This window comes from Opisthocomus hoazin, chromosome 6 (genome assembly GCF_030867145.1).
Source record: "Opisthocomus hoazin isolate bOpiHoa1 chromosome 6, bOpiHoa1.hap1, whole genome shotgun sequence".
In the NCBI taxonomy this organism is placed as follows: domain Eukaryota; kingdom Metazoa; phylum Chordata; class Aves; order Opisthocomiformes; family Opisthocomidae; genus Opisthocomus; species Opisthocomus hoazin.
Genome location: NC_134419.1, coordinates 58,745,646 through 58,952,216, shown reverse-complemented (window position 1 = coordinate 58,952,216; position 206,571 = coordinate 58,745,646). Strand labels below are relative to the sequence as shown.

Genomic DNA, 206,571 nt, shown 5'->3' with positions numbered 1-206,571 from the left:
CATCAAACATACTTCACAGTTTCAGGAGTGACATTTACATGTGAATATACACCAGCATACCCTATTTGGCTGCATGGAAGTCAGCAGCAAGAATTTTACTGAATTCAGCAATCTGAGCCAGGAACTGAAAAAAATGCCCTTTCCCGCTATCCTCCCATTCCTTAAGAAACCACAGGCAGAGCATGTTGCCCGTGCTGGAAGTTGTCTGATCTTTACTCTGTGAGCATGCTTTGCCCTTTGGGTCAGGACTCATCTCAAGCTTCATTGGTTTCTGCAGCAAAGTTCCCCTTCCCTGCAAATTGAGGACCCCCCTTTTCACTGCAAGGGAGGGTTTCCTAGCCACCTATTACTCTGATTTCTGATTGCAGCTCAGGAGAACTGGGAGACAATGAGATGAAAGATTTCCCTGAAAGAAAAGGAACATGCTGCTGAAAGGTTTTGCTTGTGATATAGATTGAGAAATGTTTCCTTTTAAGCTTTCAGAGATGCAGGATTGTTGTGAATGGATAAATACTTCACTGAAAGGCCTTAGATGATAACTCAACCTGTGTCTCTGCCACAGAGTTCACTGAAGTGAGCTCTCCTCATGCCAGCTTATCACTGCCATGCAGCAGCAGAGTTGCCCTTTGTCCATGCTGGTGTCCTCCTGAATCCTGCTGAGCCTCTGGGGCCATGATTCTTGGGTGCAGACTGTCAATTTCTTCATGACAGAAATAGGAGCTCTGCAGAAATGTCCTAGGTCCGGTGACCCAGAACACCCTGCACTGGAGGTATAAACTTTTCTCTCTGATGGCAGAGGGATATGGATTTAGAGCATGAGTCTTCCCAGAGGGCAAAGGGGAACATAGCAGTCAAGATATAGCCACAGGTAATCAACACACGCATGCATTTGACACAAGTTACTAAATCCTTATTGATCATGGCTCATGCACTGTTAAGGTAAAATACTAAGTGCCCTCAAATGTCTTTTAGTGTCCATTTTTTTGAGTACATAGGAAGATGTTTTGAGCTGAAAATAGGAGTCCCAAGATTCCCCCTCATCATCAAAGGCCTATTTGGCCAACCAAAACCAGTGGGGAAATACAGCAAGCATGTGTAGCAGCTCATCCACTTCAGAAACAGTTATGGCTGCTTTCTGCCTCTCATTCCTTGTGCATCAGGAACAGCTTAGTTAAAAGTGAACATGCCTAGATGTAAGGGTCAGCCTTAAGGTTTTTTTTTTTCTATTCTTTTCTGGATTTCTGATCCATCTGTGTAAGATGCATAGGTATCTTCAGCACTAAGGGTATGCCAGTGCAGCGGTGATGCTGTTGGGCCTGGTGCCAGCTGGGAAATGCTGCAATGTCCTCAGCAGACAGGTGCTTTCAGAAGGTAGTTAATAACCTTTACAAGCCATCATCATCATGACAGTAGACTTGGGTCTACCATTGATCATCAGGAGCCACCTGCTCTAGGAATGCATGCAGCCCATGCCTGAGAGACCACGAGTGACAGCCTGTCCGCCAGAACAGTCAGAGACGCTGGTGGGGTCTGTCTCTTCCCAAGCCAGGTACTACTGGTACCTCGCAGCATTGTCTTTCTCTACAGGAAAAAGTGGGCAGGGAGAAACTGCAGCGCTCTGCAGGCTCTAGAGTTTCCCAGTTCGCTGTCTTTTTTCCAAAACTAATGGTTTCTGCATTGCTGAAGTGACTCACAGGCCAAAATAGGAAATAGCTCATTTCCCTCCCGGACACACACAGGAGCGAAGGAGCAGGTCTGCCTCTAACCCAGGCCAGCCAGACCCTGCGCTGGGAAGAGCAGGCAGGATGCTTCCCAGGTGGCCTCAGACACCAGCTCTGCCATGGTCCTCCTGGAAGGCGTATCTGGAGGGTGAGTTTTCTGCATCCCCCACGAATCCTGTTGTTCTCCTTTTCCTGAGCCATGTCCAGGCAGTAGTTGTCTGCTCCTGAGAGCCCTAGCTGCAGCCTGCTGGTGCTGTGAGGGGCTCTGAGGAGTTGATGGAGTGCCCTTGGATTCACCAACTCTGCAGTCTTTTTTTGTGGGATGCCATAGCTAGCTTTAAGTCTTTCCTTCCCTCCTGTGATGCTACTGCAGGCAGATCGGGCTATGGCTGTTTCTCTGCCCTCCGTTTTATGCCTCAGTTTCACTTGCTGTAAGGACAGAGCCCAGCTCTGGCTGTTCGAACTGTACAGCTCACAACTCCTGGCCAGGCAGTTTCTGCAGCTGTAGCTATGCTGGCTCCTCTCAGACTGAGCAGCTGCCAGATTTCCTCTCTGGGTACCTTCGCAGGTCCCCCTGAGGCAGAGAGAAGAGGTGGGAGAGGCTTCCATTGCTGGCCATGTGCATGACTCATGTCTGGCGTTCCAGTATTTTTGGTAGTTCGGGAGGAGCCTCAACTCAACAGCAGGAAATAAGTGTAAAAATAGCCCATCAGGGTGTCTGCAGCCAAGCAAAGTGCATGAAGTCGCTCTGCCAGGATCTGGCCCAGGCAGTCCGTTTCCTAACCAGTTCTTGGAGAGCTGCAGGCAGGGGACAAGCTATGGAGAAGCACTTGCCCCTGAAAGTTTGCTGCTGCTCAGACAGTAGGCAGAGGGCAAATGTCAACCCCCCAGAGCCTCTTGGCTTGTTATTGTGGCCCCAAGAAGCTGTGTCACTACCTGTCTTCCAGCACAACAAAGAGGGAGGTGGCTGAAGCTGCCGTGGAGGCCATGCTCTGAGCAGAGCTGTTCCACACCCCAGGGGCCATCAGTAATCGCAGCTTTGCTGTAGTACCCCTGTAAACCTGGCTGGGCGTTGCTTGGGGACTGGAGTCCCAGTGAGGCCTCTGGCTGCCCCACATGTCCCCTGCACCTCTGCTGAGGGGTGGATCCCCCCTAGCGCTTCCTCCCACCTCATCGAGGGGCCTGGCAACACAGCATTGCTTCTTCCTCCTCACTGGTGGGAATCCTGACTCTCCGGCTGCACGCAGGAGGGAAATAGTTAATGTGTGTCTGTCCTGTGAGGGCTGACAGAGCGTTTCCCACCACGGATGCTGTGAGACCCAAATCGGTGCCAGCCAGGACATACTCCTTGGCAGGGCTGTCATCCGCAGAAGGGAGGCCACTGCAACACAGGCACAGGGATATTATGGCCCATGGCAGCACCCCAGAGTGGCCACTTGGGCTGCGGCCGCTGATCGCGCTCAACGCTCTGCCAAGGGCAGGCCAGGTCTCTCCGGGGTTGAGGAGGGAGAAGGACATCAGCCGCACTGACCAGGGAAGCAGGGACTCCACAGCCTGTTGCCCACAGAGGAGCAGCCTGCTCAGACTTCCCCAGAGCAGAGCAGGAAGTCAGCATTGTTTTAAAACAAACCTGTTTCAAGCTGTTTTTGCTGTGGAAACCCTGCTTAAAACTGCTGTTCCAGCCTCTTCTACCACCCACAGAGCGAACGTGCTGTCCAGGTGCACTCTGTTCGTCTGTCCTGCCAAGGAGCCACTCCCTGGCTGTAAAAGTCATGGGCCATGTGCTTGCCATTCTCTCTTTGGTCCTCCTCACCTTCACCACTGACCGGCATCCATCTGAGCCACCAGGAGCATGAGGTCCATGTGCTCGGCTGGGGCTTGTAGTTATTGAGCAGGGAGCAGCCTGCTGCTGGAAATACATGCCCTCCCTGGTAGATCAGGTTGCTTTCGTCCATAGTGTTGCATGCTTGTAATCTTAGAAGGGAGTCAATATAGACATGTAGCTATGTGATTGACTTGCTTCATGTAGACACAGGCACATACACACATCTGGAGAGAGAACTGCCATTTGCTAGAAAAGGAAATTGGAAATGGGAATTGTAAAAGTCCCCTGCGATAAGACTTTTCATTTGGTTTGCAGTTATGATCAATGGGTGATGCAATACAGTACTTTTCCTGCTGATATAGGAATTGCCTAAGTCTTTGCTGAGATGCCCAAAAGCTCGTAGGACCAGAACCAGACATGGCTGACCTAGCAAAAGCAAGCCTCCAGACATCACACAGCTTCTGCAGCTATGTGATTCTTTCCCTAATGCCCAGCGCTAGAGAACATGACTGTCGCCTAAGCCAACAGCATCTATTGCAATGCATCTTGCACCAAACTAGATCACTGCAATTAAAAGTGGTCTGATGGCTAAGGGCTCCCACTGAGGTTCAGTTTTTGGACCTGGCAGGGTGCAGCACTTCTGGGCCACTCAATAGCTGAACTGCAGCTAGGTAATTGCAGCCTGGTAGTCCCACTACTCAGTGCTCTTTATTTCTACTGCAGGCTGACCGGTGAAGGAAGCTTGGGGCAGGCCTTGGGGCTGCCACCTTTCCTCCTTACAGCACTCGTAGACCTCTGCCACAACTGGTACCTCCTCAGCTCCCTCCTGAGCCCTTGCTGTGGTCAGTCCCTCTTTCCAAGTTCTTTCCTTTAACCTTCGTCAGAGCCACTCCTTCCTTGGCCATGTCCCTGCATCTTGCAGCCTCCATACAGAGCCAAGCTGATAATGTGGCAACGTGCATGAGCCTGTGCTGTGTTTTCTACAATGCACTCTTCACAGAGGCATACTCACTGGTAAGCTGTGACCTGGTTGCTATGTCACTATCAAAGAGACACAGACCAACACTGAAACATCTGCAGGGTAAAATCCTTCAGCCAGACAAGCCCAGACTATCAGTCCCCTTCTGTTCTTGCACCTAACTGAGCTGATCCATGAGCTGATGACAACAATTCTGTGTCTGAAATGTTCAGCCCTCATTTATTACCTTGTGACCAAAAATGGTGCTAAAAATAACCCACAGTTTGGGACACAAGGTAGCCTGTTGAGGCATGAACGAATACTTCATGCCATTCTGCAACTGAGACACTGTGGCGCTGTGAGTCTGGCTCTTGGGAGAGCTTGTTTTGATTTTTTGCTCTCTCCATGATCCTGAACACATCCTCTCTGGCTTGATACAATAGACCCTCATCACCTCAGTATCACAGAGGGGCTGGTCTTAAATCACCCACCCATATCTGGTAGAGGTATCCAAGAAAACAACTTGAACACTTGGAAAATTTTCAACTAACATAGCTAGACCACAGCTCTCAGTTTAAGGAGAGCTAGCTGTTTTAGCAGCACCATTGCTATTTTTAGTGCCTTTAATACAAACATCTTTTCTGTTAAAAGATTATTTGCCCTGTTTTCTGTTCTTGTTACTACAAAAACAGTTTGTGGAACATGTTGGTTTCTCTTAGAAAGCAATAGACATTGTGTAAGAACACAATAAAATACAAAACCTAACAATTCCCTCCTCCCCACATTCCCAGCAGCTGTGAGTTCTTCAACGGGTCCTAGAAGCTGGCATCTGGGTGAGGAGGAAGATGTGTAAGTGTCCAAATTGTTGTGAGATCTAGCTGAGCCACCTGTCTATACCTTGAATGACAAATTGTCACAGGCAGACCCATGTATCAAAGCCTTGCTTCAGCCCATGACCACAAGTGAGCACTCATGTAAAGTGTCCCCAGTGGTCTGCTTAGGTGATGAAGATCATAGGTACTTGAGTAGAGACTGAACACCATGTCCCCAAGAGAGGAAAGCAACACTTCATGTCTCTCTGCCCCTGTTTTTCTTTGTCAAGATTTTGAGACACAGATGCCTTTGCTATGTCTACCAAGACATCTGAATGTATGCAAATAGAGGTCTGGATACCAAATGCAGTGTCACTAGTGTAACTGGCATGACTAAGCTGACTTCAGTAGTGTCACCGCAATTCTGCAGCAGCGGGAGGGGAACCAAAGTCAACTGAAAGGTCATGCGTCTGGCTCAGCACTCACTGCAGTCATTGGGAGACCTTCCACTGGTTTCACAGGTGACACAGGAACACAGAAACATCTGCACCAAATGGAAAAGTTCTTCCTAGTGTATCAGTCCTATTCTTGTTTATTTTGATGACAATGTTATGACAATATCGTGCTCTAATAGTCTGTGAGCTCTTTAAACCTGGGATTGCTCTTTGGCTCCCTTCTTCTCCAGACTCAACAGGGCCACGGTCTGAAGAGGAGTGTTATAGGCCTTTGGTACTAAGGTTCAGGCATAGTACTACTATGCAGCATTCCCAGACTGTGCCATTGAGCAACTACAAGCCATCATTCCTAGCCTAGCCGAACTAGCAGCATGTCATGGAGCCTGCTCCAGGATGCTCTCTTCAGTGTAGCCAGCTCTAAACTGGAATATGGCCACCTCAAAGCTCAGGGCAAATCTGTCTGCAGAGAAGGAAGAGAAAAAGAACGCTAAATGCAATCAAAATGAGATATATAAGCAAACAAGGAGTCAATGCTGGATGCTCCCTGAAGCATTACTGCCACCGAAATGGGGAGTAAAACTTCTTAATACCAAAGTAGCATTAAAAAGCAGGCATTCTTTATTATGGCGCTGGATGCACGGCGGATTGCTCCTCCTAACGTGCATGCTGTATGTTGCCTCACTCCAAGCTTATATCACCCAGTTACATACATGTGCATTAAGTTTCCCAGAATGTTCATACATATTTATTCTGTTTCCTGGAACTGATTATCATATTTGCATAATCATTACACATGCAGCCTGGGGCTTTGTGGGGCTTCCATGGGGTCCTCGATGGTCTTTGGTCATTCCTAGTGGTTGTTGAAGAGGTGTCTTTTAGTGTCCTTTCCATGAATTCTGAGTCTTTCCTTCCGTATATGGTAATGAGTTGGATCACTGAGCAGCCTGTGGATTTCTCAAGTTCCTTATCTTGGTGTCTGCTGGTTCATCTGTACTTCTTTAGGATGTGCTAGTTATATGTCCTTGGGTGTATTCTTGCCTGAGGCCTCAGACAGTCAGTCCTTTGTTTTCTGCTTAATCTTTGTGAAGTTCATTATCACTCTTATACATTATGTACCCCCCTGTACTTTACATCGTGTATCCCATTTTATAACACTACTGTTACCTCTAATTTTACCAAGAAATCAGAAGTGACACCATGTTCTCTTGGTTTTTAACCTTAACCTCCTTCAGCACAGAGCACTCCACAATGCTTGAACTCTGTGGATCTTGAGCCATACAGGTGCAGCTGCTACCACTGGGGCAGTTCTGCATGATCAGCATCAGGGTGAGCTAGTGATGGGGGCTGCTGCTTCAATTCCTGCCACAGAAAGAAGCAAGTCAGCAGGGGCTACAAAGGATGTCTCCATCATTACTAATACATGGGTAAAAGCTAGAAATGGAGAATAGCATATCTTACCAAGAAAGGCTGTCTGACATGCCAATCAATGCAAGCAGTAAACGATACATTGCTGCCTTGCTACAAAGAGCTGGACTCCGGGCACGTCCAGGGACTTTTCTACCTCAGGCTGCTCTGTGTAAGTCCAGCTCCATCGCAGTGTCATTTCAAGCAGCAGTGCTGTCTGTGTACAGGTGCCTGGTACTTGTTGCATCAAGAACTACACAGAACATAATACCATAGAGGTAGGTGGGGACTTGCACAAGATGTTTCACATGCAAACATCCAAAGGCTTCCCAAATGCTGCCACCCACCTGCTGCTGGCCTGTGAACTCCTGGCATCTGTCATGTCCCCATCAGACCCAACGGAGCAGCCTATGCCCATTTTTGATGCAGAGGGTGCTTTTTTTTTTTGGCCTTTGGGGTTAAACAAGAGCAGCAACTGACTGCTTTGTGTGGGGAATGGTTATTAAGGCGACTTGTAGGAATTCCTTGGCACCAGTACTAGCACAAGAAAGGAATTAGAAGAAAAATGTTCAGCCAGAGTCAGCCAGAACCAGAGCAGAGGCAGAGCAAGCCAAGGGGATGTGCTATACTGTGTTTGTATTGGTGCCTCAACCTGGCTCTCCCACCGGCAGCAGAGGGGCCCTGTGTGGCAAAGGTGCTTTGTAGAGGCACCCCTCACAACCTGTGCAAACCTCTGTGCAGAGTCCCCTGCAGCACTGGTTGTCCCCACTGACCCCTGGGCTCGTCCTCCTGAGCTATAAAGGTGCTTAGGAGACTCAAGCTGTGCGTTTTCCCTCTGTTTCTCCTTCTGTGATAGTACACCGCCCACAACATACAGATGTGAGCTTTCTCTTACAACATGGCACAAAGCTGCTTGTGGTAATCAAGAAAACTTAGAAAACTAATATGTGCAAGTGATTTTCAAATGGAAATAATCCTGTTTTGGGGGCATTTTCACTTTGAAAGATGGTTCAAAGGCACAAGAGGAAAGGTCAGGGTGGGCAATGAGCCGCCAGGTATGGGAGTACAATTTTCTGTAGGCTTTAGTGACTTTATTTTTGCGTTACAGATGCTCTCCTTGCTCAAAACTGCTGCCTTCCCCATCTGCTCATTTTCCCCAGCTCACATCCCATCTATAAACGGACAATAACTTTTTGTTTGGATTGGCTTGCTGTCAAATTTACACAGCTGTCCCATATAATGATCTGGTTTCAGCTGATGGTGAGCTGTTTAGTAGATATAAGAGCATTTGCTCTTAAGAATTGTGAGGGCATTCAGCTGCTTGTATCCATTGAAGTACTGATAAACGGGAAGATAATTAAAAAAAAAAAATGGAGCAGTGGAAGAAGGTGGTACCTGGTCTCTGGGCTTGTTTGCACAGTGGCTTAAAATCTACAAGATGAAACTAGTGTAGTTGGCACAGTGAGAGAGTGCAAGCCTGTCTGTAAAGACAGCAGCTGCTAGGGCAAGAGACCGCTGTGACTCACTGTAAGGTAGGGCAAGGTGTTGTAGCATGTAAAGCTAAAACACTTGTAAGCAAGGGGGTTATGTCCAGACCTGGAAAGCGTAGTACTACATGAGTTTGGTGGCTTCTTTTATGTATAAAAGAAAATTCTGCAGTTTGCTGAACTGTGTCCTCATCAGAGCTACAGTTCTACATGGTATTGTTTACAGACTGGATTGGAGAAAGTTATTAAGCTTTTAGCCTTGTAACAGAATATCCCTCTCCTGTTTGGCCTGAGGAGTGAGCTCTGATTTCCTCAGATTTAAATAGTTATGTTATAGAGTTCATCAGATTATTGCTTTGCATAAAAGTATCTCTGTGTGTTTGGTCTAATGATTCCACTTGATTTCCAAGTTCCTGCCTAAAAAAAAAAAAACAAACAAATACAAATTTTTGGGTGAAATTCCCAATGGGCTGTGCTGTTCTTGTTAGGCTTTAAGTGAAAGCCGTGGAGTAAGTGAAATTGCTGTGCAGTGGAGAAACTGGTTTCCATAAGCTTTCATGTTCCAAAGCAGGCAGCTCCTGGCCTGAAACTTTCCGGGCACAGGGCCAGACTTTACAAACCTACAGATGGGAAAGGGGAAAATGGGTCTGCATAGAAGACTTTTGTCACCCTCAAACTAAATTAGACTATCCTTTAGACTGCTCTCATTTGACCGAAAACAGAGCAGTCAGAGCTTAAAGGGTGCTAAAATTTTCTTGAAACAATGCTAGTAATACACAGTTCTAAGGCCATTAGCACCTTTGTTACATATCTTAAATATTATGGGGGGTTTGAAAAAGGTTGAGCAAGACACTGCTTGTGATTTATAACTTTCCTTACAATTCAGTATATATCAGAGGCAGCTCCAATGTCACTGATTCAAGCTTGGAAAGTCCCAAGGGTGGAGTCAAGAAACGCAAAGTACCCCAGTAGCTTTTTCATTTTGTCTAGCTGAAAAGTGATTTGGACCACATGGCTTAAAAATGCGCAGACCAAACCTGATTATGGTACATGTGCTGCTTCTGCTGGAGGTTTCTGCCCACTCTTGCTGGTTGATGGCTGTGCCGGGCACATCAGCAGGAGCAGGGACTCTGTGAGAGCCTGGATGAGGCCTAAGAAAGATTCACTGTGGAGAGACTCTACGGGTGTCTGTACCCACCACACAATTGACCTACTGCCCAGGTATTCCTCCTGCAGATAGCTGAGAGATTACTGTATTTTGAGGGGTACCACAGTACCACACAGCGCAAGCAAACAGGATCACTGTCTGAAACAGATTCTAACTACCTTAATACCATGTTGGGTTAGAGTTTCTATCGACAGTCTTGTTAGTGCATTTGGAGTTCACTTTCCAAAAAGGAATATTACCTGAGATGCAGAAACGTCTTACTGGGAGACAGTGAGGCTTGAGAAAACCCATGCATTATCTTCTGCCCCTCTTCTGAAGTATTGCATGTTCCTGATGGTAATCACTGAACCCTATGTCAGGTTGTGCCTTACATAGCTTACTGGTGCTGTAAAAGATGTGTGTGTGTGTCTCTGGTACACAGTAGTGTACCAGATAAGTGAACCATGGATAAGCTCACTCATATGCACGGCATGTATGTTAAGGGAGGGACAAGAAGTGTAATGAAGATGAGTCTGTTAAGGTTAAACTAAGATGCTTCAATCAAAGCACCTGCACAAGCAAAAGGAAGATTGAACTGTAGTGTCTACCTCCCACTGCTCTGGCCTGGAAGGGCTGACTGCTCTGGTCTGTATTAAAACTGTGCAGCACTGCTGTGAGCCTTGCTGCAGCATTCAGGTTCTCCAGACCTTACCTAGCCCATCCGTATTTTTTTCTTGAAATCTGGCTGTTATTACTCTGTATTACAATGTTCTGTCGTGTCTCTTTGCAGTCTTTTTGGTTCATGCTGGCAAAAATGACCGCTTCAGCTTTCTCCTATTTTCGGTCTGGTTTGGTCTCTGCTCCCCTCTGTGACCTACAGTTGTTTGTTGGAACTCTGTGTTTCTCTGTCTAGAAGGGCTGCTTTGTCCTTGGAGTCCTCAAGCAAGCAGACCTCCATGGCAAGCTGACCCAATTAAATCTCAACACAGGGAAAAGGCATGTATAACCAGCCAGGCATAGCCTTGGCAGCCAGCAAAAGCAAATACACCCTGCTTGTGAATCCATCTTACCCCTAGGAGGAGGAGGAACGAAGGACTGCTCATGAGCTCTCCTTGCTGTGTGCTGTTGATGAGCCTGCTTCTCAAACATGGCTAGAAGCCAGTGCAGACCCTGGCAGCATGCTTACTATGCCAAGGGCAATGCCTCCTCCTTCACAACTTGCCCTTGCTATGTGATGGATGTGTTTGAGGCTGGAGCAGCTGGCACAGCTCGTTCTCTTGGGAAAGCCAGGGCAGCTTCCCAGGCCATGGGGCACCCTGATGGGTTAAGTGAAATAGCAGTGTGTGGGAAGGAAATAAGAGGCCCATAATCCGGTGTTTACCCAGCTTCCCATGTGGGCCTGTAAATGTGAGAGGGGACAAAGCCCCTATATAGCAAGGGTTAAGATATAGTTGGTGGGAATGTTTCCATCAGGGCAGCTTTCAGTTTAAAATAAATAAATGCATGCTGGCACAAGTGGATTCTGACAAAAGGCTAGACAGGAAAATATTTCTACAACCGTAAGATATTTCAGCTGATTTCATAGAAGCATTTCTCTGAATTAAAGCATTAAGAGCTGTTCAGCTCTTTTTAAAACAAGCACAAAAAGGGAAGAAAAAAAAATAACCAAAATATTTCACACTCCATTCCTAAGCCTTAACCTGTCACAGTAGCTAGTGCAAGCCCTGTGATAACTTTGCTGGGGTTGGCATTACTGAAAGTTAGCCTTAAATGTGCTGGTCCTATTTTACCCTAGGGATGCTTCTGGACTTATGGTATGCAAGTCTGAGTAAGGGATGGGAGGGACCTCTCAAGTCTCTCCAGTCTGTGCTTTACTGTAAGATGTAGCACATGTATGGTGTGGGGTGTGGCTGTGTTTGTCGTGTGGTAAGCTTTTTTGAAGGCAGGAAGGTAGAAGAGGGTTTGTTAGGTTTAGAGTCCTGTTTTGGTGTGCTCCAGATCAGTACAGGTAGAAGGAGTTAGTAATAATGAGCGAGTGGCTTATTCTGTTGTAGCAGAACTCACTGAGCCTCAGTGGAGTTTTATGCTGAGAAATTACCTGGTTGTAATTTGCACGTTGTGTCGGTGCCAGAGGCCAAAACATTCATGAGGAAGGGTGTGTGTGGGAAGAAGCAGTGGAAAAATTGCAAGGAGCTTCAGTCAACGGGGTTGAATGTAGGGCTCCTGACAAGGGAAGCCACATTTATTAAGCAACTTGATCTCTCCCTGTGAGGTCATACGTGAAAATGCAGGTGGAGTCACGTCTGAGGGCGTTGCCCCATGGAATTTGTAGATAAAGATGATTTATACCTGTGTGTTCCTAGCACAGAAGAGGCCAGTTACATTCTGCAGCTTCTGGAGGGAATAAGCCTCCTGGGGAGTACAGTTATTCCAGTTTTCTTGTGGTGAGTTTATTGAAAAGAACTCTTCTTTCTTTCTCTTCTCCCTATGCTACATTCAAATCTCAGTTACACTAGACAAGAGGTGTGATACATGTTGTTTTTTTCACCAACAGACCCAGGCATCACTACTGAGACTGCAATGGCATGGTGGAAGGCATGGGTGAGTAGAGGAAATACCGAAGTAAGACACCTTGGCTTATAAGTTGCATCAGGCACTGTGTGGGAATGAAATGTTTCCCCTTAAAAATCAGCCAGACCCATTTACTGATTTTTCTGGCTATAAAATAGCCTTCAGCACTTCCAAAACCGTAATAAAGGAAGGTGTTAACATGATTGCTGGCTTTAAGAACAGCAGCTGAGAGTGGTGCAGGGGGTGTTTGTGTGCCTTTGTACATGGGGAGACAGTACCAGGGAGCAGCAAAGTAACACAGTTGAGGTCTGCATTGGGTCTGAAAGCTGCAGACACTTCATCTGCTCCCTTCTCTTGTGACAGCGAGTTCAGGGCTCTGGCCTGTCTCCATTTTGGTGCCCAGTTGTGCTGGCAGGCTGTGGTCATGGAGGGAGATGTGGTCAAGCCGCAGTGTCTTTTTCCTTGGTGGGTTTTTAATATTACAATGATGATGTGGACTTGGACATCTGATCTGTCTCCTAAGAACTAGAAATGCTGTGTAGGTTCTCTTTTAAGCTCTTCTGGCTTTGGGAGGAATGTGGCAGGATGGGGGCAATGCTCCTGGGGTACGCTGAGGCAGCCTCCAGGGTATGGCTCAGGCCAGGTGTGAGGCAGCTCTGGTGATGTGCATAGCTCTGTTGCCATCAATGGCAGCTCTCCCATTAGCCTATATGGAAGGCCAGTTTGCACCCACACTTTATGTCCAGATACCTATAAGCTGAGGCCTAGAAAAGACCTGATGAAGACATGGGATGGAGGAATACTGGTAGAGAAGTCTTCTTTCACTGCCTAGCACCACTTCCAGTAGTGCACAGGTTTTCTCTTGACTGCTTTTGTGTCATCTTTGGAAAGATTTGTGTGTCCTCCCTGCCTTGTTATGAAGAAGGCTTCATGTTTGAGCAGCCTGTGCAAGGGCTGAGCTGAGCAGGGGTCCTCAAAGGGGCCTCTGCTGCCATGTGCCAGCAAAGGTGCCCAGAAAGCGTAGGAGAGCTGTCTTGCAGTGGATTGTATTACCTCAGGTGCAATACATCATCAAGGAGTGAGAAACAGCTTTGCATGGAGATGACCATTTTTTAGGTTCTCAGTCATGATTTTGTAACTGAGGGGTGGGAATTGGAGAAAAGCAAACACAACAGAACACCTTGGGGGCTGGGAAATACCAAGCTAATTCCTACTTTGCTTCAGATAGACAACTTTTCTGATCTCAAAACTTATCACAATTTTTTTTCTCCAGAAAGATTAATCTTCATTTCTGCTGATCTTCCTCTGCCTCTCTAGTTCCTTTTGGATCAGTTCATCTGAGAAACAAGACCAAACTGAACAGGGTTACCCTGGAAACCTGTTGTCATTGTACCTGTGCTGGAACAATTAAATACATGGAGAATGGGGTGTGAAGTGTATGAGTGAGTCATGAGTGCACTACTTGAGCCAGGATGGGAAGTCAATGTTTATTGGAATCGATATAAAAAAAAAAAAAGACTATTGTTCAAGTTGTTTCCACTGCCTCCAAATGAAAGCTTAGCTTTGCACTCCCTCTTTCTCTGACTCACCAGGCACAGGTCCAGAGCGTTTCTTTCACACAAGCCCTTATACGCAGCTAAAGAGGATTGTCCATCTTTTTTACAGCAAAATCAAATAGTTATGTGTAACCTGCTTTCCAGGGCAGTTGTGATGGTGCTGGCTGACTTCACAGGGGAGCAGAAAAGAAGCGCTTGCAATGGTCCTACCAGCTCAGCCAAACTTCCTGTTCCACACTGTTGTGGGTTTGTGTGGCAAGGTTTTGGTAGCGGGGGGGGGGCCTATATGGGTGGCTTCTGTGAGAAGCTGCGAGAAGCTTCCCCCATGTCTGATAAAGCCAGTGCTAGCTGGCTCTAAGACAGACCCGCCACTGGCCAAGGCCAAGTCAGTCAGCAACAGTGGTAGCTCCTCTGTGATAACATATTTAACAAAGGGAAGAAAAAAACTCTGGGGAGAAAATGGCAGTCGAGAGAGAGGAGTGAGAAGTGAGAGAAACAACTCTGCAGGCACCAAGGTCAGGGAAGAAGGAGGTGCTCGAGATGCTGGAGCAGAGAGTCTTCCCCTGCAGCTCGTGATGAAGACTGTGGTGAGGCAGGCTGTCCCCTCTGCAGTCCATGGTGGAGCAGAGATCCACCTGTAGCCCATGGAAAGGACCACACACCGGAGCAGGGGGATGCTTGAAGGAGGCTGTGACCCTGTGGGGAGCCCCACACTGGAGCAGGCTCCTGGCAGGACCTGTGGACCCATGGAGAGAGGAGCCCACACCGGAGCAGGTTTGCTGGTAGGGCTTGTGACCCCGTGGGGGACCCATGCTGAAGCAGCCTGTTCCTGAAGGACTGCACCCCATGGGAAGGACCCACACTGGGTCAGTTTGTGAAGAGCTGCAGCGCGTGGGAAGGACTCACGTTGGAGAATTTTGTGGAGAACTGTCTCCTGTGAGAGGGACCTCAACGCTGGGGCAGGGGAAGTGTGTGAAGAGTCCTCCCCCTGAGGAGGAAGGAGCGGCAAAGACAATGTGTGAGGAACTGACTGCAACCCCCGTTCCCCGTACTCCTGCACGGCTCGGGGGGAGGAGGGAGAGAAACGAGAATGAAATTTAGCCTGGGAAGAAGGGAGACGTAGGGAGAAAGTGTTTTATAAATTGAACTTTCCTTTTCTCCCCAAGTTCAATCTGTTTTGTCCATGACAGTAATTTGTGAGTGGTGTCTCCGTGTCCTTATCTCGAACCACGAGCCTTTCATCAAGTTTCCTCTTCCCTGTCCAGATGAGGAGGGGGAGTGATAGAGCAGTTTTGGTGGGCATCTGGCATTTATCCAGGCCAAACCAAAACACAAACTGATGACAAACTTTTGGGGGTGGCAATGCTTTAGCCAGTCATTTCTCTTTCTGCAGTGACAGCTTCACCACAGCCTTAAATTTGCTGCTCAGCAGTCACTGGGACTCAAAGCTGCATCAAGTAAGAACTTTCCTGTTGATGCTGTCAGCTCTGCAGCTTCTCTCTCTGCTGGGAGCAGGATGTGGTAGCACAACAGTCTGTCTCTGTGCTGGCTATAAAGCAAACTTCTGCAAACAGAAGACCTCTTCCAGATCTTGCCGACAGATGAACATTCTGCCTCTCTTGATACTCATCATTGCCTCTTGCTTGCTTGTCACTGCTCCCAGAGCTTGACTGGCAAAGGGGCTAGCATGCAAACATGTGCCAGTTGTGTCTACCTGTTGAAGACAAACTCTGAATCTTCGCTGACTGATTGTTGAAAACTACCTCAGAAGCTTAGCTAGTTGTGTCAAGATGTTCCTGGTGTGTGCTGACAAGTGGAGGACACTGAATGACCTCACATCAGAAGAGCAAACACTTGGTATCTTTTAACCAAGGACATGCTGGAGTAACTGGACCTTGAGGAGTACAGTTAATCAGGGTGTTTCACATACATCAAAAACTTTGCAGAGAAAAGAAGAATTCTTGTGTACTTAGTTGAACTACCCTGATTATAATACTAAAAGTCACACCCCCTGAGCTGGAGACCCCAGCCTGGACAAAGACCCTTACCTGCTGAGCATGCCTAGTGAATTTTAGGAGCACTGTGTCTTTAAACTGAAGCAAGAAAAGAACTAACCAATTGTAGCTAGGAAGGTATGGCTAATAGGTGGTACTAACATTTTTTAAACATTCTTTAATGTATAAATATGCAATGTGATTGTAAGCGGGTGTGCTTGATTTGTGGGAAACCACCAAGCACACACGCTTGCGCAACCCTGAAAGAAATGAAAGAAATGTCTCTGTGTGATCATTGACTTACTGCACGCTAGGCGATGAATCCACCTTTTTCGGACAACATATTGGTAAAGCATTCAACAAGAACACCTGAGCTGGTTTGTCCAGAGCCAGTCTGAGCATCTGTGCAGCAGAGTGGGTATACTTCAGAAGTGGCACTAGGCTAGACCTGGCATTTGCTGGTAGGTGCTCCTGAGCACGCAGCCATTAATCTTCCAGACTCTCCTTAAAAACCAGGAATGCAGGTCCTGAAGGGAATTTTGACAAGCTTTTCTACCTAGCAAGGATTTCTTGAAGGCTTTTTCTCTGGGGAGGTCTTGGATGAGGGTCTAGGAGAAGAGGGCTAGACCCCTCTTTAGCACAGGAGGTAGGAGCAGAAAGGATTTGCACCATAGCAGGAGATAGTTGGGTAGCACTTGGTGGTCCATGTTATGCAAGTCAGGTGGGGCAACTAAAGTGATTCCTTTTGGTCTGTAAGCTCTGATCTGAAGGTGCTTTTTGTCTGACTCTGAGGCCACCCCATTGAAAAATCCATCAAGTCATGCTGATATCTTTTTTGCACATCCCTGCAAGTGAATTCATAAGAATATAGTAGTTTCCTGGGGCTAGAGTAGTTTCTCTCTGCTGCTAAGGAAGAGAAAATTCTATCAATTATTGGAATAAAGTGATGACTCTCAATGACTAACCACTCATGTACTCCCCTGATGATAGGACCTTATTGTTAAGACGTGCATCAACATATTTGAGGCATTCCCTGGAGTAACAACTTTTGTTAAATTCAGACTCTTAAGCCTGGGTTTTGGTTGATGGCCCCACTACTTTGTGGTGATTGGAATAAGTTTCAGCATGTCTTTCTGCCCTGGTCTCTAGCATTGACAGTGCCTAAGGGGTCTGTCTGGAGGATTCCTGCATAGTTGGCCCTTGGTTCAGGGGAAAACATCAAACCTGCACTTCTTCAGATGGATCTGTTCCTTCAAAGTAGTCGCTTGGTCCAAATCCTTCCAGCAGAGACACTTCCTTCTTGAAATCAGCTGTGTGTAAGTGAAGCAGCAGTAGGAGAATAAAGCAGCTACCTAGAAAAATGATCTTTGAGAGCATGACTATTCCATGGAATCAAAAAACTATGGGTAAAATCAAACCACAGACAAATGCGGTTCCTATTAGCAGTGTAATAGGATAGTGTCCGTGTTATGAAGTATCTTATTTAGCAGGCGGAGAAGAAAGGCTGGCCTACTCAGCTTTTTCTGTCAGACTGCCTGCACCTCATGACTGTTGCAGCAGTGTCAGTCATGGTTTGCACTTCATGTTTCTGCCAGGATCCAGAGGCTGACAGAGGCAGTTGGAGGCAGGATACTTGTGTTCTCTTCAGAGCTCTGCTGAGACACTTTGAACCAACCTCTCCACTCTTCTGTGCCTTCCCCATGTCTAGGCAATGATTAATACTAATTTACTTTCCAAAATACTTTTTCTTCAGCAGATGACAAGCAGTGGTGAAAGGTCCCATATTTTTCTTATTTTTTCAGAGTGAAGCAGAGGGCAAGTCCGTGACAGGTGCTTTAATCTTTGACCCCACACCTGATGCTCAGACTCTGTACAAGGCCATGAAAGGGCTTGGTGAGTTGACTCCAACCAGAAGTACCATTTATTAATGTGGAAAATTAAAAATTAAATTTTCTTTGATACATACTTAAACTTTTACATTATGAAGGCAATGAATGAAGGAAAGTTGTCTGAGTACATGAATTGGGATTTTGGACTAGTCTCAACTTACTCTGCACACTGTGTTTATGGCTTATTGTTGCTCTTCACAGGGACTGATGAACAAGCTATAATTGATGTCCTAACTAAGAGGAGCAATATGCAGCGTCAACAGATTGCCAGATCCTTCAAAGGACAGTTTGGAAAGGTTCTTCCAAAACAAAGTCATATTCAGTCACTGCTTCACTGTATGCAGGATGTAGTAAATGGGTGTACAGTTCATCCTGCAAGCATGGTGTAACCAATATGTAGGTCTTCTGCAAATAAGTAGATTAATATTTATTTATAAGGCCTTGGGTGAATGTGTGAAATTAATTTTTCGTTGGAGAAACTTTTTTTCCCCCAAAGACTGTAATTTTTCTTGTAAAATGCATTTTGACCAGAAATATTTTAAAAAAATATTTTAACTTAAAGTGTCACTTCCTATTGCTTTTGGATCTATGACAAAAATGGATACCTCTCTAAGTGGCATTTTGAGTAAAATACTGGTTTGGAGCCCTTTTCTGTCTTTCCTGTGCTAAGGGCTCCAGAGCTGGATGCAGGACACCAGGTGGGGTTTGACCAGAGCGCAGTAGAGGGGCAGAATCACCTCCCTCACCCTGCTGGCCATGCTTTTGATGCAGCCCAGGATATGGTTGGCAAGTTTTGCTAAAAATATTACTTTTGTTAGGAAAAGTCTTCCACCAGCCATACTCTGGAGGTAGTTGTCTGACAGTCACAGTTAAAGAGGGGGAAAGAAGAAATGTACTGGGAAAGAGCAATATAGGCTCTTGGGTCAGCATAGAAATAGGAGTCTCCAATGACTCCTGCTGCAAGGCAGGCTGTCGTGCAAGGGCGGGCGGATGGGGGCAGGTGTGGGACAATGAATAGAGTGCTTCCATCCCACCAAAACAGGGTGAGTCATACCCTAAAAACCCTGCATTACAGTGAAAGGAAGGTTTGAAGTCTGTTTTCAGACAGACTGCATGCCTGATTCTGCAAAACTCCTCTCTGTGTGTGTGCAGGCTTTCTGAATTGGCTCTGTCTGAATCTACATCCCTTGCTCAATTCAAGGCCTTCAGCTGCCTGGTTCTGCTCACTGAGTAAAGCAGGGTGGAGGAACATTTCTATCTTCTCTACTCTGCTGCAGAATCAATTAGTACCTGGGAGAATCCTGAGTAATGGGACAGCAGGGAACATGCAAAGACCTAAACAAATCCTGTTTTGGAGTTAGGTGCCTTTTTCAGTCCCAGGACCTTTTCTAATAAACTATCAACACAATACTGTCATTCAGCTTCACTGCTGTAGGCCTTGGGGATGCAAATAGCACTAGGCAGTAAAAAGATCCTCTGAGGCTTTTTATGTAGCTGAGTGGTGCATTTTTAACAGGATCTGATTGAAAGCCTCAAGTCTGAACTGAGTGGCAACTTCGAGAGGCTCATTGTAGCTCTCATGTACTCCCCATTCAAGTATGATGCCAAGGAGCTCCATGATGCTATGAAGGTAAGCGAGTTCCGTGCTAATATTTAAGCAGCAGCACAGATCCAATGTTAATTTCCTGTAATTGTGCTTATTAACACAAGTGGTAGTAACTGGACTGATACATGATCAAGTTTGTCATTAGCAGTAGCTTTTGAGAAATAGTTAATTGTGCTATTAATGCATATCTGTGGGAAAATGTTGCTTTAATATTTAGAGGTGTATGAGAGTTTCTGTACATACGTGTCTTACAGAGCCTGGGGGAGGCAACAGCAAAACTAAACTCAACTTTGGCAAGGAAAGAACATCCACAGATGACAGTTTTCAGTTAAACACCTCTTCGCTGCTTTCTGCAGCGTCTCTTGTGAATGGAGTTCAATGACACAAAGCTACTGACCTGATGCCCCACCTGAGATATGAAACCTTTAAGAAATTAAGGAATGGTGGTGCAAGAGCCAGGCTGGGGTTGGCTGGGATCCTACCTATTGATACAGTAACTTTTGAAATTTCAGATGCAGAGAGGTCTATTAAAATGGTGCAAAGATGGACTGATTAGGCAATCATTGGTCTCCCCACATCCCTCTAACACTGTCACCAAAGATCCAGAAATGCATTGCAGAAATGCAGGGTTATATAAAATCATCCTTTACAAATTAGGCACCTCAGTAAAAGAAGCCATGTTCAAACCAAATGTGCTTTGTGTCTCCAGATTTCATCCTGACTGTTTCTCACAGCTCAGCATATAGCCTAACGCTTTGCTGCCATCTGACTCCTCACTTGACCATACTTGTCTAGCAATAAATTACACTCTGGATGCCTTTCTCCACCTGTATTTCTCCACTATGTTTTCTGTTAAAGGGTGTAGGAACAAGTGAAGATGTTATCACAGAGATCCTGGCATCCCGGACAAAAGCGCAGATCAGAGAGATAATCAAGGCATACAAAGAAGGTAAAGTACCTGGGGTTCTGATTTGTATGGTCAGAGCAATGTGTAACTGCCTGATTGCACAGCAGAAATGGTGTTACTTACTAGCACTGTCAGCAGGAAAATGGGATTTTTAAAAGCAAGAAGGTGCAACCTAACTCTGCTGTTAGCCTGGCAAACGGAACATGGCTGTGCTGAGAGAATTCGAAAATCCCTTTCTAACTGTCTGTCCAATTAGAGCAAAAGGTCAGCAAATCACAAATTTCGTTCAGCTTGACTGCACAGACTATTGTCAGAACGCAAACAAAACTGTAGCTATGCACTTGGCTTTTGGTCCCCATTAAATACACTCTAAATGGGAATTTATCAAATACATATTTGTAAATATTTAGTGTCTCTTTGGTCCCTGAAACTATATAACATTAGCTCTGTGTTTATGCCTTGGACATATGTGGAGTCAGTGACTTGGGTAAATGCGAATGTTGACCTGGGTGCCACTGGCGGTGTGAGCTGATCTCAGCCCTGTTTTTTTTTCCCTAGCAACCTTTTTGACTAATGTCAGGCTATTGTGGTTCCTGGAGTGACTAGTAATATCCTGACTGTATTGTCACCGAAAACCCGGGAATAAAACCTCGTAACACCAATGTAGTGTTCAAAGGCAGGCATTCTTTATTGCAGCGCTGGATGCACAGGGGATAATTCCACCAAACGTGCATACCTCCTACCTTTTCCATGCAGTTTATATAGATCAAAAATATACATATTTATTTTATTCATGCATATTCAATATTATTCTCTTTGGCGATTGGTGTAAAATTTTCTCGCTTCCTACGTAAATTGTTGTGCAGACTCAGTTACCCTCTTCTATCGTTTCTTTTTGAGTAGGTGGTATTACTTGAGTAGGGGGTCAGTGAGTCGGTGGTCGCGATCTCCCCCTGCCGGAATTACCTTGTACCTACTGGGCTCGCAAGCTTGGCAGTCCTGGTCAGTTTCTTCAGTCCGTTTCACAGAAACACACTCCATCATTTCTCTTGACAAAAACACAATTACCCACTATGGTTAGCGATAACGGTTACGTAGAGAATAGACCCTCCGTTCCCAGACCTAATGTCCAGGTGGGTAGGGCTGTACAAGGGACATAGCAGCACTGTTCATGTTTATGGTCAACTGATTCTATCACCCTGGTTACAGTATCACCAAAATGACAAATCCTTCCCTTGTCCTTCTTTTTCCCTTGGGTAGAATATGGTTCTGATCTGGAAGAAGACATAAAGTCGGAAACAAGTGGCTACTTTGAACAGATTCTTGTTTGCCTTCTTCAGGTAATGCTAGAGAAGAGAAATGAGGGTACAAAGATCTTCACATTTTTCTCTTCCTTTTTGGAGAAGATATGCAATAGAAGAGAAAATACAGTCATGATCACCAGATAAACTGCAGAGACACATGTCGCTTGGACTGGATCTGTGTTTCAGCTTCAGTGTGACTAAAGCAGGGAAACTCCCTTAGCAGCAGTAAGAGAGCTGGAAACTTATAGTCAGCTCTGCTGTGGGGACCCCATTGCACTCTGCAAAAGTCTTAGAAAACAATGCTACTCAACCATGATTCACCACTCTTCCAGAGGTCTGTTCCCTCAGTGCTGAGTGCCTTCAGATGCATTTGTCCTATCACACTTTCCAAATTTTCCTGCCTAGTAGCAGAATAAGCTAGCAATTTTTCCGCTCCACTTCATGTAACTGATTTCAGTGCCTTTCAGTGAAGAAGTTAGCACTGTGCTGTTTGAAACATTACTGCTCGAGTATTCTGCAGAATTAGATAGCTGAGAAGGATAATTGATCTTTGCCCAGAATGTACCCTATGATCCTTATATATGGGAGAATCTTCATGAGACAAAATGGTTACTTTCTTTTTCTTCTCCTAGGGTGAGAGGGACAATGCCACTCTCTACGTGGACACAGCACTGGCTCTCCAGGATGCAAAGGTACTCTCAAGTGCCTGTGTGATCAGTGATAGGCCTGCATCCCACCTGCCCTGGACTTCAGAGTGCTTCAGTGGGCAGCAGAGTCCTGGTCAGCAGAGGGTTGGAGCCACAATAGCTTGGGGAGAGGTGGTCTTCAAGTGGAAGCAACTTGAGGTTCTTAATTTTTGCCTGCACTACTGAGCCTTCCTGTTCCAAAGAGCAGTGATGAGAGCTGTGCTTGGGCTCAGCTGCTTTTGATATGTGAAAATATACAGATGTGGTGGAGTGGAACAGCAAAGAATAGGGAATAAATCTCAAGAGTATTGTTGGCTGCACCAGCTGCTGCAGGAGGGTTGGAAAGCATGGAGATAGGTTTGACTAGAAGGCAAGGTCAAGGGTTTTCATAATCAACCATTCTAGGAGAGTCTAGTTCACACAGCGTTTTAGGTTACTTCAGACCCCTTTACCCTAGCTGTGCCTTAAGCCAAACTCTGTTCCTTTGCCAACTGCACACACAGAACATCTCTCTAACAATGGTGTGTTAAATTACAGACACTTTATGCTGCTGGGGAGAAAATTCGAGGTACCGATGAGATACAGTTCATCACCATTTTGTGCACAAGGAGTGCCACACACTTGCTGAAAGGTATGGAGCAGAGCTCATACTCCCAAGCCTCTCCAATAGGAAACCACTCTAGCCAAAAAGAAGAGGTAGGGCTATAGCTGGGAGAGACGGGTAGTCAGAAATAAGTAGCTGAGTCTGTCTCCTAATCCTTGGTCACTCAGTGACCAAAAGCTGCCAGCAGCTTTCATGAAAACTTATGAAGACTTAGTGCCACTGAAAATCAAGTGGCTTATCTAGGAGTCCTTATACAGTGATGATGGCTGGATCACAGAATCGTAGGGGTTGGAAGGGCCCTTTGTGGATCATCTAGTCCAACCACCCTGCCAAAGCAGGGTCACCTACAGCAGGCTGCACAGGACCTTGTCCAGGAGGGTCTTGAATATCTCCAGAGAAGAATATTTATTCTCCTGTTCAGAGGCTTCTGGGAGGGAAAACACTAAACCAGCTCCAGCTGAGGGAGCCCGCAGCTCCCTACTGCCCTGTGCAGCAGAGACCTGGCCTTGTCATTTCAAGACCGTTGAGGCAAGGCTCTGACTAACAGATTTTGTTATGTCGTCTTAATCTAAGCAGATCAAGTACTGTGTAAATCAGCTGGACCTGAAGTGATAAATTTAGCTGGTGATAAATTAGGTATGCTTGAGCTTTTTCAAGCTGCGTTCTTCCTAGGCGTTTTTCTAGGCCCTGGAGGCCAGCTCCCCCTTGTGTTTCAAATTTAATCTCACAGCATCACTTAGAAGACAAAATAAAAAAGTGGTGTCTAGTCTTTGTCTGTGTCTGCCTTTAAAAACTGAATTTTAAGTAGTTGTCAGGATGCAACCAATCTTTGGGACCTACTGTATCACCAGCTAAGTACTTTCCTCTGTGCTACATCAGCCTGTAACTGTTGATCCTTAAAACCTGAGTGTAATTGTTGCAGCTAATTTTTTTTTTTTTTTTTAATATGGAGAGTAGTCCTGAGTTGTGAACGTTGTATTCATCTGTCTCTTCTGTGGTTTTGCCTTTCCCCAAAGTATCTGACTGGTAATGTTTAGGTATCTGATCATGAATGCCGAGCAAACTTCATTAAGTCCATTGCAGTTTTCCTTCTTTGTTAGTCTGAAAGCTAGGAATCAAAACTGAGATCTATAATATTGAACCTCGGAGTATCCAGAGTGTATAAGCAACTATGTTGCTGAGCTTTTGTTAATGTGGGAGTTCAAATATCTTGGAATTTGTGTTCTGCTTGTCTTTTCAGCATTGCTTTTTTAAAATTGTGCTTGAAGTAATAAGTTTTCCCAAGCTGTTGTCGTCATTTACAAATCCAAGGGCCGTGAGTAGCATAGTCCTAGATTTAATCTGATTTTATTTTAGCTCCTGAAGCTAGTGACATCAACAAACACAAGACCAAATGATAAAGTTGTGCTTAACCTTCTGTTGTCTTCTTCATTTCTGTGGTTAAAGGCAGTGACAAAGGGACAAATCTCCAAACTAATATGAGGTGACTGAACTTGCATTTTCAAATGAAGGCAGGGAATTAAGACCCACGGATGGGTTGGGGTTTTGTGTATGTTGCCATCCATTTTTTGTTGCTGATTTCTGGGCTTGCCTAAAGCCTCCTGAAGTTGATGTAAATGTGGCCATTGCTTTAGCAGAATCTATGTTTTCGTATTGCCACACAAGCAATACCTGTAAATACTGGGCACAAAATGCCTGAGAAGTTGCTTGGTAAAAAACTGAAGTTCTTCGTGTTTCAAACAGTGTTTGAAGAATACCAGAAACTGGCCGGTAAAAGCATGGAAGACTCTATCAGGAGTGAAACTCATGGTTCACTTGAGGATGCCATGCTGGCTATTGGTAAGAGTGGCTACTTTTCCCTTTCTTTTGTCTGAGTCTGCTGCCTTTTCTCCTGCAGCAGTTGACTGTTATGGGATGGATCTACTTTATAAAGGTATCTGGTAGGAAGTAAAGGGTACTTCTCAGGTAAGAAAAACCCAGATCCGGTGCACGCTGAATTAGTGGAAAGCATGTTGAATCTCTGTTACCTGCTGCCCTGGACTGGAATTACCATTGATTCTCATTGAACCTTTTTGTATCCCTAGTGAAATGCACCAGGAACATCCATTGCTACTTTGCAGAGAGGCTGTACCGTGCTTTAAAGGTAAGACTCTTCATTGTGAACATACTTGTTTTCATACTGGACTTAACTACTAACCTAGCTTCCACTAATTCAAATTAGAAAAGCCAATATTTTGGTGAAATACAGCAAGTTTAGTGCTATTGTTGCAAGTAATAGCAGATCCCTTCAGACACCTTGTGTAGAAAAGTACCCTTCAAGCTTGAGATACCAAGGGAGTCTGGCTTTTCTGACTTAGGAATCTGCAAGAAGCCCAGTCTCACCTTCTGGAACATTGATGGAACTTGTGGAAGATGCTTTTCTAGGAGGTTGACCATGGTGGAGTTTTGCCCGTAATGTTAACTTAATGGACTGAATCACAATATTTTATTTTTAGGAAGCAATTCTCTCAATGGCAGTATAAAATGAAAGAGTTCCAAATGCGACATGTAAGGCACCTGCAGATTGTGCCCCTGGAACTCTCAACTGATGTGTAGAAGATATCAGCTCTCCCATATTTGTGGAAAGCTGAGTGATTTTTTTTGTTATTGATGTAATCTTAATTTTCCTGTGAGTGATTAAACAATATTGATTGAAGCCAAGTGCTGTATGGATAGTGCTGCAGAAGGACAATATGTATTGAGTGCCCACTTCCGACTCTGTAGCATGCTTGCTTTTGCATTTGATATGCGCAAAGATTCATAGCACACTTTGATGGGGGCCTTGTGGTATTGACTGTGGCCCCTGGGAGCGGGGTGGGGGTTGGCCCTCCAGAAAGAGAAGCTCATGTGCTGCATAACATGTGCCAAGCGATGTTTGAAAGATGACTCCTCCTGTCCTGGACCAGCTTGCAAAAGCTTATGCCTTGAACACCCACTAAGATCACAGACTGACATGTCAGTGGATGAGGGAAAGGCTGTGGATGTTGTCTACCGGGACTTTAGTAAGGCCTTTGACACTGTTCCCCACATCATCCTCCTGGAGAAACTAGCTGCCCGTGGTTTGGATAGGTGTACTCTTCGCTGGATAAAGAACTGGCTGAATGGCCATGCGCATAGAGTGGTGGTGAATGGAGTTAAATCCATTTGGCCGCCAGTCACGAGTAGTGTTCCCCAGGGCTCCGTTTTGGGTCCAGTCTTGTTTGACATCTTTATCAATGATCTGGATGAGAGGTTTGAGTGCTCCCTGAGTAAGTTTGCAGATGACACCAAGTTTGGCAAGAGTGTCAATCTGCTGGACAGTAGGAAGGCTCTGCAGAGGGATCTGGCAGGCTGGATCAATGGGCTGAGGCCAGCTGTATGAGGTTCAACAAGGCCAAGCGCCGGGCCCTGCACTTTGTTCACAACAACCCCATGCAAGGCTACAGGCTTGGGGAAGAGTGGCTGGAAAGCTGCCCAGCAGAAAAGGATCTTGGGGTGCTGGTCAACAGCTGGCTGAACATGAGCCAGCAGTGTGCCCAGGTGGCCAAGAAGGCCAACAGTATCCTGGCTTGTATCAGGGATAGTGTGGCCAGCAGGAGTGAGGAGATGATTGGTGCCCCTGTACTCAACACTGGTGAGGCCACACCTCGAGTACTGTGTTCAGTTTTGGGCCCCTCACTACAAGAAAGACATGGAGCTGCTAGAGTGTGTCCAGAGAAGGTCAACGAGGCTGCTGAAAGGTCTAGAGAACATGTCTTACAAGGAGCGGCTGAAGGAGCTGGGACTGTTTAGTCTGGAGAAGAGAAGGCTGAGGGGGGACCTTATTGCTCTCTGCAACTACCTGAAGGCAGTTGTAGTGAGGCAGGTGTTGGTCTCTTCTCCCAGGTAACTAGCAACAGGATGAGAGGCGAAGGCCTCAAGTTGCATCAAGGGAGATTTAGATTGGATATTAGGAAAAATTTCTTTACTGAAAGAGTGGTCAGGCATTGGAATAGGCTTCCCCAGGGAGGTGGATGAGTCACCATCCCTGGAGGTATTCAAAACGCATGTAGATCTGGCACTTCGGGATATGGTTTAGTAGGCATGGTGGTATTGGGTTGATGGTTGGACTTGATGATCTTAAAAGTCTTTTCCAACCTATGATTCTGTGATTCTATGATCTGTTATTTCAGGGGGCTGGCACCCATGATGGGACTCTTATAAGGGTGATCGTTTCTCGAAGTGAAGTTGACTTAAATCTGATAAAGGCTGAATTCAAGAATATTGCAGGAAAGTCTCTCTCCAGTATGATTCTGGTAAGCAGCATCTTGATATGGTGGTTCTTTGCCATCACACATATTCCAAACCTGTCCAGCACTGTGGGATGCTTTCATGCTTGTTTTCAGTAAAAATGTCATTTCTGCTGACATCATAGCTCTCCTTCATTAGCTCTGCTAACAATCAGCTCCTTGAGTGACATGTATGCCTGAAAGGTAAGTCAGATTGGGTGCTCTGTAAGTGACTTGGGCAAAGCCAAACCCAAGCAGAAACTGCTCCAGGTTTTGCACGGGCCAGACTGTCCATGCACTTTATGATCTCCTGGATGACTCAAGATTCATTTAATCGTTCCTGTTATACCTTTTCCACACCGTTGTACTATTTTCTCCTCTGGGTCTCTCTGCTGTCCTTCACTACCTCAAGCCAGTGGCATGTAAGTCAAAATAGTGCTGCGTTTTTTTAGGTTTTTTTGTTGTTGTTGTGGGTTTGGTTTTGGATGTGTGTGGTTTTTTTTTCTTTTCACAGAATCACAGAATGTTAGGGGTTGGAAGGGACCTCTGTGGGTCATCTAGTCCGACCCCCCTGCTGAAGCAGGGTCACCTACAGCAGGCTGCACAGGACCTTGCCCAGGCAGGTCTTGAATATCTCCAGAGAAGGAGACTCCATAACCTCCCTGGGCAACCGGTTCCGGTGTCCTGTCACCCTCAGAGTGAAGTTCTTCCTTGTATTCATATGGAACTTCCTATGCTTCAGTTTGTGCCCGTTGCCCCTTTTCCTGTCACTGGGCACCACTGAAAAGAGTCTGGCCTTGTCCTCTTGACACCCACCCTTGAGATATTTATAAGCATTTATAAGGTCCCCTCGCAGCCTTCTCATCTTCAGGCTGAACAAACCCAGCTCCCTCAGCCTTTCCTCGTAGGAGAGATGCTCCAGTCCCCTCACCATCCTCATAGCCCTCCACTGGACTCTCTCCAGTACTTCCTTAACTTTCTTCAACTGGGGAGCCCAGAACTGGACACAGTACTCCAGATGGGGCCTCACTAAGGCAGAGTAGAGGGGGAGGAGAACCTCCCTCGACCTGTTGGCCACACTTTTCTTAGTGCACCTCAGGATCCCATTGGCCTTCTTGGCAACCGGGGTACACTGCTGGCTCATGGTCAACCTGTCATCCACCAGCACACCCAGGTCCCTCTCCACAGAGTTGCTCTCCAGCAGGTCCACCCCAAGCCTGTACTGGTACATGGGATTGTTCCGTCCCAGGTGCAGGACCCTGCACTTGCCCTTGTTGAACCTCATCAGGTTCCTCTGCGCCCAACTCTCCAGCCTGTCCAGGTCTCGCTGAATGGCAGCACAGCCTTCTGGTGTATCAGGCACTCTTCCCAGTTTGGTGTCATCAGCAAACTTGCTGAGGGTACATTCTAACTCTTCATCCAGGTCATTGATGACCAAGACTGGGCCGAGTACTGACCCCTGGGGGACACCACTTGTTACAGGCCTCCAACTAGACTCAGCACCGCTGATGACAACCCTCTGAGCTCTGCTATTGAGCCAGTTCTCAATCCACCTCACTGACCACTCATCCAGCCCACACTTCCTGAGCTTCCCTGTGAGGATGTTATGGGAGACAGTGTCAAAAGCCTTGCTGAAGTCAAGGTAGACAACATCCACTGCTCTCCCCTCATCTACCCAGCCAGTCGTGCCATTGTAGAAAGCTATCAGATTGGTCAGGCGTGATTTCCCCTTGGTGAATCCAGGTTGACTACTCCTCATAACCTTCTTTTCCTCCACTTGCTTGATGGTGACCTGTAGAATGAGCTGCTCCATCATCTCTCCCAGGATGGAGGTGAGGCTGACCGGCCTGTAGTTCTCTGGGTCCTCCTTCTTGCCCTTTTTGAAGACTGGAGCAACACTGGATTTTTCTCCAGACTTCAGATGAATGTCTGGTCTATACTGTGGAGAGATAGGGTTAGAAAATGAACCTTCTCAAAGATTATTATACCTTTTGAGGTTTGAGTCTCAGCTCTGAGTGAATGATTGTCCCCTGTTAGGGCAGAAATGCTGGGTTTTACCATTTGTCCTAAGGACTCTGGGACATTCCTCTTCCCCAGTGCAAATGGCACAGAAGCCCTGTCTTTAGCAGTCCCCATGGGAAGTTTGGTTCTGTAATGAAGGCCTTTTCTTCTAATTGACACTGTCAGTGTCTGTCATGTTGATTAACGATCAGTCTTCAAGGGTCTGTATGGAACATTCATTCCTTCTGAGAAGTGGAATTGGCTTTACACCTGTCGTCACAAAACATTCAAAGGGAGCAAATTTTTTGTCTAATGATATTCTCTGTAGTGCTTTTCTAGATCAAAATGACCATATACATGCCTTTTTAAAAAAATGTCGTGTATCAGGGCTAACTATACTGCCCTTATCCTTCCTGTGGGGGACAGAAAGCTACACAAATACCTAGGGACGTAAAATCTGAACACAACAGGGTTGGTTGCTCTCATTCGCTCTGACTTTGTCAGTGCCGCTCTGTGGTATTGAGCCATGATCAATTGCTCACCTACATTCCAAAGAAAAGAATTGGACTTGATACATGTTATTTCAGCTGGCAGCTACAAGCCTCATATCTCTTTTCTCTTTTGATGGTGTGTCAGCTGGCAGTAACTCTGCTGCAGTCTGGCTTGTTCTTTCTCCAATGTCCTTTTCCTGTGTGGCCATATTCCACAGACTAACAAAGTTAGCACTTAAAGTGTGCAGAGGAGCTTCCCCACTCACCATTTTCCTCCCCCCCCCCTTGTCAGGATGACACCAGTGGAGATTACAAGACAGCCTTGCTGAATCTCTGTGGCAGTGACTGACAAAATCTCGGAGGAAGACACTGAAATGGATACAGAGGGAAAATTAACAGTGGGCAAGGGTCTGAAAATGTACATGTAGAAAATCTTTCTTTTGATCCAAGTGGGGAGAAAAAGAACAAGTTGACGGTCAAGATTTCTGCGTTCTGAAGGACATGGATGCTCATTACACATTAAAAGCTATTAACTTCCCTAACAGTTTTTCAAACAAGTGAGAATGTTTCTTTTTTGTTTCTTTTCTGTTTCCACTTCGTTCTGTGCAATTTCCCTTCTCTTTTAACACACTGGCACTTAACATAAAATTAAAGTCTTTTTTGAGTCATTGAGCCCTCTGAAGGCGTTTCACAAATCTGAACAACCCTGCAAAGCTCCTTGCTAACTTGACAAGCTGGTACAGCACTGACCAGGTGATGCTAACAGGGTGAGTCTGGAAGGAGGCCCAGATATTAATGGGGTGTTAGGGCATGGAGATTTCAGTCCTATGGGAGCTGGTTTAGCAGCCTTTTCTGCATTACTTCAGTGGGGGGTCCTCAAGGAGCAGTGGCAGAGGCAGACTGGCTGTAAGCATGTGAAAGTTGAAAGCTGCGTGCCTGATTTCCTTCTCTCTTGTGTGAGTGTCTGCAGGGGGAGACCAGCAAGTTCGGGGTGTGACATCAATGTCAGACAGTGGGGAAATTAAAACTGGGCCGGATGGTTTGGTTTTGGTGAATATAGGATAGCCTGCTCTTCGGAGCAGACCTGTTTCTGCTCCTAGCTTCACAGTAACTTCACAGAGGTCAGCGGACTCCCTTGGAAAATCCCCCTCTGCCACCCTGCATGACTGCACCTACCACTTGCCATGTGAGGCCCTGTGGGACTCAGCTCCACCGTTTTTGTGATGTCTCAGAAAATTTGCCACCTTCTTAACTCTCCCCTAGCACGCCAGCTAGCTACAGGGGAAGGCTTTCTATATCTGCAGCCTGACTGGCTGTGGCTGGCTAGCAACCAGAGAGCCACTGACCAGACAGGAACTAGCCAGCAACAGGACAGTGGGACAAAGCTCACCAGGAGTAGCCGAGAGACCACACCTTGGAGACGCACAGGTTCAAAAATGATTGGTGTAAAAGTGACTGGTTTAGAGGTGACTGGTGCAAGGTGATTCGTGCAAACTGATCATCCCAGATTGGCTTGGATATAAAAGGATGCTTTTTGAGACTATGGGTGTGCACCCACTACCCACTACTGAGAGACTGCAGCCAAGTCATCAACGAAGGACCCGTGGGATGCTGCGGGATCCAGGGTGGTGACTTTCCCTCTTTCCTTCCCCAGCCCTAATCTATCTCTCTCTCTTCTCTCTTTTCTCTTTGTTTCCTTCCTTCCTTCTTCCTCTTCTTCACCCCACTTTTGTTAGACCGTTACTTCCAGAGTTGTTGTGAATAAATCATGACGTTGGTTGGTTTACCGTTATCGTGCCTCTGTTGTGCTTTATCTAAACTCAAGGATCACAAATCTATTTTGTTATCCATCGGGTTTCAGGAGGAAGTACTCTATCTGCAGGCAGGTAGAGCACCCCATTGTTTTTTGTGGGTGGGCTCCGCGAGGGACTGACGTATTTTGGTTCAGAGGTGGGCTCTGTGAGGGGCTGACAGCATTTTGGTTTACAGGCAGGCTCTGTGAGAAACTGATGGCATTTCAGTTCACAGGTGGGCTCTGCGGGGAGCTGACTGCATTATTTTCCAAGTTAATGTCGTATGACTGTGTGAATGAGACGTACAAACAAGTACGAAGCGAGTGCGGAGCTCTGATCCATTGTTCTGCTCTCCCATGAGGGAAGAACCGTAGATGAATGAAGCTTAAGAAAGGAGTGAATGTTGATCTCTTAAACAATTATCACATTGTTGTTCTATACATCAGAACCCGACAGGCCCAGATTTGGATGGTGATACAGAAGGAACAGGATTAAATGCTTTGAGAAGCTCAGGTCTGCCTGGACCAATGATTCTTCGCACTTAAAGCAGCTCATTTAAATGTGTAATTACCGAAAGTCATTGTGTTCAGAGAAGCAGCTTTTTTACTGATTGAGTGAGTGAATTTTCTGGCAGAGGGTTGGTTCCTTCCCTGCATGCTGAAATGAGCAGGAACCAGTGCAGTGAGAGTGGTGAATTCAAGAAGTCTTAGGGAGTCCAGGACCCAAAGCTGGGGCCAGGGTATCTCCATCCCTCAGGTAAACATAAAGAGGAGGAGATTTCAATCTCTGATCCTTTAAGTGCTTTTGTTTTCAGTGATTTCTCAACTGGACTAAAATGAGTTAGAGGCATGTCTGTAGACTGAGCATCAAGGGGAAGTTCTTCACTCGGTTTTGGGGAATGTGGGCTGGCTCCAGGCATCGAAGGACCAGAAATCACATGTGCCTTCTGATGGACAGAGGGCCCACTTGATTTTTCGGAGACCCACTTGTTCACTTTGACAATGATGATCAGCCTTCCCCTGTTTTTGCTTAAGAGCAGGTTCAGGCGCCGATTTTTAGAGCGCGGCACGCCGTGACCGGGCATGGGATGCCTGCTGCAGAGAAAACCGTGCTTACACCACCATCTTGTGGGCGACAGCCTGTGTGCAGCCCGGACGGCGGGACCGCGACGGGGAGCCCCCCCCCCCCTCCCCGAGACCTGTCCGTGAATGAGCATCCCAGTCACCGTGCCCCCCTCGCCTCCCCGAGCAGTGCCCAAACGCCTCGGTCACAGGACAGGGCTTCAGCGGGGAAGACGCAGAACAGCATCCCATGGGGTGGGGAGATTTGCTCCCCTTTAAACAATGCACACTTTCCCTCCCAGCTGTTTTAACATCTGTAACGAAGGTGTGCATTTGCTGACAGGTGTCACCTGCGTGACTCCAGTTTAGGGACTCTCACTGTGCAGCCCCCTAGCTCTGGTATGGCTAAGAGGCTCTGCAGAAATGCTCTCTGACCAGATCTGTGTGATGAGGCTTTAGTAAAAATAAGAGCCATTCCCTCAATTTTTTTTCCCCTGGTATTATTTAGGAAAAGGCAAATGGGAATTTGTAACTGCCTAAGCATGGAGCATGAATGATTTATATGGTTGTACCCACAATATCTGCATCTCCTGACGTTGAACAGATAGAAAGTGAGAAGTGATCCCAGCTTTGAGGAACTTAAAATCTGTCTAGACAAGCCTAATAAAAGTTCAGGTCTTCAAAGATACTTTATTTCGGAGCTGTCTGTTGACCTAACTGAAACTTTAATGTTCATATGGTCTCGGCGCTCCGATTGTTATTATTATCAGATTATTCAGGTGAAAGGTTGGCTTTACCTGTTGGCCTGTGCTTAGCGCAGTGGGTTAAGTTTCATTGTGGTCTCAATTTATTAATAACAGCTTTGGAGATGTAAGGTGAATTGCCTTCAGAGGTGAAGGCTCACAGGAGATCAGTAGTAAAGCTGGGAAGGAGGAAGAACTGAGGGAAGCTGATTCTATCACCATAATTGCTGGGAAACAAAACAATTGTAAAACATCAATCAAGATTTAATTACATATTGATTGCTGCTAAAATGTTGCCTGGGTGAACAGGTGCTTTAATAAAGTGCAATTGATTCCTAAGCTCTTCTAACCAGTCTTTTCGAAATGCAAATATTGGTTTAGGGCCTTTCTATTTCTTTATAGCTTAATTAACATGATTTTATTGCACAGAAGTGCTCAGCAAGGAAAAGGTAACAGGGTCAGTGTAAAAATGCCCAGGACTGGTGCAGGTCTTCTGCTGCCTCTGTGCTAACCTTTTTCCACCTCCTGTGCTGCAGGAAAACCTGCACAGGGAGTCTCCAGGGACTGCACTAATGCCACCTTTCTGTGCCTCCCTGGGTGGCTGCTCTGTGTCCTCGGACACAGCACACATACGGCAGGAGCTGTGCTAACCGGCAGTGTGGGGGGGTGGGGCGCAGGTACTTCAGCTCTGTGCTCAACTGACACGCAGTTGTACATAGGAGTACTTGACTCCAACTACTAGCTCTGTTCCTGACACCTGGGAAAACTGACAAAAATCTATTCCAGGTATGATGCCAATGCACATAAACCATGTTTAACCCCTGAAGGCTCCCATTCCAAAGAAAGCTGGCTTTACATTGTGTTGCTTAATTCTCCCAACATCTCAGTGCAGATGTGGCCTGAAACCCAGACTGCTGACCACAGGATCCCCACGCAGTGGCCAGCTCCAGCTCAACAGCCTGCACCACCCAGGGGTGCCTCCATGCACTGCTGAGGGAACCAGGAAAATTGAACATCCTTCTCAGGTGATTTCTTCTTCCTCAGAAAACATTCCGAAGCATGGGGAAATGGGAAAGAGGTCTCTCGCTACGACCAAGACATTTTCTGTTCTATTCTTCCACTTCCTGGCAGGAACATTTTTTTTTTTTAACCTCATTTTGAACCCTTAAATATCTTTTATGCAAAAATTACTCCAAACTGTTGCAAAATAGAAATGCAAATGAAGCCAAACCTACCCAATCTTTTCTTCTCCCCACAAGTCACAGCGATGGGATACCTCTCAGGCAGAGCCTTTGCTTGCCTGTGGCTAGGGTGTGGCAGGGAAAGAGCCTGCCTGAGGTGCCAGAGCTGATACTGGGGCATCTGTGGGGCAGCACAGACAGCGTTTCTCCTCTTTGGAGCAGAGGGTGAGTTTGCCAAAACACAGGATAGCACAGCTTGTGGCCCAGGGGGGAAGGGGATGTGGGTCATGCTGGCATGGATGTCCATGTTAATTGCTCTCAGGGAGGCTCAAAGGGAGAGCATTCTCATTGCTGGGCAGAAGGGAGCCTTTCTGAATGGAAACTGCTGGTTTTTTTTTTTATTCTTAATAAATTACTGATGAAATAGTATTGATTTATTAACATAACATGCTGCAGTGAGGAAATACTGTCTGCTGCAGGCATCCAGATGCAATAATGGATTCTCCTAGTGTTGTGGCTTATTGCCTAGCTTTCTTGAAGGAGCTTGTTTTGCTGGCAAGGTGGCCATCTGAAGACAAAATTGTCAACCTTCCTCAGGACCTATTGGATGATACCTCCCTTGCAGGAAAGATAGTACTAAACTGTAAGATGCTGAGATAAGGCTATGCCAAAGACATAACAGGCTTTCCTTCAACTTCTGCCCGAATTCAAACGCCCAAGCTGATTCCAAAGACTCTTCAATTCTTTAGTGGTTGGGGTCAATAAGTGCAGCACATCCCTGTGCCTGGCATACCGCAACGGTACAGAGATGATTTGTTTGATGCAGTGCAGTGATCTTTTCTCCTCAGACCACAAGTAAGCATGAAGGTCACTCCAATTCTCATTACTCCCATCACTGCAAACAATGCTGGCCTTGTAAGTAGTTGTCATTCTGTCTTCTGGTGCCATCCGTTTGAACCTGAAGGACTCATCCCTGAGGTTCCAAGACACTACCAGTAAAGAATTTGTTGTTTTCTAAAAATGTTATGTTAGGCTGCAGGAAAAAAATTATACTTTACATTTTATATCTGACTACCCTCCCTGTAGATGACAGAAAGAGTCAGCCCTGGGGACCTGGACTTGCTGTCTGTGAGGGGGAAAGTATGATTTGTTCAAGCTGTGCTTCTGTTTTCCCAAGAACCCTTCCTGTTCCAAATTTCAATTAACCATGGCACGTCAGCATCATGCCTTGGACTGCTCATGTCAGTTGGAGGCTTAGGACTGACATTTCTGACTGAAAGTTTATGCCCAAAACCTAAGGGTGTTACTGGTATGGCAGTTAAAGCTCCCAAGGACTTTATCCCAAAATATTTAGCAATTCTTTGAAATTAGAAGAATGCATATGGTGATATTTTTTCTATGACATATAAATCATATGGATAAATCCAAGTTGTTTTATAGTCCTGAGAAACCTTTTCTGTATTACTGGCTGGATCAAAGTACTTATTACAAAAGAAATTACAAAAGATGTCTGTAGACTCTCTACATGTGGGGATCTAACTTTTGGAGAAATAAATAGCTCTGGATCACTCAGAGGAACTAGTAATGTTCTCTCTGTGGTAATGAAGAACAGGATATGTTGTACGCACGATATTATTAATAAATAGTGAGCAATGCAGTACAAATCTGTAATTCAATTTAGGATTTCAGCTGAAATTGTTCTTTGGAGTTACAGATGACAGCGAGTTCTGAAATTGAGTTACAGTTCAAGCAGGAACTGAGTCATGCATAGCAATGTTCTAGGGAAGTGTAAAATCACAGTCAGCACTAGGCAAAATGTTATTGACAGAAGTATATTCGCTGAAAAATTGCATTTGGTGGACATAAATGAAATCTAATTGAGCTTATAAATGAATCTCAGGCATAAAAATAGGGGAAAAAATGAAAGTCAACATTTCCATTTATTGATTTTAAAATGGCAAATTTACTTTAAAAACTGTTTCAAGTTGAAAATCTATTATTGAACGCTTTCATTAATCTGAAGCTGAAACTTCATGTTTTGGAGGAAAGAAAGTTGAGTATTTCAGTTTGTCACACAATATTTTTTTTTGTTTCTAAAGCAACTCCTAAATGTCTATTTTAGTTTAAATGAAAGGACAACAGTTTCCCCTTCAGTTCCTTAGTTTAACCACTGAGCTGAAAGATCCCTGAAGTTCTTCTAAAGGGATGGAAGAGTTATTGCTTTAAGTGTCACTAGTAATCTGCTCCAACAGAAAAGACCAGTGTTGTGAGGGCTAAATTCAGAGTTTAAACAGATCCCAAAAGGTCTACACAAGAAGAAATAGGAAGAGTACTGCTGATGTCAACTCCTAGCCTTGCCAGAGCTTCCTGTTCAAAGCTTATGAAGCACATCCAAATCACCCAACAGCTTTGCCACTTCATGCATTAGTCACTTAGCCTTTCCTTTCCACAGTTTCCAGGGTTTCACCTTCACCTTACTTCATTACTTTGCTAGGAAGCAACTATGACACAGGAATATGAAATATTTTTGTAAGAAATGCTAACTCATGGTCAACTTTCTTGTTTGCAGCCGAAAAGTAGCAAAAGGAAGGTATAGACACTTACTCACACTCTGTGCTGAACAATACCAAACACAGCTTATTGTTCAGAAGTTCATTAGCTTTTTAGAATTCTTTTTCCCTAACCTAAAATACTAGAATATTCGCTCGATACTCTGGTATCCGAGACTCAAAAAAAGATGCTTTACTAAATAAACAGAGCTACTGCTTTCCCTAATGCCGTATCAATCATTCATATTAATTCAAGAAATCAGCACTTAAATACAACAGGATGTCATTGTTATCCCCATGCAGTCACCATCTCAGCCTTAGCTCTCCCCTTACAGGCAAGGCAGAAAAAGGTTTCAGAGTTCGTGCCATATACATGGAATATTAAAGGATGAGTCTAGGGCTGAAATGAAAAATTACCTGCAGTCTTTGAAAATCATTATATAAATGAGAAGGCTCCAGGGAGACCTTATTGTGACCTTTGAATACTTAAAGGAGGTTTATAAGACAGACAAGGACAAATTTTTTACCAAGGCCTGTTGCAATAAGACAAGGGGTAATGGTTTTGAACTACAAGAGGGTAGATTTAGACTGGATATAAGGAAGATATTTTTTACAATGAGGATGATGAAACACTGGGACAAGTTGCCCAGAGAGGTTGTAGATGCCCTATCCCTGGAAACATTCAAGGTCAGGTTGGATGGGTCTCTGAGCAACCTGATCTAGTGGTAGATGTCCCTGCTCACTGCAGGAGGGTTGGTCTAGGTGACCTTTAAAGGTCCCTTCTGACTGAAACTATTCTATGATTCTATGACAAATCCACCTATTCCTCACTTCTTGTCATGCTTCTGGGACTGAAAGGAAATCCCTGCACAAGGCCATTTTCTCCTCTGCAGACGTGATAGATCTGGGTTTCTAAGTCAGACCTGTATTACCATGAGTAATGCTAAATTTAAAAGGCAGGCACTGGCCTGGGACTGTCTGTGATGAAGCTACATTGATTAACTTCAGAAAAGTGTTCAGATTCCATGGCAGAAACTGTTAAATAAATAGGATTTTCAAGCAGTAAAGCACAAGACTGATTACTTCTGAAGCACCAGATATTGTCCACAGTTAAGAAACTGGTGATGCACACTGTACTCGGCACTGGTGAGGCTGCACCTCGAGTACTGTGTGCAGTTTTGGGCCCCTCACTACAAGAAGGACATTGAGTTGCTGGAGCATGTCCAGAGAAGGGCAACGAGGCTTGTAAAGGGTCTAGACAACAAGTGTTATGAGGAGTGGCTGAGGGAACTGGGGCTGTTTAGTCTGGAGAAGAAGAGGCTGAGGGGAGACCTTATTGCTCTTTACAACTCCCTGAAAGGCGGTTGTAGTGAGGCATGTGTTGGCCTCTTCTCCCAGGTAACTAGCGACAGGATGAGAGGCAATGGCTTCCATTTGCATCGGGGAAGTTTATATTGGACATTAGGAAAAATTTCTTTACTGAAAGAGTGGTCAGGCATTGGAATAGGCTTCCCCAGGGAGGTGGCTGAGTCACAGTACCTGGAGGTGTTCAAAAAACTTGTAGATATGCCACTTCGGGATATGGTTTAGTAGATATGGTGGTGTTGGGTTGATGGTTAGACTTGATGGTCTTGGAGGTCTTTTCCAACCTTAATGATCCTATGATTTTATGATTCACCACATAAGTCTATACTTCCTTCTCTTCCTCTTTCGTCTGGATAATCCTGAAGAAATCCACAGCCACACTAATTATCTCTTTTCCTGCCAAGTATGCTGGAAAGGCTGGCCAGACAACCTATGATACTGAAAACAAGGCTAAATTCAAAGAAGAGTTTGACAAGATCATCTGGCTTCACATACGTAAATATTTTTCTAACAGCTGATTCCCAAATAAAATTATGTCAGGCAAAAAGTTGGAAGAACTGATTCTTTTTTCATGGAAGATAGGGAGGGAAATCTCTTTTTAAACGAGCCAAGTACCTAGTATGCATTACTACTTTTGTCTGGTTTCCTGGTGAACTTTTCATGTGGTTCTTATGATAGGTCATAACCATTTTGTGAAATCTTTCAGTGACAGTAAATACAACAAAAATAATTGTCTAGAATACATCGTGCCTTAGAGCTTTCTCACTAGTTTAGGAAAAATGTGGTTAAAAACTGTGGTATTTGGATGACCTTCCTTTTGTTGTTCTTCCAGCTAACACTAATACTCAGTACTGGTATAAATAAAAAGGCAAACGTATGTGATAACAAACTTTCAAACTCAGTCACTGAGTTGTTTATAGCTAGGTTATTGCTTGAGGGACACAGTGCAATTTAAAAGACAATAAATTGAAACAAGCTCACTCCATTTTGGAGGCTGTTTATGAACTCTTTTAATTTGGTGTCATATTTATTATAGGAGAATTAGATTATCCTATTCATTAGATGCAGTGGGCAGTGATGAATGGAACAACATGCCACATCAATGGCATTAACTGAATCCTCACAAGCACAGATAATACCCTGGCAGGAAATGGAAGATGGAAAAGTTCTACAAAGTACGTCTGCAAATACTGCAGTGAAGCGGGAGTGCTACCAGATAGTCAGGATTGTTGGCAGGAGTTGAATGCTTTGCATTTTTTGTAAGACTACTTAAAGAGTAGTCATGATTTCTAGGCATACAACCAATATCAGATCCCCATGGTGCTAGGCATTGCACAAGTGCAAATTAAGCGGAGGCTCCTGCTCCAAGGCTGAGTTGAAATAGAAAAATCACACGATATATGCGACAGGTGGCAGAGCTAGCCAAGGGGAAAACAGGTGTTTTAGGATGTGGTTTAATGATACAGGTTAGCTGCTATGCTAGCTACCTGCTGCCCTAGTAGACCTGATGTACTTCCTCTATGCTGGCACCTACTTGACTCGGTGATGAGCTGGTTCTGGGGACATATCAGCAGAGAACTTATCTCAGTATTTGTAGCCTGAGGCTGCAAGTTTGTTTCAACGGGTTAGCTGAACCAACTGAACATCTCACTGATGGTGAAAGCAAGCTGTTCCACGCCCCCTTCCCTACTCCCAACCATGTATTCTTGCCTCTTGCTACTCCCAGGCCTTGTCTGATCACATGCCAGCTCTAAAAGCAGAGAACTAGCTTAGTGCTTCTTTGCCTAGGAAGGGAATTGCATCATCTTAGCCTGAGATCATAGCCAAGGCAAGGGAGAATTCCCCTTTAGCAGGCAGGGAGCCCTTATTTCAGGTCAGTAACAACAAACCTGCCACCTTCCTTTCTTGCCGGCTTAGCCCCTGTCCGGTTGGATCCTCAGACTGTGGGTACCACTACAGGGGAATCAATGAGGCGGACAGAGGGAAGCGGAGGGCCATGTCAGTCAGCCCACTGGATTGTCTCCCTTGGGTTTTGACATTCAACCCATATAGGTGTTTTTAAAAATGGGGCTCCAGCTCAGCAGACATAGAAAACCTTTTCAACATGTCTTGTCTGGGATCACCCAAAGTGTCTGAAGCAGAACCAAGGAGAGACTACAGGTTTCCTGAGCTGCAGGCCGGTGCCATAACTAAACCCTTTGCCTCAGGGGAAGTTTACTTTATCTCAGAGGGAAACAAACCATAATCACAAAGCCTGGTAGACCTTCAGCAAAACTGACTTAAGCCTTGGGTTTGTAACAAGACCCAGATGATTTTCTCCTAGCTCATCAATAATACATGCTTGGGTCTGTCGAGATTTTCTCTGAAATCTATCATTCTTCCAGGGAGCATGTCCTATTGATACGGCAATAAGGCACTGCCAATTAATCAGGGCAGAATGCAGTGTTCAAAAATGAGCATGAGATTTTCTTGCCAGTCCTCTTTGATTCATGCCTGCACTATGATTCATGACAGTCCTTTTTCAGAGCAAATTACTTTATTGTCAGTGAAAGACGAAATTCAGCCCAAGACCTTGATGGGCTTAGGTGCAAAGAGTACAGGAATCCAAATTCTGAGTTTCCTGGTTGCTTCCTGTGGAAGAGATTCTACTCTCACACATCCTAATGGCACAAAGCAATGAAGAGTGGCAAAGTGGGTTGAGTCAGCTGTGCCCTGGATATACGGTACCCCCTGAGATCCCTGATGTGACCTATGAAGTCCCTGTATTCCTGATGGATCTTTTCCATCACTGATGCGCTTCCAGTCTGCAGGCAAGGGGCAGGTGTCCCCAGCAGTGTATGCACCAGGACGGTTCTCCTGAGGGAATCCAGGAGCAGTAGTTGGAGGAATTTTTTCCTGAACATTTTGAACATATGACTCAAACCCTCATGCTGGGTAAATTAGAGGGACAGAACAGCACATATCAGGAATGATGATTACTAATGCAAAAAGGAGGTGCCAGAGCTGGCCACTGGGAATGCTGATGACTGTGAGCTCTCCCGTGGCATGTCCTCTGCCAGGGGCAGGAGGGCTGGGAGGCAGTAAGTAGCACTGTCCTCATTTTGCTGAGGTAGAAACAGAGGTGAATGGCTGGTTCAGGGTCAGCAGTGGAGCAGGAATTAGGATGCAGTTTGTCAGAGTCCCAGGCAAATCACTGACCTGGGGACTCCACCTCTTCTCTCTGCTTGTGCTGGGCTATGTTTCTTTCTGACCCACACTATCAATATTGCAGTCATGAGAAAGTGCTATCAGCCAAGGTCTCAAAGAGGTTAAAGCAGTAATAACCACAGAGGGAGCAACATGGGCATCTATAAAGCTAACCATTTCAGAGCACTAATTTCATCAGCAAGCTCATTGCAAACATTGTATCTAAGAATATTTCCAGCCATCTGTAGGAAGGGAATATCACAGTGCTTCAAAGGCATCATGTTTGTGTTTGTGTCTTGCTGATAAATAAATCCCGTGCAGTGAGTTTTGGATGTCATGACGATAATCATGCAGAACAAACATCTCTTGCTGTTACTTGGAGGTATTTACACAACACCTTTACTATGGTATCTGAATACTTCCTTGTGTGTGTAAAGTCCTGTCACATTTCACCTCTGTTTTAGAATATAGAACTGAGTGAATAGGGGGACTGTTGCTACTCCCTGTAGTAGGGCTTTGCTGTGCCTGTTGTCACACATGAAACCTGCGGTGTTGCAAGGAACAAAATCGCATCTTCCCAACTCCAAGGTTGGTATTTTGCAAACTGCATCTTCCTCTTTTGTTGTGGATCCAGTTAAATATTTGCAGTCTCTAAACAGCTTTCATCAGAATCAGTCCTAAGGTGACACGAGTGTCAAAGGGACCAAGGAAAGATAAGTCTGTGTCCCATTCCTGGAGTACGAACAGCAGCAATGTCAGGAAAGTGGAAGTATGTGCTGTCACTGTCCCTGTGTTCTCTGTGTATTCTGGGTAAATTGAAACCCTTACTTCCTAGAATTGGAGTTTCTGACAGACACCAGGCCTGCTGGAAGGTGAGTAATTTTTATAAAACATACAGGGCAGGATTCACCTTGCTGTATCGCTTTGTTTGGCTTTTGACGCTCCCTGAATCAGGCAGTGGAGTTTGAACTCCAAAGGAACCTGCCATGCTGTTGGATAAAGCTGTGGCACAATTTGTCTTTCTGTCTGCTTTGAACAGCCCTTGAGGCTTGTTGCTCCCTGTGAACCAAGTTTTGATGTTTGGACTGTCTCACGTAACTCTCAAATCATCTGTGTTTGTAACCAACCCCTTTCAAGGACTTGTGTATAATGTATAAATAAAGTTAGTTATGCTTACATTTTTCCTCCTGTGCAAAGGAGACCTGTAAGGACCTGACATGTAAAGCTACCTGATGTAACAAATAAGCTGCAAGACCTCCTTCCCACACATCAGTTAAACAACTATATGTCTGCATATAGCCTGCAGGTCTTTTGAGTTGCCAGCTAAAGAACTGAGAGTTTAACACCACTGCAGGTCCTACTTTGCAAATGCCAGCAGCCTTTTAAAGAGAAGTCAAAATTAGTTTTAAAAATATTTGTTTGTGTGTTGGTTTAATGAGGGAGATTCTCCCACTAATGATTGTTATAACACGTTTATGACACTTCCCTCACTTGATGATCAGTAGAGACATCATATTCTGAAGTCTTTGAAGTTTGTGCTGAGACCAGACATCCTACCAAGCACAACATTTCTGTCTTGAGGGCAGGTTGAAGTAATTACATCCAGGCTCAAGGCTAAATAATCTCAGGGGTCAAGACATTCAGAGTGAACTTGCAACACAGCTCTTAAAATATTTCCCAGGGGTGGAAGACCTCTCCTACAAGGAAAGGCTGAGAGAGTTGGGGCTGTTCAACCTGCAGAAGAGAAGGCTTCAGGGAGACCTTATTGCAGCCTTCCAGTACCTGAAGGGGGCCTACAAGAAAGCTTGAGAGGGACTTTATACAAGCGCACGTTGTGATAGGACAAGGGGTAATGGCTTCAGACTGAGAGAGAGTAGATTTAGATTAGGCTTAAGAAATAAATTCTTTACTATGAGGGCTGTGAGGCACTGGAACAGGTTGCCCAGAGAAGTTGTGGATGCCTGTTATAGTTTTGGCCCATGGTCAGCAACAAAGGGCCACGCGGTCGCTCTGTTGCCCCTCGCCCCGCTGGGGCGGGAAGGAGAATGGAAAGGAAAAGGCAAAAAACCCGTGGGTCAGGATAAGGACAGTTTAACAGAACAACAAGCGAAATTAACAGTAACAACAACAATACTGATAAGGAGAATATACAAAACAAACAGCGAAATGCACAGAGCAACTCTCACGGCCTGGTGCCCCGCAACCCAGCATGACAGTACATGGTATCAAATACCCTGTTTTGTTTGGCCAGTTTGGGTCACCCAGCCTGGCTGTGTCCCCTCCCAGCTTCTGGTGAAAATTAACCCTGTCGTGGCCGAACCCAGGACATTATCCACCCCTTATTCCCTACCATCTACATCATGCTTAAGTCCCCATTTTCCAGTTGATCACCACCACTTTTCCTGTCTTTAATATTATGCACAGATATCATTCCCTTCTGAGCTCATGGCTGGTGTATCTGGTGTGACCCATACCCACGATCTGCAGGTTGAAAATGTCGATCTTGATGAAGTTGCTGGGTGCCAGTTGTTGAAGCCAGGTCCAGTCCCATCACCTCTGTGCTTTGGTAGGTTTCATCAAAGTCCATCCTTCCTTAGTTCAGGTGATTCTGACTGCAATATCCTTGATATAACATATAACCACTACAGTAATAACAGACAGTGACAGGGTCATTTAGCAGTTAACATCATACAATTTCATTTATTGACTATTCTCACCCAAAATCAAATCCCCATGACACATTGAACTTCCCCATCCTTCTGCATTACCCACCAGGTACACCCAGGTCCTTGAGCAAAAGCAATCCCGCAGACAGGTTTACCTTTGCCTGAGGCAGGACTAACCCAAACTGTCTTCCCTAACATATTGTGCATGTGCACTACAGGAATTTTATCCCCTTCTACAGGGCGTGGAAGTTTTGATTTCAGGGCCAGCCCGGTTAGTGGACCCTCTGGTGTTAACCAACCAAGGTGGCCTTTGCTAAGTGAGTATCCCAATTTTTGAAAGTCCCACCCCATTCCTCTCAAAGCGGTTTTTAGCAGTCCATTGTACCGCTCGATCTTTCCAGAGGCTAGTGCACAGTAGGGGATGTGATACACCCACTCAATACCGTGTTCTTTGGCCCAGGTGTCTATGGGGCTGTTACGAAAGTGAGTCCCGTTGTGCGACTCAGTTCTTTCAGGAGTGCCATGTTGCCATAAGACTTGCTTTTCAAAGCCCAGCGTGGTATTCTGGGTGGTGGCATGGGGCACGGTAGGTTTCCAGCCATCCGGTGGTGGCCTCCACCATTATGAGCACACAGCTCTTGCCTTGGAGGGTTTGTGGCAGTGTGATGTAGTCAATCTGCCAAGCCTCCCCGTGTTTATATTTCAGCCATTGTCCTCCATACCACTGAGGCTTTACCCGCTTGGCTTGCTTGATTGCAGCGCATGTTTCACATTCATGGATAACCTGTGCAATGGTGTCCATGGTCAAGTCCACCCCTCCAACACAAACCCATCTGTGTTGCATCTCTTCCTTGATGGCCCAAGGTGTCATGGGCCCACCGAGCTATAAAGAGTTCACCCTTATGTTGCCAGTCCAGATCCACCTGAGCCACTTCAATCTTGGCAGCCTGATCCACCTGGTGGTTGTTTTGATGTTCTTCAGTGGCCTGACTCTTAGGGATGTGGGCATCCACGTGACGGACTTTTGCAACCAACTGCTCTAGCCGGGCAGCAATATCTTGCCACAATGGGGCAGCCCAGATGAGTTTGTGTCTGCGCTGCCAGTTGTTCTTCTTCCATTGCTGCAGCCACCCCCACAAGGCATTGGCCACCATCCATGAGCCAGTCATGCACGGAGCCTCAGGGCCAGTTACAATGGGGTGCTTCTGCCACTCCTTCCCAGTGAGGCTCACTTCAGCCTCCAATACACTCAGCTCTTGGGACCCCCCTGTCACTCCAGAAGTGCAAATGGACTCTGACCCTTTGAACTCTGATGGCATTAAAGTACACTGTGCACCAGTGTCCTCTAGAGCTTTATACTCTTGTGGATCTGACGTGCCAGGCCACCGAATCCACACTGTCCAATGAACGCGATTGTCCCTTTCCTCCATCTGGCTGGAGGTAGGGCCCTTCTACTCCTGGTCGGAGAATTTGCTGCTCACCTGCTGTAAAAATGACTTGGAGGTCCCTTCCAGAGGATTGGAATCAAGATCAAAGTGTCTACCTGGTCTGGAGAGCTGGTTGCTGGAAACTGGAGTGGCATTTTTCCTAACAGAATCCCCTTTTGTGATTGTTTTACCTCACAATTCATGTACTCATGCCTCTAGAGTTGAGGTAGGGTTTCCATCCCACTTCCTCATGTCCTCTCTGTGGTCACGCAGGTAAAACCACAGAGTGCCCCGTGGTGTATAGCCTCTGTATCCTCTCTCCTGAGCAGAGGAACGCTTACCCCTAATAGCTGAGATGCTGGCCTATACAGCTGGAGAGTAGGACACATTGTCTTTGATTTGCTGGACCTCCCGGGACAATTCTCCATGGCTGAGATGAGGGAAGAAAAGAGACTTTCTTCATATTGCTGGAGTCGGACAGCTACCTCATCCACTATTGGTGCCTCCTCACCTTTCCAGTCTATTACTGCCAGTGAGTTGGCATATGAGGATGACGCGCTCTGTACAAACTTTCTCCACATAGGTCGTGTGCACTGGATTTCTTCTGGGTGTGTGGGAAACTGCACATTGTCCGGATCATAGTAAATCAGCTCCCGCATGGCTAATTCCCTCAGGTACTGGACACCCCTCTCCATATTGGTCCACTTGCCTGGTTAACATACAACATCCTCACTGAAAGGGTACCTTTCCTTCATGCCTGACTCAGTTGGCAAGAAAGGCAGTGGTGACAACGGTAAGATCCATGGCTGGGCGCTTGACCAAGGCGCACAGGGGGGTTCCCGGAGCCAGGGAAACCTGAGGGAAGAGCAGTGAGACCTGCCAGGAACTGGCAGCTCTCGCGAGCAAATGAGGCTGACGTTGATGTGGGCATTGCTAGCAGCAATTGCGGGAGATTTAAACAGCCCTTAAGGAGTGCGAGTGACCAGGAGCGCGGCAAACAGAGTGGGCACTGCAGTTTGCACAGGCAGGGTGTGCAGGGAGAGCCCTACAACCCGCTTGTAGATCACAGCCAAGGGGAGAGCTCCAAGTCTCTGCCATAATGGTGGGCACTCATCTCAGAGCTAGAACCAGAGCTCTCACAGAGGACGCCCCTATGACATCTGATGCCACCACCCAGCCGGAACTGGTAACAAAGGAGACGTCAGTACAGGCTGCAGCTTGCAGTGAATGCCCAAACCCTTCTCCTGGAACACTGGTAAGTGCCTGCACAAGATGCAGGCAGGTTGAGGATATGACATGTCAGATGGCCGAGCTGCAGGAAACAGTTAACAGCCTACGCAGTATCAGAGGAGCTGAGTTGGAGCTAGATACATGGTTGCAGAACCATGCTCCTGTGGAGACCACCAATGAGAAAGAGGCACCTTGGACCCTGGTGACCCACCAAAGCAGGACTCTGCTCCAGCCTCCACCCTCCAGCATAACTACTAAAAACAAATACGAGGCTTTAATAACTATAGACACCCAGGAGCAAGGTCTGCAAGAGGAAACTACACCAGCAGCACACAGTGGGTACATTAAAAAGAAACGACGGGTACTTGTGGTGGGTGGCTCTCTGTTAATGGGCACTGAGGCGGGCGCCAACCTGACAGGGAGGCACGCGAGGTGTGCTGCCTTCCGGGAGTTAAGGTCCAGCATGTGGCCGAGAGGGTGCCACAACTTGTGAAGAGCACAGACTGCTATCCACTGCTACTCTTTCATTTAGGCACAAATGACACTGCAAGTTGGAATGTTGGCAGAATTAAGGATGATTTCAAAGCCCTGGGGGTGAAAGCAAAAAACTTTGGTGCCCAAGTTGACGTTTCCTCTATTTTACCGATTGGAGGAAGGGGATCAGCTAGAAACAGGTGCATTACGGGTATCAACTCTTGGCTTTGTGGCTGGTGCCACCATGAGGGTTTTGGTTTTTATGACAATGGGACTTTCTTCAATGACTATAACCTGTTAGAGAGGGATGGGATGTCTAGAAAAGGCAAGGGGATCTTTGGCAACAGGCTAGCCAACCTGGTGTGGAGGGCTTTAAACTGAAGGACTCGGGGGGTGGGGGGCAAAGTCACAATGCTCAAGCCATCCCATCTGGCTGGGGATTAAGAGTGGCTAATCAGAGCAGTGACAAATACCCCTTAGCTGTGTCCCAAGCTGAGAAGCAAAAGACCAACAACCTTAAGGGTGGGCATGGACATGGCAGATCCTCTTGCACCCCTCCAGGGAAACCAACATGCTGGAGTTCCTCTCTGAAATGTCTATACACCAATACACACAGCATGGGCAACAAGCAGGAAGAACTGGAGATCTGTGTGCAGTCACAGAGCCACGATCTCATTGCAATTACAGAGACATGGTGGGATAGGCTGTCATACTCCCCTGTGATCCAGAGAGGAACTGAGCTAGCTGACTACACTTATGCAAGCAGAAATATGAACAACATCCAAAACACACAACAGGAATTTTCTGTGGCACAGTAGTATTCAAAGAAACATGCCATACATTTGCAATAACTACAGAAGGTCACTGAAGAAAACGGACTTGATAGTTTATTCTCATTTGTACTTATGCTAGACTGTACCTGGCTTCCTGTGCTGCACTCTCCTCAGTACTGTAAGCTGAGAACAGTCCATGTTGTCAATATAGGAATGAGATATTTTTTCAGAACTTACAAGGCAAAAGTTCATCATGGAGTAATTTTGCTTCATTTAGTGTGGAACTTCTAACTTTATTTCAGAAGCTTTTATAAAACACACTTTTGGGTGCAGTTGTGATCATTTGCAGCAACTGAAAATACTGCAGCAATTATGCTAAGAGCAGGCAAAATATTTCATCCAAATTACATGCTAAGTACCATTTGCCTTACCGTAATGCTGTCTGCATTGTCAGTATAGTGCAGAATTTTTCATCTCCTGCTCTGAAAAACTGTTTCGTTCTACTGAATATTCTTAAATAGATGTAGCATTTCACCTAAGAGCTGGTTGTGTTTCAATTCTGGATAAAGTGGTTCCTGTAAATAAGTCTTGCAAAATGCTTTTGGTCTGAAAAAAACTATGGGCTAGTTTTTATTTCATGCTATTATTATAATTATAGGATATTCTGCTTAACCAGGATGTGCTTAAGTAGGATAGCCATTTAATTGGGACATCTCCCAAGGACCAATTTAGCTTAATGTTATTAGCACTATCTAATCAGGGCAGCTTTGGACAAATTTTGCTTCTAAAAATTAAGACCCCAGCAGAGGAAAAGATAAGCTGATGTTTTGCTGGTCTGATACATCCAGTCCATTCCCTAAAGGTTTGGATTGCATCACTGCTCAAGCAGCTGCAGGGATGAACTCCTTAAAGCAACAGAAGACAAGCACTGTCCTTTTGTTGTCAAAGTACCAGACATGACCTTTGCTCCTGCTGTTGGCTGCCATGTGCTTACACCAGAATACCCTGGCAAATGCGACCTGCGTACTTCATATTGTACCCCAAAGGGAAAAAAGTCTTCAACAAATATAAATGGCAAAGTGGAAAATACCACCACATTTTAATCATGAAGGTATTTGCGAGGATATGAAATAAAGCAACAAGTAACAGATCTAAAAAGGAGAGTTCTTCAGAGACTCCCAATGAAACTGTTCGTCATTGAGCTTTTTTTCATATTTTAGTGAAAAATCTAGTTGTTCTGTCTTTAGGTTTTAAAGTTAATGTCATTGCCATTGTACATTCAGCATTGCCCAATGAGATATCACCACCAAATAAAACCTACTGTTGTAAGCAAACATAGAGTCATGCAAGTTGGGCCTTAATTTCAATGAGAAGTTCAAAGGCACTACCTTCATGTGATGAAGATTGCAGCTTAAGAGAGTGTGATGAATCAGTGACACATTTGCTTATGCAAGGTGGAAGCACTCAAGCAAGGTTACATAGAGAGGGTGTGGAATCTCCATCCATGAAGATATTCAAAACCCATCTGGATATTGGCCTGGATAACTTGTTTATGGTGACCCTGCTTGAGCTCAGGTGTTGAAGAAGATAACCTCAAGAGGTCCCTTCCAACCTCAGCTGCTCTGTGGTTCTGTGAAGGTTCTGACCACACTCCTCTCAGTATGGGTAAAGAACAAGTTCAGAGACTGAGGGTTTAGTTAGGCACTGTGATGACTTTGGCGAAGCTGGTGTAAGAAATCCCAGTCCCCTACATTCTCCCTCTACTGCTTTTTTCCCCATGCTGCGAGGTCACTGTCTCTTTACTTGTTTTGATTTATGTATGTTGTTCTATTTATAGGTCCACAGCATTAACTGGATCAATGATAAGACAAGGTTAAAAATAACAAGTTGTCTTTTTTTTTTACAATTTTTTTTGAGTGTTAATTTTAAATGCATGTCAGTTCAGCTATCTAGTTCACAGCTCTGCTGGGACGTACTGTCACAGCACATGGGATGATGAACAAGTGGATGGGAAGAAAGCAGGGAAGAGCTGCATGATGCCTGGATCCAACATATTGTATAATTGCACACTGACTTACACTGTCTCTCACTGAAAGCAGAAATAACTGTTACTTGGTGTTAATTAATTAAAAAATCAGGCCTCTGTCTTCATCTGACTGTAACTCTTGTGTACTCTTCATATGGGGATAGGCAGAATATACAAAACCAGGTATACATTCTTTAGGTGCAGTTGAGGAGGTCTAACGGCTAACCAAATAAGAATTAAAATTGCTTGAAGGTATGTCCAGCAAGTTCTGCAGAGGTACTTACTTAAGGACTAGATGGCTCATTAGTACTACAGAGCCTGCAAGAAGTGAACTCATTCATACTAAGTTAATTATAAAGCCAAGTGACTTCCCAAGAAGGGGAAATGTTCTTATTGTGTGAGTGCCCATCCTTATTCAGGTCACCTTGTACAGCCCCATCTCCTTTTCAGTGCTGTTATTCCCTGAGTCTATTCTGGATGAAGAGACTGGGGCTGCAGTTTTCAGAGATTCAGGTACAGTTAAGATGGAAGAAGCTTATTGATGAGTCTGCTCATGTAGGACTGGGTTCAACACCTGCTCAGTTACAAACTCCCGGCGTGACTTCAGCATGTCACCCTGGAGCTGAATTTACCATTACATTTAGATAGAGCTTAGGCACCTATATTCCAAAATGAGAGCCTCAGAACTTTCCCTAACCTTAGACTTCTGCATTGCGCCACTTCCCTGGTTCACCTGAAATCCTGCTGTGACCATGTCCAGAATCCCCTTGGTCTCATTGCCATTGATGAGCAGTTCACCTTCTCAGTTCCTACTGCTGTCTGCAGAGTGGGTGCTGCCCAGCCTGTGCTTCCCCAAAGGCCTGCTCCATTAGATGTGCATCAGCAGCACGGCAAGGCAATACCTTCCCCTACACTCTGATACGACTGCTGAGTAGCTGATGTATAAGCAATGCATACGAGACCCTTTTTCACCAGCACAACTTCTGCAGTAGCAGAGAGCTGTACTTGCAGCACGGGTACATAAACAATATTATCTACCTGTGTCTCCGGAAAAGAGAAAGGTAAGGTGTAAACCTAATTAGTTTGTTAGTGTGTTCCTTTCTCAGGAGTTATTTGTCTGCATCTGATTGCTGTGTCACGTGGCAAAGAGCACGTACTCTATGGCTGTGTGTCTGCAGCCCTGAATGTGTGTGCTTTCCCCATGTGTGTGCTTGTGGCATGTACAAAATACCCAGTGGTGTCCAAGTCAGTGTGCTCCTGCAGCTGGAAACTGAGTTCTCTGTAGCTGCTTACACTTAATTTCTGCGTACCATGATGGCACTGGGAGGTCTGGAACTCATTATGGGAGATGCTGCTGATAGTTCTTCGCAATTAATGAATGTTAATAGAGAATGCAACACAGATATTCTTTCCTAACAGGGAGGTGATTTGTAAACCTCCACTAAAGCACTTGACAGTGTTTTCCTGAATAGTTACTATAAATGCTATTAAAAAAAAAGAAGTTTGATAAAGAATGGACATTCCTGTAAGCTGGTACTACTTTTTGGCCCCACACCACTTATTAATTTGTATGTAGTTACAAAAGAAAATATGAACCATCATTTGCTTTTAGTATAAAATGGAGATTGACACTGAGAAGTGTGCTTAAAATAAGCATCACAGTGGTTATTTCATTCGCTAAATACAATAACAGACTATGGAGATAAAAATTAATAAGCCAGTCCAGCCAATAGCTGAATCATAACAACAGCATCAATTGATTTGTTTCCAGGTCTAAAATAATTAATAAAGATTTTACATAGTTCCCCAGATACAAGAGGATTAAGGTTAATGTCTTAAATCTGTTCCTTATGCTCAAATACTCTCTCTGTACACACAGATGCCTTCTGCTATCTCTTTCATGTGAATCCTATTTGTAAAAAGTGATACTGAGTTAAGCTGGTTGAAATAAAGGCACATTCCTCCTTATTATACTGAAGAGAAACTATTAGCTCTTCTGTACTGCACCAAATCACACCATTTACCTACAGTCCCGTCACAATAGTGGGTTCATGTGTGCACACAGTGTTTATCATTACTGAACAGTTTCTATATGTCCTTTCTAGTGAAGCTAACATGTTAACCTGGGAAGTACTGCATAATAGGAAGTCTACAGCCAAGCTACTTCTGTTCCTGACATAATTTCAAGTAAACACATTTTTTACTGCATTCAACCTGTTTGCAGAATGAGGGACTGTTTTTCATCCTTGTAAGCGGTTACTTGGAAATTGTCAAAATAAAAAAGTGGATTTTCTTAATGAATTATTTTTAAAACATGTAGTGTACACTTGTTCCATGGCCCAGATCCTGAGAAATATGGGCTTACCATACACCTTGTATATATATTTTAATCGTGGAATGTTTTTGCGTATTGTTGTTCTAACTGATTGTGGTTTGTAGAAAATGGATCAGTGAAAACGTATTGAAGCGTAAAGCCTCATATTGTCCTCACTTAAACTTCACCTGTGCAAATATGGAACATAATATATTCAATTTGCAGTGCAAAGAACTGAGAGTGTGCTGAATCCGGGTTTTCTTTGCAAATATATTGCCTGTTGCTCTGAGTACAGGTAGAACACTTCCTTTTGTTTCAGCCAAATAATTCCCTGCTTCCTTCCTGCAAATAGTAAGATACTGCTTGTTTAGGACTTGTCTGCTTGGCTGTCTGTCAGCAACTCAGCCAGACACGGAATGCAACCACACTGCCATGAAGCTTTCCCTTGCAGTGCATGGGGAATATATTTATCCTATTAAGAGCCATGTTTCATTGACTATTTCTGTGGGAGAGGAACTATACTACCAGTTTGTAGGTTTAATAGCAGACTTTTTAGTCTACAAGTGAAGATCAGCTTGGTTGGTGTGAGGTTGCACACACCTGAGCACTCTGTGTCATGTGCGATGTGAGACTTCTGTGGTGGCTTGTGGAAATGTGGGTTATTATGAAAGGACGCTACAATTTGCGACAGCATAGCTGTATTTCTGATGAACAGAGTTAGGTACACACTGAATTTTAAGTGGAACTGGTGTTATTAGATGATTTTATCAGCTTTAAAAATCTTCACCAATGTGCCAGCCAACTTCTCTTGTCTTTGAATCCTGTGAGCCTTCCCAAAACACAGGCCCAGGGGGTATATGCACATTATTCTCCTGAAGCAGTCTGTATTCGACATTACCTTAAAAAAACCTCTCTGCTTGACTGTAGTAATTCCTGTGACTTTATCATACATGCTGAGGAGACCAGAACTTTCCAGCATTTCTCTGCTGTGAATGCAGTGTGTTTCAGAAAGTGGTTATGTTGGTCTTTAGAACATCAGGATCTTTTCTATAATCTGTCTTGAAGTAAAAGAAATACTTGATACATCTAATTACTTCTAGTCATTTAGTCAGCCTATCAAGTCAATGAATCAATGCTCATTACCTTACTACAGGCATCATATGGGATAATTACATTCTACATGCAGTCACCCTGTAATAAAATGAAATCAAGACAAATACTTATGAATGAAGAAGTAGTATTTGCCCACTAGCTGCCAACAAGGAGGTTTTGTATTCCTATAGTCTGGATAAGGGACACAGTAATTAACAAATTGAAATTATGATATTCAAAGGACAGAAATTTTTGCCTGGGACTTGAAGGACAAAACTTTGCCCTGTTTTTAAGAGTTAAAGTGCAAGTGTCATATTCTGGATGTCATCATAGCTTTTGATTGACAAGCCTATCTTTCTGCTGCCAGAGGTTGCATCTTGATGCTGTATTTGCTTTTATAATATTCTATAAAAAATACTTATATACATTACTACATCACCATGTCTATCATAACCCATCATATTTTGCCAGTAGATAGAAAAAATGTGCAATGTTATATATTGTGTACCATGACAACATTTTTTTAGCATTATGGATGGTAATCTGTGTTATAGTTGTTACTGAACAAGGATGAATACTATAGCACTATTTAACTTCACATTTTTAATAAATGTGTGATAGGGTCTCATCAATTTATGTCCTAAAAAATCTCTGGAATTCAGTTTAATCCCAGATTCCCATCATATAATCTATGTGCTGCTACTGAGCTTTGTGTTTACTAATACTTCCTTTATTGGAAGGACAGCAAGACAGTTCTGACTAAGGCCTAATGAACATTGTCTGGCAGGAAAAGACATTATACAAAACTATAAATCTCAGACTTATTCTCCTTATGACTTCCTGAGTTCAACGAAATGCCATTTGCTAAGCAAACTGAGAAAGTGAGGGAAGGTTGTAAAAGCTATGTGGATGTTGATGCTCATAAAACATAAACCCCGATTACCCATGGTGCTAAGCAACAACAATGCCCGTTGAAATTAATATTGGCCTGAAAATCAGGCCAGTATTTAATGAATTATAAATTTGAAGACAATGGCCTGTAATGAAACATCAGATGACCTTGTGAGAAGACATGCAGGTCAAAGTAAAAGAATGTCTGAAGAGGTCCTTGAGATGTGATGTCTTAATTTACAATAAGCTCTGTCTCGCTTCATAGGTGTGTGTGCACTGCATTTGCAAATAGCAAACCTACCATGCAGACTCTGACCACTGTCACAACATTATTACCAATTGTTGATGATGATGACACTACATTTATGCCATACAACATCATGCCGAGCAGGTAGCAGGTACTGTTATTGCACTCCTTCCTTGTGTGTGTAAATGTAATAAACATAATCTGGTTATAGCACAACATATGGTCATCTCTGTTACCTTGGTTTACTTTCTATTGAGGCAGGTAACCCCAGTCACAGAAGTTTACCAATTCTTTTAACCCAGTCAAAACATTTCTGAGGTTCAATAAAATTCTGACAAATGTCCCACATCGGTTTTCGTCTCAGCAGTCTCGGTTACTTTCTGGTTGGGGTTCTGACCATGGTTCAGGACAGTTTCCTGTGCAATCTGGGAAGTCTGTGAAGATGAGATGAGTCCTAGCACTGGAATATTCCCATGTCCCACGTTGAATTTTTGATACTTATCCTGTCCTCTTCTCCTCATTTGACTGTGCTGCATTGTTTTCTGTCCTTAGGAATAATGCATCAAGATATTAATCCTTCACATATCAATGGCTCTTATCATACAGTATAACTTGTTTTCTCTTGATAAAGACTAGCTGATAAAGAAGTGTTACGTACTTTATACTATGAATAATATTATGTCATTTTATAGAAGTAGGTACAGAGAACTGAAGTAACACAGACTATATTGTTTTATTTGTTATTATTAGACTCCCCATAGCGTGCCACTTATATGGCAGCAATAAGTTGTTTTCTTGCTCTGAAAACTTTACTGTCTTCTTACAACATGTCACAAAAGGCAGGATTACAAAAAGCTTTTTTTTAAAAAAAAAAGCAGTGTAAGATCTTAGAATTATACAAACTCATAATCTGCACAAATCCTGTGTACTTCCCCAACATTTCTTTTGTAATTCAGCAGCAGAACTTTGTAAAGAGCATACTCAAAAGCATCACTGTATACAATGAAAACAAAAATGCTTGATCTTTCTTAGGTATGAACCTTATTTGTTATTTACAAATGGATAAGATGTAATATATGTAAGCTATTTCTGTTCTGTTACCCTCTGCTGTGACCAAAGAGACATAGTCCCCCTTCGTTGCATTTAAGCCTCAAAGTGACAAATAAAATGTCTCTTTCAACCATGAAGGCATAATTGCGTCCAGCCTTGTGCCCTTGCCTTCACAGGGAACAGCTGCTAACGCAGTTCTTAAAAACTAGCAGTACAATATCCTCTACTGCATTTGTGCACAGCTGTGTAAGCCTTGATGTCCACACAGAATGAAGAAGCTGTGAAAAAGTCACCTTTCCTGTTACTGCTATTTGTGCCAGCAGGATGCCTAGTGAGTAAATAAAGACAGGGCTTACACAAGGCCCAGATATTTAGTCCTTTGGAACTTAGATTTCTTTTTTTTTTTTTTTTCCTGTGTTTACTCAAGTTTATTTAGTTGCCTAGGGAATTTTAGAGGTTGAAAAACATGTACCTAAGGATGGTATGTAAGTAGATGAATAGGCAGCAGCTGGTTGCAAGTTACGAGGATCTGCATTTTTGCAGTTAGATATACGGGTGCTGTTTGGTGGCTTTTACTGTTTAAATCTTCTAGTTTATCCAGTCCGAAGTCTGCTGGCAATAAACAGTACTTGACTCCAAACTTGACACTTTCCTTAATCACTAGAGGAAGATACATCTGTTTGTGTCTGTCTGGGTTACTGTAAAATTGATCTGCTTGCTTTACATATTTACTTGTGATCATAGATACAAATGGCCACATGAATTACAGTTAAACAAAGAGTCAGACCCCGCTGATATTTCTACCCTTTGCAGGAAGAGTGTGGACCTGATTGCACAATGCGAATGCATAGCTCTAGTGGCAGGTCTCTCACACACCGTAAGTACTCTATCGAAAGGTTTTCACTGAGAAATAGTGACAAAGACACGTTCATGGAAGTACAAATTCTAAAGTTAATTGTGTTTCCATTTAAGACACTGATGCTTGGAAAGTTGTACACGTAAGACGATAAATCAGATAATCTTCTATGTTCATGTTTAGCGGACTATTCTCACAACAGGTTGACACACATCTTAATTAAATGTTGGAACTATAACAAGTGTGGGAAGCAGGCAGAACTGCTCAAGGCTAATTGGAAGAAATTGCTCCTAAATACAAAAACACTACAAGGTTTAAGCAGTACTTAAGCCCTCAAATAATGCAACACAATTTTGTTATAAATCAAGCTGATGAGAAGTTACTGTATTTTGCACCACTCCACATCACATGGTTGTATGAGCACTGGTTTCAGCTACAGTAGCAAATATCAAGATGCATATAAGATAAAATGAGAGTCCTTTTGTTCTGTGTTTCTAACAGACTCGTTGTCCAGTCTAGAAATGATGTTGCATACAAACAAATCAAGCAAAACTACTTCTCATCATACTGTGGCAAGTAACAAAGAAAGAAAGCAGAAGTCCATCCGAAAGAAGCAAAAACACCTTTCCAGATAATTGAGGAAAATACAAAATGTGAGCTCTCTTACTGATATACAGGTTCTGACAAAAATTAGAAGGCTGGATGCATCAGAATGGCTTATGTACACAAGAATTCAAGTCTGAACTTCATGTTTCGCCACTGATTTCTGTGCACCCAGCTCATGGCAAGGGATTAACTCCCATTTCTGCTAGCTGAGGATATGATCTCCAACTTGTTGACAGCACTTGCTGCTTTACAGTACAAGGTTTTGCTCTTGTCTTCAGACATTCTATCCAACATCCATACTGCCTGACAGACTACAGCATGGGAAGATTTTTTTCCTCACCTAACTATTTACAAATTTGTCTGATCAGAGAGCTCCAAGCTAAGGAATTTCTAGCTGTCTGCATAACCATACATTGGATAGCTTCAACTTAATGGAAACCTATTGACTATCAATGAGTAACAGCTGCTTATTGTAGCATAATTCAGGTTGGAAATTACCTCAGGTGGTCACCTAGTCCAGCCTTCTGCTAAGGACAGTTTAACAACTCAGGACAGAATATGCTTCCATATGCTTTTAGCATTGACCTCGTTGGTCTCCTTTCTACACTTGCTGCCTTTTTTTTCTTAATCCGTTCCTCAGTATGGGCTTCTTGGGCATACCTACTTCTTGGTTTCTCAGTAGTCACTGAGCAATGTCTCTGGCTCCAGAGGTTAAAATTAGTTTATGGTTTGTAGGTTTTGTGGACAAAGACTAAAAATACCACAGATGTGAAAACGCACGACCCTGACTTTAGAAACGCAATTGAAAATACTACTTATTTACACATAGCTTGGCTTCAACCTGACTTGGATTCCACTTGTATATTTTCATTGACCTTCTACTGATTAGCTGGAATTTCAGCTCCATCTCTGTTGCTGATGCCAGTGAGTGGGGCTGGTATCTGACATCTGATTGTATTTTAATGGGAAAGTGAAAGCCGCCACTCATACGCTTATTTCTTTGGGAGTGTATCCACTCTGAAAGGACACAGTTTCTACAATCATGTTTTCATGCCCGTTCTGACCTTCTGAGTGAGATACATTGCAATTAAAGTACCAAGGAGCTGCTGAAATAGAAGTGACATCTTGCTACTAAGATATGGAACAACTCCCGTAATCCAGGCACCTTGTACCATGCCAACAGGCATGTAGTTTTAGCGCTGCAAAGCTTTGTGACTGACAGCAGCAGGAATTGCAAAGTCAACCAGACTCATTTCTACAAATGTTTCTCATTTGCTTAAAAATAGTACTCAGCATCATCTCCATGTATTTTAAGAATTTAATCCAGTGAGTAACATCTTCATTTGGCACCATCCCTCAATAAGTAGCTGTCTTCTTTACATACCAGGGTCATTGTAGTGTGTCATCTACTCGCAGAGGCAATAACTATTCCAACGCCTGTAGTTTCATACATATATCCAGTTGTTTGAAGTGAACTAGATCTGCTGAAAGATTACTGTTACCTAATGGGCTTTGAGAGTTGGTAAAGCACAAGATTTTCCATATTTACATATCTCTGTTTCACTGGTGTTTCAGCCATGCATAAAGATCTTACTAATACTGAAAAACTGAGAGTCGTCTCTAATGTGATTTTTGACAGCCTGCAGTGCTGAAACTGGAAGTCTGGGTTTCTACCACAGTCATAGTAGACATGTGAGCTTAGATGATGAAGCCCATGTCGGTCTATGTGCAGCCACAGCTTAGTTACTGATCTGTTAGAGCAGCCATGTATGCGTCAGCCCAGTCTCCTCAATGACTGTACCATCTCAATGACATGAATGGCTTGTGTACCATACTAGCTACTGTCTACATTTATCATCGTCCTTTGCCTGTTCTTCCAAAAATCAGGCAGTAATGGGTTCCTGTTCGCATCCCACATATGGCATCACCAGTTGCTTTTTATACCTACAGGTAATAATTGGTGTGTGGTGTTAGTACACCCCTCTCAAATGCTTTCTACTAGCTAAATAGAATTGTGTCTGCAGTTCAACATCAGTGAGCCCTTAGAGATTTCAGTCTGCATGGTGGATAAAGGCAAATGATCATATTCTTCTATTGATGCATTCACTGAATTATGCTGGCAGCTCAGAATCAGTGACTTGACTTCTTTTTTAAAGTTGCTATTTAGGAAACCATAGATAACAGGGTTGACACAGGTAGAAGCCATAGCTACAAGATGGCACAATGAGAAGATCAGATTGTGGTGGCAAGGAGAAATGATTTTGTAATTCCAGTCCACAATGGTGTTGAAAACATGCAATGGTAGCCAGCAAACAGCAAAAGCAGCAACCATGGATGCTAACAAGATATTTATCCTTCTCAGCTGAGCTGCTCGGTTGTTGTATTCACTCTTCTCAAACATGTTCTTTCTCTTTTGTAGACGTAAGTAGATACGCAAGTAGCAAAGTATAATGAAGAAAAGCGGGATACAATACTGCAAGAGCAGTAAAGTGGTAGTGTAAAAAAGTCTGTGTTGTTCAGAAGGCCATGAGTCGATGCATATGACCTTGTCAGTGGAAAAATTCATGATGTGCGAGAGCTGCTCATATAAATCATTAGACAAGATGGATGTGGTCAAAAACGGCAGGGACATGAGACATGCTAAAGTCCAAATTACTCCAATTCCTAGATAGGCTTGGGAGATACTTGGCCTCCAGCCAGTCGGGTTTGTGATGAGCTGGTGTCTTTCCAGAGCAATAAGGACAAGGGAAAGAATTGACACTGTCACAGATGTGCACTGAGTGAAAGAGGTCATTTTGCACATGACTTCCCCAAATATCCAGTAGTCCATCATGGTGTAAACAATGGTGAAAGGCAGACAGACAAGACACATAAACAAGTCTGAAATTATCAAGTTGGAAATTAGGATGTTGGTGACACTGGCTTTTTCTTTCTGCCTGGCAATGACAGCAATCAGACAGATGTTTCCCACAATGCCTAGGACAGTCTCCAAGCTGTAAGAGGTGGCCAGAAAGACAGTAAGGTCAGTGACATTCCTGCACTGATTAGAAATGTGCACAGGGAAGCTTCGGTTTGAGCTCCAGTTCTTACTGCTCAGGAAAGGAAAACCATCATTAACAGCCCTTGTCTTATTCATCCTGAACCCCAAAATATTCATCCAAAAAGGTGACAGTTAAACAGAATCTGGGTCTTTTGGAGTGAGCCTTAAAAAGGTTTTATCTGTTCTGTTTGTCTGTGGAAGATCTAGGTATACCTGCAAAGGAAAGGAGAAAAGATTGCTTAGTTATGCTACAAGGAATTAGTCAAGAGGGTAGGGAAGGCAGTGAGACAGGGAAGCAAACACCAGGTATTCTTTGTATATTCTGCAGCTCCCTTTTATATTGTTTATTAGATCATTAAATGGAATCCTTTACTAAACTGTGGTATGGAAGTCTGTGCAATTCTATTGAATGACGACTGTGTTTAATTGTGTGCAATTCTGGTTTTACAAGGTTTTGATCTAAAACTGAGCAGAAGACACACTGTGGGCCTGCATTTACCTTCAATTGAGCTAAGCATCAATGTGAAAAGTAAGGCATATTAGGTGCATGAAGCACCTAATAAAACCCTTACGTGAGTTAATCTGTGAAATGCATTTGTGATACCAGCCAGAACCTCCATTTGCTTACAAAATCACCATGCAAAAATGCAGGTTTGTATCCTCAGGAGGGATAACATGGGACAGTTTTGAAAAAGTCTAAAATAATTCAAAATAATTTCAACATTTTTCAGCTTCTACACAGCTGTGATAGGTCATGGGAACTGCAATCCAAATTCCCTGCCTCCCCATTCTGGATAAACTCCAGTGTCTATGAGGCACTCTCCCTATGTCTCACTTTGCATGGCCAGTGTGGCTGTCACAGGGCTTATCAGACATATAGTCCAGTCTCCTCATTTTGGCTTGAAGAGTGCGTGGTTTTAACAACATCTCTTAATTCCTTATGAGAAGCTTCTTACTGATTCTCCCTCAGCATAGTTTTGCGTTTTTTTAACCAAGAGAATTCAAGTGTTGTAATAGCATGTGCTATCTCCTGGATACTGTTTCTACACAGGCAGATGAGTCTGCTTCTTAGCCACTGCTGCAAGCCCTGAGCTGGATTTTCAATGGGGTTTCAGGGAGCTGAACCCATGGAGTTAATTGGTGCTGCACACTTTTGGAAATCTCAGCCATAGGACTGCCTGGACTCTACCAGATGGCTCCTGGGAGGCTGTTGTCATCTGTTGTAGCAAAGTCTGCTTTATAATCCTGGCTCTGGGGTCCAAATCCTGTATGTTCAGGAATCAAAGAAAAAATATCTGACTCTGCTGGGAGTTCTTCTCAGGCCAGAGGCAGTTGCATGCTGGACAAAGGCTTGTAAAGTGAAAACTGAAAAAATACTCAGGGCATGACACTATTTACCCATTTCATGACCCTTTCCTCAGCAATAAAATGCCACTCAAACAAGTTTGTGGCATTGTGAAAAACTTCTGAGCTTCAGAAAAACAAATGGTCAAGATACGAACACAGAAATAAAATCGTATATTGAGCTTATCACTTTGTTTGAGCAGCATTTACTGCCAAGAAACTGCATGCATAAAGATAACCAGTACTGCACAAAAAAGTGTCCACTGTGCTACAATTTGGTGTTTGCCTTGTCTTTCTCCTTAAGAATTGCATTGTATGCTTCTTGAGATGTTACTTTTCAGGAACTAACAAAAGCATAGTGTACAGTAAATAAAAAGGTGTTTGGGGATCATTGTTCTGCTTGATTGCCAAAAATTATTAAAGTCAATTCTTTTGTTGCTCCACTAGATATTTTGATTTGTCTATCTGTATCTATCTAAATCTGTCATCTATCTGTATCTATTGTCTGAGACAGTCAAGACAGTCACAAGAGTAAAATAGTAAAAAAGTAACCTTATCTTCTGCCATTCTCCCATTTTCTGCAGTAGTTTAAATCTTCATTAAAGAGCGCAAAGAAAATTATCCAAATTGTGGACGTATGCATGACTCTTTCTTTTCACTCACTTTTGTGTTGTTACTCAGCCCAAGTGAATAGATTGATTTATTTTCTGGAACTAAAAGAAGAGGCCATGATTGCATGGTCACATATGGGGAGGGCTGGTGCAGGAAAGAGTTTGTTTCAGCATGATAATGGATATAGAATAAAAAACCATCAAGCATCCCCTTAGCTTTAAATGATTGCTGGCCAGTGGAGATACTGTATATGAATCAGGGCAAAGGGATCAGCAGCCTGCAATATTGTGTGGTACCAGTTAAAGGAGCTCAGTTTTGGCATTTGAACAGGACAAACAGGCTCTGCTGTAAATGAACACGTGAGCTTTTTACTACAGTCCCAGCCTAGTGTCCTTAGCTACAGTATCCTTGACAACAAATGCATGGTTCTCTTTTGTTGCTTGAAAAATATGTGTTGAGTTATTACAAACATTTGTGCCCTGCAGAGTAAGCCCTCTCAAGGGTCCCAGACACTAATGGACATGGTGAGACATCAGTGTGGAGAACTAATAACACTGAAGCAAAAAAATAAAAGTAGTGGAGCCACCTGAAAAGCAGAAGTCAGATCCCATAGCTTTAAGAGACACATTTCCAAGAGGAATGCCAAGGGCAAGGCATGGCTGTGCATTTGTTGCAGGTGGCAAACAAGGTAGGGATAAAGACCATCTCTGAAGGCTCTGCAATGCATTTTGTTGGGTTAGGAGCTCCCTTTCTTTTAACATCTTGCATTCCATGGTGTCTCCCACAAGGTGACTATCAAGCACTTCCTGGGCATTCATCCTCCTGGCACTGCCCAGCGGTAAATAAGGAATTGTCACCCTCTTATCATGGATAAGGGGACTGAGAGAGGGAGGTGAGACATCACTTGTCCATTTTCTCAAGGGAACTTGTGATGCACTGTGCAGGACTTAAAACTGCCTGCCAACCGGATGTCTTAGGAAAATTCAGGGCCTAGATCCCCTAGGTCTATAGCTTTACATATCTCTTATGCTGTGCTCTATGTACCAAACTGGAAACGGGTGGGTCATTCTTACAAAGCTAATAATGATCATCCCCTTCCTGTAATCAGAAAACAGTCTACGTAGTTCTGACAGAAAGTGTGGATCCATTTGCACATCAGATATCAGCTGAATAAAAACATGTTTGCAGTGTTTGGCTTCATTATCTGGTATTCAGAAGCAATTGCTTGTCTAGCTCAGAACATAATCAGTCAAGTCATGTTTGCTGCTTGCAGTCCATAAGTCTTCCAAAGAGAAGCAATTCCTAAAGACATGAAGTGATTGTACTATTTAAAGAGTAAATTATCTGGAGTGAAGCAGCTGTTGTTTGCCTCTCATAAACTAGAAACAAATGAGCAGTGGAAAGGTTTAACAGAATTCTGAAATTCATACTGCAGATGTTAACTGAGGTGGTGGTGACTGACAGTGGTATCCCCTTTTCACTGGCAGCGACGTTATCTCTGTAAAATAGGTTCGCCCTGTCTAATCTTACATCTTGCAGAAAGTTTAAAAATCAGTTGGCTGTCTTTACAGGTTCCCAGAAAGGCAACACTTATCTAGAAGAGGAAACCTACCACTAAGTATGCAGATATCCCACAGCAACATTAAATACATAAGGGATTAGGTACAACGAAATTTAATGATGGTCTCTTCATATTTGTTTAACTCTGTGTTGCAAAAACATTGGGAATGACTATCTTAGGTCATTGAAAAAGTTATATGTGTTAAAAATTTCTAAACCCTGCATAATTAAGGTCTAACACAAGCTGTGTATATTAATATGTTATAAGTCTATAACATTGGGAGATGGTATAAATTCCCAGGAAAGTGAATATTTTTCCCCACTCTCACATCTACATGTTTTCAGAAGGAAATCTTTTGAGGTGTATGAACTTACATTATCAGTTAACTTTCTCTGATCCTGTGGAAGTCAGGGAAGTTTACAGAAGTTTTTTATTTTCTGGTTAAAATCATAACTACCATACCACAGACATGGAGCCAGCTCACAAAGGAAAGCTGTGACTAGCAGGTCAGCACACTGGAGAATGGTAGTTAGTTCCTGATCACTTAAGAGTAAAGGCCGTTGTGACTTGTCCTGTACCCAAGAGAAAAAAATTATATTTTCACAAAGGTGATCTTTACCAAAGGAGGTGGGGAATCCATAAATGACTGTAGTACACACCTTAGCAGACAGCCAGCTTGGACATCTGGAGAATGACGCATTGTGTACTGCCAGAAACTGCATGGGTTGGGTAAGGAAGAAGAAGTCTCAGGGACCAGGAGAGAAGAAGTGTTTTTCTGTGACCACTAGTAACCAGGAAGGCTTTCTGTCACACCACAAGGTGGCAGAGAGCACACCCAAATCCCGAAAATCTCCAAAGAAGTTGCCATCTCCCTCTTGCACCCTGAAAGGTTGCAAAGCTCTGCTCCATAGATACAAGGGTTGGGCCTTTCATGACAAGTCAGACTTGATCCATTTGTCAAAAGTAGTCACCTGCTTGGTGGAAATTGCTAGTTCAGTGCACCCATACTCTGTGAACATTTCATGGAGCTGAGAGATGTCCCTTCAAATGTTTTTTCTGAATCTGATGGAGGAGGGAGAACCCAGATAATCATTGGGCTCCACTGGGCTAAACACCAGGTTTGGTATCATCATCTCCTGTGCAGAGGATCAAGCCCTTTGGTTTCTTAAAAAAAGGTTAGGAATTTGTTTCCCATGAAACAGTGTGTTGCATTCATACCAAAACCACTTTTTTTACATCTGAAAATGCCTTCTTTCCCACAAAAAAACCGCAATCATTCAAAACTATATGTTTAATATTTTGCTTCAGGCACTGTCTCGTAAAATCAATTGTTTGCACAGCCTTAATCAAACCTGAATGGCAAATAGCAAAGGCCTCCCTTGTTTTTATAACCCTACTTGCTAAATTACTACCATTAATAATTATATTAATGTTTATTATGGTGGTATTAAAAAACTATTTGAGAATAGGTCCTTCTGTGCTTGGTGCTGTGCTGGTATAGAGGAGCAGACAAGTCTCTCTCTTGACAGAGATGGACAAGACATTAAAAGCATACAAAGAAAACAAAGTATTTATTACTGTTTTTCCTTGCCTTGTGACTGGATTCAGAGTGCATTGATTATAGTGGACTTTGGATCAGGTTCACTTAATATTTCTGCACTTGTTTCTGTATTGTTCTAAAATCATAAAGAAATCTACAACATTTTCAGGGACCTGAAGGACAGGGCAAGGATTCTTTGCTTTTAGGAATCCAATATGCACAAAGCCTTTCAATCCATGGCTTCTCTTGAATTTAAATTTCATGTGGCTGTCAATATCAATGGAAGGATTTTAGAATTTAAATTCCTATTGAATGCTTTTTATTATGTCTTGCTTACCCTAATAGTTAAATGAATGAAGAATCATTCAAAGAAATGTTTGTAATTCATATTCTCATGTACTTGTAAAACTCGTTTCTTTAAACAATATTAGTGTAGCTACTACTTAGTAACTCACCCTTGAAAGTTTCTGATATACACATCTTGACTCAGATCTTTGGTTAAATTTCAGGTGAATCCTTACTTATCATTTTCTGATTAGAAGTCGGTGATTATCCAAACAAGAGGAAGATTTGAGCAGAAAGAGAATTAGCAATGATGGCATCAGCTTTCAATCACTCAAGTGAAAGATGAATAAATTTTTCCAATCAAAAGTAATAACTTTATTAAAGAGATCTGAACTTTTACCAGTCTGAAATAGATGATTTAGAAAATTCTTACCTGTTACTGAATGAGAAAATCACTGCTGTTGCTACACATTTCTATCTTGGAAGAACGAAGGAATGTTGTAGCAGCAAAATAAGGTCTTCTGTGTGCTAGCAATCCAGAAGAGAAGCTCTCTTCACTGTTTCTGTAGGTAATTTGGATGGCGTCTCTCTCCCTCTCCTGCTCTCTCTCCCCCTCCTCCTTCCTTCCCTCCCTTCAGCTTAGCCAATGAAGTCTGCTTTTTGGTTATGGTCTAACTTTGAAGTCCTGGCTCCCTCTGCTGTTATATAAATATAGAAATTCTACAGATACTTGAGAGGAATAGCAACTTCAGGAAAGCTATGAAGCTATATGAAGCACGGCATGCAGCCATGTTACACGCAACTGTGTTCTTGAGTGGAAGCATACTGAAGAGAAGGGACAAAATACAGGAACAGAGCCTAATCATTTTCTCCTTGCTGAGGCAAGGTTTCTGTAGAGCTCAAAGAGAAATTTGCCTCACATATGAAAATGTTGCCAGTATCAGCTTTCTCAGTTTTTCCATTTCATCACAGACTGATACTGAAATTTTATTTTCAGAAGGATCCAGGCTTCAAGTCCTTAAATTGCGAAAGGGAAAGAGGTACACTTACTCAAGTGAAGAACTCAGAAATGTAAGAGCACTGAGAAAGCTGGAAACAGAGGAAAAGAAGGATTTGCAGATGTGCCAGTTGTCATTTATTTTCCCCAGGTCTTTCTCATGAAAAACCAAGGCGGACATCAGAGTTGCAAATTTTTCTCTTGCATTGGGAAAATACATAGAGTATTTCTAAGAGTTGTATTAGAATATCCTAATTTCAGCCTTTATCTAAAGTGGGTTTTAAGCTACTGTCAACTACTTAACTAGCCCAGTGGCTAATGCCATTCCGGGGCCCTTCTAAAGGTGTGACAAGTAGTCACAGCAAATACGTGTTTTCATTTGTAGGCTTGCAGTATATCTAATATTTCAATATCAAAATATGTACAGTCTCTTATCAACTAAACTAACTGTGAAAATAGTTTTTAATTTGTACTGTATTCTTTTTTCCATTTTTTCTGCTACCAGCTATTACAGGTGTGCCCATGTACCTCAAGCACTCAGCCAACATCTTTCATCATTAGAGAAATGATCAAAGCAGAATCAGGACTATTTAAGGTCTTTCCAGGGTATTTTGCCAGTTCTTATGTCTTATGATGCAGAGATGCATAAAACTGGAATCTGTGTAATGAATGGTGCAAGCTGAAGAGTTGTCTGCAGTTACTAGTTCTTTCTTCAGGGCATCCCTGAGTTGCTTCTTATTTCGTATTACTTATTTTTCCCAGCCTCCTTTTCAGGAGCTTTATTTACCTACTAGTCTGAACCAGCACCCCATATCCCAGCATCTTCCTTCTTCTCAGAAGAAGATGACCTTTCTGATCTCGTTAGGGAAGGGGACATGAAGTCTGTGCTCCCGCTAAGAAGGCACCAGTACACACCAATCTTGAGCCTCTTGCCAAGTCCTTAGGAAGTAGGAGCTTCCTATCTTACTGGAGCCAGAAAAGCCAAAATGATTTATTTAGCTGGTCTGTTCACTTCTGTTTCTCCCTTAATTTATTTATCATATGTTCATTTGTTTTGCTGTTCAAAGCATTAAAGAAAGGGGAGGAAAAGCACTAGGAAACAGTGCTTTTACTGGGGAATATTTTGATTTGTGAAGCTGTTCTTCTCATCCCCCTCAGCTTGCAGCATTCCTCAGCCAGCCTTATCTCCACACCTTCCAAACATTTAAAGATTTGCTGTGTCACTTTTATTCTCTCAATTCAGACCTTTGGGCAGAACTTGCAAATTAGCAAATTAACATCTGCTCATTTCTTAAAGTCAACAGAGAACAGCTGCATTGCTGTTCCTGAAAGAATGTTCAGGGCTCTGCCTCTCAGGGATCAGGAAACGACCTAGCCACCAATATTTTTCTATGGCATCTGAGAGTTTCTTCCTGACAGATTTTAAGGATGAGCTGCTGTATCGAGGTTCTGGCCATTTTTTTGATGAGGTGAATGGGGCTGTCCTTTTATATGCATTGTCTTTCCACATCTTGTCCAAACTACAGGGTGAAAATGCTCACTACTAATAAGCTAATGTTGGAGAAACACTTGGGTCATTCCAACCCTGCACTAGTTCGTGTAGTTGGGACTTACATGCACACAGCAGCCACTGTAAGTAAGCCAAGAGATGTGGTGGGGCTGGGGCTGGAGCTGCCATGCAGTACCTGTCTGGACTGTAGCATAGAGGGGACAATACTGGAGCTAGATTGGAGTGAGAACAGCAGCAGCAAGACAAAGATACAGATGCCTGCTTCCTCATCCAGATAGATCGTGTAGGCTTGGCTCAGCACCTTGCTGAAAGGGCAGCTGGTACCCGAGCTGGCTGGTTTGAACTTGGCCATGTTTAACTTCTCTATACAAAGGAGACTGCTGATCATGTATCTATGGAGAGTCTCTGTGAGGATTCTGACCCATTAAGGTTTTTTGCAAAATGCACAACCAGTACTTGCATGAGGGTGCATGAGGGTGCATAAGGGTTGAAATTCCTCTTAAACGCAGAACACTTGCTGCTGGGAAGCAACGTGGAAGTACTGTAGTCCCAGCTATTGCTAGTCATGTTCTGGTCATACTGGCTGTTTCTGTTCATATCAGTAGGTCTGCATTGACTCTAGCAACCAATGGACCAGCCTCATTTAGCTGTTTATAGGGAACAGTATAAAGAAACTGTAGCTGGTGTGGCATGGGGCTGTCCTACTACCCACAGAGCGATAAGAAGTCTTGCTCCCATTCTCTGCCCACAGCACATGCTCCTGTTACAGGAAGACTCTGAGGAACTGTCCTGTTTTCTCTGCAGTTTCTTACATAAGACAGTTGGAGTCCATGGAGACAATGTGTTTCAAGGGGGTACAGATGCATGGGGAAATAGTTCTCTCTGCTCTGGCCAAATAACTTCTTCCTGCAAGTGGTTATGGTGACACCAAGGCCTCTACCAACCAAACATTCACTGGGTGCAATTAAGTGTTTCCCTGGGAGTAACAGGATTGTCACAGCAGTGGGATTCCAGCTGCACTCTGGATCCTTTGAGAGTCTCCTCCAACGCTCTTGTGTCAGATCTTCAGCCATATCAGCTTTCATTGATGGAGCCCTGATGCTCTGTCTCTTTCTTTCTTCCGAGTATGGAATTTCAGAGGCCAATTCTCCTACAGTACATTTAGCAAATCTAATTGTGGTCCAGCATCTGCAGTCCTGCTCTCCCTGGCACTGTTAAACAGTGAGCAAACAGCGACCACAAAAAATAGTACTAGGTACTTGATGACAAAAACATGCAGAGAAAATGTACCATGGAACAGTACATAGTCCATGTGTATGCTAGGCACAGCAGGTCTACATGGCATCCTTGTAGGTATTTCACACAAGTTTGGTCTGGCTTTATTTTGTTAGAATTTCCACTCTGCTCTGAAGCAGAATTGATATTTTAACCATTTTCAACCTTCCCCAATATGTTCAAAACACTCCTTCCATGGGGGGAACTAAGAAACTGATGTACCTTCCCAGGGATTTTTTCTGAATTGATTAAATGATGTTCAAGCCTTCAGCAAAGCCCTGTTACTCCTGGCTCCCTAGGCAGACCCTTATAAATGCATCTAGCTTTTAGGAAGCTGATGCACAGCAAAGACATGGACCTGTTGGAGCAGATCCAGAGGAGGGCCACAAAAATGAGCAGAGGGCTGGAACACCTCCCCTATGAAGAAAGGCTGAGACAGTTGAGGTTGTTCAGCCTGGAGAAGAGAAGGCTCCAGGGAGACCTTACTGAGGCCTTTTGGTACTTAAAAGGGGCTTATAGGAAAGATGGGGCCAAACTTTTTATCAGGGCCTGTTGCGATAGGACAAGGGGAAATGGTTTTAAACTAAAAGAGAGTAGATTTAGGCTAGATATAGGGAAGAAATTTTTTACATGAGGGTAGTGAAATACTAGAACATGCTAGACAGAGAGGTTGTAGTTGCCCCATCCCTGGAAACATTCAAGGTCAGGCTGAATGGGGCACTGAGAAACCTGATCTAGTTGAGGATGTCCCTGCTCACTGCAGGGGTTTGGGCTAGGTGAACTTTAAAGGTCCCTTCCAACACAAATTATTCTATGATTCTATGATTCTATATCTATCTCCTTATATATGTGTATATCCTGAGTGAAATCCTCTGATCCACCCTCAGCAAGTGGGAAAGTGAAGGCCCCTCCAGTATCTGGTACTCACAGGTTGGAAGGGTGATAGCCAGCTCCAGTGATGTCCACTCCATTACTTGCAAGAAGGCATAGCGGGATGTCATCGGTGAGCTGCTACTAGCCAGTTCTAACTAATCCTGATGGCCAAAGATTTAAGAAGCTGCAATTGTATTTCTTATTTTACCTGCCTCCTGGAATCACCTTCATGACGTTCTTGTCGCACCTGGAGCCACGGAAGGGTTTGTGCAGTGTTTCTACTTGCATACTCTCAGCACCACACTTGAAAATAGACCATGTGTCTGTGGTTTTCCACAGCAGATATTAAAAAGAAGTTATTATTTACACGAGCTGAAACATTTCATTGTAATAAACTTCAGCAAGGCAGAGGAAAGGCAGATGAAGAAGACACCTGTGAGGTCAGCGTTGAATAAACTGAACACACTCAGATGATTCATCTGGGCCTTTTAAGCTGTACAGCACTTTTGTTATAATTGCTCTTAATATTATCTAAACATATTTTACAGGATATTTCTCATATAAACCACTTTCATGGACTTTATACCAGGCACAGTGTCGTGCCTGAAGTCTGGCTAAACACGTTTTCTCGTCTAGGTTTTCTGTGCAGACAGCTTTTGTGGGATTGTTTGTCAGTGGAGTTTGATCCAAACAAGATTATTGCAGGAAATTCTAACCCGGTATGTAAGGCTACAGAGCTATTTATATGGCATTTCCTTGCAGAATGTTGGACTCTCAAGTATGGGCTTTCCTTTTTTGTAATATACCAGTAATCTCCTGGAGAATATGTTCCCTTGTGCATCTGTACTAATGTACTGACCTACACAAGGCACCGGGGTGCAGCACGAGGCTTCAAAGGGCTGGTTTCTGCTTTGTTTCATCCCATTCTTCTAGTACACATGTGCTTGGGGTAATGTAAATGAGCATAATAGCATAATGAATCCACTTGTCTGGCAACAATGTATATAATACCTGTTGTTCTAAAAGCTAGATGATTTCCAAAGCAATAATTACATTTACAAACAGTTACAGACACCATGAATTCTTCCGTTTTCAACAAGACTCCTTAGTGACTACTTAGAAGGAAAAGCACTGATTTGATATATGTGAAAATTTATTTAACTCTGGATCCCAACAGCAAAAAAAGTCATAAAGTTATCTGTGGTAAAGCTTGCTTACAAATGTGTGTGTTATAAGACAAATCACCTAGTGTCAGAAATCAGATAGAAGTCAACTAGGGCTGTGAAAGGCATGATACGAATCCATTCCTTCTGAAACCATGCTGCTTTGCTACTTTCCACTAAAGGAGAGATCCAGAGCATGTTCAAATTCTAGGGCAGGTGCAGAAGAGGAGAAACACATCACATGGTCTTAATCAACTCCATTGTAGACTTTGCAGCTTATGTCAGGATTAGTCTTTTTCACCACACGGATGGAACAGCTTTTCTTGTGGAACAGGCCAACACAGTTCACCCTGTCATAGTTCTTTGGGATTAAAACCCTGTCATTGAGAAAGGCAAAGAGAAAATCAGCAGTCAGGACATGGACTGAGAAACATGCTTTCCGAGCCACAGCCGTCCTGGAACAAGCTATATCGTGGATTGATTTTGTTCATAGATTTCATTAATAGAAGCACTATGGATTATCACAGGAGGAACATAGAGCCCTGATCATGCCTGTTAACAAAAGAAGTGATTTCCAAATGTTTATTCTGATTTAAATGCATTCCTTGCTGGTCATTGTTAGGGATTGGTATAAATTCCCACAGAGAGACAAAATAGGAATTAATTCTGTCTTACCCATTCGCACTAAGACTTTATTAACAATAACAAAACTTTTTGTAAGTGCTGAATCACCCCAGTGTGAATACCTTCCAGCTGAGCCTCTTCTCAGTACAAGCTGACTCCCTCCCTCCTATGGCTGACGACAGACAGGAATATTCCCCAAGGGAACATTGAGTTGTGTCCTCTCTCACCGACCCTTTATGGGACTCTTTCTCCCTCACCTCACAAAGAATTTTTCTGGCCTTCTAGGGAGATAATCAGTTCACAGCATTATATCCACGAAATCACACCTCTCCTTGATGTGTCACCTGCCATCCATGAAGCAGGAACACACGAGAAGATTTAGAAAGCAAATTATCAGAGCAGGGCATGTGTATCCTGTTTCAGTAATCAGGAAGGGTGGACTCTTGCCAGCATGGGAAGGATGTGGAGCAGCTCTGCCCTGATTAGATGCTTTCAGGCAGGCCACTGGTCTGATGCAGAGCTGTGGAAGGCCACATGTATGTGTGTTGTGGAGTGTTTAGGTATCTGGAGACAAGCTGCTGAAAAGAAGGAGGAATAAAACAGAAGCTAAAGGGAACCATACACCCAGTTAGTGTCAGAATCAAAATTAGGCCTAGGTGATGAGGAAAAGCTGTGTGCTGGAAAGATCTTAACTCTGTTTCATTTTGTTTCCTCCCAAAGAAGTCTATGTGATTGCCAGATTATTCTGCTTGGTCATGATTAGAGCCAACTGGGAAACAGGAACAGGAATTTTGCTCATGTGAGTACAAAATTCCAATGCAGGCTTTCAGTGAGTTTTTTTCAGTTTGAACGTTCTAACCGGTTCCCGAATAAGCGAACAGTAATCTGGGTGAACTTACAAGCTGCAGCAAATCATTGCAGTCATCTTACACCTGCATTGGTAACAATCTTCAGTCTTCCACACCGCTCCAAAAACATAGAGGTTTCTGTTTGAAAGGCAACCTGCACATGGACACCAGTAAATGATCGTCAGTAGATCAATGTGAACATGCATCAATAGATACAGACCACAGCCTTATGTCTGTGAACTCATGATCAAAGCACTGATTCCTGTAGAGTCACACCAGGGAAGAATCTAACCCAGTGCTCTGCAGAAAAGATACCATGTCTTTGCTCCTGAAGTGTGTATGAGTGTATGACATGGCATGATAAAGTGGCAGCAACCATACACAAAAGAAGTATTATTCTGCTGTTTCAGTGGATCTGAGAAATGCCTTAGCTTATGGCTACAGTAAGATTTTTTGTACGTTTTCTCTTCTTCAACATACAGGCCTAGACTTTAATTTCTCCCTCCTCCCCAATTCTTATTAGACTACAACTTACTCTGCTAAACTGAAATTAAACACCAGATGTGTTGTCTTTGTTTTGATTTTAGTGTCAGGTACCACCTCAGGTTAGTCAATGCTGCTTGAAAGTACAGGTTTATTGACACGTGGGCAAGGACTTCAGTTATACATCAGCACAGAGGGTAATTATTGAACAGGATACAGTCTCTCTCTCTGTGTCCAGAGATGCCTCCAGGTGAGTTGATTCCTGAGTTTGCAGCTGTTTAGACCATTCCTCAGCAATAAATATATTATACAATTCCAACATTTCTAAGAAAAAAGGCTTTGAATCTCTGAATTAGTGCTTCGGGGATATCTAATATATTTTCCATTCTTACCGTATTTGCTGGCTGGTCTAAAGTAACAGCGAGCATCACAAGGAGTCCTTGAGAAGAGAAGGATCAAGCAAAAGATCAACAAGAATTTCTAGAAAAGAAACAAGAATCTTTCTTTAAAATTAGGTGTTTTTTCAAAGGTCTAGCAGACTAACTTGCACAGAATTAAGGATGAGTCCTACTATTCCAAATAAACTCAGATCAAAAAACACTTCCAGTGTACACACACACACACACTATAAGCTGCTAACTTACCATACTTGCGTGGACTGCTCACATTTCATAATGAGAAGCAGTGTGTATTTATACACAGTGAGGAAACAATGGTCAGTGCAAAGAAGGTGATGTAAACATGAGCACCCCTGGTGCCAGTGGACACTCTAACCCGTTCTGATCATCGATCAGAAGGTGACACCTCAAAAAGTCTTGCAGATGCTTGTTTTGTGCACTGACGTACATTGACATCTTGATCTCCATTGTGCTGGTGTAAATCTGAAGAAACTCCAGTTGATAGACTAATTACTCCACATCAGCATTGGTGTCAGTGGAAGAGTCTGACCCATAGAAAGCTACGTCTCCAGAACTGGCAGGCCACCAAGGAACAGTGGGGAAAGGGCACATGCCAAGCAAGGCAGCAGGGCACTATTGTTCCCCTGACCTGCTACAAGGAGATCGCCCCCAAGTGTGGAACAGGCCATTCATACAGTGCAGCGGTGTGGAGAGTCCACTGTTCTCAGATTGATTTATTATAATTTCAATTATTTCATACAAGACACATTATTTTGTCCATATTTAGTCACCTGCAGGGACTAGTTGTAATTTTGTATCTCTCAGTTGCCGAGGAAAAGGCAGGCCTGGGGAAGAGAGGCAGAACACCATGACCAAATAATACCTTTTTGGCAGCAAAAGTGCGATGCACTGTGCATTGTCTCAGCTCAGAAACAAACATAACAGTCAGGGATGATTGTCACTCATGGCTCCCTTCCTGATAGCAACAACAGTGATGCTAGGGGAAAAGTTCCATTTTTCTTTCACCTAATGCATGCCCTGCCTCTAACACAGCTGGAACTGGATACCAACGGCAGTATTCTTTCTGCAACACTAAAATAAGGACATTTCTTTCAACATACATCTTGCCATAGGTGTCCAGGTCTTTGTGCCATTAAACTGTTGCAACACACAGTATGTGAGGCTGCATCTCAAAACCAGCCAGGAAAACCAGAACAGATCCCTGTGGCTATAGCAGGGGCTCTAGGGATTCAGTGCTTTACTGAGTTGGGGCATAGGCATAACAAGTTTTAAAAGTTGCCAGAGGATTCCCAGCACAATGAGTTGCATTAAATCCATTAGTTTGGCTCTTTCAGCAGACCTGGGTTTAATTAGACACCTTGATTTGTATGGCTGAACTTGTTATCTTCCACTGATTGACAAATAGCTAGAGGAAGCAAAGCTGCACTGGAAATGGTTTGGAGATAAAAGGGGCAGTAGCAGAATGAGTGTTGTTTCTTGAGGGTTCTGGAGTAAACTGATGGTTGTGGAGGAGATGGCTGCTGTTTGATAGTGATAGAAGGTTTGATTTATGTAAGTTCCTTTTGTTTATTTATTTGTGTGTACTTAGCAAGAGGCTTTAGAGGTTCTGTTGTACTTTGTTTTTAGCTTTGCAGTGCAACTGTCAAGTTTTGTTAACCCTGTGATTTTGGTAGATTGTGCTTTCTCTGTGTGGTTCTGCTGCAGGAAACAGGTGTGGTATCTAATGAAGGGCCTTGAGGAAAATCCTTCTCCTCTGGTAATCCTTACAGGAATGAGTTTCTATTTGAGGGGAATGATTTGCTCAAAATGACTTTCACCTTGTTGCTCTAATTGTTAAGAAAATACAACACAGCTCTTAAGCTAGTAAGCTTTTAAGTGTGTGAGTGAACTTGGTTCTATTTTAATTCAAACCATTTGATTAGGATCAAGTGTAACTAGAGGCCAGACCCACTTCTGCCCTGTCCCTGCTATAACTCTTGACAAAAGTTGTGCTGGCTCTTGAGGTGAGGTAAATGTTACAGTGTATAGTATCTCTAATAAGAGTATAGTTGCAAGGAAATGTAACAAGTAACTTCTGACTTGAATTGTTCTCTTACCTAAGATGATTAGTTTACTTAATTAGTTAACTATCCTTTTGTCCTTGGACTGAAATAACTATCTTAATAACTTTCTTATACTTCTTGATATTTCTGAGGTAGACAAATGTATAAAATATACCCACAAAACTGAAGTGTAGTGGCACTAAGGCTGTTCCTGCCAGAAATGCCTGCTAGCTCTACTTCCTTAACCTGAAGAGCATGCTGTGTGCATTCCTTCCTTTAAAAAAAAAAAAAAAAAAAAAAAAGGCAGCTAAAAGTATCTTGGATTATAGACTTGAGAATGAAGAAACCAAATGCTTATGAAAGCCTGTAATATTGAGTGAACTGTCTATGGAATCTGTAGCAGAGCAGAGGCTGAACCTCTCTGGTCGTGTTCCTGCTGACCTGCTTGGACCTTTGCTCTTCAGACAAACAAGGTTTTCCAGGTCAAATGGGTAACAAAGGAACAGAGAGGATCCTTTGTTGTGCAGATGTAAATGAAGTTACCTTCCGGGGCTACAGTGTTAAGCAAGTGTCCTCTGGAGGTTCCTCAGTTAAGGTAAGGTTAAATTGTCCTGGCCTTTCTTGCCTAGCTTGTGGCTGTGAAGGGTGAGAAAGCTGAGTACATCTGAGATGTGGAGACTATGGAAGCTTGCTACCTTCCCTCTGTGCCTTCTTGCTTTGGGTCTGTTGAGCTGGAATGACTTGCAGCCCAGCTCCAGACATACTGACTTAAGCCAAACAGCTTACTCACTGGCTGTAGAGGTATGGCAGCTGTTAAAGTATGGGTCTCCTCAGCCTGAGGTCCATGAAGCGATGAGAGGAACATCCAGCACTGCCTTTCCCTGTTTGTATAGCTCCTGTGTCTGTCAGGGAAGCTGCCAAACTAAACTGGTCAAATAATGTAGCCACTTGTCTAAAATAGTGACTCTGTGCCAAGCCAAGGAGGCAGTTCTGCCCTAGGAAGCTTTTGCCAATTAGAAGGACTCTGAGTAATCTGAGGAGATGCCTGGAGTTGGAGGGTTTGGGCTACAGACCTCCCTTGAACCAGAGGGGTGCTTGGATGGTGGCTTCTGATTACCAAGGGTCTGACTAGGGTATCAATTCCATAATTTGATTAAAACTTGCTCACATTGAAAACACTTCTTCAGTAGCCTTGAGTGGCTTTAGACATGATTTGCTGGATGTCTGTTGCTTTACCTTGTGTTTCCTGATTCAAGACTACATCAAAGCACTGCTTAATTACTAAACACTACAGTGGGCTTCAAAATTGGATTGAAACACGTGAATAAATCTGACCTGACTTCAAAACAGTTCCTGTCAATCTTTTTCAGAGAAGCTAGTAAGAGAAACTGATGTTTCTTCTGCCTTTGACAACTGATTGCCTCCGTTTTTAGCTGAACTCATGAGAGTGAGCAATTAGGTAGGACCCTACCTAATGTGTGGGCAACTCTTGGTAAATCAAATAGACTTCATGAAATTTGATATTTTCCCTAAAAGCACCACCTGTGTGACCTGGCCCCTGTCAGTGAGAATATAGTTTGCTACTTATCAGGGGTGCAGCAGCATCAATGTGGCCACCACTTGTGGTGGATGGTACTGCCTTCCCTCTGCAGGAAGGATTCAAGCTTGAATTCCTTATGCTTTTAGCTTATACAAATACACCCTGCCCACATCCTCTCCCTAATGGAAGTTTTAAAAAGACATTTCTCTACTAAATCACCCTTCTTTCCCCATCAGTTCACACCTTTGTTGGTCTGGGACAGATAGCAGTTGGGTCTTCTGTACGTGTGTGGGCTTTGTTTATTTTAAACTTGAACTATTTCAAGTGGTTTATCCTATGTGCATGCTCCCCTTTGTCCAACTTGGTTGTGTTTCTGAACATTCTCTCTTTGAAGCAAAACTTGTGTTTTCTAACTGCTGCTTGTCCAGAATACTGGACATTTTCCTTGAAATGGCACTGCCTTTATGTTACGTCATTTTGCTGAACAACACCTCAACTACCTTAAAGAGAGGTAAATGTTGTTTTTTCCTTCCTTCTGTACTAGGTTTGCAGAGGGTGTACTTTTGGTCTTAGTCCACAAACTTAGTTAGATCCCAAGGTCCCACTTGCTTTCAGCAGGGATTTTCCTTTGCATAAATCCTGAGTGCGAGTCCAGAGCAGCTCCCTATTTTGTTGGCTATGCTGCACTCACGACATATCTCTTTTATTCCGCTCTCCTGGAGAATGCCCTGCAAAGCACAGGGAACCTCAGCTGGAACAGACACACGCATCTCTGAGCTGGCATGACGTGAAGAGATACTTAATGGCCATACTTGGATGACAGTGCCCCTGGGTCACTGCTCAGGGATGGACGTACTGGGCTCTTACAGGCTGGAAGAGCAGTGTCTGTCTTCCTGTTTGACAGGAAAAAAAATACTGGAAGAACAGAATTTTTGTATCTGTTACTATCTTTGGTGTAATCTAGCTTGAACAACCATAGAAGTGATTAACACTATCCTAGGTTTGCTATGGAAAGGTTGCATGTGCCAGGGATATCAAAGTGCCGATAGCAGAGAAAAACAAGATTAATTTGTCCCCAACCCCCCTCCCCTTCCTGACCTGGTGGGTGAGAACTCTGATTTCTTTCAACAGTGCAGGCCTGCAGGTAGCTGGCTGCTGCCACTGCTTGTCTTCATCCAGAGGAGTGTCTTGTCTCACTTCTTGAGGGGATTTCAGCTGGGGGATGGGAGGAACAGTGACTGCTCATGAGCCCCTGGACCTTACCCCTCTCATCCCAAAGACAAGAGCAGCCCAGATCCCTGAAGCGCAGCTATTCTTCTGGAGGGCTGGGAGTAAGGCTTGGTGCCTGTGAGTGCAGATGGAGCCAGTCCCATGCTGGCGCTGAACTTCTCTGTGGGAACTAGTAATGGCAGCTCTGGGAAGATGTCCTTGACTATCTGGAGCATTTTGGAGCTGAAGTGAGCCTTTAGCCTCATGGCCGTGACTTGCTCTGCATGTGACAAGCAACTACACTGGCACAATCATAAAGTACTCCTAAAATGGCTGGCCTTTGAAGATCTCCTTTTTACTCTAATTTTACCAGCCCTTATTTCCCCTCTTGCTCTGTTCCTGTGTAAGTCTCTTCCGCCCTAGCCAAACTCTGAGAGAGAAGAGCTACTCCTAAGCTGAGTCTCTATCAGCATTGATGCTAGGCAATGAGTTATTTTGACAACTAGCTTCCTGGAACTGCAGTAGGGTACTAAAATACCTTAACACTGTCCATTAGTTTGACAACTCTGAAGACTTCTGTATTTATCAAAATTTCTGTCTTTACTAAACATGTGAGGGAGCCAAGGAAGTCCTTATCCCTTGCCTGACTAGAAACAAACAAAGCCAAACCATTTTGTATGCTGCTTTCTTCTGTGCTGGTGCAGTCAGAGCTACAAGCTTGTCTTCTCCTGGGATCTCAGGCAGATGCACACGGCCCAAAGAAAACTGAGGATGAAACCCTTCCAGGCAAGAAGCTAAAGTAATACAAATGCTCATTAACAGTGCCAAAAATATCTCTGCTAGATGATATCTAGCTAGAAACACAAAAGTCATTAAGTACTTAATAGCTCTGCTTGTGTAGAGCATGAGGATCTTGGTCTGTCTAGCAGAGCAGCTCCCTGTAGGTTTTTTCCCCTCTTTGTCCCCATTGGATCCATTCATCTAATGCCAGTTCTGTCTTGACTTCAGCTAATTTCTGAAAATACAGGTTTCTCACTAAAAGGACTGAAATCTGTTTCCCAGTGATAGAGAACTGCAGGAAGCCCTAGGGTAGTGATGGATGTCTACTTGATGATTTGCTGTCACAAGACAACTGTCTTCACTGAGGCCGAAGAGACAACAACTGTGCATGAGTTGGAAGAGGTGGTGGAGAGAATACTGAAGAGGCCACCAGAGGAGCAGCAGCTCTACAAACACGACCAGCTGCTGGGTGGTGATCATAGGACTTTGCCAGACTGCGACTTAAGCAGCTGAAGTTGCTGTCCTCATTTTCCTGCCATAGTGGGTTTGGCTTTATTCAGTCCTGGCAATGGTACCTTTGAACTGTTGTGTATTGACCTCTTCTCAAGCACCCTATAACTCCCTGATGTTATGAGGTCACAGGAGTCTGGTAGCAGCTTTAGTGAGCAAGCCTTGTGTTAAAACCAGCATCTCGTCTTTTGCCTCCTGCAGACAGGGCGCTGGTCTTGTCTGTCTGGTGGTGCTGTGCACATCCACACCCTTCTAAATGTCTGTCTGACCAACAAAGCATTGCGACTGAATACCGTGATGTCAGTGTGCTGTAGTGATCAGGCAGCCAACAGAACTGTTTCATGGGATCCTTCTCCCAGAGTAGTGGAGAAGGGTGGCAGCAGCTGGCTACGTGCGCATGTCCTGAATTGTAAATAGCATGTTCTGCCATTTGTGCTTCTTCCAGCCAATGCCCATGGCTGCTGGGCTTTTTTTGGGGGGAAGAAGTGTTGCACCAACTAACCTGGTATGCAAGCATTTGTTTCTGTCTTCAGCTTCACAGTAGCATTTCTGAGAGGTTCAGCTGGAAAATCTGGGAGACAAAGAAGGAACATTTAGTCCTGCCTGTAGCAAAAATCTTTAGGAAGACTATAACCTTAAGACCTGACCAGAGCTAAAGTTAGCAAATGGACCTTATTACCTTCAAAGTTAAGGGACACTGTACTAATACAAAGCACATCAATGAGTTTCTAAAGCTGACATTAAGTATGGTTACTGGCATGGACTGTTGAAAACATGTATCAGCTGGGCAAAGAATTATCTTTAGAGGATTAAGAATTTATTTTCTGGCATCTGCCTACTCCATTCTTGAAAGGCAAGAAAAACACAGTGGAAAAAGGGCAATATAGCCAGAAACTGATATAATAAAACTGCCGTTTGAGAGTTCTGTAAGAAAGAAGTTGATCACTGCAAGCTTTCGAACATGAGACTGGTCCTATCAATGCTTCTACTACTAAGAAAGGTTATGAAGTCACTTCTCATTCCAAACAGAATTGACTCCAGCACTATTTTTTTTTTCTATGAACCAACCTATTTCAGAATTAATATTAGACTTTCCCTTTTATTTCTAATGATGTTTTCACAAGCCGTCACATCTGACTCAACTTGCACTGCTGTTCTTTCTCTGTTAACAATCAGAGATGCTAATGCATCTGGTCCCTGAATGAAACTGAAGTAGTGTTATTGCTACGTTTTCCTTCTGTATCCAGGGTAATTCAGGCAGTCCAGTCTATGTCATAGTTCAAAAAACACTCTTAAAACTACTCAGTTTTGTCCACACAGCTTCCTTGCATATAGACTAAAACCACTTCTAAAATGCCACTTACATTCTCAAACCTTACTGGAGCAAACAGAAATAGAGCTCAAGTCTGCCATCTGAATCAGGACTTGTGTTTTTGTGTTCTCTGTAGCTCTGATTTGTCCATCTGCTCCTTCCAGCACAGGAGCAATGTGACAGAACTAAGATGCCATCTAGCGACTAGTAAAATTATAAGAAAAAAGAACAATAAGAGGAAAAGAGATTAAACCAAACAAACCTCAGCAACAACAGAAAAAGAAAGTTCCACAGCTGTCATATCTGTACATAATTAAGCTGTACTAGTGTAGCTGGGCTGTATTTACGGCAATCTGCTTGATCAAGCTCCTGGTACTTCCCCCTGGGCTTGCTGAAAAACTTGGGTGATCTCTGAAATTCTTGACTGGCATGAAGCACAGAGTACTAGCATACCACTCTACATTTCTGAGAATTTTGGTCGTTCTAATTTTCGAACCTCTTCTTACTGAGGAGAGATGAAAGGGTCTCCAATTTGAAAGAGATACTTGGAAGAAAGTGAAAGGAAATGTCAATGAGGGGTATTGGCTGTTTAACAGTAAACATATCCTAAAAAAATAGGCCTGAGGTCAGCCATGTAGCCAAAACAGATGCTGAAATTCTGGGTGTTATGCTTACAAATGCCTCTGACAGGATTCATAATAATGTTGCAGAGTTGATCTCTTATCTAACTTCTTTGTATAATTTGCTGTTTAATGTTAGAGGACAATGTTCTATGCTCTGAATGAACTTGTTCAATAGCCTGCCTTATACAGCCAAACACTACAAATAAGAACAAACAGCTGATCTAGAAAAAAAGACTTTGTTGAATAATCTAGTCTATAACTTCAGGAGTCTAAAGAATTTTGAATGAATACTGCACCAAGCCAGACCCTGGCTCAGCTCTCCTTGGCCATCGTCTTCTGTGTGCAGGACAGCATCCCATGTTCACAAGCAGGGCAAGAGCAGGAGAGTACCCCAATACAATAAAGTCTTGCAGCCCCTGGAAAGCTTCCTCCACACACAGGACACGGGGAGGTGAAGGGATAGCACTGTTAGGAGAGATCAAGCAAGTCCCAAACTAGGAACTGAAAAGGGGAGGCAAGTCCCTTGGTGACCTATTGTACTCTAGTGAAACTCTAACTCTGCTCAGAGTAGCACATTAGGGAAGCTACACAGTCCCAAGCTGGTATTTCAGCCCAGTCCAGCTACTCTCTTTCATACAGTGGACTGGAGTGACTTCTGCATTATACAGTTTAGGGAATGAAATCTTACACAGTCTCTTAGCTGTTATAGTTAGCTGTTAAACAAAACTACTTATTTTTGTCTCTGTAGATTTGCCCCATACTTGGCAGGCCAAGGCAGCAATGGGAGAAGCCTCTGGAAATACTGTGGAGAAAATACTGGGATATTTTGAAGGAGGTTACCATCTTGTGGTGACACAGGACTTCAGTTTATCAGTGCTTCTTAGTGGAGAGCTACTTGAAACACTGACTATGCAAAAACACTGAAACCCTGGAGGAGTGCAAAAAGCATGGGTCAGTGGCTGAGACTTACACACTGAAAGAAATGAAATGTGAAAACAGAATTTTGGGGGGTGAGGAACAGTGTTAAAGTAACCCAGTATCGCTGAGTGTTTTAGATTGGCCATATGACTTGTGTGTTCTGGAGTTTCATGTAAATACCTGTAATAAAGCCAATCAGTTTGCCCTAAAACAAATCACAGCTTGGGCCAGAGAAACATGCACACAATGATAGATTTGAGCAGAAACGTTCAGGCTTTCAAAAGGTGCCAATGCAAACTTTCCTGCACAGCAACAAGAAGGGGTAACTAAGAGCAAAGTGAACAACCGAAATTGCCATGAACGGAACTTACCTACATTTTTAAAATTGGCTCAGAGAAGAATGTGAATTGCAAATCTCTAGCTCCTTTGGTATGAATAATGTAAACAAGGTATGCACTTTCCTTGTTTATGATTGTTTAACCTGTGTTTTATTTTTAAGACTGGGGCACAAATCTTAATGGAAACAAGACATGAATGGGTAAAAAAAAACCCATTAAGTTTTAGGGGATAAATGCTGTTTAATATGAAAACTTCCACCAGATTTATGTGTTTTCTGGTGTTTGGTTTAAAAGACTTGGTAGTTGTTAGGCTAAGCACTAGACTTCATTTTTAGGGCACGAACATCTTTCCAGTACTCGAAAGACTTGCCTTGAAAATAATTACTGGGAGTAGAGGGCATGCTGTCAGAAACTGCCTCTTTCTAGCAGGGCTAGCAGGAGAACTGTGTGCCACCAGGTGGAGAGTGGGTAATGCGGGGAGAGAGCACATAACCGCTTCTGCTCTGCCTGGGCTGTGTTGCCTCCCAAGGTTCTCCAGAGTCTTTTAAACCTTTCACATGTGAGGATAATCGAGGAAACTCTCCTGTGAATGTTTCTTTTCCACTATGTGGAGCTAGTGGTGTTATGATCCAAGGCTTTGAGCATGGGGGGATGTATTCTTTGTATAGGACTGTAGCTGTATATACTGAAGTAGTATCGAATATCACTTGGGAGAAGTCTGAAGAGTAAAGCAGAGCTTTGTATGCTCTGTCTCTGCTTTCTCGATTTAGAGGGTTTTGTCATCTTCCTACAGCTATACTCCTTGCTTCAGAAGGGAGCCAAGTCCCTGCTGTGCTTCTCGTGTTCCTAAACTAGATGCAATAGGTAACATCATCTGATTCCTTGTTGCAACTTGGAGCAGACAAGGAGAGCAGACTGCTCCTTGGAGCCTTTTTGGATTAGACACGAAATGAATCTCTCCTATACCTCTGCACAGCAGACAGGGTAGATCCACATAATCATAACAAGACTGGGCAGATGGTGGAGAAAGATGCTTGGGGGGATTTAAAACGTGGTGTCCTGGTTTTGGTTAAAAGAGAACTGATTTTCTTTTAGTGAACCTTCCTTACAGCTAAGTTCTTTTAAGTAACTGCATTTTTCTGAAGCTGGCTGCGTATTTTACAGACACTGTCCGCTCCAAAGCTGGTTACCCCTAATGTTTTTAGTTACACTGAGCTAACGGAAGGAAAGGAATGTAGAAAACGGCCCCTGTTTATAATTACCACTATCGCAGCTAAGGTCACCAACAGACCTTGACCGATAGACTGATAGACCTATTAGGTCCCGCAAGTGAGGAGTCGGAAGGGGTTGTACTTGCGGGGAGGGGCTGACAGGACAGGGGACCCGATATTGACCAATGAGGTATTCCATGCCACGCGTGTCATACTCAGTTTGAAGCTGGGGGATCACGAGGGTCTAGCTCTCTTTGTCCATGGCCGCCTGCTAAAGAAGACCCTGCTCATTGTTCTACCTGCAATCCTGATTCAGATTCCAATCCATGCATTCGTGAGTCCAGTCCCTGTCTACTGCCAACGCCAGTCTGGGACTGCCTGGTGCTGCCTGGCAGCTGCTGACAGGATGCCAGCACCCAACTCCAGGAAACTCAGTACTGGTTTTGTATATTTTACATTATTTCTGTTATTATAGATATTATTATTATTAGTAGTAAAACTTTTAATATTCAATTTAAGTCTCTCTACCTTTTCCTCCTTTTCCTTTCCTCTGGTGGGGGGGTGGGGGTTAATAGCATCTGTCACTCGGTTTATTGACACCCTGCTTTAATTCGTGACATGTGGTTAAACAGGTCTGGATCATGTAGACCTGCACTCCTCCCCTCCCCCCCACCATGAACAAGTAGATCTTACACCAGATCAGGTTGCTCAAAGCTCTGTTCAATCTGACTTTGAACACTTTCAGTGAAGGGGCATCCACAATTTCTCTGGGCAACCTGTTCCAGTGACTCATCACCCTCATAGTAAAGAATTTCTTCCTTGTATCTAACCTGAATGTACCTCATATAGTTTAAAAACTTTACCCCTTGTCCTCTTACTACAGGCCTTGGTAAAAAGTCTCTCTCCATCCATGCTGCTACCCTTCCTGTGTCACCTCCTTTGGTGGAAACTAGAAATAGCAACCCTAGAATTCCCGGGCACCATGGTGGAGCAGCTCAGAAAGTATTTTCAAGTCCTCTAGCCTCAACCCGGAAGTGTTGGAGTCTGTTACACATGTTGTTGTTAGAAGATGCCTTCAAACATGCTTTCTTTTTGCATAGGCTTGCAAAGGGACGTAAACAAGCTCATGCCTCAGCTGTTAATGAGAACAGTGTCTCCCAAGCAATGTCACTGAGTGTGGATAGATTGTTTTGTGAATGGTAAGTCTTGAGCTTTCGAAGCATGTGACAGTGGGAAGCAGAAAGAGAAGAGGTAAGCTAGTATTTCTGCTTGCAGTCATGCTGTCAGTCAATTTACCCAAGAAACACATGTGCTTTGTGGTAGGTGAATTGTGATTGTACATGCAAGTATGTGGGTGCAGTTCCAAAATCGTTGTATCCCAACTTCAGCACCCTTGGCAGGTGCTGAAGGGGTTGGGGCTGCCCAGCTAGAACAATGGGTTGGACTAGAACACCAGGAAGGAAAACTTTAGAGCTAGAATGAGGAAGGCAGTTGCTAGAGGGCAGTAGGAAACAGCCAGCACGTGCACTGGATTAAACAAATTAGGGAGCTTGAGTCTGATGTAAAGGCAGCTTATTACTGCAATAATAGTAAGAAGACAGGCTCCTCTGAGTGGGGCTCAAACTGCATCTGCTGCCAGGATGGCCGTAACACAGAGAAAAATCTCTCCTTTATGCTGCATAAAAAAGGCTGAAGACTATTACGCAAGCTTCAATATTACCTGTCCACACTCCATTCTGCTATCAGGATGGCATCACAAATGCCATCTCATCTTGGCAGGCAAATTATTTCATAGAATCATAGAATGGTAAGGGTTGGAAAGGACCTTAAAGATCATCTAGTTCCAACCCCCCCTGCCATGAGCAGGGACATCTTCCACAAGATCAGGTTGCTCAGAGCTCCATCCAACCTGGCCTTGAACACTGCCAGGGAGGGGGCATCCACAGCTTCTCTGGGCAACCTGTTCCTGTGTTTCACCACTCTCACGGTGAAGAATTTCTTCCTAATATCTAATCTAAATCTGCCCTCTTTTAGTTTACAGCCATTCACCCTTGTCCTATCACTACATACCCTTGTGAAAAGTCCCTCTCCATCCTTCCTGTAGGCCGCCTTCAGGTACTGGAAGGCTGCTCTAAGGTCACCCTAGAGCCTTCTCTTCCCCAGGCTGAACAGCCCCAACTGCCTCAGCCTGTCCTCATAGGAGAGGTGCTCCAGCCCTCTGATCATCTTTGTGGTCCTCCTCTGGACCCGCTCCAACACATCCATGTCCTTCCTATGCTTCGGGACCCCAGAGCTGGACGCAGTATTTTGCTCTTCTTTGCTGGTTATTGGGACAGGCTGTGAATCTGAATGTTCTACCTGCTGTAAACAGGTTTCAAGTTCGTATCTGAAAATGAATCCTGTATGTATATGGATGGCACATGTAAGATGTGAGACAGAACAGTGGCCTGCTTTTTAATCTTTCTTTCATGGCCTTGATGCTTGGGTAGAGTCCGGCTGAAATAACTCAGGAGCTGTAATGCTCTCAACCTTTGGACAATATTCTAACAGTACATAATGGGATTCCTCATTTGCTTCTACTCTGAGAGTAATCAAACTGGCAAACTTAAGCACACAGCAAGAAGTTCAGAGGTAAATGGATTTCACTGGATTTCATTCTGTTTCAGAGATCAGATCATGATCTGTAGCAGAATGGAAAAGACTGGTGCCCTCAGAACAGCTGGAGAAAAAGAGATTAGCAGTCTTCAGTGATGCAGAAAAGGAATTAACTGAGGAGTGGAGGAAGATGGCAGGAAGGAGAAAAATTAGCTTGTCTTTTGGAAGGCTGAGTGGTACTTGATCTCTTGTATACAGAGACCATAAAAGCAAAGCTCAGATTCAGTCAAATGCAGGTCACAGTTCCAGACTCATGAACATTTTCAGTTTAGGTCATGATACCATGGAAAATGAATAATTCAGGGTTTCAGAAGCAGGTGTCTCCATACTGAACCTCGAATGTCTTTGCAAATACTGAGAAAATTTGTACCACTACCTTCAGAAATGTCATCAGAGCACCTTGCTTTTTGGATACTGTTGTATTCTTAGTCCTTGCATTCTCTGGCTTGTAGTCTTCCTGAATAGCGTTATGAACTCTGGATCTTATTTTTGACTGGGTCTATGAAATAGTTCCTTATCACTAAGGGATACCTGATCAAGACAGAAACTAATCATGTGCCCAAATAGTTAGTTACAAAGCTTGTTCCACATTGCACTATAACTGATTGTCTGCATAAATACCCCTTAAGCCAGTCCCAGTGGCTTCCAGATATGGGTAGATGTTAGAAAAAGCCTAATTCAGCAGTCATTTTGAGGTGAGTTTGGAGGTAAACTACAAAATAAACAGGTGATGTAACGGACAAATCATCAAGCTAGATCTGGTAAGTACTTCATCAAAATCTCACTTTCTAAAGACAATGAGGGAAGAGGTATCCCTTGTTCTCAAACTAATATTTTGGGTGTTAAGCTCTGAACTTCTACATACAGCATCTTCCTGGGGTTCACAAGAACATTGGTTCAGTTACAACCCAATCTTACGTGTGCTCCTGGGCAGGCTGTTGACACCTGTGCCTTATCTGATGTGGAGCACAAGACCTCAACAAGCATTGCATATTTTTTGGTAGCCAAGAAAAGAGAGTGGGACAGATGCAGCTTAAATCATGCAGAACCTTCTTACCTTTTTCCCAGTAGATGTAATTGTTACTGCTCTTGATGTAAGTGCCTTATGTGCTTTGTGACACCTTTTAGTCTATATGTATGATGACATTAGCAACTTTGGCTTGTGAACTGTTGTATAGCAACTTTGGCTTGTAAACTGTTGTATAAAGTACATTACTGCGGGTCATCTTCCAAAAGGCCATACAGCAGGCAATTAAAAAAAGTGTAACCAACAGAGTTGCCTTTCTGGAGAAGGAGAAAGGGAAGCAGAGGTGGAATAAAACATTGGGGTGTAATTCCTAGGGTCCTGTGTTGCTCACTGGAGCATGTGGTCAAGGCTGACACAAGCTGAGGTTTGCCTTGCCCCTGCAGACAGCAGGACACAGCCCTGCTGACAAGGTGTGTCCTCATTCCATAATTTGAAATGAGGAGCTATGGAAGCTGTGAAACGCTCTTTCTTTTACAGGGAAAGAGAGCATGGAGACATAGAATGCTGATAGTCACTTGTGGAAAGAGGCAACTGAACAAACGTACCTATAAAGATTATGAAGCAGTGCCCTAAGGGACAGCTTATACTGGCAAGCTTATCCCTCTCAGCTACTGTTTGTGGATTTACATAGCTTCTTCTCTGTTTGAGCCCAGTCCAGATCAGTCTCTATCCAGCCACCATCCTGCCCACTGGCCAATTTAATAACTTTAATTGCTTAAGGGTTAATCTGAATAAAAGATCTTTTCTTTTACCCAAGCCCCACGTTGAGGGATGGGTCTGCTGTGGTGTGGGTGAAATGGAAGTATAGTGCTGAGTTAGACCGGGTAGCTGTTGGCTCTTGTAGTCCAGAGGCTAGGCAGGCTCCAGGGAGCCATACAGGATAAAAGATCATCATATAAGACACTATCCTAGAAAAGACAGTGTTCAGAAAGATTTTTAAGCTGCATTTCATTTCCATGACACTTTGGAATGTTAATTCTTTAGACTTCCATCCTCAAAGAAGAAAATGTCACAAAAATTTCTGATGCTTTATCTGATTTTATTTTAGCTTTAACATACAGCTGTGCACAGACAACAAGATATACTCCCTGACACTGAAGTGTGACTAGAGGAGGATTAAAATTTGCAGCTACTGAGGGTGCTTAAAAATGTCAGCTCCAATTTCTGATCTTAAGGAAAGAACAAGTCATTTTTTTTCTTCATGGGGAAGCAGAAGACAGAGAAGCCAAGGGAGTCTTCTGTGAGTAGATATTCAGTTTTATTACGTGTTATGTTTTATGAGTAGATTTCACTCAATGGCTGCATTCTTCAATGTTTTTGAATTTGCGTGCAAGAACCCTTAAAACAATAAAAGAAATATCCCCCAAATCAACCATCCTTCTCTGTTAGCCCACCCATATATGGACTGGGCATTCTTTTGAGTGATCATCTTTCTCCACTACTTTATAAGTACAGTTCTCCTTGTCGAAAATGCTTACACACTTCTTTTCATCGTAACCAGATGGTGTTGCAAAGCTGTCATTGGGAAAAGACAAAGAGGTGATGAGACCAAGAAGTAAAGTTTCTGTTCCAGACGGTATCTACACATTTAATACGAAGAGGCTATACTGAGGAGATGTTCAGGAGCAGAAAACGGAGCTCACAAAACTCCTAGCTCAAATGTTACTTAGCCTGCTGATTAAGCAGTTGTAGATTACTGATCTGATTTACACCCAAGTTGTCATCTACAACACAAGATGTTTATTGTATTTATTTGCTACTCCAATATCATCACTTTTTTCTTCAACCACAGTATGGAACAAGAATTACATGAGTGGTTGGGTGTCACTATAGGAAAAATTACAGGCAGGCCAGTATATCTTGAGCTGCTTCTCAGAGAAAAGAGGAGCAATGTATGGCTTTGGGAAGATCTGGATTAGAAGCAATAGAATTTTCAGAAGTAGCTATGTATTCTCTCTTGAATGAGTATCTTGCCTGAAATTTTAGCCCCAAGAAGAATTAAGCACTCTTTTTTTTTTTCTTTTTTCTTTTTTTTTTCTTTTTTTTTTAATCAAGAATCATTTGTTAAACACGAGCTATATTTGTCAGCAGAACTTCTTGCATGCTCAGTGATGATGTTGGGTTAATGCATAAATTTGTGATATGAAATGAGTGACAGAAGGGAAATGGTCATTTCTCAGGGACCCCTATGTGAAAGAAAGTGGTTTGTGCTGTATCACGGCAGTGGAGGGAAACCCCCACTGCTGTTTTGAACTCACCTGGAGCAGCAGTTGATTCCGCTCCTGGAACAGGAGCAATCATGGCACTCGTCAGTCCTCCAGTCGGAACCAAACTCATGCAGCTCTCCTTTCGAGTCACGGCAGCCTGAAAATGTCGTGTGCAAGCAGCCTTCAGTGTCAGACCTATTGCACTAACAATGCTATTGCTTGTGCAGAAATGGGCGGAATCTTTGGCTTTTTTACAAACACAGAAGTTCCCCAGCAGAGCAGGACTGCTACTATTCTAACACATGGAGAAGGGTATCCAGGGTCCCTCTGTTAATTGTGGCTCTCAGCAGCATCAGGTTTCCTGGAGTAGCTCATCTTTCAGTACATGAATCGGAGCACCCAGTAGAAAGACAACTAGGCACAGACCTGGTCAGAATTAAGAAAAGGCTTTGACTTCCCCCTCATTAACAGCAACTGTTGTGGACTCCTCATTTAAAGCAAGGCTAAATCTGCCTGGGAAACTTTTCCTAATCCTCCTCTTCAGAAAGAAAGTACATATTGGATATAAAGTTCCTGTCCATGACTCACAGAACAGAATTCCTAAGTGAGTGATCTAGAAAGCAGGATTTTATGAGGACAAGAGTGTGGAGGATTTGCCAGTTCTAGGTTATGCCTTTGCCTATAAATATGTTCTGTTTCTCCGGCCATGCTAACTCCTTTTTCTAGTAGTAGCACTAACTTTCCTAGGAAAAGCTCTATTTTGGGGCTTTAGGTTCATTTTACATACTGGCACACATCAGCTCTTCTTCTGTCCAAATAATCATGTTTCTTTTTTGAGTGCTTATTTTCCTGCAGCTCTACTTATCTGTAGACCAATAGACTAGCTGTATTCAGAAAGAGCAATCCCAGACTTGGGGGAACAGCCATTCTGTTCTAAAGAACTTGCCCTGGGATAGGGTAACAAATAAGGAGTAAATTGGTGAACACTTGCCAACATGTTTCCTGCTTTATACTGACTACATACACACACACATATAGAAAGGCCCTTCCCCTCCCTTCTCTGTATTTCTAAATATGCTGCCATAGTGAAAACATGAATTATTACTTCATGCAGATGGATGAAGCCTATGCTACTGCCCTGGACAAAACTAATTTGTAATTTGGCCTGTGTGATGCTCATCAGATAAACTCTTCTTTTTTATAACCTATTATAAATTCCCTGCTCTCCATACCCCGTTTTTTCCCTTTTGCTAGTGGCTTCTCTCCGCTGTTTCTACTTCTTTCTAAACTGTGATAAATTGCATGGAATGGACAAATCAAATCAGGCGGTGTTTGTTGTGATGTCTGTCAAGTAGAGGACAGTTGACTTCTTGCCTACGATCTTACCGTCAGACATCCCTGGCTCCAATGTCTGATCGAAGCAATAAGCATTGGACAGTGGCATGCTAACAGCAAGGACAAGAAGGCAGGCCAAGGTGGTTTTCTGAACAAGAAAGCAGAATTCATATGAATACTTAAGTAAGTATTTAGATGTCTTGATGATAAATACTGCCATTAGAAATATGAAAATACTTTGTAGTTTCAAATAAAAATCTAATTGTCTTTTGCAGTTTAGACTTTAACATACAATCAGGAATGCTGAGCCATTTGGAAGAAGCAGAGGCCAAGCATCATGTGGGAGGGGAAAAGTCTGTCTTTCCAAGCTGTTAAAATCAAGCATTGCCTGATATAGGACTGGTAGACCCAGATGAAGTTTGTGAGAGCAGTGTGTTCTGTTCCTTTCCCCTCCCACCACGTTAATTTTTCTTGTCCTTGTTTTCTCAACGGGGTTGGTCACCAACCATCTCTGCCACTAAATACACTCATAGTTGTAAAAACTTCTTCTCTTGAGTCTCAAGAATCCCCTGGAAGTTTCACCCTAATATTGAAGGATTTGGAACAATCTGAAGAACTTTAGCTGAAATTGAGCACTCCAGACCTGGCCCTGCTTTGAGCAGGAGATTGGACCAAATGACTTCTCAGTGTCCCTTGCAATCTAGATAATTCTATATTCTATGACCTTTGTCAGCAGCTTTTTCTGAAAGTTCAGCTTAAATTCCTCAGCTAGTCTCTTATCCTTCAATAAGAGTTTGAAATGTTTGAAGGGCTTTTCTTGAGGATATGCAGGAAATAAGTGCAAGAACCCTAGGGTGGAATAAGCTGTGATGACTTTAAAACCTTGGTAAGAGAGGACAGAAAGACCAGGAATAAACAAAGAATATATTGTACGTGTATATGTGTGTTTGTTTTGGATGAAGTAGAACTGGTTACTTATAGTAATAAATCACACCTGAGAGATAAGGGGAGGAAAAACTAGCGTTTAATTTTGCAGAAGACAGCTTAAAACACACAGAACTGCAAATGAGTAAAAATTAGGATAATGTTTTTATCTAAATGTTCACAGGTTACCCAGACTTTTCACAAAAATGAAGGCCAGTTCCAGGTTGAGACACAACAGAGCTGCTTTCTGCCAGAAAAAAGATTATCTCCAAACATTACACGTGAGTGCAGACAAGTTATAATGAAAAGCCTTAGCTGGAATCCTATTAGACATCTCCTGACATATACATGCTGATCTATTTTACCCAAGGTTCTTACCTGCCTGTGCCTATCTATCTGACTTTTACTGTCAAAACAGAGAATTTAAACTTTCTCTAAGTTGCTTAGATCTCTGAGTACTGATCAATCCAGTAGAACCTCCTTTAAAATCTATAGCAACATACCATGATGTTTTATAGTATGAGATGTAAGAACTCACCATTCTTGCAGAATTGAGGGTCCCAGTAAGGAGACAGCCTGTAGGAAGCTCATCTTCTCAGGGAACTTATATAGAGAGGGAATTCATGACACCAGTCCTGGAGCAAACTGAACACTCATGAATAACTCCAATGAGGTTTGTGCAAAATGACCTCATGGAATGGACATTATTAGAATAAGCCAATTATATACAGGAAGTATATAATTCTAAAAGGCACTGAAGAAATAGGTGTGGCTTTTGTGCCACACCAGATCTGGAAGGCAGTTATGGGCAGTACTTCAAAAGGAATTTCAAGCTTGGAAGGAACATTTAGCACTTGCCCTGAGAGATCCATTAGAGATCTTGTGGTTGTTACTCACAAGAAAATTTGCATGCTTAGTTTGAACCATCTAAGTTTTCAGACAGGAGCTTTGAACAACCGTTCTGCTTTCTTGTTCATCAACTGAACATGAAAGAAGATGCTTGTGGAAAAGGAGTGGTGATTGGAAGGGTTACAGGCAAAGTAGGGATTCTGTGGAGAGTGACTAGCGTCTGTAGACCCTTAGAAAAGTGTCCTAGATAACCACTTTCCTCCTTGTTCAGTTTTCCATCATGTAGAAGACCCATACGCTCAGTTCCGCTGTGAAAAAATAGGCATCATATATTTTCTTCCTGAATCCTTGTAGGCAGGGAGAAACAGTCCCGTTTCTGTAGAAGCTGTACATGTCAGGTCAGACTCACCTTCCAAGTGCTTAGGACAGTGATTTGATAGCAAAGGAGTCAAATACAGTCCCCTTTTGCTTAACTTTGATCTAGTTGGTTCAAATATTTCAGATTGTGCAGCTCTGGTAGGTGAAGAAGTCTTCCCCTTATTACCAGTGCTGCACCGTTCGTAATACCTAACTGCTCTGACTGCCTAACTGCGTCATCTTACTGTGTGGGTTTGGGAGTAGAGGTTGAACTCCAAGCTGGTGTGGCTATTCCACGTCTTCTGCCCAAAATCCAGAGTTGAGAGCTAGCTCAGGAAGTCCCTGTGAGAAAGCCAGCATTATTGCAATGCAGGTCACAGAGAGACCACTACTCCCATGGACATCTTAGCTGGCTTTCAACTCAGTAGGTTGGGAAAATAATTTTTTATTTGGTTACCAGGTCTTTCTTCAGGATGGCAGAAAGAGCTGAAGGGCTTGTGGGTGTTCATAGGTTTGAGAAAGCTGCTCACAATCAAGCTATCGCTATGAAGTAAGATTTGGCAGTGCTGATGTATGCACTGCCCTGAAATGGGATGACTAACACCACAGCCACTTAGCTCATGCCCTTCACCCTTAATCACTGGTAAACTAACAGAACCTGTCAGCCCATGAGTACAGGCATTGGGATTTTCTTTACTGACATCAACAGAGTCCACATAACCCTTTCGAGGGTGAAGGCAACTTAGCAACATCATTGTGGTTTGGGATACTGTCAGTGTTTCAAAGGAGGTATTTCAGAGCATGTGCATTTTTCTGTTCAAGGAGAGGAAAAGGGTTGGTAGGATAACAAAGTAACGCACCGTGATCCTGGGCTAAAGCTGCCTTTTGTGTTTGTTGCAGGGAAGATGGGGAGAGAGTTCACATTCTCCCGTCCCATGTCCTGTTCTTATGCTGCCCGACCTAATTAATTTACGTCTGTAGGATGGGTAAGGATGGGTCCTAGTTTTGCATACCTGCTCTTTGTAACCTTTATGTGCTGAGAAATAACTATTTTACTTCTGCTGACAATGCTGTGGAAGTTACCTGAGGAGTCCTGTTCAAGGTATTGGCTCCTTCATGTCCTCAAAGGTAGTCTGGAGCAAGTATTCCATGATAGTTTGGAAGAAAAGGCCCATCAAACTGCATTGTCTTAGTTCTGTTAGTATTACTCAGCTATTTATTTTTTTTCTTGCATGTTGTGGAGTCTGCAGGTAATATTTTCCTTGAGAGGCACCCTGCAGCAGTTCTTGTACGTGAACAAAACTCACCAGACATATAGGAGTTTGTGATGCTAGTGTACTGGAGTGAAACTTGTGGAAATTGTTACAGCCAAAACCCAGTCAGCTTGCTCATTTGGTGCTGAGTGACAGACGACGTGTTTGCTGCTCAACTCCGAAAACAAAAATCCAGCCAATGCACGGGTATGTTATCTCCCTCAACTCTTCAGACAAGCAGTGACAGCCCAGCTTTTCCCATTGCAGAACCCTCCCTGTCTCCTGGATGCAAGCTATGCCAGGTATGGAGAGAAGTTCTTGCAATCAGCTTTCTTTAGAAAGCAACAGGAGTGACCTTTCTAAGCCTGGGCAGTGTCTAGGGACAGTGAAGAAGCTCTTTGCATGATTAATGGCTCAGGGGACCCTGACACATGCTGTGGCACTGAAACCAGCCAGCAGCAAACTGTATGTAGATAGCCCATTCATATATTGATTACTGGGGTCATTTGTGGCCCATATTATGTTGCGTTTCTTCTTCATATCATTCGTGTACAGGATGATAGGTGCCTTCTTGTGTGGGGAACAGGTTGTCTCCAACAGACATTGCTCTGTTGAAATCTCATGTTGTCTTCCCCACTGGTTTATTTCTTACTAAAAACATTCTAAGAATATCAGTGCTCTACCCAGCTCTGTGCCCTCTTTCCACTTATGCTGATGAACAGAGTATCCTGTTTTCTTCCTAAGGCAGGGAAAAATCTTGAGGACTTTCTTGAAGATTGACCTCACTATTTTACTCAGTCATTCTTCAGCTGGGATTTCTGGTTACATCTCATTGATGACCATAGGGATAATGAGAGTAACACAAGTTTATCAGCCTTGTTTTTTCTGTATCTTTCAGTGCTAGGCAACAAACAGAGAAATACAGCATGAATTTGGAGCAGTAATGTTACTAAAAAAAGCCCAATAAACGAGTGAATATCTACAAAAAGCATTACTCTGTGATCAACTTAAAGCTAGAAGAGAATGCAGTAGATGGAAACAGCCCAGGAACCTTGTTTCTCAACCCAGCACTTCAGCGCTACTCTCACATTTGTGAGAGGGATCAGCTTTCAGGAGAGAGTAAGTGCAGGACTCCTTATGAATTCACATATCCAGTCATTAAAACCAGTATCTTGACTACCACTGCCATTGAGAGGGGGAAAGCAAGAGGAAGCATGAGGCATATCAGCTCACAGACCATAAGTAAACACAATTTTACAAATAAATTTGTCTTGTCCTTAAACCAACAATGCTATGTATCATGTGTATTGGTTTTACAATTGTTAAACAAAGTCTGCCACATTTGCACATGTCAAAGAACAACTGTTTTAAGGGAAAGCACGAACAAACAGCACTAAAATAAATGATGCACTGTTGACACAAATATATTGTAAATGTGGTAGAAGGAAGTTTGATCTTGGTGGGAACACTTTTGTTAACTCTGATGTTTGTATACCTACAAACCTCAAAGCCTATGCCCTCATATCTTTCCTGGCATAGGAATTAGCGAAGAATTGTATTAATTCTACAGGCAAGGGGCACAGATGGTGTGAGTGACCTGTCCCAGGTAACATGAAATTTGAATTGAGGTCTCAATTCAAGCTGGGAGGCGCAAGCTGAAGACAATAACATGCTTTCTCCCCTGAACACCCTTACCTCCTTCCATATGTAGCAGAGTTCCCATCCCTGGGCTAAATTTCAGTTTTAATTCAAAGCAATTTCGGTGGGATGAGAAATACTGTTTTCTCCCCATTTAGTTCTGTGGCTAAGCAAAGAACCTTCTTGCTAAGGTGCAAATGCATTTTCTTAAAACACATGGTAATTCCTCAGCTAGTCTGGAAAACCCTATGAGGTCATGATCCCCACATGAAGGATCAGTGCTGAGCAAGGTATGTAGAGACAGACAAGAATATCTAAAGAACCAACTGTAAATGCCAGGCTGTGTTTGCGAGTAAGGAGACCTGAGGGAGATAGCCACAGATACTATATCAGCGAGGACAAAATCCAGAGGCAGTAGAACTAAATGGTTAGGAGTGACAGAGCTAGCCCAAAAAGAGATCTCCAATTTATGGGAAACGCCATATTTCCTACACTTCTAACTTTCAACTCAGGCCATGTGGTAACAAAAAGATCTTAGAAATCTTTAGTGAACCAGAAAATGACAGAAAATTTTGTTCCAGAAATGTAAAATCATAGTGATTCCAAACACAGCTGTTATCCTGATCCTGCAGCTGATTAAGCAGATGAAGATGAGAAGTCTATGAATAAGTAAAGAGTTTTTGATGGAAGCATGACTTAAGGAGTTAGGTTTAGGAAGGGTGGCTGGTAGGAGTGTTGCTGTAGTTCTTGCCACTGGTGCCTCTGGCTGTGGGGAACTTAAATGGTGCAATAGTGGACCCTGCTCTGGCCACTGGAAGCATGCCTTTGGTCCTCCAGGTGGTACCAAGTTTATGCAGTCTTCCATCTTTAACACAACCTGCAGACGCATGCACAAAATGAAAGGAGGCTTAACTTCAGTTTTATACTGTCAGTTACTTAGTTCAGCAGCCTCTGGGCTTTTTTTTGGGGAAAGTTCAGTTAATTCTGTGTATACTACACCTACGCTGTATTTCAGCTCTATTTAGAGAGCATGAGCTCGTTTCCATTTTCTAAATTTGTTAGTCACTGATTCCATGAAGATAAAGCACAGTGGCTGGATATTATTCCTGCATGGACTTGGAACAGACTGGGGTAGGGCGGGCAGCCTCAGAATACTTTAGCCAAATCCATGGGATATCTTGGCTGTTGGGATCTCTTCTTTCTTTGCTGTTTTCCACTGTAATGTACAAAATCCTGATTCCTCCCATTTCTTGTCTTGCACCCTTCCTGTTTGTTCATGAAGGGCAGCAAGTAGATAAAAACAACATCAAGAGGGCTATTGTAGCTCTTATCTCTGGCAGGTATCACCAGAATTGCACCTGGGCTGTTTAGTTCATAATGACAGTATGCATTGCCTAGTGGTGTCAAGAGGGAAGCCCAGGAAACACTGCTGTGAAAATGCTGCAATGTCTAGGGCTGCTTCTTGAAAGTATTCTAACAGTTACTGAGAGCATACTTGTGCTAGGAGAATTGCTTTCCCCCTTTTTGAGAAAGTAAACAGGAACTACAGTACCTGAAAGGGTAGGACATTTAACAAACTTCATGTAATTTTTTTCACAAAATGACAGCTAGCATTTTATTTTTGTTATTCCTTCAGATATGAAATAGGTTGGAAATAGGTTGCAGCTCAAATGCATGTATGGCATTGCCATGGCTCTTTAATCACACACATGTCAACAGAGTGACTCTGAGTGCTATAAAATCTTAAGCGCCTGAAATTTGGGCATATCGTGATAGGAATGTGTTGTTTCTAAGAAGCTCTTGTATGGCCTGTCCGGTGATTCCTGCAAGGGTGAATATAAAAATGGCAAAAACTTGTTCTTCAGTGTCTTACCAAGCACATCAAACAAAAAAATATTTCAGATTTGGAGAGGTTCTGTTGGGATTTCTGAGGATGTTACTGAAATTCAGCTAGTAGTCAACAAGCAGTTTCATTGCTGTGGAGGATGGAAAACTGAACTGACACCTCTCTATGTTTCTGTCCTACGCATTTCCCTCATGTTTGGTGGTACGCAAATAACAAAAAGGATTCAAAGCAGAGGGTGAGTGACATATCCTGCTTTCCTGCAGCTGGATCATCTCATGAATGCAAAAAAAAAAAAAAAAATCTTCAGCAGTGCTGTTAAGCATTTTCCCTCTCAGTAAACAGACTTTCTGGTTTATAGCAAGAGAGATTCAAGATTCATGAGCTTCACTGCTACAATCACTTTATTTAGGGGAAAAAAATAGTTTCAGTAGTGCAAGCTACTCTGGCAATATAAAACCCAAAACAATTGCATGTTGAAACTAAAAGATCTGTTTTTCAAAACACCTGGAGAGAATTTCTGGGTCTCAGTGAAGCCAGATTATTCTCTGCAGCCTCTAGGTCAGTGCTCTCTACGTTTCCTTGGCATAGTAAACTCATCAGAATTCATTATCTTGCTTCTCCAGTGTCAGCTCTCTTCTGTCTTGGGCTGTTTAGATTCTGCTTCCAGTACATGGGGTGGAGGAGGTGCTTTTGCAGTGGAAGATAGGCTTCCCCACTCATGGATGTGTTCTGGAAGGATGTGCTAACCATGTTGGTCAAATGTGCTGGTTCTTCCCAGTTCCATAATCTTAACGAATATATTAAGCATGAGATCAAAAGCCTGTGCTGGGTTTCTTGTTTCAGTCACTTGTGCTTTTACTGGTGTTGTCAGCAAGTCAGAAATCTTCTTGCACGGAAAAAGTTGTCTTTATCCATAAGAAAACCGCACCTAAATTCTATAGAAACTCTTGGGACTCTAGGAGGTAACAAGGCTCTGGATTATAAATAAATAAAGGTCCAAATAAGGTAATAGGTGGAACTAAATTCTCTTTAATTTAAAAGTGAACTAGTATCTGTAAATCTCTAAAATACGAAGTCTTACTGAGGAAGTACTAATATTAAGAACATGAATGTGACCTTATGAGATAATAAACTAATTTTCGTAAGTTTTAGAATAAAAATGTAGTCTTAATTTGTAAGACTCTGGTAGGCAAAAATTTGGAATAATGAAATAATTCCAATAATTCCAATACCACAAGGTGGGGGAGGAATTGCTTACAAAAAAGGACTTGCAGCTTGAAGTCCCTGAGGAAATCATTATTACTTGGAAAACAGTGTATACAGCTTTAAATGCTCTAAAACCCGCAGAAACTATCTTACAATCATGGGCTGCCCCTCCTTTGTTCTCACAAAGGCAGGAACAGACCGAGCTGCAGTCTTTTGAAACATTTAGTCCTGCGTACAATGAAACCCCTAACTCAACGCAGGGAATGCGGGGGATAGATCCGCCAGAATCTGATGATCCTTTTGATCCCGGAGAAATAGACATCGAGGACAGACCTGATTTATACCCACCGCTAACTCCGATGAAGGTTAGGGCAACCCCCGCCCCCACAGCAGATGAAATTTTACAGGCACAATGACAAAAATCAATATCGCATATGTCACTTACTAAACCCCCCGCTTTTGCTCCTAAACCGCTCCCTTCTGCTCCTACACCCCACCCCCCACCCCCCCCCCCCGTTTGGCTCCTCCAAAGCCTCTGACTCGTACGGGACCACTGAATGTTGTCAGACGGTCAAACGTATTGTTAGATAAATGTAGGATTGATGCGCTCTGCAAAAGAGATGTTTCTATCCTTCAAGCTATGCCTGTAGTATATAAACCTAACCAAGCCCCAGAGTATGCTTATTTACCGTAGGAGGTTATTAAGGAAGTTCGGAAATTGATACAAGAATATGGTCTCCAGGCTTCATTACTATGAACCTTATACAGGCTATAGGAGAATCTTAAGTCATGACCCCTTCTGACTGGTGATCAGTACTAGAATGGTTCTGCCATCTGCACAGTATACTGTCTGGGCATCAGAATATAAGGAACTTGTAATTGTGCTAGTTATGGAGAATATTTCTGCTGGATTAGATATTGGAGAAAACGAGTTGCTGGGTCAAGATAATTACGCCATGAGGGGAGTGCAAGCAAGCGCTACCAAGAGCAGTATTTACGCAAGCCATGGATTTAACTTTCAAGGCCTTGCAAAAGGTGCCAGATCTTGGCCGGCAAGAAGCGTCTTTCGTATCAATTCAACAGCGATCTCAGGAACCTTATGTTCTTATGGGCTCCCCTAGATCGGCAACCGATGGTGTGGCACGGCCCCCCCCCTTCCCTGCCCCCGGCACGACCCGGAAGCGGCGTGGCAAGAACCATTTTACTTATGTTCAAGCCCTTGGTTGGAAAAAGTGTGTACAATTCAATTACTGCAGTAGAATTCCTTGTGGACAAACAGCTGGCATTAGGTCACCTGGTACCACCTACTAGTCCGTCGAACAGCCCTAGATTTGTCATTCCAAAAAAAGTCTGCCACAAGGCACGATGAATAGCCCCACAATTTGTCAGATAGTCATGGATGCAGCACTAAAAGAAGTACGGCGATCTTTCAATCAGATCTACTTATTATATGGATGATATCCTCCTTGCTGCTCAAACACAAAATGTGCTGCTCACTGCTTTCGCTAAATTAGAATTGTCATTAAAGGTCTTCGGGTTACAGATAGCCCCAGAAAAGGTGCAGACAGAGCAGCCCTGGAAGCATCTAGGATGGAAACTTTTTACTTCACAAGTGTTCCCACAACCGTTGCATATTGTTGACCAGGTCACCACCCTTCATGATTTACTAAAAATATTAGGAGCAATTAATTGGGTACGACCCCTTTTAGGCATCACAACTGAAGAGTTGTCCTCTCTATTTACCTTGTTGAAAGGGGACTCAGATTTGTTATCTTCCAAGAGATTGACAGCAGAAGTGAATACTGTCTTGCAGAAAGTTTCAGATAAAATCGCACCTTCCTTTGCCTCCAGAATCAATGTCAATTACCAATACATTTGTATATAATTTATGCTTTTTTTCCAGCCTTATGCTCTTTTAGGTCAGTGGTGTGTTAACACGCAGGACTTAAAGACTCTGGAATGGATGTTTTTGTCTCATACGCCCATGAAAACATTAACTGCAAAGGCAGACATGATAGTGTCCTTAATAGCACAAGGTCAGAATTGCTGTCAGCAATTCACAGGACATGATCCTGATACTATTTACTTGCCACTGGCTAAAGATGACTTTGTGGTATTAAACAGGGAATCCTTATTGCTGCAATCCGCTCTAGCTGATTATTTGAATGACATACATTATACCCTTCCACAACATAAGCTGTTACATTCCCTCTCTCAAATTCCATTGCAGCCAAAAGACAAATGTGTTCCTGTTCCTATTAAAGGAGGACGAACAGTGCTTCTGGACAGATCAGGGAAAACACATAACGCTGTAGTTGCGTGGAAAGAAACAGATTTGTCAGATTGGCAATCATCTATTTTAATTGTTGAAGGATCCACACAAATTGTTGAGCTATCAGCGGCCTTGCACGTCTTTGAATTGTTTTCGACTGAACCACTCAATGTTGTCGCAGATTCTGCATATGTTGTGGGTATTGTTCAACGCATTGAAGATGCAATGATAAAAGAGGTCAATAATGAACAACTTTTTTCCTTGCTATTGAAATTAGCTACACTACTTAAAAATTGTGTACATGTATATTTCATAATGCATATACGGTCACTTACCACTCTATCAGGACCAATAACTTAAGCAAATGCTGTAACAGACAAATTGACAATGGCAGCAGTACTGCCATGCAGTTTTGAGCAAGCCTGATTATCTCACGACTTCTTTCATCAAAATGCCTCTTCCTTGCGTAAACAATTTGCTTTGTTCTGAGGACAAGCCACAGAAATTGTTCGTGCATGCCCTGATTCTCAATGTATTACACCCCTATCATCATATACAGGAGTGAACCCTCGTGGTTTACATGCTAATGAGTTGTGGCAAATCACAGTGGACAGGTCCTGTAGAACCAGTAACGTGGGGAAGAGGATATGCGTGTGTTTTTCTTTCAACAGGCCCTCAATGGTTACCAGCAAAATATGTGAAACCATACGATGAGCTGAAAGAACATAACACAGAATTTGATGCTAGAGATGACCACGCTCACTCTCAAGGAGCAACCTCTGATGTGGAAGCAGAAGAGATCCAGATTTATTTGGTTTCTGTGATCTAACGGATTTGTGTGGACTAAGTAACTGCCTTTGCGTCTTCGGTTTGGTGAGTTCTGCAGGTATTGATTATTTCTGGTTTTTGACTTTGGATTGTTGTATCTGGAGTCTGATTTCTCTGGGCTGCAAAAGCATTTGATGCAGCAGGGAATAGATGGGGTGAAGTCTGCAGATTTATGCTTTTATGTACATTGATTTTAGCTTATATAGTTAATGAGTTATACCCTTAGATACATTGATCTTAGCCTAGGTGATTAATAGGGATAGTCAATACTAACTGTTATGGATGTTTGTATGTGTGATGAGTATATCTATAACCCAAGTGCAAATTTACTGAGCTTACATCATCGATGCACCATTATTTTGACTCCTGACATAGTGGGATGCATCCCCTATGATTGGAAATAATGATATGTTGTGATCAGGCGGTGCTTGGATCCCACCATCCACACAGAAAGAAAATTGGATAGAAGTAAGTCAATCCACACCTATATGTTAGGTAACGGATTTGCCACCAACATGTATCATTCTCAGGCTAATTTGATCTTTCTTTACACCCAGCATGTTATGGTACGCACTTCACATCTCTATGTCTTCTATTAGCATTTGTGTTCTTATGTCTGTTTTTGGTGTTGTAATTTGTGTGGGCCTCTGAGAAAGTGGTAGAACGCTGAAGGCCGAATTATGTCAGCTCTTATCATCAACAGCGTCTGGCTAAACAAAAAAGGGGGAGATGTGGTAAACCATGTAATTTGAGACAGAACAGCACTGTCTCATGACCCTGAAGGATCAGCGCATCCTGTGCCTCCCTTCTCTGTTCTCATGAGATGTTTTCACACATCCACAGAATCACAGAATCACAGAATCACAGAATAGTAGGGGTTGGAAGGGACCTCTGTGGGTCATCTAGTCCAACCCCCCTGCCGAAGCAGGGTCACCTACAGTAGGCTGCACAGGACCTTGTCCAGGCGGGTCTTGAATATCTCCAGAGAAGGAGACTACACAACCTCCCTGGGCAGCCTGTTCCAGTGCTCTGTCACCCTCAGAGAGAAGAAGTTCCTCCTCATGTTCAGACGGAACTTCCTGTGCCTCAGTTTGTGCCCATTACCCCTTGTCCTGTCACTGGGCACCACTGAAAAGAGCTTGGCCCCATCCTCCTGACACCCACCCTTCAGATATTTGTAGGCATTTATAAGGTCCCCTCGCAGCCTTCTCTTCTTCAGGCTGAACAAGCCCAGTTCCCTCAACCTCTCCTCGTAGTAGAGATGCTCCAGTCCCCTCACCATCCTTGTAGCCCTCCGCTGGACTCTCTCCAGTAGCTCTTCATCCTTCTTGAACTGGGGAGCCCAGAACTGGACACAGTACTCCAGATAAGGCCTCACCAGGGTAGCGTAGAGGGGAAGGAGAACCTCCCTTGTCCTGCTGGCCACACTCTTCTTGATGCACCCCAGGATCCCATTGGCCTTCTTGGCAGCCAGGGCACACTGCTGGCTCATAGTTAACCTGTCGTCCACCAGGACACCCAGGTCCCTCTCCGCAGAGCTGCTCTCCAGCAGGTCCACCCCAAGCCTGTACTGGTGCATGAGGTTGTTCCTCCCCAGGTGCAGGACCCTGCACTTGCCCTTGTTGAACCTCATCAGGTTCCTCTCTGCCCAGCTCTCCAGCCTATCCAGGTCACGCTGAATGGCAGCACAGCCTTCTGGTGTATCTACCACACCTCCCAGTTTGGTGTCGTCAGCAAACTTGCTGAGGGTACATTCTAACTCTTCATTCAGGTCGTTGATGAAGAAGTTAAACAAGACTGGGCCCAGTACTGACCCCTGAGGGACACCACTTGTCACCAGCCTCCAACTAGACTCAGCGCCGCTGATGACAACCCTCTGAGTTCTGCCATTCAGCCAGTTCTCTATCCACTTCACCGACCACTCATCCAGCCCACACTTCCTCAGCTTCCCCAGGAGGATATCATGGGAGACTGTGTCGAAAGCCTTGCTGAAGTCAAGGTAGATAACATCCACAGCTCTCCCTTCGTCTACCCAGCCAGTCATGTCATCGTAGAAAGCTATCAGATTGGTCAGGCATGATTTCCCCTTGGTGAATCCATGCTGACTACTCCTGAGAACCTTCTTTTCTTCCACTTGCTTCATGATGGCCTCCAGGATAAGCTGCTCCATCACCTTTCCCGGGATGGAGGTGAGGCTGACCGGCCTGTAGTTCCCTGGGTCCTCCTTCTTCCCCTTTTTGAAGATTGGAGTGACATTGGCCTTTCTCCAGTCCTCGGGCACCTCTCCTGTCCTCCAGGACCTCTCAAAGATGATGGAGAGTGGCTCAACAATGACATCCGCCAGCTCCCTCAGCACTCGTGGGTGCATTCCATCGGGGCCCATGGATTTGTGGACATCCAGATCGCTTAAGCGATCCCTCACACAGTCCTCCTCGACCAAGGGAAAGTCGTCCTCCCTGTAGGCTTCTTCTCTTACCTCCGGGGCCTGGGATTCCTGAGGGCCAGTCTTAGCACTGAAGACTGAAGCAAAGAAGGCATTCATTAGCTCTGCCTTCTCCGCATCCTCCGTCACCAGGACACCCGCCTCATTCAGCAGCGGCCCCACGTTGTCCCTAGCCTTCCTTTTGCTGCTGATGTAGTTGAAGAAGCCCTTCTTGTTGTTTTTGACATCCCTTGCCAGCTTCAATTCCAGGTGAGCCTTGGCCTTCCTCGTCGCATCCCTGCATGCTCTCACTACGTTTCTGTACTCTTCCCAAGTGGCCTGTCCCTCTTTCCACATGCCATGCACCTTTCTCTTCTGCCTGATCTCCGCTAGAAGCTCCTTGTTTAACCATGCAGGTCTCCTGCCTCCTTTGTTAAATTTCTTTCTCAGGGGGATGCATTGCTCCTGTGCATGGAAGAAGTGTTGTTTAAAAAGCGACCAGCACTCATGGACCCCCCTGCCTTCGAGAGCCCTGGCCCACGGGATTCCTCCCAGTAGCTCCTTGAAGAGGGCAAAGTCAGCCCTCCTGAGGTCCAGGGTTTTGATCCTGCTTATCGCCCTGCTTCCTCCACGCAGGATCCTGAACTCGACCATTTCATGGTCACTGCAGCCGAGTCTACCTCCAACCTTCACGTCCTCCACCAGTCCCTCCTTGTTTGTTAACACGAGGTCCAGCAGCGCGCCTTTCCTTGTTGGTTCCTCCACCACTTGCATCAGAAAGTTATCATCGATGCTCTGTAGGAACCTCCTGGATTGCGCCTGCCTAGCTGTATGGTCTTCCCAGCTGATGTCAGGGTGGTTGAAGTCCCCCATGAGAACCAGAGCCTGTGACTGTGAGGCTGCTTGCAGCTGCCTGTAGAAGGCTTCATCAACCTCCTCCTCCTGGTCGGGTGGCCTGTAGTATACACCCACCGTAATGTCACCCGTGTGAGCCTGTCCCTTAATTCTAACCCACAAGCTTTCAACTCCTTCTTCACTTGCCCCCAGGCCAAGCTCAATGCATTCCAGTTGCTCCCTCACATATAGAGCAACTCCCCCACCTCTCCTTGTTGACCTGTCTTTCCCTAAAGAGTCTGTAGCCATCTATGACAGCATGCCAGTCATGCGAGTTGTCCCACCACGTTTCTGTGATGGCGACCAAGTCGTAGCCGTCCTGCTGTATAATGGCTTCCAGCTCCTCCTGTTTATTGGCCATACTACGTGCATTGGTGTAAACACACTTGAGCTGGGCTGTCAATCTCACCCCTGGCCTTGGCACTCCAAGCCTAGGCTCATCCCTAGTGAGCTGGGCAATATCCCCTTCCCCCTTCGAACCTAGTTTAAAGCCCTCTCAATGAGCCCCGCCAGCTCGTGGCCAAGAATTCTTTTCCCCCTTTGTGATAGCTGAGCTCCACTTGTTGCCAGCAGGCCCGGTGCTGTGTACACCTCCCCATGATCAAAAAAGCCAAAATTTGACCGATGGCACCAGTCCCTGAGCCACCTGTTAACCAGGTGAGTTTTCCTGCCCCTTTCAGTGCTGTCCCCTGCCACTGATGGGATGGAGGAAAACACCACCTGCGCCCCTGATCCCTCAACCCCACTAGTCGCCCTAGTGCCCTGAAGTCCCTTTTGATGGCCTTGGGACTTCTTTCTGCTACCTCGTCCCCGCCAACCTGCATTACCAAGAGGGGGTAGTAATCAGAAGGCCGCACCAGACCAGGGAGTTTCTTCGCAACATCCCTAACCCGGGCCCCAGGGAGGCAGCAGACTTCCCTGTGGGATGGGTCCAGTCGGCAGATCGGGCCCTCTGTTCCCCTCAGAAGGGAATCACCTATGACAATGACCCTCCTTTTTTTCTTAGTTGAGGCAGTTGTAACACGTAGGGCTGTCTGACTCGTTCTAGGCAACCCCCTGGATGGAGCCTCACCTTCACCCACATCCTCTGTGGCCAGTCCCTCACATTCCAGAGCCCCATACCTGTTGCTTAAGGGCAACTGAGCAGGTGAGGGAGGCCGGGGGGAAATTCGCTTGCCCCCCCGAGCAGGGACCTGTTTCCATTCCCCCCCATCTCTTAGGCCCCCTCTTTCTGCTCGGTGGCAAGAGGGTTGGGGGTTCTCTGCTTTCTGTGGAGCCGCCTCCTGCTGCCGCTGCCTCAGGGAGGGCAGGGTGCGGCTCCACCAGTCGATCTCCCTCTCACACTCCCGGATGCTCCTCAGCCTCTCCACTTCCTCCTTCAGCTCTGCCACCAGGCTGAGCAGGTCATTCACCTGCTCGCACCGAACACAGCCGTTGTCTCTGCTGTCCTCCGGTACGAGCGCCAGGCTCAGGCACTCCCTGCAGCCAGAGACCTGGACACCCGCGTTCTTGCGTGGGGCCTCCGTCTGGGTCCCCACGCTCCTTCGAGCAACACCTTTACCACGGGTGGTAACCATAGCTAGAATATCTCCTGGAAGAGCGATGCCCACTACTTGAGTTGCCAGAAGGGGCGGCTGTACCCTGCCAGTCGCCTTCCCCGCTCGCCCTGCCCGCGCGAACTGCTGCGCAAACTGCTGCGCCGCTCCCGGGCTGCTGCGCCGCCTCTGTTTGCCGGCTCTGTTCGCCCGCGCTCCCTGGGGGCTGCTCTTATCCCTGAGGGGGTTTGGCCGCTGTCACACTCGACTCCGCCCCCGCTGAGTCAGAGCTGCTGCTCGTTGGCACTTCCCGCTTTCCCGCTGAGGGGGGGGGGCTGGGGTCTCCTCTCTCTCTCGGCGCTTTTTGCCGCCTCGCCGCTGCGGTTTTGCCACCGGAGAAAGGGTCCCTCGGCGCGAGCCTCTGCTCCAGAACCCTTCACCTTCAGTAGCTTCGCCGAAAATCCTACACAACCAAACAGATTTGGTTTCTGTGATCTAACGGATTTGTGTGGACTAAGTAACTGCCTTTGCGTCTTCGGTTTGGTGAGTTCTGCAGGTATTGATTATTTCTGGTTTTTGACTTTGGATTGTTGTATCTGGAGTCTGATTTCTCTGGGCTGCAAAAGCATTTGATGCAGCAGGGAATAGATGGGGTGAAGTCTGCAGATTTATGCTTTTATGTACATTGATTTTAGCTTATATAGTTAATGAGTTATACCCTTAGATACATTGATCTTAGCCTAGGTGATTAATAGGGATAGTCAATACTAACTGTTATGGATGTTTGTATGTGTGATGAGTATATCTATAACCCAAGTGCAAATTTACTGAGCTTACATCATCGATGCACCATTATTTTGACTCCTGACATAGTGGGATGCATCCCCTATGATTGGAAATAATGATATGTTGTGATCAGGCGGTGCTTGGATCCCACCATCCACACAGAAAGAAAATTGGATAGAAGTAAGTCAATCCACACCTATATGTTAGGTAACGGATTTGCCACCAACATGTATCATTCTCAGGCTAATTTGATCTTTCTTTACACCCAGCATGTTATGGTACGCACTTCACATCTCTATGTCTTCTATTAGCATTTGTGTTCTTATGTCTGTTTTTGGTGTTGTAATTTGTGTGGGCCTCTGAGAAAGTGGTAGAACGCTGAAGGCCGAATTATGTCAGCTCTTATCATCAACAGCGTCTGGCTAAACAAAAAAGGGGGAGATGTGGTAAACCATGTAATTTGAGACAGAACAGCACTGTCTCATGACCCTGAAGGATCAGCGCATCCTGTGCCTCCCTTCTCTGTTCTCATGAGATGTTTTCACACATCCACAGAATCACAGAATCACAGAATCACAGAATAGTAGGGGTTGGAAGGGACCTCTGTGGGTCATCTAGTCCAACCCTCCTGCCGAAGCAGGGTCACCTACAGCAGGCTGCACAGGATCTTGTCCAGGCGGGTCTTGAATATCTCCAGAGAAGGAGACTCCACAACCTCCCTGGGCAGCCTGTTCCAGTGCTCCGTCACCCTCAGAGGGAAGAAGTTCTTCCTCATGTTCAGACGGAACTTCCTGTGCCTCAGTTTGTGCCCATTGCCCCTTGTCCTGTCACTGGGCACCACTGAAAAGAGCTTGGCCCCATCCTCCTGACACCCACCCTTCAGATATTTGTAGGCATTTATAAGGTTCCCTCGCAGCCTTCTCTTCTTCAAGCTGAACAAGCCCAGTTCCCTCAATGTCTCCTCTCGTAGGGGAGATGTTCCAGTCCCCTCACCATCCTCGTAGCCCTCCGCTGGACTCTCTCCAGTAGCTCTTCATCTTTCTTGAACTGGGGAGCCCAGAGCTGGATGCAGTACTCCAGATGAGGCCTCACCAGGGCAGCGTAGAGGGGAAGGAGAACCTCCCTCGTCCTGCTGGCCACACTCTTCTTGATGCACACCAGGATCCCATTGGCTTTCTTGGCAGCCAGGGCACACTGCTGGCTCATGGTTAACCTGTCGTCCACCAGGACACCCAGGTCCCTCTCCGCAGAGCTGCTCTCCAGCAGGTCCACCCCAAGCCTGTACTGGTGCATGAGGTTGTTCCTCCCCAGGTGCAGGACCCTGCACTTGCCCTTGTTGAACCTCATCAGGTTCCTCTCTGCCCAGCTTTCCAGCCTATCCAGGTCACGCTGAATGGCAGCACAGCCTTCTGGTGTATCTACCACACCTCCCAGTTTGGTGTCGTCAGCAAACTTGCTGCAAAAGATCCTGGAAAACAGCAACCGTGAACTGGCAGTCGCAAAGCCACGAATCTAAAGCTGATTGTCTCTAATAACTGTTGTATTAGTATATAAGGTATTCACCTGAGCAATAAAATGATTCTGATCGAGCAGAAGTTTGGGGTCTGTGAAGTCATTCACCACAATGCTCAAAATATTACTTTCCCCAAGAAGCTGCAACTGTTCGTTCTGTAAATGAGAACATTCCTTCAGGTACCTGTTGAGGCCGTGTTCTGTGTAATTTTGACATGAGCTGGCAGAAAAGGGGAGAGGTCATTTAGCACAAGTTTCAAAACTGTTCGTTTCCTGCAGGGTATGAAAATTCGTTGGAGAAAACTTAGCTTAGGACCTTAAGCAATGTGAAACCATTCATTTACACATGCTGCTATTTAGGGAAAGACGTGATTAAATCAGTGAATGGAAGTCAGACTTTAAAAAGACGCATGCAAATGTTTATACTGGAAAAAGCTGAACTGACTCTAATTCTGGCCCCTCACATTTTTTCAGCCTTGCAGGAACCAGTTGTACAGAAACATAGATTTATTGATTGATATCAGCCTGCAGTGCAGAGAACTTTAAAAGGCAAAGTATGTAATACCAGTGCTTGTGTTATACTAAGGAATAATAAGGGGAATCAAAATGTGAAATGATAATTGAAATTAACAAAGTCCTACCCTTATGATAGTAAAACTTTTAAAATTAACTATACTAGGTTTAGGGAAACTAAGAAACAGGATATTGAATAATGTGTTATTGTTTCATAAGAAGGATGTACCTGTCCAAAGTAGAACCAGAGAGTGATGAATAGTAAGGATAGCTAACAAGCTATGAAAATCTGCTGAGATTGCCAAAAGAAACAGGTAACTATGGGTAAGGTAATTCCATCAGGGGGAGATCGTAACCACTGACTCATGGGCAACCTACCCCAGTTATACCCGACTCAAAAGATGAAACTGAGCATGAGTACTAATTGATGTGCTGGACAAAGAGACTTTAATCAATCATTTAATAGAATAATAATGCATATATATTAGAAAGATGAATATGGTAATGTTAAGTGTATAAATGACTATCGATTTGTGAATGAGGTGTGCTGTCTTGGGACAGACACACATATTTGTACAAATATGCAATAAAATACCTCTGCTTTGTGTGTATTATTTGTGTACTGCACACCGGGTAAATGAACCCCCATTTTCGGGACAACACTTGCAAAATGCTTCGATTTTTTTTCCAAAAGGAGGTACCTTAAGTGAAGCTGTAAGAAAGTTTAAAGCAATATTCAAAGGGAAATTATCAATAAGAAAGCCAGAGAAAACATACCACATTTAAATCCTTCTGATTTTACTGATGGCTTACACAGCTTGAGACAGTGTTGAGAAGCAGGTATTCCTGCTGAATAAAAATAGGCTGACAACTGATTTTGGGCCAGGTGAAGATCCCTGCCCTAGGATTGCTCAGCTCTGTGTTTTACAGGACAACAGACTTGTTATTATGGAGCATCATTAAATAGTCCACTTGTCCTGGAAGGTGTGGTTTTTTTCCCAACTATGCAACAGTTATTTGCAGACAGTTGTGAATTTTTAATACACAATTCTGGGGCAAAGAGGCCACGTAGAAGCAGCATTTTTTACGGTATTGATTCCTGGTCTCCTATATGTGGGTAGATTTAGGATATTACCAATAGCCAGGTGGGAGATTCAGTTCTGAATACCATCACTGGTTGGACTTCTCTCCCCAGGGAATATGGGGAATTTTTATACTTAAGAGACAGAAGGCATCAGCCTTTTATCAGCAGCTCAAGCTCTGCTGTCATGAGGAACCCTGTCTCTAGGGGCTGACCTAGATCTCTTTTTCAGTGTGGGCAAGAACCACTAATGCAGCGCAGTGTGTGCAGACTTTCAGGAGCAGGGCTTGGAGGAACGCACCTGGAGCAGCTCAGAGTGGGCAACGGAGGGAAACAGTGACTTGCTACTGGATGATGAAATCGTGGAAAAAAAGGAGAAAAAGGATTATGATCTTCCATCCTCACTGTTTTTCTCAGAGGTCACAGGTGTTGGCAGCACAGGTCTTTCCAAAACTCCTGTAGCAGTTCAAGCATCCTCTGTGTGCACGGCATGTCAGAATAGTGAGGCAAATGCATTCCCTTCTCAAAGGAGGTGACATTGCCCTGTGCTATTACATAAAAAGAACTATCATTATGAAGCATTTCTGGATGTTTCATCTCGATTTATTGTATTTTAAAAAGCTCAGGGATACCAATGCAAGTAATGACAGAAATGAGACTTTGTATCTGATTACACATCTTCTATACTGAATTGGAACAATTAGGAGATTCGAAGTGAGCTGCTGAAGTACTCTCTCTGACAAGATCTCCCATGTCTTCGAGCTTCTCTGCGATGGCAAAGCATCTGTAGGAAGGGGAGAAATTCCCCAGTGCAGAGAAGTTCGGAGTAGGTGGGTTAGCCCACACGAGAAGAGACAAAACACTCCCTTGAGGGGTCACTCTTCTGCACCACGTCATAGTCACAGCTTTTCTTGTTGAAAATGACTTTACAGTTCTCTTTGTCATAATCAGTGGGAGTATGAAATCTGTGATTGGCAAAGAGAAAGCAAATGTGTGTTAAATTGAGAGCAGTAAACGATTCAATACTTCAGTTGTTCAGTGATTAGAGCTTGAACTAATGCTGAGTGAGAGCTCTCTGAAATTACAGCTTCCAGGGCCTCACATGATGCCTTGTTGCACTGCACTGTGTAGATGCACCAGTATGCTCAGCACTAGCATAGGGATTTCTAGCACAGCACTCTACAGTGTGATGTAAGCATGGTCTTGGTATTTTACGTCTTTTCCATTAATTTTTCATTATTGCCAGTTTGCTTAGAATGTGGTAGCTGTTTCCTGATAGATTGTCACCTGAGCAAAGGCAAAGATCATAATCAAGCCATTTTTGCCCTTTGAGAATGAAGGATAATAGGAAAGGACGATGTTGGAGATAGATACTTCAGAACAGAGCCTTAGCACTCTAGAGTCAGTGTATTCACTGGATGTCCTGAGTTCAGCTGGGCTAGGGTTAATTTTCACAAGAAGCCAGGAGACAACACAGCTGGCCAAACAAATGGGGTATTCAATACCATGTGATGTCATGCTCGGTTCTGAGTGCGGTAGCTGGTGGGGGAGAGGTTAATCGCAGCTTGGAGCACGCTGGGCATCGGGCAGTGAGAGAGAGTTGCTCTGTGTGTTTCCTTGCTTTTGTATGTTCCTCTTATCACTATTGTTGTTACTGTTCGCTTCCTTCACTGTTCTGTTAAACTGTCCTTATCCCGACCCAGTAGTTTTGCCTTTTTCTTCCCATTCTCCTCCTCATCCCAGCAGGAGGAGGGGTGATAGAGCAGCCGTGTGGTCCTTTGTTGCTGGCCAGTGCTAAACCATGACACTGGAGAAAAGCACCTCTGGAAAGGGATTCAGGTCATCTTAAGCCCTTTAGAGGAGCTTCACTTAAGTCCCTTGTGGAATGAATTCCTTCCTACCCCCAGTCTCCCTGATGAGGAAAGACTTAACTGCAAGGTAAGAGGAGTTCACAAGCTCCTCAAAGTTGAAGGCAAGCACGAAGTGGATGTGTCTGGAAGGGTTTGTGTCCTTTCCCAGTCAGCAGAAAGTGAGCTAAGGTAAATGCAGCCAAGGATCCAAATGATCAAGAGCTGTACGTGGCTCACTCTAGCTCTGTGGAATGGGTGAGGAAAGGCTCTCTTGTGCCCTTAGAAACTCATTTATCCCCAGCAAATAGAAAGATGTAGTCTTCCTCTGGGCACTTCTGCTATTAAGAAGTTCAAACTTACAGTGAGCAGCAGCGCATTGTCTCTTGGCTGCAGCTGCATTTGAAGCACTTTTCTGTCCTCGCGATCTCTCCAAAGGGGTATAGTTTTCCATGCAGGGTACAGCCTGCATAAGGCAGCAGCAAAACAAAACACATTCTTTAAGCTTCCACATAAAGGTTGAAAAGTTTAAAAATTATTTGAAATTTTCTGAAAATGTTTTTTTTTTGGCAGTAGTAAAGTAGAAGTCACTTTGTTGTCTGTGTTATTACCCAGACTCTTTTGAGAGCCTGAACTTGTTTCTTCTTCACTTGTTAGAGACAGTTTCAGTGTGACAGATCTTGGATGAAGGTGAGCAACCAAACAGCCAGGTTTGCCATCTGGCACCACACTTTATTCAGAACTACTCTCAACTGCTGCATCAGCTCCATATGCTGTAATAGCAATAGCAACCTACCACCAATAGCAATATTATTGCTGCAACCATGCCCAGTCCTGGAGAAGACTTTGTTTTTCCCTACTTTTGGCAACTTGGCGCTGGAACCTCATAATCATGTCTTTCTGACTTCTCCCCCCTCCCTTGTATTTTGAAGTCTTCCTGGCACCTCCACATAGAGCGGAGCTGCCACAGAACGATCAAGTGAGAGGACCTTCCCTGTACTTACCTTTGTTGGCTTCCCCTGGCTTGTACATTTTAGAAAAGCAGTATGCGTCACTCAATGTCACTATGATGCCCATTGCAACAAGGAAAATGAGAAAGCTCTTCTGCAAAAGAGACACCGAGGTATGAATTTAATTCCACTTTGATTACCTTTGTTTTCAAAAGCTAAGTCACTGAACCTGAAGCAAAAATTGGAAATAACCTTATGTGTACATGAAAATGTTGGGAAAAGGCACTCCAGGTATTTTACTGCATTGATGCCTTTTTCCTTTAGGTGGGAAGAGACAAAATGATATGGCATAAATGTGTCAGCAGCATCACTCCCTGCCGAAGTCCAGTCTCTAGAAATCACAAAAATCTTTAACAGTATCATACATTTGAATCACAGAATCACAGAACTGGGGGGGTTGGAAGGGACCTCTGTGGATCATCTTGTCCAACCCCCCTGCTGAAGAAAGGTCACCTAGAGCAGGCTGCACAGGACCTCATCCAGGTGGGTTTTGAATATCTCCAGAGAAGGAGAATTCACAACCTCCCTGGGCAGCCTGTTCCAGTGTTCCATCACCCTCAAAGTAAAGAAGTTCTTCCTCGTGTTCATATGGAACTTCCTATGCTTCGGTTTGTGCCCGTTGCCCCTTGTCCTGTTGCTGGGCACCACTGAAAAGAGTCTGGCCCTGTCCTCTTGACACCCACCCTTAAGATATTTATAAGCATTTTTTAAATCCCCTCTCAGCCTTCTCTTCTTCAGGCTGAACAAGCCCAGCTCCCTCAGCCTTTCCTCGTAGGAAAGACGCTCCAGTCCCTTCATCATCCTCGTAGCCCTCCGCTGGACTCTCTCCAGTAGCTCCTCATCTTTCCTGAACTGGGGAGCCCAGAACTGCACGCAGTACTCCAGATGTGGCCTCACTAGGGCAGAGTAGCAGGGGAGGAGAACCTCCCTCGACTTGCTGGCCACACTCCTCTTAATGCACCCCAGGATCCCATTGGCCTTCTTGGCAGCCAAGGCACACTGCTGGCTCAGAAAAAAAAAACCTGAAAAAAGCTTTAAAAGCCCTCCCGGACTCATATTAATGCTTTACTTATTGCCGTTGAGTCAGATTTAGCTGTTTCTCCAGCAAATCACTGTCTATAATATCCCATTGCTTCACTTCTGCGTACAGCAATTTCTCCAAATTTGGCAGAGGTGAGGAGATCTCAGACCTAATTGTATTCCAGTAAATTTTTTGAAATAGGTAGCTGGGTACAGAAGAGAGACACAAATTAGTGTGTTAGGGCAAAATTCCAGTGTTGTATATTCTGCTTAGCAGCATGTGAGCCATCTTGTCAAACCGTGCACTCACAGATCTGGACATGTCACAATGCACCCTTCCGTTTGTCTAGTGGTGGCAACAGCTAAACATATGTAAAAGCCCTTCAGAGATGTCTGCTGGCACCTGCTAAGCAACCAGGACTTTTTTGAAAAAGCCTGCATAACTTTGTAATGATGGTTATACTGGGGTAGAGGGACGGGAGAAGCATGAGAGAGTGCAGGGTTATTTTGGTGGGTTGCTCAAGCTGGATAACTTAAGGCAAAAGTTTAGGAACGGCCAGAGACTGAGAAGCAATGGAGGAAGTTGTTTAAATTTTCTTCATAGCACTTGCAGATTAACATGAAAATATTGTAAAATGAGTAGAACTTTCCAAGTTACTGTTATGAACTCCAGAGGTTGTAGCTAGTTGAAACTGGGGTTTAAAATAGCAGTGAGAGGCTTTGTTTTTAGGCAGCTCTGCTGTCTGCCTTGAGTTACTCAAATCATGAATTTCAAAAGACACTGAAATGTCCTGAGCCTTAGGCAGATGGTGAGCCAAGGGGAATCTCCTCTGCTGTGGAAAAAAATTTGCTATTTTAATCCTTCGTGTGGTGCTTTCTTACAGGGCTGAGGGACATTTGTGGCATAGTGAAAGAGAGAATATGGGTCTGTGGAGTGGTCTGCGAAGGATGTAATGCTTAATTTCCATAGTGGTTCTGTACTGGAGTTCCTGAGGCTTTAGGGTAGAATAGAGCCAGTCGCCATGCTGAGCACCATAACCAGAAAGAGAGAAGAAAAGACTGAAACTCATAAACTGTGTTATTCTGTGGTGCCTGGCCAGAGAAAATTTGTCTAAGCAACTCCTGTTCCTTGAAGTTGTAGGATGTAACATTGCAGCTGGTCTCTGCTGAGGCTCCACGTGCATTTGGCATGGATCTGTGGGGCTATCCATGCTATGTGGCTATCTTGGCATTTGTGAGCTCAGGGAATCATAGCTTTCCACAGAGGATCTCAACCTGCTTGGGATAGTATTTGCTGTATACTAGTCATCCATCTTGAGTTTCATGGTGGCTTTCCTCCAAACTGGTTAAGGTGTTTGCAACAGCATAGGTCAGTTCAAGCAGAGGTTTTACTGCTGTCACTCATGCCTTTACAGGAAAGGCTAAACCCCTCCTTTTGCTGTGCTGGGCTGTCATCTGTGAATGTTTTATCCTTTCTTAGCTCCAATATTTGTCCTTATCATGCTATTCCTAGAAATGCCAGTCAGATGATCTTGGCCATGTTTCTCTCTCTAAAGACCAAAGTTCTGGATCTTCCAATGAATCTAAACAGAAACAGAATGGGAAATCTGTGGTGTCTAATAGCTGTCTGAGCTGGCTTTATACTGGGACAACCAATGGATACGTCAGCTAAGCAACAGCTACTTAGCAGTAAAGGGCCCACAACTACATAGGCTGAGCACAGAGGGTATCAAACACTTAAGAAATCACTGGCAGAAACAATATCCTTTATTAGAAATGGCAGAGACTATTACTGTTCTGCTGATGCCAATGGCTCTTAGTTAGAACATCAGAATTGTGTTGTTCTGGGTGGTCTGTGAACAGGATACTGCAGGGAATCTTTTTATTTGTTTGTTTGCTCTCTTAAAAAGGGGATCCCACCAGCCATCTTGCAGAACAAAATCTCCCAAACTGGATTTAATGGCCTTTGAAAGTGGGTGAATTAATGTGGAATGAGATACAAGATCATTTTGTTCAACAAAGTCTTGTCTGAGTATAGACAAGCCCTCAGAAAGCCTAGGCAGAAAGAAGTAGATAATTTTTCCCTTTTTTTATGAACCTACACATATTACAGAATCTACTGCCTTTCTTGTACTGAGTTTGTGTGGCAAGGTTTTGGTAGCGGGTGGGGCGGGCTACAGGAGTGGCTTCTGTGAGAAGCTGCCAGAAGCTTCCGCTGTGTCCGATAGAGCCAGTGCCAGCCAGCTCCAAGACAGACCTGCTGATGGCCAAGGCCGAGACCATCAGCAATGGTGGCAGCACCTCTGGGATAACATAGTTAAGAAGGGGGAAAAAAACCAACCGGAGCAGAAAAGAGAAGTAAGAATATGTGAGAGATGACCCTGCAGACACCAAGGTCATTGAAGAAGGAGGGGGAGGATGTGCTCCAGGTGCTGGAGCAGAGATTGCCCTGCAGCCCGTGGAGCAGAACATGATGAGGCAGCCTGTGCCCCTGCAGCCCATTAAGGCCCACAGTGGAGCAGATATCCACCTGTAGCCCATGAAGGACCCCATGCCAGAGCAGGTGGATGCCCAAAGGAGGCTGTGACCCTATGGGAAGGCCGTGCTGGAGAACCTGTGGACCCATGGAGAGAGGAGCCCAGGCGGGAGCAGGTTTGATGGCAGGAGTTTTGACCCCATGGGGGATCCATGCTGGAGCAGTCTGTTCCTGAAGGACTGCACCCCATGGAAAGGACCCATGCTGGAGCAGTTCATCAAGAACTGCAGCCTGTGGGAAGGACTCATGTTGGAGAAGTTCACGGAGGACTGTCTTCTGTGGGAGGTACCCCATGCCAGAGCAGGGAAAGAGAGTGAGGAGGAAGGAGCTGCAGAGACAACGTGCAATGAACTGAACACAAGCCCCATTCCCCATCCCCCTGTGCCACTCAGGGGGAGCAGGTAGAGAACTCAGGACTAAAGTTAAGCCTGGGAAGAAGGGAGGGGTGGGGGGGAAGGTGTTTTAAGATTTAGTTTTTATTTCTCATTGTCCTATTCTGATTTGATTGGTAGTAAATTACATTAATTTTCCCCAAGGTGAATCTGTTTTACACGTGATGGTAATTGCTGATTGATCTCTCCCTGTCGTTATCTCAACCCATGCGTCTTTCGTTATACTTTCTCTCCCCTGTCCAATTGATAACAGGGAGCGATAGAGCAGCTTTGGTGGGCACCTGGTGTCCAGGTCAACCCACCACACTCTTCTGTAAAGCATATGCCATTCCTGAGCTTCTCATAAAGGTAGTAATTGATGTCTGTACCTTTGGGGATTATGTGAAAATTAGAGGAAAATAAATTACAGGAAAACCGGGCCATAGGGCATGCCTATCAATTTAGCATTACCTAACTGTTGATTCAGGTTCTGCAAACACATTTGGAGGCTTGAAGAGCTGAAACAGGACATAACTTGATAGATCAAAAGAGAAGTGCAGAAAAAAGACACTGTGTATTACACTTGTCATTGTATAGGGACTGGATTTTAAACTGTTTTTCACATCTATAGGTTTTAAAAGAATGGTCCTAAACACTTCCAAAATTCTGAATATTTTCACAAACATTTCTGAGAAAAGGATAACAGCAAGTTATATACTTTTACATATATACGTGTACAGTTTCTTGCAAATAATTACAAAACAAAGAACAAAATTCACACTAATCTTCAAAAAACTGTCTTATTTTCTTTGCATCTTGCAGTTTTTTAATAGAATATATCCACATTAAAAATGTGTAAGTAGTTGATTCTCTTAAATATCCTTCTTTTGCAGTTTTAAAGTAAATAGTTATCTGTATCCTTTTTTTTTTTTTTTAAATCCAAACCTTTGACTTACCATTGCGGAATGCTTGACTTCCAAAAAGCTCCAAGTGTCCAGCAGAAATCTGCAAGTGCTTTATGTGGAATCCGAGAGCAAATATTTCACGGTGCCTTTATGTTAAGCTATTCATGTCTAAAGAAAAAAAAGCTTACCCATCTAAAATGCAGTTATGTTGAAATTTCTGAAGAAATCACTGAAATTTTGCCAGCTGGCAATGAGAAAATGTTTGATTCTGTAGAGCACTGACCTGGGTAAAATGTCGAACCCAGAACTTTGTATTCCTTGTAAGCACTATGATTAGCAGAAATGCCTTTCTGATGAAATACAAGTACTGAAAGCTAAACTGTAGGTGTTATTGCATGGTTAGGCGATTTTTAGCTGTGGTAGGGATGCATGCTGACCATTTCTGCCCTGAGTGGGCTTGAATATGCTTAGAGTAGTGAACTAGGTATTAATAGCTTAGGGAGCTTTTGCCAGATCTTTGCATACTCGTGTTTAAAGCTGCGGAGTGCACTGAAAGATAACCGAAGGTACTTGGTCATTACTAGTATTAAAACTTCTTAACATTCAGATCTTACTCAAAGCTAGGTCACGTTACAACATTTCTCTTTCTCCTCAACTAAAATAAGGATTTTCTCTCAAAACAAAAGCCTGCTCTTACTCCTGTGGGACTGTTCAGGCTGTGACCTGAATAACTGTGATAGAGTATGTGATTGCTTTTATAGGTGCAAAGTACTTTCACAAGCAGTGATACATTTTAGAGTGGTAATCAAATACTATGCTTTCTCTTGCTCCTGGAACCTCTTTTAGAATGAAATAACAGACTCTGGCCCTACCTATGTTTCAAAAATAAATACTTTGTTACAGATGCTGGCAAGAAATTTGAAGCTCGTTCCTGTGGAAGACTTATTACCAGCTACAGGAAATTTGGCATATGATTTTTTGAGATTGCATTTAGAAACTTTGAACAAATAAATCCAATAAAATTTGGCTGTCCTACAAGCTAAATAATTTTGGTCCTTTTTTTTTTACAGTAAATTAAACACAGAGTTGTAGATACTTTGGAATGGTGGAGTGCTGGCAAGAAAAGTTGTTATTAATTTCCTCCTATGCACTATATATTTCTGAGTACTAATAATAATTAATTCAGGTTTTGAATGTATTCAATCCAAAGAATTCAGCAGGAGAAAAGAAAAAATTTAGGTATATCACATGACATAATTCCACAATCTTGGATGAAATGTTGAAGTCTGTGCAGGTTTGATAATCCTTTAGTAAGAAACACATAATTCATGAAAAGTTACTAAGCATTCAGTTTTACAGACTATACACCTGAATTTTTATTTTTTGTTTTGATACAATCACTGCATGTTTGAAAACCTTCATTTCATGAAAATCATGTTTATGTCATTAAGAAAATTCAAGAAGTTTCCTTTCTCGTCCTTTGCTTCCAGTATACTAAACAATAGTACTTTATTACCAAAAACTCCCTCTTGTCTGTGCTTACAGAGTGTCACGTCAGCTTATAACTTCTCTGAGGTGAGTACGGTATTTTTGGTCTTCAGTTGAGTAGCACAGATTTCCTTTCATTCTTGTAACCCATTTCTGAACAGTCTCCAGTCTGACAGTATCTCATTTCAAAGCTGAGTATAGAACATGATATGAAAGCTTCTAATTGTTGTGGAAATGACCCCAGACACTATGAAGGATATAATGCCTTTCCTCTATATACATCCAAGTGTCACATCTGCTGTCTTAAGCACCATAGTGTTCTAGATACAAAACATTTGCTTTTCATCCCTAAATTGTTCACAGGGGCACTGTTGTTACTATAGATTTTAAGTTTATAGAGTTTTAAAAAATTCCTATTCCTACAAAAAAAAAAAAATCCTAGTTAAAAAAAAAATATCTAAAGCATGGATTGAGTAAGCATAGTTTATTTTACCGTCAAGGTGACCAGACTTAGTCATTGTTTATCACACTAAGCATTGTTTGCAAACTCTATCAGCAATGATTTTATGTTTTCTCCCAGATCACTTAATATAAGGGTTTCATACAAGCATAGAGAAATATAGTCGAAGTGCATCAATCTATGACTTGCACCAGTTTTACAGCAATCCCTTCGTTTCACCTACCATGTCCTGGCTTTGCTATTCCCAGGTCATCCTGGGCTTGACAGTAAATTTTATGCCAGTTCTTTTGTGGTTTTTGATAGAGACCTCAAAGCAAGACTGTTTTTGCTTTCAAAGCACTTGTTAGGCAGAACACCTTATTCTTCTGCCAGTGAGTTCTTGATAAAGATGCTGGAGCCCTGCCAGCTGTTCTGATTGTCTGCTGGTAGGCTGACACTCCTCTGAGTTCCTTTGAACCTCCTGCCTCAGGATACACAGACCTTGCTTTAAAAGAATTTAGTCTGATCCTAAAGTCTTAGATCTGGCTACATCTCCAGTGAGCTGCTTTTATAGTACATTTTTTTCAAGAATGATTTCTTCCATAGCACTGCACTAATTCACTTTTCACCGGCTGTCGTATAGTACGAGGAGAGACAAAACTCCCTGCCAAGCCCTCCCACGAAAAGTGTACCAACCTTATGATCAGCTCAGCCATTTCTGATCATTTTCAACATTCCTGTGAAGTTGATAGCTGGGTTATGTAAACACACGGCACTGAAGTTCTGCCTTTTCTGAATGCAAGACTACTAAAAAGCAGGAAACATTTTTAAGGCTTCCTTGGTAGGACAGCTGCTAAGGGTTTCATACTTAGACCTTTCCTAGTTTCGCAGTTGAATGTTGCTAAACACATCTGGGCTCTTTCAGCTTCTCAGGAAGAGTTTTCTCTGAACTGTTGATACCTGTATAAATCTCTGAAACGGTTATCCTGTCCAGCTATTATAGTATTATTTTTGTAGTGGTTAGAAGTACTTTTTTAGGACCTTCTAAAAGTAGGTTGATTTGGAGTGATGGAAAGGAAGGTGATGCCCTTTACCCTTGTCCTGTCCCCACAATACTACTTCTTGACCCACCAGCAATTTGCAGTTCAAGGTAATCTATAGTTACCAGGCTGTTTGTCAAGTGTGTTCTTAGAGCTGGAGAGAAAGAAAAGCCTCATTTTTCTAGTTTAACTTTTAGGCTCTTTAAAAAATCTTCAGGTTAAATTGATGTAAAACCTGGTGGATGCTCTTCCTTTATTGTAAGCGTAGCAAATTTTATGTCAATTTACACCTAGCACTAGGTTTAAGTAGTAGTTTAGTAATAGTAGTTTAAGTAAATTCCCCCTCAGCTAAACTGCTAGAGAGATTCCTTTTAAGTGCAACTAGATGTTTTTACACTGGCTTAAACAAACTAATTTAAATTCATTACTGTTAAGGAAATCTGTAGTATAAGCAAGAGTTTAGAATAATGTTCTTGGAGAGAAATACCGTAGTATGATTGCTAGACTAGATCTGCGACTGTTATGGTCAGTAGAGGCCACTTCTGTGTATCAGGATGGATGTATACTCTGCAGCAGCAGTCCATCAGCAACAATTAAAGTAATGGTCCTTTAATAGTTTTAGAGGCAATGTTGCTCTTACAGAAATGAATTCTCCAAGCATGAATAAGTATACACAGAACCTAGCAATAATTCTTTAGCATGCCTCTAGAATTGCCCTGCAGCTTTATTCCCTTTGTAGCTGCCTTCAGCTATTCATCTAAGTATGTATAATTCTGATGTATCCAGTTTCACATTAAAAGGAATATTCTTCACCAACCTGACTGGTGTGGTTGATATTTTAGAGGGAAGGGATGCCATTCAGAGGGACCTTAACCGGCTAGAGAGGTGGGCCCATGAGAACATCACGAAGTTCAACAAGTCCAAGTGTAAGGTCCTGCACCTGGGTTGTGGCACTCTCAAACATGGATACAGGCTGGGCGATGAATGGATTCAAAGCAGCCCTGCAGAGAAGGACTTGGGGGTATTTGTGGATGAAATACTGAATATGAGGCGACAATGTGCACTCGCAGCCCAGAAACCCAACTGCATCCTGGGCTGCATCAAAAAAAGTTTGGCCAGAGGTCAAGAGAGGTGATTCTCCTCCTCTATTCTGCTCCTCTGAGATCCCACCTGGAGTACTGCTTCAGCTGTGGGCTCCCAGTATAAGAAATACATGGACCTGCTCCAGCACGTCCAGAGGAGGGCCATGAAGGTGATCAGGGGGCTGGAGCACCTCCGCTATGAGGACAGGCTGAGGGAGTTGGGGCTGTTCAGCCTGGGGAAGAGAAGGCTCTAGGGTGACCTTAGAGCAGCCTTCCAGTACCTGAAGGGGGCCTACAGGAAGGATGGAGAGGGACTTTTCACAAGGGTGTGTAGTGATAGGACAAGGGTGAATGGATGTAAACTAAAAGAGGGCAGATTTAGATTAGATATTAGGAAGAAATTCTTTACTGTGAGGGTGGTGAGACACGGGAACAGGTTGCCTAGAAGGGTTGTGGATGTCCCCTCCCTGGAAGTGCTCAAGGCCAGGTTGGATGGGGCTTTGAGCAACCTGTCTAGGGGAAGGTGTCCCTGCTCATGGCAGGGGGGTTGGAACTCTTCCAGCCCAGACCATTCTAAAGTTCTACATTTTTACTTTCCATCAAAAAAGTTTTCCCTTTCAGATGCTGCACAGCCAGAGGGCAGATGTCCTTGTGGTGGATTAATACTCGATGAGAGAATAAGTACTTTGCAAAGTTCACTGCTGATTCCATGGAACATACGTATATCATGCAGATAAATGTTTGCACTTACGTCACACAGATAACTAAATCTCATATACACTGGAAATATAATTTTTTAGCTTAAACAGGTTTGAAACCTACTGAGGAAAGTTGGAAAACTCCCATTAATTTCTTCAGCCTTCAGATTAGATCTTAGGGCTTGGATCTAATCAGAGCACTTAAGTATATCCTTAGCTCTAGCCATGCAAGTAGTTCCATTGTCCCCAGTGGAGCCACTCCTTGTTCTCAAGCACACACTTGGTGAAAGGCTTTGCTGGATCTAACCTGGAACAGAAGTTCACAGTCATCTTGGCTCGGTGTTTCTTTATCAACTATGATATATCAATTGATATGAGAAGTTTAATTTCTTGATCTGTTTACAGAAGTGGGAGAATAGCACTGTTCACTAGACCTATGAGTTTCATGTTTCATAGTTTTGCTGAAGACTGAAGTAGAAAAACATGAGACTGTGATTCGGGAGCTTTTTTACTTTTTCATTCTGATACTGACACTGATGCATGACTTTGAGTGGCTGCCTTAAGTGTGTCAGAGATTTCAAGTTTCAGAGCTTATTACCTGACTTTAAAGGACTGCAGAACCCAGAGACAGAACCCAAAAGTCAACTTCTCCCATTCCTCACACACTAGGCTTTCCTACCCCACATTAATGGAACTCCAGGGTAATGACTGTCCTCCAAGACCATAATTTTACCATGAGAGATGAACTTTTGGGATCAAAGAAGGATGAAACTCACATGGGGGGAACCACAAGCCAAAGAAGTCATGCGTGTCGAAGTCCAGGTTCCTTCAGAGGATTAGCAGTTCTGCTCTAGAATTTTTTTCCCTCTTTTATGAAATCTAGTTACTGGAACTGAGTTTATCAGTCTGGTTGTGTTCTTCCTGCTTGCATAACTTATTGCAGTAAGTCATTTGATTACATACATGGCAGCAAAGTCTTTTAGGTGACATGGGTAATCATCGTCTGCTTATTTCTGACATACAGGTTATGATAAATTATTTTAAAGGAAAGCGGATTTTGAATTCTCTGAAATTAATAAATACGCTGGTAGGCAACTGGTGTGTTCTGTGATTGCATTAACCAGAAATGAATCCCCAGCAGGAGGAAAAGAACCTCTGGGGGCTTCAGGCTCCTCTGCTGGTCTGGTGACAGCACGTGTATTTCTAGCTATAGACACTCCATTCTAAACCACGTGCCAGGGACTGAGGCATCTTCAAGCCCTGACTTCACTTGTCACCCCCAAGTCTTTTTGAAGCCTGTAGATAAGGCAGGTGCTGGAACTATCTCTTGGAGGCTGGGAAGTTCTCGTAATTGCAGAGCTTGGACAACCACATCTCTCCGTATCTGTACCAAGCCATACTGGTGCATGAGAAAGAGGAGTGGCAGGGAAAATGAAGAACAATGCACAAACTGTATTGGTATTCTTTCTTGTGCGATATAGAAGCTTATCTTATAATTGTAATTTGACTTTTTCTTTTGTTTGCATCCGTGTTCTAAAGTTATAAAAACATATTTACTTTCTGTTAGCTATTGGGAAAGCTGGCTGTGGTATTCTCTTTCATTTTTTACCTTGTAAATATTTGTGAGTTATCCAAGTGCTGTGTCTGTTTAAGCTTTTGTTAGCACTTCCAGTGTAAGGCAACAGAAAGCAGTACTTCTGCCAAAGTTTTTAACCACAGGAAAAAAAATTTACCCAGGCTAGTTATATGGCATATCATTACCCAGATTATCAAGAAGAGAGAATTACATTTAAATTTATACTGAATGTCATGTAAAGACTTTAAGTCTTTGTCCACTGTAAGCTGTAATTTCTTCATGGATAAATGCTAATTGGAATTTAGTAGCCACTTCATGTAAAGAGTCTATAAAAATAAGTAAAAGAGAAAAATTAGATCCCCTTAATAATGCTGTATGAATAAAGAATATTTCTTGTTATTTCATAATCTGCATATGTTATGATAATGAATATGCAAACCAAACTATATACAATACATTTTTCTCACTGCCCAATGACCGATTCGCAGTCAGTGCCTGAGCAGTGATTGCAGAACCCCACACTTGTGGATTTTTGCAAATTTCACAAAACTCCCAAAAAAAGACCAAATTCCGGAAAAGTTCAAACTCCAGTACAAGAGAGGATTCAAACTCACAGAAATGAGAAAGAAAGAGATTCCTGCCCCTCTGTCAACCCCCATTCATAAACTGAGCACAACATCCATGGTATGGAATATTCCCATTGGCCAGCTTGGGCGAGCTGCCTGGCTGTGCTCCCTCCCAGCTCCTGCACACCTGCTCAGTAGCTGAATATGAGAAACTGAAGAAAGTCCTTGACTTCATAGCAACAACTTAAAACATCAGTGTTATCAATAATCTTCTCCTACTAAATCCAAAACACAGTAGCTCCTGGGAGGAAAATTAACTCTATCCCAGCTGAAACCAGGACACCTTCTATGGCCATTCTGCAGCTGCTAAAAGTTCTGTGCAGTCCTATGGGCCTGTGGAAATCATTGTGGGTACCCACTGGGGACGAGGTCCATGGGAAGAAACAGGCGTCAGCTTGTGCGAGAGTGTGAATACTGGATTTCCTCCTTTGTTTTGCAATTGTTTCGTGTGCTGATGTTCACAGATGTTTCTTTGTGGACATAAAGAACAAGCATTAACCTATGCTTAAACTGGTGGATTAGAAGTCCTAGCGTGATCTTTGGTTTGGATAGCTCCAACTGTTTGTAGTACTCCTCCCAACACATTTTGTCCCGATTCCATGCCTTTGTTTCACAGGAAAGAAGCATCTAAGCCAGGAGAAAGCCATCCAGATTGCTGGATCCTGTGTGCCAGGATCAGCCCCCACTGTTTAATCCAAACTGCTAATTTCATTACCACATTGAAGAGTCAAACTACAGACACATATTTATGTCTGTATCCCCAACTCAGTTGGGAAATTCCAGAGCCAGCTGTAATTTCAGGCATATCCCTGACGTCAAGTCTGCATGTAAGCAAGTTTTCACATTAGAGCAACAAACTTTCATCACTACTGTCTCCGGTTTTAAGTGTCAGCTTATCAGAACTAATCAGAGAATTTACGGTCCAGCAGCAGTCTAGGGTAGTAAATTTTTAGTCAGGGATAGCAAACAATTTCAGGATAGGCAGTGGCTTTTTCCACCATGGAGTAACACTGCAGAAAATGGACTGAAGTAGGACCAGGAAGAGATCCATAAAGGTTTGTGTCCTCCTGCACCATGTCTGCATAACTATAGCATCCCATTACGTTGTGCTACTTCTTCTCCAGAAACTGGAGGATGGAAGAGAGCAGCAACTGCAGTATGTCCTGTTTCTCAAATCTGTCTTGCGTATATTTTCTTTACGCCCTTTGTGTCTTGTGCTCTGGCCCACCTCCGTAATCCACAGGGGCCCTCCAATACCTGACTGCCTAACCCCACCTTAAACACTTCCACTGCAGCCTTTCAGAGTCCCACCAAAAGAGCTCTGGCTCATTTCACACTGCTGCAAATGCACAAGGCTGAGCAGTTGCATGGGACTGACAGAATTAGAAGGAACACTAGTCTGCTGTAACTTCTGTCCTTGGGGCTGTGTAGGAAAGATCTTGTCCGCCAGACTGATTCCAGAAGCACTCTGTCCTGCTCTGGAAGATCCTAGGGATTCTGAGCTGCAGACACAGACCTCATGGCTATGTACAAGCAGCAAGCAATGCCACAGAGGTAAGGCATGCCTGTAAGCATGCATATCAGAGAGCTCAGCTCTATGCTGCCTTACACGTTCTGTTTCTTAATATGCAAATTAGTCCCTGATGACATATGTGATTTTTGATACCTTTACATCGCATATTCATTTAGAAAGTTCTGAGGGTAACAGCAAGTGATTTTTCTTGTTGCCATCTTCTCTCTAACCTTTAAAAGGAATCTGCCTAAATTCATCTCTAAAAGGAATTTTAGGACTGAAATGCTTTTTAGGACCCTGACCATAATGTTTATTTTGGGACTTCTAGAAAATAGATTTTTATTGTGCCATTTGTAGCCTTCTTTGCTCAGAGACCAATGTATGTATGACAAATACACAATTTTCCCTAAGGGAACATTCAGTTTCCACTTCCCTGTCTGTTTTATTTTCTTTTTTTTCTTCAATTGGAAACTAATCTGCAAGACTCCCAGACCTGAAGCTGCCTGATGACCCTACATTTTTCAGCATCAGTACACACACAGCATGTAAACCTCATGTTTTGCAGTGAGCAAAGTTCTGCACTGGTAGAGCTTTGCATTCTCAACAAAGGACTTCGGGGATTTTATGCCACATTTTGGTGAATATGGAAAGTAACTAAAGGCAAATTTTCCTGTTTTTTGGAATGTTGCGGAGGAAGGAACTATGGCAAAACGCTAAAAGCCTTGGGGAATAACTTCAGGTGAATCCCGTCTGTGTGTTTTTTAACAATCTTTCTCAAGAAATTGTTGTGACATTAGCCTAGGCTAACATTTTTCCACCTGTACTTTGTTATTTTCTGCTTTATCACCAGTGTATTAAAATTCTTCACATTCTACTAGGGTTGAAGGTCTGAGCCAGCCTGGTAACGGTATCTTGTTACAGAATCACAGAAAAGTAGAATCGAAAGGAATACATTGACACTTTGATTTTAGACTTTCCCGTGTCCCTAATCTAGCAACATTCTTCCAGTGTCTGGATATAGCCGTTAAAATCAGTATATAAGAACTTGCACATCTTAGGTGTTTTTTCTCATTTAAATTGAGAACCGAAGTAAGCAGTAAACCACACAGTGGCCTGGTTCCTCATTAGGTCTTCTGTGATATCAACGTAGTCAAGTGCAATAAATAAATAAACTCCATATGCTAGTATCAAGGGCTGATGTAACTAACCATTTCCAGTGAATTGTTTAGTTACCAGCTGGAAGAACAGATGATTTTATTGTCATTTCCGGTTAATTCGCTTGTAATAAAGAACATACAAAAATACAGTGATATGCTATAGTTTTTTAATTCATTGGAAAAAAATGACTTGGTGAGAAAGTGGGAAGCTACAGTGGGTGTTTGACCTGTAAAGGTGAACCCCAGTTTGGTGATTTGCATATTTATGTTAGAGTATGTAGTATTTTTTTCTGACAATTTTTCTGGAATTCTGGTGTAGGTTTATTAAGACTAGTCCAGTTTAAAGTAAAGGCGATTTTATCTGACTTGTAAGTCTTGCACTTACTTTTCTCAGAAAATGAGGAGGAAGGCATCCCTCTGTCCTCATAAGACTGGGCATTGGCACACCCCGCAGTAGTACCCCAGTGGGGAATGATGCTGTGCCGCGGACGTGTTGCCATGACTTGCTACTCCCACTACCCTCGACTTTGCTCTCGGGGTGGAGTAGGGCCCCTCTGAGCACATGTCCATTACAACTCAGAAATGGTGTCTCAGTCAAGGGTGTCCAACCCTTGCAGCAGTTGCAACGGTCAAAGCCATCTCCCATCCAGTCCTTCGTTCGCCTCGCCTGGGAGATATGCTCCTCACAACCCACAGAAAGGATGGCGTAGGCACCCCTCACCCAGCCAGCTCAGCTCAGCCACCCTCCCGGGGCTGTGGTGGCCGATCTAGAACCGGGTGGGTGCCCAGGCGTGTCCTCTGCTCCCCTGGGCTGCCGGGCTGGGCTCTTCCCAGCGGGGGTCGGCCTCCGGTTGCCGTAGCCCCGCACGAAGAGCGGGTGCCTTCACCCACGCCTCGGCGCTCGGACAGCTGCGGGGCCAGCCTTCACCTGAGGCGTCGGGGTCCGCCTCAGGCGGGAGCACGTTCCGCCGCCCGCCGGACCACCCGCGCGGCCCCACCGCCTGCCCTGCCAGGCCCCGCCCTGCCCAGCCACCGCGCGCGACTCCACCGCGCCCCCTGCCGACCCGCCCCTGCGCACGCCGCGCGGGGAGGGGCGGGGCGGGCTCGGGTGGCGGGTCACGTGAGGGCGCTCAGCTGACTGCCGGGCGGGCGGCGGGCCGGATGGCGCCGGTGGGCGGGAGTGGGGCAGCGCGGCCCGCGGTCACGGTGAGTGTCGGGGCCGGCCGGCCGGGCGTGGCTGCGGCTGCGGCACTGGCACCGGTTTCGCGGCTCACTGCCCTTCTTCCGCAGATGAACGGGGCCCCACGGGACGCGGCGGAGCCGGCGCCGGCGTGGGAGCGGCCCTGGTCGCTGGAGGAGATCCGTAAGGGCAGCCAGAGCTGGTCCTTGGCCTCGGACGCCGGGGTGAGCGGAGCGGCCGGGAGCGGGTCTGCAGGGCGCGCGGTCCGCGGCTGCCCCGGTCGCGGCCTCTCCCGGGGCTGGAGGGGTGCCGGAGGGGCCGCGTGCCGGGCGGGGCCGCCGCCCGGTGCCGCCACCCGCAGGCCCGAGCAGCGGCCGGGGGTCGGCCTGCCGGCCTCGGGTAGCGACCACCCGGGGCCCCGCGGGGCGGAACGCGGGGAGGGCAGCCCCACGCAGCGCCCGGCCGTCGGCCGGTTCTCCCATTGCTTTAACTCTCTGGTCTGGGCTAGAAAACTAAGATGAGGAGTTGGTCCGACAGGAAGTGCACAACGAATTGGAAGCAGAGTGGGATGAGATTTGATCCTGGGTGTACGTGGGGCTGCGTTTATCTAAACTGTGTTTGTTTTCATGCTGTGTGGAAGCATGTGATCAACTCTGCCTGTGTCATGAACAGTGCCCAAAGGAAAAGGAGTTGGATGCTGACTATTGCTTCTCTCTGTTGTGAACAGCTTCTGCATTTTCTACAAGAGTTCTCACAGCAAACCATTTCCAGGACGCATGAAATCAAAAAGCAAGTGGATGGGTTGATCAGTGAAACAAAAGCCACAGACTGTCGCCTTCATAATGTCTTCAATGACTTTCTGATGTTGTCCAATACACAGTTCATAGAGAATGTGAGTATGTTGTTGTATGCTATCAAGCTTGTGCTTCGAACACTGGTGTTATCCCTTACTGTAATGTGGAGAGGTGATGTCACTTTTTGTCAAATCTGATGTTAATTTAGGGGTGAAGTGGCTTTTAATCGCTTTCTGTTAAATGGTGTCCTAATTGCTTCGTGAGTGATGCACTATCCAATATTGGCAGATTCCCTTTTGCCTCTTCTGAGGTACCTTCCTTCCTTATTTATGTGTGACATGGACATAAGAGTTTCATTTTTAGGACTATGAATGAGTTGGGATGTCTTGGTATGTCTTTGCAGGTAGCATGAATGCGGCATTTGGCTGCACTTGGCTGTCTAAATATGAGGAGTGTTGTATGATGCAGTAAATTTGTCCAGTGGTGTTATTTTATGCTAAAAGCAGTTGGTGTTGAAAGTGTTGGACTGCAGACCGATGGTCTGTTATGTTTGGTCATGATGAGCATATTTGTTGGCTAGTGTTCCCACTTTGAGTATTGCTGCTTTAGAAAGGTAAAAGCTAGACCTGGAGGTATGTTACAACGTTGTATCACTAGGAGCATGTGTATAATTAAGATGTAGAGCTTTAATAGTCTTTCAGATTTGTGAAAGGCTTTTTAGCACTGTGAGTTTTATGGTGTATTTTGTTTTGATCAGCATTGTTCTCAGGCCACATGTGTCTCATCTGAAGCCATGATGCTGTTATTGGAAAGATGCTGGTAGAGGGCGAGACAGTGGAAATCTGGATTTCTGTTGTGGGTTTTTTCGGTGGTGGTTGTTTTTTTTCAGAGCTGCAATGTCTCTTCTGGCCTTTGCTGTTCAGCGTAATGAGTCTGCTCAGAACAGTTTGTACCACACATCTTAAATTTTGGATGCTTGAAGCTGTTTGTTTCCAAATTGAAGTGCACAGAAATAAGTCCTCATTTCTGGTTCTCAATTTAGGTAATGTGAGAGATCTGTCTCAGGGGATTACTGCACCTGTGTCTGAGACATTTGGATTTAGGTTTGCAGGTTCAAGGGATAGTTTTTTATTCCCCTATGTCTCCTTGTAGCTGATCCTACAAGAGAGTGCTAAAAGAGCTGGATGGGAAGGATCATCAGAAAAAACTGAAGGCTGAGGGAGGATATGAACCTTCTCTGTAAGTGCAGGAGAAGGTTAAACACTAAATGACAGAAAACAAAAGGAAAATAGACAGCTCATCAGTAAACTTAAATTTTGACTTTGAAGGTTTCTAGAATAGCTTTATGTTAGGGGGGTTAAAACAGTGTGGTTTTTAACGTATTCAGGTAAATCTGTGAACAGGGTTAAATGGTCAATTTGTCGTGTTCTGTGACATTTGCAGTCTTGAATTATCTCAGTAGGGTTGAGAGGCTGCCTGATGGTAACCTCAGGATGATGACTTGAATGCATGAAGGAGGCTATGAAGACGCTTGGTATCATCCATGGCTTCTTTTTTAAAATGTGTAATCAGTTAATGTGTAATTGCACATTACCATTGTATTTTATTTTTGGTGATGGTGCCCATGGTTTAGCCCCTGCAGCAATATGTTGTTCTTACTTGAATTAATTTTGCTTGACTTTTTAGAGAGTATATGATGAAGAAGTGGAAGAGCCTATTCCCAAAGCTGACGTTGGAGACAAAACAGAGCAGGTAGTTAATTTAATCTGCCTTGAGTGCTTGCAGTATGGTTGTAGTTGTTGTCTGCCTTCTCATTTTCGAACTTACTTTGCAGACATTTACAGCTTACAACCAAACTGTTTCCTTTCTCCTTGAACTCTCTGTTTAGATGGTGTATGTCAGTCAAACATAAAGTTGACAGTTACATTAGAGGCTACTACAGTGTATGAGAATCTGTTGGGGCCTCCCCTAGCTCAATACTGCGTCCAGCAGACAAGACTTCTGCATCAATTTTGAAATGGCTATGCATGTTTTTTCAGCAAGAGAACTGAGGCCTTGGTCCTTCTTACTGGATTCAGAGGTAGTGAACTGAGGAAGCAGAATCTGACTGCAATTCCCAGGGATAAAAACTCAGAGAGCTTTATATATATCTTACAATCTGGTTGTATTATACCAGAAATATTCCCTTCGTGGACTGGAAGCACAAATAAGATAGTGCCATGCTGGTGAGGATGTTTAGAAGATCTCTGTTTCTGGGAGTGATAAAGATGAATCAAGTCAAGCATAAAGAAAGGTTCTGAAGGTCTTTCTCTTACATATAGTGAACAGGCTTTCATTGTACTAATTTGAAGTTAAAATTTTGCATGCGTGTTTCAGTGAGACTGAGTTTTGAGTAAAATGTAAAGTGCTGTTCCTGTTACTAAAGGAAAAGACACGGGAACAGAAAGAAGCTGATCTGATCCCCAAAATTCAAGAAGCAGTGAATTATGGGTTGCAAGTTCTGGACAGTGCGTTTGAACAGCTAGACATCAAAGCAGGCAACTCTGACTCAGAAGAAGAAGAAAGCAATGAAAGGGTGGAACTGATACTTGAGCCAAAGGTACAGACACCTGTTCTTGCTGGGAGCGTGTGTTTGTGTTTGGCTTTGTTGGACTTGCTCTTTGCTTCTGTCAGCAGTATCGGTGCATTGGTATAAAATTGATATTCGTTACCTGAAAAGAGGATTTGATGACTACATCTGAAGGATAAGTACTCCTTGCTGAGCTATTCCTTGTGTAGCCTGCTTGTCTTGCAGTTGGGTTAGCATTAAGGTATGGCACCCTAAAGGGAGTTCGTTTAATGGCAGTGAACTTGGAAAGGGAAGCCTCAATTCTGGTGGAGTGAGACCTTTAAATTCCATGCTTTTTAGGTACAAAACATGTTTATGGGTAGTTTTTACTCTCCCAGTAATTAAGAACCCTAGGTGCAGGATTTGGCATGAGGCTGATGCCTGCAAGTCTTTGCAAGGATATTCTTCTGTTAGATGACACCCCCACTTGTATTGGGACCACACAAATAGAAGTAGTGCCCTTCTTTGACAGTGTTAAAAAGAAATAAACCTCATCTGGCCCACACAGTTGCACTTTGACTTGAAACATGTGTTTGATGGGACTCTCTTGAAACAAGCTTGTATCTTCCTAGAGTTAAACCAAGGAGTGTAAGACTTCTTTGTCAGCAATGTAGAGCTGTTCCTAGATGTCAGAAAGACCTTATGTTGTCCCTTTCCAGGATCTCTATATTGACAGGCCTTTACCTTACTTGATTGGCTCTCAGCAGTTTATGGAACAAGATGATGTTGGCCTTGGAGATCTCTCTAGTGAAGGTACGTGCCAGGATGACCTTTTATTCCTGTGCAAATAAGTAGTTCCTAGTCCGAGACTTTGGTCTGTTTTAACTCACAACTTGGATTATACTGCATAGTGTTCTTGCATGTTTAGATGCACGGTGCAATTAGGTGGGGAAAAAGTGTGCATCATTTGTGTATCAGTGTGTAACAACCACTTTTCTGGTGTGCGGAGCAATAACTTGTGCTCTGTGTATTAGAAATGCAAAGTACTAAAATTTCAGCAGCCTTCAAAGCTCTTCCAAACCACTCTCTTTTCCATCTGATTTTTAGATCTTTTCACAAAGTCTTTAAAGTTGCTGTTATGTCTGGTGACCATATTGCTCTGTGTAGAGATGTCATGTCTGATCTTAACTTTTCTGTTTTCATTTAAAATGGAAGGATCAGTAGATAGTGATCGTGGAAGTGTAATTGACAGTGAAGAGAAGGATGAAGAGGTAAGTGACAAGTGACAGAGTACCAGCTACTTTGCACAAGCATTCATGAGTGCTTGGTTGTGTGTGAGGCTGTTGGCTACCTTGTGTTTTCATGTGGGGTCTCAAGTTAATATTGCACAATGTCTGTTCCCTGTGTTGGTTGTGGTAAATGTGCTTTTTGTTATTATTTTTGTGCAGTAGTTTCCTCTGCAGCTTTTCAGTGGAGGAATAAAGTGGTATTGGCTATGACTATTATTATAGTAGAATACTTCAAACTGAAGTATTTTATTCTAGTCTAATTTCACTTTGTGAAGCAAATCATCAAATGCTTATAAAGAATTGCATTTATGGAGAACAAATCTGTTGTAAATTAGTTACAAAGAATGAGATGGAGACTAACAGGAGCGAGTTTAAAGGCTAAGCAGGTGTCGGTAATGCATCTCCAGTCTTTGCCTCATAAATCTTCTGCATTGAGACTATCAATTTCTGATATGTTTTGGCTGCCTTAGCTGTGATGTCTCTGCTTTGTAACTGTGCTATGAGGCACTCATTTTTTTCCTGAGGAGTTTGCTTTTGGTATCTTTGCTCAAATTCAAACCCTTTTCAAGTTACTCAAATGCCAGATGGAGCTTGCTGTCTTTGCTAAACGAATGACTTTAGAGTAAGCTCTGTTCATAAAGGTGATCAATGGTGAGGAGATTTGAATGTTCAAATGTATGCAAGTCCAGAGCTTCTGAGCCATCTCTTGATCACTGGACAAAAATAATGTGTGATACTTGTCTCTGGGTCTCTTGTTCCAGGAATCAGGTGATGAATTTGGAAACCCTAGTGATGATGACCAAAAGACGGTATGGTTATACTCCGTGGTACAACCTGAAGGACTTTCCATTTGTGACACAGTGAGAATGCAAGAAAGAGGAGATAGGAGCTCTAGATGATGAACTATTAAAAACTTTGGTTAAGCCTGATTTGTATAACTTTGTATGGGAAGGTTGTCCTGGCCAGATAGCACCCTGTTGTGAAATTGAACCTGGGCTGGACTTAAAGATGTGCTTGCAAGCCATCATTAGATGTGAAGCGTATGTGGGATTGCATTACCTGATGCGTGTTTTCCTCAGGAATAACTCTGGAGTCATGAGATTTCAGAGAATCTACCTGAGGAAAGTAAGGCTCCTGTAGGATTATTGGGTCTATAATTAAAATTCTGAACTTGCTATGCAGGAAGTAAGGAGCGGTGCAGTTTGTGTATTACATGAAATCAAAGATGTGCACAGTATTAAATGTTTGAAAAGTATGTCCATTTGGATAGTGAATGAAAAAGGAAAGTAAATGTTTAGATTGAATAATGCAAGCCTAACTTTAGTAAGTGGTAGTAAGAGAAAGACTCTTACTCATGTTTAGATGTGCCACTGCAGAAGACGCTTGTGCTGGGGATCCTCAGTCTGAAATGATTTTAGTGCCAAAAGAATAATGTTTCAAAAAGCAACCCTTTCTCAATTTATGTATTGATAAAACAGTGTTACAAAAGCACTCAGATGTATTGTATTGACCTTCATAGGGTAGCTTTGTATGCCTGATGTATTTAAAGATGAGCAAGTACCTTTGGGTTGTTCATGATTTAGTTCACTTCTGGGCCCTTGTCTGTGCCAGCCCCCAGCTCACAATTTACTTCATCTTCTTCATCCTTTTTTTTCTTATTGACATGACTCAAGCCGAGGTGTGGGCATGTATTGTCTGTCATTCTGCTATCCACCTTAGGAATTGCTCAAGATGATGTAATTTTTTACTAGCTGGTCGCAGTGTTCCTGTGTTAGGGCTAAATACTAGGTCTTTAGTGGAGAGGAGTTTGTAAACTAAGGGAAGCAGTACAGCCAAAGCAGTTCAGGGTTGCGTGGAGTAACGTTATACTCCTTGTGAGGAGAGCTTTGGTGTCCTCAGTTGTGTCACTGGTCTGGAAATGTTTGGTGACACAGCACAGGGGCGTACTATAGAATGCAGCAATTAGATTGGAGCTAGAGGCATTCCTTCCTTACCTCTCAAATCTGTGAAGTACCCAAACTGACTGAATGTTTCCCTCCTTTCAGTACATTTGCTCTGAATATTTCATCTAAGCTGATGCAGTTTTGTGCTTGTTTTGTGTGCCAACTTCAGGAGAACACAACAGGGTATTACTGTTTTTTAGAGGACAGCACAGATGAGTGATGAAGATGATTATGATGGCTGTGATCTCTTTGACTCTGAAAAGGAGGAAGATGAGGATGGAGACTTAGATGAAAGCACAAGGCCTGTAAGTAATTGTTCCCTCCCTTAAGGGAGAGATTTGATGTCCCTCATGAAAAATCTGTCCTTACAGCGTTTATAATGGTAGCTCTCAGTTACATTGGATGGGATCCTATAGAGAGGGCCTCTAAAAATCCTGAATTGTCTTTCAACATGGTTGTTCAGGCTTTACATCTTTTAACTAGGGGACTACGGCATCCAAAGCTGGCATCTAAGCTGTCTTTGAAGGCCATTGAGGAATTATGTCTTGCATTTGCATGTGGTAAATGCTTCTTGCTTGTCCTGCTCCCAAAACGAGGTGACATTAAAAATTATGTGATCATAAGGGACTAGAAATGGCTTTTTTTCTCTTGATACACACATAATCTCGTAATTGCTTGCTTAATAGAAAGCTGCATTGCCTCTTCTGAGGGCTTCAATCGAAGTGTAGACAGGACATTGTACAAGTGAAGCTGTATAATACGGTATTTATAACTGCAGTTGCATCAGGTTGGTAACCAGATTGTGTGTAAGGAATATACTGTTATTTATCTCTACTCCTCAGAAAAAGAAGAGGCCAACATCATTTGCAGATGAGCTGGCAGCCCGAATCAAAGGAGAAGTACCAGTCAAACAGGACAAAGACCATTTGTGTAAGTTAACTCTTTAGCTTTGATAAGCGCTTGTGAGATAGTGGGGGGACTTGTGAGAGAGTTGGATGGGAGATTCTGTGTAACAGAAGTTTCATAGATCTGTTATTTGAATATGTATTAGGTGAAAGCCCAGTGAGAGGAATTCAAGACCCTATTTTGTGTTCTGAGAAACTTTTTGGCTATAACTTGTAGGAATGAATTGGAATCCACTGAGTGTTATGGTGGAAAACACATTGCTTTCAAGTGAGACAGGTCATTCCCCAAGCACACATATTATTGGAAAGGTTTTCTCTCCAAACTGATTCTCCCCCTGCTTGTAAAACTACGTGTTTGACCACACGTTCTTCCCCCTGTTTCATTGCAACACTTTCAAATGAAGAGACCTGTCTCAAGTAGTTATTCTTGCAGCAAAGCAGCAATTGAAAGTAGCTGACTGAAAATACAGTGGCAAGTGCTTGTGAGCCTGCTTTTGATCTGTAATTCTGAGAGCACTAGCAGTGTGTGTGTTTTATTGTGTGGTTCAAACAATCAAGCTGTGGATATCACAGAATCACAGAATGGTCAGGGTTGGAGTATAAAGCCTACCAGCTTACCTTGTTCAGTTACAGGGAGATCTTCTGTTTGTTGAAATAACTTTGAGATGGTAAGGCCAGAGGGAATAAACTAAATAAAGTTATCGTAGGTAACTGAATCAAGGTAACTGAATGTCTGCAGCCATTTGAGATGCTCAAAGGTTCTGCTGACTCTGTGTGGGATCTGCACCATCTGGAATGCTGTGTTGCTCTGGCATCTCAGGTGACACTAGCCTGTGTGCGGGCAACTGTGTTGAACACAGTGTCTGACAAGATGATGCTATTGCAATTTTAAGTGCCAATTTTAGAATGTGTACCTCATAGAATTTCTTCAGTGGACTGATTCATATGAAAACATATAGGTCAGCTTGGTTAGATTGTTTTGTTGTTTAGGTTCTCTTATCATAGACTGATCACAGCCTACAAGTAAAGATGGACTATTTTATTTATGTTTTGAAATTTTCTTCTTAAAGCCCTGTCACCAGAGACCATAACAAGGAAAACCGTGAAAGAGAAGAAAGAAGTGAGAGTTCCATCGGATGGTAGGATTTCCTCCTCTCTTGTTTTTGACTTGTGGGCTGGAATGTAAGACGCCACTTAGGAAGTTGTGGTATCTACTCTAGAAACTGGGTGGGATATCAGTGAGCATCCTCCAAGGTGACTGCATACACAAATCTAGGTTGTGATGTGCATGTAAAATAAGGCTAGAAATAGGCCTAGTAGGAGTTCTTCCTTAAATGTGGTCTTGTGGAGCACCCTGTACAACCCAATCTGACTATAGCAGCTTCTCTATATGTGCTGTATGTATGAGAGAGATGGGATGGAATCAAAACAGTTTAAATCTTGGTTGTCTCTTTAATTCCCTTTCCTGAAACTTTGTCACTTGCACCACCGCTCTTGGTTCTTGTGCTTTCTAGATGAAGATGATGACATCTTCAAGCCTCCTAAATTGACTGATGAAGACTTCACACCATTTGGGTCTAGGGGTGGCCTCTTCAGTGGTGGAACAGGTCTCTTTGATGATGAAGAGGTGAGAATGCTGGAGGGGATAGAAATGGAGTGTGTGTGTTTCCATTTTAAAAGTAAAACAAAAGGTCCTGACAAATTCTCACCTCTGGAAGGCAAAGAGGGTAGACAACATTTTGTTGCTTAGTAACATTCAAGCACAGTGGAACAGTTTAGCTTTTCAGTGAAGAACAACTACAGAAGTGAGGTACTTGTGTTGCCCTTGGAACAAAGCCCTCTCTTCTGCAGTAGTGCTGCAAGAGATGCCAGTGTGGTCCTGTCATTACATTAGACAGGTTCTAATTCCAGCTGAGCTTACTCAGCACCTACCTCACTTTTATCTGTAGAGATAAACCAAATGCCATACACTGTGTTTATTTTAAAACAGATTTCTATTAAAATGCCTATGAGAATACTGAACTTTGTCATTCTCTCTCTTTTTCCCCTGAGTGTGGGAGAAGTTTGAGAGGAAAGAGAACATGATATCCTTTCCATTTTATCTTTCACAAACCATATCTGGACAGTGATGCTGTTGGGTTTCTGTGTCTCTGTGCTGTTAAAAGTTCCCTAGTGCAATTATGTTATGTTGTTTCCTCTAGCTATTGTACAATTCCTGAGTTACCTGCACTGGCAAGACAAGTTCACCCTAAGCTTGCTCTTGTGCTAAGTATCTGTAGCTGACTTGATGAAGAGATGGCACAAAGTGCATTTCTGACCTTATTTTAGCATCATTTGTGCACATGAAGGGGGAGAGAAACCCAATGTCAGGGATACTTAAGATTTAAGAATCTGACAGTGCAGCTGTGTAAAACAAATGATTGCCTCTGAACTTTATCATGCAGCTGATATCAGTAACAGTCAAGCATAGTCCAGAATAGTAGCCAAACTGTTGCCCTTGCAGGATATTGTGTTCCTTGTTGCAGCTCGAACTGCAGGTCAGGTGTTCCTTGGAGCTGAGAAGGCTATTAGACTGAAATTTGGAAGGAGACCTTATCTGGCCCACGCAGTTGCACTTTGACTTGAAACATGTGTTTGATGGGACTCTCTTGAAACAAGCTTGTATCTTCCTAGAATTAAACCAAGGAGTGTAAGACACTTTCCATTTTGTCTTTCACAAATCATGACCTCAAGCTTACCATGCCAGTCAGCTAGAACATAGCCAACAAGCACCAGACAGGGGCATTGTGTGAAGGGAAGAGAATAGTTCTATGCAGTGCTTTCCACTCAAATGCAGCCTTTGTTGAAAAAATACAAATTTTCTTTCTTGAAGTGACAGCCAAGAGCTTAAAAAAATCCAGTAGTGCAAGCCAGCTTTGTGTCAGTGCAAATTCAGATGAAGCTATTGTTAGAGCCTCATAGTTACTTACTGCCAAGGCTACTTTCCTCATCCTATAGACACAGGACAGCTAAGCAGATTTGTCTGTGATTGTTGCCTGCCTGCATACACGTGTTCTTGCTTTTCTGTTACCTGAAAGGTAATCATCTAGGAAGGGTAACCTATCTTCACTTACCTTGTGCAATGGAGGAGGCCTTAATGCACCAGAAGGTAGCCACAGTAGGTCAACAGGCAAACAGTAACTGACAGGTGTGCAATAACTCACTGACCTTCCTGCTGCAGCCCTGTGTTTCCTTACTCTTTTCTAAGTATTGCTGCCTTCTTTCCACAAAGCTTTATACAAAGACCATGCATTTTGAGTCTCCAGGAACACAACCTCTAGTATGCAATTTCCTGTAAGAGGGAGGCTCTCAATAAAGTAAGTGGTCAGTACTCACAAGATCTGGAGGCTTCCTGGAAATTTAGGCTGTGATTCTCAGGGAAGATCGGCACAGGGCAACTGCAACCTGGACACAGAAACTTTTGTGGGAGTGTCTGCAATGCTTTTGAGCTATAAGATATATCTATACACCATACTGATGTCTTAGAGACTCCTTAACAACAATATAAATGATTCATCTTAACCATGTGAAGTTCAGGAGTATTTTTATGCTTCTCCTGACCTGAATTCTTCCTTCAAAGCTTATTGTATAAATTTCAATAAGAAAGCTTAGAAGGATGTAATCGGGACCTAAACAGCTGTAGATTAATTAGTGTAAGCCCTTGAAGATGTGCAAATAAAAGGTTATTCCTTCACTACAGTAAACAGACTGATCAGCAGTGTAAATTAAATTTTAGCAGACAGAGAGCTACTCTTCTGTATGTATGCAGTCAAGTTAACACTTGATTACCTAGGTTTCAGTCTATGTGCAGACATCCTTTTTAGAAGGGAGTGGTGCTTACTTCCTCTGTCTTGGCTTAGAAGTGGATATTCTACATAGAAAATTCAGCAGCTGTCTTTTGGTACAAAAAACAAATTCACTGCTTCCCTCCTCCTCTGTATTTTCATCTACAATCAGAGTGATCTTTTTGCTGAAGCACCAAAAGGAGAAGAATCAAAAGAGAGAGAGGAGCAAGTCCTGATAAGTGAAGGTAAGAACCAATTGCTGCCTCCTGTAGTCCTGTCTATGCTGTAATTTATCACTGCTAGTGGCTAGACTGTTTTGTTTCCAGACTGGAAAGTCTGGAGTAGTAATTGTTGACAAGTCACTTCTCCCCGGCCTTAATAGAGAACATCTGTGTTTTCCTTGAATTTTAAATGTGTTTGTTCACTATGATCTCTTACACGCACCTGCTTTCCTGGAGCTGAAAGGAATGTCCTTACTGATTTTGGCAGAGCTCTCTGCATGCACTGGATTCCTGCTGCTGAAGAGTACTTTGCAGGATCCAGTTGTGGGTTTGAGTGGAGTAAAGATTTCTTCTTGCAGGTTGAGGCACATCTGAGTTTCCTATAAGCTGCATATCTGGACCATTAAGGAGTCTGAGCACTATTTCTGTACTGCAGCAGCTTTAGCCAAAACATTGTATTTGATGAATTTTCAGACATGGGATGGGAGACTTAAGTGATTTTGTTTTGAGTATATTGAAGTGGTTTTGAGTGTGTGAATGTGAACTCTTGTAAATCACGCTGTGTGTAAATATGTCATGTTTATAAGCTTCAGTTTAGTAGAGCTGTTTTGTGTAGTTTTAATGGAGCAAAAGTAGCTAGACTGTTCTTATATATATATCTGCAAAATGCAGAAGTTAAAGGAGAATGTCTAAAGAGTTCTGAGCTGTTAACAAAAAATGGAGCTCAGAAGACTTCTTAGATTGCTATTTCTATGGTAGAGTTCTGAAGGCTTTGACAGCATAAAACAAGTGCATCCATTTGTATTGTACTTCCTGTGATTTCAGCGTCCTCTACAAAGTCCTTAAAGAAAGTTCCTGCAGGTGCAGTATCTCTGTTTCCAGGTATGACTCATTCAATAGCAAATTGCTTCGTGCACAAAATACTTTTTTCTTTAAAACCTGCTGGCGAGGTTTTAAAGAAGAAAACTATCCAAATACAGCAGCACTGCATTGCTTGATCATGTCCGTAATGACAAATACAGGTGCTTCTACCGTGCTAAGCCTAAACTGCAGCATCCTTTAGGGGTAATCAGGATTCTGTAGGAGCTGTGAAAGTAGATATTGATGGCAGATATTAGCAGCTGTCAGCTTCCAGTGTTGTGCTGTGCACCATTAAGGATGTGTGTTACTTTAACTGTTATTTTACAATTTACAGTGCCTGCAGTCACCCCTTCCTGAGAAGGAAGTGCATTTTTATCTTTTAGACTTGATCATGTTCTCTTAGGTTAGCAGAACAATGGTTTAAACAATCAAGTTCCTATATTTTTGTGGCACAAGTAAATAATCTTGTTTCTCCAGTTTTGATTAAGAGGATCTGCATACATGTGGAAGGACTAGAGCTGTAACTTGGAGCTAAAAAAGAAGAATTGTACGAAGATCCCTGTTCCATGTCAGACTTCAAGCTGCACAATGAAAAGAAACATGTCACCTGTCTCTTTGAATCAGCTGACTTTGATTTCTGTCTCTTTGTAGACTCTTCATCTGATTGAGTTACCTTAATTTTCAGTTTTGCCTTTTATTAAGAAAGGCCTATTTTAAGACTATGGCTTCAGCTAACTAAGCCCTCTGTCAGCATGATTTTTAGAGTAGGACATATACAAATACAGGCTTTTTCTTCAGGACAAAAGATATACATCAGCAATGGTCATTCTACTTAATTACATCTAATGGTCATTTACATTCTACTTACAACATTTGGTAGCAAAGTGTAAAACAGCAGATTGAGGTTTCCTTTATTCTTTGCTCTTTCTTGGTGGTACAGTTGCATAAGCAGTGAATTTCCCATCATTCTAAGAGTGCCCTGTTCTGGTTCATCAGGAATTAAGCTATATGTAGCATTTATTCCAAGTCTTCAGTTACTACCTCTCAGTAAATTGTAGGCAGGCTAAAGTCACTAGAGAAAAAGCAATGTTGAGGCTCCTTTGCTACTCAAAATCACTTGATGAACATATTTTCTGTGAACAGTTTGTTTAGGAACTTGAGAATGTTTAATAATTAATCAAACTCCATGGCTGTATTCCTGTCAATTCTGTGGCACTTTCTAATTGCATTATATGCCTTTTTTTAATAAACTGCTGCTGTGCTGGTCAAAATTCATGCAGTCTGCTGACTTAACCAAGTAACCATTGTTCTACTTTCTGCCAACCTTTCAATTAAAGCGTTTTTGTTTTTTTTTTTCTTTCACCATTTCCAACCATCTATACATAAGGAGCAAAAAGAGAGGCTTAGAATCAGGCTGCTGATTTTTACCAAAAGTGCTAAAACTGTTTGGAAACAATCTATCGACATGCACATATCACTGAAGCAGAACATTTCCACACCAGATGTGGAAGAAACAGTTGTTACCAGCTTTAGTTGATTATGGCCACATCTGAAGTATGCAGGAATCGTGGGACCAAACTCAGCCTTGTACTGCAGTACTGCTAGTGGTCTTGCATGACAAGTGCAGCTACTTGGGAGAACTCTCTCCTCCCCTCTCCTCAAGGACCTTACCACTCTTATTTGTCCACAGTGGTGTAGCTTATTAGTTAGTTAAGTAGGATTCTGGTTTGGGAAGTCTGTAGAGATGACAGTGTGGGGCTGGTGGGTCTTTTTAACCCAGAACCTGGCTGCTCTTCCTAGGGGAGATGAGCAGGTTTGACGAAGAAGTGATTGCAGTGAGAGTGAGGGGCAAGCTGTCTGTGACTTGGCTTTATCAGGAAGTTTCTGGCTAATGCTTCTGATGCAGCATTGTTGCAGAAGCACGTTGGAAGTTGCTGTGATGGAAACTGCCTGGCTGTACATACTATGCACAAGTGCAGCTTTTCAGTAGCTCTGGCACTGATCTCTGTGTGGTGATTTTTGGTTGTTTTTTTTTGTTTGTTTCTCCCCATCTGACCTGCAGGAGGAAGTGATGTGTTTAGTTCCACTGTAATTGTGGAAAAAGACAAGAAACCTGCAGCACAGAGCACAGAGCAAGCTCCTAAACAGACTGGGAAAGTTGTTCTGTTTGATGATGATGATGACTTCTTTGTGGGAGCAGTTAAAAAGCCTCCAGATTCAGGTACTTTTATACACATACAGTGGAAAATTAAACATTAAAGGTCATCAAAATTCAAACTGATAGGAACCAATGAGTTACAAAATTCAAACCTATGTACTGCTACCTCTGGTTGGGGTTTTTGGGTGGGGTTGGGGTTTTTTTTCTGATTGGCTTAGTTTCCCTCAGAGTGCTGTGGTAGCGTTTTATTTGTATATGCTATCCACCAACTTTCCTCTGTTAGGATGCCCCTTCTACTGCTAGGGCACTATCTAGACTTGAATCAAGGAAATGGTACAGACTTTATTCACACAGCTTTCAGTCCCTGTGCCCAATGCTCTCTATTGGCAGGCTTTAGGCCTTTAGAGGTGCCAAGCCAATACAAAACACTGTCTTTAGAGGTGCCAACTGACTCTACCCAATGCTTGTTGACTGCCCTCTCTGTTACCAGTGCTCTCAGGTAAGTGGTGTTTCACTTTAAGAGGAAAAACCTAGACAAGCTCTCAAAGACTCCTGATGCTGGTCATCTTTAAAAAGGGAGCATGGCATTTTTGGAGACTCTGGTATCTTCTCTTATTCAGTAGCAGCTGTTCTGTTCTTGTCATTCCTGTTTGTTTTGTCTCAATGCAGTCAATTCCGTAGCTGACCTGTTTGATGATGATGAAGGTGACTTATTCAAGGAAAAACCTGCCATTCCTCCTGTGGTTTCTGGCACAACTAAAGAAACAGAAAGCTGTAGGGACACAGTCATTGAAAAAAAGGTAATGGCATATAAATGAACTGTATGGCTAAGGTTTTAGGAAAAAGTTATTACTGCAGCTGAAGTGTCTTTCCATGTACAACACTGTGGAAGTGCAGTATTTGTGAAACAGAACTAGGTTCATAGGGTCGTCCATGACCCGAGTATTTCAGGGGTCTTTAATGCCTTTTGCCTCTCAAATTTTGGGTGTATTTGAGGTTTGGTTTTTTTTTGTGTGGGAAGTGACTGGAAGAGTCTTATTAAGGCAGGATTGAAATGAGAGCAAAATGAGAAGCCTCTGCTAATAAAAAATATTTATGAAGTTCATGGCTGAAATGAAACCAGCCTGACTTAAGAACCTTTGGTGTCACAGTTCCGTGCTGCAGAGACAGTGTTTGCACTTATACCAGTCCTTGACAGCAACTTAACTGGTAACCCATTGCTTGTATATCTTGTGGGAGAAGAATATGGACGTTACAGTTCTACCTAAGCATATACAATACTTGGAGTGTTTAAAAAGGTGGTTTTCAGCTGAAAGCTCCTAAGCTGTAGAAAGCTCTGAATGCTGTCCTTAGGGCACAGGTACAGAGTTATGAGAGCCTCGTAATGCCCGCTTCACTTTTCATTTTCAGAGCAGTGTCACGGGGAAAGTAGTAATTCTCTCTGTTTCTATAGCAGAGATTGTATATATTGTATATATTTTATACACATTCACTGTCCAAGGAGTATTTTAACATAATGAGCTACAGTGACTCTTCTGCCCTCTGGACTAAGAATCGTACAGTGCTGGGGATATCTAACGCAAATCGCTGCAGGACTTCCTCTGTATTGCCTTATGAGAAGCACCTGAGCACAAGGGCCAAAGCCAACTTCTGTTCCTGGTGCAGTGTGAGAGTATCCATGATCAGTGGAGCAGGAGTGGTGGTGGGAGGTCATCCAGTGTCATTGCTCTGATCTCATAGTACTCGGCTTTCCTGGAGGAGAGAATGAGAACTGATTCAGCAGCACCACTCTTGCTCTGTGAGGAAGTGGGGGCTGTTTTATACTCCAAGCTTGTTGACAGTAGTGCTTGGGTCTGGGATCATTCTGAGTTTAATACCAAGATAGCTGGTGGCAGGCTGGGGCTGTGCTGTGCTAATGCAGAAAATGATGTCTGGCACAAACTGTCCTCTTCTTTTACGAAGTATAGCTTGTTGAAAGAAACATTTTTGTTTAACTCTCGAGGGGGCCTGGCATGAGTTGCTGCATACATTTATCTGCTGAGGATGGTGGTGGGAGGGGAGGCCTATGGTGAGACCTACAAGTCACTCGTGCGTACCTCTGGCTGCATGTGAAGAACTCACTCAGAACGTGAGTTTTGGACTTCAGCCCATGGGTGACAAGCTTGTGTTCTGTCTCTTCAACTGCTGGGATGCTGCCAGCATTACGTCCCTTAGAAAGGGCCATATGTTGTGCCTGCTCTTACTGAATCTGAATGGGTGCTGATGCAGTGTCTTTATTTGTCCTAAAGAGTCAACCACCTTCAGGTGAGGACTTCAAGCCTTTATCGGAAATGCCTCCAAGAAAACAGAGGGGCCTCTTCTCTGATGAGGAGGATTCTGAAGTGAGTATCTCTTTAATAAATCCCTACAGAAATCCTTGGGATCTGAGTCACCCTGACATCAGTCCACTTGTATCTGGGGACTCCTTATTTATCTGTAGGAACTCTGACATCTGTGCATCTGCTCCCAGCCATCCTGAAAGTTCCTTCTTGCTCCAAGAGTGAAATCTTTGGGAACGTTTCCCTATCTTTAGAGAGTTAAACTTGTGTGGTGTACACAGGCATAAACTGAAAGTCTGAAGAGGGGAAAGATCAGTAAACCAAGAGCAAGAATCATGAAAGACAGCTATGTTTAATCTTGCGTCCTTGGTTTCCAGCTAGCAATTAATCAGCAAAGCTGAGGGAAATCCCTGTGGAGTTGTGGGTGGTTGGTACATCTGAGTAAGACAATCTTTCCGTGCCTCACAGGCACACTAAACACATTGTTTTAAAAGGAAAAACATGATTGTCTCATCCAGAGTTCTTAAACATATAGCATTTCTTTGCAAAGTGACATTTCTTTGGTTTGCCAGGACTTGTTCTCAAGTAAAACTGTGAAGTCCAAAGCTACATCTCTCCCCACCAGCAAGTCCATGAATAAAGCTCCGCTGTCCTTGTTTGATGATGATGAAGAGGTAACTACCACTTCCTGATGCTGCCTATGTATGGGAACCCTCCTGCAAAGCCTGTTGCAAATGCAGCAGGAAATATTCAGAAGTTTACAACACTAAGCTTGTTAAATGGAGCACTGAATTAGAGCCCTAAATTGATCTTGCATTGTGTAGCATTTCTGAGCATGTGGACAGCATTATGGAGGAGAATGGTAGCAGAGACTCTTGTGGGTTCCTGGTGTCTTCTTAGTATTTTGCAGTCAGTGCATATCATCTCTGGACCTAAACATGAAGGGCGTTATGCCTGTGTTAGGACTGGAGAACCCTGAGCAGCAGAACTCATACGAGCTTCAAGAAGCTGTTTTATCCTGGTCTGTGGTACCTACCCATGTGTATGACTTTCTGCTTCCCTTGTGTCATGGCTGGTGAATTCCTGTTTTTCTCGCTTTTCAGCGTGTAAGAATTGTGGCTGCTAGTGTAGAAACTGAGATCAGAGCACAGTTCGTGCAAGAAACTTAACAAATTTGAATTCATGTGTGCTTTTCTTACCTTTTTTACCCTCTTGTCCCTCCCACGCACCCTCCAGAGAACTTTTAACTCTGGGCCTGCAGCCTTCATAGCGAGTTAACTTACTTCATAGTCTTAACCTGAGGCAAATAGGAGGCCTGCTCAGAGCTGTAAGATAGGGGACTTCTGCAAACTCGAGATAAAGGTTTCCTGTTCATGAGAGGGCTGCCTCCAGCTCACCTTTCTGAATAGGGTCTGTTCAGAAGCAACGGTCAGGATAGTAAAACATTTTGTAATGTGGTAAGGTCTCTGGTGTCTGTCATGAAGGTTGTGTTACGGAATTGGAGTTCAAGTTGAGTGGAGAAAAGCATAAAAAAGTGTTAGGTGGTGAAATCAACATATGCTTTTGTGTGTTCTGATACCTGTATAATAATCTGTGTGAGTGTCTTCAGGTGAAAAGTCTTGGTTCTTGCCCAGTGGTAGTGGTTCAGCTTGCCTATTGCCTCTCCTCTCAGAATAGAATTCATTCTCTATTTTGTTACACACATGTAGAAACAGTGCCCCATTATGTTAGCTGTTGTCCAACAGAATTGCTCTGTGGAGGTTTTTGGCTGCTGGTCAAGCCTTATGGTGTAGAGTCTGTGAGGCAAAACCAGGCTGTGTGCTTACAAGTTTCTGGTCTATCAAATGCTGTATGCGTGGAATTCCCTGTACCAGAATACTATATCACTCTTAAATTATCTTCAAAAAAGGTTCACAAAACACCATTTCTTTGTCCTACTTATCCAAGAAGTGGGTGGCAACATTGTCTTGCATGCTGATGACTTCTCAGTGAGCTTTTCATTGTGGCTTTGGCTTTCAATTTTTAATTTTTTAAAAAAAATTCTTTTATTTTAAGGATCTCTTTGATGTGGTACCTGTCAAGAAGCAACAGGAAAAAACCCCGGAAGAGAAAGCAAAGCAGTCAGAGCCACTCAAGAAAGCCTCCAGCTTATTGTTCAGCAGTGATGAGGAGGTACCAAGGAGTAAGATTTGGTTGAAAGGATTACTGGGCTCTATGCAGGGCAAAGCATAAAACTATGGAGATGGGAACCACAGTCAAACTTTGCTGTTTCACATGCTGTGCCTACCCCAATCCTGTGACTTGTTTACCACTGAGGAAGCTGTCTGATACGTGGCTCAAATTATCTCAGGATCTAGGTAGCAGAAGTCACATGGAAGAGAAAATTTGTTTTGTCAATGTAATTCATAGGAAGATGGATAGCAAATGGAGACTGCTGCCAACAAATCTGACTAGGAAGATATTAAAAGGGAAAAATAAGCTTGTTTTTACTGCTTTAATTTCTGTAAGTTTAGCAGTTCTAGGTAGATACGTGGTGAATTCCTTTGTGTTTTTGGGGTGGGTGCTTTTGTGTGTGGTGATATTTAGTGGGTTTTCTGTTTGCATGTTTTTTTGTGGTATGGGTTGGTTTTTTTTGTTTTTTTTTTTTTAATAAAAAATCTAGGGATGGGAAAATGAAGCATAGATGACTAGGCTTCCCAGAGCGCATCCTTCTTCTAGGGATGGATTAGGTGTTGTCCTGCATCTTAAATGAAAGCCAGAGACACTAAGTAAATTAAAGGCTTGTCTGGAAAGTCTCTGAATTAACTCACATGAATAGGATCCAGACTCATCCTAGCCCACCCACCTCCCAAACTTACACTTTTGTGTACACTTGATTTTTATTACCTGTCCTGTAATTGCTTTAGTGGATGCTAAATTTTTGGATGTATTTTTATCTTAAGGTAGAATAAACCAAGTTCATACTTCAACATGCCTGTAGTCCCTTTCAGAAAGGGGAGGAACAGAAGTGGGGAATGAGGCAAACCACTCAAAATGCGGAGAATAAGAAAACACACAAACCAGAAAACTCTCCCACCCCCAGAAATGTTTCCTTCTAATGTAGGTTTTTGACTTGTTCAGTGGATAGGCTTGATTAAATGCTAGTTCTGGGGACAGGAGGCGGGGAGGTGCTGCGGTTGAAAGTTGAGGAAATAAGAAATGCAGCATCATGCACTCTAGTGATGGGTGGTCTTGAGTGTGTTTTGTTTTTGCTTGGTTTGGGTTTCCATGCCCATGCTCTCCCCCCAACTCGCTAATTATTTAAGTGGCTCAAATCAGGTTCTGCTCGGTGACCTTACTCCTGTGACTGCAGTTGACACTGACTTTAGTTGTCAAGAGCAACTATAATAAAGTGTGTATACCCTGTTTTGTTGGGCAAATACTGTATGCCAAAAGGTGGCCAGGCCCTCTGCAAAGCCTAAGCAATGTCAGATTACAGTGATTAACACAAGGCAGGAAAACAAACTAGTAGTGAGATGCAAGGACTGCCAAGAAGCTGAAGTGTTTCTGCTTATAGAGAAGATGGGAAAGTGGCTTTAACCAAGACAAAAGAAAACTTAAGTGTTCCTTATCTTTAAGGAACACTGGAATGACTCCAAGGCAGCTAAACTTCCTTCTGAAGAGGACCGAAAAGAGGACCCTGCAAAACCAGCTAACACTGTCAGTGAGCCTAAAGCTGTGAAGAAGACGAGCCTCTTTGAGGAAGAGGATGAGGAGGATTTATTTGCAATCACTAAAGAGAGGTGACAGTCTTGGGAGGGGCATTTTTTCAGAACAGCCCAGCAGTGCCCTCAAAACCGAATGGACCCAGGCATATTGCAAGTGTTGTCCCTTGCTAATGCTGCTGAGGAGGAAGTAGACATGTGTGAGTGGGAATGGGCAGGGCTGGGCTCTTTTAACTCTTTTGTATCTGTGGTGGATCATTTTCCTTGTCACCACTGAACTGGGCTTCATTTCCCTGCTTGTGATACAGGATCCTCTTGACCTCTTTTTATCTTCACTTCTGCAGAAAGCTGTGCGGGCAAGAAGGGAGAGTAGTAGAATTGTGGAGACAGTGAGGAAGCTGAATCCTGTATCTGGGATCACTTGCTGCAAATGATGGTCCTAAGTTATACTTTTAAATAGATGCAGTGGATGGCCTCTGAAACTTTTGCACTGAATCTTCCACTTTCTGCTCTCTTTCATTGCAGCCAAAGAAAGCCACAGAAGGTATCGTTGTTGTTTGAAGATGATGCTACTAATGGAGAATCACTCTTCAGCTCCCAATCAATGCTACTTCCTTCAGCTGCTAAGGCTGCAGTGGTACCTCCCCTTTCTTTTAAAACTAAAATGGAACACAGTCTTTTTGTAGTCTGTCTTCCTTGTTAGGTACTGAATGTAAATCTAACTTGTTTTAGACAATGGTAGTTCTAGCAAATTGGGGATGGGAACAGGGCAGACTGAACTCTACATGTAAAACTTCTTACTACCTTCATCCTAACAGATTTCAAAATTTTCTTGACCAATAACCCTAAATTTGTTTGGTCTATGTGAAAAGCCCTTCCTGAGGATGTTTTGAGAGCTCTCAACCATAAAATACTGTTAAAAGGAGCAGACTAGGGCTTCACCCATTCTGTCACCTCAACCCAAGCTGATTCAGATGGGTCTACAGGCTTCTTACTCGACTCTCTGTTGAGGGTGTGTATGCCGTCCTCAGTCTTAGCTTAGCCCATAGTGTACTGCCTGTCTGGCTGTGCTTTGGAATTGAAAGTTGGAGTTGCAAAAGCTTAACACAGCTGTATCTGTAGCGGAAATTCCTGTACGTGTGTGTGTGCCCCCCCCTCTCCCCTCTTGCCTTTCTGCTTACGAGAAAAGCAGTTGTCATGTCCCATAAATGTAATAGGCTTGGGAATGGAAGAAGAAACAGGCAAGTCACAGTGTAGCTGCTGGTAGTCACAGGAGACTATGCAGCAACCAGACAAGATTCCCAGGGCATCCGCTCTAAGCTTGCAACTGCTGCCTGGCACTCTTCAACCAGACTCAAGAGCCTATAATACTAGAAATCAAAATCACAAACCAGAATGTCCCATGGGAGGAAAGCTGGAGAAGTCAAGCATGTTGCCAGTGTCCTGGATCCCTGCAGAAAGCAAACTGAGACTGCTATCCCACAGAAGCATATGCTTCTTATATACCCACCAGTTTTGTGTCAACGACATTCTCTTAATTTTGTAGGAGAAAGTAAAACCTGCACAAGCACCACCTTTCTTTAATGAAGAAGAAAAGGAGAAAAAGGAAGATCTGCCACATACAGGAGCAAAGCCTAACCATGTAGAAGATACATCGTGGTGTTTAGAAGAGCCTGGAGCAGTTCCTGTGCCTGGAAGAACAGATGTTGCAGGGAAGCAAACAAAGGAAAAAGTGAGGGATTTTTTTACATTTATCTGAAGTTTGGTAAAAGTTCATTTTAAAAAAAAGAATCTAACAGCGCTGCTCTGGGACAGAATTCTTTTTCTACATTGCCTCTTCTGTTGCGAAGGAGAGGATAACTCTGTCTCCATTTAGTAAAATCACTTGTCAGTCAAACAGCAAATTGGTTAAATGGCATTTAAAAGTTGTTTCCCAGCTGACATACGTGAGAGAATTGTTTGGGGTTTTTCTGGGGGACGGAGGAAGGAATCTCTTTTGGTTTTCCTCCAGACTGGGTTGGGTAATCTTCTTTCGCATGAACAGAGCTTTCCTTTAAAATATAGTCTATACTAATGTGTATGCTTTGCTTCAAGCTCAGTAACTTTGTTCCAACGTAGTCTGAGTTACAAAGGGTGTTGGTAGCTGTGGCTTTCAGGATTATGAATATCTTCTGGGTACCACTATTATAGAACAGTATTGATGTTTATTATTCTTGTATTATTGAAGAAGCTTCAGCAGAACTTACTCTTGGGCATGGCCTTACTGAGTGATTGTTGGGGAATTACCAGCTGATGAATTTCCAGAGTAGTTATTATGCTTTGTACTTTCCTGAGTGCATTCAAGGTTCAGGTAATGCTGCCCACTCCAGACAATCCCAGGTTGCATGAACTAGGTACCTCAGAGACAATGTCAAAGCTGCTTAATGAAGCCTTGTGGTGCACATGCAACCTGACATACAGATGAGGAGGAAACCTTATGCAGGAGGCTGCTTATCAGCAGTGCTACAGTGTAGGATACAGGAGAAAACTTGTGTTCCCTTCAAAGCCATAATGTGTGTTCCCCTTTTTTTCTACTGTGTCTTGCTAATCTGCATGTTGCTATCCTGTCTGCTTAGGAAAAATGTGTTGAATATAGTTGTCTACTTGGTAATGGATTGCAGAACTCTGACCACTGCTGGTATTTAACCAAGAAAGCTTAGTGGTGTTTTGGGCAAACCTGAACTAAATAACATGCTGATGTGTTAATTTTTAAAAAATTTTCTTTTTTGGTGGAGCCTTTTGCAGCAACATCCTCAGAGCCAGCCAGTAGTTCAGATCTGTTTGCAACATCACCACCAGCTCTGGCGAAAGATGTCAAGACCCAAGCTAAGAAAGTGTTAAGCTTGTTTGAGGAGGAGGAAGAGGAGAGACTGGAAGACGATAATGGCATTAAAAATGCACAGAAAGAAATTGGTGTGGTGAGTCTCGGGAAGTTCTTGAGCACTAGGAAATAGTATTCCTACCTCCACTATTCTAGGCAAGGTTTTGGTTTTACCCTTCCCTCTCTTCATGTCATGGCTAATCTTTCCCTATTTCTAAACATCCAAATTCTTGGGTGAGAAATTATTCCTGCTCTTCCCCATGATCCTGAATCCCTTTGTAGAATTTTCTATCCCACTAACTTGAAAGCATTTTGCTGCATGCTATTATAAAAAGAAATTTTGTACAGATGTGTTGGTGCAGCTACTTGATGTCTGCTGTACACAACTGATTCCCCAGTTACCCCTCAAGGTCAGAGGTACTAGGCAGTAGAAAGCTGTAGGATTTGAAGCCTTATGTTTTATCCGTTTATTTCCTTTGTATTGTTGCAGTTTGCTTGGTGGTTGTATGCCTGCAGACTTAGGTTCAGCAGGAATCATCTTAATTCTATGTTTACTTCTGTTTTTTCAAGGATGTGTGTTCACTTTTTTTAAAAAAGCCTCCAGTTGCCATATTCTTGCTGTCTGGCTTTTCTAATATAGCATATACTGTCAAGACACAGACTTTGAATCTTCAGCAGCAATATTGTTGAATCCATGGCAATCACAGAATCACAGAATGGTAGGGGTTGGAAGAGACCTCTGTGGGTCATCTAGTCCAACCCCCGTGCCGAAGCAGGTCGCCTACAGCAGGTTGCACAGGACCTTGTCCAGGCGGGTCTTGAATATCTCCAGAGAAGGAGACTCCACAACCTCCCTGGGCAGCCTGTTCCAGCGCTCCGTCACCCTCAGAGGGAAGAAGTTCTTCCTCATGTTCAGCTGGAACTTCCTATGCTTCAGTTTGTGCCCATTGCCCCTTGTCCTGTCGCTGGGCACCACTGAAAAGTTTGGCCACATCCTCTTGACACCCACCCTTGAGATATTTATAAACATTTATAAGATCCCCTCTCAGCCTTCTCTTCTTCAGGCTGAACAAGCCCAGCTCCCTCAGTCTTTCCTCATAGGACAGATGCTCCAGTCCCCTCATCACCTTTGTAGCCCTCTGCTGGACTCTCTCTAGTAGCTCCTCATCTTTCTTGAACTGGGGAGCCCAGAACTGGACAGAGTACTCCAGATGGGGCCTCACTAGGGCAGTGTAGAGGGGGAGGAGAACCTCCCTCGACCTGCTGGCCACACTCCTCCTAATGCACCCCAGGATCCCATTAGCCTTATTGGCAGCCAGGACAACACTGCTGGCTCATAGTCAACCTGTCGTCCACCAGGACACCCAGGTCCCTCTCCGCAGAGCTGCTCTCCAGCAGGGCCTGCCCAAGCCTGTACTGATGCATGGGGTTATTCCTACCCAGGTGCAAGACCCTGCACTTGCCCTTGTTGAACCTCATCAGCTTCCTCTCTGCCCAACTTTCCAGGCTGTCCAGGTCACGCTGAATGGCAGCACAGCCTTCTGGTGTCTCTATCACTCCTCCCAGTTTGGTGTCATCAGCAAACTTGCTGAGGGTACATTCTAACTCTTCATCCAGGTCATTGATGAAGAAGTTAAACAAGACTGGGCCCACTGTTGACCCCTGGGGGACACCACTAGTTACCGGCCTCCAACTAGACTCAGCACCGCTGATGACAACCCTCTGAGCTTTGCCATTCAGCCAGTTCTCAATCCACCTCCCTGACCACTCATCCAGGCCACACTTCCTGAGCTTCCCTAGGAGGATGTTATGGGAAACCGTGTCGAAAGCCTTGCTGAAGTCAAGGTAGACAACATCGATGGCTCTCCCCTCATCTACCCAGCCAGTCATGCCATCGTAGAAAGCTATCAGATTGACAAGGCATGATTTCCCCTTGGTGAATCCATGCTGACTACTCCTGATAACCTTCTTTTCCTCCACTTGCTTGATGATGACCTCCAGGATAAGCCGCTCCATCACCTTTCCCGGGATGGAGGTGAGGCTGACTGGCCTGTAGTTCCCTGGGTCCTCCTTCTTCCCCTTTTTGAAGACTGGAGTGACATTGGCTTTCCTCCAGTCCTCGTGCATCTCTCCTGTCCTCCAGGACCTCTCAAAGATGATGGAGAGTGGCTCAGCAATGATATCTGCGAGCTCCCTCAGCACTCGTGGGTGCATTCCATCGGGGCCCATGGATTTGTGGACATCCAGATCGCTTAAGTGATCCCTCACACAGTCCTCCTCGACCAAGGGAAAGTCATCCTCTCTGTGGGCTTCTTCTCTTACCTCTGGGGCCTGGGATTCCTGAGGGCCTGCCTTGGCACTGAAGACTGAAGCAAAGAAGGCATTCAGTAGCTCTGCTTTCCCTGCATCCTCCATCACCAGGACACCCGCCTCATTCAGCAGCAGCCCCACATTGTCCCTAGCCTTCCTTTTGCTGCTGATGTAGTTGAAGAAGCCCTTCTTGTTGTTTCTGACATCCCTTGCCAGCTTCGATTCCAGGTGGGCCTTAGCCTTCCTCGTTGCATCCCTGCATGCTCTGACCACATTCCTGTACTCTTCCCAAGTGGCCTGCCCCTCTTTTCACATTCCATGTACCTTTGTCTTCCACCTGAGCTCCGCTAGAAGCTCCTTGTTCAACCATGCGGGTCTCCTGCCTCCTTTGCTAGATTTCTTTCTCAGGGGGATGCACCGCTCCTGAGCGTGAAGGAAGTGATGTTTAAACAGCGACCAGCACTCTTGGACCCCCCTGCCTTCGAGAGCCCTGGCCCACGGGATTCCTCCCAGTAGCTCCTTGAAGAGGCCAAAGTTAGCCCTCCTGAGGTCCAAGGTTTTGATCCTACTTATCGCCCTGCTTCCTCCGCGCAGGATCTTGAAGTTCACCATTTCATGGTCACTGCAGCCGAGTCTACCTCCAACCTTCACATCCTGAACCAGTCCCTCCTTGTTTGTTAACACAAGGTCCAGCAGAGCGCCTTTCCTTGTTGGTTCCTCCACCACTTGCATCAGAAAGTTATCATCGATGCTCTGTAGGAACCTCCTGGATTGTGCCTGCCTAGCTGTATGGTCTTCCCAGCTGATGTCAGGGTGGTTGAAGTCCCCCTTTAGAACCTGGGCCTGTGACTGTGAGGCTGCTTGCAGCTGCCTCCTCCTGGTCAGGTGGCCTGTAGTACACTCCCACAGTAATGTCACCCTTATGAGCCTGTCCCTTAATTCTAACCCACAAGCTCTCAACTCATTCTTCCTCTGCCCCTGGGCCAAGCTCAATGCATTCCAGTTGCTCCCTCACATATAGAGCAACTCCCCCACCTCTCCTTGTTGGCCTGTCTTTCCTAAAGAGTCTGTAGCCATCCATGACAGCATGCCAGTCATGTGAGTTGTCCCACCATGTTTCTGTGATGGCGACCAAGTCGTAGCTGTCCTGCTGTATAATGGGGCATGTTGTGAGATGATTGCAAGAAGCCACATCTGTCCTGTGAATTTGGGAAGATGCAGATCCTTTCAAATCTTTCCTTCAAAGCACTCGACTGTCAGCATATAACAGTCACGAAGTGATTAGGGTGCTGAAATGCATATTCATGCAAAAATCAGAATAGGTAATTAGGGACTTAATCTTTTTGATAGGCAAATCTGAAAGGTACTACTGTTTTCCTTGCTTAGCTTTATATGTTTCATGTATGGGTGCTACTAGATGTGCATTAGATTTTCATGTGTCTGTGCATAAACAGCTGTTCTAGTGCACTAGAAATGTGATCTGGCTTTTGATGTAAAACTAAAGCTGGTGCACAGAAAGGCTGAGAATGGAATAATAATAAAAATCATAGGACACAGGGTGTGTGGACCAAAAATGGTCTACTGGAAACTAGCTTTAGGAGGCAGCCCTTTAGGGCTCTTGGAGACTTGGACTGGGAAGGGGAGAATTGGGCTTTATTCTTCTGGCTGCTGCTCCTACTGCTTGGATTTTTGGTCTGATGTTATGCTACCGGACATTCAGTCACACTCTTAAGAGGCATCCTTTCCTTTGCATACGTCCTGAACAGACAGCTGTGTGGTGAAACATAGGTACTGGCCTTTATCTAGACATTCAGTGGGGCCTTTTCCTTTTTGAAAGTCAGAGCTGGGTACATACAGTGACCATGATCATAGAAAGGTATTTGGACGTTTTTGGCGTCCAAGCAGCTGATATTGGGTGGCTTTCCAGATAGCGAAGAGCTGATAAGGTGATAAGTTTGCCTGTCAGCCTTCCCCCCCACTACTTTGAAAGTACAAGTTCCTGCTGTAGGCAGACGGTATGTTCTGTTCATTGTGGGGGTGTGTTTGCTTTAACAGGAGGAGAACAGGGAATCTATCAACAATAATAGCTTTACAGACCTTCAACTTTTTTTTTTTAAATTTTATTTTATTCTTCTCTAAAAAGGTAGCTTAGGAAGATAATTAACCAGATCCTATTCATCTCACTTCTCTGTCCTGCACCTTCAGCTGAAAAATTCAAGGCATAAAAGTCTTACTAAAATATAAAACTTACTGTACACTCATGATAAGATACTGAAATGTTTTTTTTTTTTTCTTCCTTCTAAGGAAGCTTTATGGGTAGATAGTGGCGGCTGAATCTCAGGTCAGCAAACAGATACATTTTGGTTCATGTCTTCTCATCAAATTGAACTATGAATACAAACATTTACTTTGTAAGTTTTCCAAATTTTGTCAAAGTAAAATATATAACTGGCAGTTAAATTTACATTTTTATTACCAGGGTTGTAGTATACCCTCAGGCAAATTGTAACCTGCCTTATCATTAGGCAAATAACCTCCTTAAGGAGGGAGTTTACCATTGTGTGGATCTTTCTCCTCTCCTTCCAGGCTTCCAAGAAAAGTACTCGTCCCAAAAGCACTGGAGTCTTTCAAGACGAAGAGCTCCTCTTCAGTCACAAACTTCAGAAGGACAATGATCCAGACGTTGACCTCTTTGCCACCCCAAAGAAGTCAGTGGTGAGTTCAAAGTCCTCCTCTGACCCTGCTATTTAAAAATAGTCTTTGAAGTGTGCACCCTACTGGTGTTCCCTGTTTGAACATAGCTTAGAAGTCACTGATTTCCAGGGAGGGCCAAGTGCTAGTATTAGTTGAGGCATCACAGGCCGAGGGAGATGCGCTTTTGATCTGTGACACATCTTTTCTTTGTCCGTTGTCTCTTTAGTCTGCAAACCGTTTCCTGAAGCCACCATCTGATGGAGGGCTTTTTGGGGATGACGATGAGGATGATCTCTTCAGTACTGCTAAAACAAACCTTCCGGTATCTGTTCCTCTACTGTAAAAGGTTTAAATATAAGACACTGGAAAGAAGTGTATGGAAGGAATTTTTTCCATATGTATTCCCACAAGAAATGAAGTGACTTCTCAAATCTTTTTGAGAGAAAGAAATGGCCATTGTGACCTTGAAAACATAGGGAACAAACAGATGCGTTAGGTCTCCCAAATGGGATGAGAGGATTGGATTCTTTTTGTGTACTGCTTGGACTGGCTTAGGTGTAAGAGAACACACCTGAGCAGAAATCAGAGTAGTAGAGTTTGTATTGTTTAATTGTTTTGTCATTTAACTTGCTGATATTACTTCCCTGTAGTTCATGCATGACTGAAAAGTCTTGCTCTGTGACTTATGTGATTAAAGTCTCTGCAGGTTGGTTTGATTTAACATAATGAATGTGGTATTGAAATCCTTGTGATCACTGGATTGTTTTTAGAGGGCTAGCACCTGCAGTAATGAACTAGACTGCATTACAGGTGGTCTGAGGTCAAAGTCCTAACATGTATTCTAAACTGCTACTCTAAAAGTATTTAGCTTAATTAAATTGAAGCCAGCTTTTACTTCAGTCTATTTTCATGTCTATAACTGGAATTAGGCTAGAAAACTGGAAATAGATCCTGGAAACAGTTTATCTGAGGACTGTAGAAGGGGTGTTCTTAAGTAATTAGCACGTGGCAGCTATATATGGAGCCTGGTTGCTTGAAAACATAAAAACAGCAGTGTTCCTTAGCTAGTTTTGTGCTTTTATTTTCCCTGCTGTCCTGTGCATGAGGAAACATGTATGCATTTGGAAGTTTATTGAAATTCTCATTATTTGTTGTTAGCATAGACAGCAAAGGCTGAGGGGGGCTAAAGGAATGGAGGAATGGAAGGCCCTTGTCATTGCAGAGCCAAAAGGCAATGCCTGCTATGTATTGCCAAGTCAAAAGACATAACTAGTTTTCAGATAGAAGCAAGATTTTAAAAAGCTTTGGTTGGGTTTGGTTTTTTTTAATCTGCAGACTGTGCTTTCTGCCTGATTCCTGTTGACCTGTACTCTTAATGCTTTCAGAAAATAGCTGAGAAGGAAACACTTCATGTCAGTACTGGCCCTTCCTTGGAGAGTGGTAACCTTCTAGAAAATGCTTTAAGTGCCAAACAAGATGAAGCTCTGAAGGCAGTAACTACAGAGGCAAGTACCTAAATCTTGTGCCTTGAATAGCATGCAAAGGAAAAAGAGGTGTATCATTTAGCTTTAAATAAGCCTATTGAAAAGGTCAAAACTAATGCCTGTATCCACTGGCTGCAAAGTGGCAATGCGTAACCAGACTTGTCTCTGCTTATCAGTAGGTGCACTGTTACTAGCAAGAAGTTTAAATGCTGTTGACAGTGGTTTATTCATTGCTCACACACTTACAAGGGCAAAGTACAAGGCAGTGACTACACCTCAGGTCCAGCTGTTCTGAAAATGGGTGGTTCATTCTTCTCTGAAGTGCCAATGTCTGTTGGAGTGAATGTGATCTTTATAGGTAAGCTCTCTCAGAAAGGAGATCAGGGCATGCAATGCAAGTCTGTGGCTGTTGAGAATCTTACCTTGGAGACTTTACAATGAGCAAACAAGACTCCTGCTCCTGTCCTTGATCTTGCAGAACCAAGGGTCTCTGGGAGAGGCAGTTTGGACCTGAATTCTGGCTTGTGCCTCACCAGAGCTGCTTGCTGGATTTCCATTTGTAGGAGATTAGCTTTTCATTGGAGGGGGTGGGTGTTGGTTTTTTTTCTCCACTGGGCAGAGAAACACAGAGCAAGTCTGTAGAGCTAGTAATTAGTCTGTCTTCCCTTATGGTGAAGTATTCCTTGAAATCTAGAACCATGCTCATCTTCCCTTTTCTGTAGCTATTGACAGCCTTTTGTAGGAATGATCTCAGCCTGTCTGAGGTTCAGCTGAACACCACATGCATTTCAGTGGAGAAAAATCTCTTCAGACACAGATTCCTCTGTCATGCTGACAGGACCCCCAAACCAGTGTCCTAACCCTTGCAAACCCTCAGGTACTTGAGTCTGGCTGAAGGAGAACTGACTGCCCAGTCACACCAACAGCAGGACAGCCTAGCTCACAGAACCAGGGTAAACTACAAACTTGTGGAGATCAAGCCCTGGGAAGAGCACCTTAGCTGATTTGGTTCATCCCTGAGTCCCAGAATTCACCTAAGTCTTCAGACCAAACAGCTGCTCTTGCTCTTTCAGTCTAGTCTTGCTTCTGGCACTGATGCCCTGCTTTCTATGGAGCAGCACTCACTTCTCTGAAGCTGTTTTCCTTGTAGGCTGAGAAGTACAATTTTGTAGCCCTGTTGGCTTCATTGATGTCTGTGGCCCTATTATGGCCAGTCACAAAGAGAAAAGTTAATTATTTCATGATCTGGCAACATGGTTTCACAAGGTCTTAGGGGAGGGAATAAGCAAGGAGGGATGGTAGCTGTCACAGTTTGGTTGACTGGTGTTGTGTATGACGTAGAGAAGATGGAAGTTGTTGGCTTACTGTGGCAAAGTGTAATAATGGGTAGGAGAAGTGTGGAATGAAATGTGATAGTGAAGATGGAGCTATAGCATGTGGGGAACTTAACTGAGTGACTGTTGCTCTGGCAGTAGAACATGATGATAACAAGGTATCTTCAGAAGAAATTGGTAAGTGATGAGTTGCTTTTTACAGATGTATTACAAAAGCAAGCTATGGTCTGGTTGATAACAACTTGTCCACTTGTTTAATCCAGTGTAATTTTGTGCAGAAATCTACAGGCCCTGTTACCATTAAAACCAAAGAGCCCTCATCGCGGATTGGAAAGCTACAAGTAATTAACTTTCCTGGCATTTTGACTTAAAAAAAAAAAAAAAGCAATCTTCCTTGCCTCACTGATGGTTCTCCCTGAAACAATCTTTTTGCTTCCTTACCTTACTTTTGCAATATTTTTTTTTCACATGGAGTATTTTCTATTACTTTTTCTGTATTGCATGTTTAATATTATTTCCCCCTCCCATTTCAGACCTGACTCTGAGCATCACTATTTACTCTATTTGGGGGGCAAAGGGTGGGCTCCTCTTTGACCTGCTATTCTTCTCAGCATTATTTTAAGTATGTTCAGACACTCTTAGGGGTATGTTCAGAGACTCTGAGGGGTTTGGGGTTTTGGTTATGTCCCTTCTCTGGTATGAAATGACTAATAACTGTCTATATCACAGTATCACTTTCAAGGTCAGAACCATTGTTGTCCTCAGACAGGATACTGAGCTGCATAGGTGTCTGGTCTGATATAATGTGGCCATGCTGTTCCTGAAGCCCTTATGTAGAATAGTAGTGTTGAGCACTCCACAGACTTAGTGAGACAGAGGACGTGGGAGAGACAGAAGTGTGTAGGTATGAGAAAGGCCAGGCCCTTGTAGAAGCAGAACGTGAATGCCTATGTACACTAGTTCTTGCTGCTTCTCTGGAGCCATGCTTGCTCTCAAGCAGTATTAACATGGTCTCTTTTTGTGTGTATGTCTTTGTTTCTTCTGTTTTGTAGGCTAACTTAGCTATTAACCCTGCAGCCTTACTACCTGGTGCAATGCCTAAGATCTCCAATCTAAAGTCACCATTGCCAGTTCTGGACACTCCATTGCATGAGCCCAGGGACGTACGGAACAGTGAAGCCTTATCTGCTGCAGGAAACAATGAAGAACTAGGTGTAAGCTTTGATCAGCCTATGCAAGCGGATACCTTGCACAGTGCCAATAAGGTAACCTTGGTATTTAGGAGGATAGAAAGGGGGATTAAAAACACAGTTGGTCCTCATGCGGGAATTTGTGTTTTGGTATGCAGGTTCTACTAACAGTGTGATCTATCTGAATCTAAATTGATGTGTGGAAGTCTAATCCACTCTCACTTCTGTGGACCACTGAAGAGAAACATTCTTAGTTCTGTAAGGGGCTTATGCATATGCCTAATGCTGTGCCCTTTTAAGGTACATGTGTATGTTCCCCAAATACAGTGGTTTTCCCTATTAGGCCATAACATCTTCTCCTGTCCCAGGAGACACCAACCTGAAAACCATAAAAAAGGCATCTTTCTAGGCTAAGTATAAAATATCATGGACAGCCACTATGGCAAGGTATCAAGAATGCATCACTGCTGTAGGTTGACCTTTACCTCCTCTGTGGATAAAAATGTCATGTTGTCCTGAACTGTCACTCCCAATTCTTTTTCAAACAAAACCTTTGGTTTGAAGGAAAAAATCCACACACAACCAAAACAAAAAAAGTGTTATAGCTTTTGATATGGCAGATCTCTGCTCCTGACTCACTTGTTTTTTATTGATGCCTTTTACTGTATGGACTGCAAAAAGCATATTCTAATTAAAGATTTAGTGGTTCTTTAAAAAAAAAAAAAGCTTGAACCATGTAGTTAAGATTTGGTCTGAGTCCTTATGATTTTATAAATCTCTTGGATTTCCTGAAAGCAGCGATTTGAATAAGATAATTTAGGATCTTAACTTTGATTCTTTTTCTTTAATGCTGCTGGGGCTGTTCATTACTAGATGAGCAGCAGAGGTGACCTGGGAAGATGCAGCAGCTGTCACCACAATGGCTGACACAACTCCTTAGTTGTCAAATGGGTTTGAAGCTTGTACATAAGACTAAGACTAATGCATTACCATGTGGGCATAGGTATTTCCAATAGCAGCATGTCCTGCACAACAGACAAAACTGTCTATCATGATACTTCTAAATAGATAGACTTGCAAAAGAATAGAGCTGTAGCTGCATATGGTCAACCTTAATGTTCATTTTAGCACGGTGATGATGCATGTTTGTTTACAGAAGTAATCTGAGAAGAAGCATCTCAGTAACTATATAGTGAATGTTTTTGTGGCTCAGGTTACATGTTTTAATTTGGCATGCCATTGCTTCTTGAATCTTTGAAGTTTGAGTTTCAGCAGTAAATATATGCAGCCAAATGCACGTTTTTCCAAAGGCTGGAACAAACCAATGTTCTGGTTGTCCTTTCAAAGAACAGTGCACGGAGGAGGGATCAGTTATTTCAAGTGCATCTCCCTTCCATCATAATTTTTGTGGCTTTCAGCGCTGCTCTGATCAATACAGCCCCACACTCAGGCTGATGTGCTTCTACAATGATTCTGACAAAAGCACATGGCTCCTTTAAGCTATGTTATAGCATGTCCATCCAGATTGTCCTTCTGCTCCAACACAGCAGCTAACAAAAGGGAAGAGGAGGTTGTACTGATCTGTTTCCTACCTGTGTGAATACTCCTGTTCATGTGGGATATGGTAGAGGCTATAATGGAAACTTGCAGGGGCGGCTTCTTTAAAAGCAGCAGAGGAATGAACTGCAGCAGGCTACGCATAAAATGAAATTAATGGAAAACATAATTAGTCAGGACTTGGACAGACTAGCTGTGCCACAGAAGCCCCTGGATTAGCAAGCTATCAGGCTGAGGTATTACCGAAAGCTGAGGGGCTAGAGTGACTTGCTGACCTGTGTTGTGACTCTACTTGCGAGTGCTGTTGCTTTTGTACCCCAGTTCCACCTGCTGTGGAATGATCAGAGGGCAGCAAATCAATAGTCCTGGGTTATTTTTCTGAACCTTCCTGTAAACTACTCCAAGCTTGAATGTCCCACTTGTCTGTCTGTCCCCTTTCTGAAAAATCGGGAGAATGGATGATGCTGAGCTGATGATGCACGGTTCCTGCTGCTTATCACTATAACTTAAATGAACGTCTGGTCAGTATTCCTTGCTCAAGATTCCTTTTTGTTGAAATGTACATGTAATTGTTTAAGGTACTTAAACCAGAGCTCTGAGCAGAACTTGTAGTTAATTCAGTTTCAGTGTGCTAGTATGAAATGGGTAATGCAAGTTAATTGCAATGTTGTGAAGGCAGACAAAGTGACACAAGGAAGCATAACAGGAATCCTAACCTGTCTTCTGTGAAGTGCAGGGTTTTTTCCTTCTATGTAACCCTGCTCAGCTTTTACTTCTTTCTTGCAGACCAGGATCAAGGTTACAGGAAAACGAAGACCACCTAGCAGAATGGTGCGCCGTCTGGCTGCCCAAGAGTCTGAAGAGAGTGAGGAAATGGACAGTGCTAAAGAGTCACAAATCTCTCTACCGAAACAAACATCGGCAGTAGTGAATGTAAAGGAGCCTTTTGCTACTGAAGCAGAGTCCAAGGAAAACGGCTTTCTCTCTGGCTTGTCACTACCAGCTCACAGCAGTGTTCTGCCTGCTGGGACAAACTCACTCCTTCATCCAGAATCCACAGACCAAGGGAATGATCTGTTTGCATCAGAAGACCTTTTTGCAAGCAGCTCAACATCCAGACCAGCTGCACAATCAAAGTTAAAGGAGGGAATGCCAGACAGTGTGGCTAACAAACCCATCAAGAGCAGGGAGAAAAAGCCTGATGTGTCTGTTCTTGGTGATCAGGACAGTAATGATCTCTTCCAGCATGTACAGCAAAAGTCTTCAACAAAAAGCAGCCCTATACCTTTTTTGGAGGAAGATGAAGACGACTCTCTCTTCACTTGTCAGAAAACTGGAAAAAAGGAGTTTAAATCTGCTGTCCAGCAAGCTGTTGACCCTACTGCCCAAGATATCTTTGAGGTAATGATTGAGCCTGCCACCTTGGCCTCTTTGATCCCCAGGGAATTATGCAGAACCCTCTACTTAGAGGCTTAGTGGAGGCTGCTGAGCAGGATGGAATGTGCAGGATTGGTAGTGAAGTAAAATGTCAGTTGTGCTCTGCTACTGGGCAATAGAAACCCTTTCTTTGGATGTTTGCCCCCTTATTAGCAAGAGTGAAATAAAAGGTGGAGCCTTAACACAGAGCAGGCATGTCACTGAATGTGCTGTGACAACACACCTACAATCATGACATTTTTCAGAGTAAGAAAGTATTTGGTTTTTATCTCTTAGCTGTCTGTTCAATGCACAGCAGCTCAAATAACTTAAAACAGGAATAAAGTGGGTAGGATGGGCAGCTGATACAAGCCTGTGTGTGCTGTACTTCACCTGTGCACAATCCCACACTAAGGCTCTTCTGCCAAGTCCTCCACGGGGTGAAGGGACTTGAACTTCTCAGATTTGAGAAGCCCAAGGCTGTCAGTCTTCTAAACATCTCAGCTGCTGTTTACAGGTAACTTGACTATTCCCTTGAAGTGTGTTGTGTATTGATGATCTCTCTGTGCTTTGTGCCAAGGATGATATATTTGCTACTGAGGCAATTAAACCAATGAACAAAGCAAAAGAGAAAATGCTAGAGGCTAACCTGTTTGATGATAACATTGATATTTTTGCGGATCTCACTGTAAAACTGAAAGAAAAGACAACCAAGAAAAAAGTGGAACAAAAATCAATATTTGATGATGATATGGGTAAGTGTCTAATGTCTTGCTGCTAGTCTCATAATACTGTCCTGAGTTGCATTCCTCGGAGATGTTTTTAGAACCCTTTGCTTTCTTTTAACTTTTTAAATGCTCTGAAATCTCTCATCACTTTTGGATTTTAACCTTGGATGAGAACTTCTTAGATTTGTAGAACCAGCATGGCATTTAAATAGTTTAGGAGAGTGTATAAAATTATTCTGAGAGAAGGAATAGTTTAATTCCTGTCAGAGTTTTCTCACCTGTGGGAACTAGACAATTACTCTTGTCTGGTGTAAGGGACCAATCTCATGTTGTTATGGCTCTAACAGATACCTTCTCTGTTTCAATTTGCACAGCTTTTTGTGTTGTACTTTCAGATGAATTGCTGATATGAAGAAATTAGTGTCTTCTCCCACCTCACCTTCACTATTGTGTTGTCTACCTTGGAGCCCATAAGATTTTGTTTACATCCATATATACCCAGAGCAATTTACAAATACTACACCTGAGAGCAAAAGTTTGCCCTGTATAATTTGTTGAAAAAGCAGCATATAGTAATGTGAAATAATGCAAAGCATGCTCCTTTCTTGTTCTCCATCAGTGGAGGTATTGAAAGTCATTTGATCCCTGACTGTATCTGTTTGTCCTCAGGTTCTTCATGTTTATAGCTCTTCTTTGGGATTACATGCATTTCTTTTCCCCTAAGGAAGAAAAAATTCCCTTCTCCTCTAGCTTTGACTTTTGTCAGTCTTCATTCTTTCTAACCTATTCAAACTGATTCTGACTTATCACTGTTTTGCTTGGACTGCTGTTAAGCATTCCAGCCTTATGGAATGACCTCGCTGAAGTCTGTAAATGTTAGAAAATTTGCCAGAGAATGAACATCTTGAGATTTCAAAACCTTCTCAACTGATATAAAAAATAAGGCTTAAACATTTGCAGGCAAGGTATTTAAAATATATATTGGATGATTAAAATATCTTATTTTAATAATTTACATTTTTTCATGTAGCCTATAGTAAATGAAAGAATTTCTTAAACAGCTTCCCCCTTCCAAACATTTCAGCACAAAAATCTCAACCTCATTTTGGGGAAAAAAATAGCTGTAGAGTGCCACTTGAAAGTATCTTGGAAGTCAGCCACAACAGAACCCATCATTTGCACTTCCACTTTTGACATCTACTCTGGTGCTAGAGCTTGTTGTTTGATGTCACATCTGGTCTTGATACCTAGAGCATCTACAGCACCCTGTATCTGATAGACTTCATCTTCCTCTAGGGTGTTCACTGTTTTGTGGTACAGCCATAGATACGCAGCTGCTTTGTGCCCAGAGCTATAGAGCTCCAGAACACCAACAGAAGTGTGGGAAAGATGCCTGAAGGTGAGGGTGTCCTGCTGGCAGTAGAGTGGTAGAACTGGCACTGGCCTATGCTTCAGGTTAAGGGTTGTCTTACGTGATCATGGTAGCACTTTATCATATCAGGGCTGTATATGGTTGCCTTAAGAGATCCTTTCTCCTGCAAATAAAACAGCAGGTGGGTGCAGTTTGAGGGGCTGCAAGTTTGAGCAGCTGCAAGCTACTTGCTTTGTCCTACCACAGCTTCTAGTCAGTATGTACTACACTTGTGTTAGGCTTGTGATGGCAGTATTAGAAAAACTCTTTCCAAGGTCTCTATTCTCCTAGCCTTCTCAGTGACCTTACAACTGATGACACAAACATCTTGACGTCACCTCTGCCTGTCTGTGAGAGTCTGCAAAATGGTGACTGAGCTTTTCTTGTGCACTGTCAAATACTGTTTTTCATGGCCAAAACTTTCCTATTCCTTAAGCCTTGTCATAAATGGGAGTCATACCTCTACTACTGATGGCCCTTACTATATTTCCCCTCTGCTATAAAGCTAATCCATGTGACAGCTTCTTGCTTTGGAGTGATGCTAGTAGGGGATTACTCTGTTTCACTTCCTTTCTAAACTGCTCTAGTGCTGAAAGGTGTCCTGGATTATTCCTGTGTAATCCCTGCGATCAAGCACAGTAGCAGATGTGCTGGAGTGGAAGAAGTAGCAAGAAGAGAAAGGCAAGCACATTGCGATAGGCCACTCCATGCTTGGCCTCTGCTTAAGGTTAGGATACATACTGAAGGCTAAAATACTTAAGTTTTAGACTCTGGAGCGGTAAATGACTATATGAACCTCTGTGTAAGACCTGTGTTTTCTTAGTAGGGATTCAAGACCAGTTATCGGCTACTTATACCAGTCTTGTGAATTACTAGTGATCCACATATCTCAGTCTTGTAATTTTTTTTATCCCCTCATAGTCCAACTGCATAATCTGAGTATCCTAAATTTAAAACCTTAGTGTATAGGAAGAGATCTGCTGTTGTGTGTGCCCAGGAAACCTCAGGGCAACACTTCAGCATGTGTGTGGTAGCAGCTCCATCTCTTTCCATGAGCACAACACAGTCCTAAACACGAGCAGCACTAGCCACAGCACAAGCTGCAGGTCTGTGAGCTCTGCTGCTGGCACAGGGTATCTGGATTGGAGGGTTCATCTACCTGTTATCCTTCAGGAGAGAACTCTATCTTAAGAGAAACATGATATTTTTCCACTTTGTGGTCCTAATTATTCGTAACAGAAATGCTTGTATTGAGGAAGGTGGTGGGAGATCTTGATTCATGACTGTAGACAGACTTTTTTTAATATTCAGTAGGATGGCACTTGTAGCTGTCTGCCTCTTTGCTTTTCAGCTGTGCTCTGTTCTCAAGAGATTCATGCTGCGTTCTTATTGTGTTGTAGAATAAAGACTTTCATATGGCTAGTGGATGTCGCAGCAGTAGTTGCTAGCAAGTACCATCTTTTCCTCTTATTTTCTTTGGCAACAGTCTCATAGCTCTTCGATCTCTCAGGTTCCTCAGACGCTAATGTTCTAGATAAGAGGCATGTTATCTAGCATTTGCACGATGGAATTTATTTTCGAGGTTTAATTTATTAGTACTTCTCAAATGCTTATGAGAGCTTGAACGTATTGCAAACTACAAGTATTACTCTGCTCTACTGAAAAGAAAAAATATTCTTAATTTGACTTACAGCTGTCAGCTCCCACATATTTCCTTACAAATGCATCTAGAATCACAAGCAGCAGGAAAGCATTTGTTTGTCACAGAATGTCCTTGGCAGTCACTGCTGTGTGCTGGAGACTCTTATGTACAATGTTACTTCTGTTTGGCAGTCACTGCCACATTAAAATCTATCTTTTTTTCCTCCACCCCCTCTCCTTTAGATGATATCTTCTCTAGCAGCCAAGTCAAGATACCCACTACCAAAAGCCGATCTTCCCAAGCAGCCTCAGAAGCAAAATCTGAAAGCAAGACACTGAGCACATTTGATGACCCGCTGAATGCCTTCGGAGGCCAGTAGCCAAGGGGAGTGTATCGCAGAGAGGAGACCTTTCTTATGCCCTGTCCAGTACTAATACTCTGGATTTGGTAATCCAGTAGAGATGAAACGAGATGGCTGTGGATATTTAAATGAGATTACCCATTTTAAATGGTTAGTATTCTTTTGTGCTGGATCTAATTGCACTGAATGATGTATCTTCAAAAAAAGACAGTAACCTCCTGCTATCTTGTTTCCACGGTTCCCAGACGAATATAGCCTGTGCAATACCTGCAATGAAGTAATCTATGACACAAAGTATAGTTTGTTTTATTGAACAGATCTATAGAGGAAATAATTGATAAATAGTAAATGGAGTCTGTTAAACCAGATCTGTCTGTATGTCTTACTTTACTGCTTGCTAAGGATATCTGCATCATGACTTGAAAACTATCAAAACCACCACCATGCCTTGTCTGGGTCAGCTGCTAGTACTGAGCTAATGTTAGGGTAAGGCTGGATTCTGTTATCGGGTACAGCTTCTCCTCTTGCGTAATCAGGAAGTTAACAAATCTTAGTGCAGGACTTGACACCACATAGAGATGAGGTATTTCATATTGACAGCTAATGCGGTCTATAAAAATAACAATGGTTAAAACTTTTCTGCCAGAAAGAGCATGTTACAGATGAGCACCTAGTGCTCCATGAAAATAACAAACCTAACATTGTCTTCTGTTTAAGTTGTAAGCCACTAAATGAGATTTTTCACCTGCCTGGATTTGCCAAAGTTTTGCAAATAACACTTTCCAAGAAGTCTGTATGTACTCCTCATTCTTGGTTGCTTCCAGGTTAACAAGCCTGTGTGCAGAGACGTGCTTGTGCCCAAAGGCTTACTGTCTGCTTTCCTTTCTCATCCGTAACACATTGTAGGCTGTTTACAGGAGGTCACTATTTTGTGGAATCACTTTAACTGTCCGATGCGCTTGGCTTAACCTTCTTGCTTCCGTTATTTTCTAGATTGGCCTTCTGGAGCTGATGCCATTAACCATACTTGATGCCCAATGGTAGGCACTTGCTTTCCTGCATGCATACAAGTAGAACAGACACATAAGTGCAGAAGGATGAAATACTTCTCTTATTTTACCAGTGACTGCCTGCAATTCTGACTTTAAAATTACACGCACTGTTCTTATGATAGTGATGCACTTTATCTTCAACTCTTCAGACCGTTCTGTTCTCTCTGAATTTAAAGCATGTGCTCAGAGGACTTCTTTGAGAGGAATTCCCACTTTCACTGAAGCCTTTGTTCTGAGGCATTTGCTTCAGTCTCTTGTTTTTCAAGTAGGATTGACTTTGTCGGGCACAGTAAAAAATACAGCCAAAGCATCTAGCATTAATGTGGGTAAAGCAGAAGGAAAGGCTGGAAGGGCTAAAGGAGAAATAATGTGTATTGATTTGCACCATGGGTGGGCCTGGCAGTGATTCGTGTTAAGTGGGGAATAAGTTGGGAGTAGCAGCTTGGAAAAGAATGTGGGAGGTATTTGCAAATGGGTGGCTACAGTGAGAGCACTTGCACTTTATTTATAGGCATTACATCTGCTGCATATGCCTCATCGTGATTTGGACTGATTCTTTACACCTTTCTTCAGTGCCTAGAAGGGCTTCAAAGACATACTGGGGGAGAGAGGAAAAAGATAGTGAATTCTTCTATTTCTTTTCTGCATCCTCATTTCTTCTTGGCTGTTCGTATTAATAACTTCTAATTATTAGAATATCAAAAAGTGCTGTTCACTAGCCAAGAACCCTGGGGGCCAAAAGCTGTTGGAGTAGAATTAAAAAAATCTCCTGCCTTAAATGTTTCTTAAACTTTAATGTGAAAGCTCAGTAGCGAAAAAGCTCTTCATAGGAACTTGCACCATGACATAGATCAAAACGTTTCTTCCCCCAGTCTTTCTAAACTGGCATGGGGAACGTCTCTTAGAATCATAAAATAGAATCATAGAATCATTAAGGTTGGAAAAGACCTCTAAGATCATCAAGTCCAACCATCAGCCCAACACCACACTGCCTACTACGCCATGTCCTGAAGTGCTATACCTACATGTTTTTTTGAACATCTCCAGGGACGGTGACTCCACCACTTCCCTGGGCAGCCTGTTCCAATGCCTGACCACTCTTTCAGTGAAGAAATTTTTCCTAATATCCAGTCTAAACCTCCCCTGATGCAACTCCAGGTTATTTCCCCTTGTCTTATTGCCTGTTACCTCACTACACCCTCGTTCCAGGTAGTTGTAGAGAGCAACTCTACAACTCTCCCCTCATCTTCCTCCAGACTAAGCAGCCCCAGCTCCCTCAGTCATAAGACTTGTTCTCCAGACCCTTCACCAGCTTCGTTGCCTTTCTCTGGACATGCTCCAGCTCCTCACTGTCCTCCTTGTAGCAAGGGGCCCAAAACTGAACACAGTACTTGAGACACGGCCTCACCAGTTCCAAGTACAGGGGCACAATCACTTCGCCACTCCTGCTGGCCACACTATCCCTGATACAAGCCAGGATGCCATTGGCCTCCTTGGCCACCTTGGCACACTGCTGGCTCATGTTCAGCTGGCTGTCAGCTAGCACCACCAGGTACTTTTCCGCCAGGCACCTTTCCAGCCACTCCTCCCCAAGCCTGTAGCATTGCCTGAGGTTGTTGTGACCAAAGTGCAGGACCCAGCAGTCAGCCTTGTTGAAACTCATACAGTTGGCCTGGCCCATCAATCCAGCTTGTCCAAATCCCTCTGCAGAGCCTGCCTACCTATGCTCCCACCCAATCTGGTGTCTGCAAACTAACTGAGAGACCACTCATTTGTCTCATCCAGATCATTGCTAAAAATATTAAACAGGAATGACCCCACAACTGAGTCCTGGGGAACACCACTTGTGACTGGCTGCCAACTGGACTTAACGCCATTCACCACACCTCTCTGGCTTAGCCGTCCAGCTAGTTTCCTACTCAGTGAAGAGTACACCTGTCCAAGCCATGAGTCGCCAGTTTCTCCAGGAGAAAATCTGTGAATTCCCCATATTAAAATGTGTGGTCTTCAATTAACTCTCCCTAACAGACTGCACATTCTGCTCTAGGCACTTTACTTTTGGAAGATCTTGGTCTGACTAGTGGCTTTTTAAACTGAGTTTTGGCTTGGTGTGTCTTTTTTTGCAAATTTGATAAACCATGGCTGCATTTGCTGGGAAGGGCAGGGCTGGAGATGCAGTGTGACAGCACCCAGGACTTGCTTAGTGCTCTTTGTCAAGAGGCTCCTGTACCTGCTACGTGTGTGTGAAAAACCACAGTATTTGTTCTGAGTGTTTTAACTGGGCCTGAAAGCTAACAGCTAGAGTCAGGGTAGGTATTGCATAACTTAAAATCTAAACGGAAAGTAAAGCTCTTAATGTAATTAGCACTTGCTAATAAGCTAAGCTTGTCTTCTCTAGTATTTTGCTGGAAGAAAGTGATTGTCTGAGGGAATCACTGCTCCTGGAGAGCAGCCTGACCACCTTATATTGAAGCAGGAGCAGAGTCGAGTGCTGACCCCGAGTAAAGGTACCTGAGAGCTGTGCTCATCTCCCTGCCAGCGGCTGGGGTTGCCCCAGGGCCGTGTCCCAGCTGGGGACACGGGGGAGGCCCGCACGGGCAGGAGGCCATCGTGCTCTCTCTGCGCCCAGTGCTGCACCAGTACGTGTTAGCGCTCCCTGGGTGCCTCTCAGGTTGAGTTTGAGGTAAAAATGATGTTTTTTGCACGTCTTCGCTGAGGAAAGGCCAACGGTGCGGATGCAGCGCTAGAGCCGGAGCGAACGGCTGGAGCCACCGCCCCCTCACCCCTGCCTTTCCCGTCTGCCCCAAGCGGGAGGCCACCGGGCTCCCCCCAGCCCCACTCCCGTCAGATTACACGTCCCAGGAGACACCGCGGCCTCCCGGGCGGCTGTCACGTGGCCGCCGTTGTTAGTGGTGCGGCCGCTGCATCCGGGCCCTTCCCGACGCCATCTCTGCCACCCCGCCTCTTAACGACCACAACAAGCGCGCTCCGCGCGACCCGGCCCGGCGCACGCCCGCCCGCCCCTGACGGCGCCGGGAGCACCGCACCTCGAGGGAGCTGATTGGGCGAGCTCATAGGAACTGGCGTCGCATTGGCCCGTAGGAAGACGCCTGGCGGGGTTGTCATAAGGGCTGGGCAGACGCGGAGGCTCCTGGGGAGTGGGGGGTGGTGCGTGAGGCTGGCGAGTCTTGCTCCTGTGCCCCTCCCTCTCCCCGAGGAGCGGCAGGCGGGGCTGCACGGGGGCGGAGGAGCCTCGTCTCCCTCCGCGCGGGCACGGCGGCCGCAGGTGAGGTGAGACGAGGCCGCCTTCTTCCCTCGCGGTCTGGCTCGGCGGTCCCCGGGCCCCTGGGGGCAGCCGCTGCTCCCGCAAGGGCCCTGCGGCGGGAGCGCCGACCCGGGCGGGGGGAGGGGGCAGCGCCCTCACCGCCGCCAGGCGCGTACGCGGAGGGAAGGCGGGGAGGTTTCCCCGAGGGTGGGCTGGGGGCACGGCCGGCGGGGCGTACGGCCGCCTCGAGGCGCGGTGGTAGCGAGGGGGTGGGCGGCCGCTCTCGCTCCTTCGTTTGCGGGCGCTGCGCTCTGCTGGGCTGGGTCCGGCCTGCCGCCGCGGTGCGGGGTTCGGGCCGGGCCGGGGGGAGCGCGGCGCTGCCGAGGGGGCAGAGCTGCCATCCCCCCTCTGCCTTCCCCGAGCCCGGACGAGTCCCTGGTTTTATGGCTTTCTACAGTTTTTCTCCAGCTCTGACCCTGCTGAGGGCTCGGCCCTTGTCGGGAGGCTTTGGACGTTAATGTCGCAGGTCGGATTCTCGTGTTGCTGGTGAAAACAAAATAAAAATAAAAGGATAGCGTAGGTAGGACCTGGGGTGGTGACTGAAACTGGAGTCTTAAAGCTGCGATGTTACTCATATTGTTTGTGGTTGTATGTTGCACAACCTAGATGCATATTCACTGCTGCTTAATAGTTCATCAAGAGTAAATTGGAACTGTCTACTACCTGGTGGTGTTAGAACTATGCTTTTTTGCTTTATAGGTGAAAAATCCCAAACATGAAGACCAATGCACCACACCTGTTGTCAAAGCTGACTTGGCTAGAAGTGGAATGTAGTTTCCCAACAGATCGTCTTACAAAGAAGTTGTAAATCCTTTGTAATGGCCAACAAGAAAGAGCCTCCTTTTTTCAATAAAGATAACATGCGGCCGTTTCACTACAAGCTTCCTTTTTATGAAACTATGGTGCTTTTCATTGAGACGCTTACAGGAACATGCTTTGAACTGCGAGTTTCCCCCTTTGAAACAGTAATTTCTGTGAAAGCTAAAATTCAAAGACTGGAAGGTACTATTCTCTCATTTCAGCATAAACTTTATCACTTTAGAGGAAGTCTTGTTTTACAAATTATAATTATTAAAATCAAACTAGATAGATAATTTAGGTTACTTGTTCAGTAACGTGTAAGCTAGACACTTGCTTTATGGCTTAGGTTTAATTGGAATTCAGGTGTTTTTCTGTTTTTTCGTTTTCCTATCAGTTCATAGCTTCACTGGAATTCGTATTTTTCTCTTTTCTTGTTTTTTTTGTGTATATTAAGATAAGTCTTAAAAAGTCTATGGTAAATCATTAATTGTTTTGATATTATATGGGATACAGTATTTTTGGTGTTGAAGGAGTTCTCTGACATAAGTTGTTTGTTAATTAGCAAGGTTATAAACTTGAATTTTGCAGTATGTCTATATTGCAACTGTCTGAGCATACTTCAGACTAGTGCTATGGCTCTTGCTTCTTAGGTTAGTCAGTTTGTAGTTTTTTTATGATACTGCAGTCACAAGAGCAAGTGCAGTGCAGGCAAACCCCAGAAGCAGCTTGAAGTTACTGATTCGAATTTTGTTTAGGTGAGTGATCTTTTGCTGGTAAAAGTCTGGCTGAGCAGTGCTTTGTCTTAAAGTGATGAACTTGGCACATCTTGCAAAGTGAAAACCTCCTTTGTGAGGCCAGTTCTGGTGCTAATGCAAGGAGATAAGATGTAGGTTAGTCCTTGCTTGCTCTCTCTCCCTCTACGGTGGGAATGTACGGTGAGAATGATCCTGAATGAAAGAACTGTGACTTGAAATATGCATATATACATACTTTAGCTACTTTGCGGCATTTCATGCTCTTTCTCACTCTGGAGGAGTTAAAAGAACTGTGTAGCTGCACAAGCTGGGAGTAACAGAGTTGCTAATTTTAAGAAGAGGGATGGTCTCTTTCCCCAGTATATACCTGTACGTGTTTTTCATGCTTCCATCTGTGTGGAACCCACCCTCTGGGAGATGTCCTACGATGCTTTACACTTGAACCTAAGATACTCTCCTCCTCTTATGGAATCTGCACTAATGAACAGGGGGGAAAAAGTAGCTGGCACAAGTCTTAAAACACAGAAGTATTGCAGCAACAGGGGGTAATTTTTTTGCTAGTAGGGTCACATAGCAGGAGCTTCACCATGCAGATAACGAGAGTTTACATCAGTGTTGCTACAGTAGTGCAGCTATGTAGAGATGCTTTTGCTTCCTGTGGACAGGGCCATAATTAGTCACAAGTCAGAGAATGTTTTGAGATGCTCCTGGAGGCTAGAAGTGAAACAAGAGAATGAAAGGGTTTCTTTTCTCTATGATTGAATGCAGGTGTAGGAGAGATGCAAACAGATACATGATAGAGTGCTAACTATGAGGGAATTTAAAAGGGAGCATAGGCAATAGAGTGCAGGAGAAGGCAGGCTATCTGGACAGTATAGATGGAGTGAACTTTAAAGGATGCGTGAAGAGAGCAGTGGGAGATGTGAGGAAGAGGATAATAAGTCACCCAGGTGGAGTGAAAATCCTAAAATCATTTTGCAGTTGTGATTTAACATGGGAAGCAGAAAAGTTACATCCATTCCTGTTTCTGCTGCTGTTTTTCACTTTTTGTTATTGTATCATGTAAACTTTCAGGGAGTGCGAACCTTTCTCATTCAAGCTGCACTGCTGTCTGGAGAATGCCTCCTACACTGCTGGGCAACTGTATAGACTCCCTAGTGCACGTATTGTCTCCATGTACTCATTTAGGTGTTAAGGACGATAGTGTAAGCATACAAAAAGGCAATTTTTGGAAGAATGAACTGAGACTTGAGATCACCAGGATCAAAATCTAGAATTACATCAGAAGTTAATAAATTGTTCAAATGTCACCAATGCCTCTAATTGTAAGAGACTAATAATAGAACTACATCAGAATGAACTGATTGTTATCAACAACTGAAATATCAATAGCCATGGGCTGTCTGCACTGTAATAAGAAAGGATAATATGGATGGCATGTTAGGAATTTTGTATACTTCTGATACTGTTTGTCGTTCTTGGTGCCTGGTTAATGATCTGATGTGGAAAGGTTTTGTTCAGACAGCTGTAGTAGACATTGGCACTTTACTAAGAAAGAGCTCCACATCTCCAGCTTTCTGTTTCCAGTTGGTTTTAGTCATTAAAGTATATGGATAAAAAATTATTAATGGGTTCTAATACATCTGAAATTTCAGTGCAAGTCTACTTGTAAATTGAAGTTAAAGCAGGTCGGATGTGTGTTGAGATCAGATCCAGTCATTTGTCCTCAGGTATGTTCCATGCGAGGTAAGCACTTGATATCCAAAAATTTAGGTTTGTTGTGATGTTGACTTTGGAGCCACCTAGGGTAAATTGTTGCTAGTCTCAGATTCACTGAATGAGCCTTTTAAAGTTGCACACTGGAGAAGAAATAGCTCGTGTTGTCTCTGCTGGTGGCATAAAAGCTACAATGCGTGTAGCCAGCGGCATAGGGTAGTGTTTCCAGCCTACCCCATTGGTTTTACTTGTTGTTGATTATTTGTATTTGAAAGCAAGATCATTTGTTGATGGACATGGATAGGATGGTACCTGAGTTTCAAGGTGACATGGAAGATTGAGCTTTAACACATGAATGGTACTTAAAAAAAGCAAGACTTGATTGAAAGAGGAAATAGTTTTTTGGGTTTTTTTTAACTGAGATCTCTTCTTGTTTCCTCTGTTGCATGTCTTTGTAGCTGCTGGGCCGAACAAAGTTTAGTATTTTTCATTTGGAAACACCAATTATTATACTGAATTTTCCTGAAGGAATATTCAGATAGTGTATTCCTGGTAGTGGTTAGTTCTCTCATTTGTTAAAGAACCGTAGATAATGCCTGTAAACATGTTTGTCAGTAAGATAGGATTGAGTCAGGAAGGAGGTGTAGTTTGGGATTTGGTGGTGGTGGTGTTGTTATTATTAAATTGTAGGAATTAATTTGCATTCTACAGTATGAAGCATTAAGACCTTCACTTAGGTAGCTAGCTTTAAAATAAGAATAAACAACTCAGACATGGTTTCTTCAGTGACTGCTAGCAACTGAATTTTATGATCTGTGTATGTGGAAACATCTACCTTTTTAGATGAAAATTTAGGTGTTCTCTTGTTCTTGTGTTATTGTAAAGGGGAAAAACAGATTTAGCTTTCAGAGTACATCTTAATTTGGAATGCCTGTGTTCAGCAGGGAATGACAGATGCAACAATTTTGTTGTTGTACATGTGTGTACTCTCAGTTCATTATGAGAGTTTTATTTTTGGTCTCTTTGCTGTCATTATTTTACTGCATGTGTACAGCAGCTTCACCTTAAGTGAAAGGAACTGGATGAATATTAAATAGGCTTCTTCTGGTGTTGTATTTCAGATTCAGAGTTACCTGTCACTGCTTAGAGCAGGGCAGCAGTAACTAGAGTGGCACATGCTCTCTGTTAACCCCTGCCCTCCCACCAGAGAAAGGGAAAAAGGAAAAAGGAGAGAGACTTACAAATTGGATATAAAAACAGCTTTACTAATAATACTAACAACATTAATAATAAGAGAAATAAGGGAAAATATACAAAACCGGTGCTGAGTTTCCTGGAGTTGAGTGCTGGGCACTGGTGTCCCACCAGCAGCTGCCAGGCAACACCAGGAAGTCCCAGACTGGCCTCCGCAGTAGATGGGAACTGGACTCAGGAATGCATGGATGGGGATCTGGTTCAGGATTGCAGACAGAACGACGAGCAGGGTCTTCTTCAGAAGCCAGCCGTGGATGAAGAGAGCGAGACCCTCGTGATCCACCCAGCTTCAAACTAAGTATTGCATGCATGGCATGGAATACCTCATTGGTCAATATTGGGTCACCTGTTCTGTCCACTCCTTCCTGCAAGTGTGACCCTTTACAGCTCCACACTTGTGGGACCTAAGAGCTCTATTGGTGACCTTGACTGCCATAGTAATAAACAGGGGCCTTTTTCTGCATTCCTTTCCTACTGTTAGCTCAGTGAGACTATAAACGTCTGGCGTTAACAGCTTTTTAGTGGACGCTGTTTGTAAAATTTGCAGCCAACTTCAGAAAAATGCAGTTACTTAAAAGAACTGAGCTGTAAGGAAGATCCACTAAAAGAGAATCAGTTCTCTTTAACCAAATCCAGGTCAACCTATTTGAAAAAGTAGTTCTTGGCCTCTATAGATTTTCATTTTAATTACAATTTGTCAGGCGTGCACAGTGAGATATTAAGTATCTGGATTTCACTAGATGGAACAACAGTACTTCTTTCTGATGCTGAAGGGAAGATTTTTTTTTTTTTCCAAAGGCAAAAAAAGACAGCTATTCATCTTCCTACTAGCCTTTTTTTTTTTTTTTTGGGGGGGGGGAGGTGTTGGTGATCTCAGATGTCTCATCCTTGTATAACTGTCCTGGTTTGTACTCTATCCAAAATTTGGAAGGTGGCAGCATTCTGGTAAAAATGTGTGAAGACCTCAGGTCATACCATCTTATGCTTATTATTTTTAATGTGTATTACATTTGTATCCAAATGAGTTGAATATGCAGGCAAAAAGAAACAAAGTTAATCATGTAGAATACGGATTTTTAATATGGAACAAATACTCAGTATGCTTACTTCCTTTTAACAAAAAATAGGTAGCCAAATCTGTCCCAGAACTTGAGTTGAAAATGGGTATTACTGGATATAAGTAATAAAATGTTCTGATGGCCTAAAAGAACACCCACAACAAAATGAAAGTGTTTGTAGTACGAAGTTTGACTAACTGCTGTAGTACTATATTGTACATGTGAATTTTCAGGTTCCAAATAAAGCAGTGGTAAAAAAACATGCACGGTTTTCACCACTGTAATAAAAGTGCAATCAGTTATCTTTGTGTGACCTTGTCTTTACTGTGAGTAATACTGAATATCAGTCTGTGATTAAATTATTCAGCGGTTCTGTAGTTAGTTTTGTCATGTTTTTCCTGTCTGTAGAAATAAAGCTCTGAGTTACAGATAACGAGGAAAAAAAAACCTCACTCATCTGATGACTGGAAAAGATGAAGTATTCAATAAGCCCGAAGCACTTGAATACAGACCCCTTGTTGAGCCAGAAGATTGAATGCGGAGTGTGAGCACAAGCCTGCTGAAAACCTTAACTTTGTTCTTGATAACTGTTTGGGAGGCTGGATATCACAACTGAAGGCTGCTCAAGTGCCTGTCCTTCTCCTGCTTCCTTTTTTCTTTCTACTGTGATCCTCTTCCTTGCCTCTCCTCCATTACCCCCACATTCTTCAAAAAGCAGAACTCCACAAAAGCCCTACCACAAAGCTCCAATGTTAATATTCTTTTTTGTTTCGTTGGTATTTTAGGTATTCCTGTCTCTCAGCAGCACTTAATTTGGAATAACATGGAGCTGAAGGATGACTATTGTTTGAATGATTATAAGTAAGTATAGAATAAAATTGCAATGAATGTTTCTAAATTATTGGTAGCATAAGCAATAGACAATGCTACAAAAATCTATTTGTTGTTATTTACAGCATTTCAGAAGGCTGCACTCTGAAGTTAGTTCTGGCTATGCGAGGTGGACCTATTAACACCAGAAGAGGTAGGTGTTAGTTAAAAAATAAGGGCTTTCATGCAACATAACTGTAAACAGCTTCTCTTAGCTAGGCATTTTAGATGAGCAGACTCCAATTCCAAGTTAATTGGAAAAATACTTAACAAAAATTGAGGGATTTTTTTCTGTCTCTTTTTCCTTATGTCAGGTGCACCATCCTTTTCATTTTGTTTACCCTTAGTTTAACAGGTACCTTTGTATAGAATCATGAAGTCTTAAAATTGGCAATTCTTTGCCTGCAGAAAAAAGGATACTGTAATGTCATTGTACAAACAGTTTTTTAAAATCTGGTTAGTGAGAGTCAGGCATTGGTTCAGTCTGATGATAAACTTGGTTATGTGGATCATCTATGTACTAGTGAAAATGGAGAAATAACCTCAATAATTTTCTTTCGGAAAACACTCAGCCTGTCTTTTAGGTTGGGAATTCCCATTGGAAACTGATCTGAGCTCTTGAAGGTGATCAGAACAATAGTAATAATCATTTGGTTTTATGTGGTTTTTTTTCTTTGTAGTGCCTGTGGAAGACCCTATCAGGGAAATGGCTGAATACGTGGATCCCAGTAGAGATGAGATATGGGAGAGAGGGCCATCCAACAAAGAAGTTACCTTCTTAGTATATCGAGAAGGAGATCAGTTGAATTTCTTCCGTGTGGTAGATCGGGGAGATGGCACTTTAACGCCATTATCTGAATCTATGAGGTAAAGTTGGTTTTAATCTTTATATTATTATTCAGAAGTGGGATGCTGTATAATTTTCAACTCTATCTGTTGACTTTGTCAAAAGAACATCTGGAATATATCTGGAATATTGCAAGAGTTGTGCCCTAAGGGCTACTAAAATGCTGTAACGAGGTGGCCTAACAATACAGTAGTACTTCGTGGTCTGAGGTCGTGCTGACAGTCATCTGTCCCTGTGTGTCTCAGTAGAGTGAGATAAAGCTGATCTCGTGCTTGAGGCAATTCTCAACATTCCAACTCTTTCTAAAAGGGAGCATTTCACAGGAGAGTCAGTTTGGCAGTAAAGATATTAAACTTTTGTTAAGTACTTTCTCTTCCATCTTAAGGCATTTGTTTAGTTTTTATAAAATGTTTCTCTGTTCACAGCATAAACTTTTTCTCATATGGATATGACTGGACTAAATGATTAGTCAGGAACGTAGTAGATTAGCAGTGCAAAATTCTGAGAGGGTTTGTCTGAATTTTGGAGAACTGTGGGGTGGTTTTGTTTTATTTGGGGAAGGGTTGTGTTTTATTTGTTGGGAGTTGTTTTGGTGTTTGTTTTTTTTTTTTTTTTTTTTTTGTTATGGGCTTTTGGAGGCTTGTTTTTATTTTGGTGTGTTTGGGTTTTTTTGTTTTGAGGGTTTTGTTTGGGTTTGTGTTTGTTTGGTTTTGTTAGGTCTGGTGTTCCCCCCCCCCCTCCCCAAATATGCTGAAGTAGTTACCAATAGAGCTAGCCTTCGGATGTAATTAGGCCTCAGATTAGCTACTGTTGAGGTACCAAACTTGTCGCAGTCACTGTCACAGGATCAAAGTACTGTTACCATAAGAAGAGCAAGTATGTTACTTAAGCTACTACATTGTAGTAAACAGATTACTAGTCTTTTTCCTAAAGCTATCAAATTAATAATAGCTATTAAAAATTACTAGATTCTGTCTTTATACTACAGCTTCTGGGTAGGGTTTTTTAGCCCCTGAAGAACTTAATATTTGCACAAGTAAGGAAAGGAGTCACTGTTCTGGGGACTAGCTGCATCTTCTCCAGTGCTAAGGCTTGTATTGTGTTAAGTAACTGTTCTTGTTTCTGTTTGCAAAGTGAAAGTGACAGCTTTGTACTGTGGGTTTATATTCAATGTGATTCAGTGGGTTCAGAGTGATATAATTCTTATAAACTTTTATAAGAGACCTGTACTTAAAAACTACAGGCTGAATGAAATATCAAAGTTGAATTTCCACATAGTTACACAAAGTAGAAACAGCTAGTGTTTATTAGTGTGACTGGGTCAGACTTTGTGGGAATTGGAAAAAGTAGCAAAGGGAGGAGAGAATGGAAACAAATCAGACCTTTTCATTTGCTCTTTATAGAGGAAGGCTATGACTCACTCCAAATACTAATGTTTTCCACACTGACAGTTAAATATACTTGTATGTGTGGGTATATTGGCAACTGAGTGTTTGAGGCACTCATTTATCAGCTTTTCTCACAGTGCTTATGTGTGGAGCAGAATTTAGTGACTGCAATTTAGAAATGAGAGACGTTGGTTTGGGGTTTGTTTTATAGTTTTCTAGCTGATTTTACTTTCTCTGTGGTTAAGTTAATAGTTAAAACTTGGCAAGATGTAAATACATACAATCACAGAAGGGTAGGGGTTGGAAGGGACCTCTGTTGGATCAGCTACACCAATCCCCCTGCAAAAGCAGGGTCACCTAGACCAGGCTGCTCAGGACCTTGTCCAGGTGGGTTTTGAATACCTCCAGAGAAGGAGACTCCATAACCCCTCTAGGCAGCCTGTTCCAGTGCTCCGTCACCCTCAGAGGAAAGAAGTTCTTCCTCCTATTCAGATGGAACTTCCTATGCTTCAGTTTGTGCCCATTGCCCCTTGTCCTGTTGCTGGGCACCACTGAAAAGAGTCTGGCCCCATCCTCCTGACACCCACCCTTGAGATATTTATAAGCATTTATAAGATCACCTCGCAGCCTTCTCTTCTTCAGACTGAACAAGCCCAGCTCCTTCAGCCTTTCCTTGTAGGAGAAATGCTCCAGTCCCCTCACCATCCTCGTAGCCCTCCGCTGGACTCTCTCCAGCAGCTCCTCATCTTTCCTGAACTGGGGGGCCCAGAACTGGACATAATACTCCAGATGGGGCCTCACTAGGGCAGAGTAGAGGGGGAGGAGAACCTCCCTCGACCTGCTGACCAGACTTTTCTTAATGCACCCCGGGATCCCATTGGCCTTCTTGGCAGCCAGGGCACACGGCTGGCTCATGGTCAACTTGTCGTCCACCAGGACACCCAGGTCCCTCTCCACAGAGCTGCTCTGCAGCAGGTCAGCCCCAAGCCTGTACTGGTGCATGGGGTTGTTCCTCCCCAGGTGCAAGGCCCTGCACTTGCCCTTGTTGAACCTCATCAGGTTCCTCTGTGCCCAACTCTCCAGGCTGTCCAGGTGATGCTGAATGGCAGCACAGCCTTCTGGTGTATCAGCCACTCCTCCCAGTTTTGTATTGTCAGCAAGCTTGCTGAGGGTACACTCTGTCCCTTCATCCAGGTCGTTGATGAAGAGATTGAACAAGACTGGGCCAAGTGCTGACCCATGGGGAGCACCACTAGCTGTTGGCTTCCAGCTAGACTCTGTGCCGGTGATCACAACCCTCTGAGCTCTGCCATTCAGCCAGTTCTCAGTCCACCTCCCTGACCACTCATCTAGTCCACACTTCCTGAGCTCACCTGTGAGGATGTTATGGGAGACAGCGTCAAAAGCCTTGCTGATGTTGAGGTAGACGACATCACTGCTCTCCTCTCATCTACCCAGCCAGTCATGCCATCATAGAAGACTCAGATTGGCCAAGCATGATTTCCCCTTGGTGAATCCATGTTGACTACTCCTGATAACCTTCTTTTCCTCCACTTTCTTAGAGGTGACATCTAGAATGAGCTGGATGACAATGATTATTGTCTCTGGATAAAAGGAAAACTGTTGAAGTTGTTGTAGAGGACTGGCAGGCACTAGTGTCAAGAGTGTTTCAATAAGCTACTGATTGTTCTTGAGGCACGTGTTTCACAAGCAACATCTCAGGAGCTTTGACACCTATGGACAAAATAAATTTGAAATTTAGTCATTGGAAAATGGGCTAAAAGTATCATCAAGAACAAAGCTCCCTATCCAACTTTTATAATTTTACAATCACATTAAAGCAAAAAATCCTATTGTTACTCCTTTTTTGTGTGTTTTAGGATCCTATTTAGCCAGGAATTGCAAGAAAAAGGATAACAATTTTTTTTTGCATAAAAAAAATCAAACAAAAAAACAACCGAGTATGTGAGACATCAGTTTTCTTTTTATCCTTAGCTTGAAGGAAGGGAAGTTCAGAGAATTGCTTTGAGTTGGTAAGTTAAGTCTTTGCAGAGTTAAAATCCTGAAATGATTCTTTAGTGTTGAATCTTTGCCAGGAGAGGTATGTAACATGCATGCTGACTGTCCCCATATGGAGCTGTTCGGTTTTTGGTAAGAAATGAGTGGACTGTTTAGCTGACTCTTCCCTTGAATTTGCCTGCACCTTGCTCTGAAAGATCTGTCTCCCAGCTGTGCTGCCTACAGAGTTTTGTTACATTTTAGGAAATGGATTTGGAGAGTCAGTGCAAAAATACTGGCTCTTGACTAAGGGCAGCAGAATATTTCCAAGAATCAGGTGACAGCTCTAATTAGTGAAAAAAAATATTTTTTTTTTTTGATACTGACTTTCTCATGACCTTAACTTCTTCCTTAGTCTCTTTTGGAGAGTAGAAGCTTTAGTTAATCTGCTAAGACATTTGTTTGAACATGGGAATTGTCTGACTGTCACAATTTCTAGATGCTGACAGCCTAATGGAGGAATTAAAACACTCTTTGAAATGTATTATATACAGTTTTGAAAATGTGTTCATTAGTAATGAATTGGACACTCCTAATGTCTTTTTCATTTCACTGTCAAACATTGGATGTGTGTTAGTGATTAATGCTTGATAGGAAAAACAAATCAAATACTGACTTTAAAACACTGAGTTTTTGCATTCTGTTAGAATACAGAGTGGAAAAAGGCAATGTGATACTATATATTTCCAGTGACTACTGAGTTAAAATATTTTGTCTTTGGTCAGGGAATTCTGATCTGTTTCTCTTTGGAAACCTAAACTGATACTGATCTTTTTTTTTTTTTTTTGAAAAGGAGAAATAGAATATCACATCCACATGGGTGACCCCTCCATTTCCATTTATGGTGAGAACACCCCTCAGGATGGATAGAAATTTGGACTTTCCTTCCATGCCAGTGTCTGGTTAATTGGAATACTGATCAGCTTGTTCTTAAATGTGTGACTATACCTTCGGGAGACATTTGTGGAACTGCATATCCCCTCTGTGGGGAAAATGTATAGTGAGTGTGAACCAACTGTATATGGTATAACAACTTCCCAGAAGCGTGGCTATGTTCCGATTTGAGCATCATCACTTTGCATTAACATCTAATGAGGAATGCTTATGTGCTAAAATAAATGGATTTGAAATGTATTTGCCTATAGTTTTACATAATACTTTGTCAACAGATCAACTACGGATATGACTTTCTAGTTGTGAGAGTACTCTGCATTGAAAACATAATTAAATTACTTGATTGGAGGGTGAACACAAACTTTCTTTTATTTTCAGTGGTGGTTCAGTTTATAACTTATATGCTGCTGATGAAGATGAGACAGAGGCATCACCTTCTGGCCAACAGATTATGGAGAATTCGATTACTATGAATAAAATGAAGCTGCTCAAGGCAAAGATGGAGAACATGAATCTGAGTAAAAAGGTGAAGTTACGATTTCAATTTTTCTATCATATAATGGCACGCACTTTCCTAATGCTGGCTTTTCTATAAAGCAGGTGAGATACTTTGCTGTGTTGGGAAGTGAAGTAACCAAGGGTAGATGGTTTCTTATCTATTGTTTAAGTAAATACTGTTGTTTAAATGTTCTGCTCTGAGGCATTGGCTTTACTTGAATCTACCTGTCCAAATTCAAAGAATTGCCTGCTCGTTCTGGATTTGTTTGTGTGGATGGTTTTTTTTCATATGTGTAGGTTTTGGTTTTTTTTTTACTTCCACTGCTTTAAGTAGTGTTGGTTTGCAGTACTCCTCTGGTAAAAACCAGTGTTTCTTTTAATGAAGTTTCATTAAGAAATACTGTAACTGAAAAGCCTGTAAAGTTAAATGTGAGAACGAGATTACTTAGATGATAAAACATTATATTGGTGTTCATATCTGTCTTGGGTTACCTAGATGTAAAAGGAAGATATTGTACTTTCTTTCATCATGTCTGAGACCCAAAGCTCCTGGATAACTTTGGCGTTGTAGCTTCCCTTTTCTGTTCCTCTGACATGTGGCCTGTTTGCTAAAAAGCCTTTTCTGATGATAATCTTTGACTTTTTTATTCATATATTGGGGTGAAGTCTTGATGGCTAGTAACAGATGAGGGAGTAGAAAGAATGATTTGGTCCTTTCTGGCCTTACACTGTCTGAATTCTTGGGAATATGATCTCAGTCAGGTCTTTGAGTGAAACCATAATTCACATACTGTGGGTTTTGTTTGCTCTGTGTGTTTGGTTTTTTTTTCTAATAGCCTAAGAAAACTGTCAAGGTGAAACCTCATCCTCCTATGGCTCCTCGACCCTCTAGTGGCTTAGTGGCTGCTGCTCGTCACCGCTTTTTGAGAGTGCTCCCCCATATTGGACATTCTTGCCTACCTCCTCCTGGAAGCTCATATCCCTCAGAGTCTTCTCAAAACGCACTTTCAGCATTGGCTACTTTGGCTACTGCTGGTAGAACAACACCATCCACAACTAATGACTTGCTTAAGGAAGATGATGCTTGGCAGAGCAGCTCTTGGTCTCAGTCAGTTAGTAGCATCAGGTTACCACCAAAAATATCTCGTGTTGAACTAGAAAATTCAGAACTGCCTACTAATAGCATTCTGACTCCTGTTTCATCTCTGCCTGTGAATTCAGAAAAAGCTTCTGAAAATGTGACCTCAACAAGTGAGGAGGATGCTGTTTTGTTTCCGAATCGAACAAATATAGAACTATATGGAGCAGAAGAAAAAATTCTACCTGAAACAGATTCTTTTGCTTTGTTAACAGAAGCAAGCACCAATGAACGGTGTAGTGAGATATATGACATAGGAAAGGTGAACCCAGAACTTGAACTGTCTGATGGAGATGAAGAATCTAAGGTTGTAGAGCAGCATAGAAAACCTATTAGCAAAGTGCTGAGCACTGCAGCAATGGGGGCTGGTCTTCTCAGTACTTGTGAATTAAGTCCGCAGAAAAACCTGTTTTTGTCACCTCTTCGGTATTCAGCGCAAGTGGCACGCCACAGTTCTCTGAAACCACAAACGCAATCCAGATGCTTTGAGGCTGGTAAGTTGAGATCCACAGCCGCCCCAAATGTGCTTCGATCGTTGGAAGCCTGTAGCATGGCAGACTCCTCTTTTTCTAAGAGTACTAGATTTCACAGTGTTAGAGTCGAGTCACATAGTAAAAGACCTGATGTAATTTCTAAAGCAGAGGCTAGCGACATCACAGACATGGCTAACAAGGCGTCCAAAGAATCTGTGAGTTCTCTAAGCAACTTAGGGTTTCTGGCTTCGCTGGCCCGAAGCGCAAACAGGGAAAGTTTACAAAGTTCTTGTGGGACAGGCAGATTTCGGACTTCTGGTATTGCACTACCTGCAAACCTTCAGCATTTTCAGGAAGAAGGCTTTCGGAAAACTGCTCCTCCAAAGGAAGCTGCTGAATATATTCTAGTGAGTACTAATGCTTCCAAAGAAATTGAAGTTTTCCTGTCTTTTGTGATACTGGTGTTATGAAAACTGTACTTTCATATGTGTATCTGTGTCTTTTCAGGGAAGATAGGTGGGGAGAGGGAGGTGTACTTAAATCCCTGATAGTCTTGAACTGTTTTCTGAATTTCTGTTGGTATCTTAACTGCCTGTTTATCTAAACAGGTCCTAGAAGTAATTTTTCATAAGAAAAGTGGTTGTTCAGGTCACAACTAAAATTATTATTGTAATGATAGACTTATGAATGAGTGTCTGTTTAAAGTGTTCTCTGACTTCTCCTGCTGCTTGCTAATTGTCATTTATTCCAAAGATTGCCTAGTGACTGGCACCATATGTGCCTGTCTTCAGATCTCTAATACACTTTGATTTCGTGTGTTGTGAAGTATGGGGAGACTATTAAATAGTCATTTTGAGTAAGGCTTTATATTGCGGAATTTTAATTTTTTGTACAGAAGTCATCTTGGACTCTTTGTAGGTACATAGGTTGATACAATGTTGGTTTCAAATAAGCTGATACTAGACTGCCTAACTTTTAATTTGATTTCCATCTGCTAGTAATTTCCTTGTGGAAATTTTTTTTTTAGTCTGCACATGGGCTTGGAATGAATGGAAGTATGACAGCTGTAGGGAAAAGAGTAGGTAAGTAATGTGACGTAAATAAGAATTGAAGATGACTCTTTAATTTTTTCTGACATATCACATATATAGAGGACAAGAATCATTTATCTTTGTAAGGCAGATGTCTTTCAAAGTCTTTGCTGTTTTACACTTCTATAGCATGGTATAACTTTCAATACATTAAGTAATTCTTAAACATACAGGTGTCATCCAGATCTTAGGTAGACATAACTGTGACTCTTTTTCAGTTTTTTTTTAATACTTAATGAATCCTGCATGCCATCCATAGACATAAACATGACTTTCTGCTTTGAAGTTTCCACAAGGTCAGTTCAGTGAATACTTCTGAGTGTACTAAAATCAGAACAAAATTATTGGTAGTGTTGTCTTTAGGTCTATAACCTGAGCCAGAAGGATTTGGCAAAAGAAAAGTGGGGAGGAAACGATAGGGGCGTGGATGCTGAAAACTGCTGGTACTATGCAGATTTTTCTGTCTTTTTTGTGAATGGGCATCATTCTTTCTACCCTGGTCTTGGTAACCGTGGAGTGCTTAATGCTTGACATCTGATGAAAATGGAAGTGTTGTGCCTGAATATTAATTACTTACGTGTTTGATTCTCTTGGGAGGAATGGAATTGTCGACATGAGTACTTTTAAAACTCTAAAGACAGTGAGCTAAAGATTCTCAGCATGATCAACTTTTCTTCTTCACAGCTTTGATTTGGGATTTGCAGATTTTCTTTTCTTTTGATATGATCTTAGGAAAAGAGAGGCAGGCATGTATTGTGGGATTTTAAGATCTAGGTATAGAGAATGAGCTAGAAGATTGATATTCAAATAGCAGCCATAATGGGAAAGATGATGTAATGGTAATGATGTGGGAGCAAAAGCTGCTAAAATAGTGGACTGTGCCTTTGTTTCACAACTGGGTGAACTGGCAGTCAATTAATAAACAAATCTGTCCTTATCTGCTCCATGGTGAAAGCAGTGATACCCTAATAGCCATGTCTGTGTGCTGGGGCAGTCTACTATCCTCCGCATCATTTTGGATACAACTATGAAGAAGACACCTCCGGTGTTATGTCAGATAACAATGTTTTTTTCCAAAAGGTTCCGGACATGAGAAAAACAAAGTTGATGATATCCTATCATGCAGGCTCTTGAGAGAGAGGGATGATCTGTTGTATAACTGGCCAAAGGACAGATTCAGTTTCTTATCCAAGGCCTTAATTTATGTGTAATTGCTGTTGGGACCATAAATGTGAAGACAGGTGTATTGGTTTTTTCTGTTATAGTCCACAGTGGGGGCTGTCATCAAGCTCCATCTTTTTCACAACCTGGGCTACTGATATTCCTGAAACAGTATGCTTTTTAGCAGACAAAATTTGTAGCGTGGACAAACATTGCCTGGAAGTTTCTGTGCTAGATAGCAATGGGATAGCGCTGGCTGGTAGTGATGACTGCAACGTGTAGTGACTGCCTGGTGTTACTACTGAATGTAGCCTGCTGTGTCTCAGCTGGGAAATGACTGTTGGGATTAAAGGTACTCTGGACAAAAAGTACTGCTGGACTCATGAGGTCACTTTTTGGGAGTGTCCTGACAATATAGTGGTAGAATCACAGAAAGAATGTTTGAGAGGATGCATTTCTCACTTTCACTGTCCTATTGTGTGGTAAATTTGCATGAGCAAGTTGTACATGAAGAGCTTGTCTCTACAGAAGGAAGATGCCTTTTCTTTAAATTCTTTCCAGTTATAAAGCAACAGACAAGAATAACAGGGCAAAAAGTCAAAGTGAAGTAAAGCTTTTAAGTACAGAAATTTTACAAACATCTGTGAAGTGTCTTATGAAACCATATGGCTAAATACAGGCCTATAGTCTAATAATGCACTTTTCTTGCAATTGCGGAGTATCAGCAAGATTTTAAAATGTTGCAGTATTTATTTGGTAAATGTGAGTTATCTAGTGAATATACTAGATGCTAGCTACTTGAATGCCCAACTGGTTCTTTGGAAAGCCAATGTGTGCAGTGCTTTCCCAATCACATTATGTGTTTTTTCTTTATTGGGAAGACTGTTAGGAAATGTTTCATGATTTCACGTAAGCAAGAAGTTAAAGAACAACTTTTAACATGTGTTAAAAATAATGTGTCTAAGTCCTACATTGCGCTGCCTCTTCCAGAGGTGTTAATAGGCTTGAGGTGTGTTTTGGCTTTTGGGGTTTCTTCCTCTCTGTTTAGGCTTTGGGGTTCCCACCTGAAGTATCCCAAGAAATGCAAAATGAATCTGGATTTCAAGAAGATAACATTTAACTCGTTTGTGATCAGGAATAAGTAAAAATAAAATGTCTTTGGTGTCTTTCTACCTCTGAAAGCAGGTGAAGCAACCCATCTTCCACCTGTGAATGGTTCAATTCAAGCAAAAAAGAACATTATAAAGCATTGTTTTCTTTGTGGCAAGAAAACTGGATTGGCAACCAGCTATGAGTGCAGGTAGGCTGAGCACATAACCCAGCTGTTGTTTAAAATTGATGGCTGGGTTAACCAAAAGGTTTCGTATTCTGCATGGGATTCATTAAGCGTAGCAAATCAAACAGCAGCGTTCAAAAAAAGTTGCAATTCTGAGTTCAGTAAAACTCTAGGAACTAAAATTCAGAAATGTCGTACCTGTTCTGCTGTTGAGGTGTATCTTCCTCCAGGAAAATTAAGAAATTCAAGGTATCAGAATGCAAGATACCAGGAAATAAAGAACATGATTACAAAAAAAATCCATGACATTTTGTACTGGTGTGGGGAGACCTTGCTACAAATTTTGTTCAGCCAAATTTCTCAGCAGTAATTACATCGTTAACAACTTGAGGAAAAATTGGTTTTGTTACAGTTTTTCGGAAAATCTCAATTTGGTCCTATTACAACACATCTGCACAGTTTGTGAATTTATACGAATGTATATTTGGCAACTTCTTTATTTTTACATGTGTTCTATTTCTTGTGAGACCTCAGTCACCTTTGAGTATCTGGAGCACCTCAAAAGCAGAATGCCAAGAGTGCTGGTCCCCCAAATCATGACTTGAAGATGACAAAATGAGATCTAGTGCTTGGTGGTGATCACTGGAGATTAAAAAAAAAAAAAGCAAACAAACAAAAACAAACAAACCTTCTTTCTCTGTTGGTCTTGATTCTCAAAGTATTGTTTCCCACAAGATATTCTTTTCTCAGTAGCATTTCCCATGAGCTAGTCAAGGTTGGGAACTGCTGCACTGTGAGGCCTACGTTTGAAGCTTGTCTTGGTTCATGCCAATCAACAGCAAAATGAATAAAGATTTCTGCTATTAGGGAAGAAGAGTTGGAGAGTTTCCGGATGAGGAACTGCCTCTGTACTGACTCTTCAGTCTTTGATTTTGAAACAGTTTTGGACACTGCATGCTTTCCTGCTGAGCAAATAGCTGCAAGCTCTTCTAGAAGTAACAAAGCACCTTGCTTAAGGTTCAAAGTAAAGCACAGAAAAAGGGTGGAAATCGCGCATCTCCAAGAATAGCATTCATTCTAGTTTCAAAAGGAGCAACCATATGACATTTTACTAGAATGGAACATGAACCTAATAAGAGAATAAAGTCATAAGAAAGAAGGTGATTACGGGCCCAAGAACTAAAGAAAACCAGATTTATTACCAGGTACAAAAAGCCTCAGGATCAGCTGCAGAGTTTATTATGAACCCAGACAGACAGATAAATAGAGGATTATAGTCTAATAGTGAGACAGGAAGTTGGACAAGTAATACTTAATCCATTTCAAAAGAATTCTGATTTTGAGCGATGTCATTATTTTGCTGTCAAGAAGCAACTTTATCAAATAATCGGGCAACAGGACACTAATATCAGTCTCCACTTAAAGCACTTCTTCAGATCAAATATAACTTTCAAAGTAGGCTTTTCTTCTGTTAGGAGTCTTAGCTGTTGAGCTTTCAAGTTTGAAGGCAAAAATCATAATCTTAACTCATTGAAATTGCAACTGATGTTGGAAAGATGTGCCCTTATCCAGTCGTATAGAAAGTCATGTTCCCTATAGTTAGTCTGTCAGATTGAGTTGACTCAGTCTGTATTTATTAATCTTCATTAATCTCAAATGACTAATTTGAGTTTATGCCAGGCAGAAGTTGTGCTGAACTGAACATCTGTTTTGGTAACGTGAATGTTGTGGTGGTTTTGAATTTAAATGCATAATGTGGGTGTCGCCTATAGCCATTATTTTAGTGCCATGGTTATGTCGTCTGATTTCTATCAACTGATGTAGGGTGTGATCTTTAAAAAGAAATAAATCAAAGCACATCTTTCTGAATTTATAAGTGTGTTTGATCCTTGCTAGCTAGTTCCGGGAGTAATGATCTTGCTTAACTTCCCAGCTGAAGAGACTGTTGGGTCAAAACTGCAACGTTCAGTGACAACAATGTCATTTTGATTACCTGACCAGTTAATTTTATCAATCAAGAATAATTAAAATTCAAGCAGAATTCAAATAAACAAGACATGATTAAGCCAAAGCGCTCCCAGCATGTCAGAGAGTTAAAAGCTTGTAACTTCTAATATTCTTGATTCTTCAGATGTGGAAACAACTTCTGTGCAACGCACCGCTATGCAGAGACTCACACCTGCACCTACGACTATAAGAGTGCAGGGCGAAGGTATTTGCAGGAGACCAATCCCGTCGTTAGTGCACCAAAGCTTCCCAAAATCTAACATGATTGTGCTGCATGTGGCCATTCTGCCATTGAAGAATTGTGTTACACTGAGAGAAGCACTTGCTTAAACTGCATAATTTTACCATGCTCCATATTGAAAGATTTGCCAAGTAACAAAAGCACATGAGGATGCATCCTACTGAAGAATGTGAACACTACTGCAGTTGTAACTTTTCTTCTTTAATGAATGAAAAGTTAAAGATTAGTTTTTAAAAACTTACACTATAATTTAACTGTCACTGCACGTCTTGTGTTGTGTTTTATATTTTGAAAAGCTGTTTCACGTCTTTAAAAGATGCACTTTAACTTTAATTACTGTATAACCAGACTTGAGAGGGTATTGTAATAAGGGTGTCTTGTAATGCCTTCTTTACTCTTGCATTTTTTTTGTCCATTGTGTGGTATCCTCTAAGTTATTTCACTCCCTCCCCTCTCTTCAAGCAGCCTATTTGGAGATTTTTAAGGGGATAGTGTGTTCTGTCCCTCAATTCAGATTGGCATTCATGCACTGTGTATCCATTCTGAAAATTACACATCATGTTAATCACATTTTCTTAAAATAATACTGTTTGTATGACAAATTTGTTTTTAAATAGAAAATGCCCCTTTTGTTGCCATTAAATGTAAAGAACCACTTATTTTAACTTCTTTGGTAATACTAAATTTTTTTGAAGACTTCACAACTTGGTTTGTTAAGATGTTGAATGCTGTTGTTTAAAAAAATTCTAATAAATATTTAATTTTATTCTGGTTTATGCTCTTATAAGTACACAAAATAAATTTTCCTATCTTGCAGCATGCTCCTAAAGTAAAAGTTGGACTTTGTTAATGGAGGGCATGGTTTTGTTTGTGGTGTGGTTTTTTTGTTTTGTTTTGTTTTTTTCTCCTCAGAAGCACCAGCTCATCTCTATTCCTGCTGAAGCTGGTGGGAAAGTTCCCACCAACTTATTTGGAATAGCGTGACCAACGCTGGGTGCTTTGAATAAACGTCCTGAAGTCTTACCATCTTTGCAAAGGCAAAATGGGTTTTCAGTGAATGACATATTTTAACCTGCAGCCTTTATCCCCTCCAGCTGGTACTGTACAAAGGCAGTTCAGTACTTGCATTGAGACACCTCTAATGAGCCTGCAGCTAGTGCAGAAAGTGGTGTTGGAGGAATGTACCTCCTGAAATCTTTTCCTTTTTCATTCCCTTAATGTGTCTGAAATCTTTCTATAAGCTTATGTTGCTTGAGGTGTTCCTAGTCTAAACAGATTAATAAAAAAACTATAAAAGAAACCCCTCCACATTGCACCTAGACAACTGAATGTCATGGTCTGTCTCTTGTCAGAGTCCTTAGCTGGTTGTGGTATTAAAATGATCTATGTGCATTCTAGTCAAACAGTAGCAGCTGATGAGCATGGCAGTCAAAAGTTGGGCCAAAGAAAGAAAGAGGATCACTGGAAGGAAGAGAAGTAACTTGCAGAATTCTCATCTTTGGAGGAAGTCCGTTTCATGTAGTCCACCTGCAACTTCTTAAACCTTCTGGAGGTTTCTGAGAGTGATGACCTCAGAAAAAAATGTTGAAAATTGTTCTTCTGGGCAGTGATAAGGTAAAAAGGTAGTTCTGTGTGACCTCAAGGCTTATTTCTTCTTACTGGACAAAGTTGCACCTAGTATGGAGAACACACCATTTCTGAGCAGTGCTATGTACTGTGAACATGCCTATAGTTTTTATTTCATTTCCAGCATGGGACAATATTTGGTGCTGAAGAAAAAAAAGAGTAAGGAATGGGGCAAATGTATTTTCTTTGCAGTTACTTATTTGTGGCTTGGCAACTTTCTTACGATAGAGGTGTTGGTCTTTTTGTAGGTACAGTAGACATTTGGAAAGAAGTGGAATTAAAGTAATATTGGCTGTCATCACTCAACCTGATTTTACATAAGTATAATTGTCAGGAAATTATTTTGCAGGGGTTTAGAATGGCTATACTCAAATTTTAGTAAGGCTACATAACTGGGACCTGTGTCAGGAAGTCTCATGAGTCAAGTCTTGATTGTGACTTTCCCATTCTGCATATGCATAATGAAGTGCACAACAATACTTCTCAGAAAATGCACTGTAGTAGTAATCTAATATCCATGTATGTAGCTTCTCATAATTTTTTAATACCTCATTTTGATTATACTGAATAAAGACATTCTTGTGGAGAGTTCTTCTGGTTTTGTTCTTGTCTCCAACACTGTGAGACAGGCACTCATTTTCAACCAGTAGGACAGCCCTAAGAGCACTTAAATTTGTAATTAACTGTTTTAGTTGGTAATTTATACGGTTTTACTGAATCCTGTGTTAGACTGTGCTATGGATGAATTACTGTTTACTGTGTAAACTTACCTAAATGGTTTGGTTTTCTGGGTAATAGTTCTCTGTGGTGCTATGTATCTGCTGTAGACAAATGCTTAGCTTTTGTGTATCTGTTCATGTAATTAGATTATATCATAAAGCATTTACGTCATGGAAGTTTAACAGTGACTTTGGTGTGTGCTTCTCTGCCTTCCTGTCAAATATTTTTTGCATGCTGCTTTTACGCTTGAGGACCTGTGAGGCATAACCAGGCTGGTCTCTTGTTGAATGATCTCCAGGATTCTTGTGTCATATTGAGAAGTGCTACAGAGGTGTCATAAATGTTTCTGGATCTTGAACAAAACATTTTCTTTCTCTGAAGTCTCTAGAAGCTCGTGGCGATGAAAATCTGTCTGCTTGCAATTCCAATCTATTCAGTTTGCAGTTGCTGGGGATGTAATTGCACTGGTGCCTTTAACTAACAGTCTTCAGTTGTAGACAAGGCTAGCATTATTAATGATTTGTATTAAAAAAATGAAGTATTTCTAGCTTTTTTTTTTTACATATAATGAATTAGACACTTTGGTTTCTGTTCAAGTATGTCCAGCTTTCATAATGGGGCACAATGGGTGTTAATTCTGGGTTTGGAGTTGCTTGTGCCTACAAGGAGTTGCTTCCAGCTGCGAATTTTGTGTTGAGTCATATTTTTCCATTTTTTATGTAAATCAGGTTCATCTTGAAATGCATTTGACACTTTCTGTGGTATCTATGTTAGCACTGAGCTATAGTTGCTCACAAGACTTTCATGTGACTAAGAAAGCCATGTGAAGCTATGGGACAGTTGTGTGAGCCTGCGCAGCTTCTGATTGTTATAGTTCTTACCCTGATTTTGGTTCGGGGTGGTTTTGCAATGTTTGTAATAGTTGGAGTGTTGGGTGGAAAACAATGAAAAATACTATTTCCTTCCTGTTGTTATTGTCCTGTTTAAAGTTTACTGTCTAAAAAAAATCAGAAGGTGTGCTCAATAGAAAGATGAACTTAGGCTGTTTCTTGTGAAGGAGGTGTGTTTGGAGCTGTTGGGATATTGTGGGCAATAACACTTGGTTTTTAATATGTAGAACTGTAATTACTCACTTTCTCAGAAGTTTGCCGAAGCAGTCTCCTGTTATTGTTAGTTGGTTTCATTTCCTAGTTTACATTTGATGTTTCTAAGATTACTTATGTGTACCATCGAATGCTACAGGCATATCGGTGCACAGGTAAAGGGACGTTCCTTTTCACAGTATTAGTTTTTATCCTTCTGTTCCTTACACACACTGAGCAAATATATGAATGAAAGGTTTTGCAAGCAAAATATGTTAGCTAGTAAGAAATGCGTTACTACCCCTTTTGCCAGAAAAGAGCAATTGTTTAAAAAGATAAGGAGGGTTGCATTTCAACCATGGCATGTTACACAAAGGCCACGAGATGTCAGTGGAGACCCCAGTCTGAGAGCAGATTTGGGATAAATCAGTGAAACGTATGAAATGGGGACAGAATTATGTATTTCTAATGATGCTTAGGCTATTGCTGGTTTTGACCTATTTTATATTCCTAGCCTGATTATTTCCTAATCAGTGAAATGTAGATTCCTTTATCAGGTAGCCTGCTTGGGCAAAGTATTTCAACAGGCTGGTCTTTGTCCTCCTGCATTGCTTTGTTTACAGTAGGGCAGATGCTTGCCTTATTCATCTCTTGAGAGAAATCCACCACTCCCTTTTTACTAGAATTTACAGCCATGGGTTAAAGAAGGGGTTCTCTACTTTTAGGTCTTTGGACCTCGTGAGATCCTATAGGGTTTTTCCTGATGAATGCTTCCATCTGATAAGAGTTTCACTAAGATGGTTGTGTGGTTAAAGAACGTGTACGTGAAAGCCTCTCGAATACGTCAAGAGTGATGCGTCAGATTTTCTGTATATTTCTCTCAAAAGATGAAGCCATGTTGTCCAGCCACATGTAGATTGACTCGTTGAGCCAGGTACTTTTCTGTAGCTAATTCCATTAATAAAAAACCCAATTGTAACTGGTTTCTCTTGGGATCACTAGTTACATCTTATTAGAAAGACTCAAAAAGCGGTTGTTTCAGAGCCATCAAATGTGTCAAAAGGAATGCACTGTTTAAAAAAACTGCACAATCCAATATGTGTCTTTCCTTACCAATGTATGAATCTCTGTCTGTAGCTTAGGTTCTGCTTATTCCAGCAGTTCCTTCTGTCTACCACACACACACGTTCAGTGGCTGGGAGACTTTGCGTTTCCAGTTCTATTGTGTGTCAGTCTTGGTCTGCTTCATCTTTTTTATTGGTGAGTCCATGAATAAGCTAGTATGTTTAGGTTTCTTGTCAACGAAGCCATGTAATTTTTTGCTTTATGTTCTTTTATGGCCATTGTGTGCATATTTCTTGGAAAGTATTTTAGCTCAGGTCATTGTTTTGCCTTTGCCTTTAGCAATTCTTTAGAAAAAAGAAAAAGAAAAATAATGCTTTCATAAGGAGCAATTTAATAGCATATCTACAGAAGTTTGCATAAAGCAGGAAGACAGCTATTTCCCAGTTTCCTGTAAGTCTTTAGTGCAGTTTATTGGTACTCTGGCTAATCTGAAGCAATTTCTGCAGTGTTCAGTGTAGGAGATGATAGGTTTTGTTTGTTCTGCAGTATCACGTTGGAATGAGGCTTGCCTGGTAACTTGATTTTTTTTTCAGAAACTATTATAAGCATCAGTCTGCGAAAGAACTGCATTTAGAAGTTTGGTCCACTACTTTGTGTGTAACTTTTCTCTTACATAGGGACTTTGTGGGAGAGAAGTTGAGGTGTTAGCTTTCTGTGTGCAGCTGCAGAGAGGAGACACCAGGGGGCAGCGGAGGCATTCAAGATAGCAAAAGTTTTGGTTTTGTCCATTGATGAGATTTACAAAGAAAACCATGGAGAAGGAAAACTGATTATTTTTTTATGACCCTTATTCAGCCCACTCTGAACAGATCTGAAGAGATCAGCAATAGGGTACATTCCTTCTCTTTTACTAATTCCAGAGTTTTTCAAAAAACTTTGAAAAGAATGGAGACGTGCTCCAAAAACATGATTGTATGCTGGTTTTTATGATGTAAACTATTAGGTAATCTTAATATTGCGCAGAATAGAGTACGCTCCTCTGTTGCTCCCCATTAACTCTGCAAGTACGAATTTCAGGGGTGTCTGCTAGCTAAGTTGTGCTGGATGCTATATATGCAATAAAAATATTACCTGTCCCCATAATTTCATACTGTGGAACAACAAATATTGCTTTCTTATGGATACAGGGTGAGGATATGAAAGAGTAAATTTAGGGGCATGTGAGGATTGTACACCAGTAGCTGCTCAGAGAAACACTGACCACTCTTTGCTACTTGTCCTTCCTGTCCTTGCAATCCAAGAAGCTTTACAGGTCTTCAACAACAGGAATTTATTTCTAAACCACATTTTAAGCCTGTTTTGAATCCTTTATAATCCGATCTTCTGTAGGGCTGATGACTATATATCTGTAAATATAATGTGTGTATATATAGCTACATAAGGATTATGTATTCTAATCACATCTGGATGGTGAATTGTTGCTGACATTAGGTGTTCTTCCCAGCACTAGAAATTCAAAACAACACCTAATGACAAAAATAGTATGATTTACATGGTATGTGACTAAGAGGGTTAATGAGTTGGAAGAAAAACCTCTAAAGTTTTCTAAAAGGAAAAATCAGGGGGTTCAAAACACCCTCTTTTTTTCTCTGTGGCTTTTTTTTTAAACAAAAGAACATGATTTTTAAAAATATTTTTGAACAATTATGTTTTTTCTCTCTCTTCTCTCCATAAACTTAATGTACTGACAGCCTTTTTGTTTTATTTGAACTGATATTGTTTGAACAGTAGACTTGGATTTATTTTGCATGAATCTAATTTGTACTTAATGTCAGCTGCTGAAACTTGTGCATAATGGGCCATATTTATATATGGTATTGTTTTGCTAAAAACTAGTGCCGGCTGATGCAGAGTTACAATACAGTGATGTATGGTCCCTTCCAACCCCAACCATTCTGTCATTCTGTGATTCTGTCATTCTGTGATATCTTTGTGTTTAAATGTGGTCTTGAGGCAGAGTTGAGTTGACAGGATTTCATCTTAGCATTGTCTGTCTTGGCAGTGATCATTGGTAGTTTTCTTTAGGGGAAACGTAGGACTTAGATTGGATTAGCTTGAGATCCATCCAGTCCAGCATCTGTCTCTGAGAACAGGAGGTAACAGACACTTCAGAAGAAGGTACAAGAATTCTGTAACCAAGTGTGCATGAACCCATTTTTAACACTGGATCTTACCTCCTATGCTAATGACTGGTCTGAATTGTGAAGAACTCGCTGTCTCAGTGTACAGTACGGTATTAATTTGGAGGCCCATAAAGGTCTAAAGCTATTTTTTCATCTTGATTAGATTCACAGTGTCACTTATTTCTATTTATGTGTAATGTGAAAAGCAATTTCTTTCACTGTAGTTTTGAATTTCCACCATTTTTTATTTGAAATTCATTTGTTCTAGTCTTAAGAGAAAGAGAGAATAGTGTCTCCTGAATTTTCAGTATGTTCTGTGTACCCCATCTCCTCTTACTCATCTTTTTTATGGTAGCACTTCACGGTCTGTATTATTCCAGAGCCTTAATTATGTTTGCTGTCCTCTGAATCTCCTCTAATTTTGCAGTATACTTTCAGAGATCCTTCTGTCATCTTCAGTTCCCTGGTTCCCATTTTCCTGTCTTGTATATTTAGTTTTAAGCTGCTCAAGGTACTGTTAACAATGGAAGACTCTAAAATTGTTATTAAAGTAATATCTGGTAAAATATGCCCAGGGTTCTTCCAAGGGAGGTCATATAAAAATACTTAGTAGTATTAATCTGTCTGTACTCTGGACAGGATATAAATAGCATTACTTATAGTATGAGGAGAAAATGTGGGAAAGCTCTGTAAGAGGAACATCTAGCTGAGTTCAGCACTATAGCTGTGCTTATGAGGAAGATGGTGTCTGGGTTTTGTTACACAGAAACAGGCTGCCTATTTTTATGTCTTCACCACATCCGCGTGTTGGATGCATGTGATCTATTTATTGCAGTGGGGAGAGCTAAAGCTGAAGTATTAACTGCTAAAAGGTAAGTTCACAAAGTATCTTTCTTCCTCTGCATATTTGGGGTTGGGGGGAGTAAGTTACTGTAACTTTCTATACAGTCCTCAGTGGTCTGAGTAACAAACCTGGAAGTGCACCAGTCAGGTCCTTTTTCCAAGTTCTGAGGAGTAGAGGAGGAAATGTTGTTTTTTTTTTTTCTCTTTAGCTTTTTGCAAAGTAGAGCAAGAAAATGGTGAGCTGTAGTCCCAGCTGCAGTACCACCTGACCTCTAAAGATGCATCACTTGTCACTGAGCTTCACTTTTCTCTAGTGGTGCATATGCTGCCTTGAACAAGCATTAAATTTACTGGGGTACAAAGAAAGGACTAAGGCACAGACTTCTCCTTTCCTTGATCTGGATGCTAAATGACTTGCAGTACTATAAGCCTTAATCGAGTGTGACACCTTAACGTTATTGATTGGATTTCCCTAGAGCCAGTTCACCCATATCCAGACAACTAGTTTTATCTAGAGAAACTACCTTAAAAGGTCAGTTTGTTGGATTTGCCAACCTTTTCCTTAGTTTTGAGACTCAGTAATGAGAAAATCCCTATTAACACAGAGGATAGCATTTATGAAACCTGGGTTAGGCTTTATGGCTGCAAAAGCTTATCTGCTCAGAGACAGATTCAACACTGTATCCAATCTTGTTGGTCTTCAAAGGCACCCTCACATGACTGTGAAGAGTTGCTGAAGTCTGCTGGGATGTGTAGCCGTATGCCTGTTTGTCACAGGCCATGCCAGATGACACCTGCTGCATGTATGACTGGCTGCAGTTATTGTCTGCTGAATCCACATGTACAGGAATTTTGCATCACTGTACTGGGAGAAAGGTTGCAGTCTGGTTTGCAGGCAGAAGTGCTTTTTTCTCCTGTTGCTTTTCAAGTGAGACTTTAATGGCTGATGCTACTCTGTCTCGGAGATGAGTTTCGAATGATGTCATCCTAGTAATTTTCCAAGGTCAGGTTTTAGTAAAATTTATTAGCATAATGCTAATTTATATCCTTCATCTGAGACTGAAGAAAATTTGATAAATATCAAGCACTTGAAAATATACTTGTTAAGATGTCTGCAAATCACCTACTTGTAGCTCTGGTGGTGATTTTGTTAAAGGTGATAAAGCTTTGAAATCTGGTGCTTTTCTGGCTAAAGCTGCACAGCAGTCTTCCTTAAACAGACTTCAGTGTGAACTATACACCTCAAAGCCCACTGCTGGGTCATTACTCGCATGTCACCAAAAATGGGGCTCACAAAGACAAATAATGTGAGAAAAGAAAATGGTTTATTTTACAGTGACTGCCTGGATATGTATTTGATGAGTAGGCTTACTACTGGACTTCCTTCCTTCTCTCCTATCTCACAGACAGAGCATACGTGCTTTAACACTGTATGGTGCTTGTTCAGTGTGTAAAACCTCTCAGGTGCCTGCCATGCGATTCTCATGCATAATCTAGTTTCTTCTTTCATTCAATTTTAAGCTGTTGACATTAACTAGAACAGAATACAGTTTTCAGACCAAGAACATTTTTCAGTCATCCCATGTCTGAACATTCCTGGACCTAACATTGACATTCTGAGCTGGCAAAGAAAGGGAGAGGTAGTTGCTCCTTTCTTATTCTTGAGGGAATCAGGAAAACACTTAACTTTCTGTATTCTTGAGACAATCTTGGCAAATAATTTTCCTCTTGGCAAGAAAGATGCATCTAGTTTTCTTTATGTTCTAGGGGAGAGAACGGCAAAAAGTACTCCTGCCTATCCTATAGGGCAGACTTAAAAACAATGTTGTGTGAAAGCACATTGGTAACAGATTTTAAGGAATTCCAGATCTTCCACAGCTAAGGCTTTTTTATTTTGTTGTGTTTTTCCTTTTCTTTTCCGAAATCTTCTTTGTATGAATGAAAAACAGGAAAGACAAACTGTATTTGTATTTCCTTCAATCTTTCTACTTGGATTTATGGCAGTTTCTTTCGTCTTCCCCAAATGCTCCTCTTTTTCCTTTTCTTACCAAAATCAATTTTATTCGCCTAGCGCAGGCAGAAAACAGCAGAGCAACAGTACAGAAAGGAGTGAACCCTGGGCTCACCTTCAGTAAGACTAAAGAACATCAGAGAGCTTCTGGAGAAATTGCCCTTATCTCTGTCAGAGTGTGCATGGGAGAGAGTGAACAGATGGGGCAACACACAGCTCAGTTTATGCAGGTGGAGGGAAGTAGAGGAACTGAGCTGACTTGGAGAAGAACTAGCAGAGCAAAAGCCTTAGGAACACATCCTGTGCTGTCTGCATGTGTGTCATGTTTGCCCATGCGAGCACATATGCAAAAGAAGGCTTGCATGTTCCCAGCAGCCTGATAGGTACTGTCTGGATTTAAAGCTTCCTAGTCATCAGGCTCACGTTCTTTTTTTCAGGTGGTATTATACAGTCTAATAGATCTGCTTCTCTGCATTTTAAATTAATAGCCACAGATTCACATACGTGCCTGTGGAATGAATGAGCATGTGTGTACTTGAGTGCATGAAGGTGCTTACACCTGCCTGTTCTTTGGAATGTGGGTTTTTGGGATTTACAGTCTCCCATTGGCCTTCACATTACTGTGATCGCCTGCAAGACATTTGGAGCTGCTTCCAGCCCTGAGTCTAATGGCTGTTCTAATTACAGGCGTATAATCGTAGAATCATAGAATGGTAAGGGTTGGAAGGGGACCTTAAAGATCATCTAGTTCCAACCCCCCTGCCATGAGCAGGGACATCTTCCACTAGACCACGTTGCTCAGAGCCCCATCCAGCCTGGCCTTGAACACTGTCAGGGAGGGGACAGCCACAGCTTCTCTGGGCAACCTGTTCCTGTGTTTCACCACCCTCATGGTGAAGAATTTCTTCCTAATATCTAATCTAAATCTGCCCTCTTTTAGTTTACAGCCATTCACCCTTGTCCTGTCACTACACATCCTTGTGAAAAGTCCCTCTCCATCCTTCCTGTAGGCCTCCTTCAGGTACTGGAAGGCTGCTCTAAGGTCACCCTAGAGCCTTCTCTTCTCCAGGCTGAACAGCCCCAACTCCCTCAGCCTGTCCTCATAGGAGAGGTGCTCGAGCCCTCTGATCATCTTTGTGGCCCTCCTCTGGACCTGCTCCAATACATCCATGTCCTTCTTATGTTGGGGGCTCCAGAGCTGGATGCAGTACTCCAGGTGGGGTCTCACGAGAGCGGAGTAAAGGGGCAGAATCACCTCCCTCGCCCTGCTGGCCATGCTTCTCTTGATGCAGCCCAGGATATGGTTGGCTCTCTGGCTGCAAGTGCACATTGCTGGCTCACGTTGAGCTTGTCATCCACCAGTACCCCCAAGTCCTTCTCCTCAGGGCTGCTCTCGAGCCACTCTCTGTCCAGCCTGTACTTGTGCTTGGGATTGCCCCGACCCACGTGCGGGACCTTGCACTTGGACTTGTTGAACTTCATGCGGTTCATGCAGGCCCACCTCTCCAGCCTGTCAAGGTCCCTCTGAATGGCATCCCTTCCCTCCAGCGTGTCAGCCACATCACACAGCTTGGTGTCGTCGGCAAACTTGCTGAGGGTGCACTCAGTCCCACTGTCCATGTCGCCGACAAAGATATTGAACAGCACTGGCCCCAGTACTGACCCGTGAGGCACACCACTCATCACTGGTCTCCACCTGGACATCGAGCCATTGACTGTAACTCTTTGTGTGCATCCATCGAGCCAGTTCCTTATCTAACGAGTGGTCCATCTGTCAAATCCAGGTCCTTCCAATTTAGAAGGACATCATACGGAAGAGTGTTGAATGCCTTGCACAAGTCCAGGTAGACGATGTCAGTTGCCTGTCCATTGTCCACCAGTGCTGTAACCCCATTGTAGAAGGATACCAAGTTGGTCAGGCACAATTTGCCCTTGGTGAAACCATGTTGGCTGTCCCCAGTCACCTCCTTGTTATCCGTGTACCTTAGCATGGTTTCAAGGAGGATCTGCTCCATCATCTTGCCAGGCACAGAGGTGAGGCTGACTGGCCTGTAGTTCCCCGGGATCCCCTTTTTTCCCTTTTTGAAAATGGGGGTGATGTTGCCCCTTCTCCAGTCGGTGGGGACCTCCCCAGACCACCATGACCTCTCAAATATGATGGAGAGTGGTTTGGCAACTTTATCCACCAGTACCCTCAGGACCCACGGATGCATCGCATCAGGCCCCATGGACTTGTGCACCTTCAGGTTCCTTAGGCAGTCTCGAACCCAGTCTTCCCCTACAGTGGGTGGTTCTTCACTCTCCCAGTTCCCACCATTGCCTTCTGCAACTTGGGTGGTGTGGCTAGAGCACTTGCTTTTGAAGACTGAGGCAAAAAAGTCGTTCAGCACCTCAGCTTTCTCTACATCCTGGATAACCAGGTCTCCAGCTTCCTTCCAGAGAGGGCCCATATTTTCCCTAGTCTGCCTTCTATCACTGACATACCTGTAGAAGGCTTTCTTGTTCCCTTTGACATCCCTGGCCAGATTTAATTCTGTCAGGGCTTTAGCTTTCCTAACTTGCTCCCTGGCTACTTGGACGATTTCTCTGTATTTCTCCCAAGCTACCTGTCCTTGTTTCCATCCTCTGTAGGCCTCCTTTTTCTGCTTGAGTTTGGCCAGGAACAGCTTGTTCATCCATGTAGGCCTCCTGGCATTTCTGCCTGACTTCCTCTTGGTTGGGATGCATCACTCCTGAGCTTGGAGGGGGTGATCCTTGAATACTGACCAGCTTTCCTGGGCTCCTCTTCCCTCTAGGGCTTTATCCCACGGTATTCTACCGAGCAGATCCCTGAGGAGGCCAAAGTCTGCTGTCCTGAAGTCCAGGGTAGTGAGCTTGCTGCGCACCCGCCTCGCTGCCCTAAGGATTGTAAACCCCACCGTTTTGTGGTCACTGCGTGCTTGACTCACATTCCCCACCAGCCCCTCCTTGTTGGTGAGAACCTCTCCTCGTGGGCTCCTCTATCACTTGGAGGAGGAAGTTGTCCTCAACAAGTTCGAGGAATCTCCGGGCTTGCCTGTGCCCTGCTGTGTTGTCCCTCTGACAGATGTCAGGGTGGTTGAAGTCCCCCATGAGGACCAGGACTTTTGAACGTGAGACTTCTCCTATCTGCCTATAGAGGGCCTCATCCGCTCGCTCGTCCTGGTCTGGTGGCTTGTAGCAGACTTCCACTGTAGTGTCGCCCGTCCCTGCCCTGCCTTTAATCTTGACCCATAAACTCTCCGTGGGCTCCTCATCCATTCCCAGGAGCAGCTCCATGTGCTCCAGCTGCTCTTTGACATAGAGGGGGACACCTCCTCCTCGTGTCCCCTGCTTGTCTTTCCTAAAGAGCCTGTATCCTCCCATCCCAATATTCCAGTCATAGGAGCTGTGCCACCACGTCTCCATGATGCCGATGATCTCATAGCCCCGCAGACGTGTGCACATCTCTAGCTCCTCTTGTTTGTTCCCCATGCTGTGTGCATGTTTTTGTACAAAAAGCTGCAAGGAAGTGTTGCAGTTTCTTAAGATGGTAACAAAAGAGAGTGGTATATCTCATTAACTATATAATAGCAATAATTTTAATTTATATTTGGAAACAGACTTTCCTCAGAAAAGCGAAATAACTTTGGAGACGTAAACCACAGTG

At 43.2% G+C, this 206,571-nt stretch overlaps 8 protein-coding genes across 24 annotated transcripts; 4 read left to right on the top strand and 4 right to left on the bottom strand.

Annotated features, from left to right (window-relative positions):
• The first annotated feature begins 12,374 nt into the window (after positions 1 to 12,374).
• Positions 12,375 to 30,196, top strand: LOC104334732 (annexin A8-like protein 1). Its single transcript, XM_009940392.2, has 12 exons — positions 12,375 to 12,410; positions 17,733 to 17,823; positions 18,021 to 18,115; positions 19,336 to 19,449; positions 20,284 to 20,374; positions 21,593 to 21,672; positions 22,269 to 22,328; positions 22,860 to 22,953; positions 24,670 to 24,765; positions 25,011 to 25,069; positions 27,117 to 27,239; positions 29,997 to 30,196. Exons 1-12 carry the CDS (start codon positions 12,390 to 12,392, stop codon positions 30,051 to 30,053), a joined length of 981 nt encoding a protein of 326 aa, XP_009938694.1. The 5' UTR covers positions 12,375 to 12,389; the 3' UTR covers positions 30,054 to 30,196.
• A 24,539-nt stretch (positions 30,197 to 54,735) lies between these two features.
• On the bottom strand, positions 54,736 to 66,169 carry NPY4R2 (neuropeptide Y receptor Y4-2). 2 transcript variants are annotated; one of them, XR_012764273.1, is made up of 3 exons: positions 66,050 to 66,169; positions 58,619 to 60,487; positions 54,736 to 55,269 (listed from the first exon to the last, which is right to left on the bottom strand). XR_012764273.1 is itself a non-coding variant. In XM_075423333.1 (2 exons), exon 2 carries the CDS (start codon positions 60,389 to 60,391, stop codon positions 59,237 to 59,239), a length of 1,155 nt encoding a protein of 384 aa, XP_075279448.1. In that variant the 5' UTR covers positions 60,392 to 60,487; positions 66,050 to 66,169; the 3' UTR covers positions 55,279 to 59,236. The 2 variants fall into 2 exon arrangements, 1 of the variants encoding a protein (XP_075279448.1); XM_075423333.1 differs by lacking the exon at positions 54,736 to 55,269 and having other exon boundaries at positions 55,279 to 60,487.
• A 5,237-nt stretch (positions 66,170 to 71,406) lies between these two features.
• On the bottom strand, positions 71,407 to 80,439 carry LOC142361634 (beta-microseminoprotein-like). The gene is made up of 4 exons (XM_075423331.1): positions 80,392 to 80,439; positions 73,782 to 73,869; positions 72,958 to 73,060; positions 71,407 to 71,811 (listed from the first exon to the last, which is right to left on the bottom strand). Exons 1-4 carry the CDS (start codon positions 80,404 to 80,406, stop codon positions 71,682 to 71,684), a joined length of 336 nt encoding a protein of 111 aa, XP_075279446.1. The 5' UTR covers positions 80,407 to 80,439; the 3' UTR covers positions 71,407 to 71,681.
• ELOB (elongin B) lies at positions 79,695 to 80,060 on the top strand. The gene is given in 1 exon segment (XM_009940402.1): positions 79,695 to 80,060. A coding segment is annotated over 1 exon segment (366 nt).
• An 8,552-nt stretch (positions 80,440 to 88,991) lies between the features above and the next one.
• Positions 88,992 to 99,726, bottom strand: LOC104334742 (beta-microseminoprotein). Its single transcript, XM_075423332.1, has 3 exons — positions 91,567 to 99,726; positions 90,232 to 90,337; positions 88,992 to 89,488 (listed from the first exon to the last, which is right to left on the bottom strand). The coding sequence occupies exons 1-3, from the start codon at positions 91,733 to 91,735 to the stop codon at positions 89,359 to 89,361; spliced, it is 405 nt and encodes a 134-aa protein (XP_075279447.1). The 5' UTR covers positions 91,736 to 99,726; the 3' UTR covers positions 88,992 to 89,358.
• Positions 99,727 to 107,872: 8,146 nt separating this feature from the next.
• LOC104334735 (WASH complex subunit 2) lies at positions 107,873 to 169,837 on the top strand. 7 transcript variants are annotated; one of them, XM_075423325.1, is made up of 31 exons: positions 107,873 to 108,082; positions 130,030 to 130,143; positions 130,647 to 130,811; positions 132,400 to 132,465; positions 133,139 to 133,312; positions 133,981 to 134,074; positions 134,477 to 134,532; positions 135,312 to 135,359; positions 136,694 to 136,798; positions 137,336 to 137,423; positions 138,469 to 138,537; positions 138,913 to 139,025; positions 141,395 to 141,467; positions 142,269 to 142,325; positions 144,367 to 144,525; positions 145,132 to 145,262; positions 146,751 to 146,843; positions 147,353 to 147,454; positions 148,836 to 148,952; positions 150,399 to 150,562; positions 151,010 to 151,121; positions 152,031 to 152,216; positions 153,259 to 153,441; positions 158,241 to 158,369; positions 158,575 to 158,670; positions 159,734 to 159,853; positions 161,430 to 161,507; positions 162,219 to 162,431; positions 164,700 to 165,314; positions 165,910 to 166,084; positions 169,353 to 169,837. In XM_075423325.1, exons 2-31 carry the CDS (start codon positions 130,030 to 130,032, stop codon positions 169,487 to 169,489), a joined length of 4,032 nt encoding a protein of 1,343 aa, XP_075279440.1. In that variant the 5' UTR covers positions 107,873 to 108,082; the 3' UTR covers positions 169,490 to 169,837. The 7 variants fall into 7 exon arrangements, with proteins under 7 accessions (XP_075279440.1, XP_075279439.1, XP_075279438.1 ...); XM_075423324.1 differs by lacking the exon at positions 107,873 to 108,082 and adding an exon at positions 129,871 to 129,945 and having other exon boundaries at positions 161,445 to 161,507; XM_075423323.1 differs by lacking the exon at positions 107,873 to 108,082 and adding an exon at positions 129,871 to 129,945.
• LOC104334734 (beta-microseminoprotein) lies at positions 112,013 to 119,298 on the bottom strand. Its single transcript, XM_009940396.2, has 4 exons — positions 119,172 to 119,298; positions 114,283 to 114,382; positions 113,642 to 113,744; positions 112,013 to 112,396 (listed from the first exon to the last, which is right to left on the bottom strand). The coding sequence occupies exons 1-4, from the start codon at positions 119,172 to 119,174 to the stop codon at positions 112,267 to 112,269; spliced, it is 336 nt and encodes a 111-aa protein (XP_009938698.2). The 5' UTR covers positions 119,175 to 119,298; the 3' UTR covers positions 112,013 to 112,266.
• A 3,629-nt stretch (positions 169,838 to 173,466) lies between the features above and the next one.
• Positions 173,467 to 196,021, top strand: ZFAND4 (zinc finger AN1-type containing 4). Of its 10 annotated transcripts, none has more exons than XM_075423314.1 (10): positions 173,467 to 173,621; positions 174,548 to 174,850; positions 180,218 to 180,293; positions 180,389 to 180,456; positions 180,983 to 181,169; positions 185,868 to 186,015; positions 186,824 to 188,005; positions 188,626 to 188,680; positions 191,033 to 191,150; positions 193,258 to 196,018. In XM_075423314.1, exons 2-10 carry the CDS (start codon positions 174,667 to 174,669, stop codon positions 193,391 to 193,393), a joined length of 2,154 nt encoding a protein of 717 aa, XP_075279429.1. In that variant the 5' UTR covers positions 173,467 to 173,621; positions 174,548 to 174,666; the 3' UTR covers positions 193,394 to 196,018. The 10 variants fall into 10 exon arrangements, with proteins under 10 accessions (XP_075279429.1, XP_075279432.1, XP_075279427.1 ...); XM_075423317.1 differs by lacking the exon at positions 173,467 to 173,621 and adding an exon at positions 173,633 to 173,809 and having other exon boundaries at positions 191,036 to 191,150; positions 193,258 to 196,019; XM_075423312.1 differs by lacking the exon at positions 173,467 to 173,621 and adding an exon at positions 173,633 to 173,809.
• Positions 196,022 to 206,571: the final 10,550 nt, after the last annotated feature.

Coding starts and splice junctions, on each gene's coding strand:
- ZFAND4 (XM_075423314.1), top strand. CDS start 174,667: ATGGCCAACAAGAAAGAGCCTCCTTTTTTCAATAAAGATAACATGCGG. Junction 174,851..180,217: donor TAAAATTCAAAGACTGGAAG/GTACTATTCTCT, acceptor TTGGTATTTTAG/GTATTCCTGTCTCTCAGCAG. Junction 180,294..180,388: donor TATTGTTTGAATGATTATAA/GTAAGTATAGAA, acceptor TGTTATTTACAG/CATTTCAGAAGGCTGCACTC.
- LOC142361634 (XM_075423331.1), bottom strand. Junction 73,061..73,781: donor TAGACCAGCCAGCAAATACG/GTAAGAATGGAA, acceptor GTCCATGTGCAG/GTTGCCTTTCAAACAGAAAC. Junction 71,812..72,957: donor GCAATGATTTGCTGCAGCTT/GTAAGTTCACCC, acceptor TCTCAATGACAG/GGTTTTAATCCCAAAGAACT.
- LOC104334742 (XM_075423332.1), bottom strand. CDS start 91,735: ATGGCAGTATTTATCATCAAGACATCTAAATACTTACTTAAGTATTCA. Junction 90,338..91,566: donor GGAGCCAGGGATGTCTGACG/GTAAGATCGTAG, acceptor CGACATTTTCAG/GCTGCCGTGACTCGAAAGGA. Junction 89,489..90,231: donor GGAATCAACTGCTGCTCCAG/GTGAGTTCAAAA, acceptor TCCCAATGACAG/CTTTGCAACACCATCTGGTT.
- LOC104334735 (XM_075423323.1), top strand. CDS start 129,901: ATGGCGCCGGTGGGCGGGAGTGGGGCAGCGCGGCCCGCGGTCACG. Junction 145,263..146,750: donor ACACAGTCATTGAAAAAAAG/GTAATGGCATAT, acceptor TTTGTCCTAAAG/AGTCAACCACCTTCAGGTGA. Junction 158,671..159,733: donor CTGCTAAAACAAACCTTCCG/GTATCTGTTCCT, acceptor TAATGCTTTCAG/AAAATAGCTGAGAAGGAAAC.
- LOC104334734 (XM_009940396.2), bottom strand. Junction 113,745..114,282: donor GCCAGGGGAAGCCAACAAAG/GTAAGTACAGGG, acceptor TGCCTTATGCAG/GCTGTACCCTGCATGGAAAA. Junction 112,397..113,641: donor ACAATGCGCTGCTGCTCACT/GTAAGTTTGAAC, acceptor TGCCAATCACAG/ATTTCATACTCCCACTGATT.
- NPY4R2 (XM_075423333.1), bottom strand. CDS start 60,391: ATGAATATTTTGGGGTTCAGGATGAATAAGACAAGGGCTGTTAATGAT.
- LOC104334732 (XM_009940392.2), top strand. CDS start 12,390: ATGGCATGGTGGAAGGCATGG. Junction 21,673..22,268: donor TTCTTGTTTGCCTTCTTCAG/GTAATGCTAGAG, acceptor TTCTTCTCCTAG/GGTGAGAGGGACAATGCCAC. Junction 22,954..24,669: donor TGCCACACACTTGCTGAAAG/GTATGGAGCAGA, acceptor TGTTTCAAACAG/TGTTTGAAGAATACCAGAAA.